General features: G+C 43.1%; 3 protein-coding genes across 8 annotated transcripts in view; 2 read left to right on the top strand and 1 right to left on the bottom strand.

Annotated features, from left to right (window-relative positions):
* AR (androgen receptor) overlaps positions 1-106,841 on the top strand; it is a 116,668-nt gene extending 9,827 nt beyond the window's left edge. Inside the window, exons 2-8 of the mRNA XM_084639808.1 lie at positions 40,558-40,709; positions 60,340-60,456; positions 76,782-77,069; positions 94,146-94,290; positions 96,952-97,082; positions 97,884-98,041; positions 99,489-106,841. Coding sequence (XP_084495934.1) covers positions 40,558-40,709; positions 60,340-60,456; positions 76,782-77,069; positions 94,146-94,290; positions 96,952-97,082; positions 97,884-98,041; positions 99,489-99,644 — 1,147 coding nt within the window. The 3' untranslated portion in view covers positions 99,645-106,841. The remainder of the gene's footprint in view (positions 1-40,557; positions 40,710-60,339; positions 60,457-76,781; positions 77,070-94,145; positions 94,291-96,951; positions 97,083-97,883; positions 98,042-99,488) is intronic.
* A 41,437-nt stretch (positions 106,842-148,278) lies between these two features.
* Positions 148,279-271,940, bottom strand: OPHN1 (oligophrenin 1). 6 transcript variants are annotated; one of them, XM_084639557.1, is made up of 26 exons: positions 271,922-271,940; positions 270,991-271,088; positions 270,732-270,889; positions 222,275-222,370; positions 215,378-215,439; positions 209,855-209,926; positions 198,541-198,642; positions 197,661-197,771; positions 196,461-196,565; positions 195,221-195,350; positions 189,307-189,407; positions 186,604-186,695; positions 184,221-184,299; positions 180,684-180,717; positions 177,837-177,899; positions 175,139-175,213; positions 169,874-169,958; positions 169,521-169,579; positions 167,504-167,609; positions 165,499-165,658; positions 158,711-158,858; positions 156,780-157,091; positions 153,764-153,929; positions 152,217-152,267; positions 151,226-151,276; positions 148,279-150,701 (listed from the first exon to the last, which is right to left on the bottom strand). In XM_084639557.1, the coding sequence occupies exons 3-25, from the start codon at positions 270,883-270,885 to the stop codon at positions 151,234-151,236; spliced, it is 2,406 nt and encodes an 801-aa protein (XP_084495683.1). In that variant the 5' UTR covers positions 270,886-270,889; positions 270,991-271,088; positions 271,922-271,940; the 3' UTR covers positions 148,279-150,701; positions 151,226-151,233. The 6 variants fall into 6 exon arrangements, with proteins under 6 accessions (XP_084495683.1, XP_084495680.1, XP_084495681.1 ...); XM_084639554.1 differs by lacking the exon at positions 271,922-271,940 and adding an exon at positions 271,595-271,915; XM_084639555.1 differs by lacking the exon at positions 271,922-271,940 and adding an exon at positions 271,665-271,915.
* A 2,817-nt stretch (positions 271,941-274,757) lies between these two features.
* YIPF6 (Yip1 domain family member 6) lies at positions 274,758-285,822 on the top strand (the record flags this gene model as incomplete). The annotated part of the gene is made up of 7 exons (XM_084639807.1): positions 274,758-274,913; positions 276,046-276,174; positions 276,866-276,944; positions 277,360-277,402; positions 280,287-280,412; positions 280,530-280,687; positions 281,377-285,822. The coding sequence occupies 7 exons, from the start codon at positions 274,758-274,760 to the stop codon at positions 281,493-281,495; spliced, it is 810 nt and encodes a 269-aa protein (XP_084495933.1). The 3' UTR covers positions 281,496-285,822.
* Positions 285,823-288,358: the final 2,536 nt, after the last annotated feature.

The raw sequence follows: 288,358 nt of genomic DNA, 5'->3' as shown, positions 1-288,358 counted from the left end.
ACATCTCTTTGCTCTCAGTCACCCTTTGAATTTCTGAGATCTGACACCTGTAAGAAATTTATTCTAAACACTCATACCTGACATGTAAAATGGACAAGTTGTTTTGAGTTTCCTCTCAAACCCAGGATGTAACAAAAGGGTAATCTGTACACAACACATTTAGTATAGAAGACAGTGGCTGGGAATTCACAAAGACATCAGAGAAATAATGTATAATAGCACTTAAGAACTCTGATCCATTTTAGCTACAGTAGCACTGAGTATGAGAATTCTGTCTTGTATTAGCTGTTATCTTTATATAGATAATAGTAAACAAATAGGTTGTGACAGCTATTCCCAACCTGTACAGTTTTACTTCTTTTCATGTTCTGTGCTTATGGTATTCATAAGGTGTTCCTCTACTACAAAACTAAGGACTGCACTTCATGTTGCACAGCTCAGCTAGTCTTTGCCTTGTCATAAACCTTCCATTTGCATATTATTGGAACCTCCAACAAGGGTGGGAGGTATTAAGCATAGACAATTAGAAAATATGCAAAGGATTTGTTGCTTTTGTTTGAAGGTTAGAGAGTCCCTAATGTTCTCTCTTAAAATGGTTGGGGGGGGGAGGCGGGAACAATAAAAGAGTGGGAGATATATCACGAAAGATACATTTTAAATAAAGTCAAATTATGTTTTATAACAGAGAAGAAGGAAATTGTAACTTTGTATATTGGTAGACTTCAAATGAAAAGATATTTTAATGACAGGTATGTGTTTTCATACAACGCCAGTGAGCTAACACCTTCTTGGGATTGTGACACCAACTCAGCAAAGGCAAAGTGAACAATAATCAGCTCCACTTAAACTGGCCTTTTGGGCTCACTTTACACAGGAGGCATGTTATCCATGAAAGTAACTCTGACACCACTGAAGAGGGGAGGATCTAAGAGGACTGTCATATTACCTGATAAAGAGAATAGGGGTCAGTTCAAGATGTTGATGTCTCCATGTAACCAGTTGTTACAGATGTTGATGTTGATGTCTCCAGTTTTATAGGATAATAGATAATAGCAAGGGGAGCGAGAGCAACTCATCGCGGCAGAGAGAAATGCTGAGATGTTTATGGATTCTTTTACACACACACGGAGAAGAGAACATACCCACAATATCTGAAGTTTTTATTTCAAGATTTATATTTGGCAGTGGTTATTGTGATAATGGCAGAAAGAATGGGAAGTCTTTGCTTCCGCCTTCCTTCTTAATTGCTTTGTGGTAAATCTAGGAGAATGATAACGATTTACAACCAGTGCTTCACTGTGAGTTGCACCAGAAATTGAAACTGGTTAGTTCAGGTGAGTGCAGTAGTAAAAACTAGAGCTGGTTGGAACTGAATTCCTGTTCTGCAGAAAATTCTGAAATTTTGAAAAAAATATTGTTCCAAATCACAATGAAAAACTTTGGAAATTTTGAAACTTCCTGCAGAACATGATTCCAAATTTCGTTTAAAAAATTAAACACATTTTTGTCAACCTAACTGAAATCTTTTGTTTTGATGAGGTCAAAATAATTTCATTTTGATAAATTTTAAATGAAGCATTTCAACCTTATCAACTCAAGTTTTATGTTATGTTATATAATAAATTTATAATATAATATAAAAGTCAACATGACATAATATAGTCAAAGCATTTTGACTTTTATAGTATAAATGATATTATATAATAAAATGCATATCAATTTTTTATTTCTAGTTTCTTTTTTCTTTTCTTTTATAAATTGGTACAGTACTTGGTTTTGAAATTGGCATTCTAATTGGTAAGTGTTATTCTAGTTGGTAATTGCTATTTTCATTGGTTTGGTAATTGGTACTTGGTGTGCTCATTGGTAATTGCTACTCTGGTCATGTGTAAATTATTTTATAATTGGTAAATGGTCTGGTAATTAATAGTTTCCTATTGTAATTTATATAATAAAAGTATAAAATAAAATAAAAAGTTTTTTGGATGCTGTTGAATCAGTATTTTCTGATGGCAAACTGTTCCATTGTAAAATGATCATTCCACTTCAGTGAAAACTATTTGTTCCTTAGAGCCATTCTGATAGCTCCCAAGGAACTGTACAGTAGATGCATGACTCTGACCAATCAAACATAGTTAAATTCACCTCTGTGCTGACATTCCACACAAGAGCTATGGGCTTAAGTGGCACTTAAGTGATGTATACTCCCCCAAAACATCCACAAAGCCACCTCATTGTCCTTCATATCCCTCCTTAAACTTCTCCCTTGCCATGATGACTACAAATTTGACAATGCTTAGGCTGCTGGTCTGCTGAGATTGCTGCTTATCATACTTACTAACATTGTTTCATTTTGTCTCCCTCTCCCTCCTGCATCTTTCCATATGCACCTTTTGTCTCTGTCTCTAATCTTATACTTGGCTGGTAAGCTTTTGTCTTTTTCTTCTGTATTTGTACAGCACCTAGCACAATGAGTTCTAGTCCATGATTGAGGCTCCTTGGTGTCATGCCAGTACAAATAATGAATAGGAATTAATAGGGCTTTAAATTAATTGCAGTTAACTCAACTCAAAAAATTAATCGTGATTTAAAAAATTAATCACAATCGCAGTTTTAATCACACTGCTAAACAACAGAATAGCAATTGAAATGGATTAAATATTTTGGACATTTTTCTACATTTTCAAATACATTGATTTCAGTTGCAACACAGAATACAAAGTGTACAGTGCTCACTTTATATTATTATTTTGATTACAAATACTTGCACAGTAAAAATGGCAAACAAAAGAAATAGTATTTTTCAATTCACCTCATATCAGTACTGTACTGTAGTGCAATCTCTTTATGCTGAAAGTGCAACTTACAAATGTAGATTTTTTTAACATAACTGCACTCAAAAACAAAACAATATAAAACTTTAGCGCCTACAAGTCCACACAGTCCTACTTCTTGTTCAGCCAATCGCTAAGACAAACCAGTTTGTTTACATTTATGGGAGATAATGCTGCCCGCATCTTATTTACAATGTCACCTGAAAATGAGAACAGGCATTCGCATGGCACTTTTGTAGCCAGCATTGCAAGGTATTTACATGCCAGATGTGCTAAGCGTTTGTATGCCCCTTCATACTTTGGCCACCAGTCCAGAGGACATGCTTCCATGCTGATGACGCTCATTAAAAAATCATTCGTTAATTAAATTTGTGAATGAACTCCTTGGAGGAGAATAGTATGTCTCCTGCTCTGTTTTACCCACAGTCTGCCATATATTTTAGGTTATAGCTCTCTCTGATGATGACCCCAGCACATGTTGGTTGTGTCAAGAACACTTTCACTGCAGATTTGACAAAATGCAAAGAAGGTACCAATGTGAGATTTCTAAAGATAGCTACAGTACTCAACTGAAAGTTTAAGAATCTGAAGTGCCTTCTAAAATCTGAGAGGGATGAGGTGTAGAGCATGGTTTCAGAAGTCTTAAAAGAGCAACACTCTGATGCAGAAACTTCAGAACCTGAACCACCACCAACAAAAAAAAAATCAACCTTCTTCTGGTGGCATCTGACTCAGATAATGAAAATGAATATGTGTTGGTCCGCTCTGCTTTGGATCATTGTTGAGCAGAACCCGTCATCAGCATGGACGCATGTCCTCTGGAATGGCGGTTGAAGCATGAAGAAACATGAATCTTTAGCGCATCTGGCATGTAAATAACTTGTGACACCAGCAACGACAGTGCCATGTGAACACCTGTTCTCACTTACAGGTGACATTGTAAACAAGAAGCGGGCAGCATTAGCTCCTGTAAATGTAAACAGACTTGTTTGTCTGAGCAATTGGCTGAACAAGAAGTAGTAGTGAGTGGACTTGTAGGCTCTAGTTTTACATTGTTTTATTTTTGAGTGCAGTTATTTTTTGTACATGATTCTACATTTGTAAGTTCAACTTTCATGACAAAGATTGCACTACAGTACTTTTGTTAGGTAAACTGAAAAATAAAATTTCTTTTGTTTTTTCTTTTTTTGCAATAAAAAATAAATATAAAGTGAACACTATACACTTTGTATTCTGTGTTGTAATTGATATCAATATATTTGAAAATGTAGAAAACATCCAAAAATATTGAAATAAATGGTATTCTATTATTGTTTAACAGTGCAATTAATCACAATTAATTTTTTTAATCGTGCTTAATTTTTTAATCGCGAAATTAATCGTGATTAATTTTTTTAATCGCTTGACAGCCCTAGTAATTAATAGTCTGTAAGCCTTGTGCAGAACCTCTGCTAATGTGGTAAATTTCCCCATGGAGCATTTTAATGTTAGAACATTACAAGGCGGTGTGCAGTCCATAATAGAGTTATCACCTGTGCTGATTTTTCTGGATCTGTCCCACATTCTGCAGGTTAGCATCCTTAAAACTTAACCGTTCTGAATATATTTTGTAATCGATGCAGCATCACGACACAAAGACTTTATCCCGCAAGGGCAACACTAAAGGCACGTCTACACTTAGAGCTGGGGGAGTGATTCCCAGCTCGAAGAGACATGCCTTCACTACCTGCGATCGAGCTAGCATGCTAAAAATAGACAGTAGCCACAGTGGCTGGAGAAACTAGCTGCCATGAGTATGTGCCTGCTGTCTTGCATGGGATTATACTCAAGGCAGCTAGCCCCTTCAGCCGCTCAAGCGAACATGGTTACATGCTAGTTTTAGAATGCTAGCTCGATGAGAGCTAGCGCAGGGATGTCTCCTTGAGCTGGAAATTACACCGCTTGCTGAAAATGTAGATGTACCCTAAGAAGGAGGCAGTCCTTAAGATGAACTCAGTTAGCTGAAAAGTTTGTGAAGCCCTATCTTTCCCTGCTTTGTTTAAGCTATTTTTTTTAATGTAAAGTGTGTTTTATGCTGTTGAAAATACCACAGTGACAGCCCAAGAAGCTGAAGTGCCCATCACAGCACAGGGCGCTGCAGTGCAGCCTTCCCCAGCACCCATTGCTCTGTGAATACATCTCAGCTTTGACTTGGAAAAAACCAACTTTAAGATGGAGAGGGGGAGTTGAGTCCCTTGTCCCATTCAGTCCTCAGCTTGAAGCTGCCAACAAAGTCACTGCCAGTTTCTTAGGCTGGTTTTTGCGATGTGGACATATACACTCTGAGAACTGAACTGAGGTTGTAAACTCATTCCTTGCTGCCCACCTAACAGCTGTCAGATGGTGACAGCTTTTGATCACTGCCCATCTGGCCCACCACTGAATTGGTGACCCAGAGGTGAAGGATTCCATAGCCTATTGCCATCAAATAAAATGTAATTTTCTGTTCCTAACAGTCTCCTTTTAAATTTGATGGTCCTGCAGCAACTCTAGGACACATAGACTGTGGCTGCTGCAAAGCAAAGGTTTGCTGCATGAATGGTGGCCTCTTTTCTGTTGCTTCTTTTCCCAAATGGAGCTGAGGAGGCAGTGTGCAAGGTGAGAAGAAGGGCGGATACATTTCCTATTGAAGTGAAAGACAATGTATTTCCAGTAAACAATCATTAAACAGATGCAAACATATTGTCTCTATGCCCTCATCTGACTGGTGCAGGAGTGCCATCCTTGTGTGTGCCTCTTGTTTTGCAATAGTAGCAATTGTTGGAATGCAAATCAAATTGCCGCATTTCACTCCATGTTACTTACTGTGTGGGGTTGAAAGGGAACTCAGAGTGTGACTTACTGGAATATGATCGGACTAACAATGGATTGATGAATTTTCACAGTGGCAAGAGTCTCCCGCATGTCTGGTTCATTTTCCCCTCCTTTTCCACAGCCCTGCCATGGATTGGCAACTAAAATATCTTGGAAAGCATCTGAACCATATAAGACCTCCAATGCAGGAATGACTTACAAAAGTGATGTTTGTAGGGTAATAACCTGGACAAAATCCTTTTTATGACAGGAGCATTTCACAATGCAGTAGCCAACAGACAGAGTGAAGTGGGCAGGGATCGCAGAGGTACTGGCTGACTTCTGTTAACATTGTCTTTTTGAGCAAATCTTGAGGAACTCCCTGTGGATATGTTAAACAGACTCCCTGTGGATATGTTGTGAGAGATGGGGGTTGGGGCCTGGAGAAGGAGAGATACATACCAACCTTCTCTCATGTGGTTAAAGTTACAGTAACCACCCTATGATAAAACAATCACATTTCGGGTATATAGACCATGTCTGAGATTTCTCTCATCGATCCATTTAGCAGCTACACACTTCATACCTTTCAAAGCATGACCATTATCCTCATTCCACTGTAGCAAAGTGTATGGGTGTAGGCAGTTAGGACTCAGATAGTAACTGTGTAGCCTAGTGGAGCGGACAGTTGATTAGGAATAATAAAACCTGAGCTCTGCTCCCAGCTCTGCTACTAGCCTGCTGGATTATCTGGGCCAACTCACTTCATCTGTCTGTGCCTCAGTTTCCCCATCTATTCAATTGAGATGATGGTGCTTCCTTCCTTAGTAGAGTGCTTTTAAGATTTACCAATTAAAAGTGCTATGCAAAAGCTAAGTACTGTACGGAAGTGGAGGCTAGGCAGTCTTGCCTAGTGGTCACAGCTGGGCTGAGGTCTGCACACTAGGGGGTAGTCTCCAAGCAGGCACTGGAGGAATCGCAAGAGTCAGAGTCACAGTGAGGCCAGAGGTGGTACAAGGCTAGAAGCAGGAATGAGGTTGGAGTCAGAGCACAGATATCACGCAAAGCCTGGCATTGCAGTAAGCCAAAGTCTGTATGGCTGCCCACACAACTTCCTAGGGCAACCCCGGAGTTAAATAGGGCATTTGGCCAATCAAAGGGCTGCAGAGTACCATCACCCTGGGTCTCTTGGGTGGTACTTTCTGTGACACCTACTCTCAACAGTGCTCCCTGGGTGTATTATTGCGTTGCCTCCTGGTGGCACTGTGGGACCAACAGCTGTTTTAGACTCTGCCGACCTGGGTTCTAGTTCCTGGATCCTTAAGAGTATTATTATCATTACCTAGCCATAGTAGCATCTCAGCTGCAAATCTACCTGATAACTACAACTACCTAAATGAGTACTAACTCCTACCAACGTTTCTCTTTCTGTTTAAAAACATGGAAATTTGCTGACAAAAAGCTTGGTTACCACAGAGTTCAGATTGCCTGGTGGTGTCTTGTGCCCTTCCCTGGGAAGGAATTCAGCAACACTCAAACATCTGAGAAGCAGGAAGTACAGAATTAAGGTACGTGCCTGAAGAACCTTAACTCTGTCCTCTTTGAGCAATGCCCCAGTAAGCATTCAGACTCCGCCTTTGCACTTTTCTGAATGCCCTGCACTCAAACTCCCAGCTCTGGTCTACACTACAGAGTTACGTCAACTCAAGGCAGTGTACATCGACCTAACTATGTAAGTGTGTACACAAAAATTTTGCTCCCACTGACATAACTCACCCTCTACACTGACTTAATAACTCCACCTCCATGGAAGGCGTAGAGTCAATGTTAATGTAGTTTGGTCAACACAGTGCATTGCGTACATTGACTGTTGCTGGCTTTCAGAAGCCGTCCCCCACAATGCCCCACTCTGACAGTTCAGTCAGTGCAAGCGCTCCTGGTGAAAGTGTAGACACGCACAAGTGATGTAATTACTGTGGCAGCTGTATGCCAACGTAAATGAGGTTGACTTAAATTTGTGGTGCAGACATGTCTTTAGCCTACTCCACAGAAATAACACCACATCTGCTAAATTGTACAGTCTCTTCAATCCCTTCACTCATGTGCACACAATGTTATCAAACACTATAATTTTACTTTACCCATCCTTAAACTCATGGGCCACACTCCTATTCCACCTAACTGCCCCAGTGACAATCCCAATGGCAAGAAGACCCCTCTGCCCTGCTATTGACACAGCTGACCCAACTCAGCAGCGAAATGAGACATAGTGGATATCTCAAGGTACACAAGCATGTCCTTCCTTTGATCACACATACAGGGATCAAGGAGAGAGACTCAGCTTTTCAGAGGCGTATAGCCCCTCTCCGCCGTTTACCTCATGTCACAGTCACAGCTCCGCTAAGCTGCTCTAACTAATCCCTCTATCATTCAGTGAAACTACACCTAACACAATGACCACAGCTGGAGTGCATGCAGATAACTCCCAGTAGCTGTTGCCAGCTCCAGAGGGGCAGAGTTCTGGTTGCATAGACATGTCACTTAAATCTTCATTTCCTGTTTTTCACAAGTCTGGGTTTTGCTAACTCAACATTCTGGAAGGACACAATATATACCTGTGGGCAATCTCAACTCTGCACTACCCAAGTTTTTTTGTCAGTGATAATATAGATTGATTGATCCCTAAATAGATAAGGGAATGGCTGCACTGCTAAAGATTTATTTTCAATTGACAGGTTTCAGAGTAACAGCCATGTTAGTCTTCGCAAAAAGAAAAGGAGTACTTGTGGCACCTTAGAGACTAACCAATTTATTTGAGCATAAGCTGTAGCTCACGAAAGCTTATGCTCAGCTTATGCTCAAATAAATTGGTTAGTCTCTAAGGTGCCACAAGTACTCCTTTTATTTTCAATTGAGTACATGACACCATATTTATTTTGTACCCTTTGGCAGCACAGTTTGTTATAATGATCCATTATGCATACCTTATGCTTGCTTTCCACTTCTCCTATTCAGCCCTGGAGAATCCTGATTGCTGCAGACAATTGTTGTGTAAAGGATAGGAGTAGCTGGATGCTGCGGTTTTGCTGGAGGTGGTGGGCAAAAGCAAATGTAATGAATGCCCCAATCATGTATTCAATGTGGAATGTACCTGCTTATCCACAATCATCAAGGATGAGCCCTCAGCATGCAAATCCGGGTTCTTACAAGGAATAACAGTTGTTGTTTTGCTGTGGATCAGAGTTTTAAACTACAGTTAATACAAAGTGTAACTTAAGAGTAAACTTTGTATATGAGTAATAGGATACAAAGTCATTTAATCAAGTATACAAAAGTACATTTGTTTTCTTGTAGTTGTCTTGTGGTTCAATATCTTCTGCATAGACATTTATGGTAGGATATAAGAAAATATATTATGACTGAATAATTGACTGAAAAAGTTCATTTTGCTATTTTGTGTGAGAGGTAAATCCCACGTTTTGAGTTTAAAAAACAAAATCTGATAACTTTCAATAGCCCTTTTAGTTGCAGCTGAGTTAGCATTTAACTGTCACAGAGTGGCAATGTGACCAAGAGGCTAGAACACTGCACCAACACTCTGTAGAGAGCTGTGTTCTGTTATAACCTCTGCAACTGGCTTGCTGAGTGACCTTAGTGAAGTCACTTCACGGCTTTGTGCCTCATTTTCCTTGCTTATACAATGGGGATAATGAGACCTCCTTTGTAAAACACTGAGTTCTACAGATGGAAAGTTCTATATAAGAGCTAGATATTATTATCACCTGCTAAACCTGCTAAAGCATGGGAAACAGGTGGCCTTATGAACTTCCAGTTAGAGTTTTAGACTAGAAAGCAGAAGTTTTGTTTCAAGAATGAGGAGGTCACCAGTGAATTTTCTTTTCCTTTCGCCTCCCCCCTCACCCCCCGCTCCAGTTCAGTGGAAAACAACATAGCTGCCTGATGTCCTATTCACTGCCTGTTTAGTGAGGATGTTTGGTTAGCAAAATTGTTTGCTGGGGAGCCAGCTGGGGAATCGTACAAATTAACATTTTGATGTAATGACATCAAATGAATCCCAGTGATTTCCCAAGTGTCCAGTGACAATTAAAAGAATAACAAAGTGACACTGAGAATATACAGGGATTGATACTCAGATTGCAGTTGGTTTAAGGCAAACCCAGTCTGGAGCTCAAAAAGGTTGGCAGTTATCCAAATTAAGTGCTGATTTTGGATAACTCTACTGCAGCTTTTTACCGGGTTGTATTTTTTTTCTGGTTTCCTGTAGGTAATTTATGTATGTAGACTCAGAGTCTCCTCTGCCTTGTGGCACATGAGACAACCCATTTTCCCCCTTGCTGTCTGTCCTTGGCAGCAGCCATTGCTCTTCACATCACAAAGTCTATGACGGTGCAGAAAGAAGTGGGGATAGTAGGCCTTACCCCAGTAATAGTCTTAATCCATTCTGTGTCTCCGCTCTTTGTCCTAATGCAGCACACAGACTCGTCATACAAAGCTGTGATCATAGTACCAGTCTTTGCTGGGATTCCTTAGCATCTCAGGATCTTCCAAAGAGCTTATCTGTGACACCTGTGATGAGTCTCAGAGCACCTACGATTGTCAGTCACCATGTTACCCCGGCCTCCAGCGAGAAGGAGTCGTGCTTGTGGTAGCTGGGTGTCAGCTCCTTGGCAGCACCAGCCCTTCAGCCGCTCAAACTCTCTCCTCTGAGCTCTGCCAGCCCTAACTTTTCCTTGCAGGCTAACAACAGGGGCACCCCAATCCCTGAGCCCCCTTGGATTGTTCCCCTGTGATATACAGCCCCTGACACTGGCTACTCACAGAAATTCCAGATCCTCTGCACCAACAGTAGTGTACCCCGGTTTTACTTTAAACCGCTGCTCCTGTGTACTTGTGAGCATTCACAACAAAACAAAAGGAGGGTTGTTTAAAAAAGAATAAGGAATTAAGTAGAAATTAGAGTGTGGTGCAAACAAATACAAAACAAAATAATAAACATGAACCTGGGTCTAGACTTATCAATAGTTACCTTTCCTAGCTAGTAGAGTAGGTTCTCCCTCCCCACAAAGTTCAGCCTGTTGCAGAGCTGGCTGGTTTTGAAGAACCAGGATCCAAACATGCGTGAAAGCCCCCTGTGCTCCACAGGCTGTTTGCTCAGTAAATGGATACAGAGTGCTTCCCCCTTCAATGTGTTACACCAAAAACAGCCTTTTGTTTCTAGTCAGACAGACTGTCTTGTAAAGTTTCTTTTTTTAACCTTTATGTTGTTAAAATGTTTGTCATCTCTGATGGTTTCCCATTCAAAGTCTTAGTATTGCACAAGGCTAAACTATTGCGCCATACATTGCATCACCCGCCAAACAGGGTGGGGTAACAACACTCTCTCGCCCACCTGGGCCATCACCAAGACACAATATCTCTTGGAGACTCCAAGTCCATAAAGAATGCTTTCAATAAAATACATCATTCCTTAAATATGATCTGTTCATATATCTCACAGTGGTTATGAACCTTGACAAGTCATGAGCTTTCTGTAGGTACCTTACCTGCTACTCTTTATGGATAAATATCCTGTAAGATATGGGTTTGGTATAGTGAGTTTGTCAGGTCTGAGGTGAGAGATGTTTGTAAACAACAGAGACCACTTTGCCAACTGGTCTGTGTCACACTCTCAAATGGTTCCATAAAATCAATGAATTTAAAAAGCATCTTCTGCTGATATTCTAAGCCTTTCTCAATGTGCCTTCTCAGGGTGAAAATCCGGTCGGAATATGACCAACCATCTTGAAAGCCAACCTGTTCTTCCCTGACTGTTTTCTCAACATCAGATTTAATGCTATTCAGAATGGTAATGGGATTCACAGAATACTGTGCTTTATAAATAGAGTGAGCGTGCGAGCAGACTTTTAAAGAGAGGACAATTTTTTTATAACTATTCAAACTGCACTGGTCATTCCAAAACCCTTATTCCAGAATTGTGCTCTTGTGAAATCCTCCCCACCATTTACCAACCCAGGAAGAAAAATCTAATAGCTTGCCCTACATGTGCGGCTAAACTTTATGAGGCCTGTGAGGGATGGGTAGGGAATTGCAGGGAAAAGTTCTGGCTGAGGTGAGGGAAGAAAGAATGTGCTGTCTCTGGCTGTGTTGATGAGGGAGCTGGAGATATTAAAAGGAAGATTCTGGCTGGTCTGCTTCACGTCCTCTGACAGGGATAGGACTGTAGGATGCTACTATGTGGTCTCTCAAGTGTCCTCCTCTCTTGGTCTGCAGCTTTTTTTTGCATGATATGGCAAGATTACTAGAGGCAATCTAATGTGTCTCCAAAAGATGGCTGGGAGACTAGGGGTGTGTTATCCTAGCAGCACCAGGCTAAAAAGGTTAATTTCCATTCACCTTAGGAGCACCAGGGGTGTTGAAATTAGCAAGGCTGTAGTAATATTTAACAATGCCTAGAGTGAAAGAAAAGTGACAGCAATGTAGAAATCAACTCAATCTCTGTAGGTATAAAAATTCAGTAAAGGCCAAATCTTGCCCTGTCTTTCACCTTGCATAAGCCCAATGAATAAGTGATCTTGCGCAGAGTATACCAGTCATGGCACAGTTGGGTCTGACAGTTGTAAAATTAATAACAGAATGATTCTTCATTATAATGTTAAACATGAGAATGTCTCCTTCTTACTGTGTCCGTTAATCTGGTCTCTTTTGTGGTATAACTCTGTGTGTGTCACTGTGTGCGAGTATATATGTTGTATGCATGTGCTCATGTACGAGGGGTTATTTTAGATGTTCCACATATTTTTATTATCTATTTAAATGAACGCTTGAGTTCAAATATTTTTTTTAAACCCTCTCATCCACTCCTGGATTTGATAACGGAATGACAGACAAAATAAAACAGCAGCATTGTTTTCTTTTAGTCAAAGAAAACAATTACATTCAGGTTTAAAGTCAAAACCATAATTGACTTTGGCTTGAATAGTTAGTAACACATTATGGAATTTAATTGTAGGTATTAGTTCTAATGATGACATGATTAAGCACATTAAAATAGGAGGAACCTGACAAGGCTGACATGGCAAAAGGCTTCTCTCAAGCGTTCTTGATATAAATTTTATTTCACCATATCCCTCTGCTACCTCTGTTTTAGCCTTTAGCACCACTCTGTGCTTGCTGTGTGACATGCCCATTCCGAACTCCACTTTCTCTCATCTAAGGACTCTTGATTTGGGACAAGTAAGTGTCAAAGAAAAGGGAGAGAGCCATTAAGGATCCACTTGTCTTTACTTCACTCATTTTATAAGTCAATTGTGACTCTTGCTGTTGGAGGAACCTATTAAGGTAGTGTTGGTTATAGCTACAGAATACGTTTATGTTTTGTTCCACTAACAAATAAACTCAAGTTCCTCTTGGTTAAAACTTCATATTTTTAAATGAAGTATCAGTTTCAACACATCATGTAATAAGTATAGTAATAATACTTTGTATTTATATGGCATTTTTCTTTAAAGATCTCAAAACGCTTTGCAGACATCCATTCATTTAGCGTCAGAATACCACTGCCAAGTAGATATTCGCCTTTTTCCAGATGGAGGAAACGGAGGATTACAGAGCGTAGGTGACTTCCCCCTGGTTCCTGTAGTTGATCCTTTAGCGTTCAGTCCTTACACATGTGCTTGACTTTAGGCACTGTGACTTCCAAGTGTGTAAAACTAAGCATATGTGTATTGGTTTTGCAGGGTCAGGCCTTAGACTGAACAATGTCGGAGTAGCGAGACCTGTATTTTCTGTGAAGCACCTTGCGGGCGCTATAAAATAAACTATAGCAATTATAATGCCAGAAGCCGTGCGATATGGCAATGCTAGAGCTGGGAATAGAGCCCATGAATCTTGACTCTCTGCTCTAATGTTATGTATGCACCTTTCCCACACTCCCTTACACAATCATTTCCCAATCATCTTTCATGAGACTAAAACTATTTCAGATCTTATTTGAGAATGAGTCAAAAGCCCATGTTTGAAAAGTTAAAAAAAAAAAAAAAAAAACAACTGACAATGCTCCTGCACCTGAAAATCCTGCCAGAACTAACTGAGATGTGTAAAAATGTCCAGACTTGCTCTGTTTTGTTAGTAATAACTCAGGATACTTATGAAATGAAAAGGCTACACAACGAGTTCTGGACACTGTCCAGCCCTTGTATACCACTCCAGCAGTATATAAGGCCTAGAAAGGTGCCATAGCCAGCTGGGGGAGAATTACGCCACCGCAGGAGCTGTCTAGTGGAGGGTGTATGTGTGGAGTTGGGAAGGGGAGTGTCTGGATCCAAGGGCTGCTTTAATTTACACTGAGCGCTTCATTGGCCCCAAGCTGGCCCAGAATCTGGGCAGCACAGAAGTATCTTAAAGCCACCTTTGCCCTCTTTCCCCTTGGGCTGTGCCATCTGCCAGGTGGAGCACAGAGCCTCTCCCCATATTATATCGAACATTCAGTATTACCAAGTTTTCAGCCCGATGAGAAGAAACATGCAAGAGCAGGATTAGCCATATAGCTCCTGAATTGGTTAGAAATCACTGAACTTTTCATCTTGGAAAACATTAGTTAAATAATGAGAGCCAGCAAGGTAGAGTTTTAACAAATCCTAATAAGCAGTAAAGATAAATCATCCAGAGAAAGCAAACCGAATGGAAGTAACGTTTATGCCTAATTGCTCTTGTGTAAAAAAAACCCACAAAACAAAACAAAAAAAACAAGAAAAAAAAGAGGCACAGTAGGTATTTATTAATTGTTAACGCCCCACTGTACTCAGCAATCTCCCCTCCCAAACAACAGGCACCAGTCCGATCAGGACTACAGTTCTCATGTTGCTTAGCTCCTCACTTGCCACATAAACCCACAGGTCAAATTCTGCCTTCCAGTGCATGAACATTGCTCCCCCTGTGATTGCTGTGTGAGATCCCCATCTAAGGGCAGAATTGGGCCCACTGCAGTAAATGAGTACCCATTCCTGACTGAGAGCTAGGGATCTAGTTTATGGCTCTTTTCCCAGGATGGGAGGGTCCCAGTTAGGTACCCAAAACTGACGGTCATGTGCCGGGCGTGAGTAAGAGGGATCACACAGAGCAATGATATTAGGAGCCACAGTGCAGCCTATAGTGGGATGGCATCATAAGGAGGCAGCCTTGGGAGCCAAAATTATGTATTAATAAGCCCCCGAAAAACAGCCCAAAGGGGTAAGTGTCAGAGCATCATCCCAGACAAATGCCGAGGTCACCTCTGCTGAGCTCCTGCTCAGCCCTCTTGTGGGTTAGCTAGGGAGGGCAGGCAGCCTATGTCTGTGAATATAAGACAACTTCAGTGAGTTCAGCAGAGTTACACCAAGCATGACTGCGCCCCTTTGAGCTGGATAAATACCTCGTGTAATACAAATATGTATTCTGAATACACTTGAGCTACCAGAGCCCAGACTACATCACCTGTTATTGGTGTTGCACCTCGCACCCTCTGAACAGTGCCTGGTGCACCTATCGTGTGCTGTATAAGTGTACTGGGAATTACACCTGTCTGTACCCTCTTTTAAATCAGGGGCATCTGTGGCAGAGGGGGATTCACCCCAGAGACAGCGAGATTGACTGCACTAGGGGAGTTCAGCTGTAAATTCTGTCTGGGGCTCTGCAGGTGCCAGTGAATCCTTTACCTGTGTGAGCCAGCCTCACCCACTGTATGGTCTCTGCCAGCCAACTGCAGCATCTCCAGTATTGCAGGGCTTGTGCCTTCCCCACAGACAGTCCGTTGCTGGGGGCTGGGTACATGGGTTCTTCCGGCTTGCACTGAGAGAATCCATGGGAAAATCCAGCCCTGGGGTTAGCTCCCCTCCCCCACTCAAACTGACAGGCCACCAGTGCTGTCACGTTTTCTGTAAAGTGGCTGTCATCAGCAGAACGTGATCAAAGCAATGCCAGTTGGGAAAATACAGGTTTCCATTCACAGATTAGGTGCTCCTTGCTGGAGAACTTTTAGAACAAGAGGCTGCGGTGAAGTGCTTCCCCGGAAAATCATCAGCCTTTCACTTTCTCTTTTTCCCTTGTCAGAGTGAAATACCTTCCTCCTTAGAAGGCCTGGTGCTGTTATTGTCTTTTTAAAAATGATATTTTAATGTTATCTGATGTTTTCTTGCATACCCTTCAAGAGCCAGGCGATACATATTTTAGCTGCATTGGCTGCTTTGCCAGGTCCAAATGCTAGAAAAAAAACATAGTGACCTTGGCACTTGCGCTGAGAACAGAGTACAGGAATGTTTTCTTGTATCAGTAATTTACCATTTAAGTTTCTCCCTGCCGCCACCCTGTATATGTGGAACGTGAAACATCAGAATTTGCACACTTTCTAGAATGCTGCTGGGGAGGGGTTGAACTAAATAGCTTTCCTGTTCCACTTTGCCTTTTTGAGAGAGAGAGCGAAGTAACCTGTAAAACAGTTCAGGTTAATTTCTTTCCTTTGGCCTACATGATTAGAAGGATTAACTAGAGAAATCTGACCATGTTTGCTGAGTTCTTTCAAACCATTAACAATATTTTCTTGAGTTGTGTGTGTGCATGCACAAGCAATACATGTGTACACATATTTGTGTTCCTTTCCTATCCTAACAACATCTGCTAAATGTCTGACAGCCAAGGAAAGACATTGTACTCCCTCAGTTGCTGACTGCTAAAGTGGAAGGAGGAGACAATCCATTGGACACTGGCTCTTGAGGTGTAATGGCAGACCTGTGTGGAAGTTAGAACTTGGAAGCAGAACCATATTTTGCATATTTGCAACCATAATTTGATGCAGAGCGACGGTTTTAGGGGGCCATGATTAAAGGGACAGGAAGGTGTAAGGATTAGGGAGCCAAGGGTAGGGGGGACCCTTCAGAGAAGCCGGAGGGAGCTCCGCTGAAGTCAGTGAAGAAGTTGGCCCTGTGTATTTAGTTTTGAAAGGATATTGACAGGTCTGCTAAACTTTCAGAGGGAATGGCAATGTTTTGATACCCCCCACCCCTTTATGCAAAGTTCATATATTCCCCCCAGCTCCTCACCCAGCACACATAGCAATTGATCTTCCTCTCTTCTCCACCGCTCACAACCCAAACAACACCTTAACAATGGAAATTGAACCTCATTGTTACTGTAGAGGTATCTACTTTTTCAGAAAATGTTTCCAGAAGTTGTACAATTCCTTTAACAGCAGAATGGAGATTTGCCACTCAGCCAAAGATCAACTCACAAAAGCTTCCTGCAGCTCTTCTGACATTCACTGAAAATGGCTGATGGGAATGAACAAGAATCTGTGAGAAGGTCAGAAGGCAGATCATTGCATTGTGCTTCCTGTTCATCTGGATAGTCCAGATTCATTGTTGTTACTAAGAGCACTGTAACACTTTATGGATTTATGCATTTGATGAGTCTCTATTATGTTCCTTAGAGTAAGGTAAATCGACGGGAGAGTTTTTCCCATCGATCTCCCGCAGTGTAGACCCCGCTGTAACTCAACCTAAAGTACGTCGACTCCAGCTACGTTATTCACGTAGCTTGAGTTGTATAGAGTAGGTCGACTTACCGCGGTAGTGTAGACATCGCCTCAGTGTTAGTAAGTCTAAGGGAGTTCATCTGAAAGAGGAGGCTCTGATTTATACCACCTTACACATCACCTGTGGATTTGTCCAGAGAATCTCCGAGCACTTAGCATGCTGTGAGTTAGATATCAGCACTGCAAGTAACCATGGGATCTTTTTTGCATTCTGCATCAGTTCACAAGCAGCCTCCAATACTAGAATCTGCCTTACAGTCAGAGGGTATGTTGGCCAGGACCCCAGGTCACCCCTACTCTTTATTTTTTTAAAAAGCGCTTGTGTATCTTAACTGCCCCTTGAGATGGGCAAGAAGCGCCTTAGTTTAACATGCTGTCTTTATGACAGCATCTCTGGCAGAGCATTAGGCTCCCCACCCATTCCTTCCATATGTCACCCCACTGTCTTCATTGGTTTGGAACCTATGTCCTTGGATAGAACTTCAGCCAACCTTCTGTAGTATCTGAACAAGAATGCAAATGTTTTCATCATTGCTGGAGATGGTTTGAGTATGTTTTCAGTATTTCACTTGACTGCTGTTGTTGTGTGTCCCTTGGGACAAAAGCAGAAAGTCTCTCACTCATGATTTTATCTCATACTTGTAAAGAAAATTCAGATTTCCAGGGCTGCCGGAAAATTCACACCAACATCTTAAAAGAACAGGATTGGACAAAAAAGAGCGATGAATGGATTTGCACTCTCTTGTTTATAGAAGAATTTGAGCCAAAACTCTGACTCTAATCTTTGACTATAGCTGAGACCACCTGGCACAGCTCATAGGGAGGTGCAAAGCTCACTTGATCCTGCGCTGGCTGTGTGTAGGCCTGGTCCTTCAGGATGCTCTAGATTAGACCAACAGCTCAAAGGGGATGAAATGGCAGTCTGGGATTACCAGGCTGGAGGATCAGCCCAACCATGTGCCTATTCCCATCTTAATTTAAGGTGAGGGAGGGCCAGTAGGTCAGCTCCATGCCACAGGAGAATTCCCCTGTGCTGGGAGGATCATCTGGGCACCAGCTATGCCAGGTTTGCACCCCAAATCCACTGGTGGGGTGGTGCAAAGCAGTTACACTGCAGCTGCAAAAGAGAATCGGGCTCAATATCTAAGGAACCTCAGGCTTTAAGAGGGTTTGATTTGGGATAGAACTTTGTGGCTTTTGCCTACCTCTACTTTTATTCTAAATTTTCAACAGGTATGTGTCCTAAGATGACTATCTTGTTACTGTCTTAAAAGAGAATGAAGGGAACAGTCTCAGAGCTGGGAGGCCTAAAATTAGACCTAGCAACTGTGTTTTGGTTTGCAGGCCAGCTTCAGAGAAAACAATTTCTGTCTGCTTCAGTTCTCTGCCTCTCATAAGAAGGAAGCAGACAGGCAGAGCAGGGGGTGGTGTGCCTATAAAGGCATTCAAAGCCCCTGGTCTCCTGCAGTGTTGCTACCCTGCAGAAGTGAAGTGTATCAGAATGCCAGTATTTGTTTAAATACATGGGGTTTGATTTACATCTCACACAGGTGTAAATTAGGAATGAGCCTGTTGAGATCAATGGAGTGAATCCATTGGTCCCATCCTATTTTTCACCAGGGCCTCTATCTGCACTAATACCAAAGGCAAAATTACACACTACATACATGTGTCTGTGCACCCACATTCATTATCCCAACATTTAAGCATGAGCAAAGCATTAGAATATGCATCTACCAACCCCTTTTTATCCCAATGAGTTTTCCAAGTGCAACAATGTTGGATCACACAGGTGTTAGAATTTTTAAATCGACTATGCAGACATTTACAGCTGTAAATTAGGGGCACACACATGTGCATGCATAGTATTGTGGGTTGATGACAGCTTTGCAAAGTTACAAGTCAGATAGTAATCTAGCTGAAAAGTTGGCATTAACTCTGAGATGCTTGGGTGTTTGCAACTGTGATGGCCACAAGTAATGAAATGTGCTCATCAGAATTGATAATACCCTCTTTTATAAGTTAACTCAAAGAAAGTTCTGCCCCAAGAGCCTAAGTTCTTATTGCTGTATAAGTTGTCTATACTAGAGAGAGTTTGTCAGCATTGCTATGCCAGCTGACAGGCCTAGTGGAGATGCAGTTTATAATGGCAAAAGAGTGTTTTGCAGGTATAGTTTATGCTAGTTCTCAGAGCAAAATAAACCATGTGAGCAACATAACTATACCAGCAAAAGTTTCTAGTGTAAACCAGGTCTAAAATACTAATGGCAGGCTCGTGGCAGCTGTCTATTCCCTTCTTTTTTTGTTTTGAAGCTTTGCAACATTGTAGCTTCAATGTTTTTGTTTGTAATTCCCAGGCTTGGACCTGCCTTAATTCCATCCCTTCAGGCTTCAAGTGTTGCCAGTGTTTTTCCTGATTTTCTTTTCCACATTTCTCCAGCTTTTGATGACACCTGTGTTTAAAAGGAGGCTTTGCTCCTGCCCTGTCCACTTTCATTGTGTGCCTTATCCAGCGGTCAACATGCTGACTTTGTGGCGTTAATTTCCTCACCAACAATTGAATTGTCCACTGAAATGGAGAAATCCTCCACGTTTGGAATTTTCAGGTCTATGTGTAAATCCTGGCACCCCCTCAAAGCTTTACAAACCTTCCAAACACACGCTATAGGCTCCAGTTCTTTCCTCTGTGGGAGTTTGTACATGTGCTTGAGGACAGAGTGTGGCACTGGGTGGCCCATTTCTGTAGCCCTTACTCATGCTGAGTAGATGTAAAGTACACATGTTGCAGAACTGGGGGTCTAAGGCCAGATTCTCAGGGAACTGACCAGCTGAGAATTTCTGTGGTGGAGGGGTGGGGTTGCACTCAGCTGGTGTAAATCTATCCCCCAGGAACTCAACAGAGGGTGTGTGTTGGTGGGAGGAACAAGTGGGGCAGAACTCATCACCTATGATTAGGACAGCAGAATGGGGAGAAACCCCTTTAATGGAAGTATTCTGGGGGCTGCACCTCCACATAAACTTGCTTATGCCCTGGGGGGGGTGAGGGGGGAGGGAAGTATGAAGAGGTGAGAGCAGGATCCAGGGGGACTGGAGTAGCTGCTGCAAGACCCAGGATTGGGGCCGGGAGTGGGACCCAGAGGGGCTAGCGCAGCCATCACAGCACCCAAGATTGAGCCAGGGAGCAAGGAGTAGGACTTGGAGGGGCTGGAATGGGCCCAGGATCAGGACCCTCCTTCCCAGCCAAGAGCCAGCTGTCTTCCCAATCCCAAGGTTTCAGTACCTCCCCTTAACTCTCCCTCCTATCCCTCCACCCCCACATTTGCAGGGTGCTTTTCTCCTCCCCCCCCCCCCACTTGTGCTTAACTGGCATACAGTCCTCTGGGGATCATTATGCTAGTGTAAATTTAGAGAGCCTCCGTAGGCTGTATCAAGTCTGGGGCCAGACCACACAGAATCATGGGGCTGTAATGGCTCCCTGCTGCCCCACACTCACTCTCGCAAGCTGAGCATCAGCTCTTGGAGCCTGGAGACCATCTGCCCTGTAATGTTTATCGTCTAGCTCTCTGGCCTTTTCAGTGACAGGCAACTAGCCAGCACTATTCTAATGTCATGCGTGAGGCTGGTTACAAACAAAGATGATCTGATAAGACATGCACTACCTGAATCAAAACGATCACAAACAGAAAACCAGCCACAGTAATTTCACTGTGATTGAACCAACAGGGTAATAATCTGTGTTTGACACCTGGGGAGGACACTATCAGGAAAGAAATACATTATCAATTAAACCAACCCCTCAAAAAATCTAAACTGAAAACTATAGACCAGATCCTCCGCTGGGTAAATCAACCTAGCTCCATTGGCTTCTATGGAGGGTGTGGCTTTGTCTATGAAAAACAAATGACAGTCCTTCTAAAATCAGACTATCAGGACCTGCAGCACACTCTATGGCACCTATCATGGAGTTGTCAACTCTGTAAATGATCCTGAACACCTGGTTTTCTAAACATACAATAATTGCTAATTTAAATACTGTGCAAGCATTTAGCACCGTTGTGCTGTATGCATGAATAATACTGCACTGAATTAAATTTCCAGTAGGCTGGATACTTATCAAGTATTTTGCTTGTCTGACAGGGAAGTCGTACCGGCGTCTGTATAGTAGCTGTATGCATTTCATTTTATACATAGACAAGGAAAACAGTCTATAATAGTAGTAAGTCACTCAATATCATGCATTTCATGGTGATTTGTGCATTTTTTGGGTTGTTCACTCAATATTTGAACTAGGGCTGTCAAACGATTAAAAAAATTAATCGTGATTAATCGCAGTTTTAATCACATTGTTAAACAATAATAGAATACCAATTGAAATTTATTATAAATATTTTTGGATGTTTTTCTACATTTTCAAATATATTGGTTTCAATTAGAAGACAGAATACAAAGTGTACAGTGCTCACTTTATATTATTATTTTGATTACAAATATTTGCACTGTAAAAATGATAAACAAAATAGTATTTTTCAGTTCACCTCATACAAGCACTGAAGTGCGGTCTCTTTATCATGAAAGTGCAACTTACAAATGTAGATTTTTTTTTGTTACATAACTGCACTCAAAAACAAAATGATGTCAAACGTTAGCGACCACAAGTCTACTCCACCTACTTATTTTTCAGCCAACTGCTAAGGCAAACAAGTTTGTTTACATTTATGGGAAATAATGCTGCCCACTTCTTATTTACAATGTCTCCTGAAAGTGAGAACAGGCGTTCACGTGGCACTTTTGTAGCTGGCATTGCAAGGTATTTATGTGCCAGATATGCTAAACATCCAGATGCCCCTTCATGGTATAGCCACCAGTCCAGAGGACTGGTCTCTGAAGGTTGACATTATTTTGTTTTTGAGTGCAGTGATATAACAACAAAAACAACAACAAAATCTACATTTGTAAGTTGCATTTTCATGATACAGATGCTCCCCGGGTTACGCAAGACCTGACTTATGCAAATTCACACTTACGGAAAAAGTTCCGTAAGCTAGAAATAGGAGGGGGTTTTGGTTTTTTTTCATAACGTTTGGGTATACATTTGGGTACAACTTATGCAAAAATTGAGTTACTCAAGGCTTTCCGGAACGGAATGATTCTGTAAGTCGGGGAGCATCTGTAAAGAGATCGCACTACAGTGCTTGTATGAGGTGAACTGAAAAACACTATTTCTTTTGTTTATCATTTTTACAGTGCAAATATTTGTAATCAAAATAATAATATAAAGTGAGCACTGTACACTTTGTATTCTGTCTTGTAATTGAAATCAATATATTTGAAAATGTAGAAAAACATCCAAAAATGGATAATAAATTTCAGTTGGTATTCTATTATTGTTTAACAGTGCGATTAAAATGGTGATTAATCGCTAATTTTTTAAATCATGATAAATTTTTTTTAGTTAATCGCGTGAGTTTGCTATTAATTGACAGCCCTAATTTGAACTTAAAACACCTCTGCAAACCATCCTATATTTGCTTTTCGTGACTTGTTTTTGAATTCTGTACATCTCAGGATGGGATGGAGAGATTAAATTTCTAAACCCCATTAATGACTACTTCTTGGAGCAGCTTGGCCTGGAACTCACAAGGGGAGAGGCAATTCTTGATTTTGTCCTAGGAGGAGCCCAGGATCTAGTCCAGGAAGTGAAGGTTATAGCTGAACCACATGGTAATAGGGACTATAATGTAATTAAATTTAACATTATGTTAGGGGGGAAAATACCAAAGAAACTCAGCACAGAAGCATTTAACTTCAAAAAGGGGCACTGCACAAATGTGAGGAAACTAGTTATATGGAAATTAAAAGGAACTGTCACAGGAGCAAAATGCCTGCAAGCTATATGGAAACTTTTTAAAAACACCATAATAGAGGCCCAAATTAAAAAAAAAAACCCAAAACAGTAAGAGGACCAATAAAATGCCACTATGGCTAAACAGCAAACTAAAAAAGGCAATTAGAGGCAAAAAGGCATCCTTTAAAAATTGGAAGTCATATCCCAGTGAGGAAAATAGAAAGGAGCATACATTTTGGCAAATCAAGTGTAAAATATTAAAGGCAGGCCAAAAAAGAATTTGAAGAGAAAACTAGCAGAAGAAACAAAAAGTAATGTAATTTTTTTTAAAGTACATGAGAAGCAGGAAGCCTTCAAAACAATCAGTGGGGCCACTAAGGTGTGAAAGGAGTACTCAAAGAAGACAAGACTGTTACAGAGAATCTATATTAATTCTTTGCATTGGTCTTCACTGCAGGTGATGTGAGGGAGATTCCAGCATGAGCCATACTTTTTAGATAACAAATCTGAAGAATTGTCTCAGATTGAGGGGTCAATAGAGGAGGTTTTGGAACAAATTGATAAATTAAACAGTAAAAAGGCACCAGGACTGGATGATATTCACCCTAGAGTTCTAAAGGAACTCAAATATGAAATTGCAGAACTGCTAACTGTGGTATGTAACCTATCACTTCAATTAGCCTCTGTACCAGATAATGGGAGGCTAGCTAATGTAATTCTGATTTTTAAAAAAAGGCTTTAGAGGTGATCCTGGTAACTTCAGTACCAGGTTGAAAACTATAGAAAAGAACAGAATTATCAGACACACAGAAGAACACAATATATTGGGGAAAGTCAACACAGCTTTTGTAAAGGGAAATCATGCCTCACCAATTAGAATTCTTTGAGGGTGTCAACAAACGTGGACAAGGGTGATACAGTGGATATAGTATACTTGGACTTTCAGAAAGCCTTGGACAAGGTACTTCACCAAAGACTCTTAAGCAAAATAAGCAGTCATGGGATAGGAGGGAAGGTCCACTCAAGGGACAGTAACTTTTAACCATGGTTAAAAGGCAGGAAACAAAAGGTAGGAATAAATGGTTAATTTTCACAATGGAAAGAAGTAAATAGCAGGGTCCCTCAGGGATCTACTGGGACCAGTGCTGTTCAGCATGTTCAAAAAACAATCTGAAGAAGGGGGTAAACAATGTGGTGGCAAAGTTTGCAGAAGCTACTAAATTACTCAAGATAATTAAGTCCAAAGTTGGCTGCAAAGAGTTACAAAGGGATCTCACAAAACTGGGTGACTGGGCAACAAAATCGTCAATTAAATTCAGTGTTGATGAATGCACATTAATGCACATTAGAAAACATAATCCCAGTTATACATACAAAATGATGAGGTCTAAATTAGCTGTTACCACTCAAGAAAGATCTTGGAGTCATTGTGGATAGTTCTCTGAAAACATCCGCTAGATGTACAGCAGCAGTCAAAAAAGCTAACAGAATGTTAGGAACCATTACGAAAGGGGTAGATAATAAGAAAGTATCATAATGCCACTATGTAAATCCATGGAATGCCCACACCTTGAATACTGCATGCAGTTCTGATTGTCCCATCTCAAAAAAGATATATTAGAATTGGGAAAGGTATCGAGAAGGGCAAGAAAAATGATGAGGGTATGAAACAGCTTCTATATGAGGAAAGATTTAAAAGACTGGGACTTTTCAGTTTAGAAAAGAGAGAAAAGTGGGGGAGGGGTATGATAGAAGTCCATAAAAACATGAATGGTGTGGAGAAAATGAATAAGGAAGTGGTATTTACCCCTTCGTATTACACAAGAACCAAGGGTCAACCAATGAAATTAATAGGCAGCAGACTTAAAGCAAACATAGGGAAGTATTTCTTCATACAATGCACAGTCAACCTGTGGAACTCATTGTCATAGGATGTTGTGAAGGCCAAAAGTATAATTGGGTTTTAAAAAGAATCAGATAAGTTCATGGAGGACAGGTCCATCAATGTCTATTAGCAAGATGGTCAGGGACACAATCCTATGCTCGGGGTGTCCCTAAATCTATGACTGCCAGAAGATTGGACAGGACAGTAGGGGATAGATCACTCAATAATTGCCTTGTTCTGTTCATTCCTTGTGAAGCATCTGGCAGGATCCTGGGTTAGACGGACCACTGGTCTGATCCAGTGTGTCGTTCTTATGACTAGGGCCCTACCAAATTCATGGCCATGAAAAACACGTCACGGACTGTGAAATCTGGCCTCCCCCAATGAAATCTGGTCTTTTGTATGCTTTTACCCTATACTATACAGATTTCATTGGGGAGACCAGCGTTTCTCAAACTGAGGGTCCTGAACCAAAAGGGGTTTGCAGAGGGGTTTGCAAGGTTATTTTAGGGTGGTATAAGTAAGGCCACCCTTACTTCTGTGTTGCCTTCAGAGCTGGGCAGCCGGAAGTCAGCAGCTGTTGACTGGGCACCCAGCTCTGAAGGCAGCACCCCATCAACAACAGCGGAGAAGTAAGGGTGGCAATACCATGCCATGCCAGCCTTACTTCTGTGCTGCTGCTGGCAGGGGCTCCGCCTTCAGAGCTGGGCTCCTGGCCAGTAGCCGCCGCTCTCTGGCTGCCCAGCTCTGAAGGTAGCGCCGCCGCCAGCAGCAGCACAGAAGTAAGGGTAAGAGTACTGCAACCTTGCGACCTTGTTGCGGTAGGACCCCTACAATTACAACCATGTGAAAAATCAGATTTAAGTGACTGAAATCATGAAATTTATTATTTTTAAAATCCCATGACTATGAAATTGACCAAAATGGACCGTGAATTTGATAGGGTCCTACTTATGACTTATTGCTGATTTGTATCCATTTTTGGAGTACACAAGGTTTTAAAGAGACACAACTAACCTAAAACATCTGAAATTAATTAATTTTGAAATCATCACGTTTCTGAGTGAGCACATTTTAAATCATATATCCTGAAAATTTTTTAGACAATTCTAATATTTTTATAAGGATTATTAAAATTGCTCTCTGATAAGGGTTTTTTTTCAGCAAGAAAGAAACTGCCTAAATGCCTGCATAGAAAAAAGAGCAAAATCGACAGTGCACAGAGTGCGTCCAATACACAAAGGTAACACATTGCAAAGGGAGATTTATTTGATTTTATTTTGCAGACTTTTTACCTGTTAATCACTTGGCTGACTTGTTTAGCCCTTAGTCACTTGGGTGTTACTTGTAACTATAATAGTGCAACCTTTTCATACAGAAACATAATTTTTCAAGTTGACTGTGTCTTTTTAAGGAACTGTTTTTTGAAAAGTTTGGACCAATCGCTGAATCCATTTGGCTGGAATTGATTTGCTTTGGAGGGATAGGTTGGGAGGATGCCTTAGAGCTAAAAGGTATTTGACATTACACTTGGTTGTTGATCTGTCAGTCTGCATGCTTCCAAGTGGACTGCGAGCATCTATCCCTCTTGCTTGGAAACTGAAATACAGTTTGGAATAATTTTGCCAAAGTTAGCAATGACTGGTCATTTCAGTTTTCTGTCTCTTTCTTTTTATAGAACCCTAGCAGGTTTTTCCTGTGCTAGTTTTTCCGACCATATGTCAGGGTGTATCCCCCCAAATCTGAACTCTGGGGTACAGATGTGGGGACCCACATGAAAGACCCCCTAAGCTTATCTTCTAACAGTGTAGGTTAAAATTCTTCCAAGGCACAATCTTCTGCCTTGGACAAATATTGCTGCCACCATCAAGTGATTTTTCACAAATATTCAGGGAAGGATCACTTTGGACTCCCTGTCCCCCCAAAGTATCAGCCCAAGCCTCTTCACCCCCTTTCCTGAGGAGGCTTGAGAATAAAATACCAACCAGTTGCCTTAGCAATGTGAGCACAGACCAACCCCTTGTCTAAGGACTTTGGAATCAAAGGATTCTTTTAAAAAAGGTACATTTTATTAAAAAAGAAAGAAACATCTGAAAACTCAGGCTTTAGGGTCTAAACACCAAAAATAACTTTCTTGGGGTTCAGCTTAAAGGTTACGAGCAAAACAAAAGCACCTGGGATTAGCACAGAGGAATCCACAAACCAAAACAACCAAAAAGGTTCCTAATCACATCTGTCTTAACTTTTCCTGTGCTACGCCAAATGAGGAGTTTCTAAGTATGATGCTGATGATTTCCCATACCTGGCTTAATGCTTACAGCTTGCGGCTGCCTTCCCCTCTCTCCAGCCTGAGAGAGGAAAAAAAAGAACCCCACCCCCAGCAGTTTTTCCAATTTGAAAGGGTACAGCCTCCCTATTGGTTCCCTGGTCAGGCGCCAACTCAGGTTTAGCTTCTCCTAACCCTTTACAGTTAAGGCAATTAGGGTACAGCTGCTAAGGAGGATTCTATAGCTACTGACTGGCTGGGTGTCCATAAAAGGGAGCTACCCCCCACCCCCTCATTTATCACACCATATGAGAGAGAGAAAGCTTTGTAAACATTAAATAGTATGTGTTCTGCATAGGGCTGCAACCTACAGGGAAATATTTATCCATCAAAAGGAGATCTCAGGAGAGAAATACAGAGGGTTAAACTCCCAAAGAACAATGGCAGCCTTTACATGGACAATTTATAACTAATTTGGCTGTTGCTTCTTCCAAAAAAATATGCCTTGCTTTCTCTACATGTAGGTTGTAAATAGCAATAAGAATTTTAGTAGGGGCCCTTTTCCCTTTGGCAAACCTGACAGCAATTTAATCAGAAGATGGAACTCAGAGCACCTGTTTTCTACCAATTGTCATTCAAGATTGATATCTTTAATGTATTGTATTAGCTGCCCAAATTGAACTGAGTAGACTCCATCATTTTCACATTAATATGGTGTTTCAAGAAAGAGAGTCAGTGATTTAGTAAGGGGCATGCTCCTTGCAGAATAAAGGAGTTAGCACAGGGATCAGCAACCTTTGGCGTGCGGCCCATCAGGGAAATCCGCTGGCAGGCCGGGAGGGTTTGTTTACCCGCAGCGTCTGCAGGTTTGGCAGATCACAGCTCCCACTGGCTGTGGTTCGCTGTTCCAGGCCAATGGGGGCTGCGGGAAGTGGCGGCCAGCACATCCCTCAGCCCGCGCCACTCCCCGCAGACCTCATTGGCCTGGAACGGCAAACCATGGCCAGTGGGAGCTGCAATCAGCCGAACCTGCGGATGCTGCAGGTAAACAAACCGTCCTGGCCCGCCAGCGGATTTCCCTGACGGGCTGCGTGCCAAAGGTTGCCAATCCCCGAGTTAACATATTCCCCCCTTCAGTTCCAAATTTGGTATGCTATTTACACCATTTTTCTTCACTTCTTGTTCTGAACTATTGGGTAATGCCGTTACTCTCTTAAACAGCTGCTGTGTTTCACCCAAGAGGTGGCTACTCTTCACTGGTTGGCAAAGTGAGCTGTGTACATAGTTACGGTATCAATCTTCAGCTGATGTAAATTTGCCTTGCTCCATTGAGGTCAATAAGATTAGACCAGTTTACAGCAGCTGAGGATCTGACCTATGGCATTTATAATGCTAAATGCTACTTTGTACTTCTGCTACATGGAAAAGGTCACATGGTGATAAGCATCTTACAGATACCTAAAGCAGACAAATGTGTGAAGTTATTGTCCATACTAATAATTATTGCTCTGGATCAGTTGAGTTTCTCCTATGAGATACTGTTGGATTAAACAGCAGAGTAGAGATGATCACTCAGTACACTTCAGTCAGGATTCTGCTAATCACTTGGGCAGATTTTGATGGGAAAATATGAGCATAAGTAACAATATTTCACAATGGGCACAATCTGTTCTGCAGCATGAGAGGAGTTTGGCAGATACCTGCACCTTAAGCTGGAATCTCACCTAAACCTTACTGGCAGTGGCTGTTTTCGTCTTTGGCTCCACTGAGGTTCCTCCGCCAAGCATATCTCCATTAACTTGGAGAACATGTCTGGTGCAAGCTTGCCCATCACCTAGAATCCCAGCTGTTCCAGAACACAACTTTTCTGAGCTGGTATGACTGCTTCTCACTATTATGAACAGAGGCCATTTTGACTAATTTACGGTGCAGCCATGCCCCAAGTCACATTTACATGCAAGTGGAATATATGTGCAGGAACAAGCTTTGGTCACAGGGTTATTTCCACACACACATCAGCCTGAATCACAGAGATTCTCCCCACAGCAGAGCTAAGGTAATTACTGGCACAGTCAGCCAGCCAGTGAAAGTTTGCAAAATGCATTATAACACATCTAGTTGGAAGGCACTCATTATATAAATGTAACATGCTTATCCTTCGGGAGTACAGATCAGTATTCCACTTCCAGCACTGCATTTCCTTACATTTTTGGCACTCTTTTTCCCTCCCTCAACTCCAGTTCTCTCCTGCACATTTTCCAGTGTGGAATTTTCTTCTGTGCAATGTGTGATCAGGAAGGCTGGATGGTCACAGTGCTGAAAGTAACAAAATGCAGTGTGAGTCTGTTTTTTAGGGAGAGATTTAAGTTTAAGAACAGTAGGAATCTGGGCCCCTATCACCAAAATGCAGGTAACACCTATTCAGCTCCATGTGTATCATTCATATCCTGCAAGGGAGCGAATCATGCTCATGCACTTGCTTAAAAGAAAAAAGAGCAATCCTGCAGGATGTTTGGGGCATAGGATGAAAGTTTGCTCCCAGTCATGCCCTTGCATTGCTATTGGCCCCAGTGGACTGTGGAGATGGAACAAAAGTCAGAATTTTGTCTCATGGAATGCTTTTGAATTAAGTAGCCCATGTAATCTTTGCCATTGGAGAGTTTCACATCAAGCCCCATATTTATACCTAGCCTTTGTAAAACCTGTACAAGGTGCCTATATCCTCTGCACAAAAGCATTCAATAAAGGCCTAATGATTTAATAGGGGAGACTAACTATCTCTCTGACCATAAGAATAGCATGCTGTTAAGCAATAATACAAACTTGTTGCAGCATGTGAAATAAAATGACACCCAGTTAATGTTTTTTGTACAATTGTTAGCAAATGCCACCACAGTCATTTTGGCAGTGTCTCCCGGGGCTATGGAACACAGGGATCAAGACTATCTCATTACTTCCAATCTCCTTTAGTCACATTTTCTTTTCATTGCTATGGGGAATGGAGTATAGAATTGAAGATCATGGTGCAGGTTAAATGAAATTAGAAAATGTTACACAGGACAGATTGTTTCCTTGGGAACTAGCTAGAGCTCTTGGTGCACTTCTTGGAGATTCCAGGTGACTTTCAAGTCACCAGGATGTCACAGTGTGCAGGTGTGATGGCCTTATGGTTGTCAGCATGGGTTGTCATTTGCTTTGTTTTTTGATGCTTTGCAATCAGTTGAGCTCCTTTCTTAAGTAACATGGTGATGTGTTTGTGCTTGACTTTCTTAATAGATGGATTCTGTATCAGCCAAACTCAGGTGTTTCACCTTTTCCCTTTCCTGGCTGAGCTATTAATGCTGCTCCAGTTGGCTCACAGGGTGGTGTTTTTTCAGCAGAAGCTCACAATTTCTGTTCCCAAGCCCAATGAACTCTTCAATCCATTACTCACCACAGAGGCCGTACAAATGTGGCAAAGACTGCGGTATGTACATGCCAAGCCAGCCATCCCAGTGTAAAAAGCTATAGGCCTCTGTTATTGTTTCACTCGTTTAACCTTGTTTCCCCTCTCTACAGTCCTTGTAAAAGTTGGCTGGAAGTGTGAGGGCTACAGATTACAGCTGAAATAAGGTCGCCGAGTTCCCCATTAGTTTGCTCACTGATACAAATTATGTCTATTTTTCCAAGGTATATTTCAGGAAAGGGCTCTCTGGTCTAGGAAGCATTTCTGAGTTTGCCAGCCTCCCAACTCCCTCCACTCAGGGAGTGGCTGCAGCTTACTTCCCTGCCTTCTTGCATCACCCTGTCTGTAGCCACCTTACTGGCTTTACAGGCCTCACCTGTTCCTGCACAGCTGAGCCAACTTGCAATCAGTTAGTTCCCTGCTCTCTGGCTCCTCCTCCAGGTGTAGCCTGGGGAATTAATTGGCCAGCCTGACCATCTTAACCCCATCAATCCTGTGTGGGGTGGACACTCCATCACACAGACATCAGGTGGTGTTCTAAGCTAAATTGTTCTTTCCGAGCATGACTGTAGAACCTTGATTTCCCATCCACACACAGCAATGAAAACAGAATGTGTCATAACATCAGATGCCCTTACTCATGGCAGAGAGCCATGGACTAGCACAGTTCTTGTAGTGTAGATGGGTCCTCAGAAGTGGCTGGGATCCAGTATAGGTTGGATAATAAATGGCCAAATGTTTGTAAGTGGAGTATTAAGGGTAAAAGCAATACTCGAGTTAGGGTGTTTGATAATGCCAGTACTTCCTACAGAGTGCGTTATAAAGAAACAAGACCAAACCAGGTAAGGAGGGGGGCTCTGAATCCAGTGATAGGAATGTATGCCATGTGTAGAAATGACTGCCATGTCAGCTGCAAAGCCTGATGCTTCCACTGTTACTTAGAGGACCTTCATTAGGAAGTTGTGCTAGATCTGTTTGCCCTCTGTCTTCTTGCCAGAGCAGTTTGGAACTTCCTTAGTATCATACTAATGTTTAATAATATAAAAATGAAGACAGAGTTCTGTTTTGTGTTCACCACAGACATGAACCTATTGTTCGCCATATTTATTGCTCTCCCAGGGATGCTATCTTCCACCTCCGCCCCCAGTAGCCACACATGAAAACAAGAGATGGTCAGTCTGGAAACAAACTCAAGGCTATTTAGAAAAGGGAAACAAAAGTCAGTGTTCAAGACTGTGTTTACAGATTAAACTACTCAAAGCAGGTTAAAGAACGGGATGCATTGAAGGTCCTAGGCAAAACTTGCAATTTAAATCAGTGCAGCTCAGACAATGACTACAAATTAAAGACTCAATTAATGTCAATCATATATCAATGTACAAAAGTGCATGGATCATTCATGCTTGAAGTATGTGGAATAGGCAAGAGTATTCAAAGCTATGCATGTTCCTTGGATTTTGACTTGAATCATAAATCCTTGCATGCCTTGCCTTATCCATGCATGAGCCTTGCACTTTCACTGACATGACATTGCTTATTCAAGTACTATTTTTTTAAAGTGTAATGTACGGTGGTTACCATTTTAGAGCCAATGTTTACTACCAGTGACCACATCATGGTACCTCAGACACAGCAGTATTTAAGCTGGGGCAGGAACTCTGTGTCCTCTCACTTTGAGAAGAAGTGCATTTTCAGTTCATGGCTTGGTTGCTAATCCAAAACAATCAGCCAGATTTTCAGAAGTGGCAGCACAACGGGGCTGAAAAGCAGCCAGATCTCCCCAGGCATGTTGGGGCGAAAAGGTCTGTGACTAAAGTGCTACTGCGCGCTGATGATCCCCTGCTGGTAAACGGCCCAGTGGTGTAGAGCACCCCTGAAACAGGCAATCAGAACCAGCTTAGCTGTGCCCACTGCAGACTTGGCACCGGTAAGAATCTGGCTCAGTGTGCTTTTCCATTGACATGATCTCTGTCATCCAGAAAGGCTTAATCTTTCAACAGGCACTTTTAAATAATATTACACTGCAGTTAGAGTGCTTGGCTGATGTAATAATGGGAAAATCAGCACACGTTCATCACTTCTCATTTAAGATCCCTGGACTGTTGTTGGTGGTGGTGGGTGTCGTGGAGGATTAAGCCACTTCCCCAAATGTGGGGGTCTGGAAGGTTTGTTCAGTTGATCATCACTGAATCATAGAGGGCATAGAGGATGTTACTGAAGTGTGTAGTGGTCTGATTAGTATGCTGGTATGCTTAGTGATCAAACTGCTAGCAATAAAACAGTCATGAGACACTTTCTAATAAGAAGTGGCCTGCAGGAGCCTCATAGATATGGAAGAGAAGAAAATCTGCTATTTCCATCTTAATGATCACAAGATACGGAGCATTGCAGGAAAGACAGCGTATGAGTAGTTTTGAAGTTACATAAGATGAAGTGCAGAGTTTAGTGCCTTGGCTCTCTTGAAAAGGATATACGTTTTATCACTCAGGTGGAAATTTAATGTGAGCAATGGGAGAGTGGTTCGATGTTCTTCTTGTCTGTGGTTGTGGTCGGCATTTTGGGTGTGCTATTAAAGTAAGGCTATTTGGAGAAATTAACTGTTGATAAACAGATGCTTACTATGAAGGATAATAGCTCTCAATCGAGGAAGTTATCTATATGCTGAATGAGCTACAGCTTGATGTGTTATTCTTCCTACAGTGTCCTGCCAGCATTATACTAAAAGTCCTCCTGTGCCAAGAAGCAAGAGTGAGGTTGTTTTTTTATTCCCCCTCTGAAAGCTGTTTTGCTCCCTTGTGAGCAGTTCTGACCTTGGCCATGAACCGAGTCTGGAATCTCTGTCCCACGTCATTACTACACAAGTTGTGTCTGCTTGCACGGTGCTATCTTCATTCTTTGAATTTGCAAGTTACTGTGACATTTGCCACGCATTTTTTCAAACTCCATTTGTGTGCTTTGGAGTCCACAGCAAGGATCTCTTTGTTTATACCTGGAGGAGGACAGCAGTGTGCAGTGGGTGAAACCAGAGGACTTTAAAAAGAAGTGGAAATACCTATTTATATAGAGGAAAAGTCTTAAGTAACACAGCATGTGCTTGCTGCTTGCCAATTCAGTCTGTTCAGAGATTTAGGAACTACAACTGCTATTGGTTATTCATGGTCTTGCTAGTGGTAGGGTCCACTTAGAACAATGTCTAGCAGATCTGAGCTCACCTCACTGCCTTTCATCCCAAGGTGCCAAGAGGGTGAGGCTCCCTTTTGGCACAGCTAGAATAGTTGCTACCTACACACCACAGAGCCTGTTTAAAGCATTTGGCTGCAGTAATCTGAATGTTCCCTTTGCTCCCGTGCATATAAAGGCACATACACCCTGCCTAGACACTCGATGTGGTCTTGGCAGGTGGGTTAAGCCTATTCTAGAGTCTGGCCCCAGCTGGCAGGAACAACCCTAATTTCCACCTTTGCTATGGAGTTACAGATTTAAATATGTCCTTATAGCGTGCCAGCCTCATCTCTGAACTGGGCACTCACTGATGTTAGGCTCACAGTTAGAGCCCCTTTCTGTTGCACTGCTGTATAAAGTCACTCTTCAAAAGCAGCGTGTTGTTATCCTAGTTCTGTCTCACGAACTCATTCATGTACAGTTTATAATATCTCCATCTTACAAGTAAAAATAAGAAAACAACTGCTCTCCCTCTAAGACCAAGGGTGTACCAGAAAAATTAAGTCGCATTCATTCTGCTTCATAGCAGAATGGCTATTGACAATGGCTTCCAGCAATAAAGGTCCTGGAATCGGAACTTGGTTAGCAGTTTGGTTGATGATGCAGGACATAATCTTTTGAAGCTCTCTTGGCTTTGCAGATCTGATAGACATAAGGCTGTATTGACATTAAACTAAACAAATGAAGGAGCCCTGGGGGCCAAATTCTTCCATGATATAAATTCATTGAAGTTAGTGGTGTTACTCCAGGGATGAATTTGGCCCAGTGAGCCTCACTCTCTTTCTACATATGGCAAGACCTCTAATTCTGTATATACAGTTGGAAATCTAACCCTCTGTTTGTGCCCGCAAATCAAGTGGTTAAGCATCTAAATGCTAGTATTTGTACAAAACTAGGTGTGCAAAATTGGAGACTGGACTGAGGCTCTCTTATCGATAGAGATACCCGTCTACACGTGCACACGTACATGGACATACAAATCTGTTGCCAAGAATTATTTTAAAATCTGCCATGTCAGTGTTGGGCCTGACAAGCTTTAATTATTATCTTGCCTTGAAGCTTTAAGCAATTAAGCTACAAAAATTGCTCGTTCCAGGGTTGCACATTCATGCTGATATCACCAAAACATCTGCTGCAGAAATGGAGAGGTAAACAATAGGGAGGCATATTTACTTCTTTTCCATAATAAATAGATAGGATAAGGGGAGGAAGAATTTAAGATTTGCAATGTGGAAAGGGATAAATTAAGGAATTTTCAGATTTCAGAAAGAAAAATGTGACAGACCATGAAAGGAGAGGTGGGTAGTGTGTCTAGGACAGCAGGAAGTCCTGCAGTGTGAGGACATTTGCAACAAAACTGTTATTTTTGTGCCACCTGTTATTTATTACTATGATCTGTGTTACGATAGTGTCTAGGAACCTCAGCTGAGAACCCTGTTGTGCTAGGTGCTGTAGAGACATGCTCCAAAGAAGACAATCCTTGCCCCCAGAGAGTTCACCATCCCTATGACAGCTGGGATGCAAAGGGTGGACAAAATAGACAGGTTGGGGAAGGGCCAGAGGACAATGTAATAAAATGTTTATGGCATTAGCATATGCATAGTATAGAGCAGTTATATTGCAGTAAGCATATATCTCCTTCCATTTAATCTACCTGTCAAATTAAATAGAACATAAATTTACAGCCTTGTAAATTGAGATAATCAGGGAAGGAGAATTCAGTGTCCTATGACTGCGCAATGGAATATTCCCCAGAAGTGTGGCTCCTTATTCTTTAATAAAAAGGACATGGACAACCAGTCTAGGCTCAAACTTTTCTCTAAAGGCAACTTCCAGTGTAACTTAGCATTTATTTTGACCACCACATCTAATTACAAAGAAGAGAAAATTGCTCCCAAAATACAGTCTACCTTTGGACTGTAGAATTAAATTGTTGGTCTTGATCTTCAGTTGCAGCTCGGCAGGACTCTGTATAGCTATGGGGTGAGGAGCATAAAGGTGGGAACATTATAGGATGATGCAGCTGATAGCTAGATCAGGTAGGTAAATGTAGAGACAAAGCCAAGCCTGATTCTCATCTCACTTACACTCTCTAACTCCATTGACTTCTTGGAGTTGTCCCTGATTTACAGTAGTGCAAGTGAATGCAGAATTAGACCCTTGAACTATTAGGTGAAATCCTGCCCCCATTGAAGTGAACGGCAAACTCCCATTCACTTCAATAAGTCCAGGATTTTATCTTCTATCTTTAAGGATGAAACTTTAAAAAGTGTGCACGTGCTTCTGAAAATCTGGCCCTAAACCAGTTGAAAGGCAAACTACAGTGATACTATCCTTTAAGGAAGGTCTGTTTTGTGGCTGATAGTAAACATCCTTTTTAGATTTTTGACCCTATGTTCACAGACTACGAGGCCTTGTCTACATGGGAAAGTGTTTTTCAGTATAAGCTAATATGTGAATTTAAACTGATATAGTTATACGTACCCACCCACCTCTCCCTGAAGTGCACATTCTTATTCTGGTGTAAGAGTGGCCTTTTTTCAATTTAGCTTATGTCTTGGGAAGGTAGGGGTTTAAGCTAAACTAAAAAAAATGACTCATACCAGAGAAAGTGTGTCCAGAATAAGGGAAGTCTAGAGATACAACTATGTTGGTGCATCTGGTAAAACTTTCCTATGTAGACAGGGCCTAAGAGTTTGACCCTGCAGCCCTTATTCATGTGAGTAGTCTCACTGGGACTACTCATGTGACTAGGGATGCAGGACCTAGCCCTGCATTTTAAAGAAGCTTTTAATAACCTGCTTTGCCTAATTAATTATGAAACTCACACAAAGAAAAGTACAACAGACAGCACTCCCGTTGCATGTGACAATGTTATCAGTTTGGAGTAGCAAAAATATAAATCCATTATGAAATAATAAAGAGTTGGAACTCAAGTGGGAAAAGTTGGGAACTGGGACCTGCAAATAATGCATGTGCATTTGTTTGTTTAAGCCTGATTTTCACAGGCAGCTCTTCCTGAGTGCACAGGCTTCCTCTTGAATCATATGCCAGAGTGCAGAAATGCCTGTGATCCTGCAGAGCACACAGGCACACTGGGCAAAGGTTAACGGGAACCAGTCCAGTGGCAGATAAATATAGACTGAATCCATGATAGATTACAGTTGTGGGTGGGGCTATGGGAGCCACCAGGAAGCGTCACTATGCTCTGAGGTCTGTGTAAGTGACAGGAGCACTGGACAGTGAAAATAGAAAACTCGAGGAAGTTTTCAGAACGTTTTCCTTACCGTTTGTAATCAGCTCCCTGGAAGCTTGAAACTGTCATCTGTTTTTTTGGTAATTTTGTTTGGTTTTCTCCATCATTTGTTCACATTAAGAGTGCAGTCCTGCAACATTTCTTCCTGTGTGTAAGGATTATTCGACTGAGTAAGGATTGCAGGATTTCTTATTGCAGGGTTGCTCACTCCTAGTATAATTTGATTTTCCGAAGTATGTGCAGGGTTAAACTAGATCTAGAGGTTATATGGATTTTGCAAACAGATACTAGAAGAAAGGCAGGTTAAAATTTGAGCCAAACAGATGTTAGTGTCCCTTTCCATATTACGTGATATTAAGCGTTATTTGCCTAGCACTTTGTAGGTGTTACTGCAAACAAATCATAAATAATAACTAACAATAAAATATGATCAAACTTCCCAGTGTCACTGCCAGCACATGCATTATCTGCTAACTCTGAAACACAGTCTTCGTGCCATGTCTTCTTGAAAATCAGCTGCTGAACATATGTGATTTAGTGAGCTACACAGCCGTACACAGTGTATATCAGAGAACAGGTTAAAGGCATAAGTTTTCATGTCAGAGAAAAGGCTCTGAATTGTAGATTAATAGGTATAAGATGACAGTTAAGTGGCTAGATAAGAAGAAGAACATTCACTGTGTATTATTGTTCTGAATGAATGCCATTTGGGTATACCCCATGGTGGGGTGGGGTGCAGAGCGACCCTGAGGAAACAGGAGGCATTCTGCCTTGTGGGAGGTAATATGCTTTCCAGAGCTCCCCCTGCACAAAGAGGCAGCTCATCTGCTATTACATCTTTACATGGGGTGCAGACTGCTCCCCTCACTCCACACAGCCAGCTGGCTCTGCTGGCCAGTGCATTGGGAGGAGATGAACTATTACTTCACCTCCTGCCCACTCCTCCATGCCACCTTAGTTCTGGATTTCTGCTTGGCACTTACATGGGCTGTACAGTGGACAGGGGAGGCTCTTATACCCTGCATTGCACTCAGTGGGGGCCAGCAGATTCTGGCCCATGTTGAGCAACGATATGACCCTTGCCCCAAGGAACTGACAGTCCAAAATGATTTCGACAGAACTGGCAATTGGAGCAAACAAACAAGGGGGTTACTGCATCATCCTAGTGCACGACCATGCTCTGTCCATCCCAGTCTCTGCTTTGTATTAGCGTGTTACAAACCCAGGTTTGATTCCCTGTCTCCTGCTCGCTGGGCTGACATATGGTGACAATACTGCGTGAGCAGCATACTCCCCGATAGCGCGGGAATGCGCAATCCCCCTGGAAGTTTAATAAGTATCACTGGTGGGCTGGACTGCAAAGAGCTTTCTGGCCAATTACAACATCTTGAAAGTGGTCATGCATTCCAAATGGGTTAGAGATACTGGAGGGCGTGGAGGAGAGATATTGTCCTCAGGGCTGCACTGGGAATAAGAGAGAGTGCTCCTTTGGAGGAGGAAAGGTTCAGGCGAAATATCTGACTCGGTGGGGGTGGGGAGAGGGGCCCATCAGCCCAGCCTGTTGGACAGTTTTGCATGAGTTGATAGACTTGTTTAAAAGACGTCCTTCTGTCTGCTTGAGCGTTTTACCAGTCAGCACAGCACGTCTGCTCATAATCGAGTCCTGCTGTTTCACTGGCAGTTGTAATGGTGGCTAGTTCACCTATGGTTGGAATTAATTCAAAGGGAAGTGCTGTGGCAGGGCTTCCCACTGCTGTTTTCTTTATGCAGTTGAGGCCCGCAGGGGCTTGTCTGGGAGGGATTTGAGTGCTGGATTGACAGCTCTGGTGACTGAAGTCCAAGGGGGTACCACACACATGGGGTGCAGCAGCAGCATCATTCACTCTCTCTCAGTGTCGGGGATCTTAGCCCTGACAGGTGCAACCATCTCTAGGTCTGAGAAAGGAGTTCATTCTCCTTGGCCTAGTCAGTCTTTGGCCTGTCAGCTGAACAGCCAGTGGTGGTGATTATAGCTGAGGTTTTGAGGTGTGTTTTGTGATGCCTGCTAGGAATTAGATTGATTCCACAATGAACTTTGATCACTGCTGATACCAGTGACCTTGTAATGAAATGCTCTATAGCCCATTGCTGGTCACTGAGCTATCCAGTTCCCTCTTGGGCTATGTTTTTGATACACGACTGAAGAGAGTTGTGGAGCCAAATCTTTCCATTTCAGGTATCAGTGCAGTGGCATGGATGTTGTGCAGCTCTTGGGGTATCAATGGAAACGTCACCCTTTCATAAAATATTATTATTATTTACGATTTGCATTGCCTGGTGCATAGGAGCCCCATTCACAGAACAGGACCCCCCTCCCCTTGTCTTAGGCACTGTAGAAAGACAGCAAATGAAGATGGTCCCTGGCCAAGTTCTAACTATTAGTCCTTATTGTTACTGCATGGGGGATCACAGGGTTAATTTTTGGATCTGGACTTTGGCTCTATAGGCCAGTAGATACAGGGAGCACTGCAGAGACTGCACTCTCGAACCTGATGTGAGGGGAGCAAGTGCCTCCTGTTTTCAGCAGGGACTTCTCCATCTGCACTGGATCAGTGACAGAAGGAGTCCTTTCAGAGTAGCAGCCGTGTTAGTCTGTATCCGCAAAAAGAAAAGGAGGACTTGTGGCACCTTAGCGACTAACAAATTTATTAGAGCATAAGCTTTCATGAGCTACAGCTCACTTCATCAGAAGGAGTCCTGTCTGCCCATCCTTCACTGAAAGAAGGTCTATGCAGTTGCCACTGGGCCTTCAGAGAGGGATGTGTTGCAAACCTGGCAGGGAGAAAGAGAGAGGAGAGGAGCAGCCTGCAAGAGGCTTGATGGTATTGTAAAAATTAAATTGTTCAGATTAAAAATCAAAGGGCCAAATTAATCCTCAGCGAAACAGCACTGACTTTGATGCATTTGGCCCAAATAGCCAACTGAAAATGCAGGGTCTTTGCAGTGCTATACTGCATTTGGGCTTGAGTCTGAAGCCACAGCGAAGTTGGCAGTACAATGGCCTGTTCCAAAGAGGCACCTTACAAATCTATCCCCAGTATGCCTTCAGCAAGACAGGACTGAGTTACAAGCACTGGGCCTGATGCTGCTCTCACTCATACTGTAAACTAAGAGTAATCCCCCTGTCAAAGTCAGCTGGGTGACACTGGTGTGAAACTAGTGTGTTGTCAGAGTGGAGCCTCAGCTCTATTGTTTCCTACCTTCATAAGTGTGACCCCTCCTGTTTTCAAGTCCAGTGTTTTGAAGTGAGCAGTCTCCCAAGCACTGCACACTGAGCTCACCAACAGCTCACCTAGACTGTGTTTGTTGACTCTCTTTATCTTGCTCCTTTTCTCTTTTATCCCTGAAGGTTGGAGGCTGGCAGGGACCACGTTTTGCCCATTGACTATTACTTTCCACCGCAGAAGACTTGCCTGATTTGCGGCGATGAAGCTTCTGGGTGCCACTACGGAGCTCTTACCTGCGGCAGCTGCAAAGTCTTCTTCAAAAGGGCAGCTGAAGGTAATTCACCTCTGTTCAAATCACACACAAACACCAGAGAACAAGCCCTCCAGCCCTGACATCTCCTATTTCCCAAGGCAGGGCTGCCTGAGGGCCTTGTACTTCACTCACAGAACACATTTTCTCATTAGAAACAAATGCATTAATTACATAAAATGTCCATGGGCATTAGCAGCATCGTTAAATGTCTGACACCTTCTTAGGAAGTTGAGCTTCACTCCTGGCTCTGAGGAGCCTGTGGCACAGAAGGAAGCAGAGACCTGAGGGCTGGGCAGAGAACACTGAGGGACCCTGAATTCCTTAAGGCAGAAAAGAAAATTGGTTTCCTTACTGTACTTTTGTCATTCCACATTACAGACCAGTCACAGAAAAAAAATACCCATAACCAGAGCCTGAGCCAGCCCTCCGTCCTTTCCAACACGTGCTGCTGGGAGTGGGCTAAGAAGCAGAGTCAGTTAGTTCTCCCTCGCCCATCTGACTTTTACACACTGCCTTGGGGTCACCATATTGCCATCCGCCCATCTGTGGTCTAAAATCCAACTATCATAATCCAGTATTTTCCCCCTATTCCCTTTCCTGCTTCCCATTTCCTAGTATCCCCTCCATCAATATGGGCACTCATGACTGTCCCATTGACATCCTGAGAATGATAGTGCTTCCATGGTGCCCGTAACACTGGTTCAGGAGCAGTGCTCTGTCCTCCTCTGTGCCTTTCCCGCTCCTCCCCAGCCTGAAGGTTCTATAACCAGCGCCGCCTTCATGTCCTAGGCCTCAGTCCAAGAGCCTCCAGGATTAAATATGGACCCAGATGTTCCCCTGCACTTGTCGAATTTTTACACTGTTGTCCTGTACATTTAAAATGAAAATAAACTAGTCAGGCAGGTGTTTAGGCTGGATGGTAAGAAATGCCAGGGTGTTAAAACTGCAGATCAAAAGCACGCTCTCTTGCCAGCAGTTCGAGGCTGTCTATAGGCCCATATATTTGGTACCATAAGCTCTCCTGTCAATTACAGAAGAGTTAACTTTGGCTTTTGGAGAGTATTTAACTGCATTGATCATGATTTTTCCAGAATGCTAACCTCTAATGCACCAGCTGCTAATGGTTATAAATCCAGCGCTGGCTGTTCTAATATTGTTGTAACAGGGAGGCATTTAAGCTTATCAGCTAGTAGTGCCTGGCATTAGGAGTCAGACTCTCTGGCTTCTGTCCTTGGCTGCATTCAGTGTGCGACTTCGGGCTTTCACTTCTCTGTACGTCAACCTTACCCATCTGTGAAATGGGAATAGTAATTCTTAACAGAGGACATGACCAACCCACGCTGTGCAACGAAAGCCTACATTGCACTGTCACGTCGTCTGCCGCACGTGGGCTAATAGGAGCATGAAAACCAATGGACAGGTCTACACTACCGCTTACGTTGCTCAGAGGTATGAAAGAGACACCCTTCTGAGCGGTGCAAGTTACAGAGATACCGCTGCTATGTCTTGTGGAGGTGGAGTAATCGTGCCGCTGTTGGCATAGAGCGTCTTCACCAGACACGCTGCAGCAGCACAGCTAGGCCCATGTAGCACTTCTAGTGTAGACCTGCCCCTATGTTATAATTAGGTGGACTGGGGGAAGAAAGAGCAGTTTAGGTGGTGGATAGTTCAGTCAATTCTTCACAACACACAGATGGAAACTCATCCCACCTGCCACCCCTAACCCAGCCCCAGTTATGTCAACTAGCCCATCACCTTCATCCTCATAGAATAATCATAATGAACAAATCTGTGCAATTACAGAGTCTGATTCTCTTCTCACACGGTGCACATCAGAAATAACTCCATTTACTTCACTGCTGTGAGAGGCCAAGTCATCTGCTCCCTTTCAGTCAAGGATCTCCAAACTCCTGTACTACAGCTGGTCAAGTAGTATTTTCACATAGCATATTTGACATTCGGGGGAACACATTGTAGAAGAAATCAGCTTCATATACATTTTTTCGCTGTTTCACTAGCTGTCTAGATGGTCAAATGCAGTGGGTCAGATCCTCAGGTGATGTACATTGGCACAGATCCAGTGAAGTCAATGGAGCTGTGTTGATTTACACCAGCTAAGGATCTAATTTTTCAGATGCATCATTCAGAATTTGTCCCGTCACCAACTGGTGAATAATTCCTTCAGGAGGAGAGTCTGAAATCATTTAACAAGCTCTGCTGTCACAATGCTGGACAGGTCCCATTTCTATCTGTGTGACAGAAGGGGAAACTGAGGCATTGGGCACTAAACCTACTTGCCACTGTCAAACAGTGAATACTTGCAGAGTAAGGAGTGGGATCTGGAGTCTGTAGATCCCCATTTTGGTATGCCTGTGTATTTGGGCTGCTTGGTCCTTTCTGGTTGATTTTGTATTGCTTAGTTGCTTTGTGAGAGGTGCCTTTCCAATGGGGTATGTAACAAAAATGAACAAATCAGTAGTATGGTGTGTAATAGTTTAACATTTCAAAGCAACACCGAAGTTTTTTCTTACCGTCAGGTATAACTACCATCTGGATATTTTATTTGAAATTTATCTGGATCATTATTTGAAAGAACCTTTGAGAGATAACTCAAATAAAAGGGAACTAAAATGATCTGTTAATGGACACTGTCCCCATTCATCATCTTCAGCCATAATGAAGGTGACTGACCCCGCTTCCTGGAGTGCCTCTCAATCTATTTGCTTCATCCTACAAGGCAAGTGATAAGGTCTCCTTCAGATCCAGGGGCTTTCTCAGTCTAACCCCCAGGTATCTTCATTGCAAAACCATCACACAAGTTTGCACAATTGGACTTGTTTGCCAGAGTCAGGACTGAAATAGCAGAAGTGTTGTAACTTGGCATTGAGTTATGCTGGCAGAGCTGGCTGGGGAACCCAGGACTGGAATAACAGGGGGTGCTGCGAGTCAGGAGTGAGTTGCTTGGGAAAGCCAATACCCTGGCCTATCTACTATGCTTTATAATAAACAGTGCTGTCATCTCCTTCATGGAGTAAATTAACAGATTCCTTTAAAAAGGAATTTACTGTTGTTCCAGGTTCTGGGCTTAGGGTGTGTGTGGAGTGTCAGAAATATTTTATTGTTTTATTTATAAATTAGGACCACATGACATTTACCAGGGTCATAATTCTTCTTGCAACAGGTTCTTTCCTTTCCCTTGACAGAGTAATTAGGATAAAATATGTTTGCCTGATGCACTAAATTACAAGACAGGGGAGGGGGGAAGGGCAATGGTCTCCAACTGGAAAACCTCGTTGGTATGTTGTTCTATTTTCAGCTACCAAGCAATGTTGTCTCTATGTGTAAAGGGTGAGAGTATAAATGAAAACTTTCTTTTGCTGTATCAGATTCTGATCCATTTTGTTTTGCAGGGTAAGGCTTTGTGTGCAATATCAATACTGCAGCCGTAATTAAAAGCCTGCTAGCTCTTCCATTAGAACCCCCCTGCTCCTTTTACCTCCAGGAGTTAGTAACTTGAAACCTCCTATTCCCCTCTCATATGGACACTTCGGGCAAAGTTCTGTGCTGGTGTCAACTGGTGAAGCTCCATTGACCTTAATGGAGTTTCACCCAATTACACCAGCAGAGAACTTGGCTCCTTAAAATGCTGCATTTGAGCCCAGACAGATATTTATGGTTGTGACATAATCATGAAAATAGGGAGCTTTTTCTCGTTGAGGAGCAGAATTGGCAGGTGTTTGCTGCCTGTTTACAAATGGGAAGACATGTGTAGATCCCACATTGGCGAGAATCATGCACCAGGAAGAATGCCTGGTCCATTAACGTGGAGAATGAATGCAGGTCTGGCAGACATAGAGTTAATAGATTGGATTAGGGTTTTGTTTTTAGCTATCTAGATGAACACAGATGAAAACTCTTAATGGGGAAGAGAGGAAATGAGAAACCAAGTGCAGCAAATAATCGCTGTTGATTTTGATTGGTCAAACGGAGAGACCAGAGGGCTAGAAAAGCCAAGAGGTGGTTGTACCAACCTAATGCTGTTTGCTTCTGTTCTCTAGTTTTTTTGCTATCTTAGACTAGGGCTTCTACATGGCTTTGTTTATACACGTTGCAACCACTCACTGCTCTCCCACTTGGGTGTGAGAGGTAGAGATTTTCCAACTGGAAAGTGATTTGAGGGTGTGTTACATAGGAACTAATGGGAGGCAATTTAGGTCACCTAAATCAAGATTTTTAACCTAGATAATCAGAAGTGAAAGTGAAATTGTAAGGCAGAAATTCAGTGTGCTACTCAGCCCTTAAGGCTTTTATACTAAATCACACAGTAATGCATTTTATTTAACAAATAATTGAACCAAGAAGGAGAACTTTGTGTTTTTGCTTTACCTTGCAGGGCATGGATATAGCCTGAGGTGTCTTTATTTTGGGAAGGGGGTGGTAAATGAGGGTTCTTATCACTTTCTACCCTTGATTCCATATTTGTAACAGTTTTTGTACTCCCTTTCGGTAACTTTCCATGGACAGTCCCTTTGCTTCTTGCACAGATGTAAACTTGAAATCTGGGATTCCCCACCCTCCAATACATTTTTACTTCTTTAGATTTCTACAGGCACTTTTTTAGGACTACCTGAAAAGCTCTACGCAGGTTCCTTTGGTGTACTCTAAAAATACAGACCAACAAAACCAAACACAGCAGCTTTCCCAAACCAGGAAAAACACTCCCTTTACCACTGATTCATACCAGCAGCTTGCAGCAAACTCCTCCCTCTCCAAAAACTAGAAGAAGTGTGTTGTTTAGTATGCTGTGAACATCAACACATTCAGGCTGTTTGGGGGTGGGGGGTACCTAGATGTCTAGGTACTTCTTTGGCCCTCATCACAGTATCTGGATATCAATTAAGTACTGCACATACCTGTAAAGATTTCAAAACTGTAAATGGGCGTTGGGGCAGAAAACTTCATAGAAATACATTGCACTGGTAGAGACAGAAGGGCAAAAGATGTTTTTCCAAAGAACAATAATCAATACCTTGGGGCTGTCACTCCTTTACAAATAGGGCTAGTTGCTCTGCGCGGTACTTTGTGCTTCAAGGAAAGAAGCTCACTCTCCTCTTAATAAAAACCGTGACCAACTCTTTCCACCTAGGACTTGCGATCTTGACCACAAGATGCTGGAACAGTGGCAAAAAGGCATAAATCCTTCCTCCTCACTAGCCCATCAGCAGTCTGGATTTATGAACATTCTAAGGCACATGTAGGGCCAGGTTAAATACAGGCTGGTTCCAAAACTTGTGCACACAGATTCTTCAGCCCTGACATGGGCTTCCTCATTGCAAGATGGACGGGCTGGGATTAATTAATTTTTAAATCAAATCTGACATTTATTTTGCTCAGAATGTGGTCCTATTCTGCATCCTGAATGCTAAGGAATTCAGACAGACTAGTTTTTATTTTTCCTCTTTCCTAGTGGAAGGTTCTGCTATAACTGTTCCACTAGGCATGTTCTCTGCTTCCAAAGAAAAAGAATAATCATTCTTGCTTTTAATGCCTCTGCAATATGCAGAGAGGAAAAAAACAAGAAGCCCTTCCATCTAAGCAATTTTTTTATGCTTTCATTTTACGTGGCCAGAACGGATTCAGGCAATGAGTTATGGCTGCAGATCTTTGGCGTTCACAGCAGCATTCTTTCACCTTCTCAGGGTAGTGATCAGAATAGCATGTTATTTTAAAAGTCATCTAATCCTGGGAGAAGATTCATGATCCTGATTGCTCCTTCCCACAGAAAAATCCACAAAAGAGCGAGAGTGTGTGCATATGGAGGGATCTGTCAGGTTCTGTTCTATTTTGATCCCTTCCCTCTCCTGCTGTGTTCAGCTCCCAAAACCTGCAGATCCTCTGAGTTCTCATGAAAGCTTGGGGGCCCTCTGGGACAGTTCTGGGGCTCTCTGGGACAGTTCTGGGGCCCTCTGTCCCCAATTCTCTGTAGCAGAAGGGCACTGGAGCATGCTGCCTGGAAGTTCACTGCCTGCAATTGCCTCTGGACCCTTTCCTCAGAGGACCCTCATGGTGCAGAGGGTGCTCAATGGAAAAGTGAATGCAACCTGAGACTGAGTTAACATTTTGGCAGATTCCCTTCAGGGTCCATGTGTGGCCCTTTTGACCCCCTCCCCGCTTCTGGGACTAGGGTGACAGTGCATTGCTGGCTGCTGACTCCCATTTCTGGACTCAGGCAGTGTGCCCGATCCAGCCTGGCTTGATGATTTTTCCGGCAGGCAAGTAAAAGCAGTTTATTTTCCATTACTTTTCTTGGTGCTCTTGTGACATTCTATACCTTGGGGGAGCATGGTGTAACCCCCATATTCCTCATTTTCATATAATCATGATCTTCCATATAAAGCAGGCCTTGTAAGGTATCAGGGGAAAGGTTATGATCTTCTGAAAGTCACTTCTCTATCCATATATGTATGTCATTCATGCATATGAAGTTATGAGAATTGTGTAGTATGGTTGTCACTAAATCATGCTGTAAGTTGGGGGAATCAGCCAGATATTAGCTCCCCAGAGGCAACAGCAAGGAAAGTAACCAACGCCAAACAACCCATCAATAGCCATGGTCCAGCAAGGGAGCTACAATGCAATAATTCATCTGCATGAGGCCACACCTGGGCAGCAATGACCATGAGATGGTTGAGTTCAGGATCCTGACAAAAGGAAGAAAGGAGAGTAGCAAAATACGGACCCTGCACTTCAGAAAAGCAGACTTTGATTCCCTTAGGGAACTGATGGGCAGGATCCCCTGGGAGGCTAATATGAGTGGGGAAAGGAGTCCAGGAAAGCTGGCTGTATTTTAAAGAAGCCTTATTGAGAGTGCAGGAACAAACCATCCCGATGTGCAGAAAGTATCAGAGGAGTAGCCATGTTAGTCTGTATCCACAAAAACAACGAGGAGTCCAGTGACACCTTAAAGACTAACAGATTTGACTAATCTGTTAGTCTTTAAGGTGCCACCAGACTCCTCGATGTGCAGAAAGAATAGCAAATATGGCAGGCGACCAGCTTTGGCTTAACAGAGAAATCTTCGGTGAGTTTGAACACAAAAACGAAGCTTACAAGAAGTAGAAACTTGGTCAGATGACTAAGGAGGAGTATAAAAATATTGCTTGAGCATGCCAGGGTGTAATCAAGAAGGCCAAAACACAACTGGAGTTGCAGCTAGCAAGGGATGTGAAGGGTAACAAGAAGGGTTTCTACAGGTGTGTTAGCAACAAGAAAAACATCAGGGAAAGTGTGGGACCCTTAATGAATGGGGAAGGTTACCTAGTGACAGGTGATGTGGAAAAAGCTGAAGTACTCAATGCTTTTTTTTGCCTCAATCGTCACAGACAAGGTCAGCTCCTACACTGCTGTTCTGGGCAACACAGTATGGGGAGAAGATGAGCAGCCCTCAGCGGTGAAAAAACAGGTTAAGGACTATTCTGAAAAGCTCTACATACACAAGTCCATGGGTCCAGATCTAATGCATCCGAGGATGTTGAGGGAACTGGCTGATGTGATTGCAAAGCCATTGGACATTATTTTTGAAAACTTGTGGTGATTGGGGGAGGTCCCAGATGATTGGAAAAAGGCAAATATAGTGCCCATCTTTTAAAAAAGGGAAGAAGAAGAACCCAGGGAACTACACACCAGTCAGCCTCACCTCAGTCCCTGGAAAAATCATGGAGCAGGTCCTCAAGGAAACCATTTTGAAGCACTTGAAGGAGAGGAAGGTGATCAGGAACAGTCAGCATGGATTCACCAAGGGCAAGTCATGTCTGACCAACCTGATTGCCTTCTATGATGAGATAACCGGCTCTGTTGATATGGGGAAAGCTGTGGATGTGATATATCCGGACTTCAGCAAAGTTTTTGATATGGTCTCCCACAGTATTCTTGCTAGCAAGTTAAAAAAGTATGGATTGAATGAGTGGACTATAAGGTGGATAGAAAGCTGGCTAGATTGTTGGGCTCAACAGGTAGTGATCAACAGCTTGATGTCCAGTCAGCAGCCAGTATCAAGCGGAGTGCCCCAGGGGTCAGTTTTGTTCAACATCTTTATTAATGATCTGGACGATGGGATAGATTGCACCTTCAGCAAGTTCGCAGATGACACTAAGCTGGGGGGAAAGGTAGATATGCTGGAGGGTAGGGATAAGGTCCAGAGTGGCCTAGACAAATTGGAGGATTGGGCCAAAAGAAATCTGATGAGGTCCAACAAGGACAAATGTAGAGTCCTGCACTTAGGACAGAAGAATCCCATGCACCGCTACAGGCTGGGAACCGACTGGCTAAGCAGCAGTTCTTCAGAAAAGGACCTGGGGATTACAGTGGATGAGAAGCTGGATATGAGTCAATAGTGTGCCCTTGTTGCCAAGAAAGCTAATGGCATATTGGGCTGCATTAGTAGGAGCACTGCCAGCAGATCGAGGGAAGTGATTATTCCCCTCTATTCAGCACTGGTGAGGCCACATCTGGAGTATTGTGTCCAGTTTTGGGTCCCCCACTACAGAAAGGATGTGGAAAAATTGGAGAGAGTCCAGCGGAGGGCAATGGAAATTATCAGGGGGCTGGGGCTCATGACTTATGAGGAGAGGCTGAGGGAACTGGGCTTGTGTAGTCTGCAGAAGACAGGAGTGAGGGGGGATTTGATAGCAGCCTTCAACTACCTGACGGGGAGTTCCGAAGAGGATGGAGCTCAGCTGTTCTCAGTGGTGGCAGATGAAAGAACAAGAAGCAGTGGTCTCAAGTTGCAGTGGGGGAGGTCTAGGTTGGATATTAGGAAAAACTATTTCACTAGGAGGGTAGTGAAGCACTGGAATAGGTTACCTAGGAAGGTGGTGGAATCTCTATCCTTAGAGGTTTTTAAGGCCTGGCTTGACAAAGCCCTGGCTGGGATGATTTAATTGGTGTTGGTCCTGCTTTGAGCAGGGGGTTGGACTAGATGACCTCCTGAGGTCTCTTCCAACCCTGATCTTCTATGATTCTATGAACCTTGCTTGGAGAGACTCAGCAATGCCCTCCAGACATGCCTGGACTTGTGCTTGCCAAGCACATGGACTGACAGTATAAAACAGACAGAATGGACACATACTGGGCCCTTCTCCTGCCCCCACCTATGCTGCAAGCAACCAAGACACTGAGAAGAAGACAAGACTCCAACATAGGAGATTGGCCCAGGTTTAAGGAACAAACCTGTATATTAGGGACTGCAATATCCAGTGGGGTGCGAAAAACTGCTTAATCTAGTTGCTGCCCAGTCTAATAGGGTTGAAAGTTTATACTGCGTGCTTATATTTTATTTTATTTTGGTAACCACTCTGACTTGTTATGCTTAGATTTTAAGTGATTATAAGTCGATCTTTATAGTTAATAAATCTGTTTGTTTATTTGACCTGAAGCAGTGTGTTTGGTTTGAAGTGTGTCAGAGTCTTCCCTTGGGAGAACAAGCCTGGTGTATATCAATTTCTTTGTTAAACTGACAAAGCATATAAGCTTGCAGCATCCAGCGGGCATAACTGGACACTGCAAGACGGAGGTTCCCAGGGTTGTGTCTGGGACCAGAGATACTGGCTAGTGTCATTCAGTTGCAAGTAGCTGGGAGCAGCTTATATGCCAGAGGCTGTGCGTGAACAGCCCAGGAGTGGGGGTTCTCACAACAGAGCGGGGTAAGGCTGTTTCCCAGAGTCAAGGATTGGGGTGACTTAGCAGATCACCGGTCCAGATAACTCCAGAGGGGAATGTCACAGCTCCTCATTCCCATCCTAGAGCAGGAGCCGTGATATCACGGTCATCATGGGACCTATCAAGGCTGCCATCTCACTGTGCAACTCCCATACCATTACCCATGGATTAAAAAAAGGGACTAAAGTTTCCGGACTCCCTTTCCTAGGGTATATCAGAGAACACATTCTTTCTTTGCTCTACATTCTGATCTGCCAAGAGTTAGCCATTTGCCAGAAACAAAGTATTTGGGCTAGACTGCTGGTTGCTGCCAAAATAGATAATAATTTGAAATAAAGAATTTCCAGGTCCTGTCCCTGTGGCTTAAAATTCCACTCCCCTGTGTTGAGTGATCAGATGGTTGACTAAAGAACCTGCAAAAGATCCCTTCACAGAATTTCAAAATAAATTCATCTGCCCCCTCTACCACTTGGTTTCTCTTGTTCAGTTTTCTACCGTTGGACTTCTTTAGCAGACTCAGGGTTGAAATGACAGGGTGGCTTAATTGGGAGTGAAGATGTATTGATAGAGTCCTGGAAATTGCAGGATTGGAATAGTTGAGGGTGTTGCAGATCAAGAATCAAGTGCCATGGCCGAGCTGTACAGGGAGCTCAGGACTGAAATAGCAGCGATTGTTACAGATGGGGTCCATTGAGCTGCGCAGGAGACGTTTGCACACTGCCTTGTCTGCATTAGTCTGTATCATTCAGTATTGCTGTCCCCTTTTTGCTGCCATCCTTACTCAGGCAGGGCACCCACTGACTGTTATGTAGATACGGTAGGATCAGACATTACGTCATCTGAAGTTTGAAGCAGTCTTGAAAAAGTTTGATTTTAAGAAACGTAGCGAACTAAAACGTTATATGGTTTTTTACTATAAAAATGTAAAATGATTAAAGTGTTCCCGTTCACTGGACTTGAGCTTCTTTAAAAAACAGCCTCTTAAACTTAACTGTTTCCATAGTGATTTGTGTTTATAGCTTGCCATGCAGGTTTTCTTGGCTTGCGCTGCCCCTCTAATAATTCTTTGTCCTCCCACACAGGGCTCTTCACCTGCATGTAGCACTGTTAGAACTCCAGTGTCTGCAGCCGCTTTGTCATTTGCATGGCAGGGGGTGACATTCCATAGAATCATAGGACCGGAAGGGACCTCGAGAGGTCATCTAGTCCAGTCCCCTGCACTCATGGCAGGACTAAGTGTTATCTAGACCAGTGCTTCTCAAGCTATCTGATGTGAGAGACTGCCAATTTTTTCTTCCAATATGCACACAGACCGGCAGCCGTTGGCGCACCGGTCCGTGGACCACCACTTTGAGTAGCACTGATCTAGACCATCCCTCACAGGTGTTTGTCTAACCTGCTCTTAAACATCTCAAATGATGGCGATTCCACAACCTCCGGAGGCAATTTTATTCCAGTGCTTAACCACCCGTTTGCATTTGAGGTGAAACATTCTTGGTTCCCCTGATAGTTCCGCTTTTGTTCTCCCAACATCCAAGCTCCCACATTGAGCTAAGCTCTCCTTCTAGCTCCAGCAGGCTGTTGCAATATTTGTCTCAAAGGAGCAGAACCGTAGTGGCCAGGGCTAACTCTGGGGTTGTGTGCCCCATGCTTGGGACAGGGTTGATTGAAAGATGTTCCTTCATTTCCATCACTTGCTTTAAAATGGTGCCTCACGCACACATGGCAGTTACCAAAGTCACTCTGCAAGGATAATCAACTACCAATGACAGATTACTGGATCCTGAAAACTAATTTGTTGTGTCTTGCTGTTAACTTTCTAATGGGAGTAATAGGTTAGGAACACAGAAGCATAGAAATTGCCAGACTGGGTCAGACCAGTTGTCTCATCTAGTGCAATATCTTATCTCTAACAATAGTCAGTACTGGATCTTTCAGAGGAAAGTGTGAGGAAGGCAGTTATAGGATAACTGATCCCCAGGGAACGTTTTCTCCTCATAATTAGAGATTGGTATATGCTCTGAAAGATGAGGATTTATATTCTATCCAAAATTGATTGAATGTTTTTTAGCATTTACTATTATAAACACTATTCCAGATGTACTTACAGATTGGTTTGCTTCTGGAGGAAGATGCTGCATCAGGCACAGCAATACATGGTGATTGACAGGCTTTTAGTTGAATAATTTCTGCTGCTTGCATGGCTAGCCGGTTGACATTAATCTTTGTTCTCAGATGAGACTGGAGAATTGTTCTCTCTCTCTGCCCTTCATTTTTTATTTTAATTGTAATCTTAGCTAATGAGCCAAGAGGAATCCAGTGATAGTGACAATTATATTATCATTCTCTCTCTGCCATGCTAACGTGATATGGAGGAAACCCACTAGAAAGAGATGGTGTCTCACTCGCATCTAGAGGGGAGGCCCTGAACTGAAAGATCTTTCCTCTGAAAGATCCCTTGCTGAAAGTAGGGAGGGCTAGAGGGAGATTCTGCATTGCACAAGAGGATGGTCTGTTAGGAAAAGAGGGGTTCTTCAGGTAAATTGAGCAATAAAGATGCCAGAACAGTCATAAGTGCCTTATAAGAGTTGTCCTCTTCTGATCATTTCTTACCTATACTTAATACCAAACTGTGTGGATCAGTTTCTTTTCCTAGGTCTACATTTAAGAGCACTATCTGTTGGCATTGTATCGTTGCAGAAGGGACTGGAATCACAAGACAGTCCACGCTTTTATGTCAGGGGGCTAAATGGAAAAATAGCCTTTCCAGTGCATTACTGCATCGGAAGTGCAGGGATATGTGGTACCACAGAGGAGTGTTACTCTAATAAATTATAAAATAGTATTTAGCAGGGGCTATGGAAACACTCAATTCTCCTGCAGAGAGGAAAGGTGGTCTTGTGAAGTTACTGAGCTGTGACTCAGGAGACCTGGGGTAAAATCCTAGACTTTCTGTGTAACCTTGGGCAAGTCATTTAATCCCTCTGTACCTCAGTTCTCTACTTTAAAACTGTGATGATGATAATTCTTCCTCCTCCCCCTCTTCCCCGTTTTGTCTCTTTTGGTTGTTTAAAGTTCTTTAGGGAAGGGACTGTCTCTTACTATGTGCACATACAGGAACCTCAAGGCATTACTTTAATATAAACAATAGTTAACCGCTACTTATCACATGTATAATAGCAACAATAATTGACTCTTTGACATCCTCTAGCACTTTCAAGCCAAAGATCTTAGAAAACTTTACAAACATTCATTCCTTTAATGTCACTAAGTCCCCTAAATTGGGAAAAAACATTGTCTACATTTTACGGAAGGAGAGATGGAGAGACTTGCCCAAGACCATATATGGGATTATTGCCAGAACTTGGAAGTTAATATTGTGGTCTTATTACTTATGTTACCTATAAAATCCAACCTCAGGAAAGAGGTAAAGTATAGATGGTGTGTTTCTACTCTCTGGAAACCCCAGTTGGGCACCATATGCCTTAATGTTAGCATACATGTTGTCTGGTGCAGTGTCTTCCTGTTTAATATTAAATTTCTTTTAGAATCCCTTATTCTAGGACCTGTGTGAGTGTGTAACATGTTAAATGGCTATTATTCTGGGAATAACAAAAAATGGTGGGTGCTCCCTCTGCAGATATAGCTATTAAATGAAAACCATTGTTCCTAGGTCTTCAGTAACAACCTTGGTGAAGTCATTGCATCACCAAGAAGGTAAACAATGAGTTCCATAAATTTCATGACTTAGAAACAGAAGATACATTGTCATTTGCTAAATGGAAAAAAGACACAGCCATTCCAGAATGAAACCCTACCTTCAAGTTCTTGAGAAGTTTTACAAACAATGGAAAGTAGGAAAAAAGAACAGTAAAAATTACGCTATTTACAGTTTGTTTTTTTGTTTATTTTTTTTGTTATTTTTCAGTTGACTGCAAATTTGTCAATTTTCTTGAAACAGGGAAGGGAATGAATCACCCTGGAAAGAGTTAGAAATAATGCAGAAGGCGGCGCATAAAGCTGTGAGATCCTTTTTGTATTAAAACCTCTCTTCATTATTTCCTGTGCTTTTTTCATTCAAGGATATACTAACATCCCCACATATCAGATCCATGATCAGAATATCCAGAGATTTATGTCTAAGTCATCAATTACTTTACTTCTGTTCTCATCACTACTTGTGGGGGTAGGAAAGAAAAACAAGTGCTGTTAGGACATTATTAATACACACACAGGAGATTCCCCAGGTTGGCATCTATCTCAATAAGATCAACAAGTAAATATGTAATATCTCAGTTATCGCCATCCTCCATCCAGCCAAGGAGGACTGGACAGTAGTCAGTTCAGAACCTGCCAGGTTTGCTTTTAACTAGGCTGAGACGATGACATGAAACATGGTCTCTCTCCCACTGTCTGAACTCACAGTATAAGCAATAATCTTAGCCCCTGGCACTCCCAGGTGTGAGAAGTCTAGGCTGCCCCAGTAATTTAAAAAAAACCCTCTGCCTTCCAGGTCAAAAGGCCAAAATGACAGGCAGCTTATTCTCACAGTGAAAAGTAACAGACAGGTGTGTGAACAGGTATCCCTATTATTTGTTTAGTGGTAAAGGCTACAAACCACAGCTCCATTGTGACACACATATAACAAAAAGACAGCCACAGAGACCTTTACAATCCAAGTAAAAAAGGGAGAACCTTCCCTGACTGGGAATTGAACCCCGCTGTCACAGTGAGAGCACTACCTCCTGACCACTAGATCAACAATTGACTTGAGATTCAGAGCCCATGGGTCCACTTAAATCCAGTGGCAGGAAAGCATACTCTAGTAGAGGTGCATTTTAAAAAGTGTACAATTGTATATAATTATATAGCTAGATGAGAGACAGAGTACTCCCAACTGTAGGCGGGAGAAGATTATTCAGTCTCCGAGACCCTTTCATGTTTTGGCCTTTCTATGGAGTCTGCCAGCAATGAATGACCATTAGTGACAGCTGGCGATGTTAATATATTTTGAAGTGAACCTATTTCCTTAGGGGCTGGGTTGATACCACTGATTCAGTTCAAGTAGACCACTGAAACATCATCAGACTGCAGGTGGCTTGGGGGCAGAAAGGTCCGTATTCCACTTCCAGTCTCCTGAGCCCTCCTACCGCCCCCAGTGGTATTACCTCACACATACACGTAGAGCCCAACCGATGCTACGTGAGGAAAGCAAGAGCACTTGTAACAGAAAAAACTGCCTCGGAAGCTATTCATGTGTTTGGATTAAAGAAACGGGTTAGTGCTGTGGTGGTGTCTGGTTAGCCTCAGAAAGTTCTGATAATGATATATTTGACCCTGGAACGTCCTTGTATGTCTTGAGCAGTTATCTTGTTGCATTTCTTTGCTAATGTCCCTCTTGGGAGCAGCACTTGGCTTTTCTATGGTTTCGAGCTGTTATTTTAGCAAAGACACTGTAGTTTAGACTAGGGAAACGAGATAGGGAAGGAGCAGGAGCCAAATCGTGAAGAGGTGGAGCCAGATAATGCTTTAGATGGAGCTGCCCAGCTGCCCTCAGGCGACTCCTTCAAGGCGACATCCCACCTCTAGCAAACACAGGTAGGAAGTTCTGAGTTGGCCCTGAATATCTGTCATATGGTTCCTGCCACTCCCAGTTCCACCTTTCTTTCTGCCTATGGTAATATTGGTGAGTTCCAGGGGGGTCCTGTGTGCCCAGCTTCATCAGAGAAAAGGAATTGTACAATTGAAAATGAAATGTGGCAGAGAAGAGAGCAAGATGTCCACATGGGCTGTTCTGTTACTCCCCACATCAATGCCTTGGGAAGCAAAGCGTCCATTCTTGTTTGATTCACACTTATAAGCAGGTCCAGCAGAGAAAGCATGGACTCAGTGCCTGGTGCCCTTATCTCACACATACACATATAATGCTAACTAACCCATTTTCTGCTGAGGCTATATGTTATCCAGTCTTCTCAGTTAATTGCTAGAAAGGGGTTGGTATTGGAGTTCTGTGGGATTTTGCATGGTCTCTGCTTCTGTGGGGTTTTTTTAGATGTCTTTAAAGCTGATTGATGGGCAAGAGAGAGAGAAGTGTGGGGAATGAGAGGGGGAGCTGATGAAAGTTTGTGGCATTAAAAGGATTGAGTGAAATATCACATGCTGTAAGTAATGCACTCCAGCCCCATTATGTTTCCATTCTTGGCAGCCAAGCACATGGGGTGTTATAACCAGGTGCTAATAAGGGCAGTTACAAGGAGCTTAACTGTATGGTAGTTTTCAGCCCTGTGCTATAGACTCATGCCAGGCATCATGAGAGAGATTATTATTATTATAACAGAAAGCCTCATCATGAGTCTTACATGACACCTTGATTACAGGTTGTTGGTGTGATTTTGCTGATAGGGGTCAACAATGTCAGACAAAGAGCACAGTTGTATAATGTTAGGAGGAGGCTCAGGAGGTGGGAAGAAGACTGAGAATTCTTAGTGTGAGCTCAGCAGTCACCTAGGGCACAGAAGGCAAGTAATTGACTGCAAGGTGCTCTTGGAGGTTTCTGATGAAACCAGAGGTGTAGCAACCTGCAGTGTGACACCCCCACACCCATGCAATAACACATTAGCCTGGCCTTTTGGGGGGGTTTCTGTGAAGAAATACTAATATACTGAAGTGTGTGGGGTTTTTTTTCATTCAGTGCAACAAAAGTGAATGCTTTGATACAACTGTTAGGTTAGACGTATGCTTAGATGGATCAAAAGGTTGGTTCCTTGAGCATTATTGAAAGCCGAAGCTTGTGGGATTTCAGGGAAAACCACTTTAGGTAGAATTTGGACAGGTACAATTTTCCATGGCTCCACAACATCAGATTACATTGGGTGTGTGGCGTCTTCATTTGTTGAGTCTAGTCCGGGTTTGAGTGCTCAGAGTCTGAAGTGTATCTGGTAAATCTTGATCTACTCAATGTGTCCAGACTTGACAAGAAAGCAAAATGTGAAGCAATAGATAATACATTGCAACTAAGGAAAAGTTCATTCTTGGTGAGTCTTGAGATTGAGACATCAAGGATGATAAGGTAAAAGCAGGCTAAATAATACCATTTACAACTACTTTCCTTCCCTCTGAATTTGACGAATGATGCTTTTAAGATGCTAGCTATAAATTACAATAAATAATGGCCTCTCAGCTCTGTGCAGGTGTTCATAAACTCACTGCTTCACAGAAATCCTACATTAAGCAAGGCCAGTTAGAAGATGGGTTCAGTTAAAAATATTGCATTGTGCTGCAAATGCTGCACAAACAATGTATTCAGCCCCTAGTGATGTGGGAGAACTTTGCATAACTGAGCAGTTACTTTCCCAACATCTTGCCCTCAGTCTCAAGATCTGGCTATAGCTCATGGACTGAAGGGCAGGTTAAAGTAAGTGGGTGGAACAAATCATTTCTAATATAAAATGTACTGTAAGCAGAAGGATATATATGTAGGGACAGGCAGTGCCTGGGGACATATTCCATAGAGACATGCATTTATATCAAAGGAATTATACTGGCTTTAAGGGAGATGAATTGAATATCCTATGCTCCAATGAGAACACAGAATGTTGGAGCTGTGGGAATGAAAAGGTACATGACACTATATGGTATAGATGCCACAAAGTACAAAAGGAGTGTGGGGCAATTTGCTAGTACTGAGTGTCTCTTGCTTGTTGGTAGTTCCTTGCTATCTCTAAGAAGTATCTTTGTAGTCCTACAGTGCGTTTCCTATCACCTATTTCACATGCCTTTATAGACATGCCATTTTATTAAGAGTCAAGAATAGACCTGAGAGACAAATTCTGCAGCCCTCATTCAAGCTGCATTTGGCACAGTGATTAGAGATGGAAAGACCTATTAGATCTCATCCAGGTCATCCTCAGTTAGCGCAGGTTTGTTCTCCACAGTCTGTTTCCTCGTGTTCTGTTCAGTCTAGCTTTAAATGTGCTATTTTAAATGCAAAGTCTACCACGTGGGCGGTGCTGATAATTCTGTCACTGAAAATCAACAGGCCCACAACACATCCAGGCTGAGTCAGCACCAGGCTCCATAGCAATAAAGAGTTAATGGAAAAAATGGAAGTGGCAAGTGTTCGGTGTGTTGGTGGTGCTGAGGAACCACGGGAATGTTGTATAACTGTTAACTCAACCCAAGGCTGCAGGGAGGAGACCCAGCCAGACCGTTTCCCCTTCCTGTGACCACAATACTTCACAGAGGCTGAGGAAGTAACACAGGAGATGCACAGCTGTTCTCTCATTCTGTCCCAATTCTTTGGTTATCTTTTTTTTTTTTTACTTTCTTTTTATTCTTATTAATTTGCTGATTGCTAATGACATTCTGCACAAGACAAAATATAGACTCTCTGTGACCCAAAGAACTTACTGTCTAAAAGACAGCATTGAAAGTGGGCCTTTAGACAGATACTTGATGTCAGGTATCTTCAGGTGGTACACTCAAAGAAAAGGGCTGTTTTAGGACAGCAAAATCAGTTTAGATCAGACGTGGGCAAAGTACGGCCCAAGGGCCACATCCAGCCCGCAGGACCATCCTGCCTGGCCCTTGAGTTCCCGGCCAGGGAGGCTAGTCCCCGGCCCCTCCCCTGCTGTCTCGCCCGCAGCCACGCTGCCACACGGACAGTGCTCTGGGTGGCGCGGCAACGTGTCTGGCACCAGGTGGTGCGGCTGCCAGATGTGCTGCTTTGAGTGGCATGGTAAGGGGGCAGGGAATGAGGGGGTTGGATAAGGGGCAGGGAGTTCCAGGGGGCAGTCAGGGAGCGGTGGGGGGGATATGGGGCAGTCAGGGGACAGGGAATGGGGGGGCTGGATAGGGGGTGGGATTCCAGGGGGGGTGGTTAGGGGCGGGGGTCCCAGGAGGGGGCAGTCAGGGGGCAAGGAACGGGGGCCGGGGTTGGATAGGTCGGAGGTTCTGAGGGGGGCAGTCGGGGGCGGGAAGTGGGAGGGGTGGATAGGGGGCGGGGGCCAGACTGTTTGGAGAGGCACAGCCTTCCCTACCCAGTCCTCCATACAGTTTTGCAACCCCGATGTGGCCCTCGGGCCAAAAAGTTTGCCCACCCCTATTTTAGATAGAGAGAGAGATTGCTGCTGGCCAATTCCCATACAAAATTCCCATATCTAACGACGGAGATTGCTAAGAAAGTAAGTGAAGACTCATGTTTAGAATTCTCAATAGCAAGTTAACAGAAAGCATCATGGCTTCACTGGGAGGAGATGAGGTCCATGCCAGTCTGGTTTAGATTTTATCAGAAAGCAGCTCTATCCGTCCAGCGTCCTGATGGAGATACAGATTGTGTTTGCCTTGCCAGCAGCTCTCCTTTTATGTGGAGGAATGATCACAGTTCCCAAGGCCCTAGCAGGATGGCTACTGGGAGATAATAGCACTGCCCTCTTGGGTTTCCATTTTCAGATTTCATTCTCCAGATCAGAGATGTTTCATCAGGACAATATGGCGTTCGGGTCCCGTAACATTGCATTGTGCGGGCCTCCAGACTATACTGCTGCCAACACAACATCTCATGCAACCTGCTCGCCAGACGCGGGGAAAGACCCATTCAAATCAGGCATGTCTGACAGAAACTGTCAGGGCTAGGAGCCCTTTCTTGCTCAAAGTGGTACCCTTTCTGTTTAATATGCATCCTTCATATGCAGTGTCTTGCAGCCTCCAAAATGAGCTGCTGTGCTCTGAAAACTGTATTCTTTTTAGAAGAGCCACACTAAACTAAACCAGGAATGTGAATTTTCAAAACTCCCATTGACTTCAGTGAGAACAGCCTCAGGTCCATACAGCAATGCTATCGGAAAACATGAGAGCTTGTCCTGATTGTACCTTCTGTCTGATCTGTGGAAATGCAGGAACCATTGTCCATCTTCTTTTTCTTTAATGTTTCTAGGTAAACAGAAATATCTGTGTGCCAGCCGGAATGACTGCACCATCGATAAATTCAGAAGAAAAAACTGCCCTTCCTGTCGCCTGCGAAAGTGCTACGAAGCAGGGATGACCCTGGGAGGTAGTGTGTGCTCAGTAGCACCCTTTGATGCTTTCATATGCACCCTTATGATTTATATATGGAATGCACACCTGTGACGCTTTTTTAGATCTCTCCCTAGATTAATATGTTGGCATCTCTGATGACAGAGTCTGTAAATTGCCCTGTACTAAATTCTTGCAATTAACTGATAAGCGTATTATGGACAAAATGTACTCTTTTTACAGATCTCTTCTTCCAGTTACCCCTGCAGGATCTCTGATGTGTGGGATACATGCCTCTGACACTACCTAGGCCCATCTGGCCCATTGGGAGTAGCATGCAGCCCTACAGTTTAAAGATAACAAGTAGTCCCATGTCATGGCAGGCAACGGGTTAAGAGGACTCCCTTGTTTTATAAAGCTGGGCAGTAGGGCCTCTTTAAGCCATGCTTTGCCAATCCTCACACTCGGTAACCCACACAAATAATGGTTCTCTGTATCCCCACCTCTCAGCAAAGATTTAACAGAAGAGCACCATATCTTGTATCACTGAGCTTTCATTGTTTCCCCCCAAATTTCTGCAGCCCACGCTTGTGGATTATAAAAGTTATCATAATGCTCACATATGACGGTAAATTATCGTCATTGCAGCTTGTAATTGCAGACCCCTTCCTCTTGTTTTTCTGTTGCATTTTGTTCTCACTAATTTACCAAGTTCAGTACTCCCCAAAAGGGCCTTCTCCATTCCTATGCACTGTGTTGAAGTTGTACTGTGGTTCCCTTTGAATAACAGGAAATATTTCCACAGACTTCTCTTGGAGGAACTTTGCCCCTACCGCCATTTAACCTTTCTATGCCAAAACATTTTTTATCTCCTGGTCTTTTAAAAGCTATTCATAATATGGGCATTTTATTGTTTGTCTGTATGTGAAGTGGCTTGACATGCATGGGTTATGATCCTTTAATAGCTCTGGTCTTTTAAGTGGACTGATCCTTTAAAAGGTGTAGTAAATAGGGAAAGACTTTAGGCTCCAATTTAATTCTCTCTCATTTCACAGCTCTCCCCTGTGCAATCATATAATTCTCCAGCTATTTTGCTGACTCCCTAATGTGCCTTCTTAAAACCCCTTTGAGTCCTGAGAAGCTCTAGCTAGTTGGTGACCTTTCCTCCTCCTTTAAAATAACCGGGTGAGATGATAGTTATGTGTGAGCCGTAATTGTGGTGCTTGCACCTTATTATTAGTTATGTGTTAGTTTGGAAAATAAAAGAATGAGTCACTAAAATATTGGCTTTTCCTTAACCCCATTGGGGCTGATTCACATTGGTCTGTGCTGTCTGCAGCTGTTGTGAAATTGTGTTGTTAATGCTTTCATTTGAAGTGTCAAATGTATTGTATGTTGATTGCATTTATTTTCTGGAACATGATGGATGTGGATTAATCCCATATAGAAAGCAACAGAGCTTAGTGCTTTTCATCTTCAGAGTGCTTTATACACACGTCCATCGGGTCTACACTACAGACCTATATCGGTATAACTACAGTGCTTAGGGGGTGTGAAAAATCTACACCCCTGAGCGACATAGTTATACTGACCTAACCATACCTCCCCACCCTGTGTAGACAGCACTCTGGTGGTGGTAGAGTTTCTCCTGTCAACATAGCTACCGCCTCTCGAGGAAGTGGATTCACTATGCCAATGAGAGAAGCTCTCGCGTCAGCATAGGAGCGTCTTCACTAAAGCACTACAACAGCACAGCTGTACCAGCGCAGCCATGGAAGTAGTAGCATCAGGATGCCATGGAAGTGGTAGCATCCTGATTTTACAGGTAGGAAAACAGGCACAGAGAAGGGAAGGGTCTCACAATAAGTCAGCGTGAGAGCTAGCTGAGAACTCCCATGTTACTGGTTCTCTGATCTGTGCTTCACATCATCACTTGGTCAATAAGGGAGAGCAAGGGTTTGTTTTTCAATAAACAGCTTGATCCCTGGCTTCCCCTGTGGCTGCATCATCAAATTTCACTTGAATATTTGTGGAAAGGCCTTGAAGTTAATTAAAAGTGACAGGGCCGTAGAGCTCTCTGTCCACATCAGCAGTTTTCTTTGCGGGCCTTTAAGCTTTTGTGTTCACTAGGGGAAAAAACCGGTGTGGTCTTATCTCAAGTTAGCTAACACAAGGTAAAATTCTAGTGAAAACAAGGCAGTTTGTAGCTGTCAATTGAGTTAGCAGGTCATGGTAAGCCCTAGACTCTCCTTTGGTCTCTAAGGGTATGTCTACAGGGCTGTGTGTCTCAGAGCCCAGGTCAACTGATTCAGGCACACTGTTCTCACTCTATGGGGCTAAAAATAGGAGTGTAGACATTCTCACTTGGGCTGGAGCCCAGGCTCTGAGACGCAGCCTGAGCAGGAACATCTCCATTGCTATTTTTAGCCCTGTAATATGAGCCTGAGTCAACTGACCCAGGCTCTGAGACTTGCTACCACTGGGCTTCTTCTTTTTTTTTTTTTTTTTTTTTTTTTGCAGTGTAGATGTATCCTAATTTGACCTGCTCACCCTCGTGAAAGCTACAGACTGCCTTGTCTTCACTAGGATTTTATTACATGTTAGTTAACTCGAGCTGAGAACACACCTCTTTCCTAGAAGAGAACACTTTTTTGTTTTTCCTGTTTGGGCTGATGGAAACAGCAGATCAGAAAAAAAGGGGGTCAGAATAGTTACAGTCCACTCTCCCTGGTGAGCACCAGCTCCAGTGTGTCCCCCTGGCATTCCTGATGTTCCATTGGGTTGTTAGCACTTCAGAGGGGGCCATGCTGGATCCAAGTGTCAGCTGACGTACCAGGTATGTCAGTTAGTAGTGAAGCCATTACTACAAATCCCCACCAAAATTTCCAAGTGCACTGAAATATGCAGCTCAGCGGGGACAACAAAAATGTCCTTAGAATATCACAGAAGAGACATTGTATTAGGCAGATATTTTTAAAACACAAGCTGATGCCCCATAGCTAACTGGGAATAAGATTCTGGGGGCATCACAGGAAACACAAAGGTTTCTTTTGCTGCAGTTGGCTTGTTTCCAGGTCACCATGCTCCTCTTTTAGCATGCAAGCAGCTATCATTCAATGAAGGAATGAAGCACAACAGACAGGCCATTTCTGGGTCAATTTAACCCCCGTTGGGTGGTGTTTTAGGACATGAGGCTAACAAATCAGCCATTTTGACCATTTGAGAAGTATCATACAAATGGGTTTGTAAGTGGGGGAGTCAGGCTTACCCATTCATTGGATCAGCGGCTGAAGCTTTCTGATTGGTTGGCAGCTCTGCACTCCCCATTGTATTTGAGTCCTAATGCCATTTTACTATCTATATTAATAAAAGCTTTTCTGGCATTGTCTTCCTGGGATTTTAAGTTGCTTTCATTAACTGCTTGGGCAATTCCAAGGACCTTGAACCTCAAGTTTTCGCCCAAATATTCCCTGAGAGCAGTTGGGAATGCCAGAAAAAGATGCACCAGAGCCCTAATAAAAGTATCTGAAAGGTCTTAAATGAATCCGCATGTTCCATAGAATCATTATGGATAGTAATTCCATGCTCTAATAAGAATATAACAGTAGGGAACTATTATCGACCACCTGACCAGGACAGTGATAGTGACGATGAAATGCTAACGGAGAGTAGAGAGGCTATCAAAATAAAGAACTCAGTAATAGTGGGGGATTTCCATTATCCCCATATTGACTGGGTACATGTCACCTCCGGACGAAATGCAGAGATAAAATTTCTCAATACTTATAAATGACTGCTTCTTGGAGCAGCTGGCACAGGAACCCACAAGGGGAGAGGCAACTCTCGATTTAGTCCCGAATGGAGCGCAGGATCTGGTCCAAGAGGTAACTATAACAGGACCACTTGGAAAGAGTGACCATAATATAACAACATTTAACATTCCTCTGTGGGAAGAACACCTCAACAGCCCAACACTGTGGCATTTAATTTCAGAAAGGGGATCTATGCAAAAATGAGGAGGTTAGTTAAACAGAAATTAAAAGGTAGAGTGACTAGAGTGAAATCCCTGAAAGCTGCGTGGACACTTTTCAAAGACACCATAATAGAGGCTCAACTTAAATGTATACCCCAAATTAAAAAACCACAGTAAAAGAACAACGGTGGCTTAACAACCATGTAAAAGAAACAGTGAGAGATAAAAAGGCATCTTTTAAAAAATGGAAGTCAAATCCTAGTGAGGTAAATAGAAAGGAGCATAAACACTGCCAAATTAAGTGTAAAAATGTAATAAGAAAAGCAAAAAAGGAGTTTGAAGAATAGCTAGCCAAAAACTCAAAAGGTAATAACAAAAAGTTTTTTAAGTATATCAGAAGCAGGAAGCCTGCTAAACAACCAGTGGGGGCCCTGGACGATCGAGGTACAAAAGAAGCACTTAAAGACGATAAAGTCATTGCAGAGAAACTAAATGAATTCTGGCATTAGAAAAGGTTCATAAAAGGGCAACTAAAATGATTAGGGGTTTGGAACAGGTCCCATATGAGGAGAGATTAAAGAGGCTAGGAATTTTCAGCTTGGAAAAGAGAAGACTAAGGGGGGATATGATAGAGGTATATAAAATCATGAGTGGTGTGGAGAAAGTGAATAAGGAAAAGTTATTTACTTGTTCCCATAATATAAGAACTAGGGGGGCACCAAATGAAATTAATGGGCAGCAGGTTTAAAACAAATAAAAAGAAGTTCTTCTTCACACAGTGCAGTCAACCTTGCCTGAGGAGGTTGTGAAGGCAAGGACTATAACAGGGTTTAAAAGAGAACTGGATAAATTCAGGGAGGCTAAGTCCATTAATGGCTATTAGCCAGGATGCATAAGGAATGGTGTCCCTAGTTTGTCAGAGGGTGGAGATGGATGGCAGGAGAGAGATCACTGATCATTCATTACCTGTTAGGTTCACTTTCTCTCTGGGGCACCTGGCATTCGCCACTGTTGGTAGTCAGGATACTGGACTGGATGGACCTTTGGTCTGACCCAGTATGGCCATTCTTATGTCTGAAACACAGACACACATGCGACTTGAGATAAATGTATCTCTGTGAAAATGGAGGAAAAGAGAGCCTCAGCACCTAGATATTATTGGTGCTCAGTAAATACCAGGAAGAGAGAGAGAGAAGTCCTGCTTCCTCTGCCTTTTGTGTCATATGAAATTTCTGGAACATGTGACAACAGATTTTTGGAGACAAAGACATGCCTTATCTTCCACTGTGACCTGCAGGATGGGCTTTTCTATTTTATGCTCTAGTTATGAGAACAGCCTTAGGGCTTGTCATCACTAGAAAATTAGGTTGATGTTAACACAGTTCAGCAGTCAGCAGATAAGGGCCATTGTGTTTAACATCCAGTTAGCTGGTCATGGTTATCCTTCTGGTTCCAGTAAGGGTTGCCAACTACCAGCTGACACAATGTTAAACATAGTTTGGCCCTGTCTGCTCTGATTGCTGAGCTGTTAGTTAATATATCTCTTCAAGGCTGCGTTGTTAAACTAACCACTTAATTTTCTGGTTCTGTCTGAAAGCACCATAAGGGAAGTCTACATCAGTTTTTGGAGTAGCTAATGTTGATCATGTAGCCAGTTAACCGAGTCATTGTACCAGTTAGTAACCAGTAAATGGGTAAGTGGGCCTCGTGGGAACCCAGGTCATGTTGAGTTTCATGAAACATCTGGAATATTTTAATTTAAGTTCTGAGATGTATTGAACCTTTTGTTTGAGTTTCAAGAAACATTCCTTCCCTTAATTTAAACTCTTGTTAATCCAGGGAAATTTAATAAAAACTGTGGGGGCCAGATTTTCAGTTATACCAAAGCACCTTTACACCACTCACTCCCACTTTCGGGTGACTTTACACTGCCTGAATGATGTAAAAGGCCTAGTGTAAATGAATATCTGGTCCTGTCTTTTTGACTAGCCTGTGCTGTTTTGATCTGTGTTTGAAAGTCATTTTTGCCAGGTCTCCAGGTTAACTACCGTAAAAGAATAAAAGATGCAAAACATACGATGCAGTTTTGCCAAAACCAACTTGAACCCAAACTTTCAAAGTCTGAGGTTTGAAATCTAGAAACAATAGCTTAATTGGCCAAACCTACTCTTTTGTCCCTACAAGCAGGCACTTTACCAACCTCAACTACTACATCTCCATGTACAAGTATCAACATGCCCAAGAGCTGCCAAGTTTCCTCTCAGATTCATACTCTTTATATGTTAAAATACTGTTATTTAAAAGTATCATTGATGACTCATCTGTGGTGAACTTTGATGTTTATTTGATGTGAGCATGGGGCAGAAAATACCCAGAAAACTGGGCTGATGGAATATCTAACAGCCAGAGCAAAGGAGTTGCCAGTTAGGCTACCTATGGTATAGTATAATGAAAATGAAAGAGACTGGCAGCATTAAACACAGCACAAAATGAGGTGTGGGAGCCTTCATTAATGATTGTTAGCTACACAAACATACTAATTTTGCAACGTTTTCCATTGCTGAGCTGGATAATATATGGGATTGTTAAGCTGCTGTGAAATACTCAAGGAACTTGTCAGTGAAAAGGCTACGTTTTGTTGGTCTCTGGGGAGCAATGGTTGACATTAGTTTTTTCCCCATCCCCAAGATTATTCTCACCCCTCCCCTTTCCCCATCATGCCCACACGCTCAGTAGAGCAGCAAGTACACTGCCTGACTCTTCTGCTTTTATACCAGCAATTTCTTTCCTTTCCTTTCACCACCATCCATTCCTTTCAGACAAGAAGTAGGGAAAATAAATTGCCAAATGTAAACACGCTTTCTCACGCTCATGCTCACTCCCTGCTGGATTAGCGCACAAGTTCTGGCTAGCTGATCAGTCACACTGTGCCAGGTAGGGGAGAGGCGGGCTGCATAACCTGAAAGCTGCCTCTTTCTTAGATTAAGATGTCCAATCGACACTGCCTCTCGTTCACAATCAAGCATCACTACATGAGCAAGATGTGGGAGAGACCCAAAGTGCAGGAAGTAAAAATGGATGGGTTCTGCCTCATCTGATATAAGGAAACCAACAGTCCTTGTAAGGTGAAAACATATCTCAGTGGGTGCAAAATGAATGTTCAGAACATTCAGCTGGTTTGAATTTGTCATTCAAAGCTCAGTTCTGCTCTAAAATGTGATTGTAAAAATGGAATAGTGGGGCTCTCTTTTTTGTCTCTGTGAGTCCAGATCAGATTTGCTCTTTTACAAGTAGAAGACGGGGGGTTGTTCTTACTGTCTACCAGCTCTGGAAACTCATTTTGGCACCTGTCAGTCAAGCTGAGGGTTTTCCTGCTCACTCTTTGGCAACAAGGAACATTTCATAGTCAGAACTTTGGTTGATAGTGCACAGTTCAGAATGGAACGCTGCTTGTCCCTCCAGAGTTTAGTTGAACATGAAGGGCTAGCAGAAGTAAGACCAACCAGAGAAAGATTTAGCCAGCAAAGTGAGCAAATGTGGCAGAATCCATATGGGGAGCAGATCAGTAGAGTTCAGAAGACACCATTTGGAGCACGTTTCAGAGCAGAAATGCATCATGAAAGAAAACCCTACAAGCCCCGATGGGTCGTGACATTTGAACAGTCCTTTTTTTACTGCTAAACATGGCCAACCTCTGTAAAAAAAAGACACAGGATGTTTTGAATAATTCTGCCATCCGATGGGCTGAAATTTCTGTGGCACTTGATAATACAGGGCAGGAGGAAGTTCACAGCTTCTACCCTCCTGTCTTGTGACATCTCCTACCACCAGTGTAAAGGATGTGCTTGGGAGGGACTCCATTACATTCCGAAGGCTCACATTGTTTCCTGCCTTATAGCCCTGACTGTCACTGAAGTTAATGGCAACACTCCCATTGATTATAATAGTGCAGGATCAATACATATATCCCGTGGAGGCTCATCATAGCCATCTTTGGAATGAGGAATACTAAAGTGGGACTCCTTTGAGAACGGATCTGCACTTTCCTACTTGGTCATAGGGGTCGCTGTTCAACAGGGCACTGTCTGTATTACTTCTGGCCTTGCCAGCCTGGGAAGGACAGAGACAAGGAATCAAACCTAGATCTCTAGCACAACAGTATGGAGCGCTAAGCCCGTGACCAACAGAGCAGCCTTTTGTTATGTTTGCAAAAGCTAACATGCCTTTATTTTTAAGCTCTTTTTCTTTTTTACTTGAAGATTCATAGTGAAGTTTCCTTGAATAAAAGCAGCCACACATCATTGCTACATTCTCACATAGGACAGGCTGACAATTAATGCTGCTAACGATGGGGCGTAGTTTTCACTCTCCGGGTCACCCTGACCTGTTCTGCCTCGTCTGTTTTACATTTGTTTTTAATGCTGGTTTAAACGTAATTCTAAAGCCTTGTATGCTGTGAATTCACGCACTGCTATTTTTCCCCCCAGTAGAAAGACAAAGCATTCAAGAATGCTTCCAGGCTCAATGAGTTTGTATTAACTGTTTATTAATCACCAGTCACTTCTGGGTAGAGAGCTGTGTGTGACCAGTGAACCTGCAGCTTTAAGTATTTATAGTGCTATAAGGAAGAGACCAAGCAAATGTCTTATTTAAAACTCTCTCTTCTTTGGCACAGAATGGCAGTTTTGAAGCCTTCATTATTGATTTAGTTCACTCTGACATGAGAGCTGAAATCCATTAAACAGGATCTTCTCATGACCCATACCATCAAACCAAAAAAAGGGGACAATGGAAGAAGTGAAGTAGTTATAGCACTTGGTAGTGTTCATAACTTTTCAGCAAGAGTCTCCAATGCACTTCACTCCTGCCCTACAGTCTCCCTTGTTATTGCAGACTTGGACACCTATACACCTGTGCTGATGCATCTCAATCCTGACCTGTAGTAACCCTTCTGTTCCACTCATAAGCAACCAATCATCTGTGCTAATGCACCTTACACAGCCCTCTTCCAGTTTTGGCCATGCACCAATCTATTAGAATTCTTTGATGGTGTCAACAAACGTGGACAAGGGAGATGCAGTAGATTTAGTGAACTTGGACTTTCAGAAATCCTTGGACAAGGTCCCTCATCAAAGGCTCTTAAGCAAAGTAGGCAATCATAGGATAAGAGGGAAGGTCCTCTCATGGATCAGTAATAGGTTAAAAGACAGGAAACAAAGGGTAGGAATAAATGGTGAGTTTTCAGAATGGAGTGAGGTAAATAGTGGTGTCCCCAAGGGGTCTGTACTGAGACGAGTCCTATTCAACATATTCATAAATGATCTGGAAAAAGGGGTAAACAGTGAGGCGGCAACATTTGCAGACAATGCAAAATTACTCAAGATAGTTAAGTCCAAAGCTGACTGCAAAGAGTTCCAAAGGGATCTCACAAAATTGGGTGGCTTAGCAACAAAATGGCAGATGAAATTCAGTGTTGATAAATGCAAAGTAATGCATATTGGTAAACATAATCCCAACTATACATAAAAAATGATGGGGCCTCAATTAGCTGTTACCACTCAAGAAAGAGATCTTGGAGCCATTGTGGATAGTTCTCTGAAATCATCCACTCAATGTACGGCAGCAGTCAAAAAAGCAAACAGAATGTTTGGAACCATTAGGAAAATGATAGATAATAAGACAGAAAATGTAATAATGCCACTATATAAATCCATGGACTGCCCACACCTAGAATACTGCGTGCAGTTCTGGTTGCCCCATCTCAAAAAAGATGTATTAGAATTGGAAAAGGTACAAAGAAGGGCAACAAAAATGAGTAAGGGTATGGAAAAGCTTCCATATAAGGAGAGATTAAAAAGATTGGGATTTATCAGCTTGGAAAAGAAACGACTAAGGGGAGGATATAATAGAGGCCTATACAATTGTGAATGGTGTGGAGAAAGTGAATAAGGAGGTGTTATTTACCCCTTCACATAACACAAGAACCAGGGGTCACCCAATGAAATTAATAGGCAGCGATTTAAAACAAACAAAAGGACACATTTCTTCACACAATATACAGTCAACCTAAGGAACTCATTGCCAGGGAAAGTTGTGAAGACCAAAAGTATAACAGGGTTCAAAAAGAACTAGATAAGTTCGTGGAGGACAGGTCCATCAATGGCTATTAGCCAAGATGGTCGGGATGCAACCTCATATGTTCTGGGTGTCCCTAATCTCTGACTGCCAGAAGCTGGGAATGGATGACAGGGGATGGATCACTGGATGATTGCGCATTCTGTTCATTCCCTCTGAAGCACTGAGCCACTGTCAGAAGACAGTATACTGGGCTAGATGGACCATTGGTCTGACTCTGTATGACCGTTCTTATTTTCTTATAATTCTGTCAGTCCATTTTAGTCCTGACCTGCAAAACTTTCTGCCACTCCAGTCAAGGGCATTGCCTAAATAGGGGCTTCCAATACACTATAATCCTGACCTAGAGTGTACACACACGTTGTTCCATATGTAAGGACTACACACACACTGACATTGGACTGTAATCACAGCCTGTCGAACACACTGCTGTTCTGGTCTTGGGTTCCCAGCCACAGGATTGCCCGTGCACCTCATTCCTGACTTGAAGCACCCCCTGCTGTTCCAGTCTGGATTTCCACCTGACTAGAGACTTTGAAATGTGGCAGACATGCTTGAGTCTTACATATTAAAGCCAGAAGGACCCATTGTGATCATCTAATCTGACCTCCTTCATAACACAGGCCACAGGACTTCCCTGAGTTAATTCCTGCTGGAAGTCCAATAGCTGTGGTTGAACTAGAGCATATCTTTTAGAAGAACATCCAGTCTTGGTTTTAAAATGTGCAGTGATGAAGAATCCATCACAATCCCGGGTAAGCTGTTTCAATAGTCAGTTACCCTCAGTGTTAAAAATTTGCATCTTTTTTCTTGTCTGAATTTGTGTACTTTCAGCTTCCAGCCATTGGATCTTATTATAGCTTTGTCTGCTATATTTGAAGAGCCCGCTCATATCAAATTTCTATTTCCCATGTAGGTATTTACAGACTGTGATCAAATCACCCCTAAACTTTTTCGTTGATAAGGTAATTAGATTGAACTCCTTGCATTTCTCACTATAAAGCATGTTTTCCAGTCCTTTAATCATTCCTAGACACTAGAGCTGGACACAGTATTCCAATAGCATTTGCACCAGTGCCAAATACAGAAGTAATATAACCTCCCTACTCCTACTTGATGTTCCCATTTATACATACAAGGATCACATTAGCCCTTTTGGCCACAGCATGGCACTGGGAGCTCATGGTCAGCTGATTATCCACCCTGACCCCGAGTCTTTTTCAGTCACTGCTTCCCAAGTTAGATTCCCCCATTCTGTCAGCATGGCCTACATTCTTTGTTCCTAGATGTATGACTCTTACATTTGGCAGTATTGAAACATATTGTTTTACTGCAGCAAGTTTACCAAGGGATTCAGCTTGTTCTGTGTCAGTGACTTGTCCTCTTCATTGTTTACCACTTCCCCAATCTCTGTGTCATCTGCAAACTTTATCAATGATGAGTTTGTTTTCTTCCAGGTCATTCATAAATTTTTTTTAATAGTGTAGGGCCAAGAACCAATCCCTGCAAGATCCCACTAGTCTCACACCCACTCAGCAATGATTCCCTATTTACAATTACATTTTGAAACATATCAGTTAGCTAGTTTTTAACCCACTTACTATGTGCCATGTAGATGTTTCATCATTATAGCCTACTAATCAAAATGTGGTGTAGTACTAAGTCAAATGACTTACAGAAGTATATTACATCAACACTGTTACCTTTACCAACCACATTTGTTATCAAAAATGATACTAAGGTAGTTTGACTTATCTTACCTTCTTTTTGCAGTCATTCCATTATTTATCCTAGGTTTGAAACGAGGCAGACAGTTCTGTAATTACTTTAGTGATCCCATTGACCCTTTTTAAATATTGGCACATTAGCTTTCTTCTGGTGCTCTAGAACTTCCCCAGTGTTCCAAGACTTATTAAAAATCAACATTAGTGGTCCACAGAGCTCTTCGGCAAACTCTTTTAAAACTCTTGGAAGCATCTTATCCAGACCTGCTCATTTAAAGATGCCTCACTTTAGTAGCTGCTGTTTAACATCCTCCTTAGTTACTGTTGGAATGAAAAGTATTTCATCATTATCATCATCATGTGATGTGAATATATTATCTGGCTTTTCCCCAAACACAACAGAAATAATTACTGAATAAAGAGTAAAGTGAGAATATCAAACTCATCTCACTTGTAATTTATGGTAAATAGGTGGAAGACCAGTGCATTTAACCCAGTATATTGTGAGGCTCCCAGATTTTTCATATTTCAAGTAACAGCAAAAGCAGTTAATGTATTTTTCATTATCAATATTCATCTAATTATTTTGCCGGGGTGTTTGTAATGATGGCAGTGCATTATTTACAGATTGAGGGTGGGGAGCCAAAAACCTCCTCTCATATCTTCACAGTAGATCTTGACTCTAATTATTTTTGTTCCTATGCATGTTGCCATCAGTGGGAATGTTGTGCACATAAGCAAAGCAAAATACCAGTCAAGAGGCGCTGTGCTAATTTGAAGGGGGTGGGGAGGAGGGCTAGGTGTTTTCCTGGATGCTGTGTTTGTCCAAATGTCTGAATGCTTCACCCATGCTTTCACTGAAACAACCTCTCATGTTTTTAGATTAAAAAATAAAAAAAAGTAAAACACTGAAAAGGACCAGATAGGTAACACAATATGGAAGGGGTATATATAGTCCTGGAGAAGTACCCACCAATGCCATGGAAATAACAATACCTTTGAGAAAGCTGCTTGTTTTTCAGGCTGAATACAGTATAATTCCTCCGCTGAGAAAAAATCTGAAAGTCCTCTGGATCTAATAAATCAGATTTTCATTGGTGATGGGAAGAATCAAACTTCTCCATCCCTGGCAATAAAAATAAACACAAATGCTTATATCTTCCTTCTCTGTGAAATGGGAATTATTCATATCATTGACACTCCTTTTGAACAGAAACATATATAACCTATATATTCTCATGAGAGTCGGGGTGATTATTTCAACTTGTTGTTTTCTTTCTTCACATTGATCCTTTTTACCACTAGTAATTCAATTTTTTTTAAATGAATATAGCACTGACTGTAGGTCTCAGATCCATGCACATATATGTTATAGCATACAATAACATATACCTCTTTGTAGATGCAGGACCTATAATGGATGACACTTTTCTTGGTTTATTTGTCTTGATTATTCAACTCTGAAGGGACTGATTTGAAATTTCTCTCTCTCATTAAAGTGGAAGGACCTTGTTCCCTATAAGCACATAGACTTTTAAAAGTACAGCAAGGGGTTGAACTGAAGGACATCAGCATGTCACCATGACATTGACTTGCTCAGTCATGCCTCCAGCCTTTCCAGATTTTTTATTGATTATGGTGGGATTTCTAGTAACTGGAAATCAGCACTTTGTACTCATGTCTCTCCTTGTTTGTCCAAAATCCAATCACCTATTGATTTAAAGTGTACAGTTCTCCTGTTCTGCCCTGATGATAGATTTTTTTAGGGAAGGTATCTCAAGGTTACTAACGGGGGGCGAGCTACATCACTCTGAGTCCTGATGGTATGGCTGCCATCAGAGTTTTGGAGGAGTTTGAGAGGAGTGATTTCTTGTTTTTTGTTTTGCTTGTGACCCACACAAATAATTGCAGGACTATGTCATGCTGCACTTTGGTCTTGTTTTCCATGCTACTCTCTGATTTTTATTTCCATGTTCTCATTTTCTCAAAGCAGCCTCCCTTAATTGCTATTACTGTAGATCATCCAGAGTATATTATTTAAAGATCAGCCTTTGCATTGATTTACAAAGCTGCACTTTGACTTGACATTTTTACATTTCAAGGCTTATTTTTCTAATTACAGCCAAAAGGAAGTTTCAGATGAGTATCATATAATGTAGGTGCCAGAACCCCAAGGACAACAGTTTTTGTGTTATTTTCTGTGCTTGAACTAAGCAATCAGCTTTTTATCATGATTGATTAATTTTCATTGGGGCTGTTGGGGATAAAAGGTTTACCATCTAGAGTAACATGCTCAGCTCAGTAGATTTCATACATATGAACCAGTCAGCCATTGATGTAAACATCAGAACATTATAAATTAAACTGAACACTAAATACCCAATCTCAAAGCATTTCTAAATTTTACACATGAAGTTTCTGGTATTTTGTTCATGGACTGTATAATTTGTATGTGAGATCTAACCATCTGTCAATCTATCTAATGCAGTGGTTCTCAACCAGAGGTACAATACCCCTTGGGGTATGCAGAGGTCTTCCAGGGGGTACATCAACTCATCTAGATATTTACCTAGTTTTACAACAGGTACATAAAAAGCACTAGCAAAGTCAGTACAAACTAAAATGTCATACAGACATACTTGTTTGTACTGCTCTATGTACTATACACTGAAATTTAAGTACAATATTTATATTCGTTGATTAATTTTATAATTATTTGGTAAAAATGAGAAAGTGAGAAATTTTTCAGTAATAGTAGGCTGTGACACTTGTAGTTTATATCTGATTTTGTAAGCAAGTCGTTTTTAAGTAAGGTGTAACATGGGGGTATGCAAGACAAATCAGACTCCTGAAAGGGGTACAGTAGTCTGGAAGGGTTGAGAGCCACTGATCTAATGTATCTGTCTGTCTAATCTATGAGGTCTGTCGCTGTAGTGTGTAGGTGTTGGTTTCTAGGGTATCCTCATTGTGGCATCCTGTGCACTGCAATTTGCCAATGGTATGCTAACATCACACATCCACAAGGTTGCAGCTCCACCTGGTCCCAGCTAATTGCCATCTTGTCTTGAGTGATGCCTGTTTTGAAGGAAGTGACTGAGATGGTTGTGGTGAAGCAGCTCTGGTGCCATCTAGTCTTTTGATTTCCTTGATCCATTTGTAGAGGAATGCTTGAGTCCTCCAGTGTTTGGCTTAGATTCAACCTGCTGTTCATGGCTTATTTTCTCCCTCTGGTTAATCCTGTAATAAAGTTACAGTATTGGATTTGTGATGTCACAATAATTTCCATGGCAATAGTGCCTAGATACCACAGTGATGGGTGTAATATAAATTTCCAGCAAGATAACTATGATGTAGAGATTGTGCTATGTTGTGGTGCCACAGGGTGATGGGCTTCTGTGCTTCAGAGTCACGTGGTGCAGTGATTTATTTGCTGTCAGTCATATGTTGTGTTATGTATTTTTTTTACTTGCACAGTTGTTTGGATCAATACACGCCACCCGCCCCTTTCCTCAACACACTCATGCAGTCATAACATCCGTGATATGCCCACATCTTGAATACTGTGTGCAGTTCTGGTCACCCCATCTCAAAAAAATATATTTGAATTGGAAAAGGTACAGAGAAGGGCAACCGAAATTATCAGAGGTATTGAACAGCTTCCATATGAGGAGGTATTTTAAAAATTTTGGATTGTTCTGTTTAGAAAAGAGATGACTAAAGGGGAATATGATGGAGGTCTATAAAACCATGAATGGTGTGGAGAAAGTGAATAAGGGAGTGTTATTTACAGCTTCACAAAACATAAGAACTAGGGATCACCCAATGAAATTGATAGGTAGCAGGTTAAAAACAAACACAAGGAAGTATTTCTTTACACAACGCACTGTCAACCTGTAGAACTCATTGGCAGGCAATGCTGTGAAGGCCAAAAGTATAACAGGGTTGAAAAAAAGAATTAGATAAGTTCATGGAGGATAGGTCTATCAATGGCTACTAGCCAAGATGGTCAGAGATGCAACCCCATGCTCTGGGTGTCCCTATACCTCTGACTGCTAGAAGCTGGGAGTGGATGCCAGGGATAGATCACTAGATAAATTGCCCTGTTCTGTTCATTCCCTCTGAAGCATCTGGCATTAGCCAAGGTTAGAAGACAGGGCTAGATGGACCATTGGTCTGACCCAGCAATCCTTCCAAAATAAATCTATCTGAAAGTAACACCATGCAGATGGGACCAATCGCTCTTGAAGTCAAGCAGCCTCGTCCTTGTCTCAGTAACACTGCTTTCCATGTATGAATTAATGGGTTGAATGCTTTCTCTGTATAATAGACCTCCATCCTTATTCTTACACAGTGCCCCCATCACCATGGCACCTGGATAGCTTTGCAGGCTGCGGCTGTCGCTAGACTAAATGTGAGGGTGCAGCTCTCTTTCAGCTTCACCCTCCTTGTGGGTGGTGGGGCTGGAATTGTAAGAAGCCTTGAGATTGTTTTATATTTAACCATCATGCCAAGCTGTGTCATTCTCCACAGCCCGCAAGCTGAAGAAACTGGGCAACCTGAAGCTGCAAGAGGATGGCGAGGGAGCCAGCTCATCCAGCCCAACAGATGAGCAGGCCTCCAAGATGGTGATGACATGCATCGATGGGTTTGACTGCCAGCCCATTTTCCTCAATGTCCTGGAAGCCATTGAGCCTGGTGTGGTGTGTGCAGGCCATGACAACAACCAGGCCGACTCCTTTGCTGCCCTGCTGACCAGCCTGAATGAGCTTGGGGAGAGGCAGCTGGTGCACGTGGTGAAGTGGGCAAAGGCCTTGCCAGGTGAGGAGAAAAATGAGAAATTCCAGCACCTTCCCCCACTTCCCTAAAACCATCACACTCAAATCATGGCAAGGACATGTTTCAGTAGGAGAATCATAATAATCTGGGCCCCAAAACCACAACATTTGTAGGTGTGCATTTTCAGAATGTTTTCTTCTGTGAGCACAAATTACATCCACAAAATTTGAGTGTAACCCACATTGCCGTAGCGTGGGATTTGTGCCCCTCTAGTGGCTGGTACATGAGAGGTTAATGAGTCTGCTGCCGCTGCAGGTGTTTACTCCTTTAGCTCAAGCAGAAGAGACTTGTGCTTTTAGAATGAAAACTCTTGGGTTCGGTCCCTTGGCAGGTGGTTGTCACATGGGTATGGTACTGGCCACAAGTGAATAGCTTCTGCAAATCTAAGCACTAGGCTCTTCAAATATCTGAATGTTTTCTAGACCAGCAAGGATGGAAGTTGCTGTAAAGAAGAGAAGCTTCTCTATTTTTCTCTGTGCAATGATCTCTGTCTGCTTTAGGAGGAATGTTAGGTTCAGGCAGGAGCTGCAGTATTCCTTCTTAAAATGAAGGACCAACACTGTGACACACTCCTGTGAGAGGGTGGAAGAAGTGAATCCTCTGAGGGAAAGAATGAAAACAGTGCTGGTTGATAATGGAGGAGGTGGAAGATGGGCAAAACCAGACTGACAGTAGCTGGGGAAAAGAACACATTGGCATGAAAGAATCTACGCCGTCCCAGCGTTTTTCACACTGTATCTCCTCCAAGTGCTGGAATTTCATCTTAATATAATTTGTCAAAGAGCTTTAAATGCAGAAGTCCCTCTGTGTCTCTCTCTGTCACATAAAACTACAGGACAATCATGCCCGGAAGTGTAAGTGTGCCAAAAATTGATTGGAGTTTGGATTATTTAGCACAAATTAATGTAATGTTATCGTAAGTAACAATATTAAATTAATTTGTTATTAGCAGATTAACACTATTTCACAGTTTATCGCATACTGTAAGAGAGCTACAGGAGAGAAGTAAGCTTCAGAAAGGATTATCCTGTGGCAAACATCAACCAAACCTACATTCTAGACACACTCTCTGACTTCATTAACGCTCTGGCTTCCAAAGATGCCTGAAGATGTCCTATTTCATGCATTTGATTCTTAGAGTGCACAACTGCTGAAAGGCTAATGGCCAGTGATTGTATTCCTGTGTGCCCAGAGCAGAGGACAGGCTGATGGTGACACCTATAAAATGTGGTATTTATTATGGAGGCACCTGGTAATGACTCCATAGTTAGGGTTGCATTCCAAAATGAAGCATTTATTCCTGTTTTCTCCTAAAGTAAGTGGCCAGTCAATGTGGCCCAGTTTCACACTGGGTAGGTTTTCTGCCCTTTGAATTTTCTTTGTCATATCTGTTTGGTTTCCCTTCATATATGTTTAATAAGAACCCTTTGAATTTGGGCTCTAGTTGAAATTTTACCTTGGCAACCCTACTTCTCACTGTCTGTTTTAAAAACAGTCTATCTACACGACACTTGGTAAAGAGGTGGATCCTGTATAGAATGACTTCAATAGGTCAGTTTTATTTTTTCTCCAGGGGTTTTCAGGTTGGATTTTAGGTCACTTTTAGCCATGGACAAGGGGGATGAGCATGCCTCATTCTCTCCGCAATGACCCAGTGTTCATGCAGCCACATAAGAGGCACCTGTCAAATTGATGGTTTCTAAGATAGATACTTAGATGTTAAAGTGTTGCAAGATTTCTGCACATTGGCCCTTTGAGTTAAGACTCTATGGCTACTCCAGTGTTTGTTATTTGGAGTTTATTAGAAATCTTTTATTTAATAATGTATTTATACAAGGTCATTCATTTGCTGTAGGGGTGCTAACTTAATTGGGAGTGTTTACCATTGTCAGGGTTCCCTTCCCACTCTGAACTCTGGGGTACAGATGTGGGGACCCGCATGAAAGACCCCTTAAGCTTATTTTAGGTTAAAAACTTCCCCAAGGCACAAATCCTTCCTCGTCCTTGGATGGGTACTGCTGCCACCACCAAGTGAGTTAGACAAAGATTCAGGAAAAGGCCCACTTGGAGTTCCTGTTTCCCCAAAATATCCCCCCAAGTCCCTTCACCCCCTTTCTGGGGGAGGCTTCAGAATAATCTACCAACCAGCTAGGTAAACCAGGTGAGCACAGACCAGACCCGTGGATTTTTAGGACACTAAAAACCAATCAGATTCTTTAAAACACACACACACACACGCAGAGAAACTTTATAATAAAGAAAACAAAGTAAAAGAAGCACTTCTGTAAAGTCAGGATGGAAGGTAACTTACAGGGTAATAAGATTCAAAACAGAGGATTCCCCTCTAGGCAAAACTTCAAAATTACAAAAACAGGGATAAACCTCTCTAGCACAGGGAAAATTCACAAGCTAAAACAAAAGATACTCTAACGCATTTCCTTGCTATTACTTACTATTTCTGTAATTTTAGATGTATCATTCAGTAGGAGCTGGATTACTTGCTTGGTCTCTCTCTTTGTCTCCCGAGAGAGCAACAACAGCCCAAAACAAAAACCTTCCCCCACAGATTTGAAAGTATCTTCTCCCCTTATTGGTCCTTTTGGTCAGGTGCCAACCAGGTTATCTGAGCTTCTTAACCCTTTACAGGTAAAAGAGGGATTTTATGCTATCCTTAGCTGTATGTTTATGACATCCCCCCCCCCCCCAATCATAGACCATGCTGGACAGCCTGCTCCACACTGGCTGTGATTTCTTCCTGGAGCTCTAGGAGAAAACAGAATTAATAAGACACATGTACCTCTAGATATACTACTGATTATTTAAGAACTAACTATTTTCCACATTTCAAGGATGATTTTAGCCAGTTGATTCTGGGAAACTTTCACGGGAGAGTGCATCAGCCACTTCATTAGAAGCTCCTGAAATGTGTTATATTTCAAAATCAAAATCTTGGAGAGCTAAACTCCACCAAAGAAGTTTTTTTGTTGTCCTTGATGGTATGAAGCCACTTCAGTGCAGCATGGTCGGTTTGTAGGTGGAAACGCCATCCTCAAACGTATGGGCGTAGCTTTTCTAAAGCGTAGACAATAGCGTAACATTCTTTTTCACTGACTGACCAGTTGCTTTCCCTCTCAGATAGCTTCTTGCTCAGAAACACGACAGGATGGAATTCTTGATCTGGTCCTTCCTGCATTAAAACTGCTCCCACACCACGCTCGGACGCATCTGTGGTTACTAGGAAAGGTTTGTCAAAGTCTGAGGCCCTTAGCCCAGGGTCAGACATGAATGTCGCTTTAAGCTGGTTAAAGGCCTTCTGACACTCCTCAGTCCTCTGAACTGCATTTGGCTGTTCCTCTTTTGGTTAGGTCTGTCAGTGGGGTGGCGATTTGGCTGTAGTGTGGTTCAAATTGCCTGTAATATCCAGCCAAGCCTAAGAAGGATTGGACCTGTTTCTTTGTCTTTGGGACAGGCCACTTTTGGCTAGCATTCACTTTGGCCTATAGGGGGTTTGATAGTTCCTTGACCCACCTGGTGTCCAAGGTAAGTCACTCTGTTTGGGCCTATTTGACACTTCTTAGCCTTAACAGTTAGTCCTGCCTCCCTTATGTGCTCGAAGACTTTTCATAGATGCTCCAGGTGTCCTGCCCATGAATCAGAAAAGATGGCCACATCAAGGTAGGTGACTGCAGATTCTCCCAATCCCACTAGGAGACTATCAACAATTTTTGGAAGGTAGCAGGTGCATTTCATAACCCGAAAGGGAGCACATTAAATTCATACAGTGATGAAGGCTGACCTTTCCCTGGTGGATTCATCCAGCAGTACTTGCCAGTACCCCTTGGTTAAGTCTAAGGTAGAGATGAACTGGGCATGTCCCAGTTTCTCCAATAGCTCATCTGTGCATGGCATTGGATAGTTGTCTGGGCGAGTTACAGCATTTAGCTTACGGTAGTCTACGCAAAAGCGTATCTCCCCATCTGGTTTGGGAACTAGAACCACTGGAGATGCCCATGCACTGTTAGAGGGACGGATTACACCCATCTGTAGCATGTCCTGGATCTCCTGTTCTATAGCAGTTTTGGCTTGAGGAGACACCGAGTAAGGTTGGGTTCTAATTGGGCAAGCATTACCTGTGTCAATGGAGTGGTATGCCTGTTCGGTCTGTCCTGGGGTGGCTGAGAACATCGGAGCATAGCTACTGCACAGCTCCTTGATCTGCTGTCGCTGCATACACCCAAGGGTCATGGAGAGGTTCACCTCTTCCACGCCACCGTCACTTTTTCCTTCATAATAGACGCCTTCAGGCCATTCAGCATCATCTCCTCCCTGGGCTGTAAACTGACAAACCTTTCATTCTCTGGAATAAAAGGGCTTTAAAGAATTAACATGGTACACTTTAGGCTTTCGGTTGGAGGTGGGGAATGCTATGAGATAGTTAACAGCCCCCAGGTGCTCTTGGACCGTGAATGGTCCTTCCCACGATGCTTCCATCTTATGGGCCTGAAGCGCCTTAAAGACCATGACCTGGTCCCCTACTTTGAAGGAACGCTCTCTGGCATGTTTATCATACCAGGCTTTTTGCTCTTCCTGAGCACATTTTAGGTTCTCTAGCAAGGGCTAAAGAGGTTCGGAGCGTGTTTTGTAGGTTGTTTACAAAGTCCAGAATGTTATTTCCTGGAGAAGGCGTAAATCCCTCCCATTGCTGCTTCACCAACTGTAATGGCCCCTTAACCTTGCGGCCGTACACAAGTTCAAATGCTGAAAACCCTAAACTGGGATGTGGTACAGCTCTGTAGGCAAAGAGCAACTGCTGCAACACTAGGTCCCAATCACTAGAGTGCTCATTTACGGCTGTGCATACCATGGCCCCCAAAGTTCTATTAAACTTCTCCTCCAGGTCATTTGTTTGATGGTGGACAGCAGTGACCAGTCAGCTGGATGATGTTTTAAATGTAACGAGCTGGGGCATGTATAGGCAAACTGCCCCAAGAACCCAAAAAGATTACAGTTCATTGTACCGGGGTCACACCAAAGATCCTCAGGCCCAGATGCCTCCCAGATACCCTCAGAGGGAAGAGAAACTGAGTGTGGGCGGGAAGAAAGTTACCACGGAGGGACACTGGAGCACAGGTGTCAGCTATCCACCAATCCTTAGTGGACCCCAAGTTCTTCCACCCAGAGGCCCAAGTGATGATTCAATCCTTCAAGTCAAACTCTTTTGACTTGTCTACAGCCAAGTTGCCTGTCCAGTACAAGGGCTGGTCGGGAATGTGGACTTTTGCAGTCTATGATGATTATCCCATTCCCATGCTACTGGGGGAAGACTTGGCCAACCATGTGAAGCTAGCCAAGAGGGTAGGAATGGTCACCCGCAGCCAGGCTAAGCAAGCCTTCACACCTAGCTCTGTTCCTGAGCCTCCTACAAGGGTCCAGTCTGTGTTACCAGAGACCCAGACTGGGGTGGTGGAACCGGACCCCATGCCAACGTCTGTGACAGCAGTAGTAGATCCAGTCACAGAGACCCAGCCAGAGCAGGAACTGGTGGAGCAACCAGCACCAGAACCATTGCCGGCACTGAATCCAATGCTTGCAACCCCGTCTGCAACCCCAACAACAGAAGGCACCTCTGAGCCTGCTCTGGCAACAGCAGCTAAACCTGCGCAAGAAGCTCAACTGGAGCCTGAAACACAACATAGTGCACCAGCGGAGAGTGGTTCACAGTCAGCGAAAACAGCCCCATCACCTCCATCGCTTCCAGAGGGATCAAGCCCAAGTCCACAATCCAGTGAGGAACTGATGTCTCCAGCATCAAGGGAACAGTTCCAGGCCAAGCAGAAAGCAGATGAAAGCCTCCAGGGAGCTTGGACGGCGTCACAGAGCAACCCACCACCTCTCAGCTCTTCTAACCAATCCCGATTTGTTGTAGAAAGAGGACTTCTATACAAGGAAACTCTTTCTGGTGGGCACTAGGAGAACTGGCATCCTCAAAGACAGTTGGTAGTTCCAACTAAGTACCGAGAAAAGCTCTTGAGCTTAGCTCACAATCATCCAAGTGGCCATGCTGGGGTGAACAGGACCAAAGACCGTTTGGGGAGGTCATTCCACTGGGAGGGAATGGGCAAGGATGTTTCTTTCTATGTCTGGTCTTGTGAGGTGTGCCAAAGAGTGGGAAACCTCAAGACCAGGTCAAAGCCCCTCTCCAGCCACTCCCAATAATTGAGATTCCCTTTCAGTGAGTAGCTGTGGATATTCTGGATCCTTTTCCAAAAAAGACACCCAGAGGAAAGCAGTACATACTGACTTTCATGGATTTTGCCTCCCAATGGCCGGAAGCAGTAGCTCTAAGCAACACTTTGGCTAAAAGTGCATGCCAGGCATTAACAGACATTTTTGCCAGGGTAGGTTGGCCCTCCCACATCCTTACGGATTCAGGAACTAATTTCCTGGCGGGAATCATGAAAAGCTTTTGGGAAGCTGTAACCAGGCGCAGACTCACCGGTGGTACCTCCTGCTGGTCGTCTCAGGAAATTAGTGTTCCAGCCTCCGAAGTGCCCTCTTCAGGCCGGTGTCTCACCTTGCTGCTGGTTCCCGCGTCCCTCCCAGGACCCCGGTGCCCCTTTCACTGGGTGCTGTACCCTGGCAGTACCCCACAATTCCGGGTCTCCCCCCTCCCAGAGAAACCCCTCACCCACCATCCCTACCTCACCTCAGTCATAGGGTCCTGCCAGTCACCAGCTAGTCCCTGCATCCTGGGGCAGACTGCAGTATGAGCCACTCATCACAGGCAAAGTTGGGTTTGGACTTGGTGCCTCTGCCTACCCGTGGCTGCCCCTGCAACCCCCATACCTAATAGGCCTTCCCAGGCCTGCAGCCTGGGCCTTTCCTAGGCCAGAGCTCCCCAGCTCCCTTGGCCTTTCCCCAGCCCTGCTCCAAATTGGATCCTCTATTCAGGTTTCTGCAGCCAGGTCCCTCCCTCTCAGAGCTAAAGAGAGAGAGTCTCTCTGGGCCTCTGGCTCACAGTCTTTATAGAGCCAGCTGGGCCCTGATTGAGGTGTGGCCCCCAGCTGAGGCTGCTCTGCCAATCAGCCCAGCTCTTCCCCTGCCCCAGCTCTCTTCCAGGGTTAACTTAAACCCCTCTGGGCCCAAGCGGGTGTCCACCCCACTACAGAAGCTCATGGAGTGAACCACTTGGTTGCCACCATCAAACAGTGTACTAACTTGGGGTGTAGTTGGGGCCTAGGGCTGCCCCCGGTGGTATGGTATGGTCTCGGGGTGTCCCTTCTGGTATCGGCCCAAACTGCAACGAGGGTTTGTTCCTCTCTGCTACCTCCACCTGCTTTGTTCCGATCTGCTCTACCACTCTGACGGTCTGGGACTGCTCATATTGATCAGCATAAGAAGCAAGACTTTCTGCTGAGTCCATTTTCTTATCCCATAAACAGTGTTTTACATCATCACTGGTCATAGTCAGGAACTGCTTCTGTACAACCAAATCACACATCCCTTCAAAGCTAGTTACACCCCTTCCTTTGACCCATTTATCTAACAGATCCTTCATCTGGTTTACATAAGCCACATTACTGAGTCCAGCCCCTCTCTTAAGGGCTCTAAATTTAACTCTGTAAGTTTCAGGTGTAATTTGAAAGTGTTTCAAAACCAAATCCTTAAATTTACCATAGTCAGAAGCATCCTCAATAGGTATCTTGTTGAATATGTCCAGAACTCTTCCAGTCAATTTTGCTACCAATGTGGTCATCTTGTGATCTTCAGGAATTGCATGGAGGGTGCACAGTCTCTCAAAGGTGATGAAATATTCAATGATATCACTGGATTCATCATACTGTGGACATAGTCACTCCCATCTGTGGATTTTTGGGGACATGGAGTCAGCTGCTGAAGGGTTCTGTCTTTTCAACTCCATAACAGCCAGTACATGCTTCCTCTCTCTTTCCATCTCCTCCTGAGCATGCTTCTGGGCCTCCATAGCTCTCTTGTGGGCAGCTTCCTCTGCATTAATTTCTAATTGTCTCAATTCCATCCGTCTCTTATGTTTGTTTTCTTTCTCTTTTGCTTCCAGTCTAGATAAATCTAGTTTCTTTTGGACATCACTTTCCATCATTTTAGCCTCCCTGTGGTTAGCCTAGCCTAACCTGAGATTATTTCTGTAATTTTAGATGTATCATTCAGTAGGTGCTGGATTACTTGCTTGGTCTCTCTCTTTGTCTCCCGAGAGAGCAACAACAGCCCAAAACAAAAACCTTCCCCCACAGATTTGAAAGTATCTTCTCCCCTTATTGGTCCTTTTGGTCAGGTGCCAACCAGGTTATCTGAGCTTCTTAACCCTTTACAGGTAAAAGAGGGATTTTATGCTACCCTTAGCTGTATGTTTATGACACGCCCCCCAAATCATAGACCGTGCTGGACAGCCTGCTCCACACTGGCTGTGATTTCTTCCTGGAGCTCTAGGATAAACTTTGCTTTCCACTTTCTGAGTAGACATTGTTTTCCACTGTCTAGACAATACGGCTTCCAGAACAGAAAGTGGGTATTCAGTTCTATTAGAAACCTCAGTTTAATATAATGTATCAGTGATGGAATGTAAACACTAAAATTTAATAAATTAAAATAACTGATTTTGATGAGAAGGGAACTAAAATTTCCAATTTTTGTTATTAAGGAAACTCATAAGCTGCCAACCTTGTAAAAATAAAAATGTCTAGTAGACAAATAAAAATGTTTATTAAGAGAAGCTAAAAGCATCTCTCCATAAAACTGTATTGTGTTCACATTAATTGCAAGAAACTGTCTATGCTTTCAACTCTTTAAAATTAAAATGAACAATGAGTTGAATCTTATTAAGATTTAACTTTGCAGGTGTTGGGCTAGATTCACAAAAGGGCTTAGGTATCGAAGTACCACTTTAGGCCCCTAAATCCCAGAATCAGGCCCCATTGGGATTCACAAAACTCCTGCTCAGCTGCCCTCAAAACTTGTAGGTACCTAAAATCATTTTGTGCCTACATTTTTGCAGTAAAAGTTCCCTAGGCACCTATGTCTCTGCCTCCAAGTGTACGCACTGCTGCCCCACACCAGGCATCTGTATGCCTAAGCCCCAGAGTGATGCATGACTGAAGGAATACAGGCATTTCCTGCATGCTCAGACCTTGCCTGCTGGATCTGGCCCCTATAGGTGAGCGTGCACAAAACAGCTCTTGCGGGGAGATGGAGCTCCCTCATAACTCCTAGCCCAGTGGTTAGGGTATCCAATTGCACCGATTCCCCCCTTCTCCCCAGCAGCTTCTTGCAAATATGGCATAGACAGCTAACACCAGAGAGGGTTTGCAGTCAAGAATCCCAAGCAGAAGGAGGCACTTCCCTGCAACCTGGATTTAGGTGCCTATCTCCAAGAGAGGGGCGGGGCGGGGCTTTGCATGCACCCCTTTCGTTGGCACCTCCCATTGGCAAGGAGCCACTTCACATGCTGTGTTTTATGAATCCCATTTTTGGACACCCATCTCTCCTCATTCATTATATATGGAGCCTCCACACCAAAATCAGGCTTTGTGAATCCCAGTGATTTTCTAGGTTTCTAAAAGTTAGGAATGACTCGTTGTCACCAGGACTAAGTTCCTTTGTGTCTCAAGCCGATTGTTATCATGTAGGTGTGATCATACCAGGCAATCAGTTAAAAGATATATCATACTACACTATTAAATTAATAAGCTTTCGTGAGCTACAGCTCACTTCATTGGATGCATGCAGTGGAAAATACAGTGGGGAGATTTATATACACAGAGAATGTGAAACAATAGTTATTACCATACATGCTGTAACAAGAGTGATCAGGTAAGGTGAGCTATTACCAGCAGGAGAGTGGTGGGAGGGGAACCTTTTGTAGTGGTAATCAAGGTGGGCCATTTCCAGCAGTTGACAAGAACCTCTGAGGAACAGCGGGGCGGGGTGGGGGGTAAACATGGGGAAATAGTTTTACTTTGTGTAATGACCCATCCACTCCCAGTCTTTATTCAAGCCTAAATTAATTGTATCCAGTTTGCAAATTAATTCCAATTCAGCAGTCTCTTGTTGGAGTCTGTTTTTGAAGTTTTTTTGTTGAAGAATTGCCATGTTTAGGTCTGTAATTGCATGACCAAAGAGATTGAAGTGTTCTCCGACTGGTTTTTGAATGTTATAATTCTTGACATCTGATTTGTGTCCATTTATTCTTTTACGTAGAGACTGTCCAGTTTGGCCAATGTACATGGCAGAGGGGCATTGCTGGCACATGATGGCTTATATCACATTGGTAGATGTGCAGGTGAACGAGCCTCTGATAGTGTGGCTGATGTGATTAGGTCCTATGATGGTGTCCCCTGAATAGATACGTGGACACAGTTGGCAACGGGCTTTGTTGCAAGAATAGGTTCCTGAGTTAGTGGTTCTGTTGTATGGTGTGTGGTTGCTGGTGAGTATTTGCTTCAGGTTGGGGGGCTGTCTGTAAGCAAGGACTTGCCTATCTCCCAAGATCTATGAGAGTGATGGATCGTCCTTCAGGATAGATTGTAGATCCTTGATGATGCGTTGGAGAGGTTTTAGTTGGGGGCTGAAGGTGATGGCTAGTGGCGTTCCATTATTTTCTTTGTTGGGCCTGTCTTGTAGTAAGTAACTTCTGGGTACTCTTCTGGCTCTGTCAATCTGTTTCTTCACTTCAGCAGGTGGGTATTGTAGTTATAAGAACACTTGATAGAGATCTTGTAGGTATTTGTCTCTGTCTGAGGGGTTGGCGCAAATGCGGTTGTATCGTAGAGCTTGGCTGTAGACAATGGATCGTGTGGTGTGGTCTGGATGAAAGCTGGATGCATGTAGGTAGGCATAGCAGTCAATAGGTTTCCAGTATAGGGTGGTGTTTATGTGACCATCACTTATTAGCACTATAGTGTCCAGCAAGTGGATCTCTTGTGTGGACTGGTCCAGGCTGAGGTTGATGGTGGGATGGAAATTGTTGAAATCATGGTGGAATTCCTCAAGGGCTTCTTTTCCATGGGTCCAGCTGATGAAGCTGTCATCAATGTAGCGCAAGTAGAGTAGGGGCATTAGGGGATGAGAGCTGAGGAAGCGTTGTTCTAAGTCAGCCATAAAAATGTTGGTATATTGTGGGGCCATGCGGGTACCCATAGCAGTGCCGCTGATTTGAAGGTATACATTGTCCCCAAATACAGTTATGGGTGAGGACAACGTCACAAAGTTCAGCCACCAGGTTTGCCGTGACATTATCGGGGATACTGTTCCTGACGGCTTGTAGTCAATCTTTCTGTGGAATGTTGGTGTAGAGGGCTTCTACATCCATAGTGGCTAGGATAGCGTTTTCAGGAAGATCACCGTTGGATGGTAGTTTCCTCAGGAAGTCAGTGGTGTCTCGAAGATAGCTGGAATTGGCCCACCTTGATTATCACTAGAAAAGGTTCCCCCCCCCTCACCCCCGCTGGTAATAGCTCACCTTACCTGATCACTCTCATTACAGTGTGTATGGTAACACCCATTGTTTCATGTTCTCTGTGTATACAAATCTCCCAACTGTATTTTCCACTGAATGCATCCGATGAAGTGAGCTGTAACTCACAAAAGCTTATGCTCAAATAAATTTGTTAGTCGCTAAGGTGCCACAAGTCCTCCTTTTCTTTTTGTGGATACAGACTAACACGGCTGCTACTCTGAAACCTATTAAATTAATGGTCATGAATCATCTGATGAACAGAGAAAACCTCTGTTCACATCTGAATGAACTCTCGTTCATATGAATAAGAGCCAAGAATTTAAATAAATAGAATGGGTTTTTTAAATGAAATCCAAATCAGATTGAATATGTCCTTCACATTTTGTATTCGGGAACGAAATCTAGTCTAATCTTAACTGAAGTGAGAAACTGCCAAAGTATCACTCAGATTATATTTTGTAAATATGCTTTAAAATGTGAGAGGAAATACTGAATCTGATGCTTTTAAAAGTAAGGGGCAGTATGTTGAACATTATTTAAACATGTAGCAATACGTACTGGCCTAGATTTTCAAAAATGACTAGGGATTTGGGGCATCTAGATTTTGAGACACCTTAAAGGGGCTTGATTTTCAGAAAAATCAGGCCTCTTGAAGGTGTCTTGAGTAGGGTACCCAAAATCATTAGTTACTTTTGAAAATATAAGCCACTGTGTTCATTGAAACACAGTAAAGCTGTCTTTTAGGCTAAAAGGCATTGAGAAATATTTATTTTAAAGAATGTTCTTTAAGTATTAATCATAAAGATAATAGTAACAGAAGCAAAAGCCATATAGTTTTAGAGAACATACTTAACAGATAATGAACAAAGGTGGCAGAGAAAATGTTATATTAAAGATCGGGTGAAACATTTAACTAGAATGTTGAAAAACCAATATTAAGTCTTGAAGGGAAATCTGAGCAAAGTATGTGATGAGAACTGAAAACTACATAGGTCCATTAACTCTTTGATTCACACACAAACAACACAGCTCCAAAGCACACACAAGTGATTCCAACCTCAGAACTGAATTAAGGAGAATAAACAGGTACTGATGTAGAGGATGAAGTTTTAGACCGCTGTTTCTTCCTCCTGATCCTGAGCCAAGCGAAGGAAAGCGATGATTGAAGTGATTTGGGGCCTAATTCAGAGCCTTTCCATTGAATTCATTGGTCTTTGGATTAGATCTGTATATTGCTGGGAATGGATTGATTGAATTAATTTATCACCCCAAAATATGCAGAGGCTTTAGGAATAGGCTAGAAAACTTCAAAGTGGACATCTCTTCAAGAAATAAGGTTACTGGAAGAGAAATGTCAACCTGAAAAGAAACACAGAGTTGTGCACAGCTGACCTAAGCTATACCACCCCACACTCAGGAGTCACGTGGACACTTTGCAAAGATTGCAGAGATATGCATGGCCAGAAAAGAATGTTCCCAGGAGGTATCTATCAGTTGCTTAAACTCTTGAAATTCCAAAATTAAACCAGGATGTCCCAAGGTTTATGGCCCTTGGTTCTGGGAACAAAACCCACAAGTAACAGCATGCAGTTACAAATATAAATCCACAAAAGACAACTTGTTTTCTCACTGGTTTGTAAGAAGGTGATGCATGAACACCCCTCTAATGTTCTGCATGGACCACCTCAGTTCTTCATAGAAAGCGAGGATTGTATCCTGTTTGGTCCATATCAGCTTTTAAAGGAAATCAGTCACTGGACCACTCATCAAAAATGAATAAAAGAACTATAATGTCTCTCTATCCGGCCTGTCCATCTTACATGTGTCAATGGTCTGCCTTCCAGACTCAAAGCAGCACCCCCTTTTAAATATATTCTCTATCATTTTGCCATGTGCCCTGGCTCAGAAGCTTCAGATCTATCAGCCACTGCTGGTGCCCCGTCTAGAAGATCCATTGTTCCGAGGGGTCAGGCTAGCATTTGAGAAACAATCCAAGCTGATGGCTTCAGTTTGCACTGAGATGGCTTCTCAGTGGTGGTCCTTCAATGAGGTGTTAGTCCCAGTCCCCGGGGAAGGTGCTTATTTGGTATGCAATTCAATAACCTTGCCTTGGGCAAGGTTAAACATGTATTCAGCACAGAATACAAAATGGAGGTCCTAATACAAAATGGAAGTTACAGTACCAAATGGAGTTCATTATTTGATCCAGACATGCCGCTGTCTGTCCCAGGAGTTAGAAAGAGAAAGGTGCTTTAACAAGGTTTCATCCTCTGTCACATCCCCTTCAACAGAAGTTACCTGCCCACTTATTGTAAAGACACTTCACAGCTTCCGAGTCCTTTTGAGCTCCTCAATGCATGTGGATGCCCAAATTGCCATATGTAGCAGTGGCTTTCATGGAGATACAGCCAGGCCTCTGTTTCCTTTTAGCTGATAAGGAACTGAGCCTTCTGGATAAGCCAAAAGTTCCTCCCCTCCATGGTGACACAAGTTGAAAATAAAGAAATGGAATGACAGGCCCAGTGATAGTCCAGTCCTCGTCCCAGCCATTGGCTCTCTCCTGAGATGCCACTCACTGTTGTCCCTTGATCCTGAGATATGGAGGGGAATCTTCATCCCAGCCTCTGCCAGGCCATTAATAGCTGCAAAAAATGCTCTTTTCCACTTGTGACTCGGCAGGAGACTGTGCCCCATCCTACTAGAGAAAGATCTGATTACAGCAATCCACATATTCATGTCCTTCAGGTTCAATTCAGGCTACTCATATCTAGGAATGAAGCCTAGTAGCCCATGAAATCTTCATCTGGTATAGATCTAGGGTGATCACTTTTCCCTTATTTGTAGGGACCATCCCTTGTTTCACTGATTTGCTCCTTTGGGTGACCACGCAGCCCTTATTTTAAGATGTATTAAAAGGTATTAAAACTGATAATAAGTACCATTTTAAACATTAAATTGAAGCTTATGATGATTGCTTGGTATACTGGAGGGCAGTAGAAATGTACCCATGAGAAAAAAATAAATACTATGCTAAGGGAAATGGTGTTTCCCTAAAATTTCCCTTAAAATAAAGCAATGTCCCTTATTTTTCATGTGCCCTTCCCTTATTTCCATCCAACAAAGGCGGTCATCCTATACAGAAAAACTGTCTGCACCTAAGCACAGGCTGCCATGAACAGGTCACCTGTGCACTTCTTTCTACTCTGCTTTCCCATTGAATACAGAGTCAAATTCAAAGTCTGTTTTTTAATATACAAAGCCCTCTATGGGAAACCTGAGAGATTGCCTCTCACTCCGTGACCATGCCCTGCCAAGACCGCTACTTTCCACTGCAGCCATTAATCTGCCGACCGGCATTGGGGCTTGTGAGTGCAGGAGTCATCCTTCACCAGACCTGTGTCTAGACCATTTAAGTGACTCCCACAAGAGATCAGAATGACCACAGACAGGTCTCCCAACATGCAGAACTAAATGCAACCCCACACACAACACGCACACACAAAGTACATGTAATTGTATGTATATTCTGTTAGCTTTCAGGCTACCCCTCCTGGCAAAGAAGGGCAAAGAGAATTTGTTGTTTTTCTTTTTCACTCAGGAAACACAAGGATACTATGACAGGTTTCAGAGTAGTAGCCACTTTAGTCTGTATCAGCAAAAAAAAAAAACCAAAAAAACGAGGAGTACTTGTGGCACCTTAGAGACTAACAAATGTATTTGACCATAAGCTTTCGTGGGCTAAAACCCACTTCATCGGATGCATGCAGTGGAAAATACAGTAGGGAGATATATATACACAGAGAACATGAAAAAATGGGTGTTGCCATACCAACTGTAATGAGACCAATCAATTAAGGTGGGCTATTATCAGCAGGAGAAAAAAAAACTTTTGTAGTGATAATCAGGATAGCCCATTTCAAACAGTTGACAAGAAGGTGTGAGTAACAGTAGGGGGAAAAATAGCATGGGGAAATAGTTTTTACTTTGTGTAATGACCTATCTACTCCCAGTCTTTATTCAAGCCTAATTTAATGGTGTCCAGATTGCAAATTAATTCCAGTTCTACAGTTTCTCGTTGGAGTCTGTTTTTGAAGTTTATTTGTTGGAGAATTGCGACTTCTAGGTCTGAAATTGAGTGACCAGAGAAGTTGAAGTGTTCTCCGACTGGTTTGTTAATGTTATAATTCTTGATGTCTGATTTGTGTCCATTTATTCTTTTGCGTAGAGATTGTCCGGTTTGGCCAATGTACATGGCAGAGGGGCATTGTTGGCACATGATGGCATATATCACATTGGTAGATGTGCAGGTGAATGAGTCTCTATGGTAATAAGGGCCACGTAGATAGAGCTAAAACCACCTTGAACTGAATGGAGCTTTCTTCCTATTTCAAGAGACCAGCCATTGTAAACCATCAAACTAGACTGGAGAATTCATCTACACACCAAATTCATTGGATAAGTAGGAAAGGTTTTTTATACACATGTATTACCTAACTGAAAAGAGAACTTGGTTCTAAGTTAAATACTTCTCAGAAAACACATACCTGCGTTTATAAAGCATGGAAATGATTTTAATGTATAATGTTTACTTGTATTTGCTAACAAGTTTCACCCTAGGTGCCTACTAGTAATATTGAGTCCATCAGTACTTAAAAGTCCTGAAAATGGAAAATCCCTTATACTAGCTCCATATAGCACTATTTAAACACGTGTGCTTTCGTGCAGTGAAATAAAAACGGAAAGAATGCATTCAGTCCTAAAGCAATTACAGCATAGCGGTAACACAAGGTTTGTGCTCACTTGAAATTGACAGCTTCTCAGACAAGAGACAGAAGTTTGAATTGATGGCTCATAATTATATGCTTAAGACTTTACCATTGTTTTAACATTGTAATGTAATGTAATGAAATGTAAAAATGTATAGAAAGCTAAGATCAGGATTGCAGGTTATCTATGGCTACATGTACTGGTAAATATCCAGAGAAATTAGAAATAGCTTTGAATTATTGACTGCATAGTCTGTGTGTGTGTCCCTCTGTGAATGGCAAATGAGCCTGTGGCATGGCTATGAATCATCCTGAGAACACTATTTTATTGTTTATAAAGTTCTTTGAGACTCTCGGAAAAAGATACTATATAAGTGCAACTTACTGTCCTATTTTAACACCCCAAGCTGTTTGTGTTTTCACCTGTTCTTTCTCTTCCTCCTACATTGAGTCACAACCCATCAATTGCAGCTTCTGGCTTGGAGGCTTCCAGTTTACTATCAGCATGTCAGTGCCATGACTCCAAGGTTGCAACACAGCAAGGTTGCAATTCTGTCATGTAGTAGAAGGAAGAGACTGAATTAGTTTGTGTATGCAGACATCACATACGCACTGGCTCAGAGCTGAACACACCGGTAACCTGGGACATATGGAGCTTAGGCTGTGGGCCACCTTGTCCTAACTTTCTAAAGTCCCCAGGAGCACAGATTGGGAATTAAAGTGCTATATTAAAAAACAGAAATTCTGGTGAATTGTTTGAATCCAGACCGAACTTGTGATCTCTGTTTACGGCCTTTGTAGGATTCCGTAACCTGCACGTGGATGACCAAATGGCACTAATCCAGTATTCCTGGATGGGTCTTATGATTTTCGCCATGGGATGGAGATCTTTCACCAATGTTAACTCCAGGATGCTTTACTTTGCTCCTGACTTGGTCTTCAATGAGTAAGTGTTAAATAGCAACAATTTGATATTTTGTATTGTTCATGTCAGAAAGGCTGCAGACAGAGAGTGAAAGAGGGACAGCTATCTAACAGGCTCCCTATGAGTACAGGTCAGAAAACCTCACACCAAGAGCTGCTCACATCATTTCAAAATTCAAGAATGTTGCTCATTTTCTGCTAGTTAATCTGCCGAAATCTCCTTGAGGTGATCCAGGAACAGTAGGTGGTGCTACCGAGCCTCTTCTATCCTTCTTCACCAGGCCCAGATAGACTCTGCATTCAGAGAAAGACGGTGCTAACTGTAAGAGACTAATCCCTGAGATCCTGCTGTGCTTCAGAGAGCCAGTGCAGCTCCCCCTTCACCGGTGGGCGGGTCAGGGCATGATCAGATGTAGCATGACCTAAAGTGCACAGAGAAGGGGTGCTTCCAACTGCTGGGAATGTTCAGACTCTGGTTGTTCTTTCCCAGACACGCTCACTACTGCTAGAAATTAATAGACCGGACTAAGAATAGCAGCTCTTTTATGACATCTTTCTGTTGTGCCCAGCAACCAGACTGTATTGGTCTGACAAGGCTTTTTAAAGGGTGGTTCAGAATGCTCTGAACCATGGAGTTCATTCTGAAACCACCAGCTCTCTCCTTTGTCTTCCTCTCTGCCTGGTCTCTTACACCACACCCATTGCCAGGGTATCCAAGCACCGAATTCAATACATAGTTAAAACACCTGCCTTTGTCTGAGTTGCCTTAAATGAAAAGGGGTCTCCTTTAAATCAGCAGTTTGGTGGATTTCTCCTACAGGCCTGTTGAGTTCTTAGCCCCACAGCACAGTTGTGTAAATGGAGACATAATTAACTTGTTAGCCGGCTTTACTGACAGCATGATAATCCTTGCCGAGCCAATAGCAACTTGTGTAATGCACCTCACAAAGTGAAAGATACGTTTATAAATGGAAGCTTTGCATAGCTGGCGGCGACCTAATTATTATGGCAAATGGCCTGGATGAGTAACGACCTGTCCTGGTAATATATTAGGGATTAGTATGTCAGATTATAAACCATCTGTATATGACATGTTCTTGGGGTGCAATGTGACAACTGCAGGTATTTTTATAGCATAAGGCATCTGTGACCTTTTCCATACAGAATTGTCCCATTTCCTTTCACATTGTTTGGAAACCCCTGAACACCAAATCTCACTTGGCTGGAGTGTTGGGCCTCATTGTCCGTGGCGGTGTCAGGGACACCAATCCCAGTGTCTGATCTCTCTTCATCAGGGCCCCCAGAAGGAGGAGGGTTGGCAAAGCCTGGCTCATTGCCCTTGCTTCAGCAGAGGGTGAAAGCTGAGGAAGCTGGGAATATCTCAGTATTGATACCCAATGAGGCAGGTCTCAGTATCGATCTCCAGACAATTCCCCTTCTTCTTCCTTCTGATATTTTATTATTTTCTTTCTTTTTCCTCCTCCTTATCTTCCTTCCCTGTCAGGAACCACCCCTTGGTTTCTCTCTTTCTTCCCTGTTTTTCCCCCTTCCCACCCATCCATACTGCTTCCCCTCCCCATATCACCCTCTTTCATATCCCCCCCCCCCCCCCCGGTCTCTCACTTCTCCCGTGCAGCTAATTTCAACAGCCCTTGCTCTCATGGGCCGTCTGACTGATAACAGTAAGCATTAGGCATGCTCGAATGGTAGAGGATGAGGCATCATGCCTGGTGTCCTGTCCCCCCTTTTCCCCGCACACACACAATACGCATCTTCAGCCAGCACTGGTGCTGTCTCCAGCACCTGACTCCTGAATCCTAACTTCAGCTGGTGTTCTGGATACCTGCTCACTTGGGGCATTGCTTCTTCAGCTGGTAATGACCTCTCCAGCTGCCCATACATTGGCATGTGCACCAGGAGTCCCTGGTTTTCATGGCGTAACTGCAGTGCTAGAAGTTTCAAGCCTCTCCGTGTGATGGGACATTTGCAGCTGATTCACCTCTGTGCCTTATACAGTGAAGAAATCCATAGAACAGGTACATGTAGTTCACAGAATGATCAAAATAGTGTGTGGTGGAGGGTTAGAGATTTAACAAGAGAATCTTCTTCCTGTCAAAGGAGCCACAATGGAACTGGTTCTTCAGCATTAATTTACCAGTTTGGAATGGTGGCAACAGAGTGTCAGGAGTTCCTGCAGTGTTACTGTCTGATTGGCCCTCAGCTAAGTTGTGGCAAAAAAAAAAAAAATAGTGATCCGGAGGTTCCCCTTGTGTCGTCACTGAGACCACAGACAGAGTGTGAGCATGGCGCTCAGCACAAAGCCTGATTCTTCCTCCAAGCACTCACACAAGGATAGATGCCCGTGGTTTGTTACATAGGGTACATTGGTGCTGTCACTTTTCAGCAAGTGAGAAGATCAGGTGAACCTTAAAATCCCACTTGATCATCCCATTCCCCATCAAGCAAATGCTAGGTGGTATTTTGGAAAACTTTCTTTTCCTGAATTCAGGCCATGCTGCTGTTGAGATCCCACAAGAGATAAAGACTAGCTCCTTTTCAGATGGAACATGCTAGGGTAAATGCAAAGTTGTTGAGTCTTTGTTTTTTTTTTAAATAAATATCTCGATCAGCCTGCATATCAGACCAGCAGTGCTTTAACCTTCTCACCAATGCATCTTGCCAGGTACCGAATGCACAAATCCAGAATGTACAGCCAGTGTCTCAGGATGCGACATCTTTCTCAGGAGTTCGGGTGGCTTCAAATCACGCCCCAGGAGTTTCTCTGCATGAAGGCACTACTCCTCTTCAGTATTAGTGAGTGGCAACATCCTTCTCTGAGCAGATTAATAGTTGATATGCTCTGTGGGACCCTGTATGAAGTTGCAAAAAGAAAAGGATGCATCCGATGAAGTGAGCTGTAGCTCACGAAAGCTCATGCTCAAATAAATTGGTTAGTCTCTAAGGTGCCACAAGTACTCCTTGCTCACGAAAGCTTATGCTCAAATAAATTGGTTAGTCTCTAAGGTGCCACTAGTACTCCTTTTCTTTTTGCAAATACAGACTAACACGGCTGCTACTCCGAAACCTGTATGAAGTTGGTTTCCCCACATGTCCCTGCTGTGAATGTTTGCCTCAGCTGTTGTGCCGAGAGGCAGAGAGATGGCTTCAGAACTAGAAATTAGATGCCATAGTGGAGCCAGCAAAGACCACTACAGCCATCCATCCTGCCCTCTGCATTTTGCAGGAGTCCTCCCAATGTAATGCCCTTATCTAACCTGCTCTTGAGTCCTACTCATGATGGGGGTTTGGCCAACTCCCTTGCTTTTAAGAAATGGACCTGTGAGTGGCTGAGCAGGAAAATCGGACCTCAGCTTGTGACGGGTCTGATGTGCTACCTTTGTTTTGTGATAATCACAACACCAGACAAAGGCTTTGTTAGTGGAGGTACAGCCCCCTCCCCCGCCCCCATCCCTAGACAGTGAGCCTCAATCATCCACAGTGGGAGCGAAGATGAGGGGAATGACTGGGGATGTGGGGGGTTTTCAGTCTTCCTGTTGCTCTTGTTTTCTTTTCTCTACGCATGATCATTGTTTCCTCTCCTTGTCCCCATGCCAGTTCCGGTGGATGGCCTGAAGAATCAGAAGTTCTTTGATGAACTTCGAATGAACTACATAAAGGAACTTGATCGTATCATCGCTTGCAAGAGAAAGAATCCCACATCCTGCTCTAGGCGATTCTACCAGCTCACCAAGCTCCTGGACTCCGTGCAGCCTGTAAGAGGGGATGAAATGGCATAAACCTGGAAGCACTAATAACTTTAGCTGGGGTCTAGCAGATTCAGGGCTCTGAGATTTTTCAGGGGTGAGGCAGGAATCTTGCAGTTACAAACAAGGCACATAAGGAGATAGCTTCATAAGTGGTGGCTGTAATGTCAGAAAAGAGGATTTTGACCTGAGATTATTTTTTTATTTACTTCTCTCTTTTATTGGTGTTTCTGTAGGCGAAAGCTCAGAGGCAGATGAACTCTTGAGAAAGATCTTGATTCTATGCCAGTATCAGTGGTAAAAAAGAACAAAGGAGAAAAACTTTCAGGAAACAATATGGTCTATATAACACTTGTTACTCACAAACCTGTCCATTGCCTAAGATAATTAAACCAGATTAGCAGTTAGCTAGCCTCAGTATCTGCAATCTTGAAGATATTTCTGGCCGTAAGTATAGGGAAGTACAAGGGAATACTGCAGAGAAACTAAAATGAGCGTATGTATTTATTTTAGGTAGAACTTGCACATTTTTGAGCACCGCCACTGTGGAAGGTAGTTTTGATGTTTTTCAAACAGCCTGTGGGTTGTTAACTGCTCTTTAACTCTCCACTGCATAAGCATGGAGGGCTTTTGGGAAAAGATATTGCAGTGTACCTGAAGATCATAGAACTCAGTCAGACACATCAGCTGCACTCAGTCAGTCAAAGCCAACTGCCATGCGAAAGTGCGGTTCCTCTCTGAAAAGTGACTGTATAAGTGGCAATTACTCCAGGTCAAACCGGCTCATTTAGAGATTTTTTTCCCCCAAATTGCCAGCTCAGCAGGCTCCTCCTGAGATCTGAACATCAAGCTGGGTCTTATCCAAGGCAATAACAAAAATTCTGCAGTCGGAACTTAGTTAACAATTCTGTTGGTGATACACAAAGCACTACAGAATCCATCTGCTTCCATACAGCTGAATCTCTGCACGGAAACAATAAAAGAAACAGATTTTACTTAGTAAAGCCAGCAGCCCTGACTCCGAACACGCACAAGGCGCTGATCTCTGTTTGAATAAGGTGCCATTTGCACAGTCACTTTTCTGAGAAGAACCACAGTCTAGTTAGTACCTTCTGAACTTAGAGCTGGAGCACCACAGTGCTCTCTAAGGTGCCACAAGTCCTCCTTTTCTTTTTGCGGATACAGACTAACATGGCTGCTACTCTGAAAACTGCCTGGATTGCTCACTTGCTCATTCTTGGGATGAATAATGGCCCCCTAGTGGCTATCCCCAACCGCAGAAGAGTTTGTAGCAGCCAAACAGCAGAAACTATCCCGTCTCACTGCACTGCTGCCTATCCTATAGTGTAGTACCTGCTAATACTTTCCTTTGTAGTCACCAGAGTGTTAGCAGGAGCCACTTGTCAGAGAAGTTAAATCATTCATTTAACCTTCCTACTTTCTCTCTGTTTCTTAGATTGCCAGGGAGCTACATCAATTTACATTTGACCTTTTAATTACATCGCACATGGTCAGTGTGGACTACCCCGAAATGATGGCTGAGATCATCTCCGTCCAGGTTCCCAAGATCTTGTCGGGGAAAGTCAAACCCATTTACTTCCACGTGCAGTGATGTCCTGGAGGGAATCTCCTTCCCCTGCCACTCCCTTTCAGCCAGCTCCTGCCTGTTCTCTCTGCACGACTGTACTGCAGTGCCTTGGGGAGTCCCCTCTAAAGATACTGTATGCTGTGAGGATGTACAGCGCCAAACGACAACCTGCTGGGATTCCTTTGATTTCAACTTTTCTGGGGTACTTCTGAACTGAACTCCTCACCACAGCTTCTGCGTATGTCTGGATGGCTCTGCATCTCTCTAAATGTTGTAGCATGGTGACTTTGTGGCACTTCTTTACACCCTTGTGCTTGCGTATTTCCCACAGTGACGTTTAGTGGCGCAGTGCCATGGGAAGTTTCAGAATGGGAGAAATTCCACCATTTGTTTTCTCTTTAAAACAAAGCAAGAAGTAGGTTAAACATGCAAGTTGGGAGGATGGGTTATTTTTCTGACTAACCTGAGCTATTTTCCTTTTTATTTGCATCATGTCTTCAAGAGGCATGAGAATTAAAAATGCAGTAGTAATGAGCCAGGAAGGGGACAGGGAAAGAGACCAGAGCTTGGTGAAATTAGAATGTCTATTTCAAAATCAGACATCCGGTTGTGGAAAAAAATCCTTCTTATCGTCTGCTCTTGTCATGCACACAGACCCAAACACCACACCACTCCAGCCGTACACCCAGACCCATATACCTTGCCACTCTGGCCATACATGCTGACCCATATGGCAGACTGCTTTGATCATGCGCCCAGACCCATGCACCCATGTGCTTTCTGCAGCTTAGAGCAGCATTAAGTATTTACTCACCGAAGAAATGGCCAATTCACAAGCGTATTTGGAGTGTTGTCATGTCAGTAAAGAGGGCAAGTGAGGATTATGACCTTTGGAACCCCTGAAGATTGCAGAAGGCTAACTTCCATCCAGGGCATTTTTCCTGTGGACTGTGAGCCAAACTGGATCTAAGACTGTCCAAAGACTGTCCAGACACCTAGTGATCACATTCCAGTTTTGAACATTTTTTTTCCTCCACACCAGCAAACAAAGAAATTAGTCACTGGCATCCATCTCTCACCTGTGCACCACGAGTGCCTGAAGTCTCCTCTCACCTCTGCCTCTAGCCTGCTCCCCTTGGATGTCTGAGGTTTCCACTTGTCTCTGCCCGTCACCATGGGTGTCTGAAGGTCTAGATTTTCCAGTGGTGCTTCTCATTTGCCCTTTACCCGACCGTTTTGCAGATTCTTTCAGAAGCCAACACAGAAAAGAATCCCAGAAGCAAAGCAGTGAGACCTTTGACTCATTGGGCTCTATGAGGCCCAATGATTTTGGGATTATCCCACTCTTTTGGAAACAGTTGTATGTGGCCTGAGATCAGAGGCGACGTACGTGGGGGAGCATGCAAGGTCACGTTCCCTGCCCCCCAGATTTGCTGCTTGACTTATACTGAGCAAGCTCACATGGACTGAGCATGCTCAGTAACACTGCTGAAGCCAGCTGCCCTCACTCTGCCCCCCACTATCGGTAGGCGCGGGTCGTCTCTGCCTGAAATTCCCAGGTATTTCAGGGAATGGTAAAGAAAGCATTTAAGAGGCCTGTTCTCTTTCTTAGGGGTTCCCATAGCTCCCATTAATGTTAGTAGTTGATCTCCACCAAGGAAAGAACACAAGCCCTCTCAATGTCCCTAAAATTCCTACATTGTAAAATTAGAACCCAAACAAAGCCCAGAGCCAAACCCCATGGAGATGACAGTGTGTCATCAGACTGCAGCACACTCAGTGAGATGCCAGCTGGAGAACTCTGCCTAACACACACGCTGTCATTCAAAATGCGAACAATCAAAGGTTCGTCATCTTTGTTTACTGGCAACTTTCAGAGTCAGGAGTATTTCAGAGAGGAATGCTCTCATGTTTCTTCAAGGCAGATTAACGTTGGCTTGAATCATCTCCCTGGCATTCCTAAGGACACATTGGACCACCTAGGAATTTTATTCAGATTTGTTTTTTTTTTTTCTGATGTTGTACTGCACATGCAGGATCTGACCCTTAGTCCCCTGGTGGCTCTGAGTTCCCTCCTGAGCCCTTGCCCTCATCTCGTGAGCCCAACACAGCAACAAGAGCCCTGTTGGCAGGACTGGCTTGTGAACCAGATTTTTGAAGAGGTGGATCTGAGTACATGTCATGTAATATGGCATCCCACTATGCCTGTGTGGTAACAGCAGATTACATTTGCCATAAGTCTCCTTTATACACTAGGAGAGTTAAAGGTTTAAGCCTGTGGATCCCCACCAGTTTTACTCTCCTCAAGTATGTGAGCCTTTTGAAGCCTAACACCCCCCACCCCAATCCTTCCTCCCTCATGCAAAAGAATTGTGGCAATTCTGCTTCTATTGGGGTCTTTCCTGGGTTGGGGGCCGCCATCAGCTTTAGAGTGAAACAGTAGCTTGTCGAGCTTCGTGGTGCTGCACCTGGGGTTCTGTGCAGAGTGCTTGTCGGCACAGAAAGTGACCACGCTGTTTCGCTGATACTTCTCAGTCATACTGTAGGGGTTGCATTTTTTTTAAATACCTTTTCAACAGTTGTGAATGAGTTTTCATCCCCTACAGGCAAGGCTCTGATCACAGTGTTCCTATGCTCCTCCTTGTGAGTGACAGAATAATAATACGCTCTTTTTGATATCAGCCAGTTGTTACTCTGGTATTATTAATATCTTTTTCTCTTTAAAGGCTTATAAAAATATTGAAGTCTTGGTGTGATTAAAAGCAGCTGGTACAAGGCTCCACTGACTTTGAAAATGTACCAGGTAAAAAGATCAGTTTACACACCAAAGCCTGCTTCTTTGCATTGTGGTTTTTCAGTTAGTTAGTGGATGAATACAATGACCGGCTGGCTTGGCACAGCACAACTCACTCCATTATGAAATGGGAGGATGCCTGGAGTTTGCAGGAAGGCATGTATTTTGCATTTGCTCAAGTCTATGCAAGGGTTTCACCTTTGTATACTTAGGGAGCTCGGTTGCTTGGTACCATTCTAGAATGTCAATGGAAGGCTGGTCAGAGATCTAAAGTAAATGTACTGCTTGCCTACAAACACTCCTGTTTGATGGACAGAACCACGTAGTGAACAAGAGAGGGGGAGAGAGAGCGAAGCCCCTGGCTGCGACAGGCACTATAAACACAAGTTGCACACATTCTGTAGATGATACAAAGTGTGAATCCTTTAGGAAAGGAGCATGTGGCTCACTTGAAGTACATGCCACCCATCCAATACTGTACATCACAACTAAGTTGCCTTTACTGACCTGCCTGCACCAGTAGTTTCTGTGCCAGACCAGCTGTAATGCGAAATTAGGTTTTTGTTTGGAAGCTGTTCGAAATCACTTCTTGTTTCATTTGAAAGCTGGCTTTGTACGACATTGTTAGAGGAATTACTGAAGGATCCAGTCGCAATAGCTAGGATCAGTGACACGTTTATTGTTCTGTGTATTCACCAGGGTTTTTCAACACTGTCTTCTTCAGTTTACTTTCAGTGGCTGCAGCAGAACGGAAGAAGGCGTGAGAAATGCCAAAGCGCTGACTTTGCTATGTTCTTCTGTGCTTTGTTTTATTTAAGCACATCGAAATAAAAATGGAAAATAAAAAACAAAGAGAACCCCACAACCCACATGATAATGTAGAAATTGTCCTTTAATACTACTACACCGTTTGCTTAGCTTTCTTGTTTATGTTGCTCCAGGAACTTGGCAATGCTTTCCAGAACACAGGTGCAAATAGCTTGTAAGTACCCCTCCAATTACATAGGGCTAAATTCTTCCCTCAGATAAAAAGTGCAATTTCTCCTGGAGGTACAGGCATGGGGAGGCAGAATTCTTAACTTAGCAAGGACCTGGTAATTACTGCATATTACTAGGGAATTACATGCAGAGAGAGTAAAAACCATGTAACCTGCAGTCTGGTTGGGGAAAAAGAAGAATGGATGGGGTCTTCAGTGTTCAATATTGATCTAACTCCTCTCTCATTAATATCAATGGGAGTTTTACTGTTGACTTCAAAGGGAACAAGAGTTAGGCAAATGCTAAAGTGCATTTGAAGATCCCACCCAATATGTGTTTGCTTTGAGCCATATCTGGAGGGTCCAACTCACACTGTACTTAGTGCTTACTCAGGGAAGACTCCCACTGAATTTGCCTAGGTAAAGATTGACTAGATTCTCCTCTCATTTACACTAATGTAAGCCAAGAATACAATGGCTAACAAACATTGAAGCCAAGGGAGTTATCCCAGTGTAAGTTAGTGGTGAATCAGGCCCCAAGAGCTGGATCTCAGGATTTGTCCCCTACTTACTACACACTGTAGGAACTCTCTTGTCAATCACCCTTATGATGAAGTGGCATTTCCCCAGAGAGAGCCCTGCCACTGAAGGTACGTCTACACTTTTTGCGGGGGAGTGAATCCCAGCTCAAGGAGACATCCTTGCTCTAGCTTTCATCAAGCCAGAGGCCTACATGCTGGAACACTACCTCCCCATGCCCCAGCCCTACCTCCCCTCCGCACCACACCTGGCTTTTTTGACAAAAGACAGTATTTGTCCCGTTTGCTTTTGCCAACTGATTAAATCAGCACAAGCGAAGGGGAAAAAAAAATTCGGGACAGCTTAAAAAAGGAACTGTCCCAGCCAAAATGGGACATATGGTCACCCTAGTTAGCTACTTGGTGTACATGCCCATTTGACACCCGAGGCATGTAGTTAGAGTGGCTAGCCCATTCTGCCACTCATGCTGCCACGCCTGCCCTCTGTTTTAGCACACTAGTGCGAGTATGTCTCCTCACTCTGGGAATCACACCCCAGCTCCAAGGGTAGACATACCCTAAAATGATATTAGTTTTATAAGTAGGTAGGCTCCATGAGCCATATGTAAATGAAGGTGACTTACATGGTATTTATCGCCTGTGATGTAAAGTGTTACCTGCCTCCCAGCAGAATAGGAGTGACTCTTCACCACTGCAGAAGCTCTGACCTGATCTACCACACACCCCTCACCTTGTAGTAGATGTCTCCCCAGCCCCGTTTGTCACATGCAGCTGCAGCTTCCAATGTTGTTGTCTCCCTTAACGTTTAAAACTGAAAAGAACAAGAGCTATAGCCTTTTATAGTACCAAAGATTTCTCTATAAAGTAATGACTTCAAAGGCATTTTTCACAAAATATACACTGAGCAAGATTAACTATCCTTCATAAACTGGGTCCTTAAGTTTGTGCCTGTGTTAGTAGAAGCTTTTATTTAATCTTTTTTTCTGGTACTATTGACCAGGTTTTGAAAGGTCCATCTTTGCGTTGTGCAAATGGAGTATATACTGGCATGCCATACAGTTTGCTGAGGAGCTGTATATTTCAGGGACAATATTTGCACTGGAAGGACAGCAGAGAGAGACCCATGTTGCTCCCCTGTTTGACAGCACAAAACTTCTCTTCGAGCTAAGATAGAGAGTTGAAACGTTGTAAACTGGTATTTGTTTCATAATCATATTTCAAAGTAGATCTATGGCGTGCGAGACGTATGTGCCTAGAACTGTTCACCTAGACTGGTCTCCGCACCTTCACATTTTGGTTCCATTTCAGAACTGTTACTGCATGTGGGAAGCAAAGTTGGTAATTGCACCTTGAGCTTATGTGAGAACTGGGCTGGCTCCACTGGCCTCGTGCTCTCACCTAGGAAGCAGTGACCTTGGCACACTCTGCAGGCCACAGGGCGAGAGGTTGTGGAACCTTCCAAAGTGTGGGGATGTGGGTGGCTTTTGGAGACAGTGTGCCATGTCATGTCCTACATTTTACGAGCCCGGAGCTGATGCACGTGCAGATCATTGCTGCAAACTCTTTGGACACTAGCTTCCCAGCTGCAGGGTGTCTCATTTTAGTTGCATTTACTGTGGAGGACGGATTGACATCTGGAAAGGGGGGGCCTTAAAATCCAAATCCCCCCAATCAGCTCCATCTGTGCACTATTCACTGCCTTGGAGAAGTGAGGAGGAACCTCCCTTTTGAAGGGACTGCGTGGAGCCTGGATTTAGATGCCTAGGGCCCGTAGCAGTATCATGCACAGAACCACAGGAGCCGTATGCTGAGTGGCTCTCCTTGCTGGCTCTTTTGTGTTAAAACACTGGGTTTTGGAGATGGTCTGGAAAGTTGATGGCAAATTAAAATGTGGGTTTTGTTAACATGTCTGTAATTAAAAGTGCTGTATATAGATATATTTTTCTTTTGTAATAAGGCTAAACGCTCATTACTGGGGTGGTCTCCCACCCCACAGCTATTTGTGTGAAAGCTAGAAAGAATAATGTCATTATGGTCACTCATCTTACTACATCTGAACCAGATCACGAGGCAAACAGCTATAGATCAGTGAGGCTCCAGAAAGGAAAAGCGTGGCAGCCCACAGATTGATCGGACTGGTTTTTCAGGTAGAAGAATGCAGCTAGTTCACTAGATCTGTTTCCACATGATGTGATTCAAAAGTGATAGCTAGGCTTTGGGCAGAGTATTCAAGCAGCCTTCTGCCCACTCGCAGTATGGCCCTTCTACTGGTTTTGTTAACGCTTTCTTGTCCTTGCAAGGTTTGCAATCATGTAAAATGTATAATCGTCTTTAATTACTTATGCAGAATTGTGGCTTTCTTTCTTTTAGACAATCCGCTTTAAAAAATGGTATCATAGTGCCCCAAAACTGACAGCTACTAAGAGCTAAACTCTGTTCCTGTGGAAGCCAAGTGGGAATTCTGCCATTAATATCAATGGAGCCAAGATCTGGCCCTAAATGTATTAATAAGGAAAACTGAGACCCACAATGTTAACTGTCATTGAGGCTTAACATTAACTGACATCCGGCTGCTTCAGTCCGCAAAGATGTGGCTAAAAATGCCTCCCCAACAGGGATCGGTGAGTAAGAAATTACCATGCTAGTGTGAACTTCATTTATTTTTGCTTGTAATGAACCAGAAAGAAGCATTTCTGCTATTAAGGAAAAAACAACCAACTGACCCTAGTACAAGGGAAAATAAACAGAAACATTCATTTTGCTTTTGACTTCTTTAGTTCATGCTCTAGTTCAGTGTGGGCACCCAGCCAATGCTAGACAGCAGGACAAACTTCATGCAGTAGCATTCAGCTCTCTTTTTGTAACCTTGGAATCTATTGTTGCTCTGAGTTTAATAAAAGGCAGAACCTTGTTTGCTGGAAAAATCAGTGTATGTGTAGTGTTTGTCATTTGCTTATTTCAGACATGAGTTTGGAAAATGTCATCCAGTGAGAAAAATATTTGCTAGTGGGCCTGCCAAAGTAAGTAAATAAATGAATAATTGGCCCATTTCCTAGTGTCAAAGTTGTATGCTTGGGTTATTCGTAACAAAAGCTGACTGCGGAAAATTGTCTAATAGTCCCTTATCTTGATTGTTAATTCATTTATACATAAAATAATTAATCTTTTCATCTTAGCCTCTGGATTGTTTAAAAATTGGCTTTTATTTTATTAATATATTTATTGGAGTCAGTGTCCTCCTTTTCTATCTGTTTCTGTTGTTGTTTAATATTTACCAGCAACTGTAAAACCAGTCTGCTCTGCCTTCATTATAAAATTGACAACTTGACCTGTGATCTCCAAGTAATACAAAATACTGTGTTTCTTTGTTCAAAGCACGGATGGGCATTTTGCTACGATTTAGTCAGTCTTCAACTGGCCAAACTGAAGTGCTCAAAAACAAAACCACCACCCATTTTTATGTAACCCTTCTGCCCACCAGAGTTGGCAGCAACAAGGGCCGGGTTCAATATCTAGGGGATCCATTCCAATAACACAATGCAAACCGGCTCGAGCCCCCACCCCGTGACCTGGGACAAATATATACCACCCCCACTGGGCGCCTCCAAGAGACAATACTTCCCCTCTCGCAAGCACACAGTCTGAGTGTAGCAAAAAGCCTTTTAATAACAGAGAGAAACAATGTGGCATTATGTTGGGGAAACACCACCAACAGGATTCATAACACAACCCATGAGCAAAAAAAAACCCACCCCAAGCAAATTGGGGCATGCTCCTTTCCCTTTGGTTCTTGAGTCCAGCAACCCCAAATCATCCAAAGTCCCAAAAGTCCAATGACCCAAGAGTCTCTGTCCCTGGTCAGGGCAGCCCCAGAGTTTGAAAGTTTATCTGCGGAGCTTTTTACCTCCCAACCTGGGTGGAGATGGGACGGGGGTAAGAGGCACCTTACATGATCTGAAGCTGACCGCCCCACAGCTCCATAGGCCTTCGCTCCGCTCCGCTCCGCCAGCTGCCCCACGAACTCCTTAGCTCAGCTCTGCTCCGCTCCGCTCCACGGCCCACAAGCAGCTCCCGCCGTCCCACGAACTGCTCCACCAGCCGGTCCACAAACTGCTCCACATCCCACCAGCAGCTCCTGCCGTCCTATGAACTGCTCCACCAGCCTGTCCACAAGGCACTCCAGCCCTCCCACAAACTGCTCCACAATATATCTTCAGGCTCCCCCACTACTTAACACAACACTCAGTGATTTCAGCTCTTTGGTGAATTCAGCTTGTAGTAGGGGAGCCTCAGTGCTGGTTCACTGTTAGCCCAAAGTGAGCTCAGTAGCCTGTAACTAGACTCCTCATAGAATCAAAATTAGCTCTGATATTTCACAGTGGAGAGAGGAGGAAATACAATTAGCATGTAAGGCCCTCACCAAGGGGCCCATGCCACCAAGTATTAATACTTGTCCCCAGCCTCTCTCAATTCACAGAGTTTTGGAACCCATGACCCTTGCCTAGCGAGTGCCACTTAGTTGATGGTGAGTCCCTCCATCATAACAAAAGGCCAAGTACAGTTCCAAGCACAGTTCCCATAATCAGGGTAATAACAATTTATTCTTCCTGCCCCAATAACAGAGACACTGGGGATCCCACAGCAGCCAAAGTGACCATTTGGACAGCTATGGCCTCATTCTAGGGGGGGTGGGTGTGCCTATGCAAATGAGATCGGCCCCCTGAAGTTCTTTTCCACAACTTGCCACACCTCACCACCAGATGTCAGGGTGGAGCTCATCCTGACACTGCTTACATCCTCCCCCCAGCCGAGAATTTGTTGTCCCGACAAATCACACTCCCTTTATACCAACTCATTGGTTTCCTCCAAAGGGCCTCAGGAAGCCCACTCTAGCTTCCACAAGCCTGTGTGCTAAATGTATTGGCTCCTCACTAGTCACCCCAGGTGCATCATAAGTTAACCGTTTCACTGGTCTTATCACCCTGTCTCGTCTATTGAGAATCTCTGCTGCCGAGGTAGGGGGAACATCCTCTTGAGTGACGGATGGAGAGGCTTCCCTGGAGGGTCCCTCGGCTACTGGCATAGGCCCCTGCACTCCTAGTTCTAACGCTGAAGGTGCCCAGGACATCCTCTACCTGTGTGTCTCCACTGTCCAATAACCTGTGTGTGTCATCACACGGGGGTCTCATCAGCGGCACAGGGGTGTCAGAAAGAGGCCTAAATAATTCCGCCATGGGGTTTAGGGCGGAAGAGGGAAAACTCTCGTTTGGTTCAGCTGATCGAGACTGAAATCTTGTCTCCATCCCAGGATACACCAGGGTTGTGTCTTCCTCCTCAAACTCACTCTCAGATGTGCAGAATAGGGGTAAGTTAGCTGCACGGGGCCCGCTGTCTGTGTTGGATGGCGGCTTTGGTCTAGCACCTCTGTTCTGCCCGGCTGCCCTGTCATGGCCCATCTCATAAGGGGTGCTTACCAATTCCCCCACAGGGAACAAAAGGTTTCTATGCACCGTCTTTATTTGCCCTGGACCATCTTCAGGTTTGATCTTGTAGACCGGCAGATCTCCCAGCTTTTCCATCACCAGGTAAGGTATTGCCTTCCATCTGTCAGCTATCTTGTGTTTGCCAGCAATACCAAATTTCGCAGCAGGACTCTGTCCCCCGGCTGGAGCTCCTGCGAACGGACTCTAGCATCATATCGATGTTTGTTGGGGTCTGCGTTCTTCTGAGCCGCAGCGGTAGCTAAGCGATAAGCATCCCGCAGCTTTTCTCTTAGTCGGGATACATATTGCTGATGAGTTTCATAGCTATCTCCATCCTCTGATACACCAAAGCACAAGTCTATGGGTAATCTTGGTTCTCACCCAAACATCAAGAGATATGGGGTGACTCCCGTAGCATCGTTCTTTGTGGCATTGTAGGCATGCACCAGAAATGCGACATGCTGGCTCCAGGTTGCCTTCTGCTCTGGTCACAAAGTTCCCAACATATCTAATAGGATTCGGTTGAACCTCTCTGGCTGAGGATCACCTTGGGGGTGATAAGGTGTTGTCCTAGACTTTTTAATTCCTGCTATCTTCAGCACCTCCTTCAGAAGGTGACTCTCAAAATCCCGCCCCTGATCAGAGTGTATCCGAGCCGGGAATCCATAGACTGAGAAATATTTGTCCCACAATACTCGAGCGACGGTGGTGGCCCTCTGATCACATGTGGGATATCCCTGTGCATACCGTGTAAAATGGTCAGTCACTACTAGAATGTTCCCAACATTCCTCTTGTCTACCTCTACAGACAAGAAATCAATGCATACCAATTCCAAAGGTTTGTTGCTGGTGATGTTCTTGAGATATGCAGCCCTCGTGGGCAGAGTTTTCCTTTGAACACATCGAACGCAAGTCTCACATTTCCTGCGAACATCTTCAGCCATTCGGGGCCAATAGAACCTACTACGAATAAGTTCCAGGGTCCTCTCCATCCCTAAATGGCCAAAGTCATCATGCAGGGCCCTCATGGCCAGGGCTCTGTACTTTTTTGGCATTACTAGTTGTGCTCATTGTTTTTGTAAAGGGTCAGTGGTAGCGGTAGTCGATGTAGCGCTCCCTGAATCAGTTTTAGTTTGGTCCATTCTCTCAATAGTAGTTTACCCTCCGGGTTAGGTGGGACAACCGCAGCTGGGCTTCGCCCCTCCCTTTTGGCAAGTAGTGTATCACGAATATCAATATCTTGCCGCTGGGCTTCTTGCCAGTCAGCTGCATTGAGCATGGGCAAAGGAGATTGGTCCAATGCAATATAGTTCACTGAAGCAGAAGGCATGCATTCAGGGAGCAGGCCCAAAGCTTCTGCAACACATCCCTGAAGGCTCTCACGGGCCTCTAGCTCTCGGCGACTCACACTGCAAATAGCTCTCACTCCATCTGTGGGTATCACAGCAACTTCTGGAGCCTGCGGACACCTGGACAATGCATCTGCATCTTCATTGCTTCTCCCTGATCGGTACTGAATGCTGAACTCATAGCTAGCCGAGGCGGCCACCCATCTCTGCCCTGTAGCATCCAGCTTAGCACTTGTTAACACATAAGTCAGTGGATTGTTGTCTGTCCACACCTGGAACTGAGCACCATACAAGTAGTCTTGAAATTTCTCAGTGATGGCCCATTTCAAGGCCAAAAATTCCAGCTTGTGGGTGGGATAGTGAGTTTCACTATCAGACAATCCTCGGCTGGCAAAGGCTACAGGTTTACATTTGCCTTTCACTTCCTGGTACAGGACTGCTCCCAGACCCTCCAAACTGGCATCAGTATGCAGGATAAATGGTTTGCTTGGGTCAGCAAAAACTAGGACTGAAGCATGAGTTAGGCAAGTAATGATTTCTCGAAAAGCCCTTTCACATCTCTCATCCCACTGTAGCCCAAATGGTTCAAAGGGGCCATAGTGTCTCTGCACAGGAGGCCTTGGGGACCTCCCCTTATTCTTGGACTTAGATTTGTTCTTGCTGGACTGATGTCCCCTGGTAAGATCGTTCAGAGGCTTTACAATCATAGCATAGTTTTTCACAAATCTGCGGTAGTAGCCACTAAATCCACGAAAGGTCTTGAGTTCTCTGTAGTTACTTGGACGTGGCCATGTAGTGAGTGCTTCTGTTTTATCAGGATCAGTACTCACACCCTCTTGGGACACGATGTGACCCACATACTTCACTGAGGTTCTGCAGAACTGGCATTTGTCAATTGAAAGCTTCAGACCATAATTCTCCAACCTATCAAGCACTTGAAGAAGTCTTCCTTCATGCTCCTCTAAGGTTCTTCCAAACACAATCAGGTCATCCAAATAAACTAACACTTGCAGTAAATTCATGTCTCCCACAACTTTCTCCATGAGACTTGAAAGGTGGCAGGTGCTCCAGAAATCCCTTGGGGCATGCATTCGAACTGATAAAACCCTAATGGGCAGATGAAGGCTGTCTTCTCCTTATCTTCTTCTACCAGAGGGATCTGGTAGTATCCACTTCGAAGATCCAACACAGAGAACCACTGGCTTCCCAGCAAACAGTCTAAGGCATCTTGCACTCGAGGCATAGTGTACTGGTCGACCACAGTACGGCTGTTTAGGGTGCGGTAGTCAATACACATCCGGATTTTCCCATTCTTTTTACGGACTACCACAATGGGTGAGGCGTATGGGCTGCGGGACTCTGTAATGATGCCATTCGCAGCCAGCTCCTGAAAATGATGTCGCACATCTTCCATCTCAGAGAGAGCAATCTTCCTACATCTCTCCCTGAAAGGTCGAGAGTCATGTAGTCTGATATTGTGCTCTACTCCTTTTGCACATCCCACATCCCACTCATGCAGTGAGAACACCTTGGATCTTTCACAAAGTTTCTTCCTCAGGTGATCTTTCCAGTCCTCGGACACTGGTGAATCTCCAAAGTCAAACTTTGCTGGGTCTATTGTCAGAACTTGAGTTTCACACTGGGGTTTGACAATCAACTCAGGCTCAAAGAGGTCTGCTATCTTTTGTCCTTGCTTCACAACAACATCACGACTCGTTTCATTAGCAATCAGTATAGTCACCCTTTCCTGGGCTTCAGCAGGTAGGGTTATGACTCTACTGGGGACCAGCACTCCTTCAGGGAGCTCTCCTCCCATCGGCTGCTCTATCATTGCTAATGTCCGTTTACTGCCTTTCAGACAAGTACTCACGACAAGCACTTCTTGCTCCATCCTTGCAGGCACTACTAAGGGGGTCGTGCCCGCGTACTTCAGTGCCCCAAGCGGTAGCTCAGATGTGTCCCTTTTAGCGCTCTCAATTTTCCTATAGGCTTCAGCACAAAGCGTATGGATCATCAGGGTATTCAGGTACTGGTCCCCAGCCTGCCTTCTGCAGTAATCCACGAGTACCTTGAAGAGACTGGAGTTGGTCCCTATCAGCACAGACACATCAGAAGTCCCTTTAGGGTCAGGGCATATTAAGGCAGCTGTGTCTACCTCTTCTCTTACCCCAGCAACCTCCTCTGGGAATTCCAGGTGCACTATGACATACCCTTGGTAGGGGTATTCATCCATGCTGAGGCCACACAGGCCAAGGCCAGTCAGTGGCTGTATAGGCAGGTGCCTAAGCATCTGTTGGTAGAATGACTGAAATATAATAGTCACTTGAGATCCAGTGTCAAGCACTGCTTTACACTCCACCCCTTCAATCCTCACCTTGACCTCTGCTCGAGGCCCTATCAGTCCTGCGGGGATCCCAGCTGGACAGTCTTTTCTGGGGGAATCTTCAAATCCTGCAGACCTGGGGGGTCCCCGTCCCCAGACCCTCTGGCAGCTACCGGATCTCTCCCAACTGATCATCAGCTTTCCATACACTAAGGAGGGGTTTTCTTCATTATGGCACTTGGCAGCACTGTGTCCATCCTGACCACATTGGTAGCAGAAGAAATGACCTTTCCCCTTTCGCCTGGGTGGGATGGTGGCTCTAAGTGTGGGCTTCTCAGTCGCCACAGTTTGAGGCTTCTTATTCCTGGAAGTCTTAACTCGGTCAACGGTACTTTGCAGCTCAGCTATCCGTTCCATCAGGACCTGCATTTGTTGGGCAAGTTCCTCTCTGATGCTCACAATCAGTACACTGGCCGTTTGCAGTGGTGTTGTGCTGGCTGGATCCGATGTTTGGGCTTCCCAAAATTCACTGGCAGCCTGCCTTTCTTCCTCCTCTCTGACCTCTTTTATCAGCTGGGAGTAACTTGGGGGATGTTCCCGTTGTTCTCTTAGCTGGAGATGAAGTAGAATCGGGTTCTGATACTGAGTTCCTCTTACAATTTGAGCCAGTCTGGTCCGATCCATCTGCTCAGCAGTCACTGCTCCCCTCATGACAGCTCTCTGAAGCAGTCTCTCCAGTCTCTGGATGTAGGCTGAAGCCTTCTCACCCTTTTGTTGTCGGGAATTAAGGAACTTACAGTAGCTGTCTTCAGGGCCCTCTACGCTCCCAAAGGTGTGTTCAAGGGCCTCTAGGCAGTCCTTCACACTGACCCCAGGGTCAATGAGCTTCAGGGTGCGAATCACATCTAATGCTGGGCCACCAAGGCTCTCTATGAGGCATCTTCGCTTTTCTGCATCTGGTACGGCCCACTCTTGCAGCATTTCAGTGGTATGCTCTAACCAGGGTTCAAACTCCTCCTCCCCAGCAAATAACCTTAACTTATGACAAGAGTTTGACGCAGCATGGGACAGCACAACCTTTTCCAATGTTTGCCACAGAGCTTTTGTCCAATCATCAGCCGAGGCTGCAGCCTCTGAGCTAGAAGCTGCTGAGCCAGGGCCCAACAAACCTGACATATTAGCCATTATACAAACAGTAATTTCCTCAAAATATAAGCAGAAACAAAAAAAATATAAATTGTTTCCCAATCCAGTGGATCACTCAACAGGTGCTTGCGAGGAGTACTGACCCAGGCATCCTGGACGAGCCACCAAAAATGTAACCCTTCTGCCCATCAGAGTTGGCAGCAAAAAGGGCCAGGTTCAATATCTAGGGGATCCATTCCAATAACACAATGCAAACCGGCTCAAGCCCCCACCCAGTGACCTGGGACAAATATATACCACCCCCGCTGGGCGCCTCCAAGAGGCAATACTTCCCCTCTCGCAAGCACACAGTCTGAGTGTAGCAAAAAGCCTTTTAATAACAGAGAGAAACAATGTGGCATTATGTTGGGGAAACACCACCAACAGGATTCATAACACAACCCATGAGCAAAAAAAAAAACCCACCCCAAGCAAATTGGGGCATGCTCCTTTCCCTTTGGTTCTTGAGTCCAGCAACCCCAAATCACCCAAAGTCCCAAAAGTCCAATGACCCAAAAGTCTCTGACCCTGGTCAGGGCAGCCCCAGAGTTTGAAAGTTTATCTGCGGAGCTTTTTACCTCCCAACCTGGGTGGAGATGGGACGGGGGTAAGAGGCACCTTACATGATCTGAAGCTGACCGCCCCACAGCTCCATAGGCCTTCGCTCTGCTCCGCTCCGCCAGCCGCCCCACGAACTCCTTCGCTCAGCTCTGCTCCGCTCCGCTCCGCGGCCCACAAGCAGCTCCCGCTGTCCCACGAACTGCTCCACCAGCCGGTCCACAAACTGCTCCACGTCCCACCAGCAGCTCCCGCCATCCTATGAACTGCTCCACCAACCTGTCCACAAGGCACTCCAGCCCTCCCACAAACTGCTCCACAATATATCTTCAGGCTCCCCCACTACTTAACACAACACTCAGTGATTTCAGCTCTTTGGTGAATTCAGCTTGTAGTAGGGGAGCCTCAGTGCTGGTTCACTGTTAGCCCAAAGTGAGCTCAGTAGCCTGTAACTAGACTCCTCATAGAATCAAAATTAGCTCTGATATTTCACAGTGGAGAGAGGAGGAAGTACAATTAGCATGTAAGGCCCTCACCAAGGGGCCCATGCCACCAAGTATTAATACTTGTCCCCAGCCTCTCTCAATTCACAGAGTTTTGGAACCCATGACCCTTGCCTAGCGAGTGCCACTTAGTTGATGGTGAGTCCCTCCATCATAACAAAAGGCCAAGTACAGTTCCAAGCACAGTTCCCATAATCAGGGTAATAACAATTTATTCTTCCTGCCCCAATAACAGAGACACTGGGGATCCCACAGCAGCCAAAGTGACCATTTGAGCAGCTATGGCCTCATTCTAGGGGGGGTGGGTGTGCCTATGCAAATGAAATCGGCCTCTGAAGTTCTTTTCCACAACTTGCCACACCTCACCACCAGATGTCAGGGTGGAGCTCATCCTGACACTGCTTACATTTATATGAGTAACAACATGTTTAATGTGTAACAATACGGTAATTACATATGTACTCATGCCCTGAAAACTTAAATCAAAGTGTACACATGGCTTTTAACAATACAAAAAACAATAAAAGGCTGCAAACATGGAGCAGTGGGATCGCATTGTTTTAGTCCTCTCTGGAGCGTCTAGTTCCAAACCTTCGCTCAAGTCACAGCTGAAAATGAGTTTGTTAGTTTCAACTTTTAACTGCAGCTGCCCTGCTAATCAACAGCCTAAGCTGTCACTACTGAGTAAAGCCCAAGATCCAAGTAGTGGCAGGACTGAGTGTTGGTAGAGCTGTATGGGGAATGCAAGAGCAACAGGGGCTGCAGTTAGAGCTGAGGTGCATTGGGGGGAACCTAGGACTAGAACAGCAGCCGGGCAGGTCATGGCAGGGCAGGCCTGAAGTCAATTGACCCAGCTTTCAGGGAGCCCAGAAGTTGGGTGGCTGAGGGGTTCTGCAAGTCAGATGAGGGGCATTGTCAGAGCTGGGAGGGGAGTGCTTGACTGGTGGAGTTGGGTGTGCAGTGCACTGGGGGAGTTATAGAGATGAAGCTTGCATCATGCTTGCCCATATAACACCAGACTGTTGGCCACTGTTCCAAGGCTTTCATTCCCATAGTGAAATTCATGCCCCCAACCACTGCCAAGTCAACCATTACCAAAACCCAGCAATTTGTTCCTACATTTTGAACTTGTGCCAGATGAGAGGGATGGACATGCTACCTCGCACCAGCCCACAGCTCCTCCTCGGGTGCATAACGGGGCATCCTCCTTCCACTCCCTATGGCCAGACCCAGCTGGCCCAGTCTTGGCATGAGCTCAACTAGTTTGCCAGGAAAAAACAGAGCCATGCAGGGCAGTAGCCCACTCAGCGCATGCCCCGACAGGGCCTAAGGCTCAGTGGGGCCCTGAGGCCTTGCTGAGCCTGTGAAGCCTGAGACGAGGCTGCCCTGGGGGATTCTCCTAGGACTGCATTTCCCACCCTCACATTATTTTCCCTCTCTTTCTGTGGCCCCTCCCTCCCTATTCAGCAACACAAATTTGCTTTTTATCACCCATATGGAAAAAGCAACCATATTAATCAAAAGTTACACATTTTCGGTACAACATAACCTTTCTAAGGAAATTCCTGAGTGACAGTCTAATTTATTAGCCTTAGTGCAGCATCTACCCACAACGCAGCAGCTTGCAAATTCTATTGCATGATGGTTAAAGCACAGAGACACTAAAACTCTTGTGATATTTTTTCCTCTTAAAAAAAAAAAAATACCACAGCTACAAAAAATGCATTCCAGGATATTATGCTTGGGGTGAGCCCCACCTTTTGCTGCTGCAGTTAAAATCAGCCACAGCTATCTCACCTAGTAGCATGCCAGCCTCACAAAGGTTTTGAGCTTCCATCTTGATTATCACCTCCATGGCCAAACTATCTGAACCACTTGGATTTACAAATGTGGTCTGGCAAATTCACAAGAAATGGTTATTGAGACAAATGACAATTTCCATTAATTCCTGACCCCAATCCAGCAGGAAATGCCACAAGAACCACCTCTCTCATGATGTTTTTGGTCTTTCCAATCCTGGTTGCAGAATCAGGGCTCACACAAGCTGCTGATGCAAAAGTACAACAAATGTTGCAAAATGCAGATGAGCTTTCTTGAACATTTGCAAAAGTTTGGGTTTGATCAAATGTGCAGGCCAAACCTTATTTTATCTAAACTAGTTTGTCTTTACTCTCATCTCACCATTAGTACTGTGCAACATTGCTGTTTCCTCCCCGTCACTGTGTACGGCTCTTTCCTTCTGCCTTAACTAGAGAAAAATTATACACAAATCATACCTGAATTGCAGATACACCAATGCAATATTTCTGACCACCCGCTTGCCAAGAACAAGAAACCCTCTCTTGGGGTGTTATGAGACAGCCATGTGTTCCTACCTTTGTATCCTTCCGTGCACGGTTACATTGCAAAGCCAGGATTTGTTCTTTGTAAAAGGTTCCTGTGTGATTCCAGAACTACTGCCTTATAAAATCCTGTCTTTTCTTTTTTGAGTAGGGGGCAGATGCCTCCAAATGCTGTCCCATTTCCTGTTCAGAAGCTTTAAAGAAGAAAATGATTACACCAAATAATCAAGTTCAGAAATAATTCTCCCAAAAAACAAACAGCAGCAGAACTGATGGGATGCAATTACTGCATATTTGGCAGGCATAATCTCCCATATTAATCATTACAAGCTTGTCCAGCTCCCTGCTCTTACGTTGAATATAGAACGCAGGGATTCTGGATCAAGGCTGTAGGTCCCAAATTTGGCCTACCTTTTATTTTCCTTTATGGGTTTGAAAAGTTCATGCAATTGTTTATAGGTTGCGTTTTTTTGGTTTTGTATTTTTAAATCAAAGCCAGGAGGCTCAGTTATAATCAAACCCATAATGACAAACCAATGTGTAGCTTGATATTCACAAGTAACCCTACAATAACAAGTGGCTTTGTTTGTTAAATCCACACAAGCATTTTCCCTGTCAGGAGATGAATGGAGAAGGTTTAATATGTGATATATGCCATCCACATCACTTAATGCATCTCTGAAAGTCCTCAGATACTAGGGTGATGGGGATACGGTCCAAGCACTCACAAGCATCCCTTCAACAACAAACCAATATGTATGTGTATGGTGCCTCTGAAACAATGTTGTTAAGTTTTATCTTTGGCAGAAGTTACTGTAAAAAATAAATATAGCAGAAGAAATACTATGATATAGACTCCTTTTAAAATATAAAAACTTGGAAGGGTAGTAAAGTCGTTTCAGAAAGACAGCTTGCCTGCTTTTTGCTCTCTAAAGTTCACTTCAAGATACAGTACCCAATTCTCACTACAATTTACAAGCCACACAGTATGTGTTTTAAACGTAATGGAAGAAGCCAAAATCAACATTGAAAACAATCAATCAAGTACTAAGGAGCAGGAGGTTATACGACCTCAAACCAGAGTATGCTGCCTGGACCTTGTTTGAAAAAGGACAGCAACCTCCTGGAGCTTGCAGTTCTAGCCTATCTTGACAAAGGATGGGTGAAATCTCTGCCTTTCTTCTAGCTCTCCCCAGACTTCAAGGTGTTGTTTTTAGCCAACTCCAAGATATTCCATGTCAGCACAACAAGAGAACCGAAGAACAAATCTGTGCATCACCTCTGTTATTATTGGTCCTCTGGGGACTATGGGTTACTTTTTTTTGAAGTCTTTGTCAAGACTGCTGTGGTCCTGTCCATGCAAGATGGAAACAATCATCTGTCAGATTCTCCGTGGTTCAGGAGAGCCAAAACAAGTGCTGAGAAATGTCTTCAGAGGCCACTGTGAGCAACACAGAGATAGAGATAGCTGCAGAACCAAAAAGCAATTTTCAAAGGGAGAAAGTTTCAAGTTGCCTGGGCCCAAATCTGAGCATCCTGTAAATAGTTTCCAGACTTCACTCCTCATATCTCCTAATTATTAGAGAACACAAGTCTGCTAGTTATTAGCACAGCAACCTATGTTAGCCCTGAGCTTCCACCCCCCTCTGCCTGCTTTCTCCTGCTCTTTGATCCTGCCATGAATTTGTTGTTTCTGCAAGCAGTTCCATGGCACCAGACTGCACTGTCATAAACGGGATTAGAGCCTCAGAGCAGTATCCTGCTGAAGGATAGGCTACACTGGGTAGGAATGAAGCTCTCAAGTAAGGTCTGCCCTCTGCAGAAGGAAGTGAGACCCATTAAAGCCAAGTGCTTTGTTTTTTGCAAATGTAATTGTCTTCAAGTTTGCCCTGGAGGGAAATCCCACTTTGTGCCAAACAGGACCCAGATGATATCAAAATAGGCAAAAATTGTTTGAGCAACAGCAATTTCGCATTACCAATCTGTATATTTTCCTATTCCGTTCTGCTGTGTATTGTGGAGCAAATTCATCTCTGTAACTCTGTGGAGGGCAGTGGACACACAGGAAGAGCCACCTTGGCAGATCAGACTCAAGGCTGATCTGTTCTTGTATCCATTGTCCAACTGAGACCGATTTTACTAGCTACTTCAGTAGAATTTACAAAAAAAAAATATCCATGATGGACAATTATGCACAAAGTGCTTTACAGAAACCAGCAAGCTAAGTGAGGAGTCGCCTGACCTAGCCAGCTGGAAATGCTGAGGCAGCCCCAGTAGGGTGGGCCCCACCCCTTAGGCAACTGGGCACCTGACTGCACAGGGAGGCACCTCCTTCTGCTTGGCATTCTCAGTTTGCAGCCTAAGCCAGGCCAGCCTTCATGGCAAACCAGATAGTGAGAGATCCGCCCACCCCTAGTAGAAATAGCTCAGTGCTAGGGCACTTTCCTGGACTGTGGCAAGGCTGGGTTCAAGTAACAACTCCAAACTAGACAGAGCAGGGATTCAAACACGGGTCTTCCCAATTCCAGGGGAGCGCTCTGGGCTCTTTGGTATAACAACACACACAGCCCAAACGTTTTCCAACTAGCTCCCTCCTGGCTTTCTTTTAGGGCCCAGCCTGATAGGCTTGCTCTGCCCACCCTTACACCAGGATCGGGCCCTGCAGGCAGGATCGATGGGGAACTCCTAGTCTGAGAATTCTGCAGGGGCTTAGTCATGACCTAGGGCAACGGAGCAGCTTGGCAACATCAGGTTTCAGCAGTTTTGCGTATGTCCAGGGGTGGAAACGTAGGGTTAGGCAGCAGCTGAGTGGGGGGATTTGAGGATCTCAGTGGCACCTAAATATTGCACTAACACACCTAACATGGCAGTTAGGCACCTAGGTCCCCTTGTGGATCTGGTCAGCCTTATTGAAAGCCATCAGTGGACTGACGCCCCTTGAGTTCAGTGGCTTTGGATCATGCCATAGGCTGGCCATGGTGGAGGATACGCCCTAACCTCTTAGGGAGCAGCTTAGGGCCTGAAGTCTGAAGATTGATAGGACTTTATAAAAGTTTATCCCCATTAGAGTCCCTGAGCAGCCTTTTTAAAAAAATCCTTAAAACTGGTTAATGAGGGCACTCCAGGAATTGAGCACCAGACTACCTCCTCGAGCCATCAGACACCACAGACTGGGGCTGGGGGAGGGAGAGAAATGGTTCTAGCCCCCTTTGAAAGTGCAGCTGTCACTCTGAAAATGCAAGGCCAGGAGTAGTTTTCTCCAATATAATGTGGACTATAAAGGGAAGAGTCAGACTTGTGCCTTCTCTGGAAACTCCACCCACCACCTCGGTCAGCCCCAGTTTGGCTCAGAGCTTCAAAGTCACTTGCCAATATTCATCTTCAAAGCAGCCTGCCCAGGGCTCATAAACCAGAAAATCTTTGCAGCTCATAAAATGATAATGACTAACTCTAATGTACATTTCACTAGTACTTTTCCTGTAATTCTTCCAGGTGCTGTACACATTCACAGAGACAGCTGCTTAGTACAGATTCCAGCTTTCTCTGAATTTTTCTTTTTTCTTTTGGATTCTAATAATTACCTCAAAGTCTATCATGGGCAATCAGATCGCATGAGAAATTTCCCAGATGAGAAATAGCCCACAGTTCCTGCACCCTCTGTAGATTCATCTCATGCACATGGCTCCAGTCCAACAGCATAACTACAGTTCATTCAGGCCGCTCAAAGAACTCCAAAGTGAGACTGATCAGAGATCATCCCAGGAAAAAAGCATCCACTGCTGAAGTGTCCCCAGATAAATGAGGCGAACTGAGAGATCCCCCTACCCATCTGACACCAGCATGGATTCAGTCAGTGAGCTCTGCAGTCCTGGGGAATTCCTCACAGAAGACAAGCTCGCTGCCCCCTCTCCCCTGAATAGGCACTAGCTTCTCTGGTTAGCAAATGTTTCTAAAATGGGACAGTTACAGGCACATCTGCAACTGACATTTCTGTTTTGAGGAGTAAGTGCCCCCTTGTCTGACAGGTGCAGGTCACTTTGGCTAAGTAGCCAATGTATCTTGCTGTGTCCCCAATAGACAGGGAAAGTATTTACAAGCATAGCAGTGGTTTCCAGATAGTATTTCACATTCGCACACATGGACATGCACAAATACAATTTGAGTGTCACCAAACCTTTGTGCAAAGGTTAGGTCATCCAGTCAAGGACTAGAAAGCCCATGTGACTGAGATGACCAATCTATCACGCAGCTTGAATGTCAAACCTATCACACAGCTCAACACGTGACTATTGAATACTCAAAGGGAAGAGTCACAGTGAACAGTTTGGAACCTCCCAGGGGAAGGTGATGGCACAAACATGTGTGTCAAACAATTTCCAGTAATGAACAGATTGATAAGAACTTGTGACCAGGAAAATGGGTTAAATTCCCCCAAATAAATTGTGTGTTGCAAACTGTCCACTCAGTTTCAGTTCAGAAGTTCCTCCAGTTTGTTGAAGGAAGTGGTCAGAGTTCTTTCAAGACAAACTGACATCATTCCAATACAACCTCTGGAAATCTGGGCCCTGGAAAGGTGCTGTGAATCTGCAAGTCCAGTTGACTTCTTTCATAGGTGCACGGTGTGTGTTCAGCATTTCTCGAGATTAGGCCCCTTATGGCACAATGCTCAAAATGTGCTGATGGGTGCCAAGATAATGTTTTACATAGAATCCTGCTTCTACATCATAGGTTTTCAGCAAGTTAAAGGTGCAGCTGTATTAGCCAGGGGAAATTAAACAATTTAAACCTAAGACTTTGATTCTTGTTGACCTGAATTTATGGACTAGTTTATTATGGCTTGCCACTGATCTGATCAGAAGATAGTTTAGGTTCTTGTCCCAGTTCAGGCTACAGGGATAGAGAACACAGAGAGTTCAATATCATGACAGGACTCTCAGGGTGTATGGCAAGGACATTGCACTGAGAACAATACCAACTTGTTAAGATCTTTATTAAAATGAATGAAAGAAGAATAAACATTACAAAACACAGAGTGGATATGTGGAAACAGGTTCCACATTACTTTCCACCTCTCAGGGTGGAGGCAGGATATCATAATATTCTACCTCCTGATATCTCTCTACCATAGGCATTATGGATACATATTCACCAGCCTCGATGTCTGCTGGCTGTATGGGCAATTGCTCTTTTTTCTTTAACTTCTTCCCAGGCAGCATCTATTGCTTGATCTCCCCCATCTAATAATTGGACAATAGCTTGTTTAGCCTTATCCATATCATTCGTAATTTGAATGAGGTGGTTTTCCTTTCAGTCCCAGAGCAGGAATATATATCAAAAACATTGGAGTGTTTTGGACAGTCAAGTCCTGATAAAAGGGATCAGATAAAATAAAGGTAGTGTTTTCCAAGGCAGGAATAGGGGAAATCACTTGGTTTCCAATTGAAGTAAACTACTTTGGAATAAAACAGAAATTTGGATCTTAGACCTGACCCTCTAAGGAACCATTTAGGAACCTTTCCTGGTTAGTCACTATGCAAAATCGGCCATTTCCAGCACAGATGACCCTCTCCATAGGAGTCCTCCATCTGGTCAGTCGGACCATGAACACTGATGATTGATTCCGGAGCTTTCCCTGCAGTCCACACAAGACAGTATCTGCCTCAGACACACTGCACCTACAGATATACTGAGGCCCCTTTACAGAGCAACAGGCCATCTGCAGAACTTTCCAGGTTTGGGTCGGTGTGTGATAGACTACCCAGGATGGCACATTCACACATTCCTTATAGATGCTATCTTCAAGGTGAACTATGGATTGGACTGCAACCAATTGCTTATACACATCCTTGGCTGAGTCAAACATGGGTAAAGAGACCATGAATGAAACATACAAGAATCGTGTTACCACACAATTTTTAGAAAAAGAACAACTGTCTCGGTTGGGATGTGGTGTCACAGACCCCTTTTGTTGCATAGTTCCTACGGATATATGTGCACATGTGGATCACTCCCTTTCAGGCCTTTGAAAACATTTTGGACAGTACCAATTTAATAATTGCTCATCTTTGATTAGATTTGGGATCCTTCCCAATTTTAGGGATTGCAACACTTCAGTAATAGTACTGATGACATATTCCCCATATATAGAGCAGACAATTTCCATTCCCAAACATAGGTCTTTCTGCTCATCATTATTTCAGGCCATTAATTTTCAATTGCGTATCATTAAACAATTGGGCTATGTCATGCATGTTACAGATGATAAAACATTCTTCCTGTGATAGCCCTCTTATCCCTTGCAACATTAGATTCATTACTTGATCAGCTTCCTCCTGCAACACATAATTTATGTGTTTGCAGATTTTCCAAACATCTACTCGGTTCCAAATTGACATACCTGAGCCAAATAGTCCTGATAAAGATCCTAGAATCCCAAGGGAATTCGAGCTATGTTTTCATCTGGGGGTAAATAATTTGGTTTTTTTTTATCTACCCCTAACATTGAAAGATCTCATACTTGTTGTTGATAAGTTACGATTTTATCCACAAGGAGTACCGAGAAGAAGGAAGCTACTTCAGTGTGTTTGCAGAAACTGAACTTTCCCAGCTGCCAGTTAGACAAGTTTAACACCACAGGAATATGCACGAATCAAGCTTGGTTAATTAATACACCCAGCTGGTCCCAGGTCCGTTACTGGACAAGTCACTACATGACTATTGGAATTGTCATAGTCATATTCTATTTTTGGGTCATGAACCTTGAGCTCAAAAGTCACATTCACTGTACACTTCTTATTCCTAATTTAGTCTGAAAGGTAGCTATAATACATACTTCATACAGCCCTTCATCCTCATATTTCCACCTTTGTAATGTTAAACTACCTCCAGTTATGAAGTTGTCACAATTGGCCTTATTTCTCCAATCCCCATAAGGGATTCCGTGTATGAGGGGCATGGAATGGTTGGCGAGGAGACATAAGTTTTATATCCTCCTGTGACATTGTACCCCATAATGCTTTGTAGAAATATGCTTATGAGTGTAAATATGACATAACTGGAATATGTTTTATGCTAGATATGCCATGTAACATATCTCTGCAAAGGTTATGATCTACTGAATATATTCATCCTATTTGTATGCATGTATCATTTTTGTATTCAAAGTTATGAATATTGGCTATGTACTTGTTTGATTTTAAGTAGCCTCAGTGAAGCATTTGGTCAACTTCGTGAGAAAAGAGAAAAGATTATTCTCAGTAAGTGCCCAAACAAGAAACACTTAAGCTGACAATGGACTTTGAGAGATGCCAATCCACATCTGAGCTTTCCTGGGAATGTTCAAACTAACATGTAAGTAATGGCGTCAGCCTGTAAGGAACTGAGTCATGCATGGACATGTGACTTGCCCATGTGACTCCAAAACTCCACCTTGTATCTGTGATTCTACACAGGAGGAGAGAGGGGTTTCAACCCACAAGAGAGAGACTACATAAGCCCCTGGAAACCCCTCCATTTTGGTCTTCAGCTAGCTCAAGAGATAGCCTCTCCACCCCAGAGAGATGCCTGATAGAAACTGGAACACAGGACAGTAACTACAGGGGTGTGAGTGATTGCTGGACCCAGACTAGGAGGAAGTCTAGTCTGTAAAAGAAGCTTATTAGAACATCTCTGAGGGTGAGATTTACTCACATTTAGTTTCTTACTGTATTAGGCTTAGACATGTGTGTGTTGTTTTATTTTGCTTGGTAATTTACTTTGTTCTGTCTGTTATTACTTGGAACCACTTAAATCCTACTTTTTTATATTTAATAAAATCACTTTTTACTTATTAATTAACCCAGAGCAAGTATTAATATCTGGGGGAGCAAACAGCTGTGCATATCTCTCTTTCAGAGTTATAGAGGGTGAACGATTTATGAGTTTACCCTGTATAAGCTTTTGGGGGACGTGGTTCAGACCTGGGTCTGTGTTTGTAGCAGGCTAGCATGTCTGGCACAACCAGGCAGGGCACTGAAGTCCCAACCTGCCAAGGAAAACGGGTTCAGAGGTAGTCCCAGCACATCAGGTGGCAGTTCCCAAGGGGGTTTCTGTGACCCAACCCATCACACCTCCCCCCTTTGAATTTTCATCCAAGGGCTTAATCCGTTTCCAGCCACTTGATGGCAGTGATATCACTCCTGCCAATTAAAGGTGACCGCTTCCTTTCTAATTCCCTTAACGTATTGGATTGGATGGTGGATGAACTCAGGATTAGGACCTAAATTCACAATTTCTAAGGGATTGTCTGTGTTCGATGGTTGAACAATTAACCTAATACATTTCCACCAGATACAATTATCAGGCAATTGACAGGAGGCTGTACATACCCCTGCTCTATACCTGCCAGTCATATGTGGAGGTAAATCATGTATTCTCAATGTTGTTTCATTAGTCCAGGCAGTTAGTTTGGTCTACCGTTTTACTGTTCTTACCAATTTTCCCTGTTTCAGTATATATCTCCAACTCATAATTATCTCATACTCTTCTAACCTTGGATCAAGTGAAGGTTTGGTTTTTGCCTCTTCCTTCCAACGCCAAACAATATTCACCATCACATTAACACTTAAGATATTTACAAGATATGGAAATGAGTCCACAGAACCATTTGCCAATGAATCGGCATATAGTTCTAAAATAAGTTCATTGCCTTGATTGATGATGATGGTTTGCTCCGCTCTTTTGGAGGTTCATTGTGTTTTAAATGTTCAAACACCTGGTCCTGGGCAGCTTGCTCTATTCTTTGCAAAATTCGAGTCCCAAATTCTTGATTTTGGCTCCGCCCTACCCTCAGAGCAAAGATGCGGGAATAGTAGATCAGCAATCTCAATGTCCATTGTATGGTTTTGATCCGCTGGACTCCAATTGTAGCAATTCCACAGCGGGCAGTTCACCTAGCTCCTGGGAAGCAAGCTGCTCCTGGGACCTGGATGATCGATACAGTTTTAACTGATTAGCATGTTAGATTTTACCTCTATTTCGCTTGACTCTTGTTACTCTAATCTTGTACGCTGCTGAACTGAGTTTATCGATGATTTGGAAAGGTCCAATTCATCGATTATATAACCCATGCTCTGACGCTTTGACAAAAAACAAAGAGAGAATATTTGGGAGGTTGGAGTTCAAGTGATGTTGTTACCTTACAAAGTAGGCCTTAGCCATACTCCAGGATTGCCCCAATTTTGCGGCTACCTGCAGATGGACCTGATTTAAATGTTCTTGCAGATTTTGCAGGTAGGTATCCATTTTCATTCCCTTCAGTTGAGTGCCACTGGTGTGCCAGATCAGGTGTTCTGGAAATCTCATATTTCTGCTTGTCATAACCTCAAAGGGTGTTTTATCAGTGGATGCAGCAGGAGTTGCCCTTAATGCCATAAGAATCAGAGGCATGAGGGAATCCCATTTGCATCCATTGGCATCAACCAGTTTCCTCAACATCACCCTTATGGTCCTATTAGCTCATTCACCATCCCAGATGACTATGGTCTTTTTGGGATGTGTAGTGTCTGCAGGACTCCCATCAATTTAAGACAGTTTTTGAAGAACTGTCCTGTAAAATGTGATCCCTGGTCTGATTCCACTTTTGCGGGGATCCCCCCTATGAAAGAAGACTTGTTCTACCAGAACCCTGGCTGCGGATTTTGCAGTATTGGCTTTCAGGGGAAAGGCCTCCACCCATTTTGAGAAACGATCGACAATCACCAAGAGGTATTGGTTGCCTCTTAGGACCTCGGTAAAGGGCCTATGAAATCAATCTGCAAAGCCATCCAGGATCCTTCATACACCTGAAATTGCAATGGTGCATTCCTTTTGGATGGAGTTGGGTTGGCTTGGGCACAAGCCAAACAATTGTCACAGTACTGTTGTACATCCAATCTAAGGAGCAGCCACCATCCCACAGTTAAGAGACATTGGACCGTTTTGTCCACCCCCTGATGTCTTCCTGTTGGAATATCATGGACCATGTACATCATTTTCCTTCTCAAGGGAATTGGAACCACCCACACAGGAAAAGGACCTCCTGTCTACATGAGGATTCCATCCACCAACTGTAGATACTGTCTATATCTCCCATATTTAATGAGGATGGCCATTCTCCTTCTGCTTTAGAAAGTTCTCGGGTTATATCCACTATAGCCTTGTCTAATGTTTGCATCTCCTTTACATCAGGAATGACAGCAATGGGGCACGTAGGACCAAGGGTTATGATAGAATGTTCTAGGGCCTTCTTTCTCCAGAACTCCCCGATCAGCCTCCCTCTCAGGCTAATCTATCAGCCTTTCCATTCTCAGTTGCATAGGATTCTGATTTTGAGTGAGCCATGACCTTTTTCACTGTAACTGGCCATCCTGGGGCAGTGATTTTTAATGCCAGGTCATGGATGTACCTCAACAGTGATGAATATTTGATTGGCAACCCATCAGAGGACATAAACCCATTGGTTTCCCAAGAGGGAAAGAATTCTGCGAGTCTGAGTCTGAAAACTCATGTTTTGGTATGAGGTCTTGATGGAGGCCTGGACACAGTACTCCAATACACAAGCCATCACTGCTAATACAGCATATTGGGCTGAATGTGGGGTTCATGAGTATGTTTTCTCGCAAGGTTTTCCTCTTCCTTCGGGAGGAATGACATAGATTCTGAACCCTATGTATGGTTTCCCCTGATCAAAATAACTAGACCCATCCACAAAGAAGTGGTATCCTTTGAAGGAATCTTTCTCCTGAATCAAATGTAGGAAAAACTTCCTCTCTGCTATCCCCCTTGGACTCTGTTCATCCATGTCTGGACAAACATGGGGCTCGCCTTGTTACAAGAGGGCAGTTGGTAGCAGAGATGGTATCCTAATAGGTTTCACTGAAAGATCCTTCCCTTGTAATAACAGAGCCCAATAGGCCAAGCGGGCACTGGAGACCTGCCCACCTTTGACCTGAATGGATAGGAAGAACTGAAGGGGTGTGTGCAATGAGTGCAATATGATTGGGCTGAGGCCAATTAGAAAATCAAAATGTTGTATGGCCCAACTAGTGGCCAATAAGTATTTTTCACATTTGTCATATCTGAGCTCCACTGGAGACATTAAACGTGAGGTATAGGCCACGGGTCTGATTTTCCCATGCCTCTGTTGAGAGGCGACAGCCACTAACACATTGGCACTCACCACCACCTCCAGGTGATAGGTATCTCAGGATTTGGATTGATCAACACCGGAGCCTTGACAATGGCCCGTTTCAGCTGGGACACTGCTTCCATGTATTGCTCAGTCCATTCCCATTGAACACTCTTCTTTAGCAGTTGATACAAAGGACCTACAATGGAAGCAAAATTGGGAATGAAATCCTTGTGGAATCCAGTAAAACCCAAAAAGGATCTTAGCGCAGCTGGGTCCTCTGGTAATGGCAACTTTTGGATTGCCTCCACCTTTTGCTGCAATGGGATTCAACCCAATTTTGTCAAGGTGAGACCCAGGAAAGAGACATGGGTGCACATTAGCTGCACCTTCACAGGATTACACTTTAAGCCTGCTTCTTTAAGAATTTGCAGGATCTTGTCCCACTTCTCCAAATGTTCTTCCTTGGTGCGAGTTGCTAGACAAAGGTCATCTACATACTGGAACAAAACAAATGATTTAGAAAATCGTGCCACCACCCGCCGCATCTGGGCGTGGAACAATGCAGGACTGTTTTTGTAGCCCTGGGGCAATCGAGTCCAGGAGTATTGGACCTCCTGGAAACTAAATGCAAATCTGTATTGTGAATCCCAGGCCACAGGTAGGGTCCAAAAGCTGTTATAGACGTCTAGAACTGTGAACCATGCAGTGTCTGCGTCAAAAGACTTAATAAGGTCTGGCATCCTTGCCACCATCGGGGCACAAGTAAATGTGACTTGATTTAGACGTCTGTAATCAATTGTGAGACACCAAGAACCATCTGGCTTCTTAAGAGGCCAAACTGGGAAATTGGTTGTGGAAGTTCATTTACGTAGGACTCCCTGTGCCAGTAAAGACTTAATAGTCTTGGCTGTGTAAAGCTTAGCCTGATCTGGGTAAGTGTATTGTTTTTGGACTGGCACATCTCCTCCTTCCATAACAACAGTGACTGCCATACACCCACAGTCATGTTTATGTTTGGCAAAGGCATCAGCATGTTTGCGGATTATGACTTGTAACTCTGAACGATGCGTATGTTCTGCTAGCAATTTGTCCAGGTTGTATTCATCTGGTTCTGGCCAGCGCTGAGGCCGAGGGAACCGAGGGGTGTTCCGGTTTTGCCCTTCAGGTGTCCCTGTAGGGCCCTCAATCCTCACCATGTGTCAGGGTTCCTTCCCTACTCTGAACTCTGGGGTACAGATGTGGGGACCTGCATGCAAGACCCCCTAACCTTATTTTTACCAGCTTAGGTTAAAAACTTTCCTAAGGCACAAATTCCACCTTGTCCTTGAACAGTATGCTGCCACCACCAAATGATTTAGACAAAGAATCAGGAAAGGACTGCTTGGAGTTCCTGTTCCCCCAAAATATCCCCCAAGCCTTTACACCCCCTTTCCTGGGGAGGCTTGAGAATAATATCCTAGCCAATTGGTTACAAAGTGAACACAGACCCAAAACCCTGGATCTTTGGACACTGAAAAGAATCAACCAGCTCTTAAAAGAAGTTTTTATTTTTTAAAAAAAGAAAAGGTAAAAATCCTCTCTGTAAAATCAGGTTGGAAGATAACTTTACAGGGTAACAAAAGATGCACAAAACACAGAAGAACCCCCTCTAGCCTTAGTTTCAAAGTTAGAACAAAACAGGGATAAACCTCCCTCCAGCAAAGGGATAATTCACAAGTTGAGAAAACAAAGATAAACTAATACTCCTTGCCTGGCTGTACTTACAATTTCTGTAATATGAGAGACTGGTTCAAAATAGTTTGGAGGACATGGATTGATGTCCGGTCCCTCTTAGTCCCAAGAGCGAACAAACACATAAACAAAGAACCCAAAACAAAGCCTCCCCTGACCCCCAGATTTGAAAGTATCTTTTTTCCCCATTGGTTCCTTTGGTCAGGTGCCAACCAGGTTATTTGAGCTTCTTAACCCCTTACAGGTAAGGAGGAATTTTAGGCTACCCTTATGGTTATGACACCATGGGATTAGGTTGTGACTCCTGAAGGGGATCCACACCAACCTGTTTTAAGGCTTCCCTGAGAATGGGCTTTGGCTAGAAGAGCTACTGCCTCATTCAGGGACATCCCATCATGCATATGCATGTTAACCTGCAACTGAGGAATAGAATTATTAACCAGCAAGCTAATATACTGAGGTCCATCTGTGTCATCCTTCATGTGACTGTGCCAGGCTGCACTTAACCGCAGATGAAATTGGTGTGGAGACTTGGTTGGCTTTTGCTTCAGATTAGACAGGATAGCCATTCCAGCCTGCCCCGGATGCTGATTACTCTCTAGCAATGCTACTGTCTCTGGGAAAGACTTTCCACGCATCGTAAACTCTGGGGCAAGGCGCTCCATAACACTCAGTTCACTGTGAGCTGTAAGATTTTAACCCAGTCATCATCTGGCAAACCAAATATCTTTGCTGTTTCCGGAACACACTGTGCACGCACGGCAACAGAGGAATCCTCCGTCAACCCTACTTGTTTGGCCACCAAGTCCAGAGTCTAATATCTATGGCCATTGCCACGGGGCAATTGGAATCTAAATCTGGGGAGACTGAGCTGCTTCCATTGGAATCAGTGTCTGAAATCTCCCCTTCTAAATCGGGGCCTAGGGTCCTTCTCCTACCCAGCTCAGCACTTCCTTCATCAGAACGATCAGACGTTTCCCCTGGGTGGAAGCTAGGATATAAATGGTTAGTGTAGCATTCCTCAAAGTTCTCATGCCTCCTATTAAAGGCACTTTCATACTGGTATGAAACATCACTTATACCATGGAAAGGTGTGAGTGGGAGTTCCACTGGCATGCGTGATGACCCTAACACATACCAAGGGGCTGTAGGAAGTCCCCAGAATTCAAGGGTTCTAGGCTATGCTGGCAATTGACCTGATTGCCATGGTTGCAGGGGACCACCCCCTTGGGGGACCCCGAAGAGGCTGCACCTCCTGAATTGGATGGTACTACCATGTTAAGTAGGGGTGCTGGAATAACATCTCTGGGTTGCACTCTCTCTCTCCTGAATCCTAGTGATGATTGTATCTGTGACATTCTGTACTTTGGGGGAGCACCATGTAACCCCCATATTGCTCATTTATATATGATTGGGATCGTGCATATAAAGTATGCCTTCTAAGGTATCAGGGGAAAGGTTATGATCTGCTGAAAGTCACTTCTCTATCCATATATGTATGTCATTAATGCACAAGAAGTTATGAGAATTATGTTGTATGGCTGTCACTAAACCATGCTGTAAATTGGGGCTTCAGCCAGATATTAGCTCCCCAGAGGCAACAGCAAGGAAAGTAACCAATGCCTGGGCGGGATGTGAAACAACCCATCAACAGCCATTGTCCAGCAAGGGAGCTACAATGCAATGGCTCACCTGCATGAGGCCACACCAGGCATCTCCTCACCACTCAAATCCTCACTCGGGATGGAAGGCTCATCGTGAACATTTGTGTCTATGTATCTCAGGAGAACTCCTTCCTACTTAGATAGAAAAGCTTCCTTTGCTTTCTTTCTTTTTCTGAATGCTGCCCAGAGGGGCGTTTTCTTCTTTCACTCATGATTGCTGTTCTGTGCCAGCTATAGTGGCTCTCAACACTCAGTTGAAGGGGACAAATAAGCAGGCTGGTAGCAGGGGCTGAGTGAGGGAAGATATCACCGTCTTAAGGGCCTAACTGGCTCCTACTACTTCAGCTGACTGCCTGTTCTCCTCAAGTGGGTTCAGGGAAGCAGCAGGAAACAGGAAGCTCCCTGAGAAGCTGGTGTTAATCAGTCCAGGCTCCTGGGGGTGCTAAACAGGTACATAAGAGGCTCCTCCTCCTCTCTCTCCCTGCAGCTCCCGCTGCTTTCTGTTATTCCCTCTCACCTTTTCTCCTGCCTGCCTGTTATGTCTCTTGTGCCCCCCTTAGTCCAACACAGCACTCCACCATCTCTGTGCATCTAGAGCAGAGAGACTATATATGCACCAGCTGCAGACACAATTTTCTACACTCTGGGTCCTAGTGGCACCCCTCCTCCCCCCCACAGTCTGGCACTTGAGGCAGCCGCCTCAGTTCACGTTATGGTAAGGCCAGCCCTGTGTGGGGTCACCTCTTCATCTGCTCTCTCCGTCGGGACCAAGGAGGTCGCCATTACAGGCACTCCTGTGGTCTCTCCCCTACATTCCAATACTGTGAGCCTCACTTTATCTCTCTCTAATAAATCACAACTGACTTCTAACTCTTTGATGCAGTCCAACAACTGATCATGATCTAATTTATAGCCATCCAGCGATTTTAAGCTAGCAGTTCCTCATTTCTGCCATCCATAAGCTTCCTCATGCGCCTTCTGGGCATGATACTGGCTCTGTTCTAACTTCTTTTCCAAATCCTTTCCCTTATGGAAAAGTACTATCTGCTCCTCCTAGGCAGTGTGTAACTCCTTAATTGCCTTTTTAACTCCTTAATTGCCTTTTCCTCCACAGCCTTATATGTTTTCCTAAGCAACTCCACTCTCGCATTCAACTTCCACCCTAGAATGCTACATGCCATTAACAGACACTCCATAACAATCCCTTTCACCTCCCTAGCCCTTATTTTCTTCCTCTCTGCTTTGATCTCAAACATCTGGCTCACAAGACCCCATGGGTTACAATGCTCAGAGAGAGCCTCTCTGTTTTTCAATTGCTCTAAACCTCCTCCGTGTTCCTTAATATACTTCTTGGCAAAGTTCTCTAAAGCTATCCTGCGGGCAGCCTCTACAGGCTCTGCCACCTCTGTCTCACTCATTTTTACACTGAATAAAATTACTTAACCTCTAAAATAGAAAAAAAGTAATCCTTAACACTATAACAACAAACTATTTCTTAACTCTAAATCTGAAGGCGTCCCTTCATTACAAAATAATACTACCCCAGACAATAAGTCCCAAAAACAGAGGGGTGGGGGCAAGATCCCTGTCTTCCCTCGATGGCTAATGTACATTAGCTGATAGAGAGGCAAAACCCTGTCAGGACCTACCGAACAGCGGGACGGATCAGGGAGCAGCCTGGGGGAGCTGAGGAAGACAAAAGGGTAAATCGAACCATATAAGTTCTGAGCTACTACGGCCTCTCAGGGCAAATAAATCAACTCCGCTAGCAACTCCCAATGCTGCTTGCTTTATCAATAATCAACCCCAAAAGCCTCTTACTACACATAAAACCACTAAAATCACTTGCAATTATCTTGCAAGATTCCACTCCCACTATCTGGCCACTAAGACGGACATTTAACAGTTAAACACACACTCAAGCTGCAACAGAAGAAAAGGAGGAAGCATCACCAGGATCACTGCCAAGAAACGTTCAGTCAAGAGAGAACTAGCATATTGTTCCCTGTGACTGGGTCACATAGAGTCTTTGCTCTGTGACTTTTATTACTTCAAGTGAGCTTTTAAAGTTCTTGCAACACACACCTCAAGACTCCTGGCTGGCTCGCCAACTGTTGACCTGAATTTATGGTCTAGTTTATTATGGCTCGCCACTGATCTGATCAGAAGATATTTTAGGTTTTTGTCCCAATTCAGGCTACAAGGATAGAGAACACAGATAGTTCAATATCATGAGAGGACTCTCAGGGCGTATGGCAAGGACACTTATACTGAGGACAATACCAACTTGTTAAGATCTTTATTAAAATGAATGAAAGAAGAATAAACGTTACAAAACACAGAGCCACAGAGAAGTAATACAATTCTATCCCCTGGTGGTAACATTTCTATTCTAAAAGACTACTTAAGCTAGCATATTCACACCCTTCCCTGAAGACCTGGTAGTAGGAGACAGAGGACCAGCCTTGTCTCTGGCAAACCTAATGAATTCGATGGTCCAGGCTTCCCAAATTGGTAGGGATTAGGTTCAAGCTGTGTTGCAAAGCTGAGCTGATAGCTTGATAGAAGATAGGAAAAAGCGACCTTCCTGCATGGTTGTTTGCCTTCTTATAGGGTCCTGGTACAGCCCACTGCCAGAATCTAGGCCCAACCTACCATGCACAGATCTTATTACCTCACCCACATAAATCTTTGGTTTCAGAGTAGCAGCCGTGTTAGTCTGTATCCGCAAAAATAAAAGGAGTACTTGTGGCACCTTAGAGACTAACAAATTTATTTGAGCATAAGCTTTCGTGAGCTACACATACTCTATAGGTTAACACATATTATGACATATACTCATACGTATTAATATCGATTATCTCATTCCCAAAACCATTACCCTTGGCCTAACTCATGACTTCCATGTCCTGTGGTGTGCCCTGCCGTTACTGGTCTGCTCCAGATCTAAGGTAAACAGATTTGGTTCTTTGTTCGGTTCCCCATTCAGTTCCCCAAAGTAAAAGGGCGTGACTGGTAAGCCATTTAGCTATGCCAAAGGTTGCAAACACTCATACTAACTTGCTCTAGCTAATCATACAGGATATAGGCCTGTAGGTTACTTGCATTTACAGCCAACTATTATGGATAACTCTTATGAATACCATAAACTGGCATTCAACATAAACAAAGCCTAAGAAAATACTATGATTCACTAATAATAAGATATTATAACAAAATAACATGAATCAAACCAAAAGAAAACATACTGTGCAATATAGCAAGCCAGCAAATTGGCCTTATGGGCTACATCCTGCAATGAGCTCTGTGTGGATACACCTAATAAACATTCACTAAACTTAGGCCAATAAATACTGCCTCCCTCCCCAAATACACACACACACTCACACACAAACACACTCACACAGAAAAAAACCCACAAATAACCCCTACAAGAGTACAAATAATTCAGGCAGTAATCCAGCAGCAGAGTGGGGGCTATCCAGTTTATTGCACTGAATGCAACATATCTGATTACCTGGCTTGTAGGCAAGTGGCATATGTGCATTCAGTGCAAGCACCTCCTGGCTCTCAGAGACCAAGAACAGGCTCTTGAGACCAGACTGGGTGAACTGGAGCAGCTAAGGGAGACAGAGGGTTACACAGATGAGACTTTCCTGGACACAGCAGAGCAGTCCCACCCCAAGTCTGACAGCCTCTGTGCTGTTGAGGAGGATGAAAGTCTTGGGGAAGGAGAACATCAAGCTTGAATGGAGGGAAACATTCCTGTACTTGGCACCATCCTTCCAGATGATGTCATGGTATCCTCTCCACTGAGGCTACTTCCCCAGGGATAGGAAACCCTGTTATTAGGAAGAGACAGATAATAGTAATCTTAGAATCAGAGAAATGTAGGACTGGAAGGGATCTCGAGAGGTCATCTAGTCCTGTCCCCTGCACTCATGGCAGGACTAAGAATTATCTAGACCATCCTTGACAGGTGTTTAACTAACCTGTTCTTAAACATTTCCAGTGATGGGGATTCCACAACCTCCCTAGGCAATTTATTCTAGTGCTTAACCACCCTGACAGTTTTCCTAATGTTCAACTTAAACTTTCCTTGCTGTAATTTAAGCCCATTTCTCCTTGTCCTATCCTCAGAGGTTAACAAGAACAATTTTTCTCCTTCTTCCTTGTAACAACCTTTTACATGCTTGAAAACTGTTATCATGTCCCCTGTCAGTCTTCTCTTCTTCATACTAAACAATCCAAATTTTTTCAATCTTCCCTCATAGGTCATCTTTTCTAGACCTTTAATCATTTTTGTTGCTCTTCTGTGGACTTTCTCCAATTTGTCCACATCTTTCCTGAAATGTGGCACCCAGAACTGAATACAATACTCCAGATGAGGCCTAATCAGCTCAGAGTAGAACAGAAGAATTACTTCTCACATCTTGCTTACAACACTCCTGCTAATACATCCCAGAATGATGTTCGCTTTTTTAGCAACAATGTTGCACTACTGACTCATATTTAGCTTCTGATCCACTGTGACTCCCAGATCCCTTTCCGCAGTACTCCTTTCTAGGCAGTCATTTCCCATTTTGGATGTGTGCAACTGATTGTTCCTTCCTAATTGGAGTACTTTGCATTTGTCCTTATTGACTTTCATGGGGATTTAATTATCAGAAATATAGATAGCTGGGTTTGTGATGATTGGAAGAACCTCATGGTGAATTGCCTGCTGGATGCAAAGATTGCGGACCTCTTGAGACATCTAGACAGGCTTATGTGGAGAGCTGGAAAGGACCTGGTGATCATGGTACATGTGGGTACTAATGACTTAGGCAAAGGTAGGAGAGGGGTTCTGGAGGCCAATTTTGGGCTACTAGGTAAAAGATTAAAGTCCAGGACCCCCATGGTAGCATTCTATGAAATGCTTCCAGTTCCACATGCAGGGCCAGTTAGACAGGCACAACCACAGGCTCTTAATGTGTGGATGAGACAATGGTGTTAGAAAGAGGGCGTTAGGTTTATTAGGAATAGGGGAGCCTTTGGGGAAAGCAGAAACCTATACAGGAAGGATGGGCTCCATCTAAATCAAAACAGAACCAGATTGCTAGCATTTAAAGTTAAAAAGGTTATTGAGGAGTTTTTAAACTAAGATCTGAAGAAAAGCCAACAGTTGTGGAACAGCACACTGTCTGGACAGACAAATCCCTTAGGGGGTGATTTATTACAGGAGATACTCTATATCCTAGTAAAAAGGAGAGGATAGAAGTTGATAAAATACAACTAGGAACGAAAGAGAAACAATAAAAAAAAAAGAGTCTGATTCAATTACTTCACATTAAGGTAGGCAGCTAAATATTGAAAATTTTTACGTGCTTGTATACAAATGCAAGAAGACTTAATACTAAGGTGGGTGAACTTTAGTGCCTGGTATTAAATGAGGCTATTGCTATAATAGGCATCACAGAAACTTGGTGGAGCAACAATAATCAATCGGATACAATAACACCAGAGTACAAAATACACAGGAATGACCGAGTCGGTTGCATTGGTGGGGAAGTGGCACTACAGATGAAAGAAAGCATGGAATTAAATATAGTAAAAAGCTTAAATGAATCAAACAGTTCCATAGAGACTTTATGGATAAAAGTTCCATGCTCGAATAATAAGAGTATAGGGGTGGGAATATACTACCAACCACCTGCCCAGGATGATGATGGTGATTGTGAAATGCTCAGGGAGATTACAAAGTCTATAAAAACAGAAAACACAATAATAATGGGGGATTTCAACTATCCCAATATTGACTGGGAACAGGTCACCTCAGGGCATGATGCAGAGATAAAAAATTTGTACACTATTAATTACTTTTTCTTGGAGCAGCTAGCCCTGGAACCCACAAGAAGAGAGGGAATTCTTGATTTAGATTCTGTCCAAGAGGTGAATATAGCTGAACTGCTAGGTAATAGCAACTACCATGTAATTAAATTTAACATCCTTGTAGGGGGGAAATACCAAAGAAACCCTCTACAGTAGCATTTAACTTCAAAAAGCGGAACTACACAAAAATGAGGTAGGCTAGTTAAATTGAAATTAAAAGGAACAGTCTGAAGAGTGAAATCCCTGCAAGTTGCATGTACACTTTTTAAAGACACCATAACAGAAGTAAAACTAAATGTGTATCCCAAATAAAAAAAGAAGTAAGAGGACCAAATAAATGCCACCATGGCTAAACAACAGAGTAAAGGAAGCAGTTAGATACAAAAAGACATCTTTTAAAAATTGGATGTCAAATCCTGATGAGGAAAATAGAAAGGCGCATAAACGCTGGCAAAGATAGCGTAAAAGTATAATAAGACAGGCCAAAAAAGACTTTGAAGAGCGTCTAGCAAGAGACACAAAAAGTAACATCAATTTTTTTAAAGTATATCAGAAGCCACTGGACGATCAAAATGCTAAATGAGCACTCAAGGAAGACAGGACCATTGCCGAGAAGTTAAATTAATATTTTGCAACTGTCCCAGGCTGAGGTGTCAGTAAGAGGAGGTTTTGGAATAAATTGATAAATTTAACGGTAATAAGTCACTAGGACCTGATGATATTCAACCAAGTGTTCTTAAGGAACTCAAATATGAAATTGCTGAACTACTAACTGTGGTATGTAAACTATTGCTTAAATCGGCCTCTGTACCAGATGACTGGAGGATAGCTAACGTGACACCAATTTTTAAAAAGGCTCCAGAGGTTATCCTGGCAATTACAGGCTAGTAAGTCTAACACGATAACAGGCACATTGGTTGAAACTAGGGCTGTCAAGCGACCAGAAAAATTAATTGTGATTAATCACGCAGTTAATCACACTGTTAAACAATAATAAAATACCATAATTTAAATATTTTGGATGTTTTCTACATTTTCAAATATATTGATTTCAATTACAATACAGAATACAAAGCACACAGTGCTCACTTTATATTTACTTTGCTTACAAGTATTTGCACTGTAAAAAAACCCAAAAGAAATAGCATTTTTCAATTCACCTAATACAAGTACTGTAGTGCAATCTCTTTATCACGAAAGTTGATTTTACAAATGTAGAATTATGTACAAAGCCCCCCCCTCCATTCAAAATAAAACAATGTAAAATTTTGGAGCCTGCAAGTCCACTCAGTCCTACTTCTTGTTCAGCCAATCACTCAGACAAATAAGTTTCTTTACATTTGCAGGAGATAATGGTGCCCACTTCTTGTTTACAATGTAACCTGAAAGTGAGAACAGGTGTTCACATGGCACTGTTGTAGCCAGTGTCGCAAGATACAAATACACTAAAGATTCATATGTCCCTTCATGCTTCAAGCACCATTCCAGGAGACATTTGTCCATGCTGATGATGGGTTCTGCTCTATAACAATCCAAAGCACTGTGGACCGATGCATGTTCATTTGCATAATCTGAGTCAGATGCCACCAGCAGAAGGTTGAATTTTTTTTGGTGGTCAAGGTTCTATAGTTTCTGCATCAGAGTGTTGCTCTTTTAAGACTTCTGAAAGCATGCTCCACACCTTCCCCTCTCAGATTTTGGAAGGAACTTCAGATTCTTAAACCTTGGGTCGAGTGCTGTAGCTATCTTTAGAAATCTCACATTGGTACCTTCTTTGCATTTTGTCAAATCTGCAGTGAAAGTGTTCTTAAAACAAACAACATGTGCTGGGTCATCATCCGAGACTGCTATAACATGAAATATATGGCAGAAGTGGGTAAAACAGAGCAGGGGACATACAATTGTCCCCCAAGGAGTTCAGTCACAAAATTAATTAACCCATTATCTGTTTACCGATTGTCATCATCATGGAAGCATGTCCTCTGGAATGGTGGCCAAAGTATGAAGGGGCATATGAATGTTTAGCATATCTGGCACGAAAATACCTTGCAATGCCTGCTACAAAAGTGCCATGAAAATGCCTGTTCTCACTTTCAGTTGACATTGTAAATAAGAAGCGGGCAGCATTATCTCCTGTAAATGTAAACAAACTAGTTTATCTTAGCGATTGGCTGAACAAGAAGTAGGACTGAGCGGACTTGTAGGCTCTGAAGTTTTACATTGTTTTGTTTTTGAGTGCAGTTATATAACAAAAAATTAAATTTGTAAGTTGCACTTCCATGATAAAGAGATCACACTACAATACTTGTATGAGGTGAATTGAAAAATATTATTTCTTTTGTTTATCATTTTTACAGTGTAAATATACACTTTGATTTCAATTACAACACAGAATACAATATATATGAAAATGTAGAAAAACATCCAAAATATTTAATAAATTTCAATTGGTATTCTATTGTTTAACAGTGGGATTAAAACACGACTTATGGCGATTAATTTTTTTTATTGCAATAAATGTTTTTGCGTTAATCATGTGAGTTAACTGCAATTAATCGACAGCCCTTGTTGAAACTATAGTAAAGAACAGAATTATCAGACACATAGATGAACACAATTTGTTGGGGAAGAGTCAACATGGTTTTTGTAAAGGGAAATCATGCCTCACCAATATAATAGAATTCTTTGAATTCTATGTCAACAAACATGCGGATCCAGTGATAGTGTGTGCTTGGACTTTCAGAGAGCTTGTGAGTAGGTCCCTCACCAAAGGTTTTTAAGCAAAGTAGGCAGTTCTGGAATAAGAAGGCAGATACTCTCACGGATCAGTAACTGGTTAAAAGATAGGAAACAAAGGATAGGAATAAATGGTCAGTTTTCCAAATCGAGATAGGTAAATAGTGGTACCCCCCAAGGGTATGTCCTGGAACCAGTACTGTTCATCATATTCATAAGCTATCTGGAAAAAAAGGGTAAACAGTAAGGCAGCAAAGTTTGCAGATAATACAAAATTGCTCAAGATAGTAAAGTCCAAAGCTGACTGTGAAGTCCAAAGGGATCTCATTAAACTGGGCGACTGGGTGACAAAATGGGAGATGAAATTCAGTGTTGACAAATGCAAAGTAATGCACACTGGAAAACATAATCCCAACTATACATACAAAATGATGGGGTCTAAATTAGCTGTTACCACTCAAGAAGGAGATCTTGGAGCCATTGTGGATAGTTCTCTGAAAACATCCCTCAATGTGCAGCAGCAGTTAAAAAAGCGAACAGAATGTTGGGAACCATTAGGAAAGGGATAGATAATAACACAGAAAATATCATAATGCCACGACATAAATCTGTGATATGCCCACATCTTGAATACTGTGTGCAGTTCTGGTTACCCCATCTCAAAAAAGATATATTTGAATTGGAAAAGGTACAGAGAAGGGCAACCGAAATTATCAGAGGTATTGAACAGCTTCCATAAGAGGAGGTATTTTAAAAGATTTGGATTGTTCTGTTTAGAAAAGAGATGACTAAAGGGGAATGTGATGGAGGTCTATAAAATCACGAATGGTGTGGAGAAAGTGAATAAGGGAGTGTTATTTACAGCTTCACAAAACACAAGAACTAGGGATCACCCAATGAAATTGATAGGTGGCAGGTTAAAACAAACAAAAGGAAGTACTTCTTTACACAACGCACTGTCAACCTGTAGAACTCATTGGCAGGCAATGCTGTGAAGGCCAAAAGTATAACAGGGTTGAAAAAAAGAATTAGATAGTTCATGGAGGATAGGTCTATCAATGGCTACTAGCCAAGATGGTCAGAGATGCAACCCCATGCTCTGGGTGTCCCATACCTCTGACTGCTAGAAGCTGGGAGTGGATGCCAGGGATGGATCACTTGATAAATTGCCCTGTTCTGTTCATTCCCTCTGAAGCATCTGGCATTAGCCAAGGTTAGAAGACAGGGCTAGATGGACCATTGGTCTGACCCAGCATGGCAATTCTTATGTTATGGTCTTAAGTGGGTGGATTCTTGTGCCAGTCTTAAACACTGTTACAGCACATATGTAAATCCCATTTTTGATTATTTATAGTTATCTTTTTAAATGTCCCTTTGCCCACTCCTGGCTCAATCACTAGATACCTCTCTGAGGCCTAGTCACATGTGAAGCATGAACTTTAAACACTTATCTTTTTAATGACTTATCTGTGTAAATACATAAATAAAATCTTCTTTATAGTCTGCAAAGCACTTGCCTACTCAGACACCCAAAACACAGCTGAACACATTTACCTCATACTTTTAAAAAACAAATACATTCCCCCATTGTTTGAGATCCCCACACTATTGCTAATTATGTACAGTGCTCTAGGTGCTACAGGGTATAGCTCAGTTGGGAGGCTAGAGGAAAGAAAAAAACAGGTTTCCTTCCCTGAAACACGTAAGGTCTCAGGACATAAATGGAAAAATCCCAGCCCCAAAAGAGATTTTTTTCAGAATATTATGAACAAGGGAAAATGAAAGGTCAGAATGAAAGCCTTTCTGCATCTTAACGAAAGGCTTTTCTACTTTGGTACCAATAATGCATATGGCTCATAAAAAGATTACTTTTCAACATTTTCCACAGACATAAGGGGCTCATAAAATGTGAAAATGTAAGAATGCTAATGACTGTGAGGCAGGTCTCAGGCTAGTGAAAGTAAAGCAGCTGATTTGTGTCATTCTAAATGCTCCCTCTGCTTGCTGGGAAGTTGTGACTGCCTTTGTGTGTATGTGCGTATGTCTGCATTTTGGTGATAATGTCACAGAGTCTAGTTGCATTAAATCCCCACATAAACCTAACAGGGTGTGGCTTTGTTTTTCCTGGGGTATTTTTGGGGTGTTTTTTTGTTCAAGAACTTTCATTAGTTCAGGATTCAAACTATTTCTGCTTTACAGACTTCCAGCTGAATCACAAGACAAAATTCACTGCCAAGCTCAAGTGCATATCCGTGGCAGCTGTGGTTACAAATGGATTGTTTTGTAAAACAGAGATGGTAAAATAGAACGTGATAAAAAACCCAGAGAAATATATCAAGAGCCATTTTAGCTTCTCATCTCACCGGGGAAATTTCATCTGGATAAGTGGCAAAAGCTGCTCTCTCACTCCTGCACTCTATCTCAGTCCTAACCACCAGCATTATCCTGCTGCCTATAGGTTTTTGTCAAAGCACCTTTCTCCTGACCTGCAACATCCCCTTTAAATTCCAGTCTCTAGGTTCCCAGCTGCAATTCCATCTAATCCTGACTGCAGCAATCCTGATTGCTATTGCAGCGTTGGTGACCAGTTTACTCCTTACCCCCACGCCCCCGAACAAACTGTTGCCTATAAACCTTCATCTTGAGCTTCAATACTCCACGTTATTACGGTCCAAAATAGTTCCACCGTTGCATTTCAATGATGCCCTGCAGCACCCACTGCTCGTTTAGCCTTAGGCTACTCCATGTCAAATAATGCTTATCTCAGCCAGACCAGTAGCATGCCCGTTATTTATTTGGCTGAGACTGCTTATGACCCAACCAAGGATTTGAACCCTGTCTTCAAAGGGAAGGTTTTGTGCATTGACTAACTGTCTGCTCCATATACACCTTCAGTTATAATCAATGACTCAGCAGGGCTGGGAAGCGTTAGGAGTTTTCTACAATATTCCCCATAGGGTGCCATTTGCAGTATTCGTTTGATCAAAGTGGCAGGGTATAGTGCAGTGCTACATTATATTACTAAGCCAGGCTGTCTTGACCGGAAAGCAGAAAACCATTCCATTTGAAATGTATCAAGAGAAAAGCAAAGGAAACATTGAACATAATGTGGTGAGAGCTGAATACAAGAATTCAGGGAGAAAATGTACTATTTGTATGTGTCTACAGGCCATTGCCACGTGAGGGAGTTCAGTTGGGAAAAGACCAAAGCTTCAGTGCAGACTCGGTAGCCGCAAAATCATTTTCCTCTTGTGCTAACTCTCTGAGAGGCTGTCACAAGGCGTGCCACAGTAAATCTTACCGCTGGCGGGAAAGGCCCAGGCAGACATCTTGGAATCATATTTGCAGCCTTGGATGTTGCAGGCTCTTTAAAAGGACCACAGAATTCTGTGGCCATAGAACAGTAGCTGGTGCTTTGTTATAATAGGGTGCAGGAAATATAAATAGCCAAACGCAGCCATGCCGCCTGAGGCATAAAAAAGAAGCACAAGACACATACTCTGGGGCGTAAAATGCTCAAACAAGGCATTCAGTAGGTCTTGAACCATCCTTTAGTCAGTATAAGGCCAGCCCATTTGACAGCACATGCCTTTGGGCTGGAAAATCATGGGGTCGAGTTGCACACCAGGCCTGGTAGTTATCCGGTGTCTGGTGGCATTTGATGACTTCTGAGTCAAGGATGCCACTTTCAGCTGAGACACTGAACTGAAGTCACATCTGCCTCCAGTCACTGGTTAGGTGGAAGAACCCAGGGCACAATTCAGAAGAGTGTTGGGGATAACTTTGATATCCCAGCCAACAATCCCTACTACAATAAGTAGATTATAATGTCCCAGGCTGCAAGTGAGCTAACGCAGGATGGAGAATAGCTAATACCATCACCCCCAGCTGCATCTTCACTGGCCGCACACAACTGTTGTGTATTGTTCCTGCCTGCTCTTACAAAAGACTGTGTGTACTGCCCTAGGAATGGCTGCACTTCCGCAGTGGCTGCATGCACAGCTACACCCAACGTATGAGCCATTTGGGGCTCTGTTAAGCTGTCAGGCACAGCAGAAATGCCCGACACTATTAAAGGAACTAGAGCCAGTGGTTTAGAAAGACTGCAGTGAGCTCTGACCAAGCTAATTCTCTGCAGCTGCATGGGGCAGAAACGTGTTTTGGCAAAGCCTTCCCCTGGATGCCGTTTGAAGTTTCCCTGCCGCCGTCTCACAGTGCCCTTTCTGTACAGATGAAAGAGGCCGATGGAAATTATTTATGGGTTTGTCTAGATAAAAATCAGAGAACCGATTGAACACCCAGGGGCTGTTGGAGACCCGAGCCCCTCCTTTCACGCTGGCCTCAGATATATGCTTCCTAATAAGGATGATTAAGAAAGAACATGAATTGCAAGTCTGAGACAAGTTTGGCCAGAATCTGGCCCTGCTGTCTAACCAGAGGGCATGAGTAAAACTTGCCAATAAGCTAGACAGGGCTGGCTGAGCCTTGTTTGTGCCTTAAAGGAGGTCTGACAGCATGAGAAGGATTCAGATTGAGAGGAGTAACCCTCCTGTGAAATGAGCGCACACACCAAGGTGAGCAGCCAAGGACACCTCCCCAGCAGCAACCCCATGGGCTGAGCCTTTCAAAGGAACGACTGCTCCATTCGGCTCCTTGCCAATCACACTTGTTTTTTAGCCATTTCCCTCTCCTTTTTTACCTTCCCAGCACTGAGCCTTCCCAAGCCATCGATAGGAGAGACACTGAGAGACTTAAGAGGTCAACTTCTTGGTCTTCTTCAGCCATTGATAGCGCAGGCGTCAGATACTGTTGGGTAAAAGCCTTCACAATCAGTGGCCTGTGGGTTTGGGAGACTTTACATAACCTTAAAACCAAATGACATTAACGACAGAGTCAGGAGGCAGAAACAGTGATAGGCGTTAGTGTTCATGGTAGCTATCGGATCAAACAGCTCTTGCTGCTCCATCCATTCTTTCATAAAAGTCCCTCTGCCAGAGAGACTCTTGGCCCACTGTCACCTGAGCTTCCTCATTTTAGTAGCTGTTGAGCCCCATCCCTTATTCTCCCAACCATTAGGATGGTCTCTGGGCCTTTCAGGCTGCCATCTGCTTTTTCTGCTCCTCAGTCATGGCTCTACAACTGGTGTCGGGCCTCTCTTTGAAAGTGGAAGGGTGCTTTGTCTTCAGGAGGGGCCATTCTAGAAAAATAAACCAAAATTCCCAGAACTGGGGAAAAAAATGTTTGTAATAGTGCAAAATTAGCATCAATCCGAACAGGGCAACGGACATAAGAGAAAAGAATTGAACAACAGTTGCAGGCCAGAGGGAAAAAGGAGCTAGAACAAGACTCAGTGGTCTGAGGTTAAACAAGGCAAACTTAGTTTAAATTCTAGGCAACATAAAGACTGTCGCTCAGTAATAATCCTCCACACAGGGTGTGGATTCACCAGCCCATAAGTACTTGCCTTGAGTGTGCTGGACCCCAGCATTAAGAACCCCAGAGCAAGCATGTACTTGCTAACAACTGCACAGACCCCGCCAGACAAATGAGCTCATTGTAAAAATTAACGACTATGGAACATTTAAGTATTAAAAGGTGAAATCCAGTGAAATCACACAGCTGTGACCAAGAGCAAAATTAGGCTCCAGCTATGTATTCAATTGTTATCCAACAAAGGAAATAGTTCTGTTTTCCCTTATTACTAGAGCCACAACTACGAATTAAACTACTATAAAAACCCAGTCTCCAGAAGCCTTCTTTCTTCTTAGTGTAACAATGTCAGATCTTATTTCCTTTTATTTAATCATTATGTTGGCAAGTACTGGCTGTGGGTCTAATGATGATGATGATAGAGGTTTTATAGCTCTACATATTTTCAGCTATTGGCCCATTATCACACAGCGTTTAAATATACCCCGTGAGTCCTGTGGCACTTCCTGCAATGATGCACCCTTGGGTGGTCACCCTGACTCTTAGCCTTTGTACCAAAAAGGAGAGATGTTTGAAGATGGGTATTTGGCTGTGGCCCATTTTCTCAGTCTGCCATCTCCCTTCATACAAGTCAGCTTCTTGGAGTCTGCCCACAACTTCCCTGCCTGAGGCTTGTGAAGCAATGGTGTTTGGCAACTCTGAGTGAATAAATAAAGGAGAAACATGCTATAAGTCAGCCCAATGTGGAGCAGTGGGTGGAAACTAGCTCCTTGTTGCAATTGGCTAATTCTAATGCTCTAATGGTTTTCCTTAGCAAGATGAAGTCTCACTTGGTGCATCCCCTTGCAGGGCTCAATGGGGCAAATTATGTCTGAAGGACACCAGGGCCAGCTGCGGCTGCCCGCTGTAACCAGAGAAAGGAAAAACGAGCACAGCATAAGAAAAAGGCTGCAAGTAGGGAGGAGCATGCGGCTCCCAGTTAAAAGCAGGATCTAAAGTTCATACACAAGCAGATCTGCAGTTTTTGGTTCAGGCCCATCTCTACTTATAAACTTTCCTGGATGAAATGAAAAGCCCTTTGCTAAGGAAAACCTGCCCCTTGCAATGGAGGTTCCACTGGGTGTTAGCTGTGGGAGGGGAGCAGTTTCATACATACAAAAATCACCCTTGTGTCTTTGCTCCTCTGTTTCTGGGAGCTGTTTGAACCTATTGCCCCCTTACCAGTTCACAGCTATTAAAGGGCCTATAGTAGAGCAGAGATTCATTTTTCTCTGCTGTAGCTTTTGCTGCATGGAGAGTGGCACTGGAATTTGGTCATCTTACAAAATTAACAGTCAATGCTGTTGATCTTGGCTGGGTTGTAGGTGAGTACTAACACCGCTCCTCTCCCCTAGCACGCACTGTGGTGACCTGTACACCTCCCTCCGGCTTGGTCTGCATGTGAAATGGGAGCACAGAATTCACAGGAGGCTTTTACCACATTCAGTTAAAGGTCAAGCCACTCAGTTGTTTTCATCCAGTTGTATTATAGCCACCCTAGAAGGAAGACGAATTATTTATGGCTTGATTTAGGAATTATGTCCAAGGTGGTAATGGGACAAAATTAAGGAAAGAATTCATAGGAAATAACAGGGAAAAACCAAACCAAACCCTTCTGAATTGTAGAACGTTTTCCTATTGGACTTGGGAAAATCAGCATTTGGGACTTCTCTACTAGACTAGACACTGCATTAGAAAAGGGACAAACAGGGACCAACACTGTAGGAAGGTGGACTAGATGGGGCTTGTTAGGTCTGCTCCATTTCCACTTTCTGTGATCCAGATGGGGCTTGTTAGGTCTGCTCCGTTTCCACTTTCTGTGATCCAGATGGGGCTTGTTAGGTCTGCTCCATTTCCACTTTCTGTGATCCACATCAGAATGTGCAAAGCCATTCGGTGTCTGATGGGGCCTGGCTCACATACCATCCGGAGGGCTAAAGCTTTTTAAATAAAATTCATGTAATTAAAGAAAGGGAGAGCACCGACACTTTGAAGGACACGTGTCCTGGGTTTTTACTTCATGGAAACTTGAACATCACAGCTAATTTAACCTTTGTACAAGAAAAAAATAGATCAGATGGTTGATGTCACATGGCACCTAAAAAATTCAGAACAGCTGTGCCAAATCCCCAGCTTTCTTCCTGTTGCTTTACTCATGGTCACTGACATGAGGGAATGTCCCTCAAACCCTCATACTGCAGGACCTTGCATATTAAAGCCATGTCACACTCATCCCAGCATACAGCTGTGCTTATGGAGAAAAAGAGCACAGGACAGAGAGAAGTGCGGTTCATTCACTGCTACCCATCATTGTTTAGAATTAAATAGAAATTTGAAAAACAAACCTCTTCTGGTGGGTTGTGTTCTTTTTCTCATTGATAAATAGCAATTCCTCCCCCAAAACCACCCCACAGATATCTTCTGCAAGACAAATGAATCTGGCTCTGTTTCTTTATTTCCTTCTGCATACAGAAGATTTATCAGTACAGCTGCGGCGGTGGGGAGAATGATTAACAGTACATTTTCCAAAGGGCCTCCAATTCTGGGTGTGTCTGCTTTTGAGTGACTAATATTTAGATACTTAGAGGCTGGGTTTTAATGCTGCTGAGCATTTGCTGCTCTCTTTGACTTCAGGAATTTTGGGTGCTCGGCTCTTTTGAAAATCCAGACCCACGGTGTCTCAAAACTGGGCATCCAAAATTAGAGGGCACGTTTGGAAATGTTGTCTGATCACACACATACAAAACTTTTGAGAGTTGTGGCCAAAATGGTGGCTAAATTCTTAGTGGCAGAATGGTGGTTTTGTGTCCTCCACTCCTTGGAGAGAGAGTCAGGGCCAAATTCAGACCTGGATTAAAAAGGTGCAGCTCCACTGATACCAGATGAAATTGGTCCATAGACTCTGGAGAAGATTCCCCACAAGATCAGTGTAATTCTGATACAGGTGAAAGCACTGTACGACTAGCTCTCAGTTTCCACTATGCACACTTGCAGTTGGGCCATCTTATCTTTGTGCATTTTTAACAACTTCACCTGAAGAGAATGTTACTTTTTTGGTGTTGATAGTGATTTTCTAATCACAAGAGTGTGTCATGGAGGAACTGGACTGGCTGCTCACACACTCTGAAAGCCCAGAGATGCTGATGTGCACGATGTAATATGGATGTTTACATCACTTTTTTAAAAGCCATCTTCACCTGCCACTGCTACAAGCACACCTCTGGGATTGCCAGTTGTGAGCACAGGACTGCAGACTAAGGGAACAGGCACACCATTCACACACCACTGTCATTTCCCGCAAAAACCAGAAGTACATTCATTAATAAAGCAGGATTTCACATTAGCTGCACACAGACAGGCGATAAGGACAGCTCTGAAAGCACCAGCAAATTGCATGCTCTGCAGTGGTCCTTTGGCAAGTCAGTATTTGTGCACTAGGCACAGCTGGAATACACGGCGTGGAGGTTTCCTTTGGTTTCAGACCCACTAACTTTATAGAAGGGTGTTTGTAATAACATGTAACCTCTTCTTCCAAGCAATCGGAAATCGGGGAGCAGCTCCACAAAGGCCCCTGACTAACAGAACACTGGCTCCTGGGAATGGCTTGGGGACATTTTCAGCATGTAAGGAAGATCAGAAATGGGCAAGGTGCTGCCTTAGGTCTGTGGGGGAAGGTAGGGAGACTGAACATTGCACAGCTATATGTATGCTGGGCTGAACACTGGCCTTCAGTGGAACCAGGACATGGACCCATATGGTTAACAGAGTTTTCTCGTAATGCCTTAACCACTGAAACAACACAATATGGTTTACTTAGCACTCAAACCAGTTTTTTTAAAACAGCATGTCAATAGCAAGAACTTTCCAACAGCAAAAGGATGTCAGCTCGTCATACCCAGGTACCCAAGCTCTGGGTATTGGTCGCTTGCATTTTGACTGCACATCCATCCAAGCTCAATGTCTTTCCAGAGTGGAATTTCCAAAGGGTTGGAGGGCAGATTGCTTTCAGTACTCTCTGCTATTCCTTCCATGGCCTGCCTGCTGCTCAGTTCTGTAGATTAGGTCGGCTCTCACCACTCTGTCAGTCCCATGGTTTATTACCCTCCTTAGATATGACAAGCATCCTTTACATGTTGCCCAAGGCAGGAGCAAGGGGAGCTGTGGCAAAATGGCCCAAACCAAACATTTAATTTAACAGAGACAAGGGCTGGGTCTTCCTCCTATTTCATTCCCCTCTCTTTTAACTGCACGAGCTATTCACAATGGTATGCTCCACTGTCAGTGTCCAACAGGACAGCTGCACTCCAGGATCACATCACACAGATTGAAACAGTCTGGGGAGCAGGGGAATCCATTTCAGAAGCACGGAAAATCTCCTGGAGCCAGCCAGGGTTAGGTGGATAGAAGCCTGAAAGAAGAAAACAATCAGGTGAACAGTGTGAGACAGTCAATGGTGGCAAATACACATTGATCATTTAACCCTTAGAAACAGGCTTGAACCAAGCACGCCCTATTTCTGGGGTTGTTCGCACCTGGCCATGAACTTTGTTGGTGGCCCCTCACAATAAGGACTCAAACACACACTTATCTACCTTAAAGCCCAGTAGGACAAAGTAGTAGTGACCATAGCCAGGGTTCACAGAGAATAGGTAGCAGCTTCTGCAGCAGGTGCCAGTGGAATCCATGCCATGAAATAATAGATTTCCACGGAACACTGGTTTACCTTGCCCTGCTACACTGCACCAGGAAAGAGAAAATGGGCCACTTCTGACGACCTCTCCTCCCCAGTCTTCTGCTGGAGAAGGCGAGAGGAGGCCGCTATCTGTCTCTCCTTACAAATTCCCAGCTACTTCCACTGGCCTCCCTTCCACCCAGTCAGCTGAAGCCAGGTTAAAATTATGCAGTTGGTTGCTTTCTGTGACAGACACATACCTTTATCCTCAGCTCTCATCACTTGGGAGTCTGCCTTGCGGTGATGAGGAGCTGTGAGTGAGGGGAGAGGAGAAGGGAGAGAAACAAAATCAATTTAATAAACAAGCCTAAAATCAGGGCCATGAATCTACAAGGAGGAATGGGATGGCAGGCAAGGTTAATGTATATTGCTCAGTACATTAGGCAAGAAAATTGTAAGCATCACTAAGAGAGACATCCTCCCCTTCCCCCCATCTGTCACTTTCTAAAAGATCTACACACAGCCATGATTGTGCTTTAGGTACATGCCAAAAAAACAAACAGTGGTGCTGGTGATCTATAAGAATGGGAAGATGAAGCCTGCATGTATCGGTACTGCTCAGAACTAAATTTACAGCAGCAAGAAAGAGTGAACTGTATCTAATTCAAAACACTGACACCCTACCCTGCCCGGAAGATCTGACATGGACTTCAAAGCCATCATATTCATTAACAGTGGAGTTCCAATTGGAAACCGATTATGTGTAGTGTCAGTTTAATGTCTAATCCGGTATAACGAGGTTATACTCTGCACTTCCAAGGGGACAGATTCAAGGGAGCAATCAGTCTCATCTTTTTGCTGATCCTAAGCTTTTCATATACTGGGTATTGTGAAATACAACCAAACACCCAACACACTGGCATAGAGCTGAACTCACATCAACACAATGATCGAAAGAAATATTTATTACCTAGCAGATATGAACTCAAACTACAAAATTCAGATCCAGCTCTAGATTGTTATTCAGATCTAGCTTGTGAAGGCCCCAAAGTTTGTTTTGTTTTGATGCAGTGTTCTGGTTGGAAACCATCTCTTTACCCAGGAATACTGAAGTCCAGGAAAGAACCAGATGGGGGCCTCCTGCCTACACTGCCCACTTGTAATTAGAGGGTCACTTCTGTGCTGAGGTGCAGGCTTTTTTGTTTGTGTGTGTTTTTGTGTGAAAGCACCTTAGTTCCTGGCATCTCTTACCTGCTTGTCCTCCGGGAAGCTGTCTCGAAGAACTTTGTTCTGGAGGCCACTCTGCAAACAAAACCAGCAAAGTTCTTTGAGTTCTCCCATGATAAGGCAGTTATTTGATGAGACACTATTTGTATCAAAGAGCAATTATTTGGTGAGGGGAGGGAGATAGGCTGCCACTGGAAAGCACTGAGGATGGTCAACAATAGCATCCCACCAATATCCTTCTCTGGTCTGATCAGAGATGCTACTTCTGCTTTCACACCTCTGGTTTTGCTCTTGCCTGACACAGTACTGACCGCTTGCTGCCAGAGATGATGTCTTACTGCCTGCAGCCCAACGGCCTAAACCTCTCTGCTTGAGGATCTTTAATCCCTGTATCCTTAATTTTATGACCTATGATCTCCATCGGGCTTACCACAGACCTGACTTCCAATTGTAATTGTAACAGAAAGGAATCACAGCAAACGATTAACAGTAACAGGCCAACCTTTGCCCATCCTTCCTCAGGCATAAGGCCCACTGAAACCAATAGGAATTTGACCTGAGTAAGAAGTGCAAATTGCAGGATTTGGATCAACTACATAACACTGCTTAACTGAAAGTTATTCACCAAATCAAGCAGGGCTATTCCAGAGACACTGTATGTCGGGAGCACAATGCACGGGGACCTCAGACTCTGCTCCTCTCTGAACAAAGGACACTGCTTTCCCCATGCTGTGCCATGACACTGGGTATTGCACCTCTTGTTCCATTGAGGGCATGACACTTCATTGGCTTTTGTGTACTTAAATGGATGAATGTGGTCACAAAGGATGTTTCATAACAGCAAGTCATCTGCAATGGGGTATGTGAGGGCTTGGGGGAGGAAGCAGGTAGAAATCTTAACCCTACGACCTTGTGATCTATAGGAGAGTGGGAAGAAATGCCAGCATAGGGGTCCACGATAAAGTATCAGGTAGCCAGTGTCAGACCCTGACAGGGTGACAGAGCAATGAAAAATGTAAGCTCGGTTATGGTATTACCACACGAGTAGCACACAGTGAATTCTTTGCTGGTAACACTTAGAAGCCCTTCTTCAAGCCAAACTCCCACTGAAGTCAATGGTGAAATCTTGAGATCTTTAGTCATTCTTTACGTAAGAACACTCCCATTGAGTCCAATGGGATTATTGTCAGCTATAATGTAAGTGAAATTGGAGCACAGAGCTCAGTTTAATTAGTGGTCAGCTTCCCCCTCATTTTGCTGAGAACAAATCCAAGCAGCATCAACTCTTTCTTGGAAAGTTTGTTCTTTTGTGTGGCTTGTTCACCCAGAAGTGATTAGACGTTTCTCATACCATTGTTACTGGACACAACAGAGGGCCCTGGGGAGGAAATGGAGTCCCCATGACTAAACTACAAAAGGCTCATGGTTTCATTTGATTAGTGCCATTGTATGGCTTTTATCACCTTGCCTTTTCCTTCTGCACATTTTCCAAATCCCTTGACTGCTAGGAATTGCCTCCTGTTGGGCTTTTAAGTCCGGGCACACAGCCCTGATGGGGATTTCCTACTTACACAGATGAAGGCATTTCCTCCACTCCTCCTGCTATTGGCTCAGGCTTCTGCTCCAGCTTCTGGGGTGGGGGAGCTCTGCACGGAGGGTCTGGAGGTCTCACTGGGGGCCGTGTTATCACTGGCTTATCTCCAGGGGATCGAACTTTAGTGAAGGTGTCGTACTCACCTGAAAGGTTGAAGATGACAAACACTGTCAGCAATGCTTTGGAGTGAGAGCCAAAGATTGTGAAGAGGCAGAAGTTTCAGGCTGGTTGGAGAGAGGGGCACTATGGGAATCTAACTGCACAACCAGAGGCAGACATTACTGTTTCACGGCAAACTGACCCTGTTCAATGTCTCTGAGGCTATTATTGCATTATTTGAGATAAAAAAAACTAACCACAAGGTTTTCCAATGGAAACCATGTTCAGTGCTTCTCTACGGAATCAGGGAGAGACTGATTAAATTCTAATGCTCAGTCATAGCTGAGATTACTGAAGTTCCCTCTTAGGACCTTCCCGAGCCTCTGCTTCACCAAACTTCACACTAGGCCTTTATTCCAGGAAGCTGGACTATATTTACTCTGCTCCATGCATCTTCCTTCCCCTTCCCTGGATTCCTATCCACTCCCTTCACCAGCTTCCTATTCCTCCCACCCTGAGTTCCTTGGCCTGGCTTCCTATCCATCTCAGAATCCAGCTGAACACTACAATCATACTTTTCAAAACTCTCCATGGCCCTGCTGCACCCAAACTCTTTGACCTGTTATCAACCTAGGCCCTGCTCAGTCACTGCACTCCATCTACTTTGACCTCCTGCATCCTTTACCTTGTCTTGCCACCACTGGCAGAAGGTTGTGGGGTAAAATGCTCTTTCATTTGTGCCACTCAATCTCTCCAAATCCTTTCTCCCTCCTTCCTCTGTGACACTAAATCATTCTTTCTCTTCCCATTTCACCTTCCAAGCCACTACCCAACTTCTTTAGGAAGCATTTTGACTGATTCATAGATTATGAAACCAGAAGAAACATTGTGATCATCTAGTCTGACCTCCTGCATAACACAGGCCATAGATTAATTCCTGTTAAACTTGACTATATCTATTTATATCTATATCTCTTTTAAATCAAAATTGGATTGTTTTCTAAAAGTTTCCAGTGATGGAGAATGCACCACAAACCTTGGTAAGATATTACAGTTAAAAATATATTACAATGTTAAAAATTGATGACTTATTTCTAATCTGAATTTGTCTAGCTTCAACTTCCAGCCACTCAATCTTGTTATACCTTTGTATGGTAGACTGAGGAGCCGTCTTTTACCCAATTTCTGTTCGCCATGTAGGTACTTATAGATTGTGATCACTTTACCCCCCAACCTTCTCTTTGATAAGTAGATTGAAGTCCTTGAGTCTCTCACCATAAGGCATATTTTCCAATCCTTTAATCATTCTCGTGAATTTCTTTGAATCCTCTCCAATTTTTCAGTACCCTTCTTGAATTATGGACACCAAAACTGGACACAGTATTCCAGTGGCTGCATCAGTGCCAAATACAGATGTTATATAAACTCCCTACTCCTACTCGAGATTCACTGTTTATACATCCCAAAATCGCATTAGCCTATTTTGTCAATGTGTGTACTTTGGACACACTATAGAGATGCAATGTGTTACATTATAATAACATAATAACTTCAAATGCAAAATAGCAGTTAATGTTCAGCCACTTCCATATGTAAAAACCATCCTATTATACCAAAAGCAGATTTCTATCCAATACTTATAGGTCAGATTTATATGAGATCAGTAGTATTATTCAAATTAACTTTATGGTTATGCTACCAAGCCAAACCTTGTTATTCTCTTTCTTTTTATTATACCCAGGAGTCAACATAAGTGTGCAGTCTACTGTTTCCTTTCTAAGTGCGAGACTGTGAAGGCTATTAGGTTATGAAAGCATCTAGCAAGCAGAGAGATGAACACAGGAAGAGCTGTCAATGCATAAAACAAACATCTTTCTTTTTTATAAACAACCCACATCTGTGTCATTGGAGTGATCTGTACATTTTGGCAAAGTACCACACCTTCCTTTATCTATTTTAAATGGAAAATGTCAAGTTAAATTTGGTCCCAAATTGAGTCTTTTAAATTACCAAAAGAAAACAAGTTTTTTATCACATTTGTGCTAAATAGAAATGCTTCCTTGATTTTTTAAAATTCCAGTGGAAACAGATGAAATAAATCTTGCCCTGCCAGTGTGTGCAATCCAGCCATTGCGGCATCAAGAACCTAAAAGGGAAACTGACTATAAGCAAAAGTAAAAGTGACTTCATTGATTTTCTTTGTCTGCACTGAGAGAAATACAAAATGCAAGTGCACTGCCTAAACAGCTAAAAGCATTTTGTATTTTTCAAATTACTCAAGTTTTCAATATCTAAAGCACTCATCTTACATGGTTCTGAATCATTTCTATTCAGATTTGAATTCTGATTTTATAGAGTCCATTGGGCCACTATGTGATCTCTGAATCTAAAGGTCGAACCCTTGCATGAGTTCCCAGCATGTCTTGTGCCCATGCCACTAATGCTTCAGAGGACTAGTCTACCGTATCAGCATTGCTACATAAAGCTCTGAAATAGCACAGGCCAATCTATGCCCTTTCCTCCATCAGTAAGCAACAGGCTGAGCTTACAAACCCGTCTGTAATAAAAATGGGCTGTAATAAAAATGTAATAAAAATAAAAAAAAATCATGATGATTGGATCTGGATCAGAACGTCCTCAGAAGGAGGAGGGTCCGGCTCCAGTGGTCCATGTGAGGGTTTTGATCTCAGGTCCCCTACTGTTGAACTGCATGAAAAGAGACACAGGTTGCAAAAATAGCACTTCCCTCTGCAAACCCCCTCCCACTCCAGACTGACAAAACGCAAAACATTTGGGGTGCTTGTCACAATGTTTGCTGTGATTTCTGCAGTGCAACAAGATGGGCGAGAGTTCCACCCAAGGTCAGCTGAGACCTCCCAAAGCAGAAAACTTACCCTCCTTGCTGTATATCATGGGCTTCAGAGTAGGCCTCTTAGCATGGACAACAGAGGTCTTTAGAGCAGTGGTGCCAGTCACCACTCCGTTTGCGGCCTTGTTGGTGAGCTTAGCTCCCCCATCCTGCAGCTTGGACACCAGCTTTCCCACAACCACCTCAGAGGACTGTTCATGCTTGCTCTCTGAGCCAGGCCTCCCAGGATCAGCCTCCCCTGCTCTCTGTGTAGGCAGTCTGCTGCGATGTAGCGGCTTGGGGGCTTCTGTACTATTCGAGATGATGGTGCCGTTAGGAGTCTGATCACGGGTGTCACCTGGGAACCGAAGGAAAAGGGAATAAATGCAGGTACCAGGAGAAATCCTGAGATGCACAGGGCCTGATTTTCACAAGTGCTCACTCAGCACTCGCTGCTCGCAGCGCCTTTGAAAACAGGCTCCGAGGGTCTGTGATAGTAACTAGAAATTAGCAAACCTGCCTGGTCTGCTTTTGTGGCCCACACTGTGTGCAGTGCGAAAGGGAACTCGCTTGCCCTGGTGGTGAGAAATAAGTGACCGTGAAACGTTTCTTCAGTTTCACTAATCTAAGGTGAGAAAAGGAAATCTACTGATGTACTTTTAAAATCTATGATTTTTAGAGGAACATTGTTGACTTCCATTTCCTAGTCAATTTAAAAACATAAAAAATAAAAGTCGTTTCTGGGAATACACTTGCCTGTGAATCCCCCTGACAGATTTTGTGGTTTTACTACCATGTTTTCATAGTTTTGCAAATGTTTTTATTTTCCCTGTTGCTGTGTGAAAGATCCATACAAACAACAGAGTGCACCACAGAGAAACTGACTGCACTACGGTCTCTGACCTGCAAGGTGTCAACACCCTGGTCCTCAGTCAGCAAACATTTAAGCACAAGCTTAATCTTAAGTACCTGAATAGGTCCACCAACTTTAAGGGACTACTCTAGTGCTTAAAGTTAAGCATGTGCTTAAATGAATTGGTAAATTGGGCCAAATGCTCAAACTTGCAAGTTCAAGTCCAAAAGCACAAAGTAAACAAACTGAAAACAAAACAGAGAACTATTTTTTTCCTAATCTCTTTCAGCAACAGGAGTAACAAGTAATGATCTTAGGAGTAACTTGTAACAACAACTGGTAAAACATCTGCAGACAAAAGCATGAGTAGAAGTTGACTGTGCCCCTTCAACATGACAGCAGTGTGCCTCTGTATTAGTAAATACTAACCAACAAAATAAATTCAACAGGGGAAATGCTTTAATCAGGGCTTGTTAAGCAATGACTCAATTCCTTGCTCTTATTTTTCTTGCGGTGCCTCACTTGCTTCACCCTGCATTGCCAGTGGCTCAGGCTCATCACGAGCTCTCTCAGTATCGAGCTCTGTTCAGTACAAGTAAGTCAATCCTAGGGCTTAAAGCAAGCACTGATCTGCTTAGCTTGACTGCACTCCGTGGCTCAGCGCTGCTGGAATTGACGCTAGAGCTGCATCTCATATGCTGTGCTAGAGAAGATGCTTTTATTTTTCAAATCTATGAACTTATTTACATTACGCTGCACTTTTATCTGTGGAACTGTGAGGCCCTTTCGAATGGAAGAGCACGGTGTTTAATTTAGATCTCTGAAGGATCAAGCTATGAGAAAACCCTGCTCCAAAGTAGTTTAGGAGCTGTTAGATCAGAAGCAGCCTAAATGCAGATATTTACTCTCCTTCCACTTTCTACAAGGGGAAACAAAAACTCCGAACAACCCCTCTTCCCACCCCACACGTTAATGCCCTTGGAAATGTGATGCTGTTGCTGCAGTTTCAAATCCATCCCTCCCACAATGAATGGGAAGCTGGGATCCAGCGTACAGTGCCAACCAGAGAACTGTAAAAGCTGGAGACTGAGGTGGTAGCGGTATCAGTGAACAGCTGAACTGACCTTTATTTTCTTCCAGGGAACCACCATAGAAGACAGGTCTTTCCCTCAGCGGGCGCTTGGAGATTGTGATGGGTTTGTGCCTTCGGGCAGCTACCCTGGGAGGAGGCACTGGGGGGGCAGCACTGTCCTCAGGTGGGCTGGAGTAGATCTGTAGGGAAGAGTGATTTAGAAGGATATGATTTCAGTTGATCCTCTGCTCCACTGTTACTTGACACTCACTATATTGGGCCAATCAGGCCAGACTCCTGGGGTTTCCCCATAGCCCCTTAATCAAACAGATTTTTAACTAGAAGTCATCCTCAAATGGATTATATTTGACATCAAGATTCAAAGCTCTGAACAGGAAGGAAGAATGGTCTTGGATTAAAAGCACAGATCTAGGAACTGAGAGACTAGGGTTTTATTCTTGACTCTGACCCTGACATGCATCTGTGATGCTGGGAAATTCAGTTGGCTTATCTGTGCCTCAGTTTCCCCCTGTAAAATTGGGATTATGTTATTTCCTTCCCTCACGGGAGTATTGTCATGATCTATTTATTACTATTTGTAAAGGACTGGAAGGTGTTATAGAAGGACAACCTCTTATTACTGTTATCATTGGCTAGGCAATGTTAATCATTCAAAACCAAAGAGTCGACTTTGGATTTTTTGCAAAGCTCCTGCTATGTTTTAAGATCTGCTGATCATGATTCATGCACTCCCTTTCCAAAGGACAGACTCCCACCCCAAAGCCATGTGACTCAAGAGCAGGGTAATAAGGGAAATGCATCTCACTGAGATAAAGTATACACCTAGAGATCAGTCCTAAACTATGTCCAATAAGTGCTGGGTGCAGTTGACTGGGGGAGCTGCAAAGGAGCCATGTGCAGCTCAGCAATCCTGGAGTTAAGTTTACACTTCGTCCAGCTTAGTTTAGAGCTGTTTTAGGGTTGCTCTAAACTATGCTGGCTGAATACCTCTCTCCCCTGTCCCCATGGGGCTGGTAGGAGAACCAGGGATCACTAGAGTGCAGCAATGCTCTAATGCTGCCAACAGCCTCTCTACACCAAGGCTAGGAGAGGGGATAGCATTAGGATTGCCACCTTGGTAATATTTAAAAACCGGACACTGCAGCAGGAGTGCTGGAACTTCCCCTGCCCCCTTACTTCCCCCCGAGGCCGCACCTGTGCCCCGTCTCTTCCCCTCAGAGGTCCCACCTGTGCCCTTCCTCTTCCCTCCAAAGCCCTGCCCCTGCCCCTTTCCCCGAGGCCCTGCCCCTGCCTGCCCCTTCCCCTCGAGGCCCCGCCCCCATCCACTCCCCTTCTCTGTCGCTCGCTGCTTTTCCCCTCCCGGCATCCCCCAGCCCGGGTCAGGAGGGACTCGCATGCAGAGCCAAGGCCGGGAGCGGCAGCCACCTGACACAGGCAGGAGGCAGCCCCGGCTGAGTAGGGGCTGGTGCAGGTGATGACCTGCTGCCTCCCCCCCTCCCTTGCCTGCAGTAACCAGACTTTAGGTATCCGGTTAGTAGATCTGACCAGACACTGTCAGGTCCCCTTTTCGACTGGACTTTTTGGTCAAAAACCAGGCACCTGGCCACCCTAGATAGCGTATCAGCTGGCTATGACAGTCCTGCAGCACCTAGGAATTCTCCTGTGCTGGACAAATCCCTAGCTGTCTGCTTATACCAGCTTTTTGGTCTGTTTGCAGCATCGGAGCAGCACAAATGTGGTGGAGTAAGGTTCAGTACAACCACTGAGCTTTGGGGAAAGCTGTGCATTACTAACTGTGTTCACTAGGCTGCTATGTCTCTTGGTGTGGGCTTTTTTCTAGACAGATTTCCTGTTATGCAGCTTTGCATGCACCCACTTCAAAAACTGAAATGCTAAACTAGACAATGCTATAAAAAAACCCTAATAAAACATGCCTTTCCACACGATGGCAGGGCATATTAACCAGGCCTCAAAGCAGACAGTTGATGAGAAGAGCAAATTTAATCTTCTGCAGAAATCATTCAAACAACCCCCACATTAGCATCAAAAGAAACCATCAGACCCATGGCCGCTCAGTTACTAATTTGTCTTAAACAATCGTTGATTAATAAATCTGGTTCCCTGTCATACTGGTCATCCAGCCCTTACTTCTGACTTGGGTGGTTTTAATTTAGTTGCTCTCATTTATTCAGGTCCTTTCTTCACAGTTGAAGAAGCATTGATTAACCTTTGAACAGGCTTTTGAAGACATAAAATACCATATGAAGGCCGCAATCCAACTGCTATTGAATTCTTTCCACTGATGTTACAGGGGATTAGATTGGGCGCTAAATGCTCAGTTATTGTATAGGCCGGGAATGGATGGCTCAGGGCAACTGTAATGGGATACAGAGATGTTCCCTTTTAGATCACTGATCTAAACTTGGCCTGGGTTGATAGCTACCAAAAATCATGACGATCTGACAGTTAGGTGGCCTGTGTGGAATGGATTGCTGGTCACGGACAAGAATCCCAATCGTAAAAAATTTCATAACTGACACCTTTGCTAGCAGCATTGGCAGAAAGAACAGAAAATGAATGAAGCCTGGAGACTGAACCACTTTGTCACTGGAGAGGGGACTCTCACTGCGTGGGGAAGCATGCTGGGCCACTGCCCGTTCTGCACCTATTTTTGGTTCAGGGATTTTTGGGGAGTCATTCACACATGTTTTAAATGTAATAATCACTTTTTCCCCTGTATAAAACAATTTCTTTGTTAGAAAACTGATTTCCTTCCTCTTTCAAACCAAGAGAAATTCTGTGAGGTCAAACAAGTGGGATGAGACAGTGTAACACTCTCCAGCTTCTTTTTCCTGAATCTTCTTGGGTCATGAAGACCTGGCAGAATGTATAAAAGTGATGACAGGTCCCAGGCATCTCTGCAATCAGATTCCCCAAGGTCTAACTTACAATACCAGCATGTGAGCAGTAGGGAGCATGATCTCTCTCTACTGATCAAGCAAGTACAGGGATGTAATATTTTCAGTGGCATTAACCATTTCTCAAACTCTCCAGTCAGTTTGGTACAAATGCTGTTTGTTAGGATTGGGCGTGTGCTCCTGCTTTTTCCCATCTCTCTTTGTATTCAGCACGAGAGATATTCCATGCTTTGCAGCTGTATGCACACAGCTGCCTCTCTGAATTCAGGGCAAGAATTCAGGAATCTCTTCCAAACTCCAGTCTCTTGGGTTTGGATCTTTTGCTTTGAGATCCTGTGACATAAAGCAGCTGTCGACATTTAACAGACTCTGACTCCAGTGGTTCAGTTCTTTGCAGATGGCGATACTTTTTCTCCATCCTAGAATACGAAGGTCCAGAGTGTTCCCTTTGCCCTGATGCCAAGGAGGTTTCTTTGGCATTATTAGCCCATGATTTAAAAGCACAACTTTGGGAGTCATTAAAATAGCAGAATAAGGATCAATGAATCAATACTAAGGCAAGTTTCACAAAACCTGTTGAAACGCCAACCTCTTTCCTGTCTGCAATGTGCTAAGGAAAGTCACATCATGGCTCTTAAAGGAAGAGTACTTCCAGCATCAACTTTTACACCATTACCACAGACAGGCAAATGCAGGAGATGCTTTCTAGCTTGATATGTAAGTGCTGCTGAAATATGCAGCCATCCACAGCTTTCCAAGATGCTGACACAAGCCCTGTTTGCTTTGTGTATTTTGAAATGAAAATCAAATTTAAATAATTCAGAAATATAATGATATTGACCCAATCTCAGCATTAGACACTAAAGTTCATACAGCAACAGGAGTTATTTCCAGAGGAATCAAATTTTTAATTTAGCTGTGGCATGGAAATTTAAGCTGTTGAAGCAATAATTACCCAAACTGACTTAGTGAATTTCCTTGTCCTTAGAGTCTTCATAATGTACTATATAAATAATATATCTATTCTACTTCAAACTCATTTGAAGTATTTGCTTATATGTCAGTTGAAGATATTTTAGATACTGAAGCTGCGTTTATAAGCTCAGTCTAATAAAACATTACTAGCTTAACCTTATCATTGCGGAAATTAAAGGCAAGGAAGCAGAGGTCTGTCTTAATTAAAATTTCATTCCAGAGCTTGGAGATGGCAGAGTAATCATACATTTTCCCTGGCTCCCCTCTGCAGGCCATTATCTGGGCTGCAAACTCTATAACACAGAAGAGAGAGGCCATACTGTAGTGCAGAATCTGAGCATTTAACTTATAATCAACTAGCTGTTCAGTTGAAAGAGCTTGCTAGGGAATGGTTTCAATGAACTGTAATGAAACCAAGGTGTGTTATTTTCACTGGCTTCTTGTCAATTTCTAAATCCAACTAAAATTATCCTGCAGGTACTCAAATCTCCATGGATTCATCCATCCACTCATCCAAACCCCAGCACCACCATCTACGACTCACTCTTCTGTTCTGATCTCTGCTCTACCTCTGACCATACGCCCACCTTCTCAACTACTGTGCTCCTTCACATTTGACCTACTCTCCCCTCCCCAGAAGTGTGTGTGTGTGTGTGCGGGGGTCACTTTTCACTTGTGCTGATCTGTCTCACAGGAACTCTTTCTCCATCCTCCTCAAAGGCAGGTAACTACCTCTCCTTAAAGCATGCTTTACAGCTTTCTTCTTCTCGTATGCTGGACTTTCTCTATGAAGTATTCTGTGATCAAGGGCCCTAAGTAAAGATAAAGGGCCAAATTCATCCCTAGTAAGTTGTGCAGGAATGAATCTGACCCTAATAACTTTTACTGAATGCTGCAGCTGATCGTTTTCACATTTTATTATAAAACTCAATTATACTCTTCCAAACTACCCCCCCAAAATACCAAATGATTAAATTTATACTAGATATTATTAGTGACAAATCACCAATACATTAGGTAGCAGAGTACTCTACATTCCATCACAACAGAGACAGCCATGATCAACATCAGCTTGTGTGTGTGTGTGTAAACAGGTTTTTGTATAGCACCAGGCATAATCATAGAATATCAGGGTTGAAAGGGACCTCAGGAGGTCATCGATTCCAACCCCCTGCTCAAAGCAGGACCAATCCCCAGCTAAACCATCCCAGCCAGGGCTTTGTCAAGCCTGACCTTAAAAACCTCAAAGGAAGGAGATTCCACCACCTCCCTAGGTAACGCATTCCAGTGTTTTACCACCTTCCTAGTGAAAGAGTTTTTCCTAATATCCAACCTAAACCTCCCCCACTGCAACTTGAGACCATTACTCCTTGTTCTATCATCTGCTACCACTGAGAACAGTCGAGATCCATCCTCTTTGGAACCCTCTTTCAGGTAGTGAAAGCAGCTATCAAATCCCCCCTCATTCTTCTCTTCTGCAAACTAAATAATCCCAGTTTCCTCAGCCTCTTCTCATAAGTCATGTGCTCCAGCCCCCTAATAATTTTTGTTGCCCTCCCCTCAACTCTTTCCAATTTTTCCACATCCTTCTTGTAGTGTGGGGCCCAAAACTGGACACAGAACTCCAGACGAGACCTCACCGATGCCGAATAGAGGGGAATGATCACGTCCCTCGATCTGCTGGCAATGCTCCTACTTATACAGCCCAAAATGCTGTTAGCCTTCTTGGCAACAAGGGCACACTGTTGACTCATATCCAGCTTCTCGTCCACTGTAACCCCTAGGTGCTTTTCTGCAGATCTGCTGCCTAGCCACTCGGTCCCTAGTCTGTAGCAGTGCATAGGAGTCTTCCGTCAAAAGTGCACGACTCTGCACTTGTCCTTGTTGAACCTCAGCAGATTTCTTTTGGCCCAATCCTCTAATTTGTCTAGGTCCCTCTGTATCCTATCCCTACCCTCCAGCGTATCTACCTCTCCTCCCAGTTTAGTGTCATCTGCAAACTTGCTGAGGGTGCAATCCACACCATCCTCCAGATCATTAGTGAAGATATTGAACAAAACTGGCCCCAGGACCGACCCCTGGGGCAATAATGAGGCTCCAATAATGAGGCTCCAATCCTGATTGAGGCTTCTGGTGACTACTGTAATACAAATATTAAATAAAGGTCCCATGAAAATGAAAACCTTGGTGCAACTTTAAATATGGAGCTGTATCAATACCTCCATAATTAAATAATAATAGCGTGAACTCTTTCAAAATTCTGTATCAGCAGCTGGTCCTTTCCGCCAGTTCCACTGTCTAGAGCTTTATGGGCAAAGTATTACTCTATACAGAACTCAAAAATGTCAGATGTATGCTGAAACTTGCACTAAAGACTCCCCCTCCAAATGGCAGCTCCTCTCTCAAGAGATCACTTTGAAGTACTGCCACACGTGGCTTTCTTCAATTTTTAGTTAAAAAAATCCCTATCCAACAGGCAACTTGTTTTTATTGATCCTTTAGGAAGTCACTTAAGAGTAGTTCTACAGTTACCTGTTTCGGACCATGTCAGGTGAGACCTATTGTCCATACAGTTTGGTTTTCTGTCCCCGGTCAACACCAGTTGCTTCAGAGGAAAATGTAAAACTCCCATACTGTACAGCTATATAGCAAGTTTCCCAGTGGGGAATTTCTTCTGTTAAAGCCGTGAGTGAGGCCCCTTAAGAAAGCCAAGCCTTTATGAAGTAACCAAAGGAAACTGTGAAGAACATGTGATTGTTAAAGCTTTTGCTTCCACTTTGTGCATCTCTGAATAGTACAATTAAAACCATAAGAGGAATCCAGCAAAACAAGCCAGTGCTCCAGACCACACAGCACAATGATCCACAAGGACTTGATAGAGCACTAGTGAGCTTTTGAGGCAAGCTCTTGAGGGCTGGCCCCATACCTTGTCAAAGTGCTCGATGAGTATCTCAACCACAATGTTTTGGAACTTGATATTCATCATGGCAGCGACGGTGTCCTCCTGCGCCCGCATAAGGGTGGGGCCGAATATAACCCCCATGTTGGATGGGGACATCAGATTCTCTCTGCTGTGCTCACACACGCTGTTGGCATGGGTGGAGGAAAAGAAAAAGATGAGATTAGAAGACAATGTGAAAGGCCATTTAAAAATTGCAAGATTAATTAATTCAATTTCCTCCATATTGTAAAGCAGAACCAGGTTTCCCGTGCCCGTGAAGCTGCTCATAAAACATATATCTGGCTACGATAAGCACATTCTTTGGCTATGCAGAAAGCTTGAGAGTGCGATGTACTGGTATTGTTATTTGATCCCTTCAAATGTCTGGCTCCTCTTTTAGGAGGATCAATACCCCGGGAATCATTAGCTGTCCATGCTATATGCATGTTAAGTGAACCATTTATTTTGGAATGATTCGTTTAGCCAAGACATGCATTGGGATTTTTTTCCCAAAGAAGAAGAACTGCGTACAAGGATGGAATCTCTGAAAGATTTCAGAGAGATCTCTATGGTATCGTTTTTCTGAAAGCGTCATGGCTTTCAAGAAACAGAGTGCTATTTATGTAGCTGTGTTTAGATTTCAGTGCCATATGCAGCCCCACTGAATAGCACCAACTATGGAATGATTTATAGGCTAATCTAGGAAGAGACCACACAGTATTCAGGTATAGAATTGGAGTCTGAACTTCAAGGGCTGGGAGCAGAGATATTCTGATGCTGAGCTCCAAGTTTTACTTCTGCCACCTACCTCCTATTGGCATTTATGAGATTTGTGCCACCACAGACAAGGTGGGGAATAGGGCCCTCAATGCAAAACTCTGTGTAGGCAACAAAAGAACTACTATTAATAATGGGTCAGCCTGACTGTAAATGGTGCCTAAAAAACGGCATTGCCCCTTCTGCAGAGAGGTTTTTAAAAAATATCCTGTCTGCCAAAGGCTGGCGACGAGTCCAAGTACCAGGACCATGTATCCAGCCTTCTTACCCCTGAAATAGAGGGGTTACGACCAAATAGCACGAAGATCCAAATCCCCATTTGGAGCTACAAAATAAATCCCTGTCCAGTGTGGTTTTACCAACCCAAACCAGCCCTGTAAATGTCGTGTTTTGAAAGTGGCTCTTCCAATTTGGCCAAAGCACATCCTTTCAATCTGGAGGCCAGTCCCTCCCCAAACCATGTCTGTTAGTGAGCAGAACTCCAGCATCTTTCCCTCCCCATGAGCTTCAGCATGGCTGGCACAATGAGCACCGTCAAGAGGTGACTCTCTATATGACTCCCATGTGAGATGAGGATACTAGGTTCTGCACCTTGCATCCTCACATTCACTGTGAAAGGAGGGCAGGAAAACAGCAACTCCAGTGCCTTCACCATCAATGGACAGATTTTTATTGGTGCTGAGCGCTCATGGCACCAGCTGAAGTCAAACAGCAACAGGTGCCCAGCACCTCAGAAAGATCAGCTCCTAACTGGACATTAGGGAGGGCTTGAAGGCTAATGTGCCTAGCACCAATGCTCCTCAAAGGACAAAGCACATTGAATCCATAGTACAAGAAGTGTGTTCAGTATGTGCTTAATCTCCAGTCCCAGGGAACAGGGGTCTTAAAACTGCTCCAAAATTCCAGACATAATGTTGTTGTTAATTGGGCTGGCCAGACACTAGGTTTACAGCTCTGGTCTGTTAGACCATATTATCATATAAAAATTATTCTCTAACTTGGTGCTTCTCATAAAGCAGCCATTGACTGTAAGTGGCAGGTGGACAGGGGAATATCAAATACAGGGATAGCCACACAATTTGGGCAGTATATTCCCAGCTGTACAATAGTTGTCAAGGGCTTAATTAATTTGCCAGAGAAACAGGCTGGCTTCTCCGACTCCTTTTTTTTAATCTCTCTGGTTTAACAGGAATATTTACTGGATTCTGCTTACTTGACCAGGTGTCGTATGAGGAGTTCCAACATGTCTCTATTCTTCTCAGGTAGTTTATAAACCAGAGAGTGAATGGCTCCCAGCCTGTAATCTAGGTTCTCAGATTCTGGAAAGAAACAAGAGAGAAGTTTTTGCCTACTGCTTAAAAAAATAATCTGTGTTATTCCCTGAGGTGTGGGGCCAGCCTGCCAAGAGCAAATGAGAGCAACCTGGAAGGAGGGCAATTACACAGCAGCAAGGTTATCATCATGAGAAATGAAGTGACGAGGAAAGAGGTGAAATCAAGCTTAAAAGGGGCTCAGAGTGGGATTTTTCAACTGAAATGTAGTGCTGGTGAAATGTGCTGCATGAACAGAACCAATACAGCATGAGCAGCCGCTTCCCTCGCACACCAACTCTAGGAACCTCAGCCCAGATTGAGCAAAAGCAGTTTTAGGGCCAAGCGAGCAATTCAGGCCCCTCTGATGAGACTGTTCTTAGCATAGGTACTTAGTACTGTACATAGGGGTAAAATGCACAGGATTAATAAGCATCCAGTCAAGAGGCACAAATCAGCCTGGAACAATAAAATACACAATGCATACAGAACAGAGTGTGATCTTTACAGTTGGAAAACTGCATGGACATTTCTGAGGAAGGTAAGGGAGGGGGTTAATATTTCCATCTACCGAGCTATAATTGGTATAATAAGATAGAAAATCTAGCAACTCTTGGGTTTGAGCACAGTCATCTGGAGGAGGAGAATTTTTCTTTAGCAGAACGAGAAGCAACATTATTAATTTTCCAAGGGCCAAGGAGGTGCCAAGCTGCAGTTCCATGGAGCTGCAGGTGCTCACCACCTCAGGTTTGAGCCCAATGTGTTTTCCCCAGATATAAGACATTTTAAGACACCATCCTCTCTTTTATTAAGAAAGTTGCTTAAGTAACTGCATACCCAGGCTCTCTATCTCTGCACTTCTGCTCTAGATGTAATTATGAGGGTGCAGCTACTTTAAAATTATGAAAGATAAATTGCAAAGAGACATTTTACCAGGATTGAAGATGACCCAGGTTTTAAATGAGTCTTAGCTCAGATTCTGCCCTGTTAACATACTCATGTTATTTGCCTGACCTTTGTCAGTTTGGTCTGTTACTTAGCACTAGCCGCTCCATCAGAAAAATGCATTTCGCATACTTGAAGGTATTATGGGTTCAGCATTCCAGGACAAAACTCAGTGCCAAAGAGGGACATCTGAGACACTGCATGGCGATTGGGGCCTGTCACCGTATGTCTCTATTTACAATTTAAAAAAACATAAAGCTGTCAGGAAATAATTCTGCTAGCACAACTGGGCCAATTCCCTTTTGATACATATGATATAGACACACCCACGTATATTTTAAAAGATCCCCTTACTCCACGCCCCACCTTAAGTGTCTCTGAAGGGATCCAAACCCAGGCACACACAAGTACACTGTAATATAAAGGACGATGGGGACGAAATGGAGTCATCCTTTTAGAATGATCCCTTCAAACAAACTAAGAAACCGGAAGCAGGAATGAGGCTCTATTATAAGTACAATGGGTCAGATCCTCATCTAGTGTAAATCTATTGAAGCTCTGCCAATTACTCCCACTGAGAATATGGCCCAAATGGGTCAGGGACATGATCCTGAAAATGCCGAGTACCCTCAAATCCCATGGCAGGATTGAACTGTAAGATGCCATTCAGTGATGCACAGAGACTCTCTTATGACTTAGCATCCCAGCAAGTGAATCATCTGATTTTCCCTCCCTACCCAGGTCCCAGATGGATGTGGCTGGCTGCCATGACAGCAGCCCCTGTTGGATCCCATACACTGCAAGGCCAAGATGCTTGTCATCGGGGATCTGTAACCTGGCTACAACATGTCTCACTTGATCGGGAACTCCACACGTGCAACATACTCAGCGTTGTGTTGAGCTAGTGGAATAATGCCATTCTTATGCAGGATGGGGGGTATGAGGCCTATCAGTAGTGAAGCTGTTGGGACTTACTCGCTGCTGAGACCAGCTCTTTATGGAGTCGGTACGTCATGACAGGTTCAGCTAGATTCCTGAAACAAACAGAAACAACTCTGAATTCCTCAAAGAGCAGAGGAGCGGCTATGACTCTGTTCTCAGTTACATTGGAAGACGAACGGAGAGGAAAGTCATATTTTCCACTCCAACTCCCATGGATTCTTGAGGCTGCCCAATTGGCACTCTATCCTCATTTCTTTTATTTGCATAAGTGCACGTGAGGTTTTTACAACAGACACGATTTTTCAAACAAAAGACACCATCTTTGCCCAAAGAGTTCCAGCCCTGCCTGGGAGAGTCAAAAATAAGACAACGAGCGGGGAAGTTACCTGAGGTAGAATTTCAATGAGCTGGTAATTGTCTTGATGTCCCAGTCGCTGTTTTGGAGATCTACATCCCCTGGACATTTTGGATCTGGAAGAGGAAAAAAAAAGTGGCAAATACGACAAAATAAATGAGCTTTCAAACAAAGCCTGATTTTTTAAAACGAGTAACAAAATTTATGCTGGCAGGATATGCCCTAGTGGCAGAGGAAGATACAGCAGTGTGCAAGGGACACTGATGACTCCTCTTGGACAAGTAAAGCATAGTGACAGTTGCCAACACTGAGGCTTCGTCTTCACTGACACAAAGGTGTGCTTGTTTGGGTTTTTACAATGAGACAGCTAACTTGCAATGTTTATTGCACCGTAGAGTCCTAAGTGGAGATAAGCACTGACAGTGTTTCCCGAGACGTAGCAAGGTATGGCCCAGCCCCGTACCTCCCACCCATGGTGAACTCATCTCGTTTACCTTGTCGTAAAATTCAGGGTGAATTTGATTTAAATCAAATTGATTTAAATCATGATTTAAATCACTAGTCAGGTAGACTCGATTTAATCATGGATTTCTATATAAAGGTGCATTCTTGTTGATTGTTATAACCTTAATACATGTTCTTCACAACTCAGAGAGAGATGTAGGTTTTGTTTTTAGAAGGTACACACTATACATTTTTAAAGTGATTTATTTTGAAAACTGTTCATATCAGTTTTACAGCTATATCAGAAAATGAATGATTGGTTATTTCATTTACCAAAGATAATTGAAGCAGATATTTATGAAGTCATTGGGAGGTGAACTATCTCCAATTCAACAGGTTAATCATTAATATTTGGAGGATTTTCTTGCCATGCTGTATTAGGAAGAGAACATCACCAGACAGACATTTAAATTGTTTTAATTAACTAAAACAACAAAGTTATGTATTCTGGATTTCTTTCTTCAACAGCAAACACATAATATTTTAACAAAACAAGCATATGAATTTTTGAATTTAGCTAAACATTCAAGTTTTTTAAAATCAGGTTTGTTTTTGTTAAAATTGTTTTTAACTAAAATAGCTAAATTAAATTTTTTAAAAACAAACAAAGAGACATTCAATTGACTATGTCAGCCAGGTCAACATGAGAAATTTAAAATATTGGCTTCTGCAGCTAACTCAGTCGTCTTCACCTTTATTTTCCTGTTTGTTCATAATCTGGAAAAGAAAAACAAGCTTTCCTGCTTTTTCAGGTCCCAAACAATTTCTCAGTTTGGAATGAATTAGGCCAAAGGAAGAAAATATTCTTTCTTCACTGGCAGAAGAAGCTCCTGCTATTAAAAGTGAGATGTTCACTTCAACAGTGTCTGAATCCAAGTGCTTAAGTGACTTCCACCAGTTCACTGGTATGACTTTCTTTAAAACATCATCAGCAAACAAATATTTCTTGAGTGGTTCACCCTTAGCTCTGAAGTATATTGTAGTTGGCTTTATGGAGGGATGATCGCTGGATGTCCATGCCATAGCCAACTCCTCCTCTTCAGCAGTTAAGGTTTGACCCTGGTACCGAATATTGAGAATATTTGCAAGAAAATGAGCTGGAGATAGTGCTTGTCCCATTCGTTTTTTTAATGCTTGTAATTTAACTCTGTCATTGCACATTTCTCTTTTAAGATCTCATTCAGTTCCTTCCAAATTTCAACAGCGTCAGCAATAAAACAGCTATTCCCCTACATTTTGTTTAAGGCTACAGAAATAGGCTTCAGGGTACTCAGCATGTGTTCAACATTTCTCTTAAGCCCCGTGTTGAGAACTTTGGCTGTGACCGTGCCATCTATTTTTTCACAATTTTGTTCACAAACTGTCATCAGATTAGGCCAGTTCTTGATCTAGTGCTCAAAACTACTCAAAAGTCCACTACCGAGTTCCATCTCACGTCTTGTGGGAGAGTTAGCTTAGTTCCTCCCACTTTTTTCAGAGCAGTTGCTGCAAAGTGGTTGTTAGGGAAGTATTTTGCAATTTCAACAACATTAGCCTTTATTTCTGGAACACTGAAGTCTTTGGCTAGGAGGCGCATCAAATGAGCACTGCAACTGTATGTTGTTAGCTTGGGACTCTCTTCACTCTCTTCTAAATAATTTCTTCTCATCTTGAATACATTTGCAGCATTGTCTGTGACCAAGCTGCATACTAGACATTTGAATTTTTTCCCCATAGTTTGTTATAGCTTTTACTGCTACTTCTTGTAAAGTATTCTGCTGTGTGTGCATTTCCTGATGTATCAGTTGTTTCTGTAAGAAAGACATTCCCTTCTTCTGTTGTCACACAAGCACATACAACAGGATCATTGTGGACATTGCTCTACCCATCAAGACTCAGGTTAACAGTTTTACCCTCTAGGCCTTTTGCACACTGCTCAATTTCTCTTTCAGACAGTTGATCCAGCAATTTGCCTGCAAAATCTGCTCTGTTGGGTAGACTGTATCCTGGTCTTAATGACTGAACCATGTTAATGAAGTGTGGGTTCTCAATCATATGGAAGGGAGAGTCTGTTGCATAAACAAACCGGGAAATTTTTTCTTCGATTACCTCTTTTTGTAATCTGCTGGTTCTTATCACAAACTTATCTATGGTTGTTTCTGGATGATGGAGATTTTTTTTTCTTTTTGCTACAGGTGATATACTGTGGCTACATGACATGCATGATGTGACTGAAACATTATCATTGGCAGATAACTCTGAAACTATAGAAAATGATGGTGATCTTGAAGGTGGATAGTCTTCAGAATCCTGTATGTTGAGGATGGATTCTCCTAAACAAAGTAAGTCAATGCAGTTATTTAATTATTATTACCGTACTGCTCATTTAGTATTACTCATTGCATTCACTGACATTCAATACTACTTCAAAGGTGAAATTGTAAAAGGAAGATCTGCCTATTTTAGCTATTTATTTTTTTATCACAGTTGCATCTAAAATGATAGTACCATAGAGTAACATCTATATATTTTGCTCAAACATGAGAATTCAAGAATAGTCCAGAAGGAAGACAGGAAGTCCTTAAGAAAGAAGTATGAAATAAAAAAGTTTACCAACCTGAAGATGCTGCAGGTTCAGACATGTTCCTTTCATCATCTTAAACGCAGCTTCCTCCTGAGAAGGAACACTTCTCATGATGTTGTTTCACTCGGGCAACCAGGCCTTGCATTTCTTGGTTGCACTGTTTGCATTTTGCACACATGCCTGTCTTACCCACGGGTAGAGGAACTTCATTAAAATGTTCCCAAACTGGGTCTCTTTTATGGCCTGCTGCCATTATAGGTTTTCCCTTCTAGCGAGAGAATGGTATGGTAGATCTCAAATCAATGAAGGCTACACTCAGAAAGACCTCAAGACTTTTGGAATATGCTGCTCAAACAGTTCCACTTTTGTTCAGACTTCTTCTCTTTGTCCAGATCTATTCTGCCCCCAACAACCTTCTATTGCACTTTTTGTAATTTTGTACTTTTAGAGAGAGGTAAGGTATTGACAGTGTAAACAAATTTGCAGAGGGACAATAGGGTTGAGGTCTGTTATTTCTCACCTCTATATATTATTTATTTATTTAAAAACATTTTTGCCGTTAACAAGCATGTTATCTCTGGAGATACAAATCCAGTTTGAGAACTGCAAAACTAAGCATCTCTGATGGTATCTTCTAGACTGAGCACTGAGTCCTATTGGGTTGACAGAAAGATTATGTAATAATCTAAATAATCTATACAGAAGCCCCTGGAACCTCATAAAATTGGATCCCTAATCCATGAACTATTGGAACTAATTTACAAAACTTTTCTTAAACATTACCTAAATATATTGTCTTATACTTTAGAATTAGAATTTATAATCCCTATTCCATGATGAGATATCTTTGAGCTATAATGTATCTTAATTAAAACTACCTTTAGATAGTTTTTTTCCTCAAAAACCATTTTATCAAATAAATCTGATTTAAATAAAAAAATCTAATTTAAATTTTAAAAAATCAGATTTTTTTTATTTTTTTAAAATCATTGATTTTTATCTACCCTTGTAAAACTACAATGGGATAGCTAACACATCTTAGTTATCTCGTTTCTTGAGTTGAGCAGGAGGATGGTATACTTAAAATTAGAGGGGGAGGAGGAGGAAGGATAAGAATGTGGTGTTAGAATGGTCAAAACGATCATGCAACTAACAAAGATAATCACTTCTACTAGGAGTCTCCAAGATCAAAGATGAAAAAGCCTTAATTATTGCATCCTAGGTCCATTCCCCCAGCCAATGAAGGATTATTCTCTACTGTGTGTTCTCCACAGCTTTGTGGTCTATCCTTTAAAGCAGAGGTGGGCAACCTGTGGCCCGCCAGGGTAATCCGCTGGCATTACATGCTGGTCAGGTGGATATTCACCAGGAACACTCCCCTTGTCCTGTGTTCCAGCTTTATCTAGTCTTTCCCGCCAGACAAGCCATCCAGAATGGTTTGGATCTTGGCTATCTTAGCTCCACATCTGTCCTACAATGCTTGAACTGACTGTCCACCAGTTTGTACATCAGGGTCAGGAACCAGGACATTCCCAGAGCAGAGGCCTTGACTCTGGAGTGCATTCCCCATTTCCAGCCGAACACAGCCCCGTGTTGTTGACTTTCAAGGCATGCTGCAAGGATTCTCTGTTTACTCAGATTTGTCCGAGGATGTGGAGGATGATTTGGGGTGGCGTTCTGTGGGAGGGGCAGTTATTTTGTTTGTGCTAACAATGGTTAGTGGATGTATAAAACTGATGTAAACAGGGGGAGACTCAGCCCTTTGATCTAATTCTCATTTCCTCTAAGGCCCATTTACACTGCCAGAGAGGAGTAAAGGGACCTTCATGTAAATGAGAATCAGGACCTATCATCTATGGGAAAGAGAGTCTGTTTGGCAATTAGCAATGGTCTCTCTGTTTTGGGATCTATTTGCACTCTACAGGACTCCACTTCCACGTTACTGTTATCTCAATACCCTTTGCTTCTTAGTTTGAAAATGCAGGTAAAATTGGCAACATTTTAGCTTAAGGGGAGTGACGAGAGACTAGGTGGGAGAAGAAATTCAGAGAAGAAGGGAAAGAACACATCAGAAAGACTGGTGGAGAAGACCAGCAGCCTGGAAAGAAGGGCAAGAGCAGAGGGGATGCTATACATGACAGCATTTCACTGTGGAATCCAGTCCTCCTTGTCTTGCCTTACAGTACAAAAAAATTACAGTCCAGTCATCCAAGAACTGGTTATTCTTACCAAAGAAGGCATTCAGCAACTTCTGCACCTGGATATTACTGCCAACGGTTCGGTATACTCCCTCAGTAGTGATCCCTGCGCAGAAGAATGAAGAAAAGAATTGAGTGTCCTTTCAGAGTTGTAGATGTTAAACAGCGCCACCTAGTGTAGTAAAAACATCACAGGCTGTCCCGAGGCCTGCAATAGATTGACAGCACTTTGGTGAAGAGCCGAGTGAATAATGAAGCAGAAATCATTTTTTAAAAATTGCCCATGAATACCTCATGTTAACCTGGACTTTGTTAGGCAAAATGATTCGCCAAATAACTTCTGCACACAGTTCTTGTTCAGTAGCTAATAACTGAACAATTGGTTGAAAATATTCAGTATTCTAAATGGGAGCTGTTCTGACTGGACACAAAAAGTATATTTCTGTTCTTTGACTAGATCAGTGCCACTGTGAGAATTAGATTTCAGGGATGATTACTCTCAATCACAAATCTGAAATTCTCTTTTGGAAAATTCTGCAATATTTGCTTAAAATCTGCTATTTCTGGAAACATTAAGAACATAAGAATGGCCATATTGGGTCAGACCAATAGTCCATTTAGCCCAGTATCCTGTCTTCTGACAGTGGCTGGTGCCAGATGTTTCAGAGGTTAATGAACAGAACAGGGCAATTTATTGAATGATCCATCCCCTGCTGTCCAGTCCAAGTTTCTGGCAGCCAGAGGTTTAGGGACAACCAAAGCATAGGCTTGCAACCCTGACCATCTTGGCTAACAGTCACTCCATGACTTTATCTAATTCTTTTTCTTTAACTTAGTTATGCTTTTGGTGTTCACATCCCCTGGCAAGGAGCTCCACAAGTTGACTGTGTGTTGTGTAAAGTAGTACTTCCTTACGTTTGTTTTTAACCTGCTGCCTATTAATTTCATTGGGTGACCTTTGGTTCTCGTGTTATGTGAAGGTATAAATAACACCTCCTTATTCACTTTCTCCACACCACTCATGATTATAGAGCTCTGTCATATTCTTCCCATCTCTTTCCTAAATTTAACAATCCCACTCTTTTTAATCTCTCCTCATTTGAAGCGGTTCCTAATCATTTTTGTGGCCCTTCTCTGTGATTTTGCCAATTCTAATATATCTTTTTTGAGATGGGGTGACCAGAACTGCACACAGTATTCAAGGTGTGGGAATATCACAGATTTATACAGCGGCACTATGATATTATCTGCCATATTATCTATCCCTTTTCTAATCGTTCTAACATTGCTAGCTTTGTCGACTGCTGCTGCACATTGAGCAGATGTTTTCAGAGAACTACCCATGAGGACTCCAAGATCTCTTTCATGAGTGGCAACAGATAAATTAGACTCAATAATTTTGTATGTATAGTTGGGATTATGCTTTCCAATGTGCATTACTTTGCATTCATCAACAATGAATTTCATCTGCCATTTTGTTGCCCAGTCACTCAGTTTTGTGAGATCCTTTTGGAACTCTTTGCAGTCAGCTTTGGACTTAACTATCTTGAGTAGTTTTGTATCATCTGCAAACTTTGCCACCTCATTGCTTACCCCTTTTTCCAGATATTTATGAGTATGTTGAACAGCATCGGGACCCTGCTATTTACCTCTCAACATTTTTTTATCAGTAAACTAGTTTGCTAGAAAAGTCACAGAAAGTGACTACAGTCAAAGAAAATTCTTTTAAAGTCTGGACTAATATTTGGAAATGTGTTTACATTATTTGCACAGCTCTACTTACGCTTTTAAGGAAGTTGGTGGTTATTTAGCATGGCTGGAATTTTAAGATCAGCGTGGAAGATCTATCACAACTCTCATTCATTGTAGAGGGAGTTGTGCGGTTAAAATCCTGCAGAATGCTTTGAAAATCTCACTCCACATGGTATGTTTTTCACAAAACAAATCTGAATAATTCTTTAAGATAGTCCCCAAACTCAAAATTGCCTGAAATATTTTGTAACCTATTCACCTTTGGCCTGCTACCAAGCATGTGATATTTCAGCCCCAAAGGAAAATTTCTGAGAAATTCACAAATGAGTGAAAACAAAATGAAAGTGAGAACTCAACCTTGACTAGAGTTTGCTCCTGCAAATGTTCTAATGGGGTGTAAGGTTTCTATTGTTTTGTAGGCACATTCTTTATCCTATGACGTGAGTCTCTGATAAAAGGTTTAGAAAATATGACCTATGAGGAAAGGTTAAAAAACTAGGCATGTTTAGTCTTGAGAAAAGAAGACTGAGGAGGAACTTGATAACAGTTTTCAAGTATGTTAAGGGCTGTTACAAAAAGGACTGTGATCAATTGTTCTCCATATCTATCCAAGGTAGGACAAGAAGTAATGGGCTTAATCTGCAGCAAGAGAGATTTAGATTGGATATTAGGAAAAACTTTCTGTAAGAGTAGTTAAGCTCTGGAATAGGCTTCCAAAAGGGGGTTGTGGAATCCCATTCACTGGAGGTTTGTAAGAACAGATTGGACAAACATCTGTCACGGATGGTCCTGCCTCAGCAAAGGGGACTAACCTTGTTGACTTCTCAAGGTCTCTTCCAGCCCTACATTTCTGTGATTCTGTGATTTTTAGATCCTGTTCGCTATATATTAGCGAAATCACAGCATAATCAAATGCCATTCAAGAAAGCAAATACCAAAAGAGCAAACAGTTTCCAGATGCAGTACTGAGATCTTACCTTTGGTCTCTACTGCATTGATGCATTTCCTTACAAACTTGAAGCCAACCTCATTCAACTCCACTATTTCAAACAAAGGGAAGCAAAGTTAGGTGCCAGAATGTCAACATGCAATTACTGGTGGAAAACCCAAAGAGGTGTCAAGTTACTGCAGGCATTACACCTTGCAACAAGTTTGCTACATTTTTGGGGGCTGCATTTTCAAATCCACACACAAATAAGTGCTCAGGCACAATTTAGTATGCAAACACCTTGCTGTGTGGGTGCAAGTCAGGGTCTGTGCATGCATGTAGCCTACCTGGTGCACATACATTCAGGGATTTGCATGTATACATTGTGAGGGTGCTTGTGCAAAAGCACACCCAAATTTTTAAGAATCTGGTCAGAAATTGTTCATCTCAACTTGTTCTCCTTTTTTCCCTCTTGAAATTGCTTTAACAGTCGGCTTTTGAATTTTTTAATAAAACTGTAATTTGGAGAGTTCAACCACACATGAATTTCTGCCTGGCAAGAGCTGATCTGTGGCTTCTGAAGTACAGCAAAATCTGCAGTCCAACCTCTGTCACATCAAAGGAACACATAAACTTCCACGTATTCTTTATCTACTTTGTTAGATTGCAGAAAATGACAGGATTCTACTTAGATACCATATAGGTTAAGGAGAAGGCAGGTTTTTCTCCCCACTGATTAACCAATAGGATATCACAGGGTTTTCCTTGGTGGCTTCTAAACAGCAGACAGGTGGAAAACTAGTTTGCTTTGGGCTAATCCAAACCCCATTGAAGTGAACCAGACTCTTTCCATTTACTTCAGTGGGCACTGAATCAGGGCCCTTATTTCCTTACAGGACCTAGTCCTGCAACTTTACTCACGAATTCTTCCATTGACTTCAGTAGGATTACTTGTGTAATTAAGGGTCACAGGATAAGGCCGCATACGTGTTTATGTGAGTGATCAATGGCTTCTTACACTGAAATAGCTTTCGGTCTGTGGCAAACAGATATTTTGAACTTCTCTCAAATGTTAGTGTTTACTGTGCTTTTATTAGGTAGAGGAATGGGGCTCTGCATATTACCCTTCAGATCAGAAGCAGATCAGAAGCTCTGAGGAATGGTTAGAGCTACTCAGGAAACCAAGCTTTTCTGGCAAGAAATAATAATAAAAATAAAATCTGCATTCAATTATTTTTAAAGCTGCAGGCGTTTTTGAACCAAATTCCAACTACAAATTTTGGTTTTGACTCAACACTTAGAAATGAAACAAAAAATTTTGTTTCAACTTAAAATGTTTTTTCATTTTCAAAAGCGAACATCTGAAGTCAAAATGAATACTCTTGTTTCAAAATGTTCATGCAGGAAAACCAAAATATTTCCTGAGAAGCAACATTTTGATGTGAAGAAAATTGGTTTTGACAAATTTGTATTGTTCTCTGGGAAAAACTTCCACACCCAAAATTGGAATCAGCTCTAATCCTGGCACAAACTCTCTAGGGAGAACTTGGGTGAATCAATTAACTGCAGACACCCCATGCCTGCCAGCAGGTCAGTCATAAGGAACCTCCCTGCTCAGAGCATTCTTACTGGAAACTTCAGATAGACCAGCTTCCAGGTAGGGTCAAAACAAATGTTAGCAGCGATTCAGTGCCTAGATTGCAGTGAGCTGTGTAGTATAAATTGATAATATCCCTGATTCCAAATTATTAAAACATAGGGTTTATCTGACTGCATTTGTATTACAGACCTAGAAGGAATGTGCCTCAGCATTGCCCAATGATAACTGATTGGTTTGAGGTGTATGTATGAAGGAGATTCTTCAATCCTAACTGCACACTAATTAAGATAAAGCAGTTTAAGAAAGTGCTCCCCAGCTCTGAGTAACTGACTGGTCAAGTCAGCCCCCAGAGGCAGAATGCAGATTTTTCAGTACTCATGGAGGGTACCTGAGTAATAAATCCACATAGTTTTCCAGTCCAATGTTCTGAGATATTGGAGGCAGTATGGTTGTAAGGACTTGACATTACTGACTAAGTGAATATGAAATGAAGGGGGGAAAGGTAAGAGGGATAACATTTTAGCAAGATAGAGACAGCTGTCTTGAGCCGTGGGCACGTGCAGATTCAAGTTATTAAACGTGCAGCATCAGAGACAGCGCTCACAACCTAGCTCTGATAAGGAGAGATGGGAGAACCTAATGGGGTGTGGAGTTTCAAGAAACCCCTAAAACTTTTTATTCTCTTGTTTTACATTTATGACACTTTTTCATGTTTCATGGAACTCTTTTCTCCAGTTAACTGAAACCATATTTTAAGCAGAAATTTAATGTTAATGCCGTGTAGTTTTCACTAAATGTATGCCTGTGCTTTGCAAACAAATATTCTTGTTTGAAAGACATTCTTGTCTGACTTCAATTGCAACTAAGGGGATAAAATCAAAGAAGTCGCACAGCAGCCCAGAACTCAAGTTTCGGTGAGAGCCAACTAGAACTTGAACCTCAAAGATTCAGAACTCCATTCTAAATTTGGAACCTGCATTTTATTAGGTGGGTTGAAATTTAGTGCAAATTCCTCCTCTACTTAGGGAGCTAAGGGCCTTATCTTGCACGGTGCTGATCACCCTCAACTCTCACTGAGACCTGAAGATACTCATCAACTCACCAGAGCAGACCCAAGAGATCTTTGGTCCACTTGTTCACTAAGTGGAGGGAACCAAGGAGCACGTGAGCAGGTGTGAGATACAGTCCATCCAGCATACAGCAGTGATGTGCACACTTGCAAACGAATATATTATACAACAACAATACAAATCAGATCTTTAATATTTCAGAAGAACAGAACCATGAATTACTCACTTTCTTCCTGTTTTGTGATGGGACTGTGGTAGATCTAAAGAAGAGAGAGAAACAAAAGCAAAACCAGGCACGAGTTGAGAATTTCTGTCCAAGGAGGATACAGCCAGGGAAAACACACCAGGGAAAGCAAGTCACAGACATATAGTATTGTTTAATACTTTGCTCTCAAGAACAAAGTACTAAACAATATACAACCCTATATTCAAGAAAGGTGTAGTAGGCATCCATTAGTTTCACTGGGGTACCTGTTTCTCTTGGACACACCCTCCTACACTAAACACAAAGATCCTTTGTTTGTCGCTTGGTAAAAATTAGGTCTGGAAGCTATGCAGCTAGGCACAACTATATTTACACAGAATATCAATAAATTGCTTTCTTCACCATTATAGTAATCACATGATGTATATACTTTAATAACAATACCATGCACTTCTGTAGCACCTTCCCTCACAGAAGATCAAAACCCCCTTATGTACAATAACAAATTACACTGCAGTGGTTGAATACTGGACATTGCTTGAATTCTGAACAGCTGTCCAGTATGACCAAGGTCATACTCCTTATTATTCAATATTTGCATGTATTCACACAAATTGCTTTCTCTTTGTCCACAGGAAGGGTAAAGGAATCACTATTCTTCACATGGACACCCTGTGACTAGGTGTACGGGGCCCTTTGAGGCCTCGTAGTCCTACCATACCCCACCCCAGAAAAGGGGCAGTAAGGGTGGGTCCTGCAGGGCTGCCTAAAAAGGCTGCAGGGAAGCAGCCAATCAGAGCTCAACAGGCTCAGATAAAAGGAGCTGCAGGGCCTAAGCAGATCGGTTCCTGGTGGGGACCAGAGGAGCAAGGAGGGTGTTCTTTGCTGGAGTTCAAGGGAGACCCAGAAAATGGGTTCTGTTGACACTGATATTCCATGAGGAAGAACTTCAGCCCTGAGGTAAGGGTAAAGAGGAAGGGGCTACATGGGAAGTGACCCAGAAAAAGGCAGCAGCAACTATTACAGGAAGCAGCATGTGGCTGCTATTTATAGGGACCCTGGGCGGGATTTGAAGTAATGGGTTGGCCTGGGTCCCCCCACCAGCCACTGGCAGAGTGGCCTAAGCCCCAAGGAGGGGATAAGACTTGTTTAGAGGACCAAGTGAAGGGCAGGACTTAAAGAGTCTCCAGGGAGAAAGCCCTGGGGGCTCTACTCTAGACCAAAGCAGCCAGGGACTTAAAACCTAGCCCAGAAGGGGTTGAGGACTGAGCCCAGAGACAGGGCTAAAGAGATTGTCAAAGGCACAGGGACAGGCCCTCTTGGACCTTTTGCCCCGGAAGGGGTTTGTTTGTTCACAGGTTGACAGCATGAGCCTTGACTGGAGGGCTGAGACACTGAAGACCTGCCTGATAAGGGCAACAGCCGACGGGGCACCACGCAAAGAGAGCGTGCAGATTCACACCAATCTGACAGGGGGTGCTCACGAGAGGTGTGTGCACACAATCACACACCCGTATTCACACAGGAAACACAAGCTTTTGCTGCTTACTACCTGTTTCACATTACTTATTATTTGTTATTCTCCTATTTCAGAAAATTTCAGTCAGCCCATCATGTAGTACAGTGGTTCTCAACCAGGGCTATGCATACCCTGGGGTACGCAGAGATCTCTCAGGGGATACATCAACTCATCTAGATATTTGCCTAGTTTTACAACAGGCTACATAAAAAGCATGAGCGAAGTCAGTACTAAAATTTCATACAGACAATAACTTGTTCATACTGCTCTATATACTGTACACTGAAATGTAAGTACAATGTTTATATTCCAATTTATTTATTTTATAATTGTATAGTACAAATGAGAAAGTGAGCAATTTTTCAGTAATAGTGTGCTGTGACACTTTTGTATTTTTATGTCTGATTGTGTGAGCAAGTAGTTTTTAAGTGAGGTGAAATTTGGGGTGCGCAAGACAAATCGGACTCCTGAAAGGGGTACAGTAGTCTGGAAAGGATGAGAACCATTGATGTGGTAGACCAATATCATGTGACATAGGCGATCAACCACACAGCACAAACAGTTGATAAGAATAGTTTGCAAATAAACAATTGTGTAGATTAAAACTTGTTCATATGAATTATTTTGGGAATAACAACTAAATTCACAAAAATTGGGATTGGTTCATGAGTGATATATGATCCAGAAAAATGTATAAATTCAGAGGATAATTAAAGAACAATTAATTAATCAACCACCTATAGAATTAGGCCTCACAACCTTGCTGGAGGGCAAGTGGGGTGCTATCATCCCATAGTTTAGAGATGAAAAACAGAAGCACAAAGAAGTAAAATGATTTGCCCAAACAGTTAATGGCAGAGTCAGGAAGAACCACTTTCTTTCGACTTCCAGTCTGGTGCTTTAACAATAAGACTAGCCATTTTTTTCAGAAGGATGGAAAGAGGCAATGGGCATTTAGAACAGTGCAGGTCTGGGACTCTGGATTATTTTTTAACAAAGCCCTTGATATAACCAGAGAGGCTCCTGAATTTGCCAGGACAAAGTTCTAATTATTACTGCTAGTTTGTCATTCTTTTGGTTACGTATTTCCACAGCCTATGCAATTCAGTGTGTGGGATCCAGACAAATGCCATTACAGGCATTTCACATTAAACGCCCACATGCATCACTTCTTTACAGCAGTGAGCAGGTTCTGTAAGGGGCACCTAGCAGCCCATCTGATATGCTCCAATCTCCACACAATCAGCCCCATCAATACAGCTCTGAGTTACTCTGTCCAACACCAGGTCTCTGAGCACAGAGTTAGGTGCCAGTCTTTTTACAGAGATATTGGATAACTCCAGGCTGCTTAGGGAAAAGGAGCAGTCAATGGGCATGGAGAAATGGCAAGAAATGTATTTTGCTATATTGCACATAGCATTCTTTGTTTACAGGCAATTCTGTCTAACAGAAACGTTTATGCTGGGCTTGGATTAAAGTAAGGAAATCAATGAAGGAACACAGAAAGTATAAGAAAATCTCTGGTGTGTGTGTCTCTCTCTCTCACACACACACACTTGCCACAACTTCAGCCAAGAGACTTACAAGCAGGTATATTATGCAGGCAAAACCAAAATTACTTCATACAGACCTGAAAGCTATTTGTTTGAGCAACAGAAATACTGGAAGACTCAGCTCTAGTTCCCCATGCCTGCAAGTCACATTTTTATGGGGTCCAACTGATGCCAATATAAACAGCAGAACTGAAACATCAAATATCAAAGGATACAAGTGGACAGGGCAATATGGTAACAGTCCCTGGAATGACCCTCTGAAATCTATTTGTACATACCTACTTGCTAAACTGATACCTCTGTTATGGACCACACAATAATAGTGGTGTTGATCATTACATACCCAATCTCATGAGAACACCCGAAAAGGTGAGCTCTCCAAAACCGACCTATCAATACACTCTTCATCTGTGTGAAATTACACCACTAAAGGACACTGCTAAAAAGCAGATCTATAAATCAGACAACAATTCTTTGAATACTCACTGGCTCCTTTCCATCCATGGCCTCCATCCATAGCCGTCTATTAGCTTCTGAAAGTGCTTGCAATGTGATAGTCCCGGCCCTGTGCAGAGAATTAAAGTAAAGGATTTTTTTAAGGACACAAAGGAATTTCATCCAAAATTTACAGAGTTTTATGTTTCTGGAGACCATTTAAAGACTCAGCAAGAGTGAGTGCAGGTGGCACTTTAAGGAAGGCAGTACACACGCATCATTCCAATTATCTATTTATGGATAGTATTTCTAAAGCTTATGTCTATCATAAAAAATGGAAGTTATACACATACTGATCACATTGGCAAAACAGGTCCCTAAATCATCTAATTCACACTATGTCTTTGTACATTTATCTGCAGTGACTGAATCATGTTTCCTAAGGGGTCCAGACATACTCTCTCCCATCTGGTTTTCATAGCTACTAGCCTAGCACATTTTCTGATGTCTTTTCAATTGTTAACGCTACAAAGTCATGTGGTTTTTGAAAAATTATTTGTCTGAGTCATGTTAACTGTTCCTCTCCCTTTCTCCAAGCACTTTAGAGAGATCCCTCTCAGCTTCAGGTGAGAAACTCCTTATTCACCACTCATTAGTACCATAATGCAGAAAAAGACACAAGTTAAATGGGCAGGGGAGAAATAGGTACTGGGGACCTCTGGTACTGTTAGTATGACTGAACATGCTATGGATACAGAGGTCCCTGTGCAGAGTTCACCCAAGAGAAAAATCCAGTGAACCAAATAGTAAAAGACTCTGGTGCATGACACAGTGGGTCAAATTCTGCCCAGCTACACCCTAGTAGCTCACTGGAGTCAATGTAACGGAGGGTAGATTTTGGTCCATGTGTTCGTATCTAATTGCCATCTTATTTGTAGATTTCTTAGGCAGAAGACAAATGATTCTAACATGGTGAGATGTTAGCTGATATATCAGGAAACAGGTTCCTAAGAAAAATCTGAGTGTGCAACTTTATTTCATGTCACGCTATACTGTCAAACACAGCATTGTACTGTACAGTCTATCCATTAACATACGGTGCTGGCTCAGTGTCCTGTGCTGGGGGAGACCTCCCCAACATCTCTCTCATCACCGTGGTAAGGAACTGGCCAGAGGTTCAAGAAGCGTGGCTGCTACAAACTGCTGAGGATATGACACAGTCACTAAGTATGTCTCTATGTTAACCCCGGCACTGTCATTACATCAAACTATGTATTATTATTAGTGGGCTAAACTCCTTCAGTCTTCTTCCACCTTTATGCAGGCAAGATGCCCTGCCATACCGAGTAAGGACTGAAAGGCTTGGCACATTGCTATACATTTCAAAACACTGCATAGTATTACACCCCACATTTTTCCAATATGCACAAACTACGGAAACACCAGGCTTGCCACAACCTCAGAAACTCACAATCCCTGAAATTTACTTGAGTCAGTCTCACCCTACTCATGTCACTTCTTTTCAAAGTTCAAGATAATTTGCAGTCTGCTGCTCCAAATGCCTAAATTAATAACACTCAACATTAGTGCAGGCACAAGAGAATTGATTTAGGAAAGGGAGAAATAAATCTGAATTTTGGAATTAACTGGGAATGTCCAAGGCTGAAAGAGTGACAAATGTTTGCCTTTTGTTTTATATTTTTGAGCAGGATGTCCTTCCCTGCTAAAATAGGATCTGATAAAGTAATCTGCAGTTTAGCGTTTTCTCCTTTGTTGTGGCTTAAGTACATACCAAGGCTTCCACAGCACATGTGTGAAATCCCAGCATTCATTCGTCTATGGCCTGATTCTGCTCCCATGGAAACGAATTAGCACTCCCAGAGTGTTCAGTGGGAACAGGATCAGACTCCCAGTGAGTAAAGTGAAAAATAACCCATGGAGAGAATCTCCAGCTGTATGACTGGCAATATATATATTGGTGGGGAAAGATACATGGAAAAATACGAGGACCTGATGCTGGTTGAAGACAATGGGAATTCAGGGTCCTCAAGTTCTCACAGAAGGTGCTCATCCTTTCACCCTATTAGAAGGCCCCATAAAAAGCCCACTGAATTTAACAGAAAGATGTCCATTGATTTCAGTGGACTTCAGATCAGGCATGAAGATTGTAGCAAGGAAGAAGAACAGGAGTACTTGTGGCACCTTATAGACTAACATCACTCCTGCTCTTTTTGCGGATACAGACTAACACGGCTGCTACTCTGAAACCTGTAGCAAGGAAGGACAGCACTGCCCCCTGCTGCATAATCTTCCTGCCCATACAAAACAGATTTTAGGATATTCAGAACAAACACACCCTCACCAAACGCCAAGAAAGTGGCAAATTATTTTCAAAACTGCAATAACAGAGAAAGTAGCAGTCACTCTGGCTCACCTTTCATTCGTCTCAATATCAAAACAAAACCTCTTGTCTATAGAATCAGTCTTTCTCCTTACGCAGTACTTCAATGTCAAGTCTGAGGTGCCCTAGAAAGAGAGAGACATTTAAAGCCAAGATTTTAAAAATGCATATAATAGGGGTCAGACTTCTCGGGTTCCTTGGATGGAAAGCAATGCCACACGGTCTGTTGAAACATCAGGGGTGACTGTGTAATCCCAAAGTGAGCCTTGCTAATCAGACAGCACTTGTAACATGATAGCAGATGGTCTCTCTCAACATTCCACAAATCACCAACCAAGATAGAGATCAACAGCTTCCTAAAACAGGCTTCCTTCATACAATATCAATTAATTATGGGGCTCATGGGATTACAGTGTGAATTGGTGCTAAAAATCCTAGCAACTATTCTTTCAATATGCCTTGTGACAGAAAGGTTGCTTAAAACAGACACTTTTAGAGGAGGACTGCTGTAGCCATGTTGGTCCCAGGATAGTAGAGACAAGGTGGATGAGGTAATATCTTCTATTGGACCAACTTCTGTTGGTGAGAGAGACAAACACAGGGCTCTTCTTCATCACCTGATTGGGGTTCATGGGTGCTACCATTACAAATTATCAAATTACTAACAACAGCAATAATGGCCCAGATAGCTTTTTGAAGCACCTTTAAAAACAATTTAAGCGAATAAAACTTCATGGGCAAATTTCACCTTCATTTACAACAGTGCAACCCTGTTGAAATCAGTTGTGTTGTAGGGGGCAGGCCTTGGCCCTAGGTTTTAATTACTAACTGGCAAAAGCAAATTGCAGCCTATTTATAGCCCCATTCTGGGGTCTTTATGACTTTACAGAAACCATGAAGTGAAGCTTCAGTAGCTTTTGCAAACCCATGAGAAGCTAGCCACTGATGCACAAACCTGGAATGAATTCTCCATCAATGGTTGGCATCTGTATTATACAGTCTGAATAAACAGTGAAAAGAACCAAAGAGATCGGCACTATTGATAACCTTCCACAGCCTTTTCCTTCTCCCTGGTTATCGCTATGTGTCTACTGTTGGTCTTTTGGTGGTTTTTTAAGAGTGCTCACTATATGGTTCCCTTTGAAGTTGTGTTGGTCTGTTATGCCAGGGGTTACCAAGGGATCCCTGAGAACACATGTTACTGACACAATGGGCTGTACAAGTTTGAAAGGGATATTAATCTGTATTAGGGTGATCAGATAGCAACTGTGAAAAAATGGGATGGGGGGGGGGAAATAGGCACCTATATAAGAAAAAGTCCCCAAAAATGGGACTGCCCCTTTAAAAACAGGATATATGGTCACCCTACTGTATTATTGCAAGCCTCTTCGTGCTTTAACGTTATTTTGCCACATATTTTTACATGGGGTATGTCAACAGTTCCATCTAGTCAATGTGTTTGGATGACTTCACTCTCCTAGAGGTTTCCAGAAAAGGTTTTATTTTATTGTTGCAACAGGCAATCAGTTGCCAAAGAGCAGGAATTATGGAGTCTTAAATTGGAGATTTCATGCTATGATTTGAAGTCTCCATGGGCTGCAACCCCATGCAAAGATGAGGATGGATAGGAGCTGTATTGCAGAAGAATTCCATAGATTTTCTTGGACTCATTGGCTGCATTTTGACCAGCCATTGTCTATCCAGCCTTGCATCCTACACCCTCTATTTCACAGTGAGCAACAGTAGAAGGCTGACAGACAGCAGCTGAAGCACCTACTGAAAAATCTGTGAGAAGGATGAAAAAAGATCCCCAAATTGTTGTTTTATAACATGGTGTAAAGATGCTAAACCCCAACTTCTGACTGCTCCCAATCACTGTACCTCTTCAATTTACTTAGCAACTAATTCCTGAAGAGAGGAATCCATAACCCTGAACCAAAGGGTCCTTTAACTGGAGCAGAGAGGGGGGCATTATGGAGCCATTCAAATAACCTTGCTAATTCAAGTACTGTAAACAATCGTCAGAGGCATCAGTGCAAGTCAGGTTGTCTCTTCAAAAGAAAGTGCCATGTGTTCACAACTGGTTCGCCAGAGAAAACATGCAAGCCAGCCTGTGCCGCAGACCCTGAGGAATTCTAGATATGACGCACACACTGCCCAAATTCGCAGGTGAGGAACAAAGTGGCTTAAGTCCTATGACTGATCAACATGTAAATTACACATAGAAGGGAATAGCTAAGAGAGTGTGTAGGAAGGCGAGCAATGAATGAGAAAGGCTTGAGACCGGAGCGTCAGCTCCCTTCTTGATGGGCAGATGTAGTGGCACTGATGCTGATGATCTCAGCAGAGGAGCCATGTCCAATCCAGGCCATGGAAAGTGAACTACTTTTCCCTAGCAGGGGTGCTTCCTGCAGATCAGCAGTGCTCAAGGAATTGTGTGTGTGTGGCTGGGGAAAGCTTTCCTTGTATGTCCATGATATATCTGTTCTGGGACTACAAAGAGGCCTTCCGTCTCCAGAGGTGTCAATCCAGTACTTAAATTAACGACCAATACTTTTTATGAACTGGAATTGTGTACATCACTGCTTCGTACAACCGGGATGGAATGTACCTGCTATATAGATATTTATACTTGTACTTCCTCACAGAAGAAACACGTCAGAATAGAAGGAAATGAGGCAGAACCTGCTGACTGTCAATGTTTGCAGAGATATCTCCTATAAGGAATCAACTCACTTGCTTAGCTCCAGGCTTCTGCTCCATGGGAGTCATCCTTAGCATCTTTGATTCCTTCTCATACTGGCAATAATATTTCATCCAAGATATGCCCAGTGCCCCTACAAAAACACAAAGATAGTCAAGAGTCAATAGAGAGCATGCATTAGTTTGACTGTCAACTCTCTGGGGCACGAACTATGTTTTCCTGTGTGTTTATACAGCATCTGGCACAAGTGCATCATTGTATCCTGCAGCCTGATATAGTGATACCCTTGACCACGGTTATTACTCTTTATTATTTATATTGAGGTAGGCCTGTGAGCCCCAGTCAGGATCAGAGCCCTGTTGTCAGGGCTGGCCTTACCATGAGGCAAACTGAGGCGGCCGACTCAGGTGCCAGACTGTGTGGGGGAGGAGGGGTGCCACTAGGATCCAGAGTGTAGAAAATTGTGTTTGCTGCTGGTGCATATGTATTCTCTCTGCTCTAGATGCACAGAGATGGTGGAGTGCTGTGCTGGACTAAGGGGGGCACAAGAGACATAACAGGCAGGCAGAAGAAAAGGTGAGAGGGAATAACAGAAAGCAGCAGGAGCTGCAGGGAGAGAGAGGAGGAGGAGCCTCTTATGTACCTGTTTAGCACCCCCAGGAGCCTGGATGATTAACACCAGCTTCTCAGGGAGCTTCCTGTTTTCTGCTGCTTCCCTGAACACACTTGAGGAGAACAGGCAGTCAACTGAAGTAGCAGGAGCCAGTTAGGCCCTTAAGATGCTGAGATCTTCCCTCATTCAGGCCTGTTACCAGCCTGCTTATTTGTCCCCTTCAATTGAGTGTTGAGAGCCACTATAGCTGGCACAGAACAGCAGTCATGAGTGAAAGAAGAAAACGCCCCTCTGGGCAGCATTCAGAAAAAGAAAGAACGCAAAGGAAGCTTTTCTATCTAAGCAGGAAGGAGCGCTCCCGAGATACATAGACACAAATGTTCATGGTGAGCCTTCCGACCCCAGTGAGGATGTGAGTGGTGAGGAGATGCCTGATCTTCCAGTTAGTCAGAGTGCAGGTGACCTGGCAGCTACTGCAGCATCCATATCTCATCTCAAATGGATGTAACCATGCACATTCCTGAAGAAAAGTGTAGATCAGAGAAGAGTGTGGGTGGAGGCGCAAGAAACAGCTGCTGCTGAGTTTAGTTCCTTAAGTATAGATGATCCAGGGCTGTGGACCCACTTGAGCAGTAGCCTGAGGGACTTCCTTGTACTGCATGGGCCACAGCAAGTGAAAAACTTCTTGTTTCCCAAAGACAATGAAAATAGAAGTTTCCATCCAATACATTACTGGTGTGAAATCCCCAATGGTGACAAAGTGGAGAGGCCATGGCTTATGTACTCAAAACCCCAGAATGCTGCATACTGTTTTTGTTGCAAACTCTTCCAGTCTAATGTTCCAGCCACATTGGGTTCTACAGGAACAAAGGACTGGAAAAATCTGGCTAGAAATCTGGCATGCCATGAGAAGGCAGCAAATCACCAGAGAGCATTCCATAGGTGGAAAGAGCGTGAGATGAGACTAAGGTTAAAGGCCACCATAGACGATCAGCATCAAGAGAAGATTGCATCAGAGTCTCTTTCCTGGCAAAATGTTCTGAAAAGGCTCATTGCCATTGTGAGAATGCTTGCTATCCAAAACCTAGCACTGTGTGGCATTTCAGATCAGCTGTATGTGCCAAACAATGGACACTTCCTTAAGATTGTAGAGCTGATGGCTGAGTTTGATGCTGTACTCCAGGAGCCTCTAAGAAGAGTCACCACCCAAGAAATATACACACACCACTATCTTGGAAAAACAATTCAAAATGAGATCATACAGTTACTGACAACAAAAGTCAAACAGAAGATTGTGGCAGATCTGAAGTCAGCAAGATATTACTCTGTTATTCTGGACTGTACACCTGACATTAGCCATATGGAACAAATTACTTTAATGGTGCGTTTTATAACAACAACAGAACCTGGTGAAAATGTCCCTGCAATGGTGACTGTCAGAGAGCATTTTCTAGAATGTATGGACATTGATGATACTACAGGAGCTGGTATGACAAATGTGCTTCTTAAAAAGCTGGAAGATACGGGAATTGCAATAGCCGACATGAGAGGTCAGGGCTACGATAATGGTGCCAACATGAGAGGAAAGAACAGAGGAGTGCAGACACGGATCCGAGAGTTAAACCCTCAAGCTTTTTTTGTCCCATGCAGTTCTCATTCATTGAACTTGGTGGTCAGTGATGCAGCATCAGCTTCTAGTGAGGCTGCTGAATTTTTAAATGTAATTCAAAGCATCTATGTATTTTTCTCTGCATCAACTCATCGATGCAAATTTTGAAACAACATCTGGGAACATCCTCTCTGACACTGAAACCACTGAGTGCACACAGTGGGAAAGTCGAGTGGAGGTGATAAAGCCTATCAAACACCAAACTGGGAAGACAGATGATGCCATAGTTGCCATTAGAGAGGATAATATATGACAACAACTGTTCATGGGAGAACAGTGGCAGAGGGAAATGGAATCACCAGAAACATACATAACTTCAAATTTCTGTGTGGCTTAGTGTTGTGGCATGACATACTGTTTGAAATAAATGTTGTAAGCAAGAGACTCCAAGATGTTGACCTTGATATATCTGGAACAATGGAACAACTGGACAAAGTAAAGTCATACCCACAGCCTTACCGGTCAGATGAGGGATTTCAAAATGTTCTGAAGAGTCCACAGAAGTTGGCAGAGGAACTTCACACTGAAGCCATTTTCCTACCCATTCAAGAATACAAGAGTCACCGAAGAAGACATTTTGATTACGAGGCACGGGATAATCCCATAAGAGACCCCAAACAATTCAAAGTTGAACTCTTTAACCAGGTGCTCGATGGTGCAATACAGTCAGTTGAAGAACATTTCATGCAGCTCAAGGAACACAGCAGTATATTTGGGATGTTGTATGATATTCCAAAACTTCTCACTATACCTGAAGACCTACACCAGCAATGCAGGGCACTAGAGACAGTGTTGACACATGATGACATGCGCAATATTGATGCGAGTGATTTAGGTGATGAACTGAAAGCCCTTTCAAGATACATTTCAGCAGGATCAACTCCAAAGGCTGTTCTGGAATATTTGTGCACAAATAAGATGACCACCCTCTTTCCAAATGCTTTTGTTGCTCTGCGCATACTTCTAACACTTCCTGTAACAGTTGTCAATGGAGAACGTAGCTTCTCCAAGCTGAAGTTAATAAAAACACATCTACGCTCCACAATGACACAGGAGAGGCTGGTCAGCCTTGCAACCATCTTAATAGAGCATGAGCTGGTCCAGTCTGTGGACCTTCAGCAGGAAGCAGTTCAAATCTTTGCAACCAAGAAGGCACGGAAAGCACCACTTTGATTATTCAAACAGATTACAATGCCAGTGTTTACTATGCAGACAAGAAAAGTTACATTTGCTGTTCAGGCATTTGAAAGTTAAGTGTTACTTAAAATTTTTGAACAAGGCATTTTAAGTTGTTAGTTCTCCTTTATTGGGGATGGTAGCAGAGTAGTACCATAAGGGGGGTAAAACAGAAAGAAGGAAGAATTGAGACCTTTCAAAGTTTTGGCCCAAGCAAGGGGGAATGGGGGCGTCATTTGAGCTCCCCACCTCAGATGCCAAAAGGTTGTGGGCCGGCCCTGGCTGTTGTGCTAGGGGCTGTTCAGACACAGAGGAAAACATGGAGCTCTATTTGCAGCATTGCCAGTGACAGAAGCAGCACTAACAAGGGAGGAAAGTAGAGGTAAAAGTTAGCACCAGCCTCCTCAGAAGGAAAAGCTGATGAAAGGGCATTTGTGTGACTCTGACATGGCAAACCAAACAGGACTGGTAAATCTAGGCCAAGAAGTACCCAGGCAACATCCCGGGGGGTGGGAGGTGAGCTGGGGGTAGGGGTGGGGGAGGTATATGTTTATTTGTTTTTAAATGGACACTACTGTTTTTTCCTGACAACTTTTTGATGACAGAATAAAGACAAGAGCACATTAAAATATCCTCTTCCATCAACATTTATGTTACCCTGCAATTTATTTTCCACTCTTCTTCCATTGTCTTAATTGAACCATTCTGTTCCTGACGTGCCTCAACCTTTTTTCCCACAAAAGAACCAACTGAACTATTTCAAACATCTTGTTTTTTCTTTAACCAATTCATAGGAAACAAATTTAAAGGCAATAAATATAGTTTATATAGTTTATTATCATGCAGGAATGTATAACATTTCCTTGTGGTCTAAAATGACTGTGTATGCGTATGTGTGGTTTCTTTATACACAAGACTAGTTGATAGTCTTCTATGAGCAGCCAATATTTGCCCTGTTTACATAAATATATCAAATGGGCCATTTACCGAATGGGCAGCCTGCATAGTGGCTTCCCTTGTAGGAATCTGACCTGAGATTGCAGAGTTGTCAATGTTTGTGCTTATATAACTAATCCACTGCCACATGCACATACAGACACAGTGATTATCAGCAGGGGATTGAACCCCAGCCTTCAACACTGGCCCCTGTCAACTACTAGTGGGCAGTAAGTAATAGGCTTTTATCCTAGCAACTAGAGACCAGATCACATGCAATAGGTTGGAGTATTACAGCTCGTGCAACAAGTGGAGTCACTGTATGAACTGTCCGGAAGAAAGGCATGTGAGATGGAAGTGGCCAGAAAAATTTGACACTCGCCTTATAAATATTGGTGCATTACTTACATACTTGCAGGTTGTGAATATGAACATCTATAAGAACAAAGGAACAGACGGTGCTTTGGCCAACATGCTACATGTAAGAGCTCTTCTGCCTTTCAGAGTACAAGAACTACTGTGTTTCAGACACATAAAGTGCCATGTTTCCACTGGAGCAGAGGCTAAATAACAGCTTATCTGTCTCAGTTATGTCTGGAACTGATTTGTCATTCTCTTTCTCACAACCCCAAAAAGATACACCTAGGCCTTTTCATCTGTATGCCTGCCCTCGACATCTGCTCTTGCAACCCTTTTAATATATCAGATTATTTATTTGGACAAGTCCAAATACTAACACTCACTCAAACCCCTGACACTGCCAAAAGTGGGGTGAAAGAATATCGGGAGGGAATGGGAGGGATTCAACACCCACAGTGTCTCTATCAAATCAAACATCAGGAACCTGATACGGGCTTTCTCTACAATATATAATTTACAGCCTCAACTGAACTATTATTGCACATAGTATAATCTTGATAAAAAAGGAAAGAATAGCCTAGATTTGGACTCCAGCACTTCAGACTCAAGCTTTAGACTCCAGGGACGGGATGAAGCAGCAAGTTAGAGACAGGGAGTGGTACTGCAGCCACTCTGTAGCTCACACTGAGATAGATGGGCACTGGAACCTTTCTTATTAAGCAAGAGAATATTGGTCAGGAGACCAAGTCTATTCTGGAAAAGAATGGCTAAATCTCAATCCTCCAAGCCTCAGTCTCCCCATCTGTAAAATGGATTATTAAATCTTACCCAGACAGTCACCAGAGAAAAGGCAATTAGTATCTTGCATACATGTCTCAGCCAAAAGATGGCATCTGTATCAGGGCCTGCCACACCCACACCAAGACTGCACCTGCATTTACAGCTAGCTCTGGCTCACGATCAGGTATGTAAGACAGTAGATACAAGGTGGATGGGAGATATGAACCCACTTGCTTCTGGCTCAGTGGCTAGCACATCCATACAAACATCCCCATGGCTATAATAGCTATACAGACTCCTGGCTGCAAGCTGAATGAAGCTTAGAGTTGGACGCATAACTAGGCAAGCTGTACAACCTACGGCTGGACCCTACACTTGTTTAACGTATACAGATGTGCACACAGGCCATTACATTTCTCCTGAGTGTACAGATAACCCTCTATGGTTGGCTTCCCGGGTAGCTTGCAAGTCAGGGGAGCTTCTTTCATCCTTTTCTTCAGGTCTTCCAACTCCTCTCGCGTGCTGGAAAAGTGATTCCTCGTCTGGTGAGAGAACAAAAGAATGATGCTTGAACATGGGCAAACAAATCTGATAGCTGGCCCCCACGTTTCCAATGGGCACTCACAAATGCACTGTCAGCATGCACAAAATGCCACACGCCCACTTTTGTGGGAATGATCAGTGGCAGATTGAAAAGATGGCATCAAAAAACCCCAAGTCCTGAAGCTAGCAGAAAAGCTGGCCCATAACGGTCAGTGGACAGACAGGGTTGAACATCATATGCATGGAGCTGGGGACACGGTGGCTGAGGAACAAAATGTGTTACGATGGAGGGTAGCTTTTTGTTCTTTAATAATGAAGAGATTACAGCAGAACATTTTAACGCCAGAAGGATGAGGCACCTGAATGAGTTATCATTACAGAGTACACATAGTTTGCAACAAACACATTAACTTGGGCACTGGCTCAAGCCCTATGATAAGAATAATCATGCACATAAAGAATGTTTGCAAAGTTTTCACTTGCATTTCTACCATTTTGTTCATACAGAATCATGTCACCTCTCCAAATAAAATAAAAATCAATTATTTTTAACTCATGTACAGCAATTCAAAAGGATTTAGCAGCACACTGGGTTTGGCACAACCTTACAGCTCTTGTTCCTGAGGCTATGAATGTTGGCCATGTAAGGGTACTAATCTTTTTACAGTTAATTAACCATTGTCACAGCTTACAAGGGCTGTGGTGGATTCTCCATCACATGAAATCTTTAAAGTTAGGATTGGATGCCTTCTAAAAAGCATACCCTACCACAACTACAAGTCAGTGGGTTTGATACAGAAATTACTGAGTGAAATTCTATGGACTGTGTTATGCAGATGGTCAGAGTACATGATCACAGGAGTCCCTTCTGGCCTTAAATCTATGAAATATGCTGTAGTAGCACCTGTAGGCTGTTCTTTCTAGGAAGAAAGGAATTTATGGACAGAAGGCATTTTTATGAAGGAAAGAGCATTTTTGTGCCCCTCCCAGAAAGCAAACAAGGGTTGTCCACCCTGCATGGGAAAGGTTTTTATGCCAGAGGTATTTAGATGCATGACAGGACAGAGAGCATGATATGAGAGTGTGTGTGCAGCTGGACAGGAACTTACATTCTGCAGGCTGAGCTGAAGCTGCTGTTTATAAGGGAGGAAGTCCTGCGTGAGTTCAACTGTCAGGTTGTTGTATGTAAAGAGGCTGTGAAGAAAGGCCAACACCTGCGCAGGAAAGAAAGATGATGGATTAGCCTTTGCGTCAAAGACAATAGTATAAAGTCAGGCAAAAGGTGGACAGAGAACAGTTTTAATTAAATCAAACCTGTTGTGATCTTTACAGTCGAACAGAATTAATAACAGCCATAAAATAAAATATGGAGTCAGGTGAGAGGAACCCAATGCAGATTGGATTTGTACCCAGTGCTCTGACAGTGAAAGTATTCACAATTGCTCAAGTAATGATTTTTTTAAAAAGTGTAATCTATACATATGCCTCATAGTGTCAACTGATCATACTATGCTCAAATCGTTCAGACATGGGCCAGATCCACAAATCCTACCCAGTTATGCTGTAAGCAGGACTGCAAAAAGAGGGGCATTGGTGGTGTTACACACTTTCATTCTCCCACAATCCTGGGAGCAGATGGAGATGTAGTTCACTGGCCACAACAGCCTCCAGAGCCATGAGAAGTCTGTGCCACCACAAATGACAGCTATGATCCTTTGGATGAGTATTGCCTGTCGCAGTAAAACACTACCAGAAATGAAAGATTTCATTGGAAGAACAATGAAAAACTTAAGGATAGAATACACCAAGAGCCCCTCCTTATGTACACTTACCCGAGGAGGTCCTGCTCCAGAGTACAGTTATTCATTCAACCAGCATAATGAGCTGTGATCCACAGGCTCCCTGTTAAAGTGCTGAGCCTGCACCAGACAGGCCTGTACCACAGCAGGCAGCTGGGCCAGGAGGCATCTCTCCCTTTAGTGTCACTCTTCAACCTTCAAGGGCTACTACATCTCACCACACGCAAGGTGAATGGGACAAGCCTTAGCAAAATCTGTAGCAATGTGCTCGTTAGGCACATTTCACTTTTAGAGATAAAAGAAGACCTCACTATTCTTTATCTTCATGAAGCAGCAGCAGAGGTAGTGAAACAAAGATCGCTAATGCTGTACGTTTGGCTTTGCCTCATCATAGGGGCCTACATGGAATCGTTAGTAGGACAGGATCCAATTTGACATTTCCCACCCTTCCTTGCTCACCTGGGCAAGTCAATAAATGTGAGAGTGGGATGATAAAAAGGAGGCACTCACCGGCTCCACAATACTGAACTTCTTGCTCTCCTGCACTTCCTGGATCTGGTACACATACTCCAGGGATGACTCAAAGAAATTGTGTCTCTCTTTATTAACCTGCAAGTCAGCCTGCGTGAGAGAGGGTGGGAAAAAATCGCATAAAAGAATAATAATTCTTTAGTGGTGTCTGTATATTTCCCTGCAAGTGATAGCTATTACTTCTCAAGCCACAAAAGAAGCGAACCCAGGTTTTGAATGCTCTATGGGGACCATATCTGACTGGAACATTGGTCACATTTCCCATTACAATGTCTCTTAGCTGCATCCCATACGCTCATATGAATTCAGAACTTAGTGCCACTCTGCAAGGAATAAGTCTTTTTTTTAAAGTGCATTAGTTTTTGTGAAAGGTGCCAGACTGAGACACCTGCAAACGGCAATTCCCTATCTAACCACAGAACCAGTACAGCAAAGGCACAGAGAATGCAATTGTAAGAGTGTCCCTGCCTCACACACCCATGGAGGATTGACACCAGGACTTCTGGGTCTAAAAGCAGGGTCTCTTCGGCTTGAGCTCAAGGACCAAGTTTGTTAGCTGAGGTGGCAGCAGACTCAAATCTAGGTAGTAGAGGGCCAGAGAGACATCTGTGTAAGCATAGATTACACCAGCTTCCCTAGACTGCCTTGTCAATGTGCTTCAAACTTGATGTGAAATGACTACCCCCTGAGTTAGAGACAAGCTCAGTCTGGATGGACCATTCCCATCAAAAGGAACTTTACATAGATTTAATCTGTCATTATTGAAAGAGATGTGCGTTGGCCAGGAGTCCAATGTACCTGCTGTTACTTCTTCTCGACTCCAAGAAACAGAAACTTTTAAGGAAAATTTCACACTTGCCTCCTGTAACTGGGACTCTTTCTTCTTAGACGATAAATGCAAATGGCGATCCAGCATGGAATAAAACTTCTCACCGTCCTTCTCAAACTTTTTCTTTCTTTCCTAGAGATTGAAGAGTTGACACAGAACTGGATAGTCAGAGTTAGTTTGGCCTCTTCAGGTAGGAACAATGCAACAGTGTCAAAATTCATTCTACAATATAATACTACCATGAAGAAAAATGATGGGCCCATCAAAGTCGGGGGCCACCTCATATTTTCCATGTCTGTTTCTTCTTTCTCCAGCCAGTTCCATACACTGCTCTCAAATACACACAGTGACAGCTCGGGCATACTTCACAGTACAGACACATTCAATATTTTCTATTATCATCAACACAGCATAAGGCAGCCCGGCTGGAGAGGTTTCTTTCAACAAGCTTTCAACATGTCGACTTCTTTGCTTTTAACTGAACTTGAAACTTACTAACGAGAGAAAACAAATATACCTTGTTTGCTGATATTTTACTCAACTCAGATCAAACAAAAACTGGCTAAATGCTTTAATACCAAAGACACACCCACCCAAGACAATTAAAGATCTATTAGGATTTCAGTGTTTTCCAGGTTTTGAAGCTTTTTGTAAGTATTTGCCTTCTAAGCTGTACCAGAGCTGAAGCAAAAGATTAAATAAAGTTTTGAAAGGGCTAACACATGGCTTCTTATCGATCGCTATTATATATTTAAAACACACACACATTGGTCAGGGAGAAAGAAAGAAAGAAAGAAAGAAAGAAAGAAAGAAAGAAAGAAAGAAAGAAAGAAAGAAAGAAAGAAAGAAAGAAAGAAAGAAAGAAAGAAACCTTGACGGTGCATGAACTTAACAAAGCAACTAATGATTTGACTGGTGCCACCATAGGAAAAAGATCCAGATGAGGCCAGAAAAGAGACACTGTTATCAGGAGGGTGAATGCAGCAACACTCAGAGAGAAGTTCAGCTGAGAAGCTCTGCCCCCACCACACAATGGTTGTGAAATCATTGAAGAGGGTGGTTTCCCCAAGATGCTAGTCTTTTGATTGTCAAACAGGCAAACATTCAAACTCCAAACTGGAAAATGAACCATGCTGTGGCTGGTGACTCTTGGTAGACCTCATTAGTAAAAATCAAGCAAGACAGTAGCCTCAATTATAGCTCCAAGCAGACAAGAGGAGGCTTATGCATATCAAAGGACAGGGCCTCGAATGCCAAAAAACCTTCTCTCTCTCCCTGTCAAGCTGTTTGGTCTATTTGTCAATTCAGGTATTTGAAAACCTAGGCAAGTGGAAAGCAGGGCTGGAAAATCCAAAACCCAGGAGGACTTACTGATACCCCTGCACACATCCACACAAAGCCTTGCCATTCTCAATCTGCTGCTCCTGGTATGCCCAGTCCAAATGCCTGTCCCTCTACTTGTTTTAAAAAGAACATTTTACACTAGGCCAAGCTTGACAAAAGAGACCATTCATATAAACAACACAACACATTGCTGGGGAGGGGTATCGGGGTTCGGGGTCTTGGCAGCGCTTACCACGGCTCCCAAGAAGTGGCCACCAGGTCCCTGCGGCTCCTAGACCAGGGGTGGGCAAACTTTTTGGCCTGAGGGCCGCATCGGGTTTCTGAAATTGTATGGAGGGCTGGTTAGGGGAGGCTGTGCCTCCCCAAACAGCCAGGCATGGCCCGGCCCCCGCCCCCTATCCGAGACCCCCTGCTTCTCGCTCCCGACTGCCCCCCCCCCCCCGTGACCCCTGCTCCATCCACCCTTCCCACCCCGCTCTCTGTCCCCTGACCGCCCCTGGGACCCCTGCCCCATCCAAACACCCCTTCTCCCTGACCGCCCCTGGACCCACCACCCCTAACTGCCCCCTGCTGCCCCATCCAACCTCCCTCTCCTTCCTGACTGCCCCCCCAGAACCCCTGCCCCATCCAACCCCCCTGTTCCCCACCCTCTGACCGCCCCGATCCCTATCTACATCCCTGGCCCCTGACTACCCACAGAACTCCCTTGCCCTCTATTCAACGCCCCCTGCTCCTTGCTCCCTTACCACGCTGCCTGGAGCACTGGTGGCTGGCAGCGCAGCTGCACCAGGACAGGCAGCTGCGTCATGCAGCACAGAGCACCGGGTCAGGCCATGGCTCTGCAGCTGCGCTGCCCCAGGAGCTCTCAGCCCAGAGCATTGTGCTGGTGGTGCAGTGAGCTGAGGCTGCGGGGGAGGGGGAACAGTAGGGGAGGGGCCATGGGTGAGCCTCCCAGGCCAGGACCTCAGGGGCCAGGCAGGACGGTGCCGCGGGCCAGATGTGGCCTGCGGGCCGTAGTTTGCCCACCTCTGTCCTAGACACATGGGCGTCCAGGAAGGCTGTGTGCGATGCCCTTGCACCCGCAGGTGCCTCTCCCGCAGCTCCTATTGGTTGCGGTTCCTGGCCAATGGGAGCTGTGGAGCCAGCACTAGGTGCAGGGGCAGAGTGCTGAGCCTCCCTAGCTGCCCATGTGCCTACGGGCTGCAAGGATCTGGCAGCCACTTCCAGGATCCACACGGACCTGCCTTAGCCCCAGGCCCCCACTGCGCCACGGACTGGAGCCGCCAGGGTCCCTTTTCGACCGGGCGTTCTAGTCGAAAATCAGACGCCTGGCAACCCTAATCAGGCCCAGCTGCTGAGTACAAAAGCAGAAGGAGGTAAGTGATGAGAATCTGTTAGGGGAGAGACCAGGCCCAAGAGAAGGGCAAATGGTGCACTCCTGCTTGAGTCCAAGAAGGGAACAGATTTTCTTTTTAATAATCCTGGGAAGAGAAGCACATTTATGGGGACTATTATTGGATTGTTACTGAATCCTGGAAAAAGAAAGGCCATGTTGTGTTCGACAGACAGAAAGACCTGGAGTCTGTTTATTTGCTCAGATGCAGACGGTTCACATTCCTGAGGACAGACAGCCCATATCACTACAGTCTGTTACCAACCTCAGTGCCCATCTCAATCAAGCAAAAGTTAAAAATATAAATTAAACTCCCACAGCAGCTACTCTTCCTCCCACTGTAAAAGGCAGTGACTATTCAAGTCTATGTCACAGGGAGCAGAGATAGTACTGGCTGCCATTTTGAGAAAAATACTTCTGGCCCCCTACAAAGTTCCCTTTCCCACATCTTCTTCCACCACTGTTGTCAACGCAATAACTATGAGAAAATGACACCATCCTTGCGGAGGCACCAACTGTTGCAATCTTTGAGCTTGGCAACTGTGATAGGCTCTCATCTGCAAAGATATTTGAATGGACGTTTGCAGCATAGGGACCCACTGAAGCCGAAAGACCTCTATACTGTACTTCCAAATGTCACCAGTTGCAAGGTCAGGACATAATAATTTGCAGTCAGCAAATTCATGTCTCAAAATAAAGAAAAGCTCAATCGTCAAGTCTAGTGGATGACAGCAAGAGGAAAAACTAGTTACAGTGAGATCTGAATAGAAAAGCACTTCTGCTGAAGAACTGGTACAAGATACTGGCAAAACAAAAGCAAAACCCTGCTGCTAAAACCCAATCCAAAACCACACAGACTAAAGGGGTGTTAATCTCAATTATTATTTAAACAAACACGCTCCCAAACCATCCATTCATACCCTGAGGCACCACACCAACAAAGCTAGGAGCCTAAGTGGTATTTTATTTTTAAAACAATGATCCACAAAAATGTGCTAGGCTTTTAAAACCATTTTTCATAGAAGTGTTTTAAAATAAAGCTACATGGAAGTCTGATTACTGCTGAACCACTGCTCTTGGATTACAGCTTCCATCCTTCCCTTCTATTTACTGTATCAGGCATTAGGGCTTGGCAAAGATATTTTGGTACATGTACAGTACAATACAAATATGAGGTCATGTACAAATTTACACTCCACATACAAGCTTTAAAGCAGTTTGGCAAATACCTTTCTCCAAAAACACGGTGCAATACTGAAAATGTGTAAAGAATGGCATGAAATATCTGTGGGACACCGTTTGTTCTAACCAGGCTAGAGAACTCCTGCCCTATTTCTAAGTGGTAATAAAAATAAATGGCTGGAAAAAAATCAATTCAACCTGTCGATTCCGGCTTGAGTTCTATGCTCAAGAGGCAGTTCCCGGAACATTCACGCCTGTCTATGCTGCCAAGAGTCATATGTTAAAAACAACAAATACTCTCTGCTCCACCCACTTGCATTGAAACTGCCACTTTAGTCAGTATTTTCCATCCATGTGAAATGGGTCACTGGGGATCTCAGAAGTATTAGTAACGGTCAGAATAAGATTTAACTATGTTTTATGCTTGAAATAAGGTAAAAAAAAAATCACAGTCCACATAAAACAAAGGAAGGCACGCTACTGTGGTGACACTACCAGAAAGTACAGCTTAAATGCTGCCGACAGACTTCAGTCAATGGAAACTTGGAAGAGGAAGAACATGGGTTCATAAGTAAATGGAAGACGTGACAACCAAAGCAGGTCCAGTTCTGCATGACAGGATAAAATGTTCTGGAATACCATGTCCTCCTTTTCCATGACTCCCAGCCAGCGAAGACTCTCGTGAAGAAACAGAAGCAGAACATGTTTCTGGATTATTGTAGTGTGTGCAGAGTCAAGTGATACTGTAGCAGATGAGTGAAGGCACCAGTCAGTGAAAAAACATTACTATGTATACACACAATTGAGTTAAGGATTCTCATGACTTGTGGCATTAGCTCAGATTGGGCAGTTCTCTCCAGGCAAATGCAATCTGCCTTTATGGTGGTGGAAGATTACTTCCATATAAAAGCCTGCAGGAGTGAGAGAAGGATCTTTTGTATATCAGGAATGGAAATGCCATTGCCAGCTATAGTCAGTCAATTCTTTCAGAAACTGCTCTTTTCTTCCATAGTTTACCTGCCATCTAGTATAGTGGACACTCCACACCACTACATGCAAAGGGAAACAAAATGAGCAGAGGTTTTCCCCATGATTTGAGGAGATTGAGCTGACACACAAAATGAGTTAAGATCTCTCGTAGAAAGCAATTGCTGCCATGTGGAAATATGAATAGCACAAAACTGAATTTTTGGCAAATAGAAACAGAGGATGCCAATCATTTTGCACTCAGGCTACTTAACATGGAATTAAAAACCAGGAGGACACACTAAAAACCCCTCCCTAATTTGCAGCCAAGGCTTCCAGGAGCTCACTCCATTCAGCAGCCAATAAAAATAATTGAAGCCCAATCTGCAAACACAAGCACAAATTAGTTGCTCATGAATATTCAGTGAGAGGCAGCATTACCTTCCCATTAGTATGTGCCAATATTCAGAGCCAAGAACCACCCAACTTCCATGTACTCACTTACCAACAGAAACTACTTATTGTAATGGAATGCAAGACAGAGTAGCACAGTCAGCATACAAGTTAACAAAGGAAACTGCTCTTCGAAAGCGCTTTGAAAGCCCAACTCTCTAACCTTCAGAGGATGTTTAATCAGAAACTAACGAGAGTCCTAGAAGTAGCATGAGATGCCGGGGTAATCCCAACAGCAGCTAGGGATAACAGTACAATGGAAGGGTTACAATTCCTTTGGCATTCTCTCTCATATCATCTGCTGCTGATAAACTGTGGCACAAAGGCCTATGCCTCCTGGAAACTGGCTCAGTTCCAAGCTTGAGTTGAGCAATAGAGCTGTCAAGGGGAAAAATAAAAAGCTTGCCTTGCAAAACTTTCCCTTAACCATTTCAGTGCTAATTAGGATCCTCTGAAACTGCCATCCAGCAGGAGGCAGAGGAATTATTGTGTAGAATCTAGCCCTTCTGATTATTTCAACTCACTGTAAGGACAAAATCTAGCTTGTCTGCAAGGATCACTTTCACCCTCCTAAAGCACTTGCATGGGACCCATCAGAATGCCAGCACTGTGTGCTATGGATGGGAGGCTAGCACACTCAACAGCACTACGGGACAAAGTCTGTATGGCCAGCCAGGTAGGGTGAGGGCAGAGGCCCTCCTCCCTGCGAGCATCTGTCGGCAGGCTCTGGCGGCAGGGGGGGAGACACAGAGCAAGATTCACTAGCAGGTGTAAGGGAAGCTGCTCCGCACATTCCCTGTTGTGCATTTCCTGAAGCCTCCTGCCTGCCCTTGTTTTGTCCCTCAGCTTGGTCACTTCAGCTTTCACCCCCACAGCCTCAGAGAAGCAAGGCCACAAGATAGCTCTAAACAGATTTGGGGAAATACTGCACAAATAAATGACCGTGAATATTCACTTAGATTTTTAAATTAACCAGCTTTTGCTGAGTTTATCCCCTAATGTGGCTGGTTTCTCTTGGTGAACATGCAAGTCATATTTACTGTCCGGCTGGTCTGCAGAGAGTGAATTTCAAACTCACACTGCAGGTACATGCACGTTTATCCAGTCAGGGATCGAAAACAGTGTTATGTGACTTATCTCATTGAACTTAGCTTGCCCACACAACTCAAGACATTGTACATCAAATACATCCACTGATTTTTTTAGGATCAGTGAAGAATAAAGATGTGTTGAATAAATTCAGACAATGAATCAGCGTGAGGAAATCACAATCCACGGGCAGGTAATCTGAAAGCAGCACAGGCACTAAATTCACTAAATGAATTATTTGCAAATTATATACTCTGCTCTAACCCTAGCTAATAATCCTCTGTCTCATTTTCATATTAACAAAAAGGTTGAGGGAGGAAGAATCAAAGGAAATAACAAGAAAACTCTGATGCAGAAAAAAAATGTTTAATGGCTGTGTTTTCAAGGGATTTTTATGGTATATCATGAGTGACTTAAAATAAAAGTTGTGTGAAATATAAAAATGTTCATGCAGTTGAAAGATGCAGTGTGAGCATTTCTGTAAAAATATTCTTGCATAGTTGAGGGTTTTCCCCCCCACTTAGTTCCCCAAAATTCTCCTGATTTGCCTCAAATTGAGTTCTAAGAACACGAAAACTTTTCTTCTTCCTCTTTTTGTTGTTGTTAATAATAATTTCTGAACTACATGCTAAGTACTGATACCAGCAAGTATGACTGCTGGACTGGTGCACATCTGAACACTGAAAAAGTGTGTCTGAAGATGACAAACTGTAGGCCAATCCTGCTAACATTTCCTATGGCTTCCGTGGAACAGCTCACAGTAATAGGCAATATACCCACTAGTAGATGTTTGCAGGATTGCGTCCTATGACTTCATAACATACATACACTTCCTACTGCATCTACAGACCATTAAGTGCCTTTTGAATACACACTACCAACCAATTTTTAAACTTCGATGTATAGCAAGAACAGAATCCCACGCAGTAGTCAATATTCATCGGGCTACCCAGAATTATCCAAAATAGATTTTCAAAAAAGTCCGACAAAGAAAACAAAAAATCCCCAGATTTGTGTCTATCCAGTAGAATCAGCACCTCGGAGTGGATTTCAAACTCTCATAATCTGAATGAATTCAGCGAGGCTGTTAACAAAGGTGTCATGCACCCAACATACACCTTGTCCACTTCTTATATTTAGAAATGACAAAGAGGTTAGCTGGATGGACATGAAAGCAGGAGGAGGGGAAGGGAACACACAAATTCTTTTCACGTGAAAAAGCTTTCAGCTTTCCTGTGTGTCACTAGTTCGCATCATTCTTTAGAAACGTTCTGAAGTGATTTCTGCTGCTCCAGGAAGATCAGAAGGTTTTCTTGACCCTGGTATAAAGTGGTTTCTGCTACACTGTGCATGTGTTTCTCTGAAAAAAAGACTTGTAGATCAGGAGTAACCTAAGACTTCTAAACAGCATCTTCTCACGTGGCCTGGTTGCTGGATGCCATACCCAAATGTTCACTTTCCTACTTTCAAATCCTATTTGGTATTTGACACCTCTCTCTCTCTCCCCAAAACACTAGTGACTTCCCCAGTCTCCTTCCTTTTCCTTTTTGAAGGCTACTGCAATCCAGAAATACGAAGATTAATGGTACAATCTCACTAATTTTCAAATGCCACGATCATCATATCCAGACACTGTGCTTCACCTGACATACTCTGTACCCAAGGCATATTCTAACCGTAAATGACATGGGGATTCCTCCAAAATCCAGCGAAGTCTTAACTCCACTGGGATTTGGATCACGCCCATGACCTGGCCACAGTGAATTTGGTCAGCTATAAATTTAAAAATATATAAAACCATCATGCTTGTTTCTCTCATAGATAGAGGATTAGCGCTCTGGGTTTTCTCCTCCTAGATCTCACCTGAACTCATCCAATGATCCTCAACAAGTTCTTTTTTTCTTTCTCACTTGAAACCCCAACAAATCCATAATCCAACATCTACATCTGCTCTTTCACGAACTATCTCATTTTAGAGTGGATGATGCTTCCAGGCCAGGGTTGAGAGACCAAAGTCAGTTCAAGAATCCATTGGGATCCTCTGACATGAGACGAACTTGTAAAGAAACGCAATGCAGGTGTTCCTTGTACTGCCACTCTCCCAGCATTCACGCAAACAAACATTTATCTGTAATTCATGAAAACAGCAATAATCCCAGGCCTTGCTGCTGGCAAAGGAGGGTAACTGAAGAAAAACCCCTGTGCTGTGTCCCAGTGAAAGCCTGCAGAGGCATCTGTGTCGGAATACACCATTTCAGAGAGACTCCATTCATCTCCCAGGAAAAGCGGGTTAGTACAGACTCAGATGTCTTAGACTTTCTGGCCGTTTTCCAACCACAGACATCACAAAGGCACAATTCAAATGCCCTTCCTATCTGGCATCAGTGTCCTTGAAAGAGAAGGGAAAACATCTTACAGAAGGCGACTGACAAAACACAGAAAACAGTAATCAAAGGGTAGGAATTATTTTGGCCATGCCTCTGCTCAGCATGACTAAAGACCTTGTTCTGATCTCACTCACACTGGTGCAAGTCAAGAGGAACTCTACTGAAGTCAATGGAGTTACAGGAGCGAGGGCAGGAATGAGGCCTTTATATCCCTTCATCTTTTATGGTAGCCCAGTGCTGTGATCTCCAATGGAAGACTCTAATAACTGCGCTGACCCTCATCTGTACTTCACACTGTCTAATACCAGGGGCGCAGACGTTGTGGGGCAATTCTATAAGTAGCACAAAGGATAAATGTTTGTGCTGAGTTAGTGCAGATGGAGCCTCAAAGCACTCTGAGCGAGGGTGTGATTCCAAGGTCACATAGGCATACTCATGCTAGCTCTCATCAAGCTAGCATGCTAACCACAGCAGTATAGCCATGGCAGCACAGGCTAGCTGCCCCAAGTACAAACTCACCTGATGCTCTTGGGTACATACGTGGTGTGGCTAGCCCATGCAGCCTGTGCTGCCACAGTTACACTGCTCCTGTTAGAGTACTAGCTGAGATCAGAACTGGCAGGAGTATGTGCGTGCCCGCTGGGAATCAGTCACTTGTAGGGTAGATGTAACCGGAGTTAACACTCAGAGAACTCTCCCTGTTTGGTAGTGCTTTGGAGGTGGTGTGATTTCAGGCTTTGATAGGCTCATCTCCACAGGCATGGGGAGAGGGTCTGGAAACTGGGGCAAGGATGGAGCAGGGGACTCATCCATTACCTTCATTTGAGGTCTCCACTTCTTCCTCCACCTGCATGCACTGTGGCACCCAATGGCACCCCACGTGGACATCTATCCCCTTCAGAAACTCACGTCCATTGTGCTCTTCCCCACTTCAGGGCATCGCAACAACATTCAGGATAAAGAGAGTCACACTGAACATGTAATTTCCTAGCTTATGTTGATGGCGTGAGGTGCATGAAATACCCTCCTCATCCCAGTTCACCAGGCCACAATGCTTTTCTTCTTCTAGTACCTCCTAAAGACTTATAAAGAATACACAAAGATCTATGTAACTCTGAGTCAATTCTTTCTCTGGGCTTCCTCCGTCTTCTCCGTTTCAGTCTATTAGACTGTTTGTTGTGTGGTGCAGTGTAACAGATTGGCAGTGTCTGTCTGAACCACCTTACCCTGACTGCAGGGGTTGATCTTGCTGGGAAAGGGTTAGATGGGTTTTGTGAACTCTATGAGACAGATGGCTCGTTATTCCACCCAAATAAAGGAGGTGGGAGTGGTTTTCCAGGAAGAAAGGATCTAGTCTGAGCAATCCTGAGGGGACAAACCCTAGGAAGCAGGACTGGAGTGAACTTTGTTACCTTATTATTATTATTATTTATTTGTATGGTGGTAGAGCTTAGGACCCCATCATGTGAGGTGCTGTACAAACACAGAATAAAAAGATGTAAGCTCTTTGGGGCAGGTACCAATCTAAATAACAGTTTACTTCCTTGTTAATAAAGACAGACCCCTGAAAGGGGTGAATTTTGTCTCTACACAGCATGTGTGGACTGTGTTTGTACAGCAGGTGTTTGCTCACAGGCAGGGAGGCTTTCATTTCGTCTGATACAGAGCCATGCACATTGTCAGTGTCTAGCACATGTAAATCATAGTTGCATGTGTTTGGTTGGTTTTGGTGTTTGTTTTTTGTGGGGAGCATGGCAGGGGGGGTTACGTATCATTTTCTCCAATGTATTATTTATTAAATGTCAAAGGCTCCAGATGGGTCAGGCTGAATCCAAGCTTTAAACATGTCTCCATTTTGGAGCTGGTTCAGAGCCAGCCTCATTTCAAACTGCCGCTGATTAACGTGGAACCTGAATCCCTGATGCAGACAAGGAAGAAATAATCTTTTCTGGTCCACATGTGCAGGACTCACTTTTCATGATGCGTTGCTTTAAAAACTTAGTCCTTATGAAAGAGCCATGAGAAGCCTTATTTAACTATGTCTTAAACTGAGCCCTCTGGCCATATTCAAGTCCTGATTACTGGTCTCTACAGTTTTTTCTCTCTGATCTATTTTGAGGGGGGCAGTGAAGGAGGGAGGGTTATTTTACTCTGAACTGAATTTAGAATAAAATAAGGTCCATCATGGACCTTGCAAACAAGGGGGAGGGTAAGTAGTAAGGCAAAAGAGGACTTTCATGATCTCTGGTGAAAGAGGGTGCAACTTTTTCAGGAAGGTCTGTTTTGGGATTATGCCAGAGCTGAGCCCCATGAGTTCAGGAAGTACCCTTGCTACAGCTCAGGAAGTCAGACTAAAGCCCGGGTGGACTTCCTCGTTTTGGCATGCCTGCACTGGGGCGGAGAAATGTCTTTAATCCTCCTGTTGCACTTGAACAGTACGCATGAAATCTCTGTCTTTAATAATCTCTCCAGTACCATCCTACTTCTTTAAAAAAACCAACTAATGTATAAACACATGTATAAAACCTACCTTGGTGAAGCCTATTTGTTCCTTACGAAAATTTTCCAGTGGTTTGATCAACAAATCACTCGCATTTTGGACCTGCAGAACACAGAATGAAAAAACAGCTTTGTTACACAGCACATATTTGTGTTACACTAGAGAGATGGGGTAGGGGAGCAAACTGAAAGGCCCAAATTGTAATCCCAGTTCTAATATTGACTTGCTGAATGTCCTTAGACCAAGTCATTTAACCCATGTGTCTTCTCGCCCCTCTATACAATGTAGGTCAATATTATCCCCATCTCATGGAGCTGTGAAGAAGCACTATGACAATAGTAGTGTTCAGTATTATTATTAGACTTCCACAGGCCTCAAATCTACTAATACCACAGGATGGCGAGTTAGCACTCTTCCTTAAACTATCTATTACTACCCTCCAGAGTAAATTTCTAACCATTTCTAGTGTGGCACTTTCTATTGGATTACAGGAATCAAAGTGGCAGACTTTTGAATGTAAGAGGATTGGGAGATTATTCTACTGGATCTTTGGTGCAGGGACCCTTGTTATAATTGTCCTGTTGTTGCAATCAGGAATACATAATATGTTTAATATAAGGGGAAGGTTTGCCCCAGCACATCTTCTAGATCTTTCTAGCCCAAGTACCAGACAACCCACAAAACAAACTATAACAAAAACAGGACTTTGCCATGAATAAGATCTGAATTGATATCCAACTACTATAATTCACACTCAGGAGTTGGCACTATGTCTATAGAAGGGAGAACTCCATCTTTAAAAAGGGGAACAAAGAAGACCTGAGGAAATTCAGACCGGTCAGCCTAACTCTGATACCTGAAAAGATACTGGAACAAATTATTAAACAATGAATTTGAAAGAACCTGGAGGATAATAGGATAATTAGTAATAGCCAACATGGATTTATCAAGAACAAAATCACACCAAACCAATCTAATTTCCTTTGTTAACTGGGCTATTGGCCTAGTGCAGGGGTCGGCAAACTTTGGCACCCAGCCCGTCAGGGTAAAGCCGCTGGCGGGCCGGACCGGTTTGTTTATCTGGAGCGTCCGCAGGCATGGAGCCCCGCAGCTCCCACTGGCTGCAGTTCGCCGTTCCCGGTTCATGGGAGCTGTGGGAAGCAGCGGCTAGCACATCCCTCGGCCCACGCCACTTCCCGCAGCTCCCATTGGCCGGGAACAGCGAACCACGGCCAGTGGGAACTGCGGGGCTCCATGCCTGCGGACGCTCCAGATAAACAAACCAGTTCGGCCCGCCAGCGGCTTTACCCTGATGGGCCGGGTGCCAAAGGTTGCCGACCCTTGGCCTAGTGGATAGGGAGAAAGCAATAGACATGTTATCTTGATTTTAGTAAGGGTTTTGACACAGTCCCACATGACAGTCTTATAAGTGAACTAGGGAAATAACTATAAGGTGGGTCCATAACTGGTTGAAAGACTGTACTCAAAGAGTAGGTTTAGGTTAGATATTTGAAAAAAATTCTAATTATAAGGTTACTTAAGCTCTGGAATAGGCTTCCAAAGGAGGTTGTGGAATCCTCATCACTGGAGGTGTTTAAGAACAGGTAGGACAAACACAGGTCAGGGATGGTCTAGGTTTACTTGGTCCTACCTCAATGCAGGGGACTGGACTTGATGACTTCTCAAGGTCCCACCCAGCCCTACATTTCAGTGATTCTTTGTTTCCAATAAACAACCCCTCTCTGATCACTGCTCTGCTAGACACCCAGGCTCCTTGGCTGGAAGGAGAATCCCCTCAATTCAGGGTAGGGTGTCCAGATGTCCTGATATTATTGGGACCATCTCAATATTAGGGGCTTTGTCTGACATACGCAACTATCCCCCCACCACCCCCTAAAAAAGTGTCCTAGTTTTTCACACTTGCTAATTCAGGGTCTTTGAAAAAATATGGGGCACCTCAAAAAATAATGACATGACCTCTTGCATATGGCACTAGCTGCTGACCACAACTCACGCAGGATGGGCTGACAGGAATGCCTGCTGCTCTGCAAACAAACTAGAAGCATCTTGCAGAAGGCAATGCTGTTTGTTTACTTTTCTCATGGAAAAAGAAAACACCAAAAGCAGGAAGCAGATTATATGTATTTTAAACATGGTGCATGAATCATCCATGCTGGTGTCTGCAACCTCCTTTTAACTCAGATTGCTCACTGTCTGCAGGGTCAGGACAGGTTGGCTCCATCTTCGGAATTATATATATAATGATTCCTGCCCAATCTAACAGGAGAAACAGGGTAGAGGAAGCACATCTCTCTGCAGCGGCTTCTCCCCGGCCTCTGCTCTTGGCCAGTCTGTTTGGTACCAAGTGAAACCTCTGTCATCCTCACTGCAACACCACTCAGCACAGCTGTTGCTCCAGCCCTGCTTTTCCATTACAGCAACTATTCCTTTTGCAGTGGAAGCATTGAATGATGATCCCTGAATATGATGGACATGTGAACCGGTGAACACAATCCCTGAGCCAAGAGCATGGCCTGTTGCCAACATTTCTAAGTGAACAGGAAAGTTGGTGAATGCATTCCTAAGGAGTAACTGAATCAGACCCGAAATGAACCGTTTTTCAAACCTAGCCACCCACAGCAACTTGTGCCCAAGATCTCACCCCCAGGAAGGCCCACATATGTGAGAATTGCTCCCCACAGACACAACATTAGCTGGGAGCTCAAAATAAGATGCGTAGAAAGGGCAGTGGGAAGAGCAGAAGGCTAGTGTCGCATCCTTGGCGTAACACTTCCCAAAACACTCAGTTTCCAGATCCAGCCTCTCTGATCGCAATAAACACATGTGGGCAGAAGAGCAGATTTAAAATGTGCTCTTAAAGAAATAAATTAGGGACATTCCTGTTGATGAGGCATAATCCAAAGAAGCATGAAAGCAGGTGACCATGCAGCAAAGCTACTACCAATGTCTATCCCGAAGGAACCTGTGACAAAAGGCATGATGAGTCTCAAACTTCCTGATCCATTATGTTCATGGAAGGATGTCTTCTTCAGACATGCTCTGTGACTCTTCTCTAGCAGTTTTGGAGGGGAAATTATATTCTACCATGTGTCACTGTTCCCAGCTCAACTCTAACCATTGAGGGGGACCTCCGTCCCCTGTGTCAAAAGGTGGGGGAGGCAGGGAGACACACCCAGAACTGTTAAAGCTTTGCCAGGACACCAGTTAGTTGGTAACTGAGAGCACAGAATACAGTATGAGAGGGCAGTGTGCTATATAGTTTACAGATTTTTTTAAAAAATAAATGGGATATTGTAAAAAGGCTGGCCCTAATAAATAATGCACCAAGGGTAGAAAAAGATCAAGAAAACTTCTCAGATGGCAACCCTAAGCCTCTGAAAACCTTCAGGTTGATAGGGTCTTCGCAGTTCTCAGGATCCCACCCCTTCATCCTCCCACATAAGCTAAAGGTGGCTGCTATACCTGGGATGCAATGCAAAACATTCTTGTTGCCTTCTTTCAGTCTATTGCTGGTTCTTTCTCATCTTGTTACCCAGACCCTTGCCAGCCTCAAGAGCCATAGAAAGCAGAGTCCTGGCATCCCTTAAGGTATAGATGTCCCTAACCCTTTAGTTCAGCCAGATGGCATAGGAGGAGTTCTTTCATCATTGTATTGGGGCATGGGGGAACAGAGCCAAACAGTGAATTCCTGGCATGCTGTGAAAGGCGTCCACTGATTCTAACATTCATGTTTTTCCTGGAATAAGTGTGAAAAAGGGAGCCAACTTTCAATAAATGATCTAGGAGTTCTGGAGACAAAGGGGTACAATGTAATGAGGGGCAGAATGGAGTGAATCACCCTGCTGGAGCTGCATGCCAGGAGAGGCAGGAGCACAGGGGGACAACTGCTCCCTTACGAAAAAATAGGAATGTATGTTACTTCATATTTTACAACCTATTTGACTAAGTGGAGCTTGAAACAATTTGTTCCCAGACATGGCCCAGCTGGCCCCATCAGAAATTAACCTGCCTTCTGAGTGAAGAAGGAACCCTTCACGGACCTTTAGGGTTCCTTCAATATGCCCTTGGCTGCTCAGTGACCAAATCTTGCTGGTGGAAGGATTGCCTGGCACCTGGGACAGGTGCTGGCAAAGTGAAGGGGAACCATCTTCCTTGCCCCAAAACTCCTTTATATTGTAGAAATGGAAAAGTTTCTCCTTCTCTCTCACCCCTTGGTTGGCTTTGGAGCATTCAGAGGGGAAGGTCAATACTCAAGTACGGCTGGTCAAAAGATAGTTCTTGAGGGGGATATTCCACATCCCTTGTAAGCCCTACAGGGCCTCCAGTTTCCTTTGTCTTTCAATGCTCAGCACAGTAGCAATGGTGGAGACTATGGCATCCCACTCAGAGACCATCACCTCTCTTTTACAGATCAGAAGATGTCAGGTACCATCCTTTCAGCACTCCCAGCCCATAGCCTCGAGACATTAGGAATCTTGGTATATATGGTCACTCGCTATTTTTCTAGTATAGTTTGGCAGTTACACATTGTAACTAGACCCATTAACTGCCAAAGCACAACTGAGCTAGCCGAGACTGGGCTGTGAAATCGGAAGACCGAGTCACATGATCACAGAACCTAAAACAGGGAACCTTCAATTGATACTATACCGCAGGACAGGCAGGATAAATTGGAGACACATTTAGCCTTATTCTGCACTACGCAGTATTGGGGTGCTGTTCCTATCTCTGGTAGAGTTACATTGCCAGAAAAGTGGTGTAATGCAGTACAGAGTCAGGCCCCAAGAGTGGTAGATTTCTGCCAATAGATTGCAAAAGAGAAGCATCCATGAGATAAGCTTATTATTCCATCAACCCTCTGGAGCCTTTAGTATGTGCAACAATTAAAAATCAAAAACTTTCCAGCCCTGCTTTAATATCAAACGCCAGTGAGGGGCATTTGAGATAGGTAGACTGTCAATCTAGGTCTGATACACAGTCATGTAAAAGCAAGAGCAGGTTATAGGTCCTTCATGTCTGGAATTGCTTGATGACAGCTTTGTCATATCTATACCCTATATAATGTAATGAACCAGCTTGTGTTTGGCTATATAAGATGTACACACCATTACTCTTTACTGAATGGGATAATAGAGCAGCTGTGTCATAGGCCTTATACTTCAAACAGCTAAGAGAGATTCCCCCTTGAGCTCAAGGGTGAAAGCCAGTGCTTTCTTGGAACAGGACGATACAAATTCTATTCCTCACTATTACCATGAATTTCTGCGTGGCCCAAATGTGCAGCATTATGACAATAATGTGGTCCTACCTGGCCACTGATTTGCTACAGTAATTTCAATCCTTTTGTGTAATACACTTATGCCTAGGGTACAAATAGGCATAATCACTGTCATACTCCAGGGCCCGAGGAGGGATTTGTTAACAAAATCAAGTTTTGCAGTTAAACAGAAAATACCAAAGAAGCCACGTGTTTGCTATGAGCAGCTTTGTGAGTTATAGCCCACAGCAGGTGTTCGGCGGAGGTCACCTTACCATCATTGATCTCTCAAGTTCTACCTCCTGGAGCAATTCTGCAAATTCCTTAAACGATTCAGCTATAAAGAGAGAGAAAAATGAAACAATTAATTAGTGCAGATCCTGGTCAGATGAGCGTTGAATTTAGCCTCTTGATTGCCACATTAAGTACAACACGCCAAGCAGGGCCAGAGAAACAGCTGGGGTTTATTGGCTGACACTCCATCTAGGCAGGCTGTTTCCAGATCCTATATAACACAGGCTTTCCTTTTCTCTCACAACTGTCCACACCAAAGCCATGCCCAAAATCTGCCTCTTAGGCTCAAGTAGCAGGTTGAAACCTTTACTCTTCAACTTTAATGAAGGCCTTTGAACAAGCTCGAAAATCTTACTGCATCTTTGTCACTTTGAAGGCTCTCCACCCACTCTCTCAGCATTGCCCAATTGTAGGAGAGTGTGATCACAACTGACATAAATGCTGCTCCATGGGTTGGCTGGAAGAGTGGAACAAGTGTTGTCCTTTGGCTGACATGCTGCCTGAGGCAGAAAGCACTGCCTTCATCAGCCATGGAGGACGCAACAGGACACTTCTCCCTGTTGTCAGACTCTGGTCCACTACGGCAGGAACAACATGGAGGTTTATCCTTCATGGAGCTTTGTTTATTTAATCAAAAGGAAAGAAAATTCAGTCCAAGAAAGCTCTCTTCCCCTCCCTCTCTACAATCTTGGGCCTTGAGGAAGAGGAGGTGAAATCTCCCACCATTTCTTGTGGCTAACACTAATGAGGCCACATCCTCATATTGCAGTCAGATCTGATCATTTTAACATCTGCATTCTGGGGCAAAGAGACAGTGTTTATTCCTTCTATGTGAGAAGTCACAAAGGTGACATAACAGAAGTAATTGGAGCATATTAGCTCTGTCTCAGAGGAACTGAAAAAACTGCTGCTGCAGGTTAGATTTGGTTCATTATAGAATAACGAGGAAACTAAAGAGTGAACAGGGAAATCAAGTAGAAATATTTCATGCCCAGTTGCAGCTGAACATATGGAATAAGTTACCAAGCAAGGTCAGCAAGACAAATAATGCAAGGGAGGGAAAGGGGTGGGAAAAGTGAGAGAAAAGTTCAAATGTCCATTTCTACTATTGAGGGGAGTGGCAGGTAGAAGGCAGCCATACTTCACTCCACCAGTTCCTAAACCTACGCAGCGTAACACACACCCCTCTCCCTGCCAGCAGTATGAACACTGCATAGTCAGGACCCATGACATTTTGAGGAGGGGGATACAGCCTGGTGGAGAGATTGGAGATCAGCTCCAGAGGTGCCAAGCTTCCTTTTTCAACGACTGCAATTGCTTGTAGAAATGACTTTGGAACATCTGTTCCATGCCTTCTCCCCAAGTCTTTGTCAAAAATCTGGCACTTCTGGAGAGGGAAAGCATCGCAGGGGAGCACATGAAGCGCTTTGGCAGCAAAGCTAAGGAGCAAGCCATGCTACTGGGGAAGATTATGACGGTGATTAAAGTAAAGGAATCGGAACTGTGTGCCAATGCCTTGAAATCCTGATGGTTTGGTCTTATCTGCCCTGCAGCTGGATTCCTTTGTCTAGGGTGCTAGAGCAACACAGTGGAAGGATTTGAGAAAAATCTTACATGCAGACACTGCCTTAGTGCCCGCAGGAAATGGTCAAGCACACCATGCTAGGTGTGGAGTACTTCACAGAGCCCCATGGAGAGGACTTCTCCATAAACTCTGCAGGAATTCCTACTGCCCTCTATTTACACTCACCCCTGGTTTGTTTACAGTTCAAGCCCTTTAATTCCAGAAGAGGCTATATGTAGCCAATTAGCCCTAACAGAGGAGACTGGAAAATTAACTCACTAAAGAAATTTTGAGAAAAACTTTGGCTTGTCACAAAACAAAAAGTCAGAGTTCCTAGAAGGGAGAGCATCAAGAACAGCAGCTCTAAAAGCTGATCTGTGTTAACAGTGACTTAGAACATCCTCAGCAATGTGCCAAATAACGAAGAATGGAAGCATCCATGTGTACAGGGTGAACTGTACACCAGCATCTTGTTTTGCAGGTAATGTGTGCAGCATCCAGTCCTTGTCCTAGCTTCAGGCTAAGTGCTCTATGCACCATTCAGAGGGACATAGCGATCATAGTGGTAGCTCAGGAACTCTGTCCTGTCTTTTGTTAACAAAACATAGCTGTAGCAACTACTGCAGAACAAATGAATGGTTGTTAGGTATTGTAGTGGCATTTACTGTACAATTGCTGAGATGGGCAGAAAAAGAAAAACCACCAACTTGTGATATGATAATTCCACTGTCATCATCAAAATAGCATCTTCTCGTTATTAGTCAGTGATTCCGAGTTTCCCCCACAAAAGAGAGAACTTTAAATTCCCAAACACCTCGCTTCAAGCTGGCTGTGCTGGTCATCATATTCTACTACTGGCCCAGGAACTGAGGCGTGCTAACGGTCAGCATCGTCACCGATGGCGATATGGAATCTGAAGCATCCACAGGTTCCAAGAGGTTAGGTTCAGGGAAAATGAGCACGAGGGCCAGGGCCAGAGCTGTCATCACTCCAGAAAAATGCCATAAATCCCTAAAGTGATGGGCACAACATGAGGGACTAAAAACCTCAAGGAGCTGTTCTTCCCTTGCTGCACAGGGAAGATTTATGCATACATCTCCTGAGGCAGTAACTGGAGTTACCCATATAATTTACTCATGTGTCAGTGGAAGACTAAGCCCACTTAAACTGTTTAAAAGCAACCTGCAAATGATTTTTAAAATGAGATTTGTGCCCTTTTTGCTGCTTTATGGCATGTAAAGAAGGATTGAAAAGTTTTGTTGTTGTTGGTCTTTTTACTGATTTGTTTGCCATTTTCCCTCCCTCCTAAGTTATTTAAGAACTTCAAGTCAGGTCCTCCCCAGTTTTGCTGGAGAACTTCTTGAGGATTCCAGTGATGTCTATGTGTGAGCTCTCATTCCCTAGCTACAAGGTTTTCTGAATCTTCAGCAAAGACATCCTTTCTCCCAAATGTTCATTAGGTAGTGCAGTTAATAGGGTTTTTGTTAACTTCCTGTAAGTGATGCCAGTTCTCCTGCTTTTATCTTCAGTCTCATAATAGGTGATATTTTGAAGCCCCAGTTCTTAGAGGCACATGAATGCAGGAGAATCTCAGCTTTCATTTAAAAAAAGTAAATTTTCAGATCTTAGATTTGGGAGAAAAAGTGGAAAACATGAACCCTAAAAAGGTCAAAACAAAACAAAACAAAAAGCAAATAAAACCCACAACATGTGTTACTTCAAAAATCTCATGATTCTGTGGGGCCTGACTCCTGATTTTTGAACACACTGTGCTCCAGTCTCAAAACAGCCTCACTAAAAATTAATCATATTAATAGTATCTGGTAAAGCTGTAATTTCATTACTTCCCCAGTCACCTTAGAAAGAAAAGGAGTACTTGTGGCACCTTAGAGACTAACCCATTTATCTGAGCATAAGCTTTCGTGAGCTACAGCTCACTTCATCGGATGCGCATCCGATGAAGTGAGCTGTAGCTCACGAAAGCTTATGCTCCAATAAATTGGTTAGTCTCTAAGGTGCCACAAGTACTCCTTTTCTTTTTTTTGCGACTACAGACTAACACGGCTGTTACTCTGAAACCAGTCACCTTAGAGTTTCCCAGAGTAGACAAGACCTAAGTGTCCAACGAGGAATAAAAAGAAGCAGGACCAAGAAAAAACAACTCTTCCAGTACCTCCGCCCCCCAGTGCCTGGTACAATGGGACCCTCAATTCCTGACTGGGATCTCTACATGCTGCTGGAATATAAATAATAAAATAAGAAGTGGGGAAACAAAAGGTACAAGCCTAATTTGGTTTTCTTTGCAGTTAACCTTTAAGTGACAATAATTCTTGAAAGTTTCCCATGCTCGTTTAGACACAGCACATATGACCAAAGGACTAACCACAATCTGCTATTTAAACAGACATGGGTCTTCCAATAAGGGTGGAGTCAATTTGTGCTCAATACATTTGGGACACTCTCTTAAGATGGGAGGTTGACAATTAAGGGTTGTGTCTTGAGAAAATTCCACACCTACGGTGGTGTTTTCAGCAACAGAGCTGCTTACACCACTGGGGGGTTTCCAATGAACTACGCCTATTGCCTCGACTACATATGTATGTGAAAACCTGGCTCTATATTGCTGAAGTTGTTCAGTGACACAATAACGTAAGTCATACAAGGCTATGTAATAAAGACATGTCAAAAGCAATTAAGTCTACCTCATGGGAAAGCTCCATCTACAAGAGACAACACCCGTGAGGCGTCTTTCTCCTGAGTCACATTTGAAACATTCAACTTCATTATTTTATAACAACGCATTTTAGCTTTGCCCAAATCTGCTTGAGTTTGTAAAGAGCACAGGCCTTGCAGTCTGCCACCACAAGAAATACAACACTGCTCACATTTACAGGTCAAACACACTCCCCTAGAGTTTGATTAAAAAATGTTCTATGGATTTGTATGCTCCACCCCTCGTTCTGCGCAGCACACCTCTGAGCTATCAGACCCTATGCCTGGGGAGAATAGTGACACTGATTACAAACCACCATGTCATATGAATTTTAAAAGTAGAATAATTAAAGTCACTACTGGGATGTCAATGATATGTTCCCATTTTCAGACAAAAGGGAGATTTTCAAGAAGGCTTTTTTTGTCTCACCCATCAGGGAGAGACTGCAGGAACTGGTGAGGAAAAAGAAATACAAACCACATTTCTTCATGCTGAATGATCAGAGAGGATCGCCTTAAAAGGGAACTTCCTTGGTTCACAACTGAAGAACTATTTGGTGTTGTTTAAGTTTGCATGGCTCAAGATCCGACCCTGTTATCTTCCTTCTTAGACCTGTTTGCAAACACCTTATACAGAATCTGTAATGCTTGATAGTCCTTCTCACCCTCCCAAACCACCCAGAACAAATGCTTTACTGTCACAGGGCACCTAGTGCTGGGGAGAGGTGCCAGCCTGACAGCTCTGGAGACTGAAGCTCTCTTTATCCATGGAACAGGTGCTCCACTGAGCAGATGCAGCAGCAGTGCAAACATCCCCAAGCTAACTGATGAAGAGGCTCTGTTTTCTTTCCCCCATAACCACTCCAGAGTGGTGGGCAGACAGGCTACACATTCAGACTGAGCTGATGAGCTGGAAATTTCTTTTGGATTAACAGGAAAGAGACTCTTGCTTCTTGGATTGCTCTTTGCCTCAGATCCTTCCGTTCCCAGTAGGGCTGATTTATATGCACTGTTTTCCTCTCCATTATCCAGCATCACATGAGTTTGGAAATTCAATACCTCTTTTTCCATTATAGTTGGACTCTGACTCTTTTTCAACAGATTTCACCTATGAGCTTTATGCTGAAGGAAATCAGATTCTGAAGGGCAAACCACAATCTGTTCCAAAATGCTTACAAAAAGCCAGCCTTTGCTTTCCTTCCTTCCTTCCCCCTCTGCTGCAGGCTCATAGAGTCTCTCTCAACATTGACACTGACACACTTCCGGGCACAGTTAAACAATAATGTGAATCTGGCTTGAATCTGCATTAGTAGGCTATCTATTTTCCTCTCTATGCACCCAGTCCTGCAAGTGCTGAACACCCTCCCCTGCCCTTGACACCACTGGGAGTGGAGGCTCTCAGTATTTTGCAGGATCAGGCTCTATGATATTTCCCTGGGATCAGAAACAGTTCTCCTGTATGACTCATGCACATTAGGCACTGCTATCCTATTTTCCACTGAATGCATCTGATGAAGTGAGCTGTAGCTCACAAAAGCTTATGCTCAAATACATTGGTTAGTCTCTAAGGTGCCACAAGTACTCCTTTTCTTTTTGCAAATACAGACTAACACGGCGGCGACTCTGAAACCTATTTCCTGTAGTTTGCTGAGCTTTCCAGCACGGCTAAGGAATTCCTGCACATTTTACGGAGCCCTCGCATATTGATGTCACCACAACAACAGTTCCCAGACTTCAAAACTGCTAGTTCAACAGTGATGGTTAATCCCAAGGCAGATGAATTCTAAAAATGCCTTTTTTAGGAAGTTTAGTCCATTACTTTTAGCTCCCTGGATACAGCGGGCAAATGTTTAACAAATAAAGAATTCACTGGGTTGGCAGGAAAGTAGTAAAATACAAGGAAGCCAAACCAGAAACGGAGGCGTTGAGCCCAGGGAAGCTCTGCATGCTGCTGGTTGTCCACAACGAAGCTGCAGCTTCTGAGGCACATTGGGCGTCTTTTTCAATGTAATGGAGCATGTTAATTTTCTTCCCAAGGGGTCACAGGCTGGTGCTGATTCTAGGTCACCATGGGGATTGCACATAGCATTTCAAACTACAACAAGTTTAGATCGAGAAGTACTGTTAGCCTGGTTCAGAACACGCACAGCCATGTGCTCTGAGTCACACTATCTGGGCCAGGTAAAGAGCGGGGGTAAGACAACATGCAATAACACTCCAAAGAAGTCACCTATAGGGTACTTACTGTAATGGAGAGCCTCACTCTGGATTACTGCAATTCATTTCCAATCTTTGGCAATAAGGAGGAGGATTAGAGCTGTAAAAGCTATCAGGTCAAAATTAACCTACAGCACTGTGAGTCAGATTCTAAACATTAATGCTTGAAGACTTATTAGATGTGCTCTAAACTACATTTTTGACTGCAACTATAAGAGACCCACGCACTATGAACCAAATGGCATCTTAGAAACATGGCTCCTGGTTCTGTGTAAGGACCAGAACACAGTTATCAGTGCTGGACTCTACTATGCAGCCTCACAGTAAAGAGGAGATAAACTTTTCTAAGTAGCTGCAAATGTACATTGAAAGGAAAAGCACTTACCAATATTAATCTCGTCATCAGTTAGTGTGTCCCCAATAAAGTCAAACTGAAAGGACTGTAGAGTCTGAGAGAATTTCTGCACGGCATAAGAGTAACCTGGAAAAAGAAGAAGTGAAGGTTGAATATTTATGTAATTGATACATGGGGTGGTGAGTAAAGTTTTAGGAAATAAACGTTGGAAGAGGAGATTTATAGCGGAGGGGTTAAAAAAAAAAACAGAACTGATCTCTGTGCACTCCATGGATTTCGCGCTCTCTTGAAAAATAAAAAAGATAAATGTGTATTTTATGTGCTGATATTAGGGAAAACACTTTCAAAGGGTCTCTGAAAGCACACCTGCAGTATTGGCAGATGCAACAAATTCCACAAGCAATTGATCATATGTGTCCAAATATCCTGGTGATGAGTGTAGGAATAGTTTTCATCTGCGGAAACGTGCAATCTCAAATATACTGTTCACCATTCTGGGATACACCCAGAGAATTTGACACTATGAATATTGTTTATGGGGACCAAGAGAGGTTAGCCATTTGTGGATGGCACGTTGGACCTTTTCTCTCCTTCCCCTGTAAATAAATAAAATGTAAGTTGAACATTACAGGTCAGATCTTCAGCTAGTGTAGATCAGTGTAGCTGTATTCAAATCAGTGGAGTTATTCTGATTTACATCAGCTGAGGATTTGCTCATACTAGGAGCCAAATTTGTCATCCAGGACGTACCTCAAAATAGGCCTCAAGTTTGCTCAAGACATGCTATTGAACACTGACGCAGTACCCATCCTGACGTTTTAAACCAAGGCATTCAAAAATGTAAGTTAGGCTATTTAGATAGCTGCGTTATTTTCCAAAGCACTGAGCACCCAACAGCTCCCACTGGAGTGAATAGATACTCAGCACTTTTCAAAATCAGGTAATTTAGGCCATATCTACACTACCACTCACGTCGGCAAAACGTATGCTGCTCGGGTTGAAAAAAACACCCCCAAGCGACATAAGTTTTGCCAGTATAAGTGGTAGTGTGCACAGCGCTATATTGGCAGGAGAGCTGCTACTGCCATTCATTGGGGGTGGTTTAATTATGTTGACAGGAGAGCTCTCTCCCAACAGCATGGAGCGGCTATGTGAGAGATCTTACAGCGGCGCAGCTGCATTGGTACAGCTGTGTCGCGGAAAGGTTATCTAGTGTAGACATCATGTAGACAAGTCCTTAAGCTTGACTAAGGCAAACATTTAGTTTGCGGCAAGCTGGAGTGTTAATCTACCCCACACTAGCCCTGCAGACGTGCATCCTGCTGACGTGTATTAACAGTTCATTAATGCACTTTGAGCCTCACTAATTGTTAATGAAGACCAGCAGGTGCACACGGACTGTTAGTCCATGACAGGCTAGTGCAGCATAGATTCATACTCCAGTTTGCCATAAACTAACTGTATGTGTGGACAAGCCCTAAGTTTAGGCTCCCATATGTGAAAAGTGTTGCCTTATACTTAAGATAGTATTTGCATGTTTTGTATTTGATGAGAAGAAGAAAATCAATAGAACAAATGCTTTTGGGCAGATGGATGCATTATTGTGAGGACATGTATATTGCCATTTGGGGCAGTATTTCCACAAGTTTGCCCACTTGGAAAATAAAATAGAAAATCACCTTTCAGAATGATAGCTGCTTTCTCAGGGCATCACAAACACATAAACAAACAGTTCTATAGACAAGCAAGGTAGTGAAACTGCTGGGCTTGATAAGCCAGGGGTTGTCTGTGCTCTGCAGAGCACTTCCAGGTAGCCCTTGGATCTGTTTCTGTCCCAGTAATGAAGAAACTGCTAGTCTTTAAGCAAAGATGCTTCCTGATAGCAGTTTGTGCCTTGATCCAGAAATATTTTTAGGCTTTCCAGAGACGCTTCTGCCCAACAGAATCCTTTCTCAGTATCCTGTGTGGCTGCTTTGTGTCTTTGTCAGCAACACCATTGCTTTAAAATCAACTGATCACGTAGGCAGAAGAACTGGGGGGGAACTGCAATTTCACTAATGCAGGGCTTGGAACCAGGGCCCCAGGACCCCGCAGGGCTGGAGGGTCTGAGATAGAGTTAAGCCGGGACCCAAGGTCTCAGCCTTATTGCTTTGCAGTGTAGATGCAGCCCTGCTTGACTCGGGTCCCAGGAGTCAGACAGAAGTATCCCACAATTCCATGGGACAACTTCCTTGGTTCTCTCTAGCCCAACAATCTGCAATCCTCTCTATTGAAAACGGAAGCCCAACCCTCCCCACCCCCGGCTCCCCTTGGTGAATGGCAGCAGATCAGATCAGCATTAAATCATTTTCTTCTGATCACCGATCTGCAAGCACACTATCACAGAACCTCTGGGGTTTGCAATGCAGTGCAAACTGATCAAGTCTTTTGCAAAGTGAGCTGCTTCAAAATTCCTGTAATGTGCAGGGCAGGCAATAAAGTTTTCCCACAGCCCACCACAGTCCTAGGGCTAGAGCGGCCACATTTTGCGGGGTGGTGATAGGGACTCTGGGATATGGTTACTTTGACTCAGATCTGCACACTGCAGTGTGGACACCAGAGCCCGAGGTTCAAGCATTGGTTGGAAAAGTCCGAATGTAGAGTTAAAATACAATGTAGATGCTCAAGCCCAGATTCCCTAACATGGCTCAGCTGACTCGAGTAGCACTAACTCTGGGTTTACATTGCACATAGGCATACCCTTAGGGCTTGTCTATGCAGGGACACTCAAGAAAAGTAGTCCAAATTAACTAAAGGTGTGAATTTAAAATTGATTAGTTAAACTGCATTAAACCCATGTGCTGACAGACACTCTCATTCAGAATTAAAGGGCTTGGCTACACTTGCGAGTTAGACTGCATTAAAGAAGCCTCGGGCGCCCTAGCTCTCTACCCGTTCACACTGGCAAGGAACGCAGAGCGCTCTGACTCCACGGCTACAGCGCCCTGGTACTCCACCTCGGTGAGAAGATTAACACTTGTTGTGCCTTGGCTGAAACGCCTGGGCATTACTGTGGACGAGGTGTTGCATTACTGCGCTCTGATCAGCCGCCGGAAACGTCCCACAATCCCCTTTAGTCACGTGGCCACTCTTCTCATTGTTCTGGAATTGCTGTAGGAATGCAGAAATGCCCTTTGAAAGCTCCGTTTCTGACAGCCGGCTGCTTATCTGCTCCGAGACAAAGCAACCATTACTGTGGAATGCTGTGTGTGTGAGAGAGAGGTGGGGGGGTCTGCTGCTGTCTGAACTTACAAGACAGCATGCTGACATGCTCTCTGCCCCCCAAAAACCCACTCTCTCTCCCCCCACATAGACACAACACACTCCCTGTCACACTCCACCCCACTCACCCCCATTTGAAAAGCACGTTGCAGCCACTTGCATGCTGGGATAGCTACCACAATGCACTGCTCTCTGTGGCCGTTGCAAGAGCTGCTAATGTGGCCATGCCGGTGTGCTTGTAGCTGTCAGCAGTGTTGAGCTGGAGCTGGTTCGCTAGAACCGGTTGTTAAATTTAGAAGCCCTTTTAGAACCGGTTGTTCCACGATGGACAACCGGTTCTGAAAGGGCTTCTAAATTTAACCAGCCAAAAGTGGCGCCTTAGGCGCCGACTCCATGGGTGCTCCAGCCCTGGAGCACCCAAGGGGAAAATTTGGTGGGTGCAGAGCACCCACCACCAGCTCCCCACCCCACCCCCACCCCCAGCTCACCTCCACTCCGCCTCCGCCTCCTCCCCTGAACGCGCCACCCTGCTCTGCTTCTCCGCCCCCCGCTAGGCTTCCCATGAATCAGCTATTCACGTGGGAAGCTGGGGCAGGCTGAGAAGCAAGCTGCAGCTTCCCGCTCAGGCCCGGGGATGCGGAGGTGAGCTGCGGTGGGGCAGCATGAGGAGGGCAACCCGTGCCACAGCAGGTAACCTGGGGGGCGCAGTGCGTAGAGGAACTGCTCCTCTCCCCAGCTCACTTCCGCCACCCTCAGCCTGAGTGTGAAGCCACTGCCTGCTTCTCTGCCCCCCCCCCCCAGGCTTCCCGCGAATCAGCTGTTCGTGTGGGAAGCTGGGGCAGGCTGAGAAGCAGGCCCCGGCTTCCTGCTCAGGCCCAGGGAGGTAGAGGTGAGCTGGGGCGGGGGAGGAGGGGGGCGCGAGGAGGACCGCCTGTGCCACAGCAGGTAACCAGGGGGGGGGGCACAGGGGAACCGCTCCCCACCCCAGCTGATTTGAGGGAAGCCGGGGGTGGAGGGCGCAGAGAAGCAGAGTGGGGCAGCGCGTTCAGCGGAGGAGGCGGAGCGGAGTTGAGGTGATCTGGGGCCGGGCGCGGGGTTGGGAGCTGTCAGTGGGTGCTCTGCACCCACCAAATTTTCCCCGTGGGTGCTCCAGCCCCGGAGCACCCAGGCAGTCGGCGCCAAAGGCGTCACTTTTGATGTGATCAGTGGGGGGAGCGGCCGCTCTCCCTGCTCCCCCCCAGCTACGCTCCCCTGCCCCTAGGAGCCAGAGGGACCTGCCGGATGCTTCCTGGGAGCTGCCCCAGGTAAGCACCGCTAGGACTCCCCACCTCGCCCCCCGGCATGTGCCTCTGGCTCTTAGGGGTGGGGTGGGCACCCACTACGGTGGCCCACGAGACCCTCCTGCCCAGTTCTAGGGGCAGACAGGGGAAAGGGGTTGATGGGGCAGGAGTCCTGGGGGGGCATCAAGGAATGCAGGGGGGGTGGATGGGGCAGGAGTTCCGGGGGCCAGGGATGGGCCATGACCCCCTCGTGAGGTGAGGACGGAACCCGTTGTTAAGATTTTGGCAGCTCATCACTGGCTGTCAGGGTGGACAGACTGCAGCACTTTCCCTACTACGCTCTATGAAGGCTGGTTTAACTCAAAGTGCTCTACATCTGCAAGTGTAGCCATGTGAAGTAACCAAACAAAGGCCACTTTAATTCTGAATAGAGTACCCACACAGGGCTTTAATGAAGTTTAATCAATCCACTTTAAAGCCACACCTTTAGTTAACTTGGATCAATTTTCCTGAGAGTGTCCACATGTAGACAAGCCCTCAGATGCTTAGGGCCACAATTTCAAAAGCACCCTCTGATTTGGGGTCCCTCCATTTGTGGGTGCCCAATTTTAGACACCTTGGCCCTGCAGCAAAATCTCCTGCTGACACCTTATCTTCTTATGCTGGGTTTTCAAAAACTGAAGAACCCAACATTGGAGGTCACTTTATAAAATCTGGGTTGTTATCCCCATAAGCAAGTGCGGCCACAAATGAGGGACAGTAATATTAAAATGGCCTACACTGCATTAAAACAACACACACCCCTACCTACCTGCAAAAATACAGGCTACTGTTTGTAATTGTTGCTTTTAGGGTTCCTTTTTCCTATATATTTTTCTTTGCATAAACAGTAGTGGTTCTAGATGCATTCTTTAGCTTAGATGGAATGTTGGCTTTGGTGAAATTACTACTTTTGGTTGGTGTTTGGGACACCTTAACAGAAAAATCTAAGGTGTTTGCCAGGTGTCTATCATAGAATCATAGAATATCAGGATTGGAAGAGACCTCAGGAGGTCATCTAATCTAATCCAACCCCCTGCTGAAAGCAGGACCAATCCCCAATTTTTGTCCCATATCCCTAAATGGCCCCCTCAAGGATTGAATTCACAACCCTGGGTTTAGCAGGCCAAAGCTCAAACCACTGAGCTATCCCTCCCCCCTCCCCTTAGTATCTTAGTATCTAAGTATCATCTTAGTATCTAAGCACTGACAGTGTCATTTCACATCTGTAGTGCATTTAGAAAGTACAGTACAAAGACCAAATCCTTATTCTCTCAGGACCTCAAGATTGATGGGCAAAATCTGTCCCTCCACTTGAGATGGGTTAGATTGAGATCAGAGCTCGACTACTAATAGATCAGTCAAGAACACTCTTAAAACCGGATTTGTATGTGTGTTCTAAAAGGAAGAAAAGGAACAACATGGTGGCAGTGTTTGTGATTCCCTGGCTACATGCTATGAAATTCATTTTTTCCCCTTACTTCAAGCAGCCTTGTACCTTCGTGATACAGAAAGAGACTTTAAATCTTGACCTTGATCCAGGTGACCACAAACAGTTTTGAAAAAAAATCTTTTACAACAGCAGCAGGGGGTGAAAAAATATGCAGCTCATGCTGTCCCACTCAGCTTCAGCAAAGAGTAAGGCTTCTCCAGACACATTTCCCTCTCCAAACGAGAGACAAAAATTGGACAGAGATTTGCACACACTCTTTATCGCTACTTTCCATCTGTGCATCATCAGAAAGCAAAAGGCAAAAACACTGATTGTATGGTGGGGGTGGGGGAAGGATATCTATAAATTTCCATTGGCCTGGCCTCTGGGCTTTACTAGCCAATAGTTGACCTAATCAAGAGGAAACAAGGGAAGAATGGAAGGGAGGACCAGAGTTCGTCAGATGCCCTCTGTTCCACTTCAGGCTGCTTCACTCTTGCTCATTTTCTGAAAACTCTGTGTCAGAGGAGGGGTGTAGTAATTAAAGCAGAGTCCAGCTCCTCCTTTGTCTCATGCTGAGCTGGGCTGTTAACACAGTGATGTCACAAACAGCCTAAATCCTACTTGTCAGGGATCCAAATCAACATAAATAATCAACTTTCCATCTCCAAGGGCCCCATGACATCTGGCCCTTTATGCCGCTGGAAGAGATGGGATCATTCGTGTTCTACTTGCTTGACAGCAACTAGGAATTGGGGCAAGCTGCATCTCAGCTGTGCAGGGATTTCAGCTGGGGGTTGGACAGTACCTGCCAAGTCCTTCCCTCTGCGCCATCCGACAAAGCAACTAACCATCTGCTGATTTGCTCTTGTTTCGGTTATTTTTCCTGCTGCTGCTCCTGTTTTGCTAATGCAAAATTCTAGACCAAAAGAAGCAATTCCTCTTTAATACACGCTACCTCAGAGGTTTTTAGTGCAGCCATCAGTGGAACAAGTTGGTCTCCACTGCCTACAGCACAGCCTTGTAGTCAAGGTCCTTCACTATCATCACAGCAAGGTTGCTCTCCTGCACCCAGCATGGCCTGTGTTCTTTTCAACCCCAGAAAGCACACAATGACACTGTGCTTCCTGGCTATGCTCATCGATTTCAACAATCGGGACTGCAATATTATTAGCTGAAATCCTGATCTTACTAAGACAAGTTGGTGACTAGAGCGGGACCGCTGGCTGCTAGTTCCAGCTCTGTCGCAGTCGTGCGGAAGTCAGATAACCCCTCTATGCCTCAGTTTCCCCACCTGTAAAATGGAGAGGACAACCCAGACCTATTTCAGACAAAGATGTAAGGCCTGGTTTGTCAACACTGGGGAAAAATGCTTCCGGGGGCCAAGGTGACTGGTGCTAAAGAAGAACTGGGTATTATTGAGAATTCTGTGGTTTGATTGCTGTATAATTTGCTTTATGAGAGGAGGAAGGGAAAAAGGTTCCAAGGACAGCCTCCCCAATAGCTTCCCGTTTCCCATTCAGCCTCTCAAAGCCTGGGAACAAGACCAACCATTCTGCTGCTAGCTGAGGAGAGAACGGTCTGGTTTCCTCTGGGATCAGTTCAACACCCTTCCATGGGCATTCACTAGAGCTTCCCCCTCCAACCTAGAGGATAGGATGGGGACTCTGCAGTGGTCTGATCCTGTTGTTCTGGAGCACATTTGGCAACAGTGCGTGATTATCAACTAACGAAGACCTGACAGCTCTGTCACTTTTAGAGGGCCCTAGCCATTTTCATACACAGGACATCTTGGTAAGTCACCCAGTTACATTTCTGAATTCTCCTCCCTACTGTTATGCTGGGGGCATAAGAATTAATCACCATGGCTGCAAATGGAACATGACAGACATAAGATTATCTGAAAGAACACAGCTGCTTGTAAAGGTCAGAGAAAAAAAATCCGGAATTACATGGAGTTTGGATGAAAATACTGTTGAAACCAGCCTTTGCAAAGAACTCAGAGGACTAATTGGGGAAGCTAGCCAGCATGCTCTTCACTTCAGTCTAATCTCTGCAGTACAGCTCCCTCACACAGTGCAGTCGCCCTTAAAGAAATTGGACAGCGTTTGCTACACATAAGCAGGCTGGCTTTGAGGTCAGCAGCTCTTCACTTTTGTTGTTACGTTTTCGGACATAGAGTAAACCATGTCCTTTAAACCTGAACCAACTTATTTCAGTGACAAAAAACAACAAAAAGAAAGAACTAAAGTAAAGTCTCCATGACAGAGCCCAGTGTGTTTCTCTCTTTAATAGCCTGCAGTAATGGATATTCTCTTTGCAGACAGGCAGAGTTCTTAGAAATGTAAGCAGGCAGCAGACAAAACAACAATATTGCAGTTTCGAGTTGCATACATCACAGCTGCACGCTGGGCTTGGGGAACCTCAAGCACAACACAGGGTACACAGGTAAACACCATATTAGTCATGGTGTCACAGGGTGGCTGGCCCAGGAAATGATATAGGTCCAACTCCCTGTGCCAGGACACGTGTGCCTATTTGGCCAATTAAAGAAGGTAGGGCAACGCAGGAGGGTTATAAAGGATCAGAGGGAGACACAGTGAGAGAAAGAGAGACCTGGTGAATCCGAACCAGTCAGGAAAGCACAGGTAAGAGCTGCCTGGAAGTGAGGCAGAGTGCAGGTAAGAGCTGTCAGAGCCTGTAAGTTTGGGACCTGGAAGAAGGCTGAAGACAAGGAGAACAGCAAGAGGTATTTGCTGGACTGCCATCCCTAAACCAGAGAGCCAAAACAAGAGGGCTGAAGGCAGGAGACGCATCAGAGAGAGGTGCCTGCTGGCTCCAAGCCAGAGAGCCAGAGCGAAAGGCTGGAGAGGGCTGAAGGCAGGAGAGCAGTGGAGAAACCTAACCGCTGATGTCTCCAGGGCTGGAGAGTTGGACCTAGAGGAACCATGAGAAGGCCAGGGGGAAATGATGGATACTCACCTGATAAGGTGGCTCCCCAGCAGAGAGCAATGGGGGTTCCGGCTGGGCAGAGCAGGGTTACAATCCAGTTGGAAGGGCTGAGGTAGTTGTCCCGGTACAGGGACAGGGGAGGACTGACAGAGTCCAGGAATGGTCAAAGGCACTGAGCTGTGATATGTGGGGCATTATGGGACAAGACATTGGGTGAGCTTAATGACTGTTTGCATTGGGGTGAGAAACGGATGAAACGTTTGGGACTCTTATTATGGATTGTTTTGAACTGTGTTCAAGAAAAAGCTTGCATGGAGTTACTGGGGTCTCTGAAAGGGGAAACTGAGGCAGATGTGCCTGTCATGCTGTGGCCTGCGACAAGAGGGTGCTCCAGCAAGGACAGCCTTATTACATGTGGGTTTTGGCTAATTCAAATTAAGTTGCAGTGAAAACGATTTTACTGTATGAGATTAGGGGATAAAAAATTGAGCATATAAGGAAAAAAGTTAATATAGATGCATGTGCAGTCACCAGTGGCACAGAACACAGATGCTCTTGGTACTTTAACATGGTTTTCCTTAGCCTTCTAGATGCTTAGGGTCTTTAAATGGGTTACTTACTTGTTCCCCTTCTTCTTGACTTCTAGCTAGAGCCCCTAGGGCTACAAGAGGCTCATGGATAATAACAGCACAAGAACTTGTACTTCACTGGAAAATTCCCACCCTTTCAAATCAAAACAAGCGGGCAAAGGCCAGTGAATTAACCATTTACAAAAGGGTGTTGCTGCTGTAACAGCCTCTCAGGGTTTCTTAAGTGCTGAAAGTTATGAAAGGAGAAAATGACCTGACTGGATTCTCTGGCTTTCCTGACAGGATTCTGAGCATGCCTATGTTTCACCAGTCCCCAAGGTACACAAGCTATGGCACCACGCCGAGCCACTCTAGAAACCTGTGGGCAATCAGCAGACCTTGGGGACAATAGCAAAAATCCCATCCCAGGCCATGAGAAGAAAGGCTTCTTCATACGCACAAGAGAGAGCTCTAAGACACCAGAGGGATGGAAACTAAAAAAAAAGCATAAAACCCCTTCCTTCCAATCAAAAGCCTCGTTCAGCAGTTTCCTCCACGGGGCCAACCCTTAGGTCTTGAATGGAGAGATTCAAAGCCTGAATGTAGCTATTTAATGACCAGCTGCTAGGAATGCCTGGAGAGAGAATATGAACTGGTGAACTCTAGCACAAAGTGATGTAATTGACTCAATGGAAAGTCTGGGCAACTAACTCACTTTCAGCCCCTAGGAAATCAGTTTTTTTGCATACTTTAGGCCAAATCTGAGAAGCCCTTATTCAGTTTTTACTCAGGCAACCAACCCCCTTTTCTCCCCCACACCAAATTCTCTTCTTTGCCTTTAAATTTAACTGACATTTAGATGCAGATATCCAATTTTTCATCTCTCTCAATACCTTTAGCCACTCTCCCTGTAATTCTCTTTTCCGGCCTTGGATCAAGTTAACTTGGGGCTGTGTTCCAGCCAAATATCGCTTAACCAACAAGTGTAGCCTTGAATAACTCCATCTGGAAACCCAATAGGCAGGCTGTACAGATCCTGCGATACTGACACCATCTGCTCCCAGAGAGAAACACTGCTTAGCAAGCAAGCCATCACACTCTGCTGCAGTTTCTTGACACATTTGAAGGTGTCGCTTCAAGGACGGTGTATAGCAGCCACAAAACCTGAGGTGACAGGGCTGAAGGTGATGGCAGTTCAGCTCACACCTGAATGAAACAGTTGCATTCATCTGGCCAGACAGAGGTAGAAAAATTCTCCTGGCCATCACAGCTTCCTGCTCATCTACTAGCATCTGGGAAATTCAACGGACGTCTAGATTGCAAACTCAAACAACCAAAGGTGGGCATACACCCTTAATACAAGAAACAACCCTTATCCTCACCATGTCTTCCCAAAAATCAAACAGATGTCCCCAGTCCTATCCAGATTGAGTCTCAACCAGCTAGCTCTCATTTATATGTATTATGGAATGAACTACAGTGCAGGATACCAAGGCCCCAAACTATTCTGTCTCCAACCGCCTGAGCTAAAAGAAGCAGAGATGTTGTCTTGGCTACCCACATTCCAAAGAATCCTGTTGACGCAGAGCAGAATTTGACACAGCTGGCCAGCTCAATGGTTTGTGGGCCAGCCCACCCTCTTTTATAAGAAAGCAACATCCTTCCAGTCATAGTGTGCATCCTGGCACATGAGCCACATACATCTTCCAGCACATTCATGGGGAGCCATGGAGGGAATCTGGCTGGCCGCTTGAGACAGCTTGGCAAGGATTGAAAGCCGACTGCTGCACCCTTTTCTCAGCTCATGTGCCAGTGCAGGACTGAACCCTAAAGATGATTTGAAAAATTGCTGCTGCACTTACCATTTTTAGGTAGACAGTTGGGGCAGAGGGGACTTGAAAATCCAAAACCAATAACTCAGCTGAAAAGCACAGTATAACTGGCTTAAATTACATTTTCCTTTTGTAAAAATTGGCCTGTGCTGAAACCTTATTTGCCAAGTTTCAAGCTGAAGTAAATACAAGTGGACATGTAATAAACCAACTCAGAAATGAGCTTAAAGATAATAAAAAGATCATAGACCTTTTAATACAGCACCATTGGTTGAAGTTGTTTTGCTTGGTGCAGGAAAAGAGGGACGACACATATCCTTCTCTTTAAGGAGATGCATTTCCATCTTTAACATTAACAGAGTCTGTGCCTGTGATGGCTTTAACAGTGATTGGCTTCGGTGAGTATGCACTGCCACCATCCTGCCTTGCAACTCCAGTCTGCTTTTGTCATTTGAACAAGTTCTGTGCCTATTCTCTCAAGTAAGACAGACAGAGTTCCCTTCCTCCTTAGTTTGAGGTGGACCCCTAAGACTATATCCATGGCAGAGAAAGAAAGGAAGATTTCACAGGACAGCAGTTCCTTTTTCATAAGTGAAAAACTGGACAAAAGAAAAATGATGGCAAAGGTTAAGAAAAAGCTGTAGTAAAAGTAACCGTCAGTTCCAAACCACAGTAACTCTCTAGAATAGCTCCCTGACAGTTCTCCATCCTAGGCACGTCACAATGGACTATGCCAGGTTTCCATCCTGGCAGACTCATTCTCGAGCCTCTCTAAAACATAATGGGGTGGGAACTTTGCCTTCTCCTGAATCATTTTGACTGAACAATTAAAGTTATGGCAACATAGCACTGCTACGTTCCAATGATCCATTCTGAAACACTGAAAGCTGGCAACCCTGTGTAATCTTCATACAGGTCACCTCCTCATCAGCCTTATAGCAGTCTGGATTCCCTAGTGTTCCAAAGCTATCTTTTGTTTGAGTGTTAGAACACTGGACTGGAAAAGAAGTTAGTTCTCCTCCTTGTGGAACAGTGTGGGTGCTATCAGAAGACAAATACAACAACATAATAGGACAGATTTTAAAGGGGCCTCAACTTAGTTTCAATTTTGTGAATACATATAATAGCATATATGTGTAAAGCCACCTACAATGTGAATGCAGTCAGAGCTCTAGATGTCTAATGCTAACATTTGCCCCTAGAGTTAGTTGTGATAGCATATTATTGATGGTTGTATGGATAGCATCTTATGCGCTAGGTAATTGTGGAAGTAAGGATAGCATCTTATGCACTACAGGCCTGACGCAAAGCTCACTGAAGTCAAATGGGAGGCTTTGGATTAGACCCTATGTTTGTGTCATCGCCACGCAGCCTGCCAGGTCTCCCTCACACCCCACTCAAAAGTTAACGTGCTTCAAGGAAGTAATGTTGACTTTAATTAAAATTGATGCACAAAGTTCCCCCAACAGGCATTTTCATTCTGTAACTCCATGCATTTCATGCATTCCATGCATTCTGTAACTCCATGCATTTCACTGAATATATACTAGAGATGAAGGTGATTCCTGGAATTTTGATTGCACCTGAACTGAAACTTCTAGTGACACTGCAGCTTTTTTTCATAATAGGAGCTCCAGGAAATTCTGATGGATTAGGGACACCTGGGAGCCTCACCTACTTGGCAGTGTCTCTTAAAACCAGATGGAAAAGACAATTACAAAATTGCGTCCTTTGGAACAAACAATGCCAGGGGCGAGTCTACACTGCCTTAAAAATGTACATTATGTTGCTAGGATACAGCAAGGTCTCACACATGCCTGAGCTACAGACACACACACATAGAGATGGAGAAGAGTGATGAGTATTTTAAAGCAAGGAGCTTGATGTCTGAAACAGTCTGCTGGTTATTTCCTCATTAAGCCCAAATCTCAGAGCGATAAACCGTATATTTGAATCTTACATAGCAACTCAGGGGGAATTATTTACTAAAGTGAGAATACTGCTAGCAGTCATCATTCCAAGACAAACATGACAGGTTTAGAGTACTGACAATCAATTTTCTTCTACGGAAAAACATATTCTCCATTTTTTATGAGCCAGTGGGGCCTAGAGGACAGAGCACTGGACTGGGACTCAGTAGACTTGGGTTCTACTCCCAGCTCTACTGCGGGGTGACATTAGGCAAGTCACTTTACTGCCCTGTGCCTCAGTTTTACCATCTGTAAAATGGGGATAATGATAATCTTCTGTAAAATGCTTTGAGATCTAACAATGAAAAGTGCTGAGCTAGTTACTGCTAGTTATACAACACCCAAAAGCCTAGTAGATGACTTATGCACATATAAAGACAGGCCACTTCCCCAGAGTACTCATAATCTAAATAGACAATAGGAAATAATATGGGGCATTTAAATTATGTTCCATCGGCAGTTCCATGGTCAAAGGAGAGTGAAAAACTGGAGAGAATCCACCCATTCCCTATCCTCCCCCCATATATGGCGACAAACAGTATTAATGTTTTGGAAAATAGGACTTAATAAGGAGAAGTTAAGAGAACCAAAAGGCAGAGCTGAGAGAAAAGTTCCTTGAAGGGGGGAAATAGTTGTCTATACAAAAGGAGAGTGGATGGTTTCTGTGATTATGACCCTGATTTTGCCATGAGCTCCACAGTTAAAAGAGATGGTATGTAGAATCTAATGTTTTAAAACTAGATCCCTGGTAACAAACAATTATATAAGAAATAGATTTAGAAAAGAAATAAGCCAAGCTGGAAAAATAAACTGTTGTTAATGTCTGTAATGTCTCTTGAAGATAGAGATCATTTAATGGAAACCACATTCCTAGCAGACCAACGTTATTGGACTCCACATGTACAGAACCTTGGCTGAGCACACATTTCTGACATATTATACATGCACAGAAAGAACAGTATTGGGTATATTATCGTGAGGTAAATGTTTAATGACAAATAAAAGAGGAATGATTTTGGCAGCTTATTCTGCTATAGAAATGATAGCTCGTTAAAGTCAGCACAAACAAAAGAATAAAAAGACATTTATCTGAGACAGGCCAGAACCTTGAGGGAACTTTGCAGTCCAAGTCCATATCTGTGGATTATACAACAACCTTCATGCAGCTCATTGCCAAATACTTTTCAGAGGGGCTCAGTGGTAAGATGAAGAGGGAATGAAAGGTTACAAGGAGAGATGCAAATCTGGTGGCTCCTAAACAGAGGTGAGATTACACAAGTGAGAGAGTGACCTCACTGAGGGGAGTGAATGGCAAGCAGGTGGAGGGAGGGAAGAGATGAGGCTGAAACTGACGGCACAAAGTGACCAAGATGAGGAACAGGTGGCTAAGAGATCAGAGAGGCAGGAAGTGGCAAGTCAATGGAAAGCTTTAATTCAAGATGGGGCCATTCTCAATTGGGTTTGGAACCAGTTAGGAGTGTAGAGATGCAGGAGGGTGGGACTGCACAGAAAATGACAGTGCATTTTTCTTCTTTTAAATGGAAAGTCACTCGTTTTTCTTTGATGCAAATTTATCATTGCTAGGTTTACTGTTCTTTATCGTCCCCCATTTCACTTAGCCCAGACAGTGAGGCTAAATAAAAATGATAGAGGCTGAAATGGAGATTCCAGCATCTCTTCTATCACATGATCCCATACAATATGTAGAAAGATGGAAGAATTTTCTGTTTTCAAGCCAAGGATATTGCCTCAAAAAGCATGCAAAATTCAATTACTATTCTAATGCAGGAAATGCACTGTCTTTGTTTCAGTCTTAAAGGGCTCCAATTAATCCTGGCACAACTCCACTGGTTTCAATTGAGTAATACTGTACCAAAGATCAGTTTGGTCAGAAACATTTTTGGCCTATTTTTCCTTACAGTGTGTGGTGAATCATGAGACTTGTTTCACAATTTGCCATCATAATATTTTTTGTTCTTTTTTCAGTAAGAAGTCTAACCTCTGTGCCTTAAAAAACTAGCACATGCTAACACAGTTACAGAGAAATGGGGACTGGGTAATGCATATCAGACAGTTACAAAAATAATTTGATTGATTTTACATGCAACAGAGCAAAAGCTGCAAACACACTAAAAATCTTCATAAGGCACTATCCATCTCTAGTGGAAGCAATTGGAATTACACAAATGTGTGTCATAGGCCCTATATTTCAATCTAACTGTTAATGAAGATTCTTTTTAAAATCAAGTGGTAGTGACCCGGGCTTCTGAAAAAGGAGAACGGGAGTTCTCTGCTGGAACCATGAGTTTCTGAGAAGGCACAGAGTATAACTTAGTGACAACCAAGAAGCTCTAACACGGTCATAGAGTTTTCATACCAATAATTAGAAATAGCATTAAACCACAAAATTCTAATGCAGATTTCAACATTTCCCCTATTAAAATTTGAAGGTGCTTAGATCTGGGAGTGTGATTAGGGTCAAACTCTACTGATAAACTCCACGTCAGAATAAAACAGATTAGTGGACGCATTGATTATACCAGTGCAGCTTTTAGAGACCAGACAATTGTAGTGGAGTCTTGTGAAAAATAAAATGCTTATTAATATAAATTACTTTTAAAAAGCTTTAACTTTGCATTGCACTGGTGAACAGGCTGAAGTAAGTGAATGCAAATTAGAATCACAGAAAAAAGCTGCTATCACAGATGACTAAAATGTCATCCATAAAACAAGAGGGCAGAGTTTAATTTTCATATTTCCTGGCTACTGAGTGCTTTATTATGCAACCTGAATGTTCTCTTAGCATCATATTTGTATAAAATATATTCTCCGTGTGGCAGGGCATAAATATTAAAACAACTAAACAATCATGCAAAATGTGTGCATTGTAACCAATTTTCTGTAACTTTATGATTTCCTGACTTTTTGGGCAGCTAAACTCTCATTCATAATGGACTTCATTTCTTGAAGGATCAGTGCCAGATCCTTCAGAGAGAATGAACAGAACAGGGCAATTTCAAGGCAAATTCCCTGTCATCCAGTCTCAGCTTCTGGCAGTTGGAGCAAAGAACTCATGACCAAGCAGTTCCCCAGACTGCATCTTGCATTGTGGGAAGAATCACGGGGCCGGCTCCAGGGGAACCTCAGCTGCTTTTAGAACAAAATTTCTTCCTATTTGTGGAAGGGTGCATGCTAGAAGCTTTCAGATTCACTTTGGAGCTACTGGGTCAGATCAACATTCTTGTGACAGACTCATATCAGAAATCCTCTTGTAATCCTAAGCGTGGGGCACCACAGAGAGATTCTCCAATTGCATGTGATGCTTGAGATTCAACAGCTGCTGCTTTTAATTTAATTTGCCATCCTCAAATGAAGGGGACACTTGGTAAGTTTCTCTCTAAGTACTTATATGGTCCTCAATTACTCTACTAGTCCAGCAACTCCCATGTATGTAAAAATAGAATAATAATGATAACCTGCTAATTAAAGCTAGGAATCATTAGTAGCTCTTTATCAATTAACTGGGAAACAGTGGCCCATGTTTGATCTGCCTCATTTAATACTGTATAGAGATATAGATAGAAAGAAACATTATATTTGAGACATAATTTTAAGAAGTCCAATGTGCAAAATAATCATTGCACAGCATATGCTTCAAACATGTTGAGACCTGACTGTCCATACAATCATCTAGCTTTAATAATGCCTATATATTCAAAGGAGATCAAACCACTTTACATGATTTAGCCTCACAGTATCCCTGAAAGGTCATGGTTATCCTTATTATCTCCATTTTACAACTGGGAAATGGAAGTACAGAGAGTTGCCCGCATTACAACAGCAACTCAGTAGCAGACATGGCAATAAAATCCAGGAGCCCCAATTGCCAGTCCCCTGTTCTAATCACTGACTATACTCTTTCCAATACACTAGAATTTCAGCCACTGCATGAAAAATCACACACAGGGTAAGTAACAGCCAATGGCAGATGCCACTTGCATGTGCCAAGCAACAAAGCCTGAATGCACACAAGGAGTGAGGTGCCTAGGTCCTTGTTTAGGAGCTACTTTTGGAACCACTGCAATGTACAGAACTCCTGCTGAGCCCTGTAGATGCCTAAACTCACTTGGCACCTAAGTTTTTGCACTAAAAGTTCCCCAGGCACCTATGTTTCTGCCTGTGGGCATGCTCTGTGCATTCAGGTGCCTGTCTCCCACCTATGCCCCAGAGCGATTCTCAAATGAGGGGAAGATAGGCGTTCATCCATCTTACTCACATGAGGGTCCCAATCCCAGAGGCATGTTCAGAAGGCACCTATTTCACACAAAGCAGCTCATGACCTTTAGCCCACTATTTAGGGTACTCACCTGGGATGTAGGGAGACTGGATGCTGGGTGTCCCAACTCCCAGGTCGGGTGCTCTAACCAACCTGTTACAGAGCACCATGCTTGTGCTCTCGCTCTTAAAGAGTCATTTTGGATTGGCTCACACAATGACTCTATAGGTTAGAGCACTCACCTTGAAGATGACAGATTCTTGTTCAAATCCCTCCTCCCCACTCAGGTGGAGGGGGGTTTGAACTGCGGGTGGTCTCCCCCATCCCAGGTGAGTATCAGGTTAAAAGTTACCAGGGATCCCCTCCTCCTTTCCCCACCCCAGTTCCTTGCCAAGAGAGGGGATGCAGCTGAGATTCCCAAGCAGAGATGGCACCTGCCTGGACTTAGGGACCTATCTCCAAGACAGGGGCAGGCCTTAGCACACACCCCTCTAGTTGGCATTTCCCACTGGCTAGCTTAAGCAGCTCCCAGCCTAGTGGTCTGGCTTTTGTGAATCAGTCTAAAAGTGCCTCTCTCCCCCCATTCAGTGGACAGGAGCGTAGGCTCCTAACTCAAACTTTGCAAACGGCATTGATTTTCTAGGTGCCTACCTCCTTTGGTGCCTCCAGGCCTACAGTACTTGTCTTAAATTCAATCAAGCGCAAAGTCAATATGAAAAGACAAGAATAATACCCTAAAAATATAACTTATTCAGAAAACAGCCTCACCAATTTAGCAAGCTTGAAGACAGTCAGCAGTTGTAGACACAAATCAAATATGATCTCAAGAAAAGTCCATTCCTGCCCAAACTGACATCCCATATGAGCTAAAAGCCCATAACTCTCTTAGTTAACACCAACTTTAAAAAAGTGGGGAAAAAAGTTTGAAATACCACTTTGCTGCCTTCCGACAGGAGCAACAAACATGGTCTGTGGAGCAAAACAGGCAGTTTCCTGATCCAGCTCACCCACATCTCGCCTTCTTCAACAGCTTTCCTTTTAGACACAGTTATAAATGTTCAACAAAAAGAGAAATCGGGTGGGGAAGAGAGAGACCTGGAACATTTCTTCTTTTACACCAATAGAAAGGAAGACTAAACAGATGGGGACAATGTGTCATGACTTTGGGAAAACATTTCTCTTTAAACACCACAGGATAAAATAAAAAGGTTGCTAGAGTTGGTAAGGGCTGAGTATACACTACACTTAAGTAACCCAAATGGCATTAGAGGGGCTTGCAATCATTGAGCCATCTATACTGAACCCTTTCAATCCAATGAGGACTAAGGCTGGCTTGGACTCCATTTAAGAGGAAGGCACTGATCTACTGCAGCAGTTTTCAAACTTTTTCTAGATCAGACTGCATTTTATTTCAGGGCCTGTGTAGCAGACACCTGCTCTCCCAGTCTTGATTCCCTGTGGCATCTACAACAATTGCTTATATGGTAAATAATGTTAGAAGAGTATTTATGTGTTTCTGAGTTGGTTTATAATGTAATTTAGCAGCTGGAAATGAGGAGGAGCCAGCGCTATATGACTAGCCAGCTCCCTGAAGACCATCAGCAAACGCTAGTCTGTGGGCAACCGGGGCGGATTTACATCTTACGTGCCCCTAGGCACAGCTTCTTCAGTGTCCCCCCTGCCTACAGCTGACCTTCGTGTTTTCCATAAAAAATGAAGCTTTTAACCCACTTTAAAGTACCCCTAAAACGCTGGCACCCCTAGACACATGTCTACTATGTCTAATTGGAAATCCAGCCTTGTGGGCAACCTGTGGTTCCTGGTCCACAACTGGGAACTTCTGGTCTAGTGAATTAGGCATAGGTTAAGCTCTCAAGAGAATCTGGATTCTAATTCCACTAATTTTCTTTGAGATCTGAGACAATCTGCTTAACTTCATGCCTCAGTTTCCGCACCTGTAAAGCTTGCCCACCTTTCTGAACGCTTTGAGGTCTACAGAAGAAAATCTGTTAGGTCATACATGTTATTACTCCAAAGCTAGTTACAGGATATGACCAGTACAAGCAGCATGTGATGTACTAGAGAGTTACTACATACATCCAATTACTGTTCTTATTAAATAGTGAGCAAACATTGTAATGTTAACCTGCATAACAAGTTAGTGCACTTGTCACAAGGCTGCCTAAGAGGGAGGAGGGAAAAATATGAGGCTGGAAACTTAGTTTCAGTGCATGGAAACTAGACAATGACACGTAGCACATGGTGGAAGAGTTAGGTGTGTGAAACAGAATGCTAGCACCTAAGCCTGTGAACCATATGTTTGTTCTGTAGGGGTTGCTATTTAAAACTGCAGTGGGGTAACTGGAAGAGCTGCAGCGCTGTGGTTCTCCAAGTGGCATGGACAAATCTTTGATCCTGGGGGAGACTACAATTTTGTGGTACACAGAAGCACTGGGTGAAACAAACCTAATGAGAGGGGGTAAGGAGGGCAATTAACTATTTCCATTTCCCAGTCATTCCCCAACCCCTTTAAAGGTAAATGGTCTATTCCTGTCACTGGCAGGTAATTCAATGGACTTTCAACGTAACATAAAAACAGAGAAAGAATCTTATCATAGTTCTCTTAAAAAAAACCAGTGCATGTGAACTAAAGAAAGCAGTTATTTATTAAAGCAAGTGAAACAAATACAATTTTTCCTTACAGATTTCATGGTCAAAAGGCAACCCAGTCAGATGTCCTTCCTGTACACGTTGAATTTGTCTGCACTGCAAGCCACGATAAAGATCACTTCAACAATCTATTCAACAGCTAGGGCTTGAAATTAAAAACTCTAGGATGGAGGAGTGTGGGTTGAATCAGCTTTTAAGGACCCACTGTCCTTCCCCTGCACATAGAGGTGTTAGTTCTCATTGCTGCAAAAAAAAATGGAAGTTGCATTGGAGCAGCTTACACATCCTACAGTGCCCAAAGACTTACAGTGTGAAGGTGAAAGAAATCCATGAGCGGACGTTCGTGGACAATCAATCACAGACTTACATCTGTTTGTCTCCAGGGAGGTGTTTGCTAAAGAATCATTCCCAGGGAAGGAGCAAAATGAGGTAGCACTCTGAGTGACCACTTTTAACAACTGTAAATCCCACACTGGACACTGATTCTAGTTACTCTTCCAGGTGCGAGGGAGCACCTTTGGGAATAAAGAAAAAGGGGACTCTTGGCAACTGGACTGCACCTTTTCCTTCTACCTTGAACTCAGCTTCAGGAATGTCTTTTTGGAGGTTGGGACAGTTATGTCTAGCCTGTAAGGGGACTTTTGTAGACACCTTATATGCTACGATGGTGGCAACCCAATCGTTGCAGCCACTCAAGTAGAACTACTGGAGGTCTTTCTTCTTACAACCGTTTTAAAAAAATTCAGATGGCACAAAATATTCTACAACAAGACATCACCCACACGTGCATAACATGATTCATTCTCATTGTATCTAAGACTAGAAAAATGAGAAGGATTCAAAAATGAATTACCAGAGATGGGTCTCAGAACATCACCATTTTACAAATCACTGAAATATTTCATCCTCCATCCTGATCTATAGCTACAATTCTGATATTTCAAGGAAAGGCAATAAAACCTCAAGAATTAATAGCAAATTGGAAGTTGATTTTAAAAAATGGAAAAAAGGTGCAGCATCAAGAACAGTGTATTCAAAAACTTCATTTTCAAGGGATATTTAATGTAACAAGCCTTGTGGATACGGTGATGCAGCAAATGTGATATATCTCAGCTTTAGTAAGGCTTTTGGCACTATTTCATATGTCCCTCTCAAAAACAAACTAGGGAAATATAGCCTAGATGAACATACTATAAAGTGGGAGCACAAACTAGTTGGGAAACTGTACTCAGCGTAGTTATAAATGGTTCAGTCAAGCTGGAAGGGCATATTGAGTTGGGGTCCAGCCATTCTATTCAATGTCTTCATAAATGATTTGGATAATGGCATAGAAAGAGTGCACTGATAAAGTCTGCAGATGATACCACCCTGGGAGGGGTTGTAAGCACTTTGGAGGACAGGATTAGAATTCAAAATGATCTTGACAAATTGAAGAAATGTTCTGAAATAAGTAGGGTCCAGGGGTTATAGCAGATCACAAACTAAATATGAGTCAGCGATGTAATATTGCTGCAAAAAAAGCAAACATCATCATGGCATGTATTAACAGAAGTGTTGTAAGCAAGACAGGAGAATTCTTCAACTCTACTCAGCACTGAAAGGCCTCAAGTGGAGTACAGTGTCCAGTGCTGGGCACCAAAATTCCAGAAAGATGTGGACAACAGGGAAAAAGTCCAGAGGAGAGCAATAACAATGATTAAAGGTCTAGAAAATATGATCAATGAGGAAAGACTGAAAAACTGGGTTTGTTATTCTGGAAAAGAGAAGACTGAGGGGGGACATAACAGCCTTCAAGTACGTAAAAGGTTGTTATAAAGAGGAGGGTGATAAATTGTTCTCCTGAACCACTGAGGACAGGACAAAAAGTAATGGGCTTAAATTTCAGCAAGGGAGATTTAGGTTAGACATTAGGAAAAATTTATAACTGTAATAGAAGTAGGCAATGGAACAAACTACCAAAGGAGGTTGTGGAATCTCCATCACTGGAGGTTTTTAAGAACAGGTTAGACAAACAGCTGTCAGGCCGGGTCTAGATAATACTGAGTCCTGCCTCAGTGCAGGGGACTAAACTAAATAACCTATCAAAGTCCCTTCCAGTCCTACAATTCCATGAATACATATATAATTTTACTACATTTAAAAAAAATAGTAAAAGTTTTTGAAAAATAGTTTAAAAACCCACATTATCATAGCAGAAGCGGCTTTTTTATAGAATATTCCTGAAATTAAATTTTTGGATCTCCAGAATGTGCTTTATTAGGTATAAAAGACTTTGTAAGGCATTAACTTGTCTATTCACAACCATGTAACCAGGTGTTAATGCAAAATAACATACCATATCGTTTACTATTGCTTAACCACTACGTGACATATAGCACTGATCTGTAGAGCCACAGAAGTGCCTTTTTTATTACCATATGCTGTTACAGACCTGGAATTACCTATGAAGATAACCTGAAGATTTTCTTTTCCTCATCTAAAAGGATCAACAGGATTTTGTCTTTAGCAGCTGTAAACTATTTAGTACTTTGTTCTATGAGGCAGGGTCTATTACTTGCTTCTTGATGACTCATGTAAATACGGATTAACTCCATTGATTTCAGAGTTGAGGCATTTTGGTGGGACAATGTTTAGGGACTTCGGTTGAATCACTGTATTTATACCAATGCAATACATGTCAGAATCTTTGGCCAACAGGGTGTAATTCTTTCCTCAATTTACACCCATAAAGCTTCACTGCAACCACCATAGAATCCCACCGAAACCATTAGTGTTGGATGGATGTAGGGCCAAATTCGTCCCATGGATAGGAACCATCTGTAAATCAGTCCCTTTCACAATACATCTCATTGTAAAATTCTTAAGTGGGAGTCACTAACAACAAACACATTCTTCTACAATTGAGGGTTGCACCCATTCCATGTTGGAGAGAAACACTATTTCTCATGTTCTGTGTATCCCATTGCACAGCAGTCTACAAGCAAGTAGAAAGCAGAGTGGATTCTTTGAAAGCAAATAAGCCAGGCTTCATAAGTAGCAGGAAAGACAGCTGCTCCCACAACACTGCTGTAGATCAGGGTCTCATAGTATTTCTATTAGAAACCGGGATTTCCGGAGCTCAGCTCTTAGCTATAAAAATGTTCCCTCTGGCTAAAACCTGTGCTGCATGAAGAATAAGTCTCAGGAGAGAAGCCTCAGTTTTGTAGCTTTGCCACAAGCTGTCCTACAGTGGCTCAAGAGCATGGTTCCCAACCTCAGGGCAGACTGTTAGGAAACAATGCCCAAATCCCAAAATGGTTGAGTTCTATACTTAGATGTCACCAACCAGTTATCAAGTATAAACTCCGCAGATACTATAATAGCCTCAATATGGAGTCACAGAGAGTCCCACGGGATACTCTGATCCGTTTTGCCATGCAGGTAAGCTTACCTTTGTGATAAATAGTCCCTTATACTAATGACCACAGCAATACTCAGGGCTGCAGGAAGCACTGCAGGCTGAGGGATGTGCTCGCTGCGGCTTCCCACAGTCCCCTTTGGCCTCGAACAGTGAACCGCAGCCAGTGGGAGCTGCGATCGGCCAAACCTGTGGATGCTGCAGGTAAACAAACCATCCCGGCCTGCCAGCAGATTTCCCTGACGGGCTGCGTGCCAAAAGTTGCCGATCCCTGCCTTACAATATGGGATACAGATGTTGTAAGTGAGATGACTGCATGCAGCTACTTACAAGCATTCAGTAAAAAATCTAAACACTAAGCTCATTTTAAAAACTCTTAATACCTATTTTAACAATATTTTACTACACAGGTACGCCAGACTGATTCCAGCTATGAATCTGTCAGTGTTCAAGTGAAGCATGGGGACCCTGGCATGAGCTGGCACCTGGTTTGCCAGTGTCATATCTCCGTTTTGTAACTTTTGCAAATGGAAATCCATTTGGTTCTTTTTAATTCAGCGGAGAGCAAAACAAAAACAAACCCACATACTCACTTGAAATCCTTATATTTCATTGTTTAGTTGCTTTCTAGTACCTCAAAATTGCCTTTTTGTTTTAAAATGATATTTTGGAGGCTATAAATCTTAATATGGATGGAGTTCTTCTAGTGGTCTGTTTTAACTGCTTCAGTGCTGATTAATATGCTGGTACACTGGACAAAATGCACCTCAGTAGTCACTAGGGAATCTGATATGGCCTTATTAAGTCCCCCCTGTCCATTGCAAAGATCAGGGGCATTACCAGAACATTGGGAGGACTCAGCACTGGAATGGCAAAGTGTGCTACAGTTCAGGATTGAGAACTCTTAAAGGAACCACATGGGGATCTTGGACAGCATCTGTCTGCACTATTCTTGGTGTTGGACAAAATCTGCCCATATTATTGCGGCCTCCAACCAGCACCTGCCACCATGCTCTGCCGGACTCTTGCCAGCACTCTCAGTCCCTCACTTCCTTGAACACAATATGCATTCACGAATTTAAATACATTCCATATAAAATAACCCAAGGGGAGTGGGAGGAGGAAGAGAATGTAAATCAAGCGTTAGGGTACTGTTCTCAGCACGGACAGAGTTCATGCACAGGGAAGGTATGGCCAGGTCAGACCATCTGAAAACAAATGATGTTACTGGATTTCCCCACACACACCCAGATAAACATTTCCTTTTCTTCCTGTTTTCAGGCCAAAGGCCCACCCAGCTAGACTTGTACTCCGCGCAGAGTGTGGGGCCAGCAGCAGCTGCCTGAAAAAGCTGTAGCTGCCACAAAGAGCAGCAGTTTCAAGAGGCCATGGGAAAGGAAAAGAGTGCACTAGTGCCCTTACCTCCTATAACTAAGGGTGGGGGATTCTGGAGAACAGACCCACCCCAAGAGAGGCAGGGCTAGTGGGGATTGAACAGGAGAACCTGTGTCACCCTGCTCCCTGGGAAGCTGGAGCAGTAGGGGAGTGGTGGAGAAACATCCTCTCCCTCCCTAGTCAATGACCCAAGAATAGAAGAGACAGATGGCAGGGATCTGGGAAGGAACACCTGATCCTCCCTCTCTCCCCTTAGGGCAGTTACTGACCCTGAGCTTCCACTTCTGCTGCAGAACTGTCAGCGCCTCCATTGGCCTCCCTTCCTGCTACTGGAAGAGGAGAAGACAAGGCCTGTAAGCGCCTCCCATGCCTAAGACCCTTCTCTCAAGACTAGGTGAATGCATCCACTCTGAAAAAGCACCTAGGAGTGGTTAGAGGCAGCCACAGTTGCTCCTTGCTTGACCATGCCTCACTCCACCCTAATCTCTCTCTCCCAAGCTCCCATTCTTTGGAAGGCAGCTTTCCCCCTTCCTCATCCCCATCCTCTAACTGCTCCAAGATCAGGCCAAGGGCCTCACATTTCAACATAGCCTCATTCTTGTTTAGGCCAAATTCTACATAAAAACATGGAAGTGCCAAAGACACACCAAGATACGTGTCCATTTCCTGCAAAGATAACAGAATTGTTGGCACCAACGCACAGCTTTGTGCTTTTCACGATAAACAGGAAGTAATTCTGAACTGAAACGACACGCACTGTTGAAAACCAACAAAACCAAAAAAATACCTGCTGAAACAAACATGTTAGGAAGTGGTTATTATGGAAATAATATTTATTCCAGTTGTATTGTCATGACATATTTATCTATTAGCCAATGAGGAAGGGGCTTGGTTTTCTCCATGAATTTTAGGCCTATCTTTACTTGAAACAAATTTTATTTAAGAAAGCAGCATGTGGCCCACGAGCATTTGAATCTGGGCCCATGTGTGGAAGGACTCCCATGACAAGACTCTACTTTCAAGTTTCATTTCAAAACCAAAACTTGATGCTGGCCTGTGCTGTAGTTTTGGGTGGAAATCATGCAAAGCTTGGCAACTTGGGAGATGTGTTTATTTATTACCACAAGTTAAATTAGGGTGGTGTGAACCAAAACGAGGTGTGCACAAACTCCTGAGGACTAACCTCTCCCCTCTTTCTCCTCAACTTTCTCTGCCACAGGAGCAAGGCTGTAGGGAACAAAAGGTGGGAGGAGACTGCACCTTATACTGCATCTGACTCGAGTGACTACCTAATCCATCAGGGGCCCCAACAGGTTCTCAAGGGAGCCATATTCACCCGGAACTGAGTGGAGAGATGGGCTGGTTCCTTTGGTGGAGGAGGAAATGAAAACTGGGGGGTTGGACTCCAGAAGACTCCACTCCCTTAAAAGAGAAAGTATCATAACTTACAATAGTAGCAGAGTTTTTTCACTCTTGATCAGAGACTCTGAGACTTTCCAGACAGATTCTATCTTCCCCGAGACCCAAACATTATACAAAAGAGGTGCAAGAGGAGAGTTAACCCTTTGGCTATACTGGTATTTTAGCCCAGAATCACAGGCAACTTTTAGTTTTGCTTCTGTTTGCATCTTATACTTGGTTGAACTAGATAAAAAGCAAGCGTCAAATTTCCCTATTTAATCAGATTACTTGGCCTGAAATGAGAAAATAACAGAATTTGTGTCCCTACCTCTCAGCCCGATTTCATTTAGTTCATCAAATCCCTCACAGGTCTGATCTCCCTTAGAGTAATGCAATGATTAGTTACATTTCTGTATCACTATATTATATTTTGTGTGTGTGTGTGTGTACACACACCTTATTAGGACTGTCCATTTATATTGATGCATGGTGCTTTACAGAAAAAATAAAAGATACTGTCCCTGCTTCTTTATCATTGAAATTATAATTCCCCTACTGTATTTATGCAATGGCCCCTACTGCCAAGGGCAGAGCTCTCATGTTGCACATTTCTGCATTATTAATGTAGCCAACAAGCAATGATATTTCCACTTTCAGGCCACATCTGTTGGCTGGCTCCTACATCCACTCCCTTCTAATGTGCATTACTATCAGACAGTTACAAATGTGCTGCTAAGTGCTAGTGTGAGTTAAAGATTTACCACACAAGAGGTATCAGTACTTGAATCAGGGGACTAGCAGACCACAACATTGTTCTGTTGAGAATGAATAAAGAGAACATGACCTTTTTAAGGCTCTCCCCATTTCTCCTCCACCCCGTTCCTGATTCTCATTCTAAGAAGTCCCAGTACTGAGGTCTTCTCACTTGGAATTTGCCTCGCTCCATGTGAATTCAGCACTTAAAGGCAACCAAAAAGGTGATACACTTCTTGGCATGCTATTTGGCACAAGTCTAGTGACCACGTAGTGCATCAAATGGTGCAACGCGCCTCATGATATGTAGCCATTATATATATATATAGGACATTTTGCTATTCTGAGGGAGCACAGTCCATTGGTTAGAGCAAAGGGCCAGACTCAGGATTTGATTCCTGACTCAGCCACTGACTCACTGAACAACCTTGTGCAAGGCTCAGATAAATGTCCCTCTACCAGACTTTAACCCTCTTTCAAATGATAAAAAAAATATTGCTCAGTTCACAGGTGTGCTGCAAAGCCTAAATAATGTTTGTAGAGTATTTCAAGATACTCAAGTGAAAGGAATACTTCACAGTATTATTAATCTGCGAGCGTGTGCGTGTGAGATGAAGATAGGGGCCAGCACCCTTGCTCTAAGGCTGTCTCTGAATTCCAGGCATATTTAGCGGGGGTTCCTAGAATGGCTGCATACCTACAGCAGCAGTTGGATTCCCTTGTTTCGTTCAGCCTTACAATCAAAGGATTCCATTCAGTCTATTCTTGTGGCAGCTTATAACAACACTGCAAAATATAATCGGTATGCCAGGTCAGCAATTTCCACTGAAGGAAAATACTAGCTTTGGTGACCTGTGTTCTAATTAAAACAAGCAACCCGACAGAGGCGATTAGGGTGCATTGGCAGGTGGATGAGTCTGGCTTGCCTTGGACTATCATGCTGAGGACATTCCTGTTCTCTAGTGGGAAGCAGTCTTCATTCATCCCAAAAGCAGAATTTGTGTGTGCTTTGGAAGTGGAGCATCTCCTGCTTGGAGAACTGATGCCACCATGGAAATTATCTGAATCAAAGATTCTCACAAAGCTATATTATGTACCCACGCACTGGCATGTGCTGTTCAGTGTTCCTTGTCAGCTAATCCATGGACTATTACTATTGCCAACCCAAGTAGGAGGATGTAAGGGCGATAAGTGTGTGAGGAGCTGATCAGCTTATCCTGGTGGGCGCAAAAAAGGTCTGCCATGAAATGAGGAGAGGGGATGAGAAGAAACTTTCAGGCCCCGAATGACAGAGTCACGAAGTCTTACATCCCACCTCAGACCAGCCGCAGATTTTCCGTCTTTAGGGGAGGGAAGAAAGCTTTTGATATGATTAATTTGAAGTAAGTGGTTACAGGGAGGGTGCATTCCAAGGACTGGAACTCCCTGCTACATAAACAACATTAATAATACAGTGGAAAACAAATGGAAAACAGACTCCTATCCAGAGCAGAGCATCAGCAATCCCTGCAGAGGGCTCCAATGGGTGTGCAGATAATGAAAGGCACATCTCTTTTTAGCATTTAATGAGTCAAATAAATCACCTAAGGCAAAGATAACACATGGGATGTCCAAGGGTGTTTTGCAGAGCAGCTGCTCCTTTGCCTCCCAAGCATACACAGAGAGAGCAACACTGATTCCTCTGCGTGGCTGCCTGACATGCAGTGATTTCAGAATTTCCTTTCGATAGCACCACAGAGAAGCCCAGGCAGGAAGCCAGATTAGTCACACATGATACTAGGGGAAAACTTACAAGCAATTTATGAGCGATCCAAAGCAGCTCAGCATTGGAAAGGAACACAGCCAAGTCTTGTATCTTTCCTGCAAAAAAAAAAAAAATCTGCAGAGTAGGAGCCAAGTTTTAGAACTCAGGCAACTGCTGGCCTCAGCACAGTCAGAACCTCTGCCGGCCCCTGGTTGTGTCTCAACGGAATTAATCGTAAGGGAGCATCCATCTGTGCCCCTTCCCAGGAACCATGTATTAACTCCATGACACCCTCTCATTTTTGCACTCATGGTGCTGCTAAACGAGCATCGTGAAGCAACAGGCCAATCAGCAAACCATGTCATTTCCCAGAAATAATGGGACATGTTTGAAAATTAATTTCCTAATTGATTAGTCCAAGTCTAAACAAGTGAGTCAGTGATGGAACCATAATGAGAACCAAGGAGCTCCCAAATCCACGTCTGATATTATATATTTAATCCAGTAAATAAGTCAACCTCTCTTTACCCAGGAGGATTGAGAATTAAAACTGAGGCTCACAACAGAGACTACCTTTTTCTCCATCTAGACAGCAACCCATGACAGAAGGCAACAGAAGCCACTACACACCACTGACATCAGAAAACGGTTGCTAAGCACCATAATGAACACAGCCCAATGTTACAGCATCTAAAACTACACCTATGCTTAAACTGCTACAGCGGCACAGCTGTGACAGGAGGAGTTCTCCTGCTGCTGTAGTTAACCCACCTCCCCAAGACGCAGTAGCTAGGTCGACAGAAGAATTCTTCCATTAACCTCGCCTTGTCTACACTGGGGCTTAACTACGTCACTCAGGGGCATGGATTTTTCAGAGCCGAGTGATGTAGCTGGGTTGACTTCCCTTTAAGTTTTTAGCATAGACCAGGTCTAAGTTTGGCTACAGATCTTGCAGCGGAGACATTACAAGAAAGAGGAATTAGAGGCTGTGGCCAGATGTTCCCCAACAGCAGTTCGTTTAAAGTGCTGATTCCACAGCGATAGTTGCATTAGGAAGTGTGGATGAGGGAGTTAGAAAACATAGGTTAAAACCGAGATCACAGGAGGGAAAGTTGCTTACTCTGGAGGTCTCATTTCTGTTCTGTATAGGATCATGGCTATTCAACACTTTTTAAGCCCCCCCAATTATTTTAGGTAGGGAAGGGGAGGAAGAGCGTGCATATAAACCACCACAATTAGGAGTTTAACAAAACACAAAGGCAGCACAGTGGAGGCAGACAGCTGCCAAAAGATTTAAATCCAGATTCCAAGTCTTTGTAGAACAGGATTTGAGAGGAATGAGAGCGTCAGTTTATTTCTAATAGCCAAATTAAAACAGCTCTACCCATATGTATATTAATAACCCTTGGCTATAGTTTATTACCCGGCTATAAAGAAAAGCAATTTTCCTTTCAGGGGGTATTTCAATGGCATTTGAGAATTTCAATGGCACTTGAGAATTTCTTGAAAGCATCAACAGTGGTCTCCATTTTTCAAGATTTCCAGGCATCTACGCTATACCTAATACTCTGGATCAAAATACTGGCTATGCTTATTGATTCAGTACTAGTGCCCACATTGGCAACAGCCAATACTTTCATCATTAATAGTTTTCACAGCTGCAAAATTAATTAAGCAATAAAATTATCCACTTTTTTTAAAAAAATGAGCCTCAATAATTGATAATCAATCTTGCCTGCTGGAACAGAAACCTGCTTTGAAAAAGTAACACTGCCGACAAAGCCTAGGTTGATTAATGGTCTGACTTCTATTTTTACATGAAAACATCTGATCCTTAACTCACATTTACCTCCAGGAGAATCTGGTGACTCAAAAGACACTTCTCAATTACAATGAAGATCTTGGACATATCAAGAAAGCAAAATCAGCACTCTGTGGAGAATTATAGTTTATCTAACAAGGGTCCAATCTGATAAAGAAATGAGGGTTGTACAAGATACTCAAGTCAGAAACACCCACCCTCACCAAAATTAAGCTCTGAATTTTCAGAAAGCTCTTGCTACTCGATAAGTTTGGAACATCTTATCAATGCACAGAGAGCAAAAATAATTTGAACTGGAACTGGTTGAAAAATGGAAAATTAATTTCATAAAGAAATTCAAAGGTTTTGAAACTGATCTTTTCAATTTTTTTCTAGAAATGTTATAATTTGTTTTCCTGTAATGATCAAAATGTTGTCTAAATGGTTACAGAAATTTTTAGTTTGTCAAAACTACAGTCTGCAGATTTTTGGTAAATGAAAAATGTCAATAATGTTTTCCACTGGATTCTGAAACAGATGGTATTATGGTTCAGGGATGAGCTGTATCTTTGCCTTCTCCCTCTGTCTCTCTGAGGGCACCCTTTCCAAGTGACAGGTCTACACTGGCATGCCTCTCAGAACAAAATCCTGGAAGCCCACTTTTAGAATCTAAAAGCCCACTTTTAGACTTGACTGACTAGGCTACAGCACCCCATTTACCAACCCCATTACCTTGGCAGGCCCAAATGGATTTAGACCCTGTTACAGACTTCCCTCCATTCTCTCCAGGAATTGTGACCAGTATGAAATTGTAGTGACTCAGGATAGCTTCTTCCGAATAGTTTTATTTGCCCAAAGGAACAGAACAAACAGAGAAAAAAGGGTTAAAACAACAAACCTACAGACAGAGTCTTACCTAACTTAGCCTTTCTTTGCCAGTTTAAGTGGGTCCCACTTGACCCAAGCACCTCTTCATATTCAGGATGAGTGAAACAGGTTGTACCCTAAAGCTTCTGCCTCTCTGACAGTTTGACCACCCAGTCTGTGTCTGAGTATAGACTACAGGAGCTCTTTATGGCCCATAGCACTTTTGGTTCCTGCAGTCCTAAGCTAGCTCTGATGGATTTAACTCCCTAGTTTACCCATCAGCCAGCAACACAATAACTACAAAGCCCACAGAGATACAGATAACTTGTTATGGATGGGATGCCGGTAAAGGTGACAGAAGATGCGAAAGGAAGGAGTGTGTGAAGGTACAGGACAGAGAGTCAGATGGTATCCATTCTATTCCTGAGTCTGTCAAGAACTTCCTGCATGACTTTGGGCAAACGATGTAGGGCCCCTGTCCTGAAGGATGCGGAGTTCCCACAATTCATATTGACTTTCATAGGATATGAGTTTGCTATCTCTTCGCCACTCTTTGCCTCAGTTTCCTCTTCTATAAAATGGGTATAATATTACTATCCTACCTCATGGCAACGTTTGTAAAGTGTGTTCAGTTCCTTGGATGGAAGGCACTACATAAGTGCAAAGTATTACTATTATATTGAATTCTACTGCAGGCATCTCTGATGTCCATGACAAAGGAGTATCATGAAACGAACAAACATAATTTAAAACACCCGACCTGGGTCTTTGTGATGAGATGGGAAAACGAGTTTTCAGAGCTTTCTTCATATTAAGGGGTGCCAAGGGGTGTTTGTTCAGGTTGTGGAGACAGCAAGGATGTAAGCTACAGCACAGTGTATTCAGTGAAACCAACAGCTCCCTAGAAGGAGGCTACAATTCCCACAATTCTATCTGGTTAGGGGTCACCACTAAATAGTGGACAATTCCTGAGACTTCCGTGAATGTGAGCAACAGAGAGAGAGGGGGCACAAATACTTCAGCATTCCCGAAGTCAGGAGACTCTAGTAGGATGTAATTTATGCAGGAATCCATGACCTCAGACACTTGCCTTGGAAGCTGACCTAATACTTGCCTGAACAATAATGAGCCTTTAACTCTAGCCACAAGGTAGGTCAAGCACTACAGTGACTAGGTGCTGAAGGAGTGAATCTTATCTGGTGAGAAGCTCAGTCTAATAAGCACGTATTAGAGAGAAGTACAGCCTTAAAACTGGAATATAAAATATTGTGTCTGCATTTTATGACTGTTTCCAGTCTCTCTTGTCTAGATCTGAACACCACACTTTTTTTGAGGCACATCTGTTTCAGATCTGGAACAACCTGGGGCCTTGGAGTCTCTGTATCTGCATCAAAGAGTTATTGTGGCCAACAGCTTTTGAAAACAAACTTGCCCACCCACTGCCTGAGGCACTCACTGGCTCAAAGCTGGTTGGTGGCTTCTTCTTACGTGTCCTGCATACGATCCACTAGAACTCAAACGCCCAACAAGGAGAATAGACCTAATTGGCGCCTTATCTGAAATCCACACATTCACACACAGTATTTGTTTTCTGAAACTCAAATACTACTTCAGAGCTTTGGGATGTTGAATCTGAATTCCAGACTGCTCCTGGAAAAGCACAAGAAACCATACGGGAAACCACAGCACCTTTCTGAAACAAAAGAAATGTGGGAATACCTTATACAAATATAGTACAGCAATGGCCCCACACAATGCAGAATCACTACTGTACGTTTTAGGGTTTGGCACCAATACTGCAGTATTTTTATAGGATTAGTCCATTGTCACAAGGCCATGAGTTAGCATCCCGGGGCAGTGGAGGGTGCCACAAACCACAAGCTTTATCCCTGTAGAGCAGTATCAGAGCCCCACAGGCCTCTGCAAGACTTTAACAAGCAGTCTATCACTGAGGGCTTCTTTCTCTTTCTTGCAAAGGACGGGTTCCTAACTGAATCAGCATATGGTGCATTGCATCCTGAATGTTAGGATTGTGGTTCTGCAGCTGTAGAGGTGGTCTGAGCAACAATGCCTTACTAAATTGTAGCAAAAGAATTAAGGGGAAATGGCTGCCATTCGTGCCTTTGAAAGTGTCCCCCATAAACTCTGGGGGAGGGTTCCAGAGTGGTGTATGTACATCAGTGAAGAGATGTAAATTGATATGTGCTCCTTACCAGCATTAAAACCTAATTTGGTTAGGGTGGGGTCAGTGGGAGAACAGGAAGTAGGTGACAGATGCAAGGTGGTGATCTTGCCAAAGGGCGGGTAACACCTTGCTGAACTGTTTGCCCTCCCCTAAAGGCAAGACAATCTTTTATTTGTCCCCAGCTCAGGGCCAGTCTAATACCCAAAGCAAATTATGTTGGTAGTTAAGGAGTTGGGAGGTTTTTTAGTAATGCTTAAGAAAATAAATAGAAGAGAGGGAAGGGAAAAGCAGTAGGGAGAAAAAGGATAAAATAAAGTGAAGGAGGAGTCATGTTTTGCTTCTCCTTATAAACCTGTCCAGGAGTCCCGTAAGTGAAAAGCTTAATGAAGGGATGGAGGTGTTAGATTCACCATGTACAAAGATGCTGGACTGACCGCTTACAATACCTCTTATGGGCAGGATTGTTCAAACTGTCTTTCTTCTGGATTTGTAACCTAATTATGGCTCCTAATGCTACAGTAATAATAATATTTTGAAAAAATAATAAACAATAGTTTATTTTAATCTGATACATGCAAATTTTACAGTGGGACTGTCACCCACTGATATAATGAGAAATTCAGAGTCTTCAGACACACTCTGGACAGAAAAGGCAGGATTACCAAGGAAAACAAGGCCATGCAGACCAGTTACTAATCATTTGTTTTAACAGCTGTATTATTAGTCAGGGACCTGATCCCGCGCCCATTAAAGCCAATAAGAGTTTTGTTATTGTCTTAAATGAAAGCAGGATGTGACTCCAAGTCATTCACTGACACCAGCTGAGACACATGACTGATAAAGTGCAGAGATTATGGAGTGTACAGGGGCAGAGAAGGAAACAGAAAGAAAAGGAATGTTTTTTTTAAAAAGCCAGATCGATATAATAGCAGCTGTATTACGGACACTGGATGCAAAGTTAGTCCTTTCACATTTGTTTGGACTGGGAGTATCAGAGGAGCTGTGTATACTTTTTTCAGGATTCCTTTTAAGCGTACAGGGAAATTAAATGTGTGGCTTTTCAGGAGACAGAAATGTCTTTTCTGTGTATCTGCAGGGAGGCTTTCCATAAACTTCTTCATTAATGTATCATATGCTGGCTCTGAACTGTAGCTCTCTTTGTAGGATGGGATAACTTAATGCAAGTGACTCCATGCCAAGTCTTTTATGTGTGCAGAGCTTATATCTGTGGGAAGATTTTTCAGTCTTTACTGCAGTGGCAGGGAGAGGGTGTATGTGATAGAAGACACCCCTTCCCATCTTCATAATAATGTTCTGTTCTGTTTAAATGCTGGATGCATTACTGCAAAAATACTATGTGGTTTATGCACTCAGTAACAGCCACAAATCCCTTAGAGAGATACAACTTAATGTTATAGGCCAAGTCTGCATCCCTACATGCCAAGCCTCTGTAAAATGGCTTGGCACACGGGGCTTCTGCAGTAGTTAGAGAGAACAGAATTTTCCCCTCAGGCCGCTCCATGACTGCTACTGCTGCTTCAATGAAGTAACAGCCCAGGGCTGCTATGCCTTCAGCCCTGCAGGCCACTGCAGCCCTATAGTACCAGATCCTCCAGTCCCAAAACCATCATCTTCTGGGTCAGTAAATTAGGATAGCTCATGGAGAGCAGATCTGTGATACACAGGCCCTGCAGACCATTGAATGGGATCCTCAACATCCACTCCCCCACACTTCCATGCACCAGCACTACACCAGTTCATTCTTTATTGTGAGCTCTACACCCAGTTCAGGGTGGATACGCAGGATCTGCCCTGTAAACATGTGCATTGTAGGCAGAGAAGAGGCCTGAATATTCTGCTAAGAGGAACTGCTGACAAAAGGAATCAGGGATGCACGATACATTGCTACCTGCCAACTCAAGCACAGGATCAGCAGGTCTCTTTCAGTACAGGACCTCCTGACCTGTGAGAGACTAATACCTCCAAGGGCACCCATCACAGATGCTAAACCTGCTCTCCCCAAAATGAGCTGTTTGGCTCATTGCATTTTTCTCATCACTAGTCATGCCCCCACCCCAGTAGGGATTTTACCCTTGTGCTGCAGAGAGAATTGGAAACTGAACAGGTTATTATGTGTAGGCAAATTGAGAAATAAAAAAGTGATGTACAAAATTACATACAAAATTTCATTTCAAGAGTAAGGTTTAGCACACATGCAAACTCTCTCTCACGCACACACACACACACAACTTAGCAATCAAACCCCATTTTATATTAGATTGTGAGAGAAGAGCAGAGATTAGAAGAGAACATAAGGTCTATGGCCAGAATGTTACATTACTCTCTATACTAAACATCATTCAACAAAATAATGGGACAGATTCCAAAACCAATACAATTAACCACATGGAGGGCAAAACAGTACAAAGTCAGTGCTAAAAATACAGCTGTTCTTATAGCGCCAGATCCACAAAGGGATCTAGGTGTTGCTATGCCTAACTTTTAGGCGCCTTGCCACCCAGTGGTATCTGCAGCCCCAAATTAGGTTGGTAGGCTCTCTGTAAAATGCAGGGCGAGAGTTAGGTGCTTAAGAATGGGATCCACAAAAGCCAGCATGCCGAGCAAGGAACCACCTAGGCTAGCCAATAGGAAATGCCAAGGAGAGGGCTGTGGTCTAAACCCTGCCCCTCTCAGGGAATTAGGCACCTAAAGAATGTGGCCCCAATGTGGCTTGGGATTCTCAGCCATGAACCTGGCCCTGGAGCTGACTGCCTACACTGTATTTTGCAAGAAACATGTATGTGTGTGTCAGGGCAGAGGTATTCTGGATTACGGGATATTCTGTTGTGGGAATCTCAAGCTCTCCTGTTGAAGTTATTTGACTGTGTGCAAAGAATTAAATATACCTTGGGTGAGAGAGAAAAAAAGAGAATGTCCAGTGGTACTCACCTGAGAGCTGGGAAACTCACGTTCAAATCCCTGCTCCATATCAGGCAGAGGCAGGGAATTAAACCCAGGTCTCCAAGTGAGTGCCCTAGTCCCTGGGCTAAAGGTTATAAGGGAGGCCTCCTCCGGCTCCCCCAACCCCGGCCGTTTTGTGTGGGTTTAGGCATGTTCTGAAAACACCTACCAAAACTGGTCCCACAGTTCGGATAGGCAGGGGAACACCTAGTCGGAAGATCCTGCTGAGGTTTAGGTGTGAGATAGGTGCCCAGGCACCTAGACAGAGGTGGCTGTGCATATGCTTACTTGCAGGAACTCAGGCACCTAAGGATTTTAGGCACCTCCAGGGCTAGGCGGCATCTGAGCCAGGATTTTGAAGATCCCAGTAGCATCCAGATGTTGGACTTGGACACCTAAAAGTGGCCATTAATATACTACTGCACATCTGACTTCCTGACGTGCTGCATCAAAATATATTACCTACTTCAAACCTGGCAAGGCTCTTACATTTATCTAATGCTGCCAAAAAGGCTATTGTATCATCAGACCTTAAGTGTTAAGACATGTTTGATGTACAGATCACTCAATTTCATGAGTCATCCTGATGTCTCCTACCATTGCACATAGTTAGGGCCCTACCAAATTCTCACTCCATTTTGGTCAATTTCACAGTCATAAATTTCATGATTTCAGCTATCTAACTCTGAAATTTCACAGTGTTGTAAATGTAGGGATCCAGACCCAAAAAGGAGTTGTGGGGGGGGGTCACAAGGTTATTGTAGGAGGGGTGCGGTACTGCTAATCTTACTTCTGCACTGTTGCTAGGAGGCGGTGCTGCCTGCAGAGCTGGGCAGCTGGAGAGCGGCGGCTGCTGGCTGGAAGCGCAGCTCTGAAGGCAGAGCCGCCTCCAGCAGCAGCACTGTAGACGTAAGTACGGTATGGTATCGCCACCCTTCTGTGCTGCTGCTGGTGTGGCCCTGCCTTCACAGCTGGGCACCCAGCCACCAACAGCCACCCCTCTCCAGCCGCCCAGCTCTGAAGGCGGCGCAGAAGTAAGGGTGGCAATACCGCAATGCCCCTAGAATAACCGTGCCACCCCCCTGCAACTTCCTTTTGGGTCACGACCCCCAATTTGAGAAATGCTGGTCTTCCTCCTGAAAGCTGTATGGTATAGGGTAAAAGCGCACAAAAGACCAGATTTCATGGTCCATGATGCGCTTTTCATGGCCGTGAATTTGGTAGGGCCCTTCACATAGTGCTGTACCCAGGTCACCCCAGAAGCATATGAATCTTAGTGATGTATGTACACTGGTCCAGATTCTCTGCTGGTGAAGCCCCATCAAAGTCAATGGGACTACAATGACTTTCAACAAATGCGCCAGAACCACCACTGGTGTAAGGAAGGGGTGGTAAGACCACCCAGCCTGCACTGAGAAAAACCTGATGCTGGGGCGTCAGAGCAAGCTGAAGAATTCAGAAAGGAATTGATAAAATGTTCTAGCATTGAGCTATCACAGGGACTGGTGCTATCTTGTGGTAACAGCAAAGATAGATAAGTGAGTGTGGTGCTGCTGTACAGCAGATGAGCTGAGACAAGAGACCATCACAACTCTGTCCTGAAGAGCTTACAGTAAAGTCACAGGTGGGAGCAACACAGAACAAGGTCCATATAGTTGTTATAGTTTGAATGTTTCATGGATAGGCGAGTTTGGAGACTTTTCTGCAGGAGGAAACTTAGCACACATTAACCAGCAGGCTTTTCCAACCAAAAGGTATTGGAAGTGACAAAGGGAGAGGCCAGAGACACCTAGATGCAGGCGCACAGGATGTAGGAGAAGAAGAGCACAGGACAACAGCTGTGTTGAACCTTAAGCAAAAAAATTAACTTTTAGTTTTAGTGTACGGATGGATTCGAATAATATCTTTTTTTTTTTTTTTTTTGCTAATCATAACAAAAAATGATGACTACCCTAGGAGCCAAGTTTTCCCAGAAAACTTGATCCGACCTCTAAATTTGTACCTGTCCTAAAGGCATGAATGATATGCTGGATCTACAGGCACAGTTAGGCAGTTAGATGTCTTTAAATTCAGAAATTTGTGTCCCATGTTAATTTGTGTTGGCTTCACTGTTCCTGCAATTGATTGCAAGCATAACATGAGGCTGGGAGTTTTTTGTTTTTTTTTTTAAATTAGCCCAGTGTGTTCATTCTTTCAATTCAGCAAGATATTTAAATGGAGTTTTAAAAGTTCAGAAAGTAAGAAAGAAGAATGGGGCGGGAAGAGTGTATATATGTAGCAGTGGGTGGGGAGAGAAGGAGAATGAGGAAGACAATATGAGGGTTAGTGTAAGTGTGGCTTGGTGACTTGGCAGGGCATTTCACATGCCCGGGACAGTGTTGTAAGATGCACAGAGATGGAATTGCAAAAAGGAAGTAAACGGAATAACAAGACCTGCATCACTGCTTAAATGGAAGGGCTGGAGGTGGACTTGCGAAGAAGCCATTTCAAGATGTGGACTTTGGCAGAGTCCCTGTCACATCCTGAAGATGAAGAATAGGAAGTTCACCCTGTCTGGAAAACAACTACAAATACTCCCCTGCTAGAGCAGTTCTGTAACAGAAGGAAGTTCTAGTGTTGGGAGAATTTGTATTAAGGAGCAACACTACATTACACTAATTGTTTTTTTCACCTGCCTGCTCTGAGCATTTAGCCATGACTGTGATCAGCTCTCTGTTAATTACCACAGTAGAGTTCAATCAGTGGATGCATATTATTTTAATCATCTGTCCCAGCTTTTCCATTGAATGATTTACTCCACAATGAGACTCTGAGGCACAGAAATGGTCCATTGATTTCCTGAAAGCCTTAATCTAAAACCTCTTGCTAAGAGGAGTTCTCCAGATTTCTGAGCTTTTTTGTCATTTATGAAAAATCTCTTCATTGTTTGTTTTAGTACAGGATTCCTGTGAATAGAACTGGCTGCCACAGCTTAGTTTGTGTGTGCAAAGCCCCATGCTGCCATAGAAAGAGAGTCTCCATCTTGTGAGGTGCAAGCAAGAATGATGCCCATGATAATATGAAGAGCAGGAATTTCAGCTAGTTTCCCAATGATTTTGTAGCTCTCTCTGTACCTGCACAGAAGAGAAGGAGGGCAGGCACATATAATAAAAGAGAAAAAGTCAAGCTCTGGAGCATTTCTGCTTTAAAGGGAGAAAGGACAATTGCACAGGAAATGATAATGCTAGCCATATGGCTCTGTAGCACCACTGGTAGAACATCTAGGCCATGGTCTTGGAAAGAGAGGACAGGGGTTTGGAAGAGGAAAGGAAATAACCTAAGTTACTTCTTCTCTCTCTGATCAACAGTATTGCGTGTATGTTGTACCATGAATGTTATATTGACATCACTAAAACACATACCAGGCTAAAAATAAAAATCTGATGCTTCCAGTGGTGCTGATTGCTCTCAGCTCTAATTTAAAAGGGATATAGCCAACAACAACAAACATTATCGAGACAGAAACGTGTTCTCTACTTCAGTTGCACTTTACACCCGAGATTATTATAACTGAACCAGATTAGAGAAAAACCATTTTTTCTCTGTTTTCAGTTAGTTTAGAGTTAGCATATGACAGCACTTTGGGTCTAGTCAGTTTCACAGTGAATCCTGTATATCAGTTTGTGTGGGTTTTTCACACAGCAGCAGAAGAGAGAAAAATAATAGACAAAGAGAGAAAAATGTGGTTGTAAAACTACAAAAACTTTTAGCAGGTCTCAGGGGCAAGTGTGGTATCCAACACTATTTTTAGCATTCTTTCCTGTTTTAAACTGACATGATTTGACAATCACATGTCTTTGTAACAGTTAACGGGAGTTGAACGCATTCTGCATCCCATAAAAGCAGTCCCATGTATTACTTTGCATCCAAAGATCTCATAGTGCTTTAAAAAAAAAAAAAAAAAAAAAAAGGAGTGAAGCATTATCTGTGTTTTACAGATGAAGAAGCTGAGTCATAGAGTGATTGTCTCAAGACCACAGACGAAGTCCCTGTCAGCTTTTCCTTCTGTAGCACAGAAAAGGGACCAACATTTATTTCTTGGTACAAATTGCTATATAACATAAATGTTTTATTTTTTCCAAGTTGAGGTATTTGAAATAAGTGAGAAATAACTCTCTTTCTAATCCCCAAGCAATCCAGCTCCGCAGAGAGCTCACAGCCACACTATCAGTACCAGCCTTTTTTATTATCATTCAATTCATAACTAGTAACATTAGCTACAAAGTCATCAAAGCAAATGTGCAATTTACATGGGAGTCTCTTCTCACTCTACCCCCTTTTCTTTAACTGGGGAAATACTCCATTGGATCAGCATTCTCACATTCAAATTTAGCAAGAGATGGCCAATGTCTTGCCTATGCAGAGGTCTGTAGTGCTGGCCAAAACTCAACAGTGCTGGATTTTAAATTCTCTTCTGCATCCCCCTGAAAGGGGTGTGAAAAAAGGGAGGAGCTTTGATAGCCTGGAAAAGCGTTTGTCATTCCAGACTCTTTTAAGTTTGCAGAGTCTCTCTTGAGGGGTAGACTGGAGAAACAGATGCATAGAGAGAAGGGAAAGGGAGCTCTGCTTCTCATTATAAAAATTAAGGATGCTCAAACCTACATTCATATCCCTGCTTTGTTACTTTCAGGTCTGACTTAGAGAGCCCACCCTACATAGCTTTTAATGACCTACCTATCTCTGAATAAATATTCCAGACCAGATCTGACCCCCATGGATCCATACATGGAAGAAAATCTCGGAGTGAGGAGTTCCCTCTGTCAAAGTGTCACCTCCATGGCACATTCCCTACCCTGGTGTTCTGATCCAGATGCTCCTTCACTGTGGCTCCGAGGGGATGGGGTTTTGCAACCTGCAGGACAAAGCAAGCCCAAACGGATAGGCATGTCTTTCTTCTCTTCCCCTCCACCGTCCTATCACCATCACAGCACCTTTCTGGCCCATGATCCAATGAACAATCAGTATAAAAATTAATACAATCTGAAGTTGTCTGAACTTTTCTGCCAAAGCCCTCCACTCTGTGGATTCTCCCACACCCTCACCCTTTCGGTAGGCAGTTCAGGAACAGCAGTCAGAAGAAGTACTCTCAGCTCAGCTCAGTCCAAGCTGAGCTGATGGGAGTGGGCCAGGGTGATGCTACTGAGCTAGTGTCAATATACAGAACATCCAAGGGGATAATTCTAACCTCTGGCAGATCCCCCAAGTCCGGTCATTTTGGGGTGGGGAGGGTGGACCAGGTCTCTCCTCCCCACTCCTTGCAAACCATCTGAGAGACACTATGCGTGGAATCTTACTTAGATTTCCTCCCTCCTGACCCTCTACTTTTTTCTCAGGGAAAATCCAGGGTGCATGCGCACGCACACACAAAGAATTAATTTAAGGAAATAGACTGCGTTGAAATCTGCACATACTTTAGAGATTCTAACAGGAAAGGGTATAATGTGGTCTGGAAATTGAGACTACTCTATCATGGGTTGAGGGGAAAGACTCACGCGAACACATAGAAAATAATTAACAAGGCTGCTTTGAGAATACATTCATTAGAGCAAGTAAAACAAATGAACATTATTGACGGTGAAGCACTGCCAATCTGATGACAAAAAAAAGAGTTCCTTTCAGGCCCCTCAGAGTTTAGTGCTTGTCTCTCAGCTGACTTGGGAAATAGGCTTAAAGATGGGATGAAAAAAAGTGCATTTTTTCCCCCCACAAGTAAGCCAGCAACCCACTCTACCTCAGAAAAATATCCACCTCCTGAAACTACATTACAGCATTTAATACAGGAAACCTACAATGTGATGCATTTCAACAATTTTTTAAAGGGTGTACTAAAATTTATCCACTAAATTACCTCAGACATGCAGCTTAGCAATGGATAGTAGTACATCATTATGTATTGGTCCACATTCTTAAATATTTTAGTCTCTTCATTTGTATTCCTCATAAAAGTGTCTCCAAACCACTTACAAAAGGCACCTAACCATATCAGGGCAGATTTTCAAAGGTACAAATTAGGGCTGTTGATTAATCACAGTTAATTCACGCAATTAACTCAAAAAATTAATTGCGATTAATCGCAGCTTTAATTGCACTGCTAAACAACAGAATACCAATTGAAATTTATTACATATTTTTGAGTGTTTTTCTACATTTTCAAATAGATTCATTTCAATTACAACACAGAATACAAAGTGTACAGTGCTTACTTGATATTATTTTGATTACAAATATTTGAACTGTAAAAATGATAAAAGAAATAGTATTTTTCAGTTCACCTCATACAAGTACTGTAGTGAAATCTCTATTGTGAAAGTGCAACTTACAAATGTTGATTTTTTTGTTGTTAAATAACTGCACTCAAAAACAAAACTATGTAAAACTTTAGAGCCTACAAGTCCACTCAGTACTACTTCTTGTTCAGCCAATCGCTAAGACAAACAAGTTTGTTTACATTTACAGGAGCTAATGCTGCCCGCTTCTTATTTATAATGTCACCTGAAAGTGAGAACAGGCATCCACATGGCACTTTTGTAGCCGGCATCGCAAGGTATTTACATGTCAGATATGCTAAATATTTGTATGCCCTTTCATGGTTTGGCCACCATTCCAGAGGACATGCTTTCACGCTGATGATGCTAGTTAAAAAAATAATGTGTTAATTACATTTGTGACTGAACTCCTCGGGGGAGAATTGTATGTCTCCTGCTTTGTTTTACTCACATTCTATCATATATTTCATGTTATAGCAATCTCAGATGATGACCCAGCACATATCGTTTGTTTTAAGAATACTTTCACCGCAGATTTGACAAAACACAAAGAAGGTACCAATGTGAGATTTCTAAAGATCGCTACTGCACTCGACCCAAGGTTTAAGAATCTGAAGTGCCTTCCAAAATCTGAGAGGGATGAGATGTGGGTATGCTTTCAGAAGTCTTAAAAGAGCAACACTCCGATGCGGAAACTACAGAACCCGAATTACCAAAAAAAGAAAATCAGTCTTCTGCTGGTGGCATCTAACTCAGATGATGAAAATGAACATGTCGGTCTGCACTGCTTTGGAACATTATAGAGCAGAACCTGTCATCAGCATGGACACATGTCTTCTGGAATGGTGGTTGAAGCATGAAGGGACATACGAATCTTTAGCACATCTGGCACGTAAATATCTTGCGATGCCAGCTACAACAGTGCCATGTGAATGCCTGTTCTCAGTTTTAGGTGACACTGTAAACAAGAAATGGGCAGCATTATCTTCTGTAAATGTAAACAAACTTGTTTTTCTGAGCGATTGGCTGAACAAGAAGTAGGACTGAGTGGATTTCTGGTTCTAAAGCTTTATATTGTTTTATTTTTGAATGCAGTTATTTTTCTACATAATTCTACATTTGTAAGTTGAACTTTCATGATAAAAAGATTTCACTACAGTACTTGTATTAAGTGAATTGAAAAATATTATTTCTTTTGTTTTTTACAAGGCAAATATTTGTAATCAAAATATAAAGTGAGCACTTTACACTTTGTCTTCTGTTGTAATTGAAATCAATATATTTGAAAATGTAGAAAACATCCAAAAATATTTAAATAAACGGTATTCTATTATTGTTTAACAGTGTGATTAATCATGAATTTTTTTAATTGCACAATTAATTTTCTTAATTGCTTGACAGCCATAGTACAAATGGAATTCATTCAAATAACTTTCAATAGGTATAAGGCACCTAACTGCCCTTTGTGCCTCTAAAAACCTTTTCTTTTTTTTCCCTTTGGCTTTTATTTAATGTACCACCAAATATTAGAGGTTTGTTTGTTTGTTTGTTTGAAAAACCTCTAGAGATTCAGCTAGAATTTTCTGCAGATTTTATTAGCTAATTCTCATTCTTTGACAATCTTTAATTGCTAGACAACGTAATAAGTTATTTAATATTTTCTTACTTTAGATCATGCAATAACATCTGGCATTTAAAAAAAATCCCTGAGACAAGTAAATAAACAAAACAAAAGACAAAAAAAACCCTGCATACATCTGGAAGATCTTGCAAAGAATTCAGAAGATATTCCCCACTACGGAATCCATGCATGTCCTCTGTTTATGCACATGAGTGTTGATTCCTGTAATACTTACCAAAATTCTGGAGAAGTGAGACCCCACCCCCCTTTCACACTAGTGTAACTTAAGAAATGCTCCACTGACATCTTTAGAGTTACATGAACATAAGTGAGAGGAGAATCAAGCTTCAGTCTTATTTTATGGTAGATCTTGAGAGCAGCTTGATATTGCTCTGCACGCACACAAGCTGGAAGTTATGCATATTAAAAGTAATTTCAAGTTTTGAGTCTTAATCTGGGAACTATTCTACATCCTTGTCATAAATCTTAGCAGATCCTATTTCCCAATAGTAAGAGAACTGTAAATTTTCCTTGGTAGCTTAGAGTTTGCACAATTTAAAAGGTTGTGTGTAGTTTATATATAGACACACAATGCTGCATCCAGCCTTCTAGACTGAAGTCTCTGCACAGCCTGTTATTTTGAGACAGCAGGTGTTTGGCATTTCAGAAGCCTGTTGGCAGACAATGAATTTAATTAATTTGCTTTAAATCTTACATTTCAGTTTTTACACTAATTATTTACAGCACCACAATATGAAGCCAATACATAAATAAATCAAACTTAAAAACTGATTGAGTACTGTACTTAATTAAAGAAATTAATGACCCGGAGCATTTTACCAAATCAAAGTCTTAGACACAAGGTTGATCAACACAGCACCAGGATGTCTACCTATACATTTCTAATATCCTCATTACTGTAGTAAATAGGCTTCAACATCTATCTGCTAAACACACAATTCCCACTCACTTTTAGAGCCAAATTCTCTTTTCAGCATAGAGCCCAAGTAGGCAGGCAAGCATCTAAATATCACTGCAATGGGTGCATTAGAAACAGAGGGATGGAAGAGCACTGCTCTTACATTTTTATCTATTCTTAGGTAAGGTTAGTAGTATGTATTGTCCTGTCTGGATCCAATAGGGTGATCAGATTTCCCGATTTTATAGGGACAGTCCCGATATTTAGGGCTTTTTCTTACATAGGCTCCTATTACCCACCACCCCCGTCACGATTTTTCACAGTTGCTATCTGGTCACCCTAGTATCCAATGAGTCCATCCTCCAAGCCCTTCCTGGATACCAAACTCCCATTTATTTCAATGGGAGTTCGACATGCCAAAGACTTGGGAGAATCAATTCCAACTTTGGCAAAATTGTAAGGATGCAGGCTCTGATTCTCCACTGCCTTTCACCTTCTGCCATTATTTATACCTGCACAAAGTGATGTAAAATGCTACGTCACCAGAGGCAACATTTTACAATCACTTTGCATAGGTTAAACGATGACACAAAATGCAAGGCAGAGGAGAATGGAGCCCCTGGAGACTCAGGCCACAATATCTACAGAACTGCATCATTAAGCTAATGCTGGGTAACTCTTGGTTTCCAAAAATTACATTAGTCGGAGTCCAGTTTATGAACAAATAATTGCAGCAAACCAAAGTTTTCCATCTCTTTGTCCCTTGAATGAATTACATCTTGCATTGGGCTTTCCAGTTGAAATCTTGCATTTCTTTCCTCTCCCAATTAAATAAATTAGGCAAACTGCAGAACATACAGAGCCAGATTCACAACTGCACCCAGTGGGTTCGATTCACTGACCATACTCCAGTTTTATACCTGCAAAAGTCCATTCATGCAATGAAGTAACGTGGTAGTAAATCATTCCAATATCCACTGCATGCAACTAGAATCAAGGGGGGCACATCAGGGACAGTTGTGACTCCAAGATTTTGGTCCTAATTCTATGCTGGCCCCAAGCAGACCAGCCTCAAGATCTGCTCAAAACTATTCTAGCTAGTTATGGCCTTAAGAGGTCAATACACAAGCAGAGAATAAGCAGAGGGCACTAGCACTGTGGATATTACCCTTCCCATTCCTGACAGGGAGTCGCAGAGAGTGTCACAGATGCCAGCTAGGCCGACTGTATGCCAGCTTGGAATTGTCCTGAAGATGAAGACTCCCTCACATCAGGGAATTCCCAGCTGAGGGGATTTGATGGTTTCCCAGTCCCTTTGAGCCAACAGAGCGGCACAAAGGGGCTGAATCGCAGAACAATATCTAGACCCTCCACCTCTCTCCTTCTCATCCTTACAGCAGGCTTAAATAAGCAGCCTTATCGAGCTGCTTAAATAAATATCCATTTATTGACACTGTATGAACTAACTGAAGCTTTTCATTTTCCAAATAAGAAAACCAATGGCCTAGTAGCTACTGAGTTGGTTGACCTCAGCTTTAGCAGGCAAAACCAAAGAGAGAAAAGGAAAAGTGATAGATACAAGAACTTCCTGTAGTACAATCACCACAATGGATAACCCCACCCCCAATCGTTTTATAGCCAAGGACTGAAACCCTTTTATCTTAGGTACTTATCTGGCCCCCACACCGTAGCATCTGAACACTTAATAAACTTTGATGTATATATCCTCACAATACCCCAGGTCAGGTAGAGAAGTACTATTATTCCTGTGTTATACAGAGGTACTGAGAGGCTGAGGGTGGGATTCACAAAGGCATTTAAGCACCTACCTCCCACTGAAGTCATTGAAGATGATTTAAATAGACTCCCTCTGCTCTAGACTTATTCCATCGAGGAATATTTCAACGTGGGGGAAATGCTGCCTTCATTGGTATTATTTTAACTATTGTTCATGGTCTTCTCCCTTTGATTCAGAGTGCTAATCTCCTCTGAAGGGATTCTGGCCTCTATAACCATCAATGGAGGTGAAGTACAATATGTGCATTGATCTTTGTTCTAGTCTCAGGTCCTACACTACAGAAATCAGAATGGAAGGTTGCATTTAACCTTACTGTATTTGAACTGTTCTTCATTACATGGGGTAATAATTATACTGGAAAATGTTGGTACCTCCTGTTAGGAAAACAAACAAACACACTTCATCATGTTGTGTCTGTACTTACATTGTATCACACTTACCTGCATTATACCATAAATAAGTAAGCTGATAAAACTGTGACTCACCAACAAAAATTATTGTCTGTTTCAGTGAAGCACACTAACTTGTCACTGGGGTATACTATGCACTTATATTGACAATATACACATAACATCCCCCAGTGCACTCACCCTACAACATCTGTTCAAAGGGCCATCAATAAAAACAATAACATTCAGAAAAAACTCCATGAAGAGAAAAGAGCTCTGCTCACTAACTACAGAAAGTGTCATTTTAAATAGAGAATTTTCTACTGAGAGATATGTAAAATATCTCGCATATTGCAGAGACAAGGTGGGTGAAATAATATCTTTTATTGTAAGAGAGGCAATATTTGGAGCTTCCTTACATACTGCAGTCAGAAAATTGTCCAAATGCACAACAGGAAATTATGGTTATTGTCTATTTGTTGCGTCTATTATTAAAAAGACAAGAGTTTGGTTATGCACAGATATATTTAAGTATCCTTACATAGTAGCACATGATGAGTGTATAAGATGGTAATAATGCACAGATATTATTAGCACTGTTGGAAAGCTATGGATGATGTATGTACTGCACAGGTATAAATGAATGTTTAAACAAAGCCATGTTACTTACTTTTTATAGCACTGATAAGTGCATTCCCATCTTTAATCACATCCTTTATGAATTTGTTGGTTCTCTCCAGCTCCTGCTCATAACATTTCAGCCTGTCTCGAAAATCCGGACTGTCCAGGTAGCAGTCGCTGAATTCTAACGCAGGATGCCCCATGTTCCTTGGAGAAAAAATTAAAATCAAAATGAAAAAAAGAATTCACCAATTTAAAAAAAATATCAAAATTACTGAAAGCAAATAATCTCTTCGTGCTCAACTCACTCCTAAAACGGCAGAGATCCTTGTCGTTGTCTCCTGAGGATACCAGCTTTGACTTGTATATCACAGAAGGAAGGGGCAGGCTGCTTGGTTGCTCTCTACTGAAAACATAAAACAAACGTGTACGACCTTTGAAGCATTCTAGGTATGACTTGGTACTGGATCCCATTCACTATTGTCCTCTTCTTACTCCTCAGCAAGCCTACGGTGTCCTTTCCATTCCTTACTGAAAATCCACCCAAACAGCAGCACTAGGGGGTCCCTGCTCTCTCACTCCCCTTCTCTGATCTGCAAACGTTAGCTCGCCTCAGACTTCTCCCCATCCACAAACACATCTGGCTGCTCTGAATGAACACAGGGGCTGGGGCGGCTGGGTGGCGTCCGGCCAGCTCCGCTCCAGCTCCGCTTTGTGCGAGGATTTCCTTCCTTGTATTCCTCAAGCACTCACAGCCTCCAGAGGCTGGCACCTCCCCTTTCCTCCTGCGCTCTTAAAGAAACAGCAGGGAGAGCTGGCTGTTCCCCCAAGGAAAAGGGACCTCTGGGTCTGTGGCAGCAGTAGTTTCCGCCCCGATCCGCCCGAAGAGCAACACAGAACCCTGAGCATTACATTTAAAACAGACTTCCACGGGGACACTGCCCTATTTCAGCTCCTTGAGCCCCTTCTGTTTCTTGCTCACACGTTAGCAGCAGCTCCCCTTTCCCCACATCTCCCTGCAGTCTATTCAGAGAGGATTGTCCGGGGAGCTGCTCATGAGCGCCACAAGCAACCGTACTGCTCTCCGATGGGGTATTCCCCAGGGAATGCCTTGGTGCTGCTGGAGGAAATCTCTTCTGCTTGATGAGCTAGCATCTCTTGCGGACCCTTCCTCGCTCTAGCTGCCTGCACGTGGCTGAGCCCTCAAGGGTTAACACGTTGTTGTGAACGTAGCCTCACACTCTGCAGGCAGCATCCAGGGAGGCAGGAGGGAGGAGACACAATAGAGGCAAGGCAGCTGCTGCAAACACGTCCCTGCGGAAACTGAACCACAATAAATCCCGCAGGAGCACCACTCCCTCCTCCGGGTGGCGCATGCACGGCTGCCTGGGAGGTGTAGTTTTTCTGTCCGCAGGATCTGTATTGTGTATGTGAGTGAGTGAAGAGGTTCCAAGCGCCACCCAGTAACTCCAAGGGGCTGTTCTTCCAGAGAATCCGGCACTGAAGGGACGAAGTAGCATGGACTGAGCAAAAACTCAGATTGAGTGATCAGTGTTGTCTACTCTGATTTACCTTGGCCCCTAGTAATGTACCCTAAAGTGGGGCTGTGTGACTGCTAAACCACACCTGGGACCCTCACAAAAAGACCATTTTGTGGAGATTTATGCATATGCTATGCATAAATTTATGCATGTGCTAAGCATAAACTTTATGTTCTGTGAGTGATCTCAATGAAGTTAGGCACAATGCATAAAATTAAGCATGTGAGATAAATCTTTGCAGGATTGGAGCCACAAACTCTATTTTCAGTCACAACTTTTTCTTTTATTATTGGCTTGAGCATTTAAGTTTAAAAAAGCATGTCCCTTTAAATCAGCAAACTAGCAGGGCTAAAACCTTTATCCTAAATTCCTGTAATCTGTACACTTTTATTAGCAACTGTAGATAGGAGTGTTGGTTTTGCTCATATAATCTGAAAGTCATTTTATACGTGATTTTCTGTTTAGAAAAATTAACAATTTAATCCTCATTGTTTCATTCAAATGTCTTGTTTAGAACAAGATAAAACATGAGAACTTTTATTTTATACTGATAAAATCTCCATACTATGTCTACTGTGCACACTTGTTCATGAGGACCAAGAGGGATACAATATGTTTCCAATTTATACAAATATGTGATTATGTGTCCTCTTCTTCATTCCTCTTTTTTGTTTTCTGTTAATGCAGAACACGTTTATCCCCTTAAAAAGTCAAGGAAACTTATTAATTGGTAAAACTAAATCTTCCTTCTTTTCCACCAACATGCTCTGAACAGATCAGAATAATAAAATCATATTAGAGTCTGAATGTACTTAAATACTATTAAAGCTGCTTAATAAAATCTCACTTATTCTTTCATGTTGATCTGCACAGTTCTTTAATATTTTGCAGGTTATATTAACAAGAGAAGATGATCTACGAGCACATTGGCCCTAGAGACTTATCTTAAGGTCAAAATGTTGATGTTTTCATCTTCTTTTTGTCAATGTAGCCTGGAACTTCAAACAAACACTCTTTACAGTAATATGGAAGAATGTTTGTTTACATATTAAACAATAAGGTTCCTCTTCTAACTGTTGTGCTATTACTAAAATAGGAAGGAAACTGGTTAATAACATCTCATTTAAAAACTGTGACTGAATTTATTGCTGCTGACATTGAGGGACTGATAGCATGGATTTTAGCCAAGGACAACACACATGGACTTCTTTTACATTCTGCTGATGCAAATTCAGTCCTGACCTGCCACCTTCCTATTCCAGTCATAGGCCCCCACATGCAGCTCTTCCAAGGCACCTCTCCAGACATGCAGATTTCCTGATGTTCTTGTGCCAATCTTACACTTCACAGAGACTATTAATCAAGACAAATTCTGTTTTAGTAATATGCATGAATTGGGACTAGACAAATGACACATCTTCACTTGTAGCCTACTAGCCAAAATTTGAGCACAAATCTCTCAACCCACTCTTTGAGCATGATTATTTGATTATAGAGGATAAAGCAATGTGGAAACTTATTTTTATTGACAGGGTTTGTCCATTTATTTACATATTTTTAAACATCCAAACAACTTTAAAATCTCTGTAATATTTTTGATTGGTCTGAGCCCAAATCCTAGGGAACAGGTGTCCACATCACAAACAACCACCACCATAACTGGTATTAATTGATCCGACTGAGGGCTGACACAGAACAGAGGTCAAGGTCAAAGGATTGTGGAACCTGAATGTCTCTTATCCCTAGAGACGGAGGCCTTCCAGATCAGCTTTCAAGAAAGAGCCGCCATTAGGGAATTCTCTATAACCTATATAAAGACTTAGGAAGCCAGAGACACTTATGAGGGTCGGAGAAAATCACTTATGTGGGTGGGATGCTGCGGTGACGGGCACTCGAAATAGCTGGGTGGATAATACAAGGCATGAATCTTTCCACTATGTCCTTCTCAACCCCAGCTCTTGCTGATGTGTGGGTCATTTCATCCTGACACACCTCATCCAGCATAGAGTATGGCATTGCTGTTGCATGCCAAGCTGCCTGCCCCGATTCCAAGGCACCCCCACTTTCTCTGCTCTCCCCTGCGGGACACTCGGGCCCCAGATAGATGGCAGTCCCCCCAGTGCTGTATCCGAAATGGGAAGAGTGTGCACAGGGAGGAGTGAGCTGCCTTCCCCTCTCGGGCAGGCAGGACATCCAGCTGGCTTGTGACCTGCAAAGGGCCCCACAGAGGTAGGGCTCTGAGAATCCCAGATTAGAGTGGGGGACCCAAGGGTACCTTGCATTGCATGTGCCTATAGACAGCTTCCCTGCAGACCCTCCATGCGGGGATCGTGCCCCTGAATGTGTGTGTGTGTGTTTGTTTGTGTGTGTGGCGGGGGGGGGGTTAATGCCAGAGACTGAGAACTCTCCTTTGTGAGGGTGCGTGTGGCCCTTTAAGAGCTGAGGCTCTGCGCTCTCTCCCCTTCCCCCACTTGAGTCGGCTGCGTCTGTCCTTTTAAGTCTGGGCGGTTCCGCCAGCTGGGTCCGGCGTTGCCATGGATACTCGGGCGAGTGACGCAATCTCTACGCGCGCTGCGCGGACCGATGACGTAGTGGATCCGTCTCCACGTCGCATCAACAGCAGCCGGGGTAGCGGGGCCAAGATGGCGGAGGCAGAGGAGAGTAGGTCTGGGGGAGCTGCGAAACCGCTGGTAAGAAAGGAGTCGGGGCGTGGCCCGACCCCTCCCGGCGGTGGGAGGTATGGGGGAGACCCAGCACCACCACGCCTGGGTGGAGGGGCCAGAGCTGAGAAGGGGGGTGCCCGGACTCCTGGGTTCTGTTCCTGGCTGGGGCGTGGGGTTCAGCTCAGTGGTTGAGCTGAGGGGGAGGGTCTAGAGGTTGTGGATGGCTCATGGATTCCTGGGGTTTGTCCTGGGATTGGGGGAAAGAGGAGTCCAGTGGTTCGAATGGGGCAGGTGTGTTTCCCATTTCTGCCACTGACTTTCTGAGAGACGTTGGGAAAGCTACTCTGTTTTTCTGTGCCTCAGTTTCTTCACCTGTAACTTGGAGACAGTTGCTCTAACTCATGGGCGTAGAGGGGATGAGGGGGAAGGCTTAAATAATTACCACTCTTCTCCCCCACCCCCATGATAGATGCTAGAGTCAAGCACAGCAATAGTGTTATTTTAGAAACTTTCCTTGGGCACTTTGCAGATCCCTTTATAGGCTCTCCTGAACAGGCTTCCCTTCAGAGCAGACCAGGCTACTCCTTATTTGCTTGCATCATTCAACAATAGGTGTAAAAATCCTGTTACTGCTGTTGGTGGTGGAGAAATGTATTATTCACCACATACACTTTCATTTGGTGTTTCATCTCTGTAGTATATGTTAGGGATATGGATATGTGTATATTGTTCACTTCACAGTGGTCCCTGCTTTCCTGCTGTGATAAATGCATTGCTGTCAATATTATAAAATTATATAGCACCATCAATGTACACAGCTCTTTACAGGACATAGACAAATCTTGTAGCCTGACCCAGAGAGCTTACAGTGTAAATAAGGACAAACACAAGTCATAAGGTAACGGGAGGGAGTACTTGGGATTTATTGATAGGAGAAGAAAATAACCTTTGATTGTAATTATGGTCCCTCCTGCTCACACATTGTGGCTTGCCTCTTAGTTGTGAATTGTTTGAAATAGGGAGGCTGCTACTAGAATACTTATTTAAATATTCTTTTTGTAAAGTAGATTGCTCATTACTCTCTTTATACTCTGCACAAAAATTCCTAGGCAAACATCAGCTATTTTCCGTATTAAAAAAACGTTAAAAAACTGATTAGTTTGCAGGTCTCTCAGATGTGTCAATATCAGAAGACATTCCAGTGGAAGGGGAGATCACAGTTCCTGTTGGATCTCACTCCCCTGATGAAGACTACTCCACATTGGATGAACCTGTTAAAGATACTATTGTGAGTTTTGTATCCCTTACTGCAGTGGTTTTCAACTTGTGGGCTGTGGACCCTTGGGGGTCCGCAGCCTATGTCTAAAATTTCCAAAGGGGTCTGCACCTTCATTTGAAATTTTTTGGGGTCTGCAAATGAAAGAAGGTTGAAAACAACTGCTTTACTGTGTCTGTGGTAACACATGAAGTTTTTCTGATCTCTTGGGCGAAATACCACAAGAAATGTTGGTTTTCTTGCTTTGTAATTGGTTGTAAATTTTAAAATTCAAAATTTTACAAAACAAACTCTTTTGGGCAAGGAATCTGAATTACAAACATAAAAATCCTCAAATTTGTTCTCTGTGACCCACTGAAAATTTCTGTAGTTGCCAGGGCATCAAGCGGGGATGAGGAATTAGCCAGATAATGAAATCTCCTCTTGGAGCAGCAAACAAATAACATTATTAGCTGGATGTTATGAAAAGAGGAATCTAGCTAATTTCATGCACTGGGACTATTATCCAGTTATTGGTTGCTGCGAATCTAATTTTTATACCATTATAAGGCATGCTATAGAAAGCATTTGACCCAAATATCTCTTGATTTAATATCAGTGCTGTGTTATGATTTATAGCTTGCAAAAGTATTTCCCCCTTCATTTTGTTAACACTTTAATACCTGTGAAATGGTGTACTAGAGATGTCATTTGTGTGTTTCAGATGCGAGATCTAAAGGCAGTTGGAAAGAAATTTGTGCATGTCATGTATCCCAAAAAGAGCAGCGCGCTCCTTAGAGACTGTACGTATCAGATTTTGTAAATCTTGGGAAGACCAACATTACAAGACAAATATTCCTAAAAGTCACTGCATGGGTTGGACGAAGTCTTTGCTTTAATGAAATATCTGGAAAATAGAATAGCCATATGTTATTTCTCTGCAAGATACAGAATAACAAAAGCAAATGAGGCAGTTGTGTGAAGAGGCGGAACAACACTGACATCTCTTTAAAGTGAACTGTTTATCAGAATGAGTCCAGACGTTCTTAATTTGAATGCATCTTTATATACAGTATATGACACCACATGTTAGCTATGACAATTTTGGGATTGGGAACTGGAAAAGGGGTACACTGGGCTGCTTTAATACTCTTTTTTGCTAGAGAGATACTGTTCTGAACATCAGTATCTGATGTCATTCTGTTTCTTTCTCTACAGGGGATCTTTGGGGTCCTTTGGTGCTGTGTGTGTCACTTGCACTGTAAGTACCTGTTATCTTTCTATGTGTGAATGGTGGAGGGAATTTCTGACATGTCATGGTCAGGTTACTCTAGTGCTTAGGCTGGTGTGCTACAGATATTAATGGTGAAACTTATATGAGCAATTGACTCTCTAAAACCCTAAACTTATTAAGGGCCTCTCTTTTTATTTGGGATTTTAGGGTAAATGTAGGTAATAAATTATTCCTGTCTAGCCCTGCTGTCTTGGGGATAAATTATATTGAAAACTACAGAGGTCCTGGTAATTCTTGATTTTAGTGTGTACAGCAAGTATTCTTTGGGCTAAATGTTCTGCGTTTTATATGCGTTATCCAGAAAGGAAATGCAAGCTTTGTTGCTCATCCACACAGAGACACTCATGTGATATGAAAACTCTGGGTTTAATATTTTTTTTTTGTTACCCATTTGTCATTTCAAAATACAACTGAGGGCAGTTCCAAAGCAAACTTACACTACTGAAAGTCTGCTCAATTGTTTTTATTTTGCTGCATAATTGTAAAGCACGAAAGCCTTAATCTCTTCTTTTGACTTTTAAAATGCTGTTAGCATGGTTGAATCAGGAGGCACTATCCCATGGGGCAAGCTTATATATTAGAAGAAGTTTCTATTTGCACCTTGCACAACATGGTTGAGTTATAGATCCCTAAGGCAGTCAGTTTTAAATCTGTATGGGTATATAAAAAGACAAACAAGAGCAAGGCTTTGATTCTCCTGGTTAAAATAACACCATCGTTAACTTTTGCAGCAATGAATGATGATCCATAAGGTATAACTGTTGGATACTATTCTAAAAAAAACCTAGTTACTATATCACTTTTCCTTTTATATATACAGCTGCAGTACTAAGTCATCCATGAGTTGTACTAATGGTCTGGAAGCTATAGCTATCGACACTTTCCCTTTTCACCTGGCCAATGTTGTGTGTTGGAAAAAACAAACAAACCCACCATGAGGATAATTTACTTTTTATCTATGGTAAAATAAATGTGCATGTACATAAAAATTGTATATAGTTGACTGTCTTCCTCCATTCATTTAACTTGTCATCTTGGCTGTAATTTTTTCAGGGTATGGACCATGTATGAGCTAGGCATACAACACAATGTGACCCCAATCTGGATTAGGCCTTCTGGGTCCTACTGCAGAATACATGTTTAATGTAGCAATACTGTAAGAATACATCACTTAGCATTTCATATCTGCAGAGTATTGTGAACACTAATTACTTTCCTCATTCCAATGAGGTAGGAATTAATTTACCCCCCAAAGTAAGTTACTTTAAATGATCTGAAGGCATCTGGAACTAAAAAGTGTGTATCAGATACTGTCTTCAGTATATTCCCTATCAGATTCGAACTGTGTTGAAAGAGCATAATCTACTTGACATCTAGTAATATTGAAAGTAGTTTTGACATTGCTATTTATATTGCAGTGGCACCTAGAAGCCTCAACCAGATTAGGGCCCCCTTGTGATAGGCACTGTACAAACATAGTAAAAGGCAATGTCCAGAACGATACTCTGCAAATTTTTCAGAAATCCATGGTTCAGTCCCTGGTGACAGCCAAAATAGTGGCGGTTACCTGTCTTCCATCTCTGACCTCTCCTTTTTATCTTTAGATCCAGGTTCAATTCCTTGCTTTGCTTGTGTGATCTTGGGCATGTCACTTAGTCTCTGTGTCTCATTTCTCCACCTTAAGATAGTTAATAGTATTTCACTACTTTGCAGGAATGTTGTGAGGATAAATACATTAAAGATTGTAAGGTGCTTGGCTACTAAAGTAATAGGGGTAAAGTAATAGTAATCTAAATATATGTACTTCAGATTCTCATTTACACTAAGGCATCCTTATGCTGCCAGAACAGTGTAATAAAACCTTTGTGATCCTCATTCCAATTACTCTAGTTACACCTGCTCCTGAGTCTCCCTGGCCAATTTGTTGGGGTTTTTTTAAGTTGCAGTTTCCTATTTTTTTAAAAAAAGTGGTAATGCAAAAGATCTACATCAACAAAACAGAAATTGATTAGACATAAAGTACTGTCAACTGCACAAAGTAAAGAACCTGTGGAGCAAATTAACTAATTTTTCTCATCTTTCAGTTGTTGTAATCTTGGGTATTACACGGTAACAGTTGTAGGTAAAATCTTTTAGAGAAATGATTTTTTTTTTTTAAATGGCATACCTTTCAATTCGGTCACGTTTGTTTCATCTGTCCAAGTCTCACTTTTAGTTCCTCGTATTGTGGTTCAGTGGATAGAACTCAGGATTCCAAATCAGGAGACTTGAGTTCTGTTGCTTGTAACTCTACTAACTCATTGTTTCTCCTTGGGTAAATCACTTGTAAAATGGGAATAAAACCCACCTTTGGAAAGTGCTTGTTGATCTATGGGACAAAGTCCATTACTACCACATTCATACCTTCTTCTGTGCTGCCCTTCTGACTTTCCTTAGCTTTGTACATCAGTTCTGTCTCATTCAAAACCTTTCTTAATCTATCTGTTGGTAATCTCTCAAAGTAAGCAGTGCATCCAAATCTGTTTTAAAAATAAACAAATCCTCCATACCACTTTAAGATATGACCTTCCTTTGACCATCCACTGTTGTATGGCCTCCATCATTGTATTACTGAAGTATCTTTGTTTGTCTAACTTGCACTATAAACTCCATGGGGCAGGAGTTGTCGTCTTCTCTTTTGTACAGAACTGATCATGCTATAAACATGATAAATAATAAACAAAGAGAAATTTGACTCCAACCTACCTGAGAGTCATCATCTCTTAGGCTTAATATAGCTGTTAGAAATAAAACATGAAATAAAGTTACTGCCCTGTGATCATCTAGTATTTTGCTCTGTTCTCTGCCTCAGGATGCTTCAGGGAGGGTCAGCAGACAGTAAAGAAGATGGAGGTCCCCAGTTTGCTGAGGTCTTTGTTATCATCTGGTTTGGAGCAGTTGTCATTACACTAAACTCAAAACTGCTTGGAGGAACCATGTGAGTATCCATATGAACAATAGCAATGAAAATGCTCTAGTGTGTAGATTAACATTTTTGTTACTTAGACACAACTTCCTTGTCTGTCTTCCTCCATCTCCCTTTGCCCCCTTCTAGATCTTTTTTTCAGAGCCTTTGTGTCCTGGGTTACTGTGTCCTGCCTCTGACAGTGGCTATGCTCGTGTGCAGGCTGGTACTACTAGCAAGCTCGGGGACTGTCAGCTTCATTGTGCGACTTGTTGTAGTGATGGCTATGTTTGGCTGGTCAACCCTAGGTAAGGAAGTTTTGGCAACAGAACTGTATCATGGATGCAAAGGAATTAAGAGTTTAGTCCTTTTTCTGTTAAGAAAGGTGGGCCTGCCAGGCAGTCTGCTGGTGGCATGGGTCAAGAAGAGATCATGGTTTGGGTTCTCTAAGTTGGTGAGGTTTTGTGGAAGCAGCACTCTCAGCCCTTGAGGTGAAAGGGAGTCTGCCCTTCCCCATGTCCCAGCTGATGCTCATGGTCAAAGCCATGTTGATGGACTCACATTTGCTCTGCAGTTAGCATTTCTTGCCTGGAGGAAGGGTTGCTATAATATGTTGCTTTTGAAGAGGAGAAGAACAGTATATTACACCAACATAGGAGTATTAGACCAGGAAATAAAGTCCCCATGTTAAATACCACTGGAAAACACTTATTTAATGTAAACATTTTTGCAGTATTTGTGCCAGTCTTATTTTGAAAATATGTTGCCTGGCATGTAACATCCTCTAAATGTTTCCTTTCCAACTGATAAAGGAAGACATACAAGTGGTGAGGGGGAGAAATGTCTTCAGCACAAAATGTAGGAGTCTTCTCTTTTTCCCTTCACCTTTAAATGTACAGGAGATCCTAATTTAGCAGCATTTATTGGTTTCTGATTCAGTTTGAAAATCTTTTAGCTTTGTGCACATTTCAAGTGTGTTCTCTCTCTTTGTCACCAGCATCCACAGCCTTTCTGGCAGACAGCCAGCCTCCAAATCGCAAGGCTCTTGTTGTTTACCCCATCTTCCTCTTCTACTTTGTTATCAGCTGGATGATTCTCACCTTTACACATCAGTGATGAGGGATCAACAGAGACTGCACAGAGAACTGGAAGTTTTCATAAATACTGCTGTTAATTTGTGGGCTTTATCTCCAATGCATAGATCTTGCATACTGTAAAAAAGCAGGCTATGGGATAAAGCCAGAGAGCTGAAGAATTCATCATTTCTAAGATTGAGATATACAAGGAGCCAGTTGCTTGAAAGATACTGAAATCCAGCTACTGAATTTTATTTAATCCTGCTGTTTAGTATAAATAAAAAATGCCCAGTCTGAGAAGAGAGGAATGCAGACAAAGGAAGGCAGTTTCCATGAGAATGGAGAGGATAAAATCCTATCTTGGAACTTCAAGAAGATTGATAACTGAAGACTAGGTAATAACTATCTGGCTTAGCAGAATTCCCATTCATGCTTGGAGTTCTCTTTAAAATTGAATATTGCCCTATGAATAATAGAACACATTTGCTGACCCATGGGAAGAAGGGTATCTAAATCCTGGCTCTTTCCTAGATGTGCAAAGAGGTGAAATCTATACAAAGTGCATCCCGGGCAATAATTTTTCCTTTTCAGATCAAATTTCAGGTCTCAGCAAAAATACGCATGTTTGCTCCATTCGTTTCATTGTCAGAGCATGTCTGAAGGGAGCTGTTTCTGTTCACACTGATGCAAACTGCTCTTGTGCACTTATGCACTTCAGTCATTTCATGTGTGTCATTTTAGACAAACTAAATGTCTCAAATACTAGTGTGACACTAACTGATCCATACAATTTCACAAGGAGATGGTGTTTGCACTGGACACTTACAAATTCCCCTTTGGGTAACACAAAATCAGAATGTCAAAGTCCAGAGGAAGGCTTCAGATTCTTTACTTTGAAGGTGATGGCACTGATTGCTCAGCTATCACTCTACAACTTTTGAACAGAGAATTGGGCAGGTGGAGAGCAGTGTACCATCGCTGCAATGCATTCCTACTGAGTGAACTGAATTTTTGGTACTTGAGACATTTGCCGATTAGCATACAAAACAAGGACTCAAACCTGTTGTTATATTTAGGATGGAGGAATGAATTAAATGGTCCATAAGTGAAGGTGTTGGCTGCTCTGAACTAGTATGGGGATCTGGTGCTTAATTGCTTAGAGTAACTTATTGGTTGTTTAGAGGGATGGCATTTCCACGTAAATGTTAGTATTTTGTGCATATGGCTCCTGCTTTTGGTAGGGGGAAATATGAAACTTCTGTATATTTAGACTGAATATTTATAAAAGGGGATGGAATCTTCCTTCAAATATGTGCTACGCGTACATGCCTGTTCCACACCTGCAGAAGCTGATACAGATACACAAAGATAACATTTGGCATAGGTACTGTTTGAGAGTCACACAGAGGTTATTTGTGTTGCATAGTAAGCAACACATGAGGAGAGCTGCAAAACATCAAAACTTGGGGTGGAGGTAGGGGGGGAAAGTTGCTGTTCAAATATATAGTTAATTCTAAAGATGAACATAATGTCATGCTTTCTTATGTAGTAGTAGATGCAAAATAGTCCTGAAATTGACTAGTCAGATCCTATTTATTTTTAAATATAAAGTGCAGATCTCTTTCTAAACACTCGTATACGCACATGTTTAGGATCCCAAATCACTGACTGTAGATTGTAAGAAATTGATTCATGTTTGGCGGGCACAAAGGTTGTGGAGAAAACTGATTTAGTTACTCCCTGCGAAGACCTGGGGCTCCTGCTTCTTCCTGTCTGCAATAGTTGACATCAGTGAGTTTGCGGAGCAGACAGCTTCATTTACTGCCTTTCTTATGCTATATTCATTTGCTGCTGAGGGAGCTGTAAGTATTCAGATTAAAGTATGCATTTCAAGTATGCAATGGTGCATTTTTAAGTTCATACTCAAATTGTTACTGATATGGGATGTGAAATGGCTTTGTATATTTGTTTTTAAAGCTGTGCAGTTCACCTTTTCAGTCCAGTTAAATCAAGTGCACTTTATAAGATGTTAAAAACAAATATCTTAGGCAAGTGAAAAAGATAGCAAATCTGTTAGATCATTAAAATTAGACTCTTTTGGTCCAGTTACTCATTTCTCTACTCAAATGAGTACTCTCATCGAGATCAATGGCATTGTTCATAAGAGTAAGAATTACATAATTAAAACCTAGTTGTGCACACTTTCCAGAAAGTCAGTCTTTTCTGAAATTTTTTCCAGTGTCTCTTATGATTTAAACTGTTAGATATGAATTTCTTTAAAATAAATAACGTAATTTATCAGTATCTCCTTGAGAGGGGACAGTGGTCAGGAAAGAGGAGTTTTTAATTTAAACTACAAATGTTGTGAGAAGCATGATTTAAAATCCTCCATGCTTTATTTTGTTTACTTCTGAGCTTCAAGGTGGCTTGCTCTATGAGAATTAATATATTGCTCTTAGGTTATGACTGGAGGAGGAGGGTTATTTTTGTTGATTTAATCATTTAAAAGTAGCCATTGTAGGGTTTTTCGTTAACGTGAAAAGGGGTAGGGGAAAACGTTCCAGTTATACAGTGAAGGTGTAACTTTTGGCTGGTAGCAGTAATTCCTTTAGTGTGGAAACTGCTCCCTTTCAAAGCAGTAAAGTCTATAAATTCAGATACACCTGCTTAGAAAGCATAACTCCTTAAAGTCTATAGCCGTGTACAACAGGATGCAGGTGAGGAACTGTATATATTCTGAAATTTCATGCTTCCAGTTGAATAAACCAACATTTTTTTTTTAAAACCATCACTGCTTCTAGTTGCTACAGTTCATTGTTTCAGTAAATCCACCCAACTGCACTAAAATTCCCCTGATGATACCAGTGTATTTCAAGTATGCAAAAAAAACAAAAACAAAAAACCCTTTAAAAACAATTCTCTGTACAGCATTATCTTCTGTTCTGAAGAAGCTTGTCTGCATATCTGTCTTGGCCTATTGAAGGAGGAAGGGAAATGTTTGTATTTTGGAAAGTCTAACCCTTTTTGTAAACAAAGCCTTATCTTACGAAAAAATATGCTGAGAAGGCAAGCAGCCCTGAATATGGGCATCAAGTTGTATGGATCCACAATTGCTCCTTTCTGTTGATTTTTATTTCAATTCATAAAAGCTAGAAGCTAAAATTAGTCTAATTTTCTATGATTTTTGTGAACAGGAACTTGACTGATTATAGATCAAAGATATTACTATAGCCTGAGGACTTTCCATCTTAAGAGTTTGATTGTGATGTCCGAAATGTATGTGTTCTGGAGTGACTTATCCAAGACGCACACATTACTCATGTTTGCTGTAGTTAAAATACACCTAAAATAGTTATGGGTAACCTGAAGTTCCTACTGATAAAATGTTTCCGTACTAATATGTGGACAGCTAAAGCACTCAGCTACAGATGTTCATCTGTCAGATGGAGAGACAAGATTTGCACTCCATGTATTGTTCACAAAATGTTATGATTGAAATTTTATGTTTGTGCAGCAATTCTTCTCTTTGTGAGGTTTGGGGACACACTTAAAGGGATACCAGCAACTGAAAAAAATCACACTTCTGTCTGAAGCCTTTTCTGTTATTAACAGCAGGTACAAATATGACTGTAGCTGAATAAAATTTGACAGCATTTTATGTACAGTTAGCTTACCGCTGTTTAAATTGATTGTTTCCACAGCATTTGGGTGGAGGTCAACGATTTTAAAATAGGAAAATGTAACTCTAAAATCACAAATGTGGGCAGGTTTAACACCTGCCCCTACTTCTAATTTATCTTTAGAAACTAATTCCAGTTGACTATGTTCCTTCAAAATTGCAGCATTGTATGAGTAGTCCGTGGTAACATATATTGAGTGGTTCTAAATCTACTTTCAACATGCTTATCTGATTGTAAATCATATAGCCATTGTATCTGGCTTATATCTTTGTATTCCTCCAAAAGAATGTGTACAGTTAATCCATATAAGCACAATATTTATTTGTTTATGGTTTGAGGATGCATATGGTCATTTGCTGTCTTACTTACCAAGGGGAACAGTGTCTCTTTTTCCATTTTAACGCTGGTGATGGGGAGAGGGGAAGGTCAGGGTGTGGGGAGTAGAGTAGACTTTTTGCCTTAATGAAATGTATAATTTTTCTGTAGTGAAAGCAGATGCTCTTCTGATGCATAAACCGGTATTCTTTCCCACTCAAACTTTGGCAGTGTCACTTGTACGTTTTGAAAACCCCTTTGAATCTGAATTGAGTTCAGTCTTCTTCCCTTATACCTACTGGACCTGTGAAAAAGAGAACATGTAAATTATTTGTTAAATTTTAAAGTAATATATTAAAATACTGAAAAGGACACTGTGTGTGGTTTGAAAGTAGTGTATGTGCTGTACTGCTGACTGCACTCTAGGATCTATGTTAGCTGGCAGTTCTCTCTAATATTTTTTTAAATACCAACTTGGACAGTCTTTATGGTAAGCATTATGCAACCTGAGCTATCAGGACCTGGGAGGGAACACAGCAGCTACCTATCGGGCCGAGAGCATTCTTGTGACAGGCTCTAAAGGAAATCCTATCCAGCCTTTGTCCAAAGGAACATGAGTTTTATGTGGTCTTCAGGGAAGATGGTCTGAATTAAGGAAGGATGGGGAAAGAAGCACTTCTTCTTTCTCCATTGGCTTGGGTTTTGTGCTTGTAAAATGCTCCCATGGGTATAAGTAACTGGTGAATTCTGACATGGTAGTATTTTGCACCCCGTTTTCACATGTATACACACCAAGGTGCAAAGCAGGGGAGAAAAAGTCCTAGCAGGACTTATCCTATTCACTGTACTAAAAACCTCCTATATTAGGGGAGGAACACAGCTCCCATTAGGGCACTCTGTTAACACTTCTGTGGGTTGGTTTAATAATTGTACTCCCATCTGATCCTGATCCATACTGGCTCTGCTCCTGCTTAATCTGTGCCCCTCTCACACCTGTCCACTCACATAGGCTTCTTCAGGTGAAAGGGTTACTAAACTTTCAGTGTCCCTGAATGCAGCTGATCATGGTCCCTACCAGTATGAACATCAGGAAACAAATAACCTAATTTCAGTTATCTTGCAGGAGTAATTTGCTGTTGTCCCTTATTCACTTGAAAACATACCAACACTAATGTGTGGTCTCTCAAGACATGGGCAGTGAGGGAGCTTTTCCACTCGTAACTTTTTGTCGTAATTTGACCCTGTTTGGTACTGTAGAACTCCTGCTTTTTAGTATAACTTACTGAGCTATTATTTGGTGTTACCCATATTTCTAATGAAAGACTTGGGAATGAATTCATCCATATCGGGTTTTAAAAGATTAATAATCTCTTAGATGCACATTTCTATTAGTGATATTTCTTACTGCATGATTGTACAGACAGGCGATGTTACAAGGCATAGGTAACCCACTCTTCATGCTGAATCTCCTTACTGCATTGATTAGCCCTGTAGTAACCTCCCTTCCAAGCAGATAAAATTGTATATGGAACTAAATTACCTTTTTAAGAGCTGTATTCCTTCAGCCAAAGAACTACTTACTTCCTGAGGGGCTAACTTGTTAATGGTCATGCAACAGGCACAAAACATGCATATATGTCTAATCGCTACTGTGTTTGAATCAGGTACTAAACTAGGAGGAAGTAACAATAGCATGTGCTTACTTATTAGCCTGCAAAGACCTGGCAGGTAATAATAACCGGATGAGGACTTTCAGCTACTCCAGCCTGGCTTGGATTTGAGCCAGCTACCTAAAGGTGTACTTATATAATACCTGTAGTGGTTTATCCTCAGGTTACAAAGTGCAAATGCTATTCCAAGTACCAGTCACACTTGTTGGGGAGCTAGCACTAGGGAAACAACACAATCACATTTTTCACTCTCTAAACATATTACCTTCTTGATGTGCTTCCTACTTGCTGTGCTGCCATGCCTATATGTGGATTATCAGTGTTAAATAAGCAGTGGTTAGCTACTTGCCCTCCAAAATGTACCATGCTGTTAATGTCAAATCTGATTTACTTGAAAAATATTCTTGCCCAAAAAGAAAAGGAGTACTTGTGGCACCTTAGAGACTAGAAAGCTTATGCTCAAATAAATTGGTTAGTCTCTAAGGTGCCACAAGTACTCCTTTTCTTTTTGCGAATACAGACTAACATGGCTGTTACTCTGAAACCTGTCATTCTTGCCCAAGTGGCCACAGGGGGGCAGCATTACCTTTACAAAGAAATTACTATTTAATTGCCTCAATAAAGAACAGAAATGAATATTTGCATCTCTGTGCTTCACAGTCCCCCTTCACACCTCCCAAGAAAGACTTCAGAAACATGTGTCAGCCTGTTCTTTCATTCCAAGTCTATTTTGTGAGCATAATCTCTGCCGTGAAATGCAGTACATGGAATTTAGAGTTTTGCAATGACCAGCTTGCTAGATTCTCTGTCATTTGAATGAGTTTGACTGTATGGATTCTATCAATTTTCCCCCTTCTGTAACTTCATTTATTGTATTTTGAGGGGAGAGTTGAGAGATTTTATTTTAAAAGGAACAGGGTATTTTTTAAACAAAATGCTAAGTCACTGGAGGAGGATTAAATGGGAATTGTTTTTAAAAAGAAAACAACAAAAAACATAAGTGATGCATAACAATACAACATCAGATAAAATTGCTTGCAGAAAATCATAGAGATGGAAGAGACTTCTTCCAGTCTTCTCTTCAGTCCTTGAAAGTTCTTAAACACAATAGCTTGCCTGCTTTTGCAATTTTTGCCGTAATTGCTCAGTACTAATGTAATTTTACTCTTGGCAAGGTCTGGTTTGGTGAAAAATTGAGCAAATGAGTTATAATTACTGCATTTGGGTGATAATTTTAA

Source organism: Lepidochelys olivacea (genome assembly GCF_965140295.1).
Source record: "Lepidochelys olivacea isolate rLepOli2 genome assembly, chromosome: 9".
NCBI lineage: Eukaryota > Metazoa > Chordata > Testudines > Cheloniidae > Lepidochelys > Lepidochelys olivacea.
This window is presented reverse-complemented; position numbering and strand designations above follow the sequence as displayed.

Excerpts from the sequence above, each read along its gene's own strand:
- OPHN1 (XM_084639557.1), bottom strand. The coding sequence starts at position 270,885 with ATGGGGCATCCTGCGTTAGAATTCAGCGACTGCTACCTGGACAGTCCG. Across the intron at positions 184,300-186,603 it reads GATATTGAGACGAATGAAAG|GGCCGGGACTATCACATTGC; the intron begins GTGAGCCAGAGT and ends TTCTCTGCACAG. Across the intron at positions 169,580-169,873 it reads TCATTGAAATTCTACCTCAG|GAATCTAGCTGAACCTGTCA; the intron begins GTAACTTCCCCG and ends TGTTTGTTTCAG.